This window comes from Crocodylus siamensis, chromosome 1 (assembly GCF_052110815.1).
Source record: "Crocodylus siamensis isolate JL-2025a chromosome 1, ASM5211081v1, whole genome shotgun sequence".
Taxonomy (NCBI): Eukaryota; Metazoa; Chordata; order Crocodylia; family Crocodylidae; genus Crocodylus; species Crocodylus siamensis.
Window position 1 is genome coordinate 222456831 of NC_143395.1, and position 220914 is coordinate 222677744.

Sequence of the window (220914 nt, forward strand, 5' to 3'; positions counted from 1 at the left end):
CATCATTCATGTTTGAAAGCCTGCAACATGCAACATTTTAACATCAGTTCTATCAGCTTGTAAAAGTATAAACAAATTGTTTTAAATTCACGGAATTTGATCAAAGTTGGCAGGGGGTGCAAAATGTCACAATTGTTAAACAAGCAGTTAGAAGGGAGTTACGCAGAAGCAAAGATAACATGATCCAATCATGCAGCAGGGAATAAATTTGCTACTACGGAACACCTGCAATGGTATTTAGCTTTGAATAGGATAATGCCTCATGGCATCTATCTGTCCTGGCTTCCCATATTCTATTCATCTCCTCTTTTTCTTAGCTGAGTTGTCCAATACCATACAAAGAGATCCAATAGCAAGTCAGTCCATAGTTCAGATGGCACCCAATTGCAATTCAACCCATGTTGCAAGTCACAGAGTAGCTTCTAGGTGAGCGCAGGAGGAGGCTGTTCATTCAAATGGATCTTCTTGTCACATTTCCTGACATGACTGGAAGAAATAGTGTCCCTGAATGTAGGTTACCCAGGCTCTCACCATAGCACTGAGCAAAAAGTAACTAAGGAGGGGGACTGGATCAATGGCCAACTTAGGGGGGAGTGAGGAGATGCAAAATTAACAGCCACCACTGCTGCTACCCAGCTCAATTATGGGCAGTCAAGAGCCACTGCCTCTGCCCAAGGTGCAAAGCTACTCTTATACCTCAGAGCTCACTTATTTACATTTGTTCTCAGTGACAGTAAACATGCAGATCTGATGACTCAACTAGCAAGCAGAGGTTTCATGACCTCTCATATGCTGACCTTGCCAAATATAAATGCTGACTGCATTAAGGGGAAGACCCATTGCTTTCTTACATTCCACCTTGTAGACAACTAAGTAGGCAAGGAATAGGAAGGTATGACACAGAGACTTTCTAGGGAGTTGGTATAGGGATCACCAGGATCAAGAAACCCCAGCACATGAATGAAGAGAACTAAAAAGCAAGTTTTATTTGCAAAGCAGCAGGCAAGCTTCTACAGTTCTTTAGCCCCTCTCACCAAGTAACTGGAAGGCTTGCAGTCTTCTTGAGGGACCAATTCCCAACTCGTTCTGTCTCCTGTTAGGGAACATCTCTAAATTATAATTTATTTTCCAGAAAATTGTGCTGGGTGGATATTTTATCTTGATAATGAATGAGGATGCTAACTAATGTTCATCCTGTTAATGCCCTGAACCATTAGAGAACTGTCCGATGTATTAGAAGTCATCCTTGTTACGTCAGTATTGCCTTTGCTGCTCTTTGCTCATTAAATCCTGCAAATCTGTTGGGACTGGATTTCTGTCTGTCTTGAGTATATAAACTCAGAAGCTAAAAACAGATACTGAAAATGTGAACTACCTAGTATCACTTCTTCCCCTTCCACCTTCAACTCTCTCCTTTCCTCAATAGAGTGTCATCCCAGACTAATTGGTTGCCCAGTGTTCCCACTAACTTAGACTTCTCACAGTCTTTCTTCTCTCTATTTTACACATTAAGCTGGAAATGTTTATCCTTTTCTAGAGACATCTTTTGAAGAATAACTTGTTATTTTAGAGTCTCTCAAATGCTATGAAAGTCATGTAAATAATTTTATTTGGAATGCAAGACTAACCCCCAAATAGTCTAGACATAATCTCACAATGTTCTGGGGAGCAGTGTGCATGCACATACCACAATACTAATGTCACACACATTGAACATCCTCCTCAAGTTGGTAAGAAAGGGCATAATACATTGGCAGCCCCTGTTGTCCAAGTAGAAAGGGCACCACAAATATACAGACTTAAAAGCTACTGCACAGAGACTCTCCAATTTTAGTCACTTGACCCAAAACAATCCCAGATAATGAGCCTTAAAAAGGAACATTTCCAAACACATGTACACAGAAACATGCTTTCTCTTCCTCCAAAACTCCCCAGAAAATGACAGCCAAGATGTCACCAACAAAATGACACCCACAAACACAAAACATCAAAGACCACTGCCAAAAAAAGCCAGAGATTCTACCGTAGCCTTCAAAAGCAAACACAAAATACCTTTATCAGCAAAAAGAATCCATTCCAAAACTTCTCTGACCCTCCCTCTCCTAAAATAGACCTTCACCCCATATTTAAAGGTTACACGTGAAAAACTTCAAGCAAGTTCCTCAGTATTCATAGCATAAAATGTAAGTATACAAAAAATGAACCTTAATATGAATACAGTACATAAAGAGCTCTTAAAATATTTAAAAAATGCAAAGAACATTTTTAAAAATGCCCCAAAGTGTTTACTTCTTGGTTATAAAAAGATCTGAAAATGGTCCAAGAATATTTTTTCCTTGGGTGTATAAAATAAGCACCCAAGAGCATTCAGAGGGCTTGCCCCTCTTGTTTTTCAGTAAAGCCACATCTAAAATCTATCATGAAAGTGATTAACAAGGACTCATAATGAGAGCCAAAAGCCTCCTTAAAAACTCCTAGTTCAGTCCCCCTGCCCTGCCCACCAACCAAAACAAAAGCAATCAGGCTTTAAATTGAGTTGTTGATGGGCTGGTCAATTAGCAACTCCTCTTTTTAATAGTATGAGAAGATCACCCATTTTTCTGCTTCCTAATTAGATAATAGTAACGTTAATAAGAAAGAGTGACTATTACATATCTAGTAAAAATGCAGGAACAAGTCATGAAACACAAACCCAGAATGTTCATTTTCAAATGCATTTTCTCTAACAGCCTACTGCTGTACTCGTTGCCTATGTAGCGCCCTTACATTGTTAGACCACTAGATGTCTTTATTTTCCATAAAAAATTGTCAGCTAAGGCAGCTAGGTCCAATCACTGGTAGATCAGAGATAAAACTAGTATTTAAATGCATTAGTCTGTTGTATGCATCTATACTCCATGGTAATCGTCCTTATTAATTATTTCCTGTTAAATACTTTCTGTACTATACTTCCATCTATCAGGATATTCCTAAAAATTTCAGGAATGCCACACCATTCTATAGATTGTAGGGAGCTGATCTAAGCACTTTTTGTAATGACAGTTTTACAAGTTGTTCTTTCAAATAACAAACCTAATAGCATAATAGGGGTGGGCAAATGTAGCACCAGCCCCCAATACTAATTTACAGGGAGCGTAAGAATAGTAAGACTCTTTGGCAAAGTCCACATGAGTGAGCATGTCTGTTATGAAGTCTCAAAGCAGTCCAAGATGCTGCAGGAGGCACGCCATGAATGAAAAAGTGTTCCCCGCCCTTTAAATATACAGCATGGACTCTAAGTTTGATACTGGGGAATCCCAGTATCAAGAAAAAACAAGGCAGAAGAAAGGGTGTGCTCCTGGAGCATGCCCCGAACCAACTGTAATCTGGATCCTCCAAAGAGCTGCTCGAGCACTCAGACAGAGCATCTCTATGCCTGCTGCATGCCCCTGCCACCCCAGCTACAGGAAACAGAATTGGGGCATGGCTGGCAGCAGTGGCTCGGAGTGGGCTGGGACCCAGGCTCTGCCCCAGTAAGCATCCAGCAGCGGGCCCTCAGGGCGTTCATGGCCCACTGCAGGCAGAGCCCCGCAGTGCATGCAGCTCTGCCTGTCTTGGGAGCTACACTTCGCACATGGAGCTGACCCCGCCCACTGGCGCACGCCTTCTGGCATGACTGGGCTGGCTTCTGCTGCCACCCAGGGCTCCTGGCACTGCAGGCAGGAGCCGTGCACCATTGGGCCAGGCTAGCTCCTGCCTCCACGTGGCAGGCACATGGAGGCAAGAGCTGGCCCTGCCCAATGGCACATGGGTCCTGGTGGCAATGCCAGGAGCCCCCACATGCCAGCAACTGGGCGGGGTCTGTGCACCATATGTAGCCCCTGGGACTCGGGTCATACCACACAAAAACTGGGGGCTCTGAATGCAGAGAGCCATGAGTGCCTCAAGGGCCCTCTCCCCACAAACCTCCCACTCACAAACCTCACACTCATAAACCCCCCCCACAATCCACCCACAGGCCCCATGCCCACCCCCCACAAACCCCACACCACCACTACACCTAGCCACAACACCTCCAAACCCCATACCCGCCCCACAAATCTCACATCCTTCGTGCCCAATTGCCGGATGGGATAGCACCTGCTGGCAGGAGCTGTGGCTTCAAAGGAAACTGCTGCACTGCAGCCCTGCTCTGTGCCCATGCCAGTGCTGGGACATGTAGTCCCAGTCTGGTGGGGGCCCCTGGTCCTAGGACACACTAGGTGGGGGAGGGATTGGCGATGACAGCAGGGGAGCAGGGATTGAGGTGGCAGTGGGGTCTATGAGTGATGAGCCAGAGGTGGTAGCAGAGGTGTGTATGACAGAGAGAGAGAGAGAGAGAGATGGGGTGGGCAATGGGGGAGCACTCTGGGTAGGAGACAACACTAGAGCCAGGCTTGGAGCCCCTCTGCCCTCCTAGAGCAGCATGTGCAGTAGGAGGCTGGCCTAGAAGGGAAGAGGCTTGCCCAGCCCAATCCCTGAGCCCCAGTTGAGGGCTTCCCAAGAACAACATGGGGATAGTTGGGGCCTGGACACAGGTGCAGGGAGCAGATCAGCAAGGGCTGGCACTGCTCAGAGCCACAAAGCATCAGGTGGGACAGCTGCAGCTAGAACCACGTCCTGGTGCTGAGATGGAACTGCTGCCCAGAGGGAGGGAGTGGCCGGCAGGCAGAAGCTGCAGGTCAGGAGTGAAGGGCACTGGTGGAGCTATGGATTCAGATTGAGGAGTAAGGGCATGGGCAAGGGAAGTGCACCAGCCTATCAGTGCTGCTCAGCACCACAAAGCGGCTGCAGCCGTCCCCACATCCTGGTGAGGAGGCAGGGACAGCTCCAATTCTTCTATGATAAAAAAAACCAAAAGCAAATGCCAGAGTGTATAAATATTTAGAATTTATTTTATTAGGATGATAGAGGCACTGGTAGGCTTCCAAATTGCTTTAAAATTGTAAATATATCAATACAACAGTGTCCACCGGGGGTGGGGGGTGTCCCTAGTGGCATTTCATTTTAATCGCAGAAGAATGCATATTTTGGGTATTTTAATGAGGGAATTCGGGGTTTTGATTAGACGATTTGTAATTTTTAAACACGGAACACCAAGATTCCTGCTGGTGAGGCAAGTGGCAGGACCTGCGCAGAAGAGCCTGCCTAGGGCCAGCACTGGGAACCTAGCTGGAGGGTAGACAAGGTGGCTGACCTGGCCATTTGGGGGCTAGGAGAACATGTTTCAACTGTTCAAAGCAGGCCACCACAATGAACACATGTTCTAGCCGATAGCTGCCCAGATGGCAGAATGGGGGCACAAGGAGACATGACAACAATGCTGCACAAAAGCCACCTGTGCAGCTACACCCCACTGGCAGCTGATACAGAGGTGCAGGTGGCTCTGCTACAGTGCTCATGCCACAGTCCAGGCAGCTAAGCAGTCCCTGTCCAGACCTGGCAAGCATCCAGCCATGGGACCGCAGGTCCAAGGGGATGGATGCTGTTGCAGGTGGTAGCAGATCACAGCTAGGCAGCAGCCCCCACAGCCAGGCTGCTGTAGTGGGAAGAGGGTGCAGCAGTCCAGCTGACACAAGGGGCTAGTATCCCCAGACACCAACTGGCTGGGCCTCAGAAGCTCTGAGCTGTTCACCAGGGTAGTTTTTTATACTGATGGGTCCTACACAGGTGATGGCCCCAGTCTTTAGCTCCTCCTGGATGAAGATCCAGGAAGAGCTGGGGAGGACCAGTTTGCCCCAAGCAGCACAATTTGCCCTAGAACAAAGTGTATGTTCAGGCACATATGCTGAGGCACAAATTTGTGCCACTGCCACTTGAGCTGCTGCAAGTACACATGCCTGTGTGTGTGGATACACCCTGCGGTGCTCACTTTCACCCTGTTCCAACTCTGGGGCTTCCACCTCCCCCACTATCTACACTCAAGCATTTCTGCCTAGGGAGGCAAAACAGGTATTCATGCCTCTGACAACTAAGTTAGCCTTTCACTTACGAGACTGCTTTGATGGCATCCTGTGGATTTAGAAAGTTATTAGTATATAATCTACTTTGGGTACTTTTCTCCTATTTAAGCAGTTTAGTATCTATATTTAACAACTAATCAAGTAATTGCATTATATTTGGCTTTGCCTTATTCTTCCATGCTGCTAACCATATAATAGGCTAAGTGGCGAGCAGCAGCTAAAGCTAAAGTTACCTAACACTTTCCCTGTTATGATCCTGTTTTTAGTGACTTCTATGATTGCAGCACCATTTAACTGCAACCTTTCCCAAAAAGTCAACCAGTGACAAATACCCAAAATGAAGACTATCATCCCAAACAGTTAGTTTGGTATATTTATGCCACTGCTATTTGTCCCCAGGTATGCAAGCTCTGGCATGTAGCAAGTTGACCCAAGTGGGGTAAGGATGGCTAAGGCCAGCACCTGGGCTGGCCCCAATAGCCTTACCTGGAGTCCTGGAGGCCTCCCAGAGCAGCAGCAGCAGCAATCCAGGTGCTCAGAGCTTGGCTGGCAGCCAGAACATGGATCTGCATAGCCAGGCTTCCTTTCTGGCGATACACACTGCTGCCACATGAATCACGCCACTCTCTCTTTTTTTTTTTTTAAGCAGTGGAGTTTCTTTTACATGAGGATCTCCCAGTGTAAAAAAAACCCACCACACTGCAAATTAGCAGTGTGTTGAACACTTGCATGTGCAATATGTCATTTGCAGTTGGGACACATACATGTGCGGTACGCAGCACCGCAGACCCATCTGCAGCACCACACATTAGGGCTGTGAGAAATTTCACCGGCAGTTTCGTTTCAGTGTTTAGACTCGTTTTGAGCTTGAAACAGCAAAATCAAAATGAAACAAAGGGCTTTGAAACAACTTTGAAACAAAACAAGGGCAGTCGAAACATTTTGAAAGTTTTGAAACATTTTGAGTTTTGAAGCTCAAGGTTGGCTTGCCTGCAGGGAAACAGAGGGGGGAAGGACTGCTCTTATATTGACTGTGTAGCTGGCCAGTGACTGTGATCCTTCCCTGAGGTCCCTTCCAATCCCAGTGCTCTGTTTTTTAAACAGCATTAAAAAACCCAGCATTGTTTGAACTGAGCTGCTTTCTGCCTTAGAGTCAGTTACTGACCAATCTTCCAGAAGCTCAGTAGTGTTAGACAACAAAGGCTACTACTATTGATGTTCTACTTGCTAGCCTAGCAAGTGGGATTCAGCAATACTTTTTGCTTTCTTTCTATACCTTTTTATTTTATTATTATAGTCATTGATTGATTCCTTCCAATTTATTCCTCTCCCAAAATCCTCTTTTTGTTTAGTCTATTTTAATGCTTTTCAAATCTGTGCTCTCTTTCACAGGGTGCATTCCATTCACTCTGCAGGAAAGCACAGCATAATTATATTGCATATTATAATATAGAATTTATATAGGAAAAAACATACATACAGTACACACCACGTTGTTACTTGGTGTCTCCACATATTTTCCATCAGGGTGCCTTGATAGATATATGTATTGTGTTGTGAAGATATCTCCACAATGGAGATATTGTTAACAGGTTTTACATGTCTTGTCATGGCATGGTCTGGATCCATTTGGTGTGTTTTGGACTGTAGGAAGTTAGCTTTTGGTGATGAGGTTAGTGAGGTTTAGTGCTCATTTGAATTTACAAACCACTTTTCACAGATGAGTCTATGAACTGCATTTCATCAACTTCCTAGGTACAGAAACTCATGGACTCAACTCAATATAGACATTGGAATACTGACACACTACCTACCACCTGCTGGACATCTGACTCCCCAGGTACCTCTCCACTTTTATCTGTCAAAGGCCCATTCCCCTCTACCCCACCCTGTATCTCACCCCCTGATGCCTCCATTTCTATTTTCACTGACTGGCTTTTTTGCCTGCATTGCATACCAGCCTCTGGCTTCTTCACTATTCCTTCCATCCAGGAACAGCACATACACCAACTGCAGGTGCTTCCTCAGCCTGATGAAGGGTTCTTCAACCCAAAGCCTTGCTAAGATATATTTCTCTAACTATTCAGTTGGTCTGATAAAACATACCAGATTAGATTGACCCAAAGGAAAGGACCTTGTCTGCCAGTGCCATGTCCTTAGACCAACACCCCTAGCATCTGTCCCTAGTCAGCTGACCCAAAGGACACGGGGCTCTGGGCACATCTAGGCCCCAGGCCTGGGGCTGGCAGGGAGAGTTCTCTGGCAGCTGCTAGAGAAGCAGCTCCTGCAGGAAAGGAAAGAAAGGCTCTAGTCTGTGACAGTGTGGCTGCCTGAGATGCTGCTGGTGCTACTGTGCTGCTTACTAAGTTAGTACCTGTTGTCATTTAAAGTAGTGAACCAGGATGAGGCTGGAGGGGATAAGAAGACCTCACTGGGGCACACTACCATGTCATGTAGAGGCCCCAACACCAGTGAGGCCTTAACACACACACACATCATGAGTTTTGCCTGTCAGCAGGCTTAGGCGCAGTTTCCCAGAAATCCCTGTGCCTATCTCCTTGAAAACTGGCAGGCTTCATGGCCTCAGTAGCGGCTACCATATCAACAGTTTTCACCCAACTGCACTTTAACACACACACACGACATGAGTTCCGCTGTCAAGATTGAGGTGCAGTTTCCCAGAAACCCCTGTAAGTATTTCCTTGAAACTTGATAAACTTCATGCTCTTAGAAGGGGCTACCATCCCTGCTATTTTCATCCAAATCTGCCAAAAAGTGACAGTTATTGACAGTTTCATGCTTCCCCATTATAGCCTACGGGCGAAGCATCAAAACAGCATTGAAACAGTGAAACTATTTTGATGAAACGAAATGGAACAGCACTTTGAAACAAATTGACACACTGTCCATCGAAATGGAAGTCAAAACAAAACAGTGCTTCTTCGCACAGCCCTACCACACATGCTGCACATGCAGGCATTCCCCATGCTACTAACTGGCAGCACAGGGTGTGCTTTTTGACACCAGGAGATCCTGGTATCAAAAAGCCCACACTAGAAAAAAAGTGGGGCAGCACACATGATGGCAGCATGCACCACCCAAAACAGGAGCCTGCCCAGCCAGTCATGCTCCAGCTGCCAGCCAGGGTCCGTACTGCCAGACTGCCGCTGCTGGAGCCCCAGGAGACGCTAAGGCCCCCAGGTAAGGGTGCTGGGGCTAGTGCAGGTGCTGGTCTTAGCTTCCCCTACCCCACTGAAGGCAGCTTACCATGCATCAGAGCATGCATGCACAGGCATTCCCTGGGGACAAGCAGCAGTGGCACAACTATGCACCACTGCTATTTGTCCTTGGGGAAATGCATGTGTGCACTCATCTGGACACACCCAAGGGCTCTAAAACATTTGGTGGGAAGAAAGGAGGAGCTGGCTTTGTTTCAGGGATGTAGCCTGGGAACAGAATAGAGTATCTTACATTTGTGCAGAGTGCACTTGCACTATACAATCATTGCGGTTCCTTCCAACCTTAGAAGTCTAAATTTTCACAAGGATAGCACAATATGACATTTGGCATGTTATACAATTTGCACAGATTGTGGGAAATGTGGCATCAGTGAATGCAAAATAATACATATAGGAATAAACGTTTAGGATCATTTGCACCTTTTATAGGGTCCTGAATTCTCTCTGTCACACCAAGAAAGTACCCACAAGTCATTACCAACCCCTTCCTCCCCCAAAATAAAATACACGCACAAAACAGGCAATAGGATGGTGGAAATAAAAAAAGCGATGGATGGAGAATAATATAGATCAGCACTACAGTCTTGTCTAGAATACTGTTAACCATTAACCCCATCTCAAAGAGGATACTGTAGGACTGAGGTTGTCTAGAGAACAGTGAGATGAGTGGTTGAGGGCATAGGAACTGAGACTAAAAAACTGTGCTTACTCTAAAGAGAACATTAGAAAATTTTAAAACAGTGGGAGCCAACCTTTTTGGTAGGCATACCACAAATGAGCTCTGCGCTCTGCCCCCTCTCTCATCCCGACAAATACCACTCCAGGCCCATTCCCTTACCCAATCTGATGCTCTGCTTTCTGCTCCCTGACATGCACTCCTAATCTGCTGCTGTGCTACCCTTCCCCTCTCTGATCTGCCACGTGCTACACAAAGGCTGCACGTGCCACTTCTGGCATGCATGCTGCAGGTTGGCCACTTTTCATTTAAAAGCTTGAAGTGTACAAAATAGGAAACAGCAAGAAGCAATTGGATTGGCAACTTTAGCTCTTCCTGTCTCATTACAAATGTATTTAAATACATGAGTAAATTCAAAAGAACTGAAGAAAAAATGCAATACTTCTCAGGAAAAGTCTGATTAAATAGAACTCTGCCACAGTTTTAAGGTTGCATTAAATTATACAGCCATTAGTTTTTTCAAAATGCTGTAGTTCCATTTGTTGAACTGAAAAAAGCACTTGGGGGCAGGTTACTTCTGCTTACCACTCTGAGGAAAAGACGTTTTGTTCATAACCTTTTTGCAGTTCAGAGATTTTAGAAGCAAGTAGGTGGGTGATGTTACAACCACACAAAAAAAGTCATCATGTAAAACCTGTTAGATCTTTGCATAGCAGATTACTAAACCTTCCCCGCCCTCTTCCTCACTGCTCAACTCCCTCCCTTTTCTAAGTTTTCAGTCAAGATAAGCTCAGACTCACACCATGGGCAATTACAGAGGCATTGTAGGAGGCTACCTGGATTGCACTTCTCTACCACAGAGAACCTTCTAACCATCTGTACCATGACCATAAAATGAAGGCTTCTCCAGGCATGCGGACAAGTAGGATTTTACTGCACATCTTTCTAATGGTGCTTCTTCCGAGTAATCATCAGGCTCACGGTAAGAAACATGCTTATCAATGTAATGCATTTTGATTTACTACCTTAAAAAACACAGTCATAAACCAAAGAAATTCCTATTGTAGCTTGGCTAGGAAAGCATTCAGATTATGAAACTAGTCAGATGTAGAATGGCCAAATGAAATGGGGCATGTATCTAATGTGATAACAGTAACCAGAGCGTGGATGTGAGGCAATTGAAACCAGGCCTCTGAGTTAGTGTGGAGATTAAATCTTGAGTAGATGGTGATGGGCCTCAAACTTCCCAACCAAGTGCTCTGCAGCGTGGAGGCAGTTCATCTGGAGACCCTAGTTATGGCCCAGGGATCCATCAGGTGTGGATTAAGCCCAGGTTACAGTCTGGGGTCTGTGTTTTCTGGTCTAACAATGGCAAAGCTTGTTTAAAATCATGTGCTGTAGACACACATTGATATTCCTCTTCTTTTTATCACTGAAATTATGTTGATTCTAAGGGGGTTACTCCTGACTTATGACTGGAGCACATGAAAACTGGGCCTTGTACTTTCATAACATATTGTACCCAATTCATCCCTGATGTTTTTACTGTAGTCAGTGGCTTTTTTAGCTTATTTTGATCCAGAGTGATTATGGAGCACAAGGTCATGAGTTCTCATGCAGGAGACCAGCTTTATCCTTTGTGTTTGGTGGGGGGGGGGGGATTAATGGGAAAAAATGGGGCAGATGTGTTATAACTGACGCGTTTATGGTGCTGTTACTTAAGTCAAGATTTGTGCAGCCAATATCTTTGTTTAAAAGCATTTTAAGTACACTGTAAAAGTCAAGCTACATTATTTTGATTCCATGTACCAAATCAATTTTAGCTACTGTTGAAGTTCCAGCACCTGGAATCTGTAGCATATTCCAAACTCTTCATAAAGGTCATGCTAATATAAAGAGACAGAAATTAAAATTAAGTGAACATGGGAGATCCTTTAGCCACAGGACACAAAAATGTCAGATGGGGTCTGAGATGTACCCTATCTGGTTTGCCTGACAGTAGGGGCTATTTGACTGGCTCTAGGCCACTATATGACCTGCACTTGGGCAAATTATTTACTACTCCTGTACCTTCATGTCAAAGGAGGGAAACAGCAGAACTGTTGTGAGCTGCCCCTATTACAGACCCTTGACTACACATGGTCACAGGCATGGCACAAACATTTTATCTGTAACTTTTCTGTGCTTGTTCCAAATTGGTTTCAAAAGCAAGAGACAAATAATCCAGTCCTACTTAACAGAAGAGCATCTGAAAATTCCCCTCTAACTGGGAACAGATAAATGACTACTTCCCCTTCGCCCTACCAAAAGCGCTTCTGCTGGAAGTTTCATGCAAGAACAGACAAAGAAAAAAAACCCTATGTTTCAGACATGCATAAGAGAGAAAATGCCCCAACATTTTCATTTCTAGCCTACTGAATTTGCATCTCTTATCTGACATGAAAGCCCTCCCAGCCTGGCATCAGCAGAGCTGCTGCTCTCAAGCAGCTTCCAGGATGACCCCCAGGAAGCATGTTATTACTGAATCACTTGAACACAAGTTGTGCAGCAAGCACTATTTTACCATCAGGAAAAATAGAAGTGGGGAGTCTTGTGGTTTTGAGGTCTTGTTTCAGGTTTGCCGTGCTGTGCATTAATCTTCAACTTTGGAACTTTCATGCCAGGAAAAAATAAATATCCCCATTATTAAGCTACAGCCAAAATCTAAGGTAGTCCAATTTGCTGTATTGACTCAACTTTACAGGCAACTTTCATCAGTCAAATATCAGCCATAAGTGCTATAGTTCACTGTCAGACATTTAAGAGCAGGTGTACATTAGACAATAATTGATATTTTTTCCCATAGAAAAATTACTCTTTGCATATAAAGGAGAGTAAATATGAACATGACACTGGTAAGACATCACGTTTGCCCTCTTAAAATTATATAAGGAAAGACAAAAGCAAAAGCTCCATCCACATCGTTAACTTAGTCATGTTTCATATCCAGAATAAATATGGATATTTATCTACACACTTAAAACACTCCATTATGCAACATGGCTGAGATAACGCTATTGTATTAATCTTACCTTATACTAGGGCAGACCAAGGAGGGTATGGCAGTGTAGTTGCACTCCCTTTCCACTGCTTTCCCAGGCTGATCCAGGCACAGGAGCCTCAGAGTCTCTATGGCTCCACTCAGATGCAGGCTGTGGTCATGTGGGGTGACAGGTTTCACAGGTGACAGTGGTGGTGGCATGCAGGTTTCTCTTTCCAGCACCAGCTCCCTGCCTGCCTCTCCCCTGTAGGTATCCCCTGGTAGCTGGGAGCAGGCGTTGGAAGGAAGAAGCTAAGCACAGCTGCCGCTCTCCCACTTGATGCAGCAACAGGTTTAGCCCCAGGAAACAGCTGTGCAGGGAGCCGAACTCAGCCAGGGACAGCAACAGTGGTACAGAGATCTCCCCCTTCCAGTGCCTCATTCCAGCCAACAAGGGACACCAGGAAGGGGTGAGCAAAGACTGGGAACTAGGAGGAGGAAACTGAGTGCCATCACTGCTGTCCCCAGCCAAGTTCATCATCCCATGGACTCACTCCCCACAGTCTCCAGCTGGAGCAGGGCAGGAATAGCTCTGGCCCCCAAGCCCCCAGGTCAGTCAAGGGGAAGCAGCAGTGGCCCTCTGCCCCTTTTGTGCTCTTGCTTTTTGTCCAGGTACCCTATGCTGACATAGGGGCTCCAGTTACGCCTTTCCCCCAATGTCCCATGGTTGGAGGGCTGGTGCACTCCCCCCCCATTGGTGTACTTCTTGTGTTTTATCCACGAAGTTAGCCTGACAGTAGTACTAGGTATTGATGCAAATCATGGATTTTTCCCCCCAAGGTTGAGGGGGGAAGACTGAAACCACCCTAAAAACAAAACAAGACCACCCTAAAAACCACCCCCATTAACCACCCTAAAAACAAAACAAGACAACTCCATAAGCATCACTCTGCTCCAACATCACGAACAGCTGTCAGTAGACTACAGGATGCAAGGCAAGCATTCGAATAGTGCCTTCACTACTATTCCACTCTGGATTTACTTTTCCTGTGTTGCAGGTTGCAGTAAAAGCAGAGTTGTCCATGAAACTCTGGTTGTGTATTTATTTTTAAGGGAAGTTGTAAGAGACTCAGTGTTAAATGCATGGCCCTAATAAATGTATCTCACTGCCATATCCCAGCCCATGAACTGTAATGAGGGCAGATTTTGTCCAGAAGTTTTATGGCTTTATTAGATCTATATAAATTAGTGACTGATTTTAAAAAAAGGTTACATCTTATGTCTTGCTTAATTTTTTGCCTGAGGAATGGCATGGTTGATACCTGTTTCTTGTTGGAGAGGGGGATGGAAAAAATCTCCAGTATAAAGAAACAGTAACAAAACTAATACTATTTTTGAGATATTTTAGCATGCCTACTGTCATAGTACCCAGGTATGTATGGGGCTGTACATATCAATAATTTACACTTGGAGACAGAGACCTGGCAAATTGCTTTTGATAAAATCATAAAGATTGATGTATTTTCAAGTCTTTAGCCTTATATTTTATTTGCAAAGGTGCTTTGCACAGAGGAAGATGAGGAGAGGAGAGAGGAGCAGGAAGTGATTTGTAGCCCCTTTGCTTCTTCTTTATGAGTGAGATAAAGGTTTCTTTTAAAACAAAAACAATCAGCTTGTCTCTTATCTTCACAGTTTGGTAAGTGAACACTTACGTCCCCTCCCCCTTCCCTTAAAAATAAAAAAGAAGAAGAAAATGGTTATTGGATGACATGGAAGTCTCAATTTTTAAACTTTGGGTTTTTTAAGTAACTCTTGGCAGGAGAAAAAAAAAATCTCAGTTCCACTTTCTTAAAGACATTCCTAAGTTCCTCATGTCATAAACACACTATTCTCTTCTGTATTTTCCAAGGCAAAGGAAGGGCAAGGTCAGATTTTCTCTCTCAATATTAAAAAGATAAAAATTGAAAAGAGAATTTCCCTTTCTGGAGGTTATGGCATGTGCTTTAGCTAAGATATTTATTTCAGTGATGCATCAGGCAGAATATTACTGTTCTTTATAAAGAATTCAGTATAGCCAGAAACTGAAGGTTGTTTTACTGCAACCGTACTCAGGTGTTGTAAAGTAGTGGTTTTCAATCTTCTCTCATTTGCAGACCTCTAAAATTTTTTAATAGATGTGCTGACCCCTTTGAATTGTAAGTGTGGGTATTCACATACTTTTGATTGATCAAAGTCATCTTTTGCAGGTCCCTTAGAGATAATCTAAGATCACAGGTTGCAAAATCACTGATCTAAAGGATATGCAGCTTTTGTCAGTATGATTTTACTGATGATTGTAAGTGCAAGCGGGATGTACAAGCAGCTACATGTTTTGTAGATACCTTAATCCTGAGTTTTGCATCCAAGCACTGATCATGATCATCCTTCCTTAACACCCTGAAGGTATATGTTTTAGTATATCCAGCTGTGACAGGCATTAATTTTCAACTGTCATCCCAAAACTTACATACATCTAAATTATCATTTGTGGATTATGTCACTTTTATCAGAGCACCAGCAAAAAAGCAAATAGATTTAAGATATTCATACAAGACATAGCTAATAAATGGTGTTCAGCATTGCATGCCGATTCAATTTTGTTGGAATACTTCTACATTTTATATATAACCATAACATAGTTCAGTATTTGCCATAACAGGTACATGAAATCATCAATCCAATAAGAAGACCTCTTAGCATACCGTGCAAAACCAAAAACTCATTATAAACCATTTTTTTTAACAGAGGTTTCAGGTCCACTATGCTCCCTTTAAACAGTCATTACAGGGAAGCTGGGAAGAGGATTGCTTTAATTGGTCTTGTGCAATTTTGTTATAACAAAGTCAGGCACAAAAACTTTCAGACTTTGTTTACTTATAACATGTAAGACTTAAAGTGATGCAAACCCAAAGTTCTCTCTCCTTGTTCCGTATGAAAAAAGGAACAAAGTTATAAGCAGGTATATACATGCACAAAAGAAGGAACCAAAACGTAAATGATCTACCTTTTGGGGCTACAGCCCTACAGCAGATGCCTCATTAGTCACAGGGTTTCTTGTCCACATCCAAATAAAATGAACTCAAGTTACACAGTTCCCAATTAGCACATTACAAAGGTTCACTTACCAAAGGTGATTATCCTAGAGAACCCCAGGTAGGAGGGCTCCTACAGCAAAACTTGCTCAGAGCCATGCACTGAATACCTTCACCTGTTAGGCTCATTAATAGTGAAAAATCAATAAGCATAAATAGATCAACAGCACCTAACCCTTAATCTGGGATAGGTGTACAGGAAGAGCTTTACATACATTGCTCCTTCATGCATTAGATAGTCTTTTTTAAGCAGAACACAAATGAACTGTAAGTCAGTGGTGGTGCTGTATTAGAAAAGAAAATGCTATCTACCTTGACTTTCAGTGACTCCCAGAAGTCTACAGGGGATGCTGAGGGGGTCAAGATAATCATTGGGCAGAAACAACATGAGGGAGAATCTATTGTATTGGAGGGAATCAGTTTCGTCTCCCTTCCACCCTCAATATTTCACTGAGCCTGATTTAAGGACGGTGCAGTTAAACAGAAGAAGTGTAAATTAAAGGAGCAAATTAGCAACACCTGCTGCACATCCAGTTAGCATGTCACCTATCATGCATGCTGAAATCAGAAAGGAAATTTATATACTTCCTGCATTTCCTTTGTTGTTTCTTCAAAGAAGGCAGTGTTTCTGCCCTAATGATGACATCTTGCTATGCTAGCCCATGCCAACATTCACATTTTCAGAGAAAGCTGTTTTGGAATTCAGTGCACACTCATGCACTTTCTTTAGAAAAAAACAACAACAACAGGGATCACAGATGCCTGGATCAATCAGCAAATCACTGCTTTTAAGAGCAGTGTTTCAGAAAAGGATTTTCTCACTGTGATCACCTATGCAGGCATGCTCCAATGATCTGAGAAGCTGAAGTCTTCCTCTATAATGCTAGCATGGCACTAGTAGCAGAGGGGTCAGCATTTCTACATTTCAGTGCTAGTTTGTCTCTGTAAGAAAGACAACTTCTGTCTCAAGGTCTCCCTTTCCTGGCTTCAGCTTAGTAAGTCCTCTTTGTGAGAACTTCAGGACTTCAAAGAGGTCTGAGTTGAGATGGACATCCCAGCAACACATTCCCCTAGCTCAGGGAGATCCTACTGTTGGATGAAGGTTGCTGTCTCCAGTCCACAGTGGTCATATCCTTAGGGTGATGTCTTCCTATTAGTAAAGTCATATTCCTTTCAACTGCATATTTAGCTGAAATTCAGATGAAAAAAAATCAGTCTAATTCTTTCTAAGTATGTGGGTCCACAGAAATCCCCTCAAATGTGTAAAAACCCTTAGAGAAGTTTTCTGGGGTAATTTTCTGAGGTTTTAATGGGGTAATTGCTCCTTCCCAACTGACATCTGACCCCGATGTTTCAATTTATGCATTACCATAGCAATATACAGGGATTTGCCTATGAAGAAAATGTGATACCAGTGCTCTGAAAATGGCAGATCTAAGGCTTTTGATCCTGTAATAAGGTCTTGGTGGATAAAACCCCTGCAATTCTGAAGAGCTGTTATGGGAACTAGGTCTAACTTGGACAAGACAGGGAATGTAGTATTAGTGTTGAGGAGGGAAGAAGGACAAAAGTTACAGCACAAGCATGCTGTTGATGTTGATTCCCAATTTGTGAGAGTTACAATGGGGCTTTTAAAATCTGTTTCCAAGACAGAAAATTTTGCTTTCTAATTCTAGGTCTTTGTTTCCATTTTCAGACCCCATTCAGCCATGTGGCGCTGTTGTGGTATCTATATGACCTACATTCTAAAAGACCAGTTGTACTTTCCTTTCATCAGAAATGGAAAAGTCTGAGTTACAAACAAAGATCTCACTTTTTGATTAATTTAAAGAACATGTACAGTCTCAATGAGGGATGTGTGTATGTGTAGTACAGTATTACATATTCAGGCTTATAATATTTTTATTAATATTTCTAAATACTCTCAAAGTGTGCGTTTGTGTAGGGAGTATAGTGACAGAGTGGCATCTTGTTATGGCTCCAGAGGCAAGAGCTCAAGCCATGCCCTGGCTTTGTTCTGATGTTGGAGCTGTAATTCAACTCAACCTGTTTTAAAAGGGTACTAGATCATTCATGCTGGAGAATCAAAGCACCCAGATGTGATGAGTAGGGTTAACAGTCCATTGATAACATAAACTGACATGTCTTAACCATTCTAGCTTGGGGAGGGGAGGGACCTTTTAACTTTTTGATTCCCAAAGTCTTTTGTGTATATTAAGAAAAATCAGCTGGAAACACAATCACAAAAGAGTGCCTGCTGTGCTGTTGTTCAGATTGATGTTTAAAGGTTGTAGTGCTCTCAAATCCTCATCTTGCAGGTGAGGATTTGGTGGACATTTGAAGGACATGGTGAACGTCATGGAGGGTTATGTGCAAGAACTGCAGGGTTATTGTTCCAAATTTGGAGTAAATTGAACAGAGACTTCCAGAGATACAGCCCCACTGAACAGCCCTGCCCAGACTTTTCTTAAAGGTGACAGACATTACCAAATGTTTGTGTGTGATCATGGGGAGCAAACTATGGATCTAATCATACCCAATAGCCTCAACCACTGGGCATTTACCACAACTAAAGCATGGTAACTGCTTTGTGGAAGCAACATTGAAAGGTATTAGAAAGAAGCTGGTTGTCAAGACTGCAGCATGTCTGATGCTTACACACTCAATAGATTACACGGTGCACTCACAAAACTGAGCAAGGTTTTCACATGAGCTGGGTCACTTGAGGCAGACTGAAACTGCCCTTCACCAACCCTCAGACAAACATGTGCAAGAGTATAAAAAAAGAAGGCAAATCATTCTCTTAACATGCCTCTGTCACAGGATTTTTTTGGTTTTCAATTTTGCAAAAATGTACTCTGAACATCAGTAAATGCTGAAGGCTGTTCAAAATATTTTGGAAAAGAAAATAAATTGCATACACAAATACTTGCTGGGAGGAAAGGAAGTTTGAGGTTTAAGAGGTGGATGAGATGGGGGAAAAAGATTTGTGGAATGGCAGAGGGACTGGTAAGACATCAGAGGCAAGTGGTACCTGCAAGGAAGATATTCTCCTGCTCCATCTGTATGATAGGATTTGAGGTCCTGTCTCTCTAGGGATGACCAAGCCCATGTCTTGGCTCTCAATATGGGTGCCTAACCAGTCAGGTTTGACTCTGTCTTACTGCTGCCCAAATAGAAGCTGGGATTTGTTGGGAAAGGGCTTGCCTTCTGAGAAGGATCCAAGTCCCTGCGTTTGTCCTCTGCATAGCAGCTACCAATCTCTCCAGGCATATTTGAGCCACACTCCTTGCCCTACCATGTGGGCTGGGATCTGGGTAAGCAAGCCCTTCCTCCTTGTTAAGAAGCAAACAGGTGTGCCAGACCTAGAAATACACAGTGGGGTGGAATATTTAATACATATCACATGTTTTAAGTACTGCTACTTAAAACATGGCAGGGGGGAGGGGATGAGAGCACCCAGTGAGATGAATGGAGCAGTTCACAGCTCCCAGAGCCAGTGTTTCAGCAAGGTTTATTTTCATTTAAGTGAGAATATTACATAGAGATGAAGAGGCCACTTTGAAAATCTCTTTAAACCCTTTTCTGTTTAAAGGTTGACTCTTTTAATTGACCTCAAATCGCCATGATTATTTAGGTCTGAAAATTAATTGGGCCTCACAGTGCTCCAGAATACAGTTAATGATCCAAATGTAGGGTCATTTAAGTCCAATTTTTCCTCAACATACAGCCTGCATCCTCTCAGGAAAACAGAATATTTAACCACTGATGCTAGGGACAGACATTGCACATAAACCAGTTTAAGTGATCAGAAACTGATTTAAACCTGTAGCAGAACACAGTCAGTGCACATAAACCAGTTTGAAAATGGCTGAAACCGGTTTCAGATAAACCTGGTTGAATGTAGTATCAGACTTAAAGGATTTGGCTTAAACTGGTTTATGCAACATCTGTCCCAGACCCTGTGCTGGTTAAAGTCAAATCAAACACCTCCAGCATCCAGGCATGCTCTCTGGGCTGAGTGAGGCTCTTTGCTTCGCAGCAGGGCTGGCCCCTCCTTTCTGCTCTGTAGCCAGAGCAGTGCGGGGCATGGCCAGACGCTGGCCTCCCATGGCCCCTGAGGCATATTTCTCCCTCCATCCCCTCTCCCCACTGCTGGCAAACCCGGCAGACCTCCACGGCTTTCAGGCAGCCAGGTAGAGACAGAGTTAATTCCTCCCTCTCTCCAGCTTGCCTGCAGCCAGGGAGGGGATTCATTCCACAGCAGGAGTAGGAGACAGAGGCAAGACCTGCACTTGTGAGCCCAGAGCTAAGACCTACAGGACCAGATTGAAAGGTAGGAAGTGTTGGCAAAGACCAAAAATCATCACACATATGTGTATATTGCAGACAGCTGGAAGTTGCAGACCAAATAATGCAGAGAGCTACATTTACATCATCAAGCAGAACCTGTGAAAACCTAAACAAAGTCTTTCTGAATGCCTGGCTGTAAGGAGACACTCTGCCCTCAGGATTAGTAAGACTTATGCAAGGCTTTCTCTCGTCTTCCTTCTTTACATTTTAAGTTAGACTAAGTTGTGTATCAGTATACACAACTGGGTTTTACTGGGCTGCATCTTATCTTAGGTGATAATTTTTCGTAGTTCCCTGTTGTATGCTTTGCAAATTGCTGTGTTCAATACATGCTTGCTTCAGAGAAAGGACTTTTTCCCTATCCCCACTCATCAATCTGGCAGCAGCTCACCCTCCATCCCTAGGCTGGTGGCTGGCATCCTATGTGTCCAGCTAGCCCTGGCTGGTACCTGGCCACATCCACTCCACTCCAACGGGGGGGCGGGGAGAGCCTTGGAGGGTGTCTTTCTTCTTCCCCACTTTGGCAGTGGCTGGCAGGCATGCTCTAGCACTTACCAGCTTCTGGTTTAACCCATTTCTACAGGTACACCCAAAAGCAACCCAAATATACATCTCTACAACTAGGAAACATATAATTAAGGTACACACCGAATCTGAGTGTACTGGAGAGACTAGCTAGGGACTGACATGGACCGTGTGCCAAGCAGGAACATGGCTGAAACAGGGTCAGGCAGTCCAGCAGGTGAGGGGCAGACTGGGAACATAGGAGTTGGTTGGTTCAGTATACAACAGTGTTACATAGCTAAAGTAAGGTCCTAACTATGATACAGGTGCACTGCAGTCAAAGATGTTGGACATCAAGGAGCAACCATAATCCCAATTTCATTATAATAAGGCGTGTGATGTAGGAATTGTACAACATTCTTTTCCTTTAGTAGCCAGTGTCTACTATCAAATATCAGATAGTAAAAGATTATGATATTTCAGTCTCCCGGTTTTCAGAATTTGGGGGTTTACTGAACTTGATCCTCTAGAAAGTACAAGGCAACCACAACTTGGTTACTTTTTCACTGATTTTATAACTGAATGGCAGTAGTATGCTGAAAACTATTTAAGGCAGGAAACAGAAAACTAAAGTAAATCCCAGAATAGCAAAAATGTTGAACAAGAAATAACCAGAAAAACCCCAGCACACATAACCCCAGCACCTGCCTTCTGAACGGCTGGAGTTCATGGTTTCAAATTCAGAGGTATGGTATATAAGAATAAGAGGAAGTAAATGTCAGTGGGAGGAAGCTGGGTAAAGGAAACTAAAAATTGATGCAATTTATATTTTCTTTCAGCTGGTCTGCTCATCAGATTATCCTCTCAGACTCACTAGTGCATCACTTCATAAATATGGCTTCATGAGGGGGTGAGAAATGTGAAGATGGACCTGATATTTTCCCAGTCTATTTATGCAATATTAGACAAATACTACATTGTACAGGAGTTATATTTGCTCTGTAAATAACAGACCTAGCATGAAAAAATGAAAAACTTAAAAATTAAGTAATCCGCATGACGACATATTTGCTCTTCCACCCAAAGAGTTCTATTTCATGTTACTTATTTTTTTTGGTAACGAAAGCCAATCTCTAGTTCAGATAAAGGAAGCCATAATGTATACCATCTCTTCTGTAAATGAACCACAGGCATAGGTTAATATGGTCACATGACTGGAATCTAAGGAATTTTACACTGAATCAAAAATGTGCATTCTGCCATGTCAAACCAGGCAGAGTAGTCCCAGGTCCCAGATCTAGATCTGGAGCTACCTCTAGCATTAGGCAGGGGTGACCAGGCCGAGCACTCAGGGATGCCCCTGTCTAATTCCCAGGGATAGAGCTTGCAATGGCCATTCATTGGGATGGGGCATAAGGCAGTTCTAGTCCCACTTCAGCACCCAGGCTGTCTTCTGCCTGACTCTGAGGATTTGGAATGGGATAGCTGTGTCCCAGAATCTGAAGCTGCTTCATACCCTATTCTAATGATCACCTGATCAGCAGGATGGGGCATAGGGCAGGTCCAGGTCAGGGGCACGTGCCACATATTCAATATAAAGCATGATACAAGCCATCTACATAGAGGTTCCACAATAAATGTGTGATATCTTTGTTGATGGTTTGTCATTTTATTACACCATAAATTGGCTGAACAAGTGGCATGTTATAATTTATGCTGCAATTTACATATTAATCACACCATTAATGTAAAAGTTGTCAGGGTCTAGATAGATATAATACATAGAGAATTCAGGTAAGAAGTAATGAGAGTCAGAAGAGAATAAAAGAGTTATTGGGCAATATACAATATGAAACAAATAATATTTTTACATGGTTTTTGTCTTTTCCAGGAGAAACCTGTTCTGTTGAAGTTTTGATTAAAAGGCAGTCCCAATATACAGGCAAATCTGGGCAAGTTGCAACTATAGAATGTCCAGTAAAATACTGCCATGAAAAGCCATCCATGTCTTGGTGCAAAGTAGAAGGGAACACGTGCTTACTTCTGCAAACCAGGGAAACCCACACAAAATGGACTGAAAATGGTGTATTTGTTCTGACATTTTCCTCAGTTCATCAGAATGACAGTGGACTTTACCGTTGTCAAGCAATATCAGGCAATATAAGCAGTATAAGCCATTCAGTAAATGTTACCATTTTAGGTAAGTTTTTGAGGCTCCGTTATTGGGAAGGGCTTCTCTTTATTCAAATTGATCCGAAGTATAAAACGTTCATCCTGGTTTATCATTTTTTTCTCCAAGCATGTTATTCAGTCATATAGAAACAAAGTTAGCGCAAGGACTATTTAGGAATAATTTCCCATGCCATTAGCTACCACAGTAATCAAGTATCACTCACTTCATGATGTTCCCATCACTGTCTTCCCTCTTTGGTCAGGGGTAAAAGATCAAGCAGGACACAAAAGGAAAATATGGTCACAGGAAGATTTTAGAATCTCTTGAGATTTAAGGTGACATGTGAATGGCCTATCTAGTAGTAGGAAACATCAGTCATAGGCAAGGAAGATTAGGAAAGGATGGTCTAGTTGTAAGTCATATGAATTATCTGGGGCATGTATGGTGCTTGTTGGTAGACAAGGACACCAGAACAGAGGGGAAGAAACTATCAGGAGAGATCAGTCTAAGAGCAATAGCTGTCAGACCCAATTTGCATTTTCTGTTCCCTGAAGCAGATGCACGATAGCCCCCTCAGAGTGGCACTGCATACACACCAGTGAACTTGCGTTCCTGGGAGAGTTTATTGATGTATGTCCAATGCTACAGTAATGGAGCTACATTATATTCATTTGGGGTACATGCACAAGGTGGATGTGGCATCTTTCACTGCAATGCTCTCCAATGTTGTTGAGGTGAAGTAGACATGCCCTGAGAGAAAGCATGGAATAAATAAGAAAATAAGAAACAAATCAGAAATAAGAAAAAGAGCATTCACAAGTACGGTCGTTTGGAAAAATGGTGAAACTAATACTATTAGAACGTTATTCCACTTAGCTTTTATTTTTTTTAAGTCATATCAAGGAAGTCAGAATAAAATATTCAAGTATTTCTCAGGCAGCACTAAAAGACAAGTACTGTCTTTTATCCCATCAACTACATTTCTCTTTCTTGTCATGTTATTTCCTTCAATTAAGGGGAAACATTACTGTCTGAGGGTAGAAAACCTAACCTGAGAAGAGAATGTCATGCATTCTCAGACATGTTTCATTTCCCTCTCCTTTTCTGTTTCAGAAGGAGATACAAGTACTTCTGCAAATCCATCAACAAGTACGTTATGAGTTTTATTTTCCTAAAATAAGGGAAGTACCCAGTTTTTAGATGAGCATTTTGTGTGGATCTTTTGCATATGCAAAAAAGTTCTATTTAACCAAAATGCTGAATCACCAGTTGTTACCTGATAAAGTGCTTCGCTTGGAATAAAACTCACTGTGATCAGTTTCCAAGCCTATTATCCCCAGAGCTTCCAGCACCTCCTGCTGTTGCCCCAGACAGCTTATAGATATGTCAGTAGAAGAGAGGCAAAGCCGGTAAAATATTCTCTAGCAGAAGCTCCGCAGCACTTACTTTTCATTTCTCTCACACATGTAACAGAGTCCTCCTACATAACCCGCAAGCTGTCCCTACTGGGAAGAGGCCTACCGTGTTATGATGTAAACACACCTTTACTTGTGGTTGTGGAAAATAATTACCCAAAGCCATAATCTGATCATCTGCTGGGCCTATTCAATGATGTTACCCACACACTGTATGCCAGCAGACACCTTACACCAATGGTCCACAGCAGAGACCTCATTTACAGAAAAAGAAACCATGCATCCTGCATGTTACCAGCATTTAAAACAGAGATAAAGGGATATGGTTTTTATGATCTTTCTGCCCTTTTCCTTTTTCACCCTATTTCGCTTACTGTCCTCCTCAGTTTTGGCACTACGTACATGGAGTGCCCAGCACATAAATATAGCCTTCACCCCACTAGTCTGGCTCCTTCTTTTCATTCTGCCATCTTTCATATGGGAGGTTAAGGATAGACTTCAGAATAAAGACCGAAACATCTACATGTGTGGTTGCTTTTTTCAAGAGCGTCAAGAGTTTAGCTTCAATGGGAACTCAGCACTGTGAAAAATTAGGCTACTGCCAGTCAGGAATCCGAGAAACAGATGCTTGCCTTTAGAACTGTGAATGTTAGATTTTCTTCTCTGTTTAAGTGAGGTTTGGGGTTTTTTTCGGTTTTCTATTTTGTACGGTTCTACAGTTCAGGCTTGTTTACACTGCAGTGTTTAGGAAAGGGATAACTGAAGAAGGAGGAAACAGTTTAGAGTCTACAGCAGTCTTGAATAACTTCCTAGTACTAACTACCCCCCCTTTTTCAACCAGCCTTTCACAATCCACTAAGTACATTCCTTCATTCACTGCTCTGTAGAATGCTTGTTTAGCTACCCCAATTAAGGATGTTCTCAAAATGTCCTCTTAGGAGATTAAGCAATTAATGAATTAAACTATTTAAAACTGATTAGATGGATCAAAATAACTCAGCTAACATTCTCTACTACATACTAACACATTTCAGTGGAACTTGCAGATACCACCAGCATCCAAGAAAATCCCCAAGGATATAAAAATGGCAATATGAAGTGGATTATTTATGGCACGTCATCTCTGGGGGCATTCTTTCTACTCATCCTGATATGCCTATGTTATCTCAAATGGCACAAAGGTGAGCTCTCCCTCCATTTCACCTATTGCTCCTGTAGCTTTTTTCTGCTGTCCTTATTGTGAGGTATCTATTTCTCCAAGGGCACATCTACGTGTCACCCTACATCACCATACAACATGCTATGGTGATGGAGCAATTACATGAGTCTACATGTGACCAGCAGCTACTTCGCTGTAGCATTGCTGTCCCCCATTTTAGTGTGCCGCTGTCGCGAAGTAGTGGCTAAAACTAACCATGCACCTTACACACAGTGCAGTATGGGCGGTTACTGCACCATACTTTAGTGCTTCCCTTTGGAAGTACTAAAGCACAATGCAGTAACAACGTTACTATAGGACAACATGTAGACGTGCCCTAAGAGTCATAACTGGTTGATGACATTTTCTGGCAGAAACCTAGCTGTTTACAGGGATGATTCTTCGGCAGTTTCACTTTTCTCACATGCATAATCCAGGCAGAGAGGAAGAAGTATGAATAAACACAAAACAGACTTAAACCTTAAACCCCATCTCTTTGTTTTAAATAGCACCGTTATTTTTTTTCTATTTTGAGGAAAAGTCATTGAACATGCAACAATGTCTGAGAAGGAGAGTTAACTCTATTATTAGTCAAAACCCATTTAAGTGCATTCTGCCTCTGTTATTTCTCTCTGAGTTTTCAGTCAGTTCCATTCTTCTTCTTCTCCTCTTAAACTGTTGTACTGGATGGTATTCACCAGCACCTCAGAAATAGATCCCATAGTTCAAATACACCCTTATTTCAATGAGAGGTAGTATTAATTTCTCTTTCCTACTTTTGAATGGTAATATATGTACAATTTTTGACTTCCCAGTACAAGGTGTTATACTTGCATGGTGGATGGCATGACTTTGAATGTATTCCATGATTAATGCCTGAGATTGGAAATCCTTCCCCATCAGTTATCATGGGGTAGGTTTTCCCCAGCATGCTGGAATGCTCTCTTCTCATATTCAAAAGAGCTATGTAGCGAGACAAACATATTCTACAAACTCCCCATCACATTTCCCAATTCTTGTTTATTAACTGTCGTCAACATAGAATCTAATTTGATTGCACTAACACAGATTTTCCATTTTGGAGCTGGATCACCCAGGGTAGGGACATACATTCAAAAAGCCTGAGCCTGATTTGATTCAATCTTTGCAGGTTAGTCTAACCTGGCTGGGCTAAATCAGTTTTGTAACTGGACAGACATCCCAGAAATGCAAGCACATGCCTGCAGTGGCTTAGGCTAGAAGCTGGGGGGGGGGGGTGGGGGTGGCACTAGAGCAGCCCTTCCTTTCTTCTACAGTATGGAGCTGGTGGGGAGGGGGGTGGGCAGGCTCAGGCAGGACGCTGTGATTAGTCCAGCAGGGAATTGATAACAGTGTTTATCACCAATTAAGAAAAAAACAGAGCGCTATTACCAGCTACTTGTTGATTCTGCCTGGTGATTCTACCTGTTGACTCAGAACAGACCATAGCCAGCATGTGGTCTGCTAGCTAATACACAGACACCTCTCAGCAAAGCAAATGGAAGTGGAGAATTCCTGCTTAGTGGGGAGAGAAGGAGAGAGGGAAAGCAGCCTGCAGTCTCTGGAGCTGCAGCCAGGGATCAGAGGGGAGCGGCCAGCCCTGCTGTGGAGCAGAAAGCCCCACCCAGCCCATAGAGCATGCCAGGATGCTGGGTACCTCTGGTTTATCTTAAACCAGCAAGGGGTCTGGGACACACATTGCATAAACCAGTTTGAGCCAAATCAGTTCAGCCTGATACTACATTCAATTAGGTTTATCTCAAGCTGGTTTCAGCCATTCTCAGACTGGTTTTTGTGCACTAAGCATCTGTTGTTAAAGGTTTAAATGAGGTTCTGATCACTTAAACTGGTTTATGTTTAATGTCTGTCCCTAGCCCCAAGGAAGAAGGTGTTTTAGTAGTGTCTACAACCCCCTTCCTACTAGAAGGAAGATGAATCACACAATAGTTCACTGACAATTTTTCTTTTCTTTTCTTTCTTTCAGTGAAATCTAAGACAACTCCAGCAACTTCACAGGCAGAAATAAACATGGTATGCTTGAGCTCTGCTGTAGTACCAAACCTTTCCATAATGATTCGCAACCAGAGTGCTGCAAAGTGTTGGATTTTTTTGAGGGCTGTGGAGTGTTTCACAATATTAGCACTATTAGCACTAAAAATACAGCACTAAACCACTGCCATAGTATAATCTGTGTAATTATGGAGTGCTGAAAGCATTCTTTATGTTATAGGAACAAAGGAATGCAGTTGCTTACCTCACAAAGTGAACTGTCTTATTCAGACACAGCATATACCATGACTATGTGACATACAGGGAGAAAGTGAAAACTTTAAGTGAAAAACATTTATATAAAAAAATGTTCTATAGTTGTTGGGTTGTAGCAGTGCAAGAACGGGTGGAAGAAATCTAATTGAGCTAGGATCCTGAAGGGACATAAGAATGGAGGGCTGGGCATATGGGGAAATGTGGAAGATGCAAGGAGGTTCAGTATGGGGATTTTCAGGAGAGGAGCCTGGATAGGACACTGTCACTGGAAAGGGGGGATTAAAAAGACAAAAAGGAGAGACACAGTAAGACCAAAGTTAGGCAGAACAATGAAAAGGAGGGCAAGAAGTTTGAATTTGATGTGGAAATGAGAGAAAGCAGAAAGCAAAGGATGTTTTTAAGATGCAAACAAAGAAAGGTGGTATTAGTAGAAACTACAGACCATTAAGGGCTGAGAAGTCATAGGACAAGATGAATGAGGCCTTGCTATAGTCCAGGTAAGAGAAGAGACCTTGAAGAATTGTCCAAGGGGAACCAGTGGTATTTGGGGAGTAGAAGGGAAAAGACACAAATCCCTCAGACAGAAGGAAAGGAAAAGAATTACCAGTGGGGGACTGATGCATGGCAGGAACAGGTCAGGGGGCAGGGGGGGAGGGAAGAGAGAGGAGAGGAAGAGCGCAGCAGTGAGCAGAGGAGAAAAGACCGGAAAACTGAATCAATCCTAGAGTGGAGGAGAAATGCCATATTGCACACAAGGAGAGGAGGCTGAGCAAAAAGAAGAGGCTCCTGTAAGTGGCTAGCATGAGATGATTTGATATTTGGAGAACTTGCTGAGGAGCTGAAACAACTTACGGCAAAATGCAGGGTGTTCAAAGAGTCATTTAGAAAAAAGCACGTTAAAGCACCAGGAACAGAACATGACAGAACAGAGATGGAATGTAGGTGGGTGAGCAAGTGGGGCCAAGTAGAGGTCTCTAGGATCAGCAATACACCAGTTAATAAGCAGATTTAAAGAATCTGAATAAGGAAAAAAGAAATTGAGGCAATTACAGAAGAGAAGGGAGTTTAGGAGATGGGAAGAGTGAGGGCAAGATGAGAGAAAGGGAGAATCTTGGATTCTGAGACTGAAGTGAGAAGAGTGATGAGCCATAAAAGTCAAATAGACGAGCTTGGGGTTTTGCCCTGAGATTAATGAGATCATATAAAGAAGGAGAAAGAAGAGGAGGAGAAGAAAGAAGACAAGACTGACTTTGGTGAACAAGGTAGAGAAAGGCTAGAGGTGTGTTAATCAAGGCTTTCTAATATTTTCCTAACATTTAGTGCATGAACTCAACACCCTGTCTCATACTTACGCTCCACCTGCCAGGTCCATACCCAACACATAGTTTCATACAGAGATAAACCCCATTTTGTTCTCTTGCAGGTCAACAGCTCTACAGATGTCCAATCCCACATCAGCAAGACTCCTGTAGCTCAAAATGAAGGGGCTACATTTGACTATTGTATCATGAAAAGCCAGCTGCAGGTGCCAGATGGAAGTGCAGTTTATGACAATGATGTTCCTCACTGGAATGGTCATGGGGCAGGACCAAGGCCTGCCTGTGACAGACCTGCTATTCCTTCTAAACCATGCTTAACAGAGAGCCTAGAGTCCATTGTTTATGCTTCACTAAATCATTCTGCTGTTGCAGAAAATTTTCTGCCAAGAGAGCTAGATGTAAATATTGAACTTACGGAATATGCTGCTATTAATGTGAAGAAATAAGTTGGGCAATGACAACTCCGTCCTTTAGCCAATACCTTAATGTTGTGTGTGCCACTAGGACTCCAATTTCACCACAGGGACATCTTTACTTTTTATCTAGGGGAGTTTCTCTTTGTTTAGAAGAACATAATCATTCTGATGATATGTTCTGGAATTCACACTTTAAAGGAGCTCACATGGATAGCTCTGTATTAACAAGTGCATAGGTTTTTTCCATCATCCTTGTGAATGTATTTGAAACGGTTATGTTCTTGGAAAGTCTCTTTGTCTCTATTCAAATATAGCCCAGAGCTAGGTGAACCCTTGGACCGATCACATTTTTTTAAAAAGTAAGACTACTGAATGCATAGGAATATTGATTTTTTTCCCCAAATTATAAAAGGCCAAGTGAGCTATACTAGTTCTATCTGAGGGAAATAATGGATTATTTTTGTTCATGGAGTTTTTGCAGATTCACATTTTGCTAGAACAAATATATTTAAAGCTTAAAAGACTACATGTCTTTTAGAAGTTTTCTATGAACCCCAGGAATGTATAAACCTGCTACTAACCAACAACAAGCTGTTTTTTGTTTTGTTTTTTTTACTACTAGGCTATGTTTCTTAACCACCAGCCAGTTTAGGAAAAGTTATCTAGATAACATGAAGAATGATTATGGAGTAATCAGTGGTAATGGAGAAGTATGAACATAAAGGAGGATGGGGAAGAGGTGGAATATACTTAAGCTCTTGAATGAATGAATGAATATAATAAGTGCATACATTAAATGGATGCATTTACAGGTAATGGAGATGATATTGCAAGCTCTATTATTGACACATAGATCCCTCCCTCCAGCAGAAAGAAGCAGAGACTCACTTTTCTATGGCTTTCCTAGAAGCATGCTATCCATGTGCCAACAGAGGCAGAATGCTGCTGTCCACATTCTCATACATGAAAAGAGCCACAAATTCATCCTCCCGTCAGTTGAGGACCTAGTTAAGAAGTGCTTTCATTTTTATAAACCCTGCCTGAGGTAAGCAACTCATGCCTACTTCTGACACCGAATCACTTTCAACTTTACTCAGAGCCTCCTGTCAGATTCCCTCAAAACTATTTCTGCAAAAACATTCATCCTTCTTCAGTCTTGCCATCTCGTTCATCTCAGCACATTCCTGAGTCTTTCAGAATTTCATCTGAAATGCAATCTTCCTTACCTGTGCCACTTATTTTTTCTTCCCCCATTACTTTTATATTGAGCTGAACAATTTATGTTGAGTGATTGAGATACATTTTGCATGGAAGACAGACTTGGTCAAGACAACTTATTGTGCTGGGGATGGGGGGTGAAATAGGCAAAGAGGAAAAAGAGCTATTTATCAATTTGTCTACTACAGTTAGTTCATTTATAAAAATTATTTTATGTTGATTCACTTTTCATAATGGTCATGGCATTTTTTGTAGACAAATGGCTGTTCACAAACTGTTCTCATAAAGCAGTCATTACTCATTATTCTGGGGCTGTTTTTGGTTACCCAAGACATGTGTTGTTGCCTCTGTCCTAAACAGACAATGAAAACTTTGCATCAGTGTACAATAAATGATTAAGGATAGCAGCTTTCAATCATGTAAGCTAACTTTGGATCATGTAAAAATGTGTGCAACTGTATAAAGAAAATAATAAAAGTTTTATCTCCAGAGCTGGATACAAACAGAACTCCCTCCACATTTATCTTTGGGCAAGGGATGGGGAGAAGAGAGAGATCTGATGCTTGACATTTAAAAGCATATTTGTGCGAGTGGTTTGCAGCATTTGTTTAGCTCCAGCTCCAATATCATGCTTCTGCAAGTGATGTACTGAAACAGGTACCAACCAGTATTTGTAAAAGCAGGTTCAGTGCTGCAACAATGAGAGAGTCTTCAACTTGGTTAAAATGCAGACCGCAACTGAAAAGGAAGGATGTATGTACTAGTTCTGCTGTTTTCAGGGTATGTGCAACAAGCTGGATGATTTGTACTTAGGTTAATGGAAAAAAGAGAAATACTCATTTGTGAACATATTGTATCTTTGTGTAATTCCATTTAACACCACAGATAGTAATAGGTTTCTAATTTTTGCTCTACTGCTAATAAAGAATATTTATTATCCCTATGCCTTGTTTCAAGTCTGTTATTTTTTTTTTTTTTTGGTCTGAGCCAAATCATACTGCCTAGGTAGGCAAAACCTTCATTGAAGTTAGTGGAAATTTTCCCCACAAAGGTTGTTAGACCAAGTTCTCAGTTGAAAAACATGAGAATTGAAGAATTCATGGATTGAATACCTCATTGATATCATTTGTTAAAGGAAAAAGAGAAAGACTTATCTCCTGGAAAAAAATAACATCAAATGTTTTGGTTTATTATATGCCATACTTCTCTATTGTATGCCTTTGTAACTGAGATCACTGAATTTCATAACACTAACCACAGCATGTTTGGGGACAGGGGAGCAGAAGTGAATGCCTAATGACATCTGGTGGTCAGTAAATAGAAGTAAAAGGATGTCATGAGTTACACATCAGAGGGGAGAACAGTCTGAAATGACTTATATCAGAATAATTGCAGGAAGCATGCTAAAATGGGAAGCAGGCAGCCGTTAACTCGGAAGGCAGATGCAAGAGTGGGAACTTTAGGTAAGTGAACTCCTCACAGACCCAAGTTTGATTTGGAAGGTAAGATTTGTGTAGCTAAACAGGAAGTGCTTCACCACCTTACCACCAAATGTGCTAACTGCAAGAGAGAGCTCTCATGCACATTACCATGCATTCTTTTAACACAGAAGGCCATACATTTTGTGGTAGGGAAACATAAGAAGCTAAGACATCTATCACTTGAGGAGTAAATAATCTGTGCAGGTGAAATTCAGTTTGTTCAGCTCCTATCTTCTCTTTCCTTGGAAAACATAGACATTGATTTCCTTTCACTTATCCAGGGGAATGTCTACAGTGTGCAAATGGCTCATCTACCAGGAACTGGAAGGTCCAACCCACCTTTTGATGAAGGAGTTGGGTTATTCAGTTCAAATATCTAAGTAAATCTTGACAGAGGCACAGCAAGGCATCTCCATGCCTGGGTCAGCCACAATGCATTGGGCAGCACTGGCTGCCATGGTGCCTATAATAGCAGCATGGTCAGCCACAGCTGCAGCAGTGGCTATTTTTGTGCTCCTCCCTCTCACACCTCAAAGATGGTGCCTGGGGTTTCTCCCCCAGTTGCAATGGAGGTCAATAATGTAATGTTCCATTTGAGAATTCCATCCATCCATTTTTAGGGCTTAATAGACAGCCTGGAGATTAATGCACTTGTATTCCCAGAATGGGAACAGCATCAGCGGTGCCCGTTTGAGTTTCTCTACCCATGTAACTCGGCATTAGACTTAGAGAAGCCATCTCTAGGAATTCAAGAATAATTCGCATGCTTGTCAAAATATTGGAAAGCAAGAAAACAACAAAAATAATGCCTACTTTCATTTCAATCCTCCCAGCTACTGTGTTGCAACCATCCAGGAAAAGTAGCCTGCGATTCATTCCATGGGGACTATTTGGTACCTAACTAGACTTCTTGAAACGCATCATAAAGCTTTCCTAAGTACATTATCAGTTTTTCTTCTTGATTTTCCTTAGCCGCTAGCAATTTCTGCAAAAAACATGTTGTGCATACAGTGTATTCATCCAGGAATCCAGAAACACACGTCCAGGTAAGAACTATGTACTCAGTTATGCCCATGAAAACTCGTGAGAGTTCTAGTGAAGTCTTTGGAGCTTAATTCATGCCAGTGGCAGCAGAAGTGGTCATCACTTTTCATTGCAGGCCACTGATTTGCTTTGTACAGGAAAAGCCTGCAGGTGCGGTCTGAGTGATAACGGATTGCACAATGCACATGCTTCTGTGCAACATATGCAGCATATAGCATAGGACTTTTAGATGGCTATGCACCATGTAAACAGACTTCAACTGGAGTGAAACACCTTCAGCTAGAGGACACTGAGTGAAACACACTTGCTCTTACTACTTTATTTTCCCAGTTCTCTCCTTCCAAGTGTTAGTTCATTACTCAGAAATAAGAATGAATAGCATGGCACATTCTATTTTGCAGATTCTCAGGTACAAAGGATTGTCATATAGCTTTGTTTCTGGTGAACCACAAGTTTGCTACATGACCAGATCAAGAACAGTTTCTGGAAGCAACCAGCTCTGCTTTGCCATCAGCTTGAGCTGCAATAGTTGCTCTCTACCCACGCCCCTCCTCCCACACCCACCCCACTGTATCCTGCTCCCTGTTGTGTCAAGACCACCAGATTCAATACTAGACTTCCTGGCCCAACTAAACAGCCTTTCCCCACATCACTATCTAGACCGTTTCTGTGGCAGCAAGGACTGGTCCATCCACCCTGATATCTTTCCACTGATAAAGGAAGGGAAGTAATGTGAAAGTAGGCTACATGGTGGGGTTGGCTCTACAAAGAGAGCCAGCAGATGCAAGGAACCCCACTGCTCAGCTCAGACTTTCAGGGATGTCCTGCATGGATGAAAAGGGAAGGGGTCTGAAAAGAGGCTAGAAAAATCTGGATACCAGCAAGGTTGACCACAGGACTTAAGACGTGCATGTAGGGAGGGCCGCAGAATTAGGACAGGAGCTCTCAAGGTGAAGATTTCCTTGTAGTTTTCAAATGAAAATATTCCTCTGCAAAAAATTAACATTAGCATGTGGCCTGCTCAAGCACAGTTGGCTTTCCTACCATTGAAATGAAAATTTAAAAAAGTCAAGAAAAGAACAAATTAAGGGAACATTAACATCTACATCAGTTTACCCCATGCACCCTCAGTCTGTCTCAGCTGACTCACAAATGCCTTTCTAGCCTCATCCAGCCCACTACAACATGGATACCAAGTTTCTCAGAACTTCATTTAAATTCAAAACTTAAACTCAGACCTCATTTTCCCCCGTGTTTAACTTCTTCCTACTGTTGCTTCATGAAGGAAATATATCTTGCATTTGAATGCAGTTATGAAGAATGGGAACTGCGCATCTTGGACAGTTCAATTAACTTTATAAAGACTCTGTTGAGAGAATGAATGTTCACCTTTGGCCTGAAAGGCATGACAATTGAAGCTGGTGTGAATTATGTTGTTATGCCTAAACTGGATTAGGCATTGTGTCAATATGGAAACACATTTGCTCACGCTTTACTCTCAATGACTGATGTTTTCAGAATGTGATATATTTAAAGTAGACTTAACCAAGAGACCTAAGCTGCCCTATGGTATATTTCTCATCATTTTAAAGGTACACTTTGATTCATAGATTGATAGACATTAGGGCTGGAAGGGACTTCACATGATCAGAGTCCAGCCCTCTGCTCTGCTCAGGCAGACAGTGCTTCAGCTATGTTCCATTTAACACAACAGTACTCATGAGTATAATCAGGGGGAATCTTTTTTTAAGCCAGATTTACTGAAGTATCAGTCTAACTCATACATCAGTTAATTGCATGAATAGTCACTGGGGTGTTTACACATGTGCTCCAGGAGTGGGGCGGGATGGGGGGTGGGAGGAGCTTTAATTAGTGTCGCTCTGAGAACCACTCTAATTAAAGTTCCTGGAGCTTCTCTTTAATCAGTGTCTCCATGCTGAAAAATGGTGGCAGAGGCACTTTAACTAAAGTTTGACAAGCTTTAGTTAAAGCACCTCTGTTGCTATTTTCCAGGGAAGGGATAGTGATACACATGATGCTGAAGCATGGTAATTATCATGCTCCAGTAGCAGAGCGCAGTAATTACCACACACCAGCAGACTTAATTAATTAATTGACTCTGCTCTGATGCGCTGTAATTACTAGGGCTGTGTGAAAAAGCAGTTTTGTTTCAATTTCCATTTTGCCGTTTCGATGGAACAGTGTTTCATTTTGAAAGCACTGTTCTGTTTTGTTTAATCAAAACTGTTTCACTTTTTCAACGTTTAGCCCATAGGCTACAATAGGGAAGTACAAAACTGCCTATAAATTTGTTATTTTTTGGCATATTTGGATGAAAACATCAAGGATGGTAGCCCCTTCTGAGAGCATGATGCCTGCCAACTTTCAAGGAGATAGGTGCAGGAGTTTGTGGGGAAACTATACTAAAGTCTTGAAAGCAAAACTCATGTCACTTGTACATGTGAAGGCAGAGGGGTCAAACAGCAGGCATGCTAGCCCTGCTGAGGCCACAAAGCTTGCCAGGTTTCAAAGAGATAGGTGCAGGGGTTTCTGGGAAACTGCACCTCAGGCTGCTGACAAGCAAAACTTGTGACATGGGTGACACTGTGTGTGTATTAAGGTGTGCTTCACTGGCACTGAGCCTTCTACACAACATGGTAGCATCCCCAATGAGGCCTTCTCCTCCCCTACAGCCTCAGTCTGGTCCACCACTTCAAATAACACAGGTAAAAATAATAACTTAGTAAGCAGCACAGTAGCACCAGCAGCACCTCAGGCAGCCACACTGTCACAAACTAGAGCCTTTCTTTCCTTTCCTGCAGGAGCTGCTTCTCCAGCAGCTGCCAGAGAACTCCGCCTGCCAGCCCCAGGCCTGGGGCTTAGATGTGCCCAGAGCCCCGTGTCCTTTGGGTCAGCTGACTAGGGACAGATGCTAGGGGTGTTGGTCTAAGGACATGGCACTGGCAGACAAGGTCCTTTCCTTTGGGTCAGTCTAATCTGGTACATTTTATCAGATCAACTGAATAGTTAGAGAAATATACCTTAGCAAGGCTTTGGGTTGAAACACCCTCCATCAGGCTGAGGAAGCACCTGCAGTTGGTGCGTGTGTGCGCTGTTCCTGGATGGAAGGAATAGTGAAGAAGCCAGAGGCTGGTATGCAACGCAGGCAAGAAGCCAGTCAGTGAAAAAGGAAGTGGAGGCATCAGGGGATGAGGGACAGATTGGGGTAGGAGTGGAGGGGGAAGTGGGATGTAGCAGCACAGGTAAAAATGCAGTTCAGGTACCTGGGGAGTCAGACATCCGGCAGGCGGCAGTGTGTCAGAATTCCAACGTCTATATTGAGTCTGTGAGTCTCTGCACCTAGGAGCTTGATGAAGTGCAGTTCATAGGCTCATCTGCGAAAAGTTGTTTGTAAATTCCCTTTGAGGATCAGGCTTGAGAGACTGGAAATGAGTGGTTGGTGTTCTTGTATTTGATAGAGTTTCAGTGTGCGCTCATTCTGGTGCACAGTCATTGCTTGGTGTCTCCACGTGTGTAGGTGCCCTGTATGGTTGCACACAGCCTTGTTCTGACTCTTCTCAAACCTTGCACTGTTTTTATTTAGCTGCCAACTTCTTCGGCTAACCTTTCATCTGATAATGAATTGCCGGATAAATTTTCAAATCACAACTGTAAAAAAAAGAGGAAAGACATATTGAATTAGACATTGATACTGAGCACATACATCACTGGTATGTGAAAAAGGAATATTTTGACATTGTGGTTAACAAAGCATCAGTGGCCATACATCCTGCTTCATCTCAACATAGATAAGCTGTGATCCAGTGGCCCCAGGATAAGGCTGGGAGCAAGGAGTTTCTCCTTAGACACCTCTGTGGCCTTAAGCAAGTTGCTTGGCCATCTGTCTTGGTTTTAATGTCTAAGTGTCTGGATGCTACAACTTACTGTGGGGAGCCTGGTAACCATAGGGAAGATAGTCAGTCACATAGGTTTTGCTGTATTTAAGGCAATTTACAGTGTTTCTATTTATTTGTTTTGCTTTTTAATCTACCAATCAATAAGTAAATGTCCAGTATTTATCTGCAGGATAAATAAACGTTCACATAACTTCTGAACACAGACTCTAGAACCATGTTAGTTACGTTAATCAATAAGTAGTAGGTGCCTTGGTCAAAGCCTGGCCATTGCCATTAGATATTGTTTAGAAGTGGCTGAATTCAGTAGAGCCTTCATTTTACTTAAGTAAGATTTAAAAGGCTACATATAGTGAAAGCTTGATTCAGACAAGTGATGTCAAGGGCAGAACATTACTTTAATGTAACTGTGGTTATGGTGATACAATCAACCACTAGCTGACAACCTCAGAAGCATACACATTGGCTTGTTATCAAATGTCTGTGGCCATATAATCCTTGGTGTGATCTATTAGCTTCCCCTGCTCCATAGTTTCATAGTTTCTAGGGTCGGAAGGGACCTGAGCAGATCTTCTAGTCCGACCGCCTGCCATGGCAGGAAAGAGTACTGGGGTCAAACAACCCCAGCGAGGTGTTCATCTAGCCTCCTCTTAAACACCCCCAGGGTAAGAGCCTGCACCACTTCGCTTGGAAGTTTGTTCCAGACCCTAGCCGCCCTTACAGTGAAGTAGCGCCTCCTGATATCTACCCTAAACCTACCCTCTGCCAGCTTGTGACCATTATACCTGGTCACTCCTGGCGGTGCTCGGGGGAACAGTGACTACCCCAATGCCTGCTGATCCCCCCTGACTAGTTTATAACAGGCCACTAGATCCCCCCTCAGCCTTCTCTTTTGGAGGCTGAACAGGTTCAGGTCCCATAGCCTCTCCTCACAGGACTTGCCCTGCTGCCCCCTGATCATGCGAGTGGCCCTCCTCTGGACCCTCTCCATGCTGTCGACATCCCTCTTGAAGTGCGGCGCCCAGAACTGGACACAGTACTCCAGCTGTGGCCTGACCAGTGCCGCATAGAGGGGGAGGATCATCTCTTTGGACCTGCCTGAGATGCATCTGTGGATGCATGACAAGGTATGGTTGGCCTTCCTAACTGCCTCCCCACACTGCCAGCCCATGTTCACCTTGGAGTCAACGATGACCCCAAGATCCTTTTCCGCCTCTGTGCTGACAAGAGGGGAGCTCCCCAACCTGCAGGTATGGTGCCGGTTATTCCTCCCCAGGTGCATCACCTTGCACTTGTCTGTGTTGAATCCCATCCTATTCTCATCCGCCCACCCTTGTAACTCATCCAGGTCTGATTGTAGCCTGTTGCACCCTTCCAGTGTGCCCATGTCCCCCCACATCTTAGTGTCATCAGCAAATTTGAACAGGGTGCTTTTTACCCCCTCGTCCAAATCGCTGATGGAGATGTTGAACAGTGCGGGCCCGAGGACCAAGCCCTGCAGAACCCAACTGCCCACGTCCTTCCAGGTTGAGAAGGATCCATCCACTATGTTACCAGATTTGCCCGCTACTTTGGGCACTGCTGCTTCTTTTACAGATTTTTATATCCCCAGTTCAGTTTCTTTCAAGCATTCTCAATATTGTAAATCAAATTGTCTTTTCTGTTGACAAGGAGTTATCTGGGTGTAACATCTCAGGAACTTGATTGATACTCAGGAAACACCTACTTGGAGCCAGCTTGACATTCCTATGGATAGCAGATATACTTGATGGGATATCTCCTGGTGTCTTCAGAAACAACAGATTGCAGCATCAGGGTTTTTGAATTTTTACTTGCTGTGAACAAGCCTCAGCTTAGCATGACTTTTCCAGATCTTACTATAGTCTTTTAACAGACTTAAGGCAATTATTGGAGTGTTCATAACCTTTTGTGTAGAGGACTTCCACCAGTCATCTCGGGAAAAGTATGACAACACTTGTGGACAGGGCTCCAACTGGCTGGACGCTGTGATGAACCCTGTACCATTGTTCAGATGTTGCCCATACCCCCTCTGACTCGGTTATTGCCTCAGCATTCCCTAACCCGGCAACCCTGTTTTAGCCAATTAAGTTTACATAGGCCTCCCATAGTGGGACCGGGGAATGTACGGCCTGAGATGCCTAATAAACTTACTTTTGCTTAGAGGTGGCGGGGGGGAGGAAAAGTCCTTTGTAAATCCAGATTAGAATTGGTCTGATAAATGCTGAGCTGGGTGTGTGTACATGTGGGTTGATTAGCATTTGGAGCACAGATTCCCCTTCATGCAGTGCTCCCCTGCTTCTCTGATCCCAGAATTCACTCCAGTCTCTGCTTCAGCCTTCCTGTTCTCCATCTCTCATGTAAATGAATGGTCATCTGTTCCCATCTCAGATGCAAATGAGACCTAGGGCAGTTGTTTCACTTTTGTTACCCTTATCTGGAGGGTTTTAGGTGCGTCTCGCACTGCATCTTAATCAGCTTCTGTTTAGGTGGGGGGGGCACGATTCTTTGCGAGTCAGACAGTCTGTGTCCTGTGTCAGGGTTCCCCAAGAACATGGAGCTGACAGGTAACAACTACCACCCTCTGGGTGCGGCCCTCCAGCCAGTTGGCGACCCAATTGACTGTGTGGGTGTCTACACCACAGCCCTCCAGCTTCTTAATGAGAACAGGGTGAGAGACAGTGTCAAAAGCCTTCCGGAAGTCCAGGAAGATTATATCCACTGCTACCCCTGCATCTAATGATCTGGTGATCTGATCGTAAAAGGCCACCAGGTTGGTCTGACAGGACCTGCCACTGATGAACCCATGTTGGCTGCCCCTAAGCATGCACTCCACCTGCTGGCCCCTCCTGGATGTGTGCCAGCATAATTTTCTCGAACAGCTTGCCTAGGATCGAGTTAAGACTAACCGGCCTATAGTTTCCCGGGTCCGCCTTCCTGCCTTTTTTGAAGATGAGGACCACGTTGGCCCTCTTCCAGTCCTCTGGTACCTCACCAGAGCACCAGGAGTGCTCGTAAAGCCGTGCCACTTTCAATGACCTCGGCCAGTTCCTTTAGAACTCTAGGGTAGAGATCATTGGGGACGGCTGACTTGAATACGTCCAACCCCTCCAGAAGCTCCCTAACTAAATCCTCGCTAACCTGTGGCCCAGGTATGCCTCCCCCGGGGGCCCAGCAGGGAGGTGGCTGTTCTGGTCCCTACTTAGGAAGACGGAGGCAAAGAAATCGTTAAACATGTTAGCTTTGTCGTCTTGGGTGATGACCAAATTTCCCAACGCGTCCTGCAAGGGCCCCACATTACCCGGGACCTTCTTTTTACCCCCTATGTATTTAAAAAAGGACTTCTTATTGTCCTTAATCTGGGAAGCTAGTCCCAGTTCCATCTCTGCCTTGGCCTTCCTAACTGCCCCCCTACATCCCCAAGCAACTACAGAATAGTCCTCCCTGGTGATGAACCCTTCTTTCCTTTGGGTGTAAGCCTCCTTTTTAGCAAGGAGACATTCCCGGATGCTTTTGGTGAGCCATGGAGGCTTGTGTGCTCTCCTGCTCCCTTTGATCCTCGTTGGGATTACCTTCCTTTGGGCTTGGAGAATTGTCTCCTTAAGGAGCGACCACTCTCCTTGGACACCTGGCTCCCCTCCCCTCCAGGACCTCAGCGCTTCTCCAACTATCCTCCTTAGCTTGTTGAAGTTTGCCCTCCTAAAATTTAAGGCCACTGCCTTACTGCATGCCTTTGCCACCTTGCGCTGGATGGTGAATTTCAGCAGGTGATGATCGCTGTCGCCCAGGTGGTCGAGCACCCGCAGCCCCCTCACCAGGTCATCACCCGTGGCCAGCACTAGGTCCAAGAACGCATCTCCCCTGGTGGGGCTATGCACCTCCTGGGTTAGATGGAGGTCCTGCACGATGGCCAAGAACCTACGTGAGCGGTCAGACCTGGCTGGCTGTTCTTCCCAGCAGATGTCTGGGAAGTTCAGGTCCCCCATGACTACCACATCCTTAGCCTTCACTACCTCCATGACAAAGGCTTCTTCTTTTACTAACATAGCAACATTTTCTGAGTGATCTCTGATTCCTGCCACCTCTCACCACCCCAAAAAACTGCATTCTTCTCTGCATAGTTGCATTCATCCACAGCTTCCCATTTTATTGACACTGCAGACCATGACAGACAAAAGTTGCTGAAGCTGAGAAAAGGGAAAGGGAGTACGTGGCAGATGTGAGAAGCACTTAAACTTCAGAAAGTTATTTTTGTATGGTAGAAGACATGCTGAGCAGAAAAAAAACTTTCCACTACCTTCACAAGATTCACACCTTTCAGTATGGTTTCTCTTCTCTCCTAGGGGCCTCTATAGCTTTGAATCTGAGAGTTAAAATATAAAAAAACCCATGACCCTGACACCCAGCTGCTAAAGTACTTCAGTGATTTCCCCCAATCATGGGAGAGGAGGTTAAGTACCATTCAATACCAAACTCACAAAGGTTATGCCAAAAGCTTCTTCAACCTTGTTTCTCTTTTTAAATGCCATTTTTGAGGCAAGGTGTGACTACTTAATGAAGCCCCAGGCAAAATGCAGATTGCCACAGAGATATGCAAACCAATAAAAACAGAAATGGTCAAAATACAAGCTGTGAGCATATGGGCCTTGATTTTCTCTTTCCTCTACACCGCAGCTATTAAACCAGCACAGCAGTTGATGGATTTTTTTCCTCTTGCTAACAATACAATAGTAACTGCTGAAGTAGGTCTTCTAATACAGACATCTCGCTGTGCTTTGTCAATAGGCATATATTACTGCACCCATTTTGCAGATGAAAAATATGAAACATAGGTTATTAGTGACTTCTTCAAAAACAAATACATGGCAGGGATAGAAGACTCATTCTCCTGGGTTCCAGTGCTACCGTCTTCTCTAAAGCTGTATGTATATATTTGGCTCTAAAGCTGAGAAGGTAGTGTCCTAAAAGGTCCATATTAATCAAATGCAGTGGTTACTGTTATATTTAGTTTTTAAATTTGTTGTAGTGGGGGCCAAAACATTTTTCAGTGACCGTTCTGAAAGAGAAGGGTGCAAACATTCTCCTTCAGGCATGCTAACCCAGGAAAAGCCAAGTACCTTGTAGGTGATTTATCGAGGCTCATCTTCAAAAATCAACAAACCTACTCACTGTAGCACTACAGAAGTAATATTAAGAGCACAATAACAAGAGAGCTAGGATTTTATAAATCACATTCACATATTTTGAAAGTCTTTTCCTGTGCTGAATGCATTTATTCCATGCATCTACTATGGACCTGAGATGGCTGCTAATGCCTGCTATAAAAAGACTGAGGTGAGGAAAGAAAAACCATAACCATGACCCAAATTTCCCTATTGCTAATAGACCTTGCAAGAAAGCCATAAATGTATTAGTCCATCAACTCACTGAGCAACTTCAGAGGACATGTGTTTACATATACTACTGCTCTAACTTTGGTTTTTGGCAGGACATAAAAAAAACAAAAAAAAAATCTTCTGTGCGTTTCAGTTTACAGAAATTCCTATAAACCTCAGCTGTTTTTCAGATCACACAAAATAAGGCAAGATTAAAACTCAGAAGCATGTGTTTGAGCATATCCAGAGAAGAAATAGATCAGCCCAGAACTGCAGAAATATGGACTGTGTTTACTGAATCATCTTTAAACCCTGGCAGACCTCAATTTATTTAAACACACAGCCAGACCTATAGCTGAGCCATCTAAATTGGCTTAAAGTCTAGCTCTATTTCTTTTTTTTTTCCAGCAGCAAATGTATCTCGATTTAAAGATAGGTTCAGGGCAAGCACACTAGCTGAATAATATACAGCAAGAAAATTTGTTGTCAGAGTGATCTTTCTCCCCATAATTATCATAGTTATCCACTGAGCTGATAGATTGCATGCCCAGGGCTAAATAGGTCTTGCTTTGTGATGAGATGCCTTGAGAAAGGGGCATAAGTAAGTCTCATAAGAGTTTCATGAGATGGCTTGAGACAGTGTCATAAGAGGACTCACATAAGCAGTGGTACTTTCAAGCATTCCTGCGGGCAGAGAACAGAGCCAATTCTTAGAATTCAGTTCTATTACAATTTGGTGCTGGGACTCCAGCCCCCAGACCCCATAGCCTGTCCATGCCCCACGCAGCAGGCACATGCATTAATGCTACATTTAATTTACTACAAAGTAAATTACTGCACTGTAAGCAGGTTTAGGCCAGCATTTACACATATAGACATCAAAACACAGTCCCAAGTCAGTCCACACAGACAGTGTTACTGCATAGTAAGGCAACTACATGTGCATTACTGTGCAGTAACTAATTGGGTATAAATTTGATAGTTGCATGACGCAGGTATCAAATTTACGCCCAAGGTGGCCTAAGTCACCATATTTACTGTCCAGTACGGATGAACAAGTGTAGATGCTGCCCATACTGTGCAGTAATTTTCAGTAACTGCCCAGTAATTTTGGTTACTACACAGTAAATGTGCACATGTAGACTCACCCAGCACGTTGCTTTCCTGTTTTCATTTGAAGACATTTTGTGATAGCTAATGGACATTACAGCAGATAAATAGTCCATTCTAAAAAGACGCTTGTATTTGAGGCCATTCACTCACCGTGTGCAGCAGCAATTCAGCCTTTTGGGTGCAGCTTTCCCTTTTGTTGCATGTGCAGCAACTTTTTAATACACAGCCAGAGGTAGGCTTATGCACCCAGAGACAAAGGAGACTGCTTGTTAACTAACATGACTAGCATGCATTTCTTTCCTTTTCTTTGTTTGTATTAAGCTTAGATACATCCCTCCCAACTGCTCCTCTTGTTCTCTGCCTTCTACTTTATACCAGAAGTATCTACCACAGTAAAGATGGAAAACACTGAACTTTAAAGAAATCTGCTTTCTTTGCCTACAACCCCCAAGCCTGAGGAAAACAGGAACTCAAGCTATTATTTCATTTAGGAAAGAACTGTATTTTGTAACAACAACAGCATGAACCCTGATTATTACAGAAATTAGATTTGTGATCAGCTGATTACTAGAAAATATAGTAAACTTAAGACTGGACTGGTATTTTATGATCTTCAGCAGTTTTCCTGCTTTATCAATGAAACAAGGTCGCTACCCGGAATAAAAGACTGAACCTGGTTAAAAAAAATATTTTAAAGTGTTGAGTTGGAGAAAATGATCAGTTTTGTAGTTACTGAAATCCTTTAAAACAAATCAGAGCTAACCAACAGTGTAAGCAGAGACAGAGAAAGCATTTTACACATGAAACATAGTGTAAGCACAGACAGAGAAAGCACGATGGCAGCCAAAGTCTGATAAGCTATGCCAGCTGGAATGGACTTGAAGTCTTTGGTTCACAGGTCTAGCATATGAAATAACAAAGACTTTCTTCCCTGATCAAAAAAAAAAAATCTATTGGAAAAACAGAAGTCAGCCACCCAGGAGGCCTAGTGAAACCACTATCTAGAAGAAAAAAATTCCCAGTGTTCACACCAAGCTAGTTAAACAGTTGGTAGCAAAGCAGACAGACTGTCTGTCAGCTGACGCAATGTTTCAGATCTGATAAAAAAAAAAAGAAGTGACCAGTGATGAGCTCTCCTACACTCCCAAATATCACTAGTAACCTAACAGTGTATGCATGTGTGTGTGGTGGGGGGGGGGGGGGGTAGGGATTTCCAAATATTTCTTGTTTTAACAAGGCGAGAGTTAGTTGTCAAGAGGCTCACAGCTGAAGATGCCCCCCAAAGGAGAGATGAAACTAGTAATCCGCATGTTAGGAGTAAAATCTTGCTCCATTAAGAAACAGACATCCCCCCCCCCGCCCACACACACACGCACATGCACAGAGTTTTCTTTTCATTCCATTTCTCTCTTAGTGCTGCTGCATTTATTTTGGTACTATTGTTTTTTCCTGCTCTTTTGAATTTATTAGAGTGGTAAAGCAGCCAGTCACCCCATCCAGGAAGAGCACAGACCACCTGCAAACACTTCCTCAGCCCGACAAAGCACATTTGTGCCTGAAAGCCAGCTAAGAAGAATTTTTCCAACTATTTCAGTTAGTCTAATAAAAGATACCAGATTTACCCAAAGAGCCTTGCCTGCCTATGTCCTTAGACCAACATGGCAACAACCTACACCCCTGAACACAGTAGTAAGCAAAACATTGTCTTTTCTGCAGTCCCCCACCAGATGGCAGGCAAGAGCATATTAAACTCTGGACAAGCCATTTCCTTTCCCTGGTCCCCTCCCATCCAACATGCCCCAGCAAAGCAGTCCTTACAGAGGGAGGGGAGACCTTTGTCCCAACCCAGATATTTATTACATTCTACTGAGTGAGGGAGTAGCAGTGAGCCTGTACAGGCCTGTTTGTAGGAAGAAGGGCTAAGATTAAATCAGTCATGACAGTGCCTCAAGGCTTATTCATCACACACACACAGAGGAAATTTTAAAGGCTCCCTCATTTTTGTGTTGTTCTGAGTAGTTTTAATTTTTTTAAAGGCACTTTTCTTCTTCTGATGTATTACTGTGCTGTGGGATGATGCCTCCAAGTACCAAAATGGAAAACACAGCTGACAGCAAGTTTCCCCTCTCCCCCAAAAGATAGTCACTTTTCAGCAATTCTTTAGGGAAAAAAAAAATGAAGAAGTAAGGAACCAGTCCTGTGTCAAGCCATGCAGTCAGCTGGAAGACCCCTGTTCGATGTTTCAGTTACAGGGGGGGACTGTTTGTTTTTTACCTTAAGGTTTCTTTAGGACAGATACAAGCTCATTTATTAAGACCCAGGATTAGATTTTATTGGGGTGTTTAAAGAATTGCTTTCCTTGGGCTACATGAACATTGTTGCATCTGCCCAGGCTTATGCTATGTGCTGCCTTTTCAGAAAGAAGGTCCTAAAAAGTGTTTAACAAGTTAATGATTAAATGGATGCTTTCAAAAGGCAGGTTTCCACACTGCCACAATAGCAGAATTGGGGCATTTTTAATCTGTGTTCTTTTGTTGTTGTTTTTGTAATTACTCTGTGTGTGCATGTAAACATAAATCCCCAAATGTAGTCCATGAAGTCAGCCCCAGTCTCCCAAGTTTAACTAAGATTTTATATAGATTGAGCACTAGAGGAAGACAGCTTGACAGTCTTGAAATCTACTGGAACACATTTATTATCTGCCCCTGGTTCTCTTTAGGCCATTCGACAATTCTTAACTAGCTCCCCTTTATAAGCAATTAAGAAAAGGACTTTCAAACTTATCTAGGCTCCAAAGTTAATTCAGGCAAAGATAGTTGCCTGAATTAACTAAAAATATGACCTGAAATGGGTTTTGCTTTGCAAATGAAAAATTCAGTTAACTGATTGCCAGGTACTTTAACTATCTTTAACTAGCCTAAGGTAGATAGATGACAAAACCACAGGTTTAAAAAGAGCTTTCATGATATGTCTTTCTTTTCAAAGAGAGAGAGAGAGAGAGAGAGAGAGAGAGAGAGAGAAGGTGCAGATAGCCTTACCTAGTTCAGTAAAAAGTAACAGCAGTCTCCAACAGATGCTTGGGTTTACCTTATGATGCAATAGCAACTACAATGAACTGATTTCACTATAGTTTTACATCAAGATAGCCAACATACTTTTGCTTTATGTTTTTTTCACAACATCTTTACTGGCAGTTCAAAAAAGGCTCTCAAAGCTTATCTATGCTACAAAGTTAATTCAGATGGGGGTAGGATGTTGTATCAACCTGCATAGAATATGGAAAAGCAAGCACTGTGTGCACTTATTTTTCTTGGTAAAAAGCTACCATAATTTCAAAACATGGGAGCCCCTCTTATTATTGCACCTCATGCATAATGCATGAAAAGGTTCAAATTTTAATTCTTTGATAATGGCATGCATGTATTCTCATAATAAGAGTGCCTTATTTCTGGGTATTTCAATCTACTTATACCATTTATTCTTAAATAGCATCAAGGGTTTGTCTACAAATGTAAAGCATCCAAACTAGCCTGTCAGAATATATTTGCTTTCTCCAATTACTTGGTAATTATTAAGGCTGTTTTTTAATGCCAATTTTCATCTGCACACTTTCAAGATGTGAAAGTAAAAACCACACTGAACTCTTATGCCATGGGTGAGCAAAATGCAGCTTGCAGGGCAGATCTAGGCCACCAAGGGGTTGTATCCAGCCTGCAGCAGGTCTCTTGGCCCTGCCTAGCCCAGGCACAGGGGCAGCCCAGGCTTTGGTATGTGAGGTCAGTCACACCACCCCTGGGTGCATGGTAGATTGGAGGTGGCAGAGTGGCTGGACTTGGCTTCTCAGCAACCCTCACATTGATGGCTCACTCTGCCTAGCTACCACTGCCAGCATCTTGGCCGCCACTACTGAACCTGGCCCTGCTGCTTGGGCACCTTGCCAGTCTGTCCTGCACCTACCACCAGGGGTGCTGGACACAGCAGGCAGGCAGGATTTCCATGAAGACAAGCTCGGGACTCCCATGCACAGGGTACACATGTCTGGAAAGATGGGATGGGGTTGCAGCTGGGCAGGGACTATCGTCCTGGAGTGAGATGGGTAGGTGGGGACCAGGGCTGGGGCTGAGGCCAGGATTGCAGGGCAGTGATAGCATAGGTCCAGGGCCTGTGACAAAGCTAAGATCTGCTCCCAGCATGTCCCTATGGAACTGGCACCCACCCGTGACCCCGGCCCCACCTGCCTAACACATTCCAGATGCTGCTTTGTCTGCATGTGACCCTATCCAATCTGCCTGACTGAGCATGCCCTGCCCACAATGCTCCCAGGCTGGTCTCCATGGTGATCCCACCTGCCCACTTCATCCAGCATCCCTAGAGGTGGGACCAGGGACCAGACAGGATCAATTGCCAACCCTCCCCCACACTGTGCCAAGCCAGGTCAGCACTCCCTCCCCCCCACCAATCAGGTCAGCATCCCTACCCCCCTGCCTGCAACAGTTCACTGAAACTCCTTAAGTGGCCCTCCAGCCCAAATAATTGCCTACCCCTGTCATACACAATGAGCCTCTAGGTCAGTCTCCCTATAGGAAAATATACTGACTATTTCCCCCTATACTATTTGGGTTTCTCCTTTTTTCTATTTCAGTTCCAACATGAATTTGGACAGTTTTAACTACGGATTCTTTTTGCCAGGCAGCTAATTACTGTCCTTCTTTCAGAATGTATACCTTTTCATTTCTTGTCTGCTTTTTTATGACTAATTAAATACCTGGGCATCATATTTCCCTTCCTTTCTTTTGCTTTTCATTTCCTTATTTGAAAGAAAAGGAGGACAAAGGAGAAAGGTCAAATAATTCTAAGATTATCATCTATCCAGACCTCAACTTCCTACACACAAAAGGAAGGAAGAAGAAAGAATATGAACAAAAAAGAAGAACATTTAAAAAATGCCAGGGAAAAGAATGCCCAAATGTTTAACGCTTCTATTACCACCATTTTCCAACTGTGACCAAGCACAATTACCAAACAGAGAGAGTTTAAAGTGGCCCTGGTTATAGTTGAGATCAACTCTGAATGCAGTCCCCTAATAATGTAAAGCTGGGCTTCTGAGTCCTTTTATGTCCAAAGGGGCCTCAGCTTCTACAGCGATGGCACTTAAGGTATGGAACTCAAAACTTCTTGGCATCTACCCTCTTTTATTAGTACTCCTCATGAATGTGAAACACGTTTTCTAGAAACTTTATGCAGCTGAATTTGCTATTTATCTCCAGAATTTTAGGCATGTGTACATATCACCCTACATTGCCATAGTGAGTTGCTGTCGCCATAGCAATCATATGGGTCTACACACGACTGGCAGCTACTTTGCCATAGGTGTGCACTCCCCCACTTTAGCGTGCCAGTATGGCAAGATAGCAGTGAAAAGTAGCCGTAAGCTGCGCACGCTGTGCAGTATGATCAGTTACTGTGCTGTGCTTTAGAACTCTGAGAAGGAAGTACTAAAGCACGACACAGTAACAATGTCGCTGTAGGGTGCCGTGTAGACGCACCCTTTATGTAAGCTTCTTGAGATGCTACACAACGACCTACAAGGGATGAGACAGTGGATGGTCCTGTCTTGACAGACACCTAGACTTCCATTTTAGGTCTTAAGTGTAGCTGCTATATCACTGAGTGGCCAAATAGTGGTAACTCCAAGTTTTGTATCTTCTCATTCCTGAGAGATCTATATTTCTGTCTCTGCTAGACGAAGCTTTCCAGGAGGCTTACGGAACAAATACCCTGAGCAGACAACATTGTGGTCCCCACCTGATACACCAGTGTCTTATATACCAAAATCATGTTTCACAAGCACTCTTCTTAGGGCAGCAAAATTGGATACCCCCAACGACCCACTTAAAAAAAAAAGAAAAGGGATTACAAGAAACAAAATATGCCATGGACTAGCTGCAGGTCTCAGGGTGTGGACAGAAGTAACTTTTGAAACATTTCCAAATGTAGTATGCTCAGAAACATTTCCAAAGGGTATTAGTTTAAACCTGGACACCTATGTTTGGCTTTGGGAGTTGGTCTGGCAGGGTTGCAGGGGCCTGTTACAGCAGCTGGGGCTCTTCATTGCTGGGTTTCCAGCTCTCCAGTCCCCAAACCTCTCCTCTCCCTCTCTTGCTGGAATGAAGAGATAGAGGTAGGGCATGGGGCTTCAAGTGTCCCTCTCATAGAAACAAGGGAGGCTGCAGAGGTGGGGGTGCTAGGCTGCTAGGAGATGGGCACTGGGAAGTGCCCTAGATAAGGCCCCTGAGTCCTGGTGACTGGACAGCTGGCAGACTTTCAGTCCATATTTCCTTTCTTTCCCAACTCCAAGAATGGGGGAGACAGAAATAATAGCGCCCGGGGGGGGGGTTGGGATTCTGGAGGACCTTTGGGTCCCCTGTCTCTGTTTAAAAAAAAGGGTGAAACTTCAAAATGGTACCTCATTTCAAGAGGTATTATTTTCGAGCACTGTAGATGCTTTTGAAATGTTTCAAAGGGCATGTACATTTGTACAGCTGGCCCTTCAAAAATGTTTCAGTAATGTTTGAAACTTTTCAATTGTTGCTTCTGTCTGCACCTTTATAGTAAGTGCCAGAAGATCAAGTCCCTTTGAACGACTGCATCTCCAGTTAATTCTGATCATTAGGAAAAAGGTACCTCATGACCAAGTAGTGAGAAGGGTATTTATGTCCTAGGACTAAATGCTGTCATTATTCACAGCCAGAACAACTATCTAATAAAACATGAGTTAGGTTTGGCAAAATTTCATTTAAACGAATACAAGAAATAAAAATTTAAAAAAAGGGGGGGGAGCATAACTCTTTGTAATAAGCTCTAAAAGATTCACTTCCACGACTACCTAAACCTCTAGCCTAAACACAGAACCAATGGAAGACTTACCAAAGAGGAATAATACCCACCTAGCTCTTACATAGCCTTTATTCTAACAGAATTTAAAGCAATCTGCAGCATCAGTCTCTCTACCAGGTGGCAAAACTGGTGTACAGAGGTAAAGTGACTCAGCAAATGCATGGCTTTAAAAAAATAAAAAAAAAATAAAAACACAAAAGAAGAATCACATTAACAGGGACAATGTTTTGATGAAGCTCATATTGCTAGAGTCTCTTGGCATTTTAACCATATTCCAACAACAATAGCATGGCAAAAAAGTCACAGTACTGAGCATGGGTAGAGCTAGGATTTTGAAAAAGGGTGTGGTGCCTCATTGAATACAACATAACACATCCTTTCCCTCCAGGTAAAAAGCAGCTAGAAGCTTTACTAGTGTGTATTATCTAGCTAAATTCTTTAGTGAGTTCAGCACAAGAATTTGTAGATGCTGAACACAAATCAACAAGCCAATTGTTGTCTCTGATCAAATTCTTTCCTTTACTGTAAACTGAAAAACCTTGGTGGGATCAAGTGAGAAACACGGACTCCTGATGAAAAGTTCCCAGTGCCAACTTCCTGGGGGAGCTTTGTATCCAACCTAAAAGTGGGAGAATTTTAATTCCACAGACTAAGGCCATTAACCAAGTTAATTACTTTGTTCTGACACCAACAGTACAAGACTTGGGCCCTAAAGCCAGAGCTTGCTCCGTTCTAAACATAGGTAACACAGAAGAAAGTAGCAGTCTTTTAGATCAGTCCATGGAAACCTTTACAACTTGAACAAGCTTCAGTTCAAATGCCCTCGCTGCCATTTTGAAGCATGGGGACACTGATGCACAAGATGTTCTGGCACTTTAATTAGAGCATCACTCTGAGCCACTTTCATTAAAGCACCCCCTTCCCCACAATCACTGGAGCATGCGTAAAAGTGCCCATAAAGCTGAGTATTCTGTATTGTGTAGAGGGAACTTAAGATAGATCACATGCTGTCACCCCAATGCATTCACTGTATTTCTGCTAAACCACATTATTTCGCCGAAAGCAGCACAAACCAAAACAAAGAAAGGTTTTTTGGTTTGGCACTCTGCCATTAACACAATGACATCTGTAAATGGCAAGAATGCTTTGAGGACAAAAACACATCTTCAAGCACATTTAAGAACAATTAATTTTTGCCAGAGAAAAGTACACTCTCATCTGACTTCCCATCTGAGGGTGGTAAAGTACCCTAGGAATCCTGATATAAAACGTCTTGCGATTTCCTAGTTGATCTAATAAAAGGTATCACTTTGGAATGAAGCATTCTAGTTTTTTTGTATGCTTTCTAAACTCCCAGAACCTTTTTCTCCTTAGCAGCAGGATCCATTTCTAAACAAGAAAACATGATCTGCAAATAACATTATTTTTTAGAGCTCCACTAACATCAAAGGAGCTATACTAAATCTACAACTAACAATTTGGCTCAGACCAACTAAATACTTGGAAAAAATTGTCTTGTGTGTACAAAAAAGCTTTCAGGCATAGGTAGAGTTCATGGACTAAATCTAGACATTGGATTTATGGCACACTATACCCTGCCTGCCACCTGATAACCCCATGTAACTTGTCTGCATTTTACCAGCCACGTTCTAATCAGCTTTTCCTCCTTTCCCCTGCCACCAACTACCTTCTCACACCTATTGTCACCCATTCTCTTTGAACCTCACTGCCCCACACATGCATTTCCACAGACTTGCATTTTGGTTTCTGTTCTATCCAGGGGAGCATACAAACAGCAACAACCCTCTCTATGCCTGAAAAAGGGTGTTTATGCCCCAAAGCTTACAAAGAACAATTTTCCCAACTATTTAGTTGGTCTAATAAAAGACATCGCATCTACCTAAAGAGTCTTGTCTACCCAATTTGATAAATATATTTCTTTAAATAGGCAAAGGGATAGACTAGTCCAGGTCAATTATTTCCTCATTCAGATTGTGGGGGAAAGAAATACATCATTTCAGGTAGTTACTGGTCATAACATTTTCAAATATAATGTTTTCCAGTGGAAAATTATGATTTCTCAGAGTAGACGCTTTGAAAAACAGAAACAAAGTATTTCAATAAGGTAAAAAAAAGTCATGTTAAGCCTACTGGAACAGAATATTTGATTTCTCATGTATCTTTAGGTTCATATGCATGCCAATTACGTATACCAATGTATACATTCATATGTACTGTGTGAAGCTTCAGTTTGCAATTTGATATGGAGAAGATTCAGTCCAATTCGGAGGCCAAATCTCCAAATCTGAACTGAATCACTCGAAACTTAAAACTTTCTGAATCGATTCAGAAAAGATTTGGAGATTCAAAGGTGGTGGTTTAAGGGGAAACAGAAGCTTAGAAGAGGGAGGAGGAGCAGGGGGAAAAGGACTAATTTCTCTAGCTGGCGACTGAGTGCAATTCTTCCCTGAGTCCCCTTCCAATCAGTGTCTGGGGGAGGGACATAGAAACAGCATAATAGCCTCTGTTTGCAGGCTCTCTGCGCCTTTTGTGAGCTGGTTCTAAGCAACAGTGTCTGAAAGGTACTGGACTGGCTTAGATTCCTAGTCAGTCACCTGTTCCTCCACCCAGGAGTCTGCAGGAGGCAAATGGAGGACAGTCACCTCCAAGGCCAGGTGGCATGGCAGGCGGCATGCAGCTGCATCAACTGTCACCCCAGTACAACTGGGGAACAGGTATGTGGCCCTGGCAGCGCTGGAGGAGACTGAGCGTGAGAAAGGAGGAAGGGAGGAAGCCACGCTCTCAACCAGCAAGCCGGCATCCGTACCTCCTGAGCATCATCCAGTGACCCAAAGGAAGAGATGTCGGGTCATCGTCATAGGGGACTCCCTCCTCAGAGGAATGGAGGGACCCATCCGCCGCACAGACCCCAATGTGAGGGAAGTGTACTGTCTCTCAGGAGCCAAGATTGGGGATGTCACAAAGAAGATCACTGACCTCATCCGGCCTTCCGACTACTATCCTATGGTCCTCCTCCACGTGGGAACCAATGATGCGGCCCGGAGTAGTCCGGACCAGATCACGGATGACTACGTGGTTCTGGGGGCCAAGCTTAGATTTGGGGGCCCAGGTGGTCTTTTTGTCCCTCCTCCCAGTTAGTGGAGGCTGTCAGTGGCAGAGCACCTGCATCCGTGGGGTGAACTGGCACCTCTGGAGTTGGTGCTGTCACGCTAGATTTAGCTTCCTGGACCATGACCCACACTTCAGCGCAGAGGGCATCCTGGGGCATGATGGTCTCCATCTCTCCCCCAAAGGTAAGAGTTTGTTTTCTTACAGGCTAGTTGACCTCCTCCGGCGGGCTTTAAACTAAGCTCGTCGGGGGATGGGGATCCCCAGGAGCAAGAGATAACTCAACCAGGTATAGGACCTGCCCAGGTAAGAGCTCAGGTATATACCAAGGCTCTCTCAGGAAAGGGGGGTACCCAGGGCTCCCACAGGGGGATTAAGGCATCTCTTCACTAATCCAAGAAGCATGGGGAACAAGCAGGAGGAGCTTGCTCTCCTGCTTGCAAGTAGTAAAATTGACCTGGTTGGCCTAGTGGAGACATGGTGGGATGAAACTTTTGACTGGGCAGTAGACATAGAGGGCTATAGGTTGTTAGAAGAGATAGGAAGGAGAAAAAATGCAGGGGGTTCCACTTTATGTTAGGGAACAGTATACCAGTTCTACCTTCCAAATGGGACCAGAGGAAGGCTTAACTGAGACCCTGTGGGTCAAGCTCCAAGGAGGGCAGGGGGAGAGGGATTTACTACAGGCCACCACATCAGGAGGAAGAGCTGGATCTGGAATTCTCCAGGCAGCTGGGGGAGGCCGTGCATGCAAAGGATGTTGTGGTCATGGCTGATATGAATTACCCTGACATCAACTGGGAGGAGCAGTCGGCCAGGTCTAGCCACTCATGAAGGTTCCTAACATGCAGACAGGACACCTCATGCAGGAGGTACTCGTCCCCACTAGGGAAACCGCCATACTGGATCTGGTGTTGGCCTCTGGGGACGACCTGGTGGGGGAAGTGCTAATACAAGGGAAGCTAGGGGACAGTGTTTATGAAATGATCCAGTTTGCTATTCAGAGAAAGGTGGGGAGGGTAACCTGCACAGCACAAATGTTTGACTTTAGGAAAGCCAACTTCAATGTGCTCAGGGCAGTAGTCAGGGAGGCACTCGGAGCCCAGCGGGTAGCTAGTATGGGGGTCCAGGGAAGGTGGTCCTTCCTCAAGGAGGCTATCGTTGAGGCGCAGCAGGATGCAATTCCTCTGCGCAGGAAGGCAGGAAAAGGGTCCAAGAAACCTTCATGGCTGAGCGTGAATATCCAGGCTGGCCTGAGGGCAAAGAAAAAAAGCATACTGGCTGTGGAAGCAGGGGGCAGGGACAAAGGAGGAGTACACCTCCCTGACCCGAGCTTGTAAGGATATGGTGAGGAAGGCTAAAGCAGCACTGGAGCTTAGATTAGCTTCTGGGATTAAGAATAACAAAAAGTCCTTTTTCAAGTATATAGGTAGCAAGAAGTCTCAGGGTAACATTGGACCCCTACAGGGCAGGTCAGGGCAGGGCAGGGCAGGGCAGTTGGTGATGGATGCGCGAGAGAAGGCAGAACTCTTTAACAAGTTCTTTGCCTCTGTGTTCCTGTCCGCTGACAATGGGGTGCTCTCGGGTGATAGCATAGAAAGGCCTGGGAAGGATGCGAGTCCCCTGACTGTTAGTTCAGACCTAGTTAAGGATTACCTGGAGGGCTTAGATGTGTCCAAGTCAGCGGGCCCAGATGACCTTCATCCGCTGGTACTGAGGGAATTGGCTGGTGTCATTGTGGAGCCATTGGCACGCCTGTTCGAGGACTCCCTGAGGACTGGAAAAGGGCCACTGTGGTCCCTATTTTCAGGAAGGGGAGGAAGGAAGAGCCTGGCAACTACAGGCCAGTCAGCCTCACTTCTATCCTGGGGAAAGTCTCTGAAAAAATTATCAAGGGCCACATTTGTGAGAGCCCTGCAGGGGAAGTGATGCTGAGGGGTAACCAGCATGGGTTTGTGCAAGGCCAATCCTGCCTAACTAACCTGGTCTCTTTCTATGACCAGGTAACAAAAAGCTTAGATGTGAAGGAGGAAGTCGATGTCATCTTCTTGGACTTCCAGAAGGCCTTTGACACAGTCTCCCACCCAATTCTGGTGGGCAAGCTGAGGGACTGCAGCATTGACTAATGCACAGTCACATGGGTGACAAATTGGCTCCAGGGATGAACCCAGAGGGTGGTGGTGGACGGGTCGATGTCGACCTCGAGCATGTGGGCAGCGGAGTCCCCCAGGGCTCAGTCCTTGGGCTGGTGCTGTTCAACATCTTCATTAGCGACCTGGACGAGGGTGTGGAGAGCACCCTGTTCAAGTTTGTTGATGACACCAAGCTGTGGGGTAAACTGAATACACCGGCAGGCAGGGACCGCATCCAGGCAGACCAGGATAGGTTAGAGAAGTGGGCGGATCTGAACAAGATGTGGTTCAACAAGGACAAGTGCAGGGTGTTGCACCTGGGGAGAGGGAACCAGCATTATGGTTATAGGTTAGGGGCTGCCCCTCTCGGCAGCACAGAGGCAGAGAGGGATCTTGGAGTCAGGATTGACTCCAGGATGAATATGAGTTGCCAATGCAACAAAGCAATAGGCAGAGCCAACTGCACCCTGTCATACATCAACAGGGGCATTACTAACAGGTCCAGAGAGGTCTTGCTCCCCCTCTATGTGGCGCTGGTCAGGCCGCAGCTGGAGTACTGTGTCCAGTTCTGGGCGCCGCACTTCAAAAAGGACATGGAGAACCTGGAGAGGGTCCAGAGGAGGCCACTTATATGGTTGAGGGCCTCCATGGCCAGCCCTATGAGGAGAGGCTGAGGGACCTGAATCTCTTCAGTCTCCGCAAGAGGAGACTGAGGCAGGGGGATCTTGTGGCTGCCTACAACCTTATCAGGGGCCACCAGCAGGGACTTGGGGAAAGTCTGTTCACCAGGGCCCCCCTTGGGGTCACCATGAACAATGGTCACAAGCTGAGGGAAGATAGGTTTAGGTTAGATATTAGAAAGAACTACTTCACGGTAAGGGTGGCCAGAGCCTGGAACACGCTTCCCAGAGAGGTGGTGCTCTCACCTTCCCTGGAAATCTTCAAGAGGAGACTGGATAGGCACATGGCTGGGGTCTTATGACCCCTGCCACCCCCAGTGCTCCTTCCTGCCCATGGCAGGGGGTCAGACTAGATGATCTGTTTAGGTCCCTTCCAACTCATTGATTCTATGATTCCTTTTTGCTCTTAGAAAGAATTGGATAGGATATAGCTTAGCATTCCTCTACTTTACTTATCCAATTCATTTCTTTCAATTTATATTTGTTCTCTTTTTTTCCTCCCAATACTTTTAAAAAAGAAAGCTCAGTGTTTTCCCTGGCAGTATGAACCATCACTATGCAGGGAAGCACATGATCTGAGCCTTCAAGAGGCCAAGAAGCGATTACACACACACACACACCCACCATTGGAAAAAACAAACAAACCAGATATTCCTAAAAGATGAAGAGATTGTACATAGGTATTAATAATATTAGTTATAGCTAGTTTATATACACTAAAAACGATACAGAAGAAGTGAGATAGTGATAAACACACACAACACAGAACTCAGAGTCCTAGAAGAAGAGATGGTATTATTTTAGGTACACAACACAGAAGAAGTGGTAGTCACACATCCACATTAGTAGCACAAATCACAAAAGAAGATATCATACACAGCAAAGCTTTGTCATCTGGCACCCATGGGGAATGAAGGGTGCCGGATAACCAAATATGCCGGTTACACGATAGATCTGAAGAGGCATCTTTGCCTGTTTGGACCACTGCCCCTTCCACCACATCAGTGTGCCAGGGAACAGGGAAGTGGTCCCTGGGCACACTGGGCAAAGGATGCTACGCCCTGGGCTGTGGGGGCTTGGCAGCACAGGCTGGTTTTCCGTGGGGACTCAGCAGAACTGGAAGTGCCACAGTGGGCACTTCTCATTTTGCTTTTGCTGCATCGACTGCCATGCCAGTTTGTAAGGTGCCAGATTACACAGCTTTTACTGTATAGTTATTAATAAAATCAATCATAATTATAGCAGAGTCCACTATACACAAACACAGAATAAAGAAAACACAACACAGAAGTAGTAATCGCAGATTCACATTTGTAATTCATACATCACAGCACAGAAGACAGCATATATAGTTATTAATAAATCAATCATAACCATAGCAGAGTCCATACAACACAGAGTAAAGAAAACATACAACACAGAAGTCAGACACACACACCCCTTTTGCAGAACAGGAAAGATTAATATGAAGCATGCTGGAAAGGCAGGTGCCAGGTCTTCTGGCAGGGGAGGGAGAGGGGCTAGTGGGGAGAGCTACAGCTGCAAGTCCTCCCCCCATAAACATAGACACATCCTCTTCCCTAGCAGCCATGAGGCTTCTGCTGTCAGTGGAAGCAAGGAGATGGGAGCAGTACCTGATGTCCCTGCACCTGCACCACCTCCCCTAACTCCAGAAATAGGCACCGGCAGCAGAATGACTGCCTTCTCCACCCCAATTTTATCTCCCAGCATGAGCCTCCCACTGCCAGAGGAGCTGGAACCAGGGGACCCGAGCACCCTGGCTAAAGCAATTCTGGGTACTGAGGAGGAATCTGAGTTTGTGCTTCACACCCCTCAGAGTTCCCCTAGACTCAAGTTTCCTCATCAGGAAAGCACCTTGGAGGAGGTTGAGGTTAAGGTTGTGGAGGCTCCAGCAAGTGGCTCAGCTGAGTCAGCTCCTTCTGCTGTTGTGCCTCAGCCTACTGAGGAGAGGAATACGGCAGGATCCCCACCCTCAACCCAGAAGCAGGGAAGTAGTGTAGCGTTGGATCATTTTGAGGTAGCAGATGATTCCAGGTTTGCTATCTGCCAGCACTACCAAAGGCAGATCAGCTGAGGCAAGGAGGTAAAACACTTCATCACCACAGCAATGCTGCTGCATCTCAGGAAGGAGCACCTCCTTGCCCTTCTTCCTTCTCAGCCTGGCACCAGTGCAAGTGTGCCCAAAAGGAAGTCCCCCACTCACTCCAAATCCCCTTTCCCCCACTAAAGCAGAGGCAGGCCACCCTGGAGTAGTGGGGGAAAGCTGCAAACAAAGTGGGGTGCATTCCCAAGGCGAGCAAAATCACCCAGACCATTGGAGAGATGCTTGCTCTGGATAGCTAGCTCTTCTCCCTAGCTGAGCGGCCAGGGTTCAGGCAGCTCATGGCCCCATCTTAGCAAGTGCTCACACACATCACCTTTAGCAGGATAGTGGTACCCTCCCTGTATGAGGCATTCAGGGAGTCCTTGAGGGAAGAGCTGTGCAACTCAGGGCTGCAGGTGACCTTGCACTTCACCTCCGACATCTGGAACAGCTATGGTGGTTATTACACCTACCTCTCTCTCTCAGGGCACTGGTGCAATCAGTCAGGCCATAAAAGGGCTTTTCTCCAAGCCAAGGTGCTGGATGAACCCTGTTGGGCAGGCCAAGTTCACCCGTGGGTTCATGGTCACCAACAATGGGGCCAATATGGTCGAGGCCATCTGTGATACCAACTTTGTTGGCATCCACTGGGTGGCACACAGGCTGCACCTCATAGTCAGAGGCAGCTTGAAGGGGGACAGGGCTGCTGGTGATGGCAACATGACTATCACTACCAGCTAGCTGATTTTAAAATACAGGAAGGCGGTGGGCTACTTCCACCATAGCACTGGGGGGGCGGGGGAAGAGATGGTGTGGGACAAACAAATAGAGGTGAGCATACCACAGCACAAAATCATGCAGGATGTGAAGACTCAGTGGAACTCCACATATCTGATGCTGGAAAGGCTAGTGAAGAAACAGAAGGCCATCTATGAGATTGCCTTGCTTGGGGAAGATCGGGATCAGCGGTCCCCTAAATAGAGCTGAGTGGGGTACCAGCTACTAGATCTTGATGGTCCTCAAGCCCTTCCTCAAAGCCACCAAGACCATCAGCACTGGTGATTCCCTCCTTAGCCAGGTGATTCCTGTAGTGAAGGAACTGGAAAACTAAATGGAGAGGTTCTGAGTTTGGGATAGTTTTGCTTTTAATTTTACCTAGCTATAACTATTTAAACTGACATTGTCCATACTAAGCATCTCTTATGGACAATTTTTAGGAAGAGATGCAGCTAGAACAATTGTTCTATTTTTGAAAATCAAGTAATGAAATGCTAATACTAAAACAACAACCATCCTTGAACAACTTACAGATCCCCTGTATCTCATAGCTGAGGCCGAATATTTGGTCAGGGGGTAGGGGAGACTTTGCATCCAGCATGTCACTTGTAGCATCCCTGTCAAAATTCATCCCAGTTTAGCTAAGTTATAAGCCTTAGGAAACATCTGTTCCCATCAAGATGTCTTCAACTGCATAAGCTAAAGTGTGCAGATTTTAGTCAGTTTTAAACGATTCAGGGACAGGTACTGAGAGCCTGTAAGTGAAATGCAGAAGGGCTGGGTGTCAATTTGCTGGAGGTGGTGGGGAATAGGGGGAGATGTGGGAAACATCAAATACAAATCTATAGCAAGGGGAAAATGGATCATCTGGAAAAGGAAAAACTGGACTGGGAATATGTTTGGGGGAAGAACAGGGATGGGGAAAAACAGGAGCTGAAAGATAGGGTGAAAACCGACTCAGCGAAGAGGCCAAGACAAGGTAGGTAGATAGTAGTAGTACGAGGAAGACTGATCCTGGATGATGAGCCTAGGGAAGTGAAGGTTTGGGTGTCAATATAAAGAGAGGATTGAACAGTAAACCATGAAGAGATAGAGACTAGCTGGGATAAGTGATGGAGACTAGAACAAATCAGAGCGACCAGGACGAAACTGGCTTAGTTTGGGGAATCTGTGTTCATGCTCCTCTTCATAGCCTGTAAGAGAACCATGGACTCTCAAGTCACATCAGCAAATAACCATCAAATTTATCAGCCAAGTACACACCTCATCCCCTCCAGTGCTTATCCACATAGAGAAGGGCAACCCGAATAATACCACTACCCAACCATTCATGAACTTATGCAGCAGTTTGTGTAATGCACTTAAAGGTTCCAGACCTGCTGATAACCAGAGTGAGGGGCAATCTGATACCACACAGTAACATTTCCATTTCAGTTTGCTTTTAAAAAGAACCCAAACAAAACAACAGAAAACCAAAAACTTGGAAACTTAGCTACACCCCCTGAATGTAAACAACATTACTAAGGTTGCCAATTCAATCATCCAAAGATTAGGAACTAGCAAAATTAAATTTGACTTTGCAATCTTGGTTTATATCCCTTGGGCCATTATGAGACATAACATGACCACTATTTTCCACCCCGCTCCCAAGCTGTGGGCTTGTCATTATTGGAGAGAGTCCAGCAGAGGGCAAAGAAAGTGGTTAGAGGGCTGGGAAGCATGACTTACAAGTGGAGGCTGAGAGAACTGGACTTATTTAGCCTGCAAAGAGAGAAGACTGAGGAGGGATTTAAATAGCAGCCTTCAACTACCTGAAGGCTGCTTCCAAAGAGGATGGAGCTAAACTGTTCTCAGTAGTGACAGATGATACAACAAGAAGCAATGGTTTCAAGTTGCAGTAAGGAAAGTTTAGGTTAGATATTAAAAAAAGCTCTCTCACTAGGAGGGTAGTAAAGCACTGGAACAGGTTACCCAGAGGGATTGTGGAATCTCTACCCTTGGAGGTTTTTAAGACCTGAGCCAACAAAGTCTTGGCTGGGATGATCTAGTTGGAGTTAGTTCAGGGGCAGGCACTTATTTTGGGTAGAGGGCCACTTACTAAGTTTTTGCAGATCATCAAGGGTTGCATGACAGACAGCCAGGGGAAGATAAAAATTAAATTTTCTAAATTTTTTAGAGGCCCTGTGGGCCAGATAGAATGGCGTGGCAGGCTGCCTCCAGCCCAAGGGCTGCCTTTCGTCCACCCCTGGGTTAGTCCTTCTTTCAGCAGGAGGTGGGACTAGGTGACCTCCTGAGGTCCCTGCCAATCATCATTTTCTATGATTATTGCTAAAGACAGGTGCATTATTTTCAATGGAGTAAAGAAAGCGAGAGGAGTTTGCATGGTCTTCCTTGTGTTTTTACCTGGAAAAAAAGTACATTTCACTTACCCAGAGGAACAAAACATACCTCTTGAAGACAAGACCTGAACTGCTTGTCAAGTCATTTAAATCAAACTTCAAAGATGGTCACTAATCATATGTCCCTCTTTGTCCAAGGCATCTTGAAATACTATGCTTTGCCAACTGAATATTCACTGGTGTAAGTCAAGCCAATGCAAACTGTAGGTGCAGACAGAAGTGATGTTTGTCACACAGTTGGCTCCTTGAAACAGGTCTAAAGCCATTCCCAAACAGAAGAGCATAGCTGCAGAGCCCTCCAATCACATGAGGAACTAACCCTCACTGTATGAGGTTTCAAATGAAGCCACTCCTAAGTGGAGCAATTTTATTAATTGCCTTCTGCTCCACTGCAACAGCAGCTCAGCTTAAGCTACTGTTTCTGGATGGGGGTGGAAAAGGCATGGGAAGAGGGTTCCCTTGGGGGGGGTCCCAGCTCTGCTGGAGTGGGTGGGGATTGGTGTATTGGAGCCCCTTACCACAGTGAGCTCTAATCTATCTGTCCCACCAGTCCAGTGGGGCTGAGAAAACCCCAGAACGATGTCCCTCCCTGCCTTCTCCCCACCCCCGTTCAGAGACAGCAGAGCAGGCGGGGAGGGCAGAGGATAGGGAAGAGGCAGGGGAAGATGCAGCCTCTCTCCCTGAACTGGCAGCTGATCCTTTCACCCTCCCAATCCAACAGTTAATGTCTGTTAAATTGGAAGGATTGGTCTAATTCACAGCAATTTATATGACTCACCACGAGTTATACCTGGGAGCTGCACTTCTGTCTGCACCCTGTGGGTAGCAAGTGTATGAAGTAGTATATAGTACTCTGTGCTATCGTAAAACAGGGGTGTTGTGAAAACTAATATTTGTGAATCTTTCAGATACATAGCCCTTAATCACTTTTTCACTGCGGTCAGAGCCCATAGGGAAAGCATTGTTTGGCTGTATACTTAGAGGCAGCATCATGCTGCATATAGCCAAAAGGGCCAAACTGAAGTTTTGTAACCCTCTAGGGCTGCCTCAGTATAGTCTATTGCTCCCTTTCCCTTTGTTTCAAGGTATCTACTCACCTCTTGCCTGCCTTACTTGATATTATTGAACTTGGGAGGCAGGCCCTCAGTCCTGCAGAGGAAGAGCAACTATAAGCATCCTGTTCCTCAGGCAGTTCTGTGAAGAGTCATTGCCTTGCCTTCTGTGATCTTGAGAGATCACAGAAGGCCTTCTATCCCTAAACAACTATCTAGTTTGATAGTTTCACCCAGTTTAGTTTCTTGAGTAAGCCAGAACAGCAACAACAAAAAAAGGACCATAAGCTTGGCCCAGGCCAATGTGAATGTCTGTCCTGTTTATCCTGGCACTGCCTCTTCCTTATTGGCCTACTCTTAGCATTCCCATCACCCCCACCTCCTCTGAACAATCTTGGTGGGCTTGGCCACTCTGCAGCTCAGTCCAACCAGAGTGCCCTCCTATAGTTCCTCTCTGGATTCCACCCCCAGGCTGCTGTGGGTCTCCCTGCCACAGCCCTTCTGGGTTTGCTTACACTTTTCATCAGGAAGTTCCTAGGTAGGCCAGAATGACCTCCTCTTCCTATAGTGCAGGGCTTTTATAACTCCTGACTCATCCTCCTTCTCAGTACCTGATCTGGGATCCTCTCCATGGGCTACAGGTGTTTTTTATTGATTTCCTCAGCAGGCTATTGCTGAGCAAATGAGCTTCCAGCTGCTTATTATCTGCATCTCTGCAGCTTTCTAAGTCTACTGCTTAGCCCTATGCTCAGTAACAAGGCTTAGCCCCTGTTACAGCATGCAGAGGCATCCACAGTTCTGTTATTTTCTAATTGTTGAGTAATAAAATGGCATATTATATCCACCCCATTTTCTGCATGTCCAAATGTTATCCAATTTTTTTAACTGACCAGGGTCCTTAATGAGCCATCTCCAGTGATGTGCAGGTCACTTTCTTGACTTACAGAATCACAGAAAAGCAGGGTTGTAAGGCACCTCAGTGTCATCTAGTTCAGCCCTTTGGTCAAGGCAGCATCAGCCCTATCCACACCACCCCATTCCTAAAACTATACAAACAATCCTGTTACACACTTACAAGATACCTTGCCCCAGGACATCAAGAACACCACAACATGCCACAATAGAGGAGGACAAGGGGACATTGATGAGAATACTGCCAATGTCCCACCATTGCTAGGCTTGTTAAATACACCCAAGAGATGTATAGAGGAAGGCAAAAGCCTAAGTCTATAACAATCTGACCATCATGTAAATTCCTTCCTGACCCCAAATGTAACAATCATTTGGACAACACCCTTATCGAGGAACCTCCAGGTTTTAGTTCCAGCAGTAGAATCAAATTCCCAGCCTTGGCTGAAGCCGGTGTGCAGTGCATCTAAGAAAGTCCAAACCCTCCCCACCCCTTAAAACCTGTAGCAACAGGATGGGGGAAAAAAAATCGCTTTCCAGCCCCATATGGCAACCAGCAAAGCCTGGAAGCATGGAAAAAACAACAACTAAACACTCTCCACTACATCATACAACCTAGGAACTGTGAGCAACTCACATCCCCTTTCTATTATCCTTTCCCCTCTACAAACTTATCCCAGTCCTTTTAACCATTTTTTGTAACTAAGTTGGTTGTGCAGCTCTGCTTCATTCTCCTGTTGCTGAGCATCATCCTTCCCAATATCTACCAGATCTAGACTGCTGAGTTCCTCTCATGATCTCCCAGTGATCCATGAGTAGGGGACTCCTGGGCTTTTAACTGTTGCTCTTCACAGCACACTCCAGGCATAGCTACTCCTCGATCATCCCTAGCTAGTTCTTATCCAAACTCTTCTCGAGAAATCTCCAGTAAAGGAGGTTTCACAACATCTAGGAAATCTATTTTACTGTCTCCTTGTTCCAAGAGTGAACAAGTTTTTCCTGGTATTCACTCTATTCTTACTTTACTGCAATTTCAAGCTATTGCTACATGTCCTACTCTCTGCTGAGATGGAGAAAAGGCATTCTTTGTCTTCTCTGAGGCAGTTGTCAGATGCTTGAAAACTGCTGTCATGTCCACTCTTAATCACCTTTTCTGAAATCTGCACATTTATTTCTTTCACCCTTTCTTCATATGACTTGCCTTTCAAGCTGTTTATAATTTTTGTTGCCTATCTCTGCACCATCTCTAGATATTTGATACAGTCTACACCACCCTAAAGGTTTTGAATTTAAATTTTTCCTTCTACTGTATATTACTTAGCATTTATAAACATTGGATTTCATCTGTTGTATTATCCATTTGAAGAATATTTTGGGTCATAATTCTCAAATCTTAGAATCACAAATTCTGTTCAAGTCAATAGGAATCACAACTATTCAGCAACTCCAAGTGCAGGTGCTCAAATAGAGTGGCTTTTTAGATTTCAAGAGAAAACTAGAGGACATAAAGGTGTCCAGTTTCGTATCAGTAGAGGACAGAGGACAACTGGACTTTCCTCTATGATGGTCACCCTATCAAAAGCACACTACTGCCATTTTCTTCATGCTGACATGCATTTCACCACTTATACAACTGCAAGGGTTGCAGTGCCAGGCACCTTTCAAAGCGCCCGGTGCTGAGGTGCTTCCACACGTAAAAATGTCCAATGTGCTCAATAATGCAAATTAAGCTGTTTTCTCCATGGTACTTAATTAGAAAGTTGAAACCTGGCTGTCAACATAAACATATAAGCACTAGACTGTTACTCTTTTTGTATAGCTCTTATCCTGAATCAAATAGAAGATAATTTAATGCTGTAATCACATGGAAATGTTTATAGCTAATTGGTCGGAAAATTCTTATCCTTTCATCTCACTTCAATACAAACACAAAGCAAAATAGACAAGTCCTATTTCCTTGTTATATTTACCAGCATACAAAAAAAAAATTGGTTTTGCATTGTTTTTACTCTAACATAATTATCTCCACGTTCCCAGGGCTACTAGCCAAAGACTGTATAACCCAGTAATAGGAAGTCTATTTTAAAAGGTAAAAATAAAGTATTTTAAATCCTTGTTTTAGAGAGGCATAAGATTTCTCAGGCTTTCATTAGCAACAATCTATGTCTTCAGATGAATCAGTCTCCTGGGCTGTAAGTTGATGCTGTATTTGTCACTAGAGAAAACCTTTTCTCCCAGGATCCTGACATGTCCACTGTCCCACTTCAAGTCCCTCTGAAGTGTGCAGGCAAAATATACTAACTCTTTATCTGGGGATAATAACTATGTGCATCTATAAGAGGGGTGGGAAATTATTTGGGTTGGGGGGCCACTTAAGGAGTTTTGGTAAACTTTTGCGGGCCAGGGCAGTTGGGGTGCTGACAGGCATGTTCACTTGGCATGGCATGTTGAGCGGGGTAGGGCAATTGATCCTGTCCAGCCCCAGGCCCCATTGCTTGGGGTGGTAGATGGAGCAGACAGGAAACATGGAGACCAGCGTGGGAATCCCATGGGCAGGCCATGCTTGGCAGAGCAGATAGGATGGGGCTGCAGGCAGGTGGAGATCAATATCCAGGAGCAGGTCTGGTAAGTGGGGCCAGGCTGTACAGCTGTAGGCTGTATTTTGCCCACCCCTGATCTATAAGGTTAGTGCAGGTCATTCCCAGGACAAGCCAACCAGGCTGTTTGCTTTTATTGACCGCTTACTGGCAAAGGAGCATCAATGCACTTTGGAAGGATGATGCATGTAATTGACAATTGGGCCCACATCAGATGACATACCTATTTACAGCCCAGACATGCTAGCCGACCCTGCCTTCTTCCTGACTTCAGACTAACAAGATCTTTTCTGTGAATCTGACATTAAAGTTGGAGGTGAAGGCAGCAGACTGTTGGGGTCATCTAAGAGGAGTTACATTCTGCAAACTCACTTTTTTTTTTTTAAAACAATTCTAGCTCTCAGCTCTGAAGGTAGCCAGAGCAACTTGCAAAGCTAAACAGAGAATAGGGCCACCTGAGCAAACCATATTTATTTGACTGCAAACAAAGCAGTAACAGGAAGTCACAGGGCAACAACAGAAGAAAGTGAAAATTAAATGCGACTGTTCTTTTCTACCAGTGAGGCAAGCTGGTTGGTGTTGACAGCTGAATGGGCAGTATCTAATAAAAACTTCCTCTGCGATGGGGCTTTTCAGAATCAAACATCATTTGAAAAGATCAACTTTGCTTCCTCTCTCCTGCCCTAGCATTCTGCTGCCTGGATTACCCCTGGCCCTGGAGATCCCTCTGGCTGCCACTATCAGCTCCATAGCAGGGTTGGAATACAAGAGATGCTCAAAAGGCTGTTTGAAATCTCTCTTCCCACAGGCTGAGTGTACCTGTCTTACCTTCAGGGCTCTGGCAAAAATGGTAACAGTTTTTAAAATAAATTGAAAGATTAGGCTTTTTTGTTTGTCTTTCCATAGAACAGGAAGGCTTTTTCAGGCCAAGGGCTGTTGCTAGCATCAATATTATAGATGCCACAGACACAGAACTAGTCATGCTGGAAGTTACAAGAAAGTGACAAGGAAAAAAAAAGATGTGCTCTCTGACTACAGTGGAGGCAGCTAAAGGCTTGTCAAGCCTCACTCTTATTGGAGCAGGGGATTAATTTTAAACTTAAGAGAAATGTATACACATATATGTATCATTTCCCAGATGGGAAGAAGAGCTCACTGAGTAAGGACTCCATCTTTTCAGTTTCCCCTTTGAGACCATTAAAAGTAAATGTTCAACCAGGCAGTCATGACAACACCAGCTCTCTATTTCCCCTGCTCTAAAGGCTTCTAGGAAACAACAGAGCAGCATCCACAGTGAAAATTAGAGTTAGGAACTAGGAATTTCAATTTGATGCTCTTATTTAAGAGATGTTTGGACCCCTTTACTAAAATGAATATTTCATAATTGGGATTCCCCATTCCTCCATCTCATTATTTGCACGCCCAGTACAAACATTTAATCGGTTAACTTGTTTTAACATGGCTTCTGCTTATGCAGTCTCTTATAGTTTGACATAGGCAGGTACTGAAGTGCTGCAAATCATCAATGGACATATTTTTCTTCCCCAGTGGTACAAGTAATCTCACAGAGAACATCTAGTTCTTCATTTTTCCAAGATATGATGGAAGTCTAAACAAAAAGCAGCTATTTTACAAGCCACTAAAGCAAGTCTTTTATGGCCAACATCCCTCCCTGCCCAAAACACCCCCCAAAAATAGGGCAGGCAACAGAAACCAGAGCATTGTATCAGGAGGGGAACACAGGACAGGCAGCTGAGAAGCAACTTGGTCAGGGAGCACAGGGCAGGGAACAGAAAGCTGACTGGCAGGTCAGATGAGGGGAAGAGATCATAATGGGGACGAGGGAGTGTAAGGGGTTAATTTGTGGCAAGCCTGCGAAAATGTTTGTTCCTCACTGCTTTTAAGTCCAAGCGTAGTACACTTTCAAAAGAAATTTTTTATTCTTATCATTTCCAAGAACTAGTCATTACTTTCCTCTTCCTTCTTTTATGTTTGTCCAAAGGATCTCGTGGATTAATAGATCTCAGATCCATCTGCCATAACCCAGTTGACCTCATCTCATTCCAGATGCCTCCAAATCTGACAGCATAAAATGTAACTTCCCCCAACAAGGCATTCACAATTTAAGGGCCCCCACATGGATGTAGAAGGGACAACCCAATGATTTCAGTGTCACTGATTTGATGCAACTGAGAAAAGAATATGGCACAGGGTATTTCCTTTTCAATAAACACTTTGCCATAACCACATCTTTATGAGAATTATTTGTTTGGTTTTTTTTCTTCTTCTTAACAGATACCTAAAGTGTTTGTGATCACTGAATGAATATCTTACATAAGTTTCCCCTTCTAATCTTTACATCTTTTGGATGTCTCTCTCGCAAAGACAGCTTAGAATCATCTATCCTGTAAAAAATGCACCAAAAAAGCCCCAAGCTGTCTGGGCAGGAACCAAGAAGTTGTATGATTATTTTATAACTGAAAATAGAATTTTCACTGCCTTTTTAAATACTAGATAATCAGCAGTGGAAAGAGTAAGAGTTACCCTGTTTTCCTATATGACAATATATGAGTCACTCAGATAAAACTCACTGGGGAAGAAAACGTCACTAAGAAAATATTTTTCAACAGTTTCCTTTATAGCTGTCTTTGGTCATGCATAGGGTGATTGTGTATCTGAAAAATGGGATATCTTGGCTTTCTGGGCTGGTCCCTTTTGGTTTCACAAAAAACAATGTTTTGATTCATTTTATGTAAACATTATTCAAAGGATACTGTGCTTATCTACAATGATGAAAATGCCATATGTTTCCCAGGGATCACCCCTTAGCCCCTGGTTTGGCCGTTGCTGACAAAGCATCCTATACCAGTGGGGGCCACCCTTTCTGGCAAGCATGTCACAAATTAGCCCCGCATCCTCCCCAAGTGCCACCCTTTCCCTCACCTGATCTGCTGTTTGGCTTTCTGTGCCCTAGTCTGTGTTCCCCACCTGATCTGATGCTCTGCATTTTGTTCCCTGCTCTATGTCACTATGCTGCCTGTCTTCTCCCCAGTCCGCTGCATGCCACACACAGAGGCTGCCTGTGCTTCTTGTGGTACCCCCACCACAAATTGTACATCCCTGCTGTATATGATGCCTCCCTGTGATCTCACTGCCTGTCCACCCCATGTAGAATGTGATCCACTTAATTCAGGATTACATGAATTAAATGAATCTATGGTCAGTTCATAGATACTTCTGTGAATGGCAACTTCTTTACAGACATCTTTATGGACTGTCATGCCAGCACAGCTGCTGGACCCAACTGGGGCTAGTTTCTGATCAGTTCACCCCATCACACCATCTAAAGTAGCCTGGTGATAAGTGAGGAGGACAAAGGATGGAAAGACTGTGAGACTGGGTGGAGAAAAAGAACAGCCAGGGAAATGGGATTGAGAAAAAGGCCTGGAAAGAAAGAACAATTGGGAAAGGAAGAACAACGTGTAAAGAAAGAAAGGAAATGTAATAACAGTTGGGACTGTTTTTTCCTCGTACCGAGAATTGCCAAATTCTTTTTGTGTATAGCTTTCTGCACCGGCCAACACCTTCCCATACTGTTGCCTCCTACCATCACCAGCTAGATTTGGGACTTGGTTTTCCATTAATTTCATGCTCTGATCTAAAAATAACAACCTGGTAACAATAACAATATTGTTCTTTCCCAGTGATCATCAAGCACGCCTTTACCTTGTGTGAATACCTTTAAGAGTGTCACATATAAGTTGTTACATTGGCCTGGGGATTGCAGGAGGGAACTAGAAGGAACAGCAAATCAGTAGGCTAAGAAGTAGGGCTGTGCCAGGCTTTGGACCACACGTCAGATCCGGAGAAGATTCGGACGCTTTGGACGCTGAAGCAGCATGTCCAGATCAAAGTGCTGGCTTCTTTAGGCTTACCAACCTGCCTCAGAAAACCTTTGGACCTGCTTCAGAGATCTAGCCATAGAGTATAATGGGGAAGCAATGAAATATCTATAACGTTGTTGCTTTTTGTCTGATTGGGATGAAACTTGCAGGGATGGTAGCCTCTGCTGAGAGCATGAAGTCTAACAAGTTCCACAAAAATCGGTGCAGGGGTTTGGGTGGAACTGCACCCCAAATTCTTGAAAGCAAAGTTCATGTCACATGTATGTGTTATACTACAGGTGGGTGAAAACTGCCAGGGTGGTAGCCCCTAGTGAGGCCACAAAGCCTGACAAGTTTCAAGAAGATAGGTGCAGCGGTTTGGCAGGGGGAACTGCACCTCAAGCTGCAGACAAGTAAAAATCGTGACATGGGTGATACTGGGTGACATGTGTTAAGGTGCAGCAGGGTGAAAGTTGCAGGGATGGTAGCCCCTGCTGCAGCCACAAAGCCTGCCAGCTGTCAAAGACATAGGTGCAGGGGGAGTCTGAGTTCGGGGGCCTTGCACCTCTAGCTGCTGACAGGTAAAACTTGTGACATGGGTGCTTGTGCAACTGTGTCTGTCTTGGAGTATGGGGTGGTGGTGAGGAAACTACTGCAGGCCTAGCTGCTAAACTGTTACCAATCAATCATGATTCATTCAGGGACCAGCTCAATACATAGTACCTAGCTACTAGTAGCTACTAGATAATGAGGTAATGAGCAAGGATTAACACCTACAAAAACACAGACTAAGGAGAGGAAACAATCAACACAGACAAACAATCAACTGCCCCAAGACAGACACAGTCAGTTGCACAAGTACCCATGTCACAAGTTTTGCCCGTCAGCAGCTAGAGGTGCAGGGCCCCAAAATCCAGAACCCCTCCACCTATCTCCTTGATAGCCAGCAGGCTTTGTGACTGCAGCAGGGGCTATCATTCCTGCAGCTTTCACCCTGCTGCACCTTAACACACACAGTGTCACCCATGTCATGAATTTTGCTCATCTGCAGCTTGAGGTGCAGTTTCCCCCAAGCCCCTCCACTTATCTCCTTCAAACTTGGCAGGCTTCGTGGCCTCAGCAGGGGCCACTACCCCTGCAGTTTTCAGGCCACTGTGCCCCAACATACACAGCGTCATCTATGTCACGGGTTTTCTCTGTCAGCAGCTTGAGGTGCAGTTCCCCCCAAACCCCTGCACCTATCTTCTTGAAACTTGACAAGCTCCATGCACTCAGCAGAGGTTACCATCCCTGAAAGTTTCATCCCAACCAGATAAAAAAAACAACAAAGCTATAGCTATTTCATTAATTTCCCATTATGGCCAGATCTCCAAAGTGGCTCTAAAGCTTCAGAGCTGTTTTGGCTGAATTGAACCGGGAAGCCAATCCGGAGCCCTGGATCGGATCCCCGGCATCTGAAGTGGCTGGATCCAAAGCCGAATCAAAACCTGCCTATTCAGACAGGTCTACTAACAAGGATCTCTGAATAGACAAGCTTTATTGTTCTATAATTTTAACTCCTTGATCTTTTGAGAATAACACAGACCTTAGTAAAATAGGGCCACACAAAGAGAAAACCTCAGTGTCCAGTCCAGCTTCATCTCTGACTTGCCCCTGCTTCGTGTTTTCAGGAAGTTAAGTCAAACCATAAAAAGATAACAGCCCACACTGTTCCTTTACTACAGAGACAAAAAATAAATAGATATGTATACTAATTGTGGGACTCCTTTATTTGGAGAAATCATATAAATGAAGGAACTGCTCTCAAGAACTAAATGAGACAATGGTTAAGGGGCTCTTATCTCTTTCTGGCAGTAGTTTTATTAAGGATGAGATAAAGTGGGAAAAGGAAAGCCTAGACTTTCTCAGGCTATCTGACTAAGCAGCTGATGGAAGTTACTTCCGTCTTAGATTTCATAGACATTAGGGCTAGAAGGGACCTTATGAGGTCATCGGGTTCAGCCCCTGTCCAAAAGGCAGGAAGTCAACTGGGGTCAGATGGCCATAGCAAAATAATCAAACAAACACTTCTTGAACATGTCCAGAGTAGGTGCTTGCACTGCTTTTGGAGGGGAGTCTATTCCAGACTCTGGAGCCTGGAACGGTAAAGATGTTTTTTCTTATGTCCAGTCTAAAATGGTCTTCCAGCAGTTTGTGAAGTTTGATTGTGTCTTCCCTTGGGGTGCCCTGCTGAACAGACATTTTCCCAGCTCCTGATGCACACCCCTTATGTACTTATAGGCTGTCACCAAGTTCCCCCTGAGCCTATGCTTCTCCAGGCTGAAGAGTCCCATGCCTCTCAGCCACTCCTTATAAGGCCTGTTCTCCTGCCCTCTGATCATGCTCTCCTCTGGACTCCCAAGCTTCTCCACATCCTTTCATAGATTTCATAGACATTAGGGCTGGAAGGGACCTTGCAGGATCATCAGGTCCAGCCCCTTGCCCAAGGGGCAAGAAGTCGGCTGGGTCAGGTCACCCCATCAAGATAAGCATTCAAGCATTTCTTAAAGGTATCCAGAGTAGGTGCTTGCTGTCAGGGTTAAGGAACAGAAAGAAAACCCACAAATGGAGTTAGCTGTCTTCAGCAGCTTTAATTGCTCTCAGAACAGCCCCAAATTAAATATTTCTCTAAGTTGTGTGGTTTTTCAGTAGTAATTTTAGATATTAAATCATCTACACTAAATTAAACATAAACCCAACCTGACAAAGAAAGAGAAGCAAGGTCTATGCTTTTTCTTCTACCCAGGAAATGTGGCCGGGCACAGGGATGTTGTTCCATCCATCTCATCATTCTGTACAAAAATGTCTCCATCTGTCAGCCACATCCTCTCTGGAATTATTTCCTTACCCATTTATAATGATTTCAGCATTTGGTTTTTCACTCCATCTCAACCAAGCAGCCTTTTGCCTGAATTTATGTCAAAAGCTTTTTCCAAGGACCACATGTATTGTCAAGCTGTTCTCCTTCCTCCTACTTCTGTTGATATTCTTGAAGAGTGTTAGTAAAATTAGAGAAGTCTGATATTTCCTTATGCCATTGTGTTATATTTAGTTGTTTACAATCATGTTTAGTTGTTGTACACATACTATGGTTTAGTTATGGTACAAAATTAATATTCATGGGTTGCTCATTCCCATAGAATGACAACTAGCTCATTTAATAAAAAGGAATGCAACTTTTGTTACTCTCATGTACATTCATTTATTTAAGAAAGAAAACAACCATGTTCTGGTCAATAACCTCAGCATTTTCTCTTTTATGTTTCTGAACTCTTCAGTGTGGATCATTTGGTTCTCAAAGTTCAGTATCATCAGGTCAGGAAGTTAGCTCTGGTCCATCCTTCTGACTATAAGGGTGGTCAAGCATTGGAACAGGCTACCTAGAGAAGCTGTGGAAACTCCATCCTTGGACATTTTCAAGAACAGGTTAGACAGACATTTGGCTGGGGTGGTTTAGATCAGGGGTGGCCTACCTGTAGCCTGGGCAGCATCTGTGTATGGCATGCGACAGAGAGGGGAGAGGACAGGCATCACAGCAGTAGATATGGCAAGGAGCAGAAAGCAGAGCAACAGATTGTACAGGGAGCACAGGGCAGAGAACAGGAAGCAAAGCAGCTGATTGGGCAAGGGAAGGGGATGGTAATGGTAATGGTAAGTCTGTCAAAAAGTTGGCCCCCATTGTTTCATAGACATTAGGGCTGGAAGAGACCTTGGAAGATCAAGTGCAGCCCGCAGCCCCAAGGGCAGGAAGTCAGATAGGGTCAAAGGATCCCAGCAAGATAAGCGTCCAAATGTTTCTTAAACCTTTAGTCAGTGATGAGCCTGCCTTCAGCAGAGGCTGGACTAGATGACTTCATTAAGTCCTGTCCAGTCATACTTTCCAATGACCCTGTGATCTCTAACAAAATTATGCTATTATATCCACAAGCCAGAGATTTCATTTTGTTCTCATACAAAAACCATTGAGAATATCAGTTTAAAAAAAGGGGGGGGGGGTCTATACTATTTACAGAAAATATTAGCCGTTTCCTCAGGAACCAGTAGTCAGACTGAACAATACTTGGGACAAGAATAAGTATCTTGAGCACACATATAATGATGACAGCTCAATAACAGAGCTGTCTCAACACTAGGCTCTTTATAACACATTCAGATGTGTTAGATCCAAGTATGTCACTTTGTCATACATGTTAGGGCAGTTGTCCCAACCTGGCACAGAACAGGAATGCAGACCTGAAATTAAATTTAATCAGGTGTTTTACCCCTTCCTGTGTTCTGAGAAGATGAAAAGAAGGAAAAAGGGATTAAAAAAACAACAACCCCCCCTCCCCCCACGGACAGCTATCACTTCCACATTTTGGTCCCTGGGGCATTCAGTCTACCTCTACATGCGATGGTCTGTTACCAAGCGGCTTCTTTAGTAATAGTCTGTAATCCAAGCCACTTTCTTCTCAGTTCAACGGCAAGAGAGCACTCTTCCTTTCATTAAAGCACAATAAGGGAAATAGATAAGGGACAGAGGCTTTTCTTCTTCACGGGGTCAGTCCACTTCAATCTGGGCTCCTCTTTCCTCTCTCAAGCTTAAAAATGCCTTGTAGTTGTGATGGGACCAAGTTAGGGCCACTCTTACTTCTTTTTTTTGGTGCATCATGAGCTACACATATTTAAAAAAAATTATTCCTTCAGCAGTTCTCACAGGGCTTGATCCAACACTAACAGTACTATTTTCAATCAACATTTTTCTTTTTCCAAATATCAGAAGCTCTAGAATTCTACTTCTAATTCTTCTAATGGAAAGAATTAGGAAAGAGAAAGAATGTTTACCTGCCTTCAATCCTTTCTCCCAGAGGCTCACTAACAGAGATATCTAGACATGTGTAATAAAAATAAAGATTGATTGCTGAATCATAGAACTGAAATAACTTTGGGTTCAATCCAAAAATTTATATTTTCATGTTTTCTTGATGACTCCAAAGAGCTTTGATTTGACTGGGGATGCTTTTGACAAAAGCAACAAATGGAAATGAAGGCACAGCTCACATTATCATCTTTGCTAATGGTGCTCTCTCTTTTACCCTGGATGGCTAGGGGCTAGGACATTCACTCATGTAAGAGACCCAGGTCCAATTCCTTCTCCTCAAACATCATGCTATCCATTATTTAGAGGTAGGTTGCTCTCAGTCTTTTTGTTGACACTGTTCTACTTTGTATAAATATGTATAATTAATAATTATATTAATAATAATTAACTGGAGCAAGCACTGGGATCCAGGTACTTTTGATTTCCAAGCTCTAGAATCACTCTTAGTTTTCTTGTCTGGATCCAAGAATTTTTATTCCAAGTAAAAACACCTTAACAAGACAAACTATAGGAGACCCACTACAAGTACACGATGTAAGCCTAGTCATTTGGAGATGCTCCTAAAACATTTGAGATATTGATTCAAATCCTGCCTCTGCCTCTTTCAGAGGCAGACAATCCATTTGGGTCTTCCAGATTCCAGGTAAATGCCCGAATCAGAATAGTGTCTACCTCAATGTCCCAAAATTTTTATTTTCAGTTAAAAATGTGCAGTGAACCAAATTTCAAATTACTCAGAACTGTGATTTTTAGTAAATGAAACCCAATTCTAATTTCTAGCCCCCTCCTGGCTATTTTCTACCCATAAAAGTACATTTATTCTGTATCTGCTCTGGATTCTGCTTGTGTGATAAGATCCTGCTCCTCTGGAGTTGCTGAAAGTCCACTTCCCCGACTTCTATATTTTCTTCCTGTTCTTGAGAAAAATGCAATAAGAATGCATTCTCAGTGCTCGGGAAGATCCTGGAGCAAATCATCAAGGAACACATTTGTGGGGGGCCAGCAGGGGAGATCATGCTCAGGGGCAATCAGCATGGGTTCAAAGGCAGGTCCTGCCTGACCAACCTGGTTGCCTTTTATGACCAGGTGACTAAATCCTTGGATGATGGGTGTTGCCATGGACAGTCTTTCTAGACTTTAAGAAGGCCTTTGACACTGTCTCTCACCCCATCCTCATCAATAAATTAAGCGACTGTGGCATTGATGCCTGCACAGTTGGATGGGTAAAAAAAATTGGCCGATGGGTCGCACCCAGGGAATAGTGGTGGATGGGTTGTACTCAACCTGGTGAGATGTGAGCAGTGGGGTACCCCAGGGCTCAGTCCTCAGGCCCACACTCTTTAACATGTTCATCAGTGACTTGGACGAGGGGGTGGAAAGCACACTGTCCAAGTTTGCTGATAACACCAAGATGTGGGGCAAGGTGGATACACTTGAAGGGAGAGAGAGGTTGCAAATAGACTACAAAAGTGGGCAGATGAGAATAGGATGGGGTTCAGCACAGACAAATGCAGGGTGCTGCACCTTGGGAGAAGGAATCCACAGCATACATGCAGGCTGGGGAGTTCCCTTCTTGAAAGCACAGGGGCAGAAAGGGATCTTGGAATCATTATTGACTCCAAAATGAACATGAGCCGCCAATGCCAGACTGCAGCCAGCAAGGCCAGCCATACCTTGTCATGCATCTAAAGATGCATCTCGAGCTGGTCCAGAGAGGGGGAGTATCACCTCTATGCGAATTTGGTCAGGCCGCAGTTGGAGTACTACGTCCAGTACTGGGCACTGCACTTCAAGAGGGATGTGGCCAGCCTGGAGAGGGTTCAGAGGAGGACCACCCATTTGGTGAGAGGGCAGCAGGACAAGCCCTATGAGAAGAGACTGAGGGACCTGAACCTGTTCAGCCTCAGCAAGAGGAGGCTGAGGGGGGACCTGGTGGCTGCCTACAAACTCAACAGGGGAGATCATCAGCAAATAGGAAGAGCCCTTTTCCCCCCAGCACCACCTGGGGTGATGAGGAACAATGGTAATAAGCTGATGGAGAATGGGTTTAGGTTAGAGATCAGAAGGCAATATTTTACAGTTAGGGTGGCCAAAATCTGGAACCAACTTCCCAGCGAAGTGGTCCCTGCCCCTATCTTGGGCAAATTCAAGAGAAGGTTGGATGATCCCCTCTCTGGGGTCTTGTGAACCCAGCATTCATTCCTGCCTGTGACAGGGGGTCAGGCCAGATGATCTGTTCAGGTCCCTCTTGACCCTACCTACTATGAAATTGTTGAGAGGAAATGGGAACTAAAAAGGGAAATAGATATTCAGATGAAAAAATTGTTCTGCACACATCCTGTATCCAAGGCTTTTTATTCTATCATTAGAATGTAGGACTGACTGCCTTTAGTTAGACAGTGTTTATAAAAGGAAAAAAAATGGTTTGTTAGTTTGTTTTTTTTAAAAAAAAGACAACTTCTCCAATGATTTAACTGGCAAATTACAAAACTGAACTCAAATGAATTCTGTGAAACTTCTAAACCCTCCCTTCTGTAAAATACTATTGGCTGGGTTTCGATGGAGCAGCCAGCTTGGACTGAAACAAAGCCAGGATGAGTTTGCTCATCACAGGCACAGAAGAAAGTATTTCTACTAATCTAGTTTTACTTTTTTCCAGGTCAATAAGATTTCATAGACATTAATTTCATAGACATTAGGGCTGGAAGGGACTTCGGGAGATCATTGAGTCCAGCCCCCTGCCCAAAGGGCAGGAAGTCAGCTGGGGTCATAGGATCCCAGCAACATAAGCATCCAATTTACTCTTGAAGGTGTTCAATGTAGGTGCTTGAACCACCTCCGCTGGCAGACTGTTCCAGACCTTGGGGGCTTGGACAGTAAAGAAATTCTTCCTTATGTCCAGCCTGAAACAGTCTTGCAGGAGTTTGCGACCGTTCGACCTCGTCATCCCTTGGGGCGCTCTGGTGAACAGACGTTCCCCCAGATCCTGGTGGTCACCCCTGATAAACTTATAGGTGGCCATCAGATCACCCCTGAGCCTACGCTTTTCCAGGCTAAAGAGTCCCATGGCTCTCAGCTTGCCATCGTAAGATCTGTTTTCCTGACCTCTGATCATGCGCGTGGCTCTCCTCTGGACTCTCTCAAGCTTCTCCACATCCTTTTTGAATTGTGGAGCCCAAAACTGGACGCAGTACTCCAGCTGCGGCCTCACCAAGGCCGAGCACAAGGGGAGAATGACGTCCCGGGATTTGCTCGAGAAGCATCTATGGATGCACGCCAGCATTTTGGTCGTTTACTAGCCGCAGCATCGCATTGCAGGCTCATGTTCATCTTGTGGTCAATGATGACCCCCAAGTCTCTTTCTTCTGTAGTGCTAACCAACGTAGCACTGCCGAGCCTATAAGGGTGCTGCAGGTTTTTCTTCCCAAGGTGGAGAACCTTGCATTTTTCGGTGTTAAACACCATCAGGTTCTCGTCTGCCCATTTGCTGAGCTTGTCCAGGTCAGCCTGGATCACCCGCCTATCTTCTGGCGTGGATGCTTTGCCCCAAAGTTTGGTGTCATCGGCGAACTTGGCCAGTCCACTCCTGACTCCAATGTCCACATCATTAATGAAGATGTTGAACAGGATGGGTCCCAGGACAGAGCCTTGAGGGACCCCACTGGTCACAGGGCACCATGATGACTGACTGCCATCAATCACAACCCTCTGGGTCCGACCACGAAGCCAATTTCCCAGCCAGCGGATCGTGGTGGAGCCAAGGCCACAACTGGGCAGTTTGGCCAAGAGGTGATCATGGGATACCAGATCAAAAGCTTTTTTGAAGTCAAGATATATATGACATCAATCTCTTCCCCCTTGTCCAGGTGATAGGTCATCTGGTCATAGAAGGAAATGAGATTGGTCAAACAAGACCTACCCGCAACAAACCCGTGCTGGCTATCCCTTAGAATGTTAGCCTGGGCCAGTCCCTCAAGGATGGCCTCCTTAATAAACTTTTCTAAGATCTTCCCCAGGATAGAAGTCAGGCTAATGGGCCTGTAGTTAGCCAGATCCACTCTCCTCCCTTTCTTGAAGATTGGCACCACATTGGCCTTCTTCCAGTCTTCGGGCACTACACCAGAGCGCCAGGAGTTTTCAAAGATCCATGCCAGGGGCTGGGCTATGACGCTCGCCAGCTCCTTGAGTACCCTGGGGTGCAGATTGTCAGGGCCAGCTAACTTGAAGGTATCCAGCTTCTCAAGGTGTTCCTTCACGAGGTCAGCATTGATGGAGGGTAGGGGATCCCCCTCACCCAGATTTCCCTGTCCCATAGCAGGCATGGGCATCCCGTGTGACTGATGAAAGACTGATGCAAAGTACCTATTTAATAGGTTGGCTTTTTCCTGGGCATCAGTTGTCAGTTGCCCCATCTGGTTTAGCAGGGGTCCAACATTGCCCTTGCTTTTCCTCCGGCTTCCCACAATAAGGGTTGAGAACCCATGTGATTTAGCTAGTTCCTCAGTTCCAGTTATACAAAAGCTTCAGGAAGGCAATATGGTGCTTCACCACCAAAATGTTAAATAATTCTTGAAGCCAAAAATTATTAGCTTTGCAGTAAAATGGCTAGCCTGGTTTTTCTCATTCTTTTTTAGTTTGTTTGTTAGTTTTTTGTTTAAATGGACCACTGATAAACTATATGAACTGTTAGCAACCCTGCCTAACAACAGCAAGTCCAAAATAACCAGCAATGTTTCCATTACACTTTACCTGACCAGACCATTTTCAGCATTGTGGAAACTGGATGTCAACAATATAAACTTCTCTCATGGTGGCCTTTGGGTATATTCAGTGGAATGTTTTTCAAAAACAGACTGAAGCTAAGTATTTCCCTCATAAACCTTTTGAAAGTAGTATTAGAACACTCTTAACTGCTGAAAAGTAAGGTAGGAATTATGACTGGAAAAGGGTAAATACAGTGCCCATCTTGATAAAAGGGAAGGAGGAGGATCCAGGGAATTACAAACTGGTCAGCCAGAGCAAAGTACCTGGAAAGATCATGGGGCAGGTCCTGAATTAATCAACTGTGAAGCACCTAGAGGAGAACAAGAGGTGTTTATACACATGCTCCAATAGGTGTGGGGACAGGAGGAGGGTGCTTTAATTAGCACAGCTCTGAGCGCCTCACTGATTAAAGTGCCCAGACCATCATGTGTATCAGTGTCCCTGCACTGAAAAATGGTAGTGAGGTGCTTTGAACTAAAGTTCATTAAATGAAGGTTAGTTTAAAGAGCCCTGTCACCATTTTTTAGTGTGGGACACTGATGCACATGATGCTGGAAGCTGCTGGAGCGTGGTAATTTCCATGCTCCAGCAGATTTGATTATTCAAGTCTGCACTGATGTGCTGAAATTACAGCATATCTGAGCAGGCTCCCTGCACACATTTCAGCTTGAGGTGATCAGGTACACCAGCATGGATTCACCAACAGCAATTCATGCTTAACCAACCTGATTTTCTTCTGCAATAAGGTGACAGGTTCTGTGGATGTGGGGGAGTGCTGTGGGTGTGATGCACCTTAGCTTGAGGATGACTTTTGACATTTGCCTTAACTTTATCATGAGCTGCTTGTTTAAAAAACTTCCATACAAATTTCAACCAAATGACAAAAAAGAGGTTAAGCAATTCAGATTAATTTGTATAAACAACAGCTATAGGGAAGTTAGTTTGGCACAAGTGCTATTTCATAAGCAAGACTATTTGTCCAAGACTTGTATAGCTAGCAATTAGATTACAAATATGTAAACAAGAGTCTTCCAAGCACAGAGCATTAACTCAGGTGAATACATTTCCCATTCTGCGTTGGATGTTTTGTCACTTCGTATTTGGAACAGCTTAGATCTCTACAAATCCATATCACTTGTGAATTGCCCACTGTGGCAGGACTGGGTCCCCGGGTTGATTGTGGGCACTGGAGGTGTCGCACAGCTTCTGCACCACTCTGGCTCCTCAGGTTCACTCCCTTTCCCCTTGTCTGCCATGGCTTGACAACTATTTGGTTGTAAAAAGGGAGGCTGCCCCATGGCTCCAGAGTGAGCCTTTGTCAATTCTCAAACCAAAGGGTAATAGATTCATAGACTGGAAGACAGAAAGGACCTCAGAAGACCATCAGGCCCACCCTCCTGCACAAAGCAGGAAAGACAACTGGGGTCAGGTGACCCCAGCAAGGTGACAGTCTAGTCTCCTCTTGAAGATTTCCAGCGTAGGTGATTGCACCACCTCTGGAGGGAGCTTATTCTACAGTCTGGACACCTTAGCTGTGAAAAAGCTTTTCCTAATGTTGAGCCTGAATCAGTCTTTCAGGAGTTTGTAGCCATTACTCCTGGTTTTCCCCTTGAGTGCCCTGGTGAACATTTGCTCATCGAGCCCTTGATGTATTCCCCTAGTGTAGCGGTAAGCTGCTACCAAGTCCCTTCTCAGCCTTCTTTCCTTCAGGCTGAAGAGTCCCAGATCAGTGGGGTCTCTTCTGGACCCTGCTGATCCCAGTCCTGCCCCTCAAGTATGAAATGGGGCTCTCCTGGCCCTGTCTGTACCCCAGGGCACCAGCTGCCTTAAGGGATATTTGTGGTCTCCTTCTACCCTTACAGCCATACCCCATACATGTCATTCAGTTGCCAGTTACTCCCTTGTACAGACTTTGGCTTTCTTAGCCTTAGCCTACAGGTTACTTGGCTGTAGATTTGTGGACAAGGCTCAGTGGCTCTGGCCTTTCAGCCTCAGCCTCTCAATGGCTCTGGCTCCCTCAACCTCAGTCTGCCTGTGCCTTGCACCCCTGCCCCTGGCAGGGATCAAAACCTAGTTTTCCCCTTTGGAACCCCTGCGGCCTCCTTTTCTTCCTTATCAGCCATACCCGGTCTGCTAGTATAAACCAGAACAAAAATTCAAAGCACTCACTTTAAACTCAAAGTCCCTGTCTGGATCAGTAGCTTCCCCACGGGCTGCAAGTCCCCCTTAGCCCACAACTTGAATCTCCTGGGGACTGCCCAGGTTAGTCCCCTTCTGCAGCCATCCTGCTCAGGAGCTCCTTTGTTTACTGCCTGCAGCACCAGACTAACCACCTAATCTCAGGCATGGACTTAGAAAGGGAAAGGACTTTGGAGGCCCATATATCAGGTGGCTTTCAGCCACCCACGGAGGTCTCCATTTTGGCCTGGCAGCTGGCCTGCCTCTCTCTGTGGTGGCTTTCCTGAGCTGCTTGTAGCTCTTTGCTCCCAGGCAGCCTAAATGTCTGTCTGCTGTGCTGCTTCTGCTTGTAGCTAGCTCCTGGGATAAATCCCCACCCCCAGGGGTAGCCCCTATCCTGTTGTTAGGAGTCTGTCTGCTGTCTGGCAAGTAGCCATCCAGCATCCAGCCGGCTTCCTAGCTTCCAGCCCCCCACCCAGCCTCTGGCTCTTTGCTACCCCCCTTAACAATCTAACATGTTCACAACTTGAAGAGCTGTTTACAAAAATTCAGACCAAGAATTTGTGCGCTTACCAGTTAGAAACAAACACCCCTTCCTCTGAGTTCCTCAGCTGAAAGTGAACCTTCAGCTAACATACAGAAGATTGAAAAAGAAGAGTTCCGTAGAAATTCAGACCTACAGGAAAATAATAGGTATTCCACACGAAACCAAGGAAATCCCGCCTCAGATCATCCATGTAGGAGTACTGCACTGTTGTTCTAATAAAGATATCACATCTACTCAAAGAAACTTGCCTGCCAAAGTATCACACTGAAATAAGTTATGCCAGCTGAGGCCACTTTTTTTTGGTTCTGTCCCTGGAGAATAACAATCCTAGAGTATTACTTGAATATACAAGGCAACATTAATAATACTAGCCAGACCATTGAGATGGGATCCTAAAGTGGTACAAATAAGCAGGGCTCCACAGTCCTTAATAAGCAAAGGCAGACAGACAGTCTCACTGAACAGTCCCCATTCCAATTCATTGCATTCTGATCTGGCATCAACATTTCTTAGAAGCAAACATTTCACTTGTGTTTATTGCAGTGGAGCTGCTAACATAGGTATTACTTATTTGTTGGGGTAATAATCCCCACCTCTTGCCTTCTGCTGCCAGTTTTACTTTTAGACACCTTTAGCTTTTGCATTCAAGGAAAAGGGCATTCAAAACATGCTGGTGCTTAATTACAAAGCATCCCTGCCAAATCTTTTGTTGTTCTGATTGCAGTGACTATGCCAGTCAGTTGTCAGCCTAGGCACCTCCTAGGCTAGGGATAGAAAGTACACATAAACCAGTATAGAAGTGACTGGAAATTGGTTCAGATCTGTAACAGAATAGAAGTTCAGTGCACATAAGCTGCATTCAAACTGAATTAAACTAGTTTAAGATAAACCAGGATGGATATACTAGCAGACTTAAGTTATTTAGGTTAAATCAGTTTATTGAACTTTTTTCCCAGACCCCCTCCAGATTCTAGTTAACTCACAGGGCACAGACAGAAGTGCAGCTTCATGCTGTAATAGAGAACACTTTGCAGGAAGGATTCTGAGTTACCACAGCTGCCCAGATCAAACAAGTTCACTGTTGATTCCAGCAGGGAAGGAAATCTGGCTGCCGGCCACCCTCCCATTCTGAAAACAGCTCCAAGGCTGGGAGGCAGCTTGGACACAAGTTACTGAAGATACCCTGTTTTGAAATGTCTTCATGCAATGAGTGTTCCGATTTTTAATGGGATCAGGACCTTTAAAAATGCTTTGCATCTATGCACTTCAGCTTGATCACAGCTATAAACTGCTTTCTGTGGCTAAATCAGGCAAAAACGGTCACTTCCATCTCTGCCCACAGTCCTCCAGCATTCCATATTGCTTTTCACTCCTCTTCAAACAACCCCTTACAGGGTGGGCAGGCTAGCCTTGGCTCAAGCTGCCTGCTCCAGCCAAGCAGGGAAGCATGCTCTAGCCCCCTGCAGCTTCTGACCTGGGCCACTGCCAGCATGTCTGTTCACTTGCTTATTGGTCCAACCTATACAGTTTAAACTAACCTGAGAAGAGTGAATCAATTCAGCCTCAGGCTTTTTGATTGTTTGTACTTAGCCCTAGAGGTTTATAAATTTAAAGAAACAGTTAAACTGCAATCAACACACAATATATTTTTGCCTCACCCCACCCCTGCAACACTGAAATGTGCTGCCAGCGAGAAGAAAATCTGCATGCGCTCTTGGGACTGAGAAAGTCTTCCCATGACCCATAAAACTGTTAGCTATTTTTATTCTAAAAAACAACAGTTATCACAACAAAAAGTGAAACTAAATGCATGTGCACTCATTTGGGGAATCATTTTTTTATTCCATTGCACAATATTTAATCCTTTTTAGGTTTGATATCAGTTTCCTACCTTTATTTCTTCTGCCAGCATTAGCAGAACACACTTGAAGGAACCTCTGAAAAGAGCCATAATGTGAGAAGGAACATTTTGGAGGAATGTTCACAGCTGAGCTCAGCAGAACATTCAGGCAAGCCCCTCTCCAGCTTCCTGACCAAGCCCCTATGATAAAAAATGTTGGGAGGATTCACGGGAAGAAACCATCTCACATATAGATCAAGGTTAAGTGAGCACTGGTGACTTGTGTCTGTGTATCTAGTGTAATACTTAACACCTCTGCATAAAACACATACAAAAGAAGCATAAACCCCCCCCTTGAGTTTGAATGGTAGCACTCTGTCCACTTTCAACAGGTGTTAATGACAACACACAGTGCAAGACAATGGGAAACTGTTTTTAACTCCATTTAAATGCAGAAAGGCTGCAAACGCTTTTACCCTACCTCACCCATTGTCATGCCAGCCCTTGTATCCCTCTAACAAGGAATTGTAGGGTGGGTTTGTAGCTTTCTTTATCCTAATACTGAAACATTGGTCCTGCCTATATCATAGTGACAGACAAGTATATTACATGTAGGAAAGATGCATAAAACATTTCTCTTTGCTGTGGGGATGGCCCTCTCATTCTCAGGCAAGCCAGAGAATTGTGATAAGCATAGTAGAAATAACTGGACTGAAATGTGGGTCCTCAAGATAAATGTAACATGATTTTTCTTTCTGTCCCAAGCAAGGATAGGGGAAAGCGTAAGAGTGTAATTCATCCCCAATATTAAACAAAATTATTGGTGTCAGGCCACCTAAAATTTACCTCCCTCCCCCACCAAATGCCCCAGTCACTTTAGAAAATGTGTCTCCCAGGCCCAAGACAGGAAGGATTCAACTAATATGTTTATGGTTTTATAAGCATTCTTTGGCCTTATTTAGGTGCCAGATCATGCTTGGTGAAGAGGTTTCCCAAATCAGACAAATCTAATTAAGTTTTCTGCCTTCAAACCTAAAGAGGCTACAACCAAGAAATGGTTACAAGGGTTGAAATATTTCTTAAAGGAATTTTATGATGCAATAGCTGGTCTTGATGACCAAAAGTGGTCCCTTCCATCCTATATCCTAGCTTTTTAGCAACTTAATACCTTATACCTTGTTTTTCCTCATATCAGTCTTGCTATCAATGGCAGATTAACAAAAGAACCCTAGAAGGCTAAGGAAGCACTAGGAAAGAGAAACACTTTCATCATGTATATTTAGATGAGTTTAGGGACAGTAAACTCTACAGAACTCTGATTAATGTGAAAACATCCCTGAATGATCTTCTGGGACTCACTCTTTACCTCCAGAATAGATAAATGAATTTGAATTGGTTTTATCTATGAACTCTCCTCCTTCCACACAGGCAGAAACCCCCCCCCCCCCATGTTATATCTGGCTCATGCATATAAATGCACTAAAATAGATGGTTTTGCATGTTAGTGCAAATTCAAAGAACTGAGGCACAGTCCTGTGTCTATTAGAAAAGGAAGGGAGATTTCAGTACAGATGTGTAACCCAACTGTAAGATAATGGGCTTTTTAGATAGTAAGCTATGAGCAATTAAAGAGTCATTTCCTTTCTTTAGAAGGTTTGTGTGGGTAGGTTACAATTGTCACATAATGATAGTAATTTTTTTCCATGTGTGAATGTAAAACAAATCACTTCCTTTAACTCCTCATGTATTTATGGTCACAGGGAGCATTGTACTACCAGAATGTGTTGTGGCTTGTTGGTCACAGTAGAAGTTGAAATTTGGAATGGGAGTCAGGAGTTGAAGCAAGGTCATGAATCAAGGTCAGAGGCCAGGGTTAAGAAATAAGCTATGATTAGGGACCAGAGTTTCAAAATCAAGGTGAGAAATCCTGGAGTCAGGAGCAAGATGTTCTGGAGTGGGGCAGCTAGCACTCTGAAGCAAATCCACTGAGCAGCATTGCCTCAGCTGAGTTTAAATCCAGTGTAGCCACATTCTGGATAAGCTTTAGACTGTTGGATGCAGATGTTGTTTTAGCTTCTGGTGATTTCTGGAATGGGAGGTAGTCATGCAGTGCTAGATCTCTTTTCCAGCTATCCAGGCTACTCATTTCACAGAACCATCCCATAATCCATAAAGCATCTGGAAGTGAGGGAGGATTCAATCCAGCCCCCTCTTCAAAGACTCCTGATACTCTCAGAGATATCACTTTGGTAGCCTGACTGGAATATGGCTCATGCTAGTAACATCTCATCTGGGAAGATAAGGTGTCCATGAAATGATCCATCAAAACCAATGTGGGCTAAGCTATGAGAAAGAAGCCCTACTTTAGGATTAGTTAGTGGGCTTGGCAAAAGTAACAGAATTACTTTATCCTTCCTCTTACTTAAGAGCTAAACATACTGCCTTTCATAGCACCCACGTTTCCTGCCACTCTATTGTGCTTTCAACACTGTTGCTAAAGGAAGTCTCCACAAAATCCAATTCTTGGCTTGAGAAGGAAAATCCAGTTATCAAGGGTGTAACTATAAAATCGTAGTTTCATTGTCAGGCATCCAGTGATTATATGAGGGCAGAGAGGAAAGGATGAGTATGGATGCAGTTCTGAAAGTAGTGAAAGTTTTTCTTTCCTTTCTCACTGAATTTTTAATAAGATCTTAATGAATCCTGTGCCTTTTTTCTTTACTTCCTCCTGAGACAGTTCTGTGACAGTAAAGTATATTGAATAGGAGACAGAGAAAGTACTAAGGAGCATCTAAAAATACTGTAGATGTAGGAGAGATGCCAGGGTGTCTCTTTCAGTCCTCAGGTGTAATTCAGCATCGGATGATAAACATCTTCCTTTAGATAAACAAACAGTTCAAGGACCATGCAAACTCAATCTTAGCTTCTCCATTAGGATTTGAATGAACAGTCTTGAATGAAAGGTCTGAAACAGCTGCCCTCCACAGCCTCTGAATCCAGATTAGCCTTTTGCAAAGAAAACATAATGGCAAAGAGCACAAACAACATCTAATCATTAACAATGGTGACTTCCTGAACAGTCCGTAAAAAATACATATATAAAATTGCTATCGCGGTTGGCATGGAAAATAACTGCAAATAGCAAACTGGCTGTGGAAAGGCAGTCAATGTGGGGAGAATCTTTGGGAGATTAGAGAGAGTTTCCAGCTGTTGGTTTGTGAGTCAGGCCTTTAGAAACTCTCTCTTTTTCAATCCCGCTATGACCATGGCTCAAATGGCACGCAGCCGTCTGTGTGGAGGCAAAAAAAAAAAAAAAAAAAAAAAAAAAAAAATGGTCACTTGACTACACAAAGTGCAAGTTTCTGACTTGTTGTAGACACTATGTATATCCATATCCCTTGTAATTAGAAGAGCCACACTTTGAGGACAGACATGCTTATAATCTAATCAAGTATTCTCTTGTAGTGAATACTTAAGTAAGTGACTATTTGCAACCAGTAGTTTTAACAAAAATAGCAGCACTTAAAGCAGCTAGAATTTTTCCAAGGTAGCAGGATAATTAAATTCTGCCTGATTTTCTCTTTTTTTAAACCCCCCTTTTTATTTAAAATCTGCCCTTGCAGTTTCCCTAATTATTCTCCATTTCCTTGCATACATCCTGTTATGTAACAAGGGGTGGCTGCTGCATCCCATGTGGAGCTAAGTGGATTCCAGTCATAAAAAAAAAAAAAAAAAAAAAAAAATTAAGAGGTCATGTAGCGGACAGAGGAGGAAAGCACCAGCGTAGTTGTGTGGGATGTCAGACAAGGGCACACAAATACATGACTGAGAAGATGAGTGGAGTTGGAGGGGGGGGGGGGCCCCCCCCGCAGGTGTCAAGGAAACTAGAAATAGGGGGCAGAGAGGAAAAGATTCAGTGACAAGTGCATGCTTTTTCATTCCTGGAAGCTCACAGAATGGCTGATTGGATGGGCTTACATGACCAGATGACACAAAGACAGCACAGGCATAAAAAAGTTGTTGTTTTGGTCTGGCAATGTTTCATTTTTTCCAATTCAAATACCCTTTCCCCTGCCTACTAGAGTTTCTCAGAAAACTTCCACTTGAATCACCAGAAACTTGTATGGAAATTGTTATCTTGAGCAGAGACCACACCTTCCTGCTTTTATGCCACTGAGACCTTAGAAAAACAGCATCCCTGACTGTGCCAGTCACAAAGACTCAGGAACAGAGAGAGGAAATGTCTGTGGGCAGTATGTCAGTATATTTATCATAATTTGGAAAGAAAAAAAAAAAAAAAAAAAAAAAAAAAGAAACTATTAAAAATGATTGCTTTCCCCCCTGCCATCTATAAATAGGCTATCAGTCAGTATAACAGGGGGCCTGCTTGGGGCCACTCTCAGCGTGGCCCACCTACCTGTTCTTGGGCTAACCATCTGCCTTTTCACCCACCACGCCTTGATCTTAATTAATTAATAAAGGTGTTAATTGAGCAGGATGCTGCTTATTTTCTGCCCCGATGCCAGGGGGCACTATCTGTGGCTCCATTCCTCCCCTACACCACAGCTCAAGCCTCACAGATGTCATCTAGGTGTTCCCATCATCACCAGCCCCGCAGTGAGCCCTAAAATACTTCTGACTGAACTCCAACCCAGAGTCTTCTCATCATGCAGCTTCATCTGCCTTCATATAGGCTATGGAGCTCCCCGAAGCCATTTTCCCTTCTCAGGTGTGGTCCCCCCAGGACCTTTGGCTACCAGCCCTGGCCCACCTCCAGGCCAGCCAGAATCCCTGGCCCTCAGCATTCAGGCATCCCTCATGGTGGGCCCTTAGTCCTTTTGACCAGTCTGGTGCTGGCCCCAGCATGGGCCAGTCAAGGGTACTCTCACAATCAGTCTGGAGTCTCAGCCCCTCACCTTCTCTAGGGATCCACCCTCTGGGCCCTACACACAAAGCAGGTAACCCACCCAGTGATGGGGCCAAGGGGTGAAGGCGACCCAGCCCACTTTTCACCAGGGTGGTAACTGACCAGGCATTTCTAAGGGACTCCCATGCCACTGGGAGCCCCACCAGGCCACCCACTCCCAGCAGAGTGCAGTTTTAGGTGATGCCCAGGATCAGGAGCCTCCTTACCTCTGGATGAAGCACAACAGCCCTCTGGCTAGACAACATTGTTGCCTAGGCAGGCTAACTGCCTTGTTTATATGGGCAGCCCTGAACCTAAAATGGCTGCCTTCATTAGGCACCTGGCAGCTGGCAGCTCCAGGGCCTTAAAGTGGCAGGCACACACTGCCCTGCCACAGTCAGAAAGGAGGAGGAATACTTTTTTAAGGGAGCATCAGGGATTATGTCAAAGAGGGGGTTCTTGCTAGTTACATTTTTGTAAAGAGAGGTATATGGGAAGGATGCAAAAATCTAGAAATCTTGGTTCAGAAATTATAGCTCTTATTAGATCAACTAGGAAATCACAAAAATATTATATGTGGAAGGAGCACTCAAGCAGGTTACACTTTTTTGCTACTGTACCTCACTGAGGTGACCCTAATCCCAGTCTGCAGCACCTCTTACTGCCTCTTTTGCCTCATACCCTCTTTTGTCAGTGCAACTCTGTCACAGCCAATATATTATATCAGTCAGATAGAGCTGGCTTTGCTAATGCCCTGGGCTAGGGACAGAATTTACACAGAAACCGGTTAAGTGATCAGAAACTGGTCTAAACCTGTAACAGAACAGAAGTGCAGTGCATATAAACTGCTTTCAAAATAGCCGAAACTAGTTTAAGATAAACCTGGTTGAATGTAATAATCAGACTTAACTGATTTAAGTCAAACTGGTTTATGGAACTTCTTTCACAAACCTTAAGCCCTGAATTAAGTCACCTTCTTATCTTATGAGAGGAGCAATACCGGGAACACAGAATTAACAGAAGCCAAAGGAAAGAAAAGCCCACATTAACTAGTAGCCTTGTTCAACGTAGCTCTTATAGAAGGATTTTAATTTTTTCCCACTGTCTAATGGTACATTCTGTAGAAGAATACACCGAGTGGGAACTGACTGTAAAGTTCACAGTGAGACTCCCTGCCTGCTTCTTACTCCAGCATCCCTTACATGAGGTGCAATCAGGGGGATTTTTCCTGCTGCTCCAGTCCCTCTGGGCACAGGAAGACTGAAGGAGCCAAGACTTTTACCAGACCATGTTCACCCTGATCTCAAGAAAGCATGAAAAGCAGCATGGGGGGGAGCGGGGGAGGAGCTACAGACTGAATGTTTGTATTGCTCCCTGTCTTGGAATAATTTTTTAGAAGTGGAAATTTTCCAAACTTTTAATCAGGAACTGAACAGTTTATAGCAGCTTGTTGTACCACTACATTTTTTCTTTTTGCTGCAATACCCCAAGGCTCTGCGGTCCCCCAAGGCTCTGTCCCTGGACCCATATTGTTCAACATCTTCATTAATTATGTGGACATTGGAGTCAGGAGTGGACTGGCCAAGTTCGCCTATAACACCAAACTTTGGGGCAAAGCATCCACACCAGAAGATAGGCGGGTGATCCAAGCTGACCTGGACAGGCTCAGCAAATGGGTGGATGAGAACCTGACGGTGTTTACCACTGAAAAATGCAAGGTTCTCCACCTTGGGAGGAAAAACCTGCAGCATCCTTATAGGCTCGGCAGTGCTATGCTGGCTAGCACTACGGAAGAAAGAGATTTGGGGGCCATCATTGACCACAAGATGAACATGAGCCTGCAATGCGATGCTGCGGCTAGTAAAGTGACCAAAATGCTGGCTCGCATCCATAGATGCTTCTCAAGCAAATCCCAGGACATCATTCTCCCCTTGTACTCGGCCTTGGTGAGGCCGCAGCTGGAGTACTGCATCCAGTTTTGGGCTCCACAATTCAAAAAGGATGTGGAGAAGCTTGGGAGAGTCAAGAGAAGAGCCACACCCATGATCAGAAGTCAGGAAAACAGACCTTACGATGACAGGGTGAGAGCCACGGGACTCTTTAGCCTGGAAAAGCGTAGGTTCAGGGGTGACCTGATGGCCACCTATAAGTTTATCAGGGGTGACCACCAGGATCTGGGGGAAGGTTTATTCACCAGAGCACCCCAAGAGATGACGAGGTCAAACGGTCATAAACTCCTGCAAGACCGTTTCAGGCTGGACGTAAGGAAAAATTTCTTTACTGTCCGAGCCCCCAAGGTCTGGAACAGTCTGCCAGCGGAGGTGGTTCAAGCACCTACACTGAACACCTTCAAGAGTAAATTGGATGCTTATCTTGCTGGGATCCTATGACCCCAGCTGACTTCCTGCCCTTTGGGTGCGGGGCTGGACTCAATGATCTTTTGAGGTCCCTTCCTGCCCTAATGTCTATGAAATCTGTGAAATCTATGAATCCAAAATGTAATGTGACACTAAACTTATTGTGGCAGGGCACCTTTTAGGTGCCTGCCACTGTAAGGGCTGGGGCAGGCAGCTGCCAGAGGCATGATGAGGGTGGTCATTTTCAGACATAGGCCAGCCAGGCAGAGCCAGCAGTTAGCTACTTGCAGCCAAGGGAGAAGCATCATCTGGCTCCCCTGTGACATGGAACATCCTGGAGGTAAAGGCAGGAGCTAGGGGGATGGCAGCAGGCTCATGATCCTGGGTAAGACCTAAAACTGTACCCTGCTGGGGATGGATGGGCTGGTGGTTCTCCTGGTGGCATGAGAGCCCCCAGGAAATGCTAGGCCAGTTACCTCCCCAGTAAAAGGTAAGTATGGGGCACCTCCTAACCGCAGCCCCACATTCCTGGTGGAACTAAGATCAGACAGGGGGATCCCAGACTCTGGGTGAGCTCTGAGGCAGGGCTTGGGTCTGGAGGAGGGACCCTGGGCAGCAGCCAGGCTCACTGCAGAGTCCTGTGGCTGCAGAGTGGAAGCCAGAGAGAAGCTCCCAAGAGTAGTGGCCCTGACAGTAGGTGTCATGGTCCAGAGAGGGGATGAGCGAGAAGTGGCCCTGGTGAGGGGGGTGAGAGCGAGAAGTGAGAGAACCCAGTGTGAGGGAGTTGAGATCGCGAGCTCTGGTTGGGGGTGAGAGTCCCATTTGAGACTGTGGAGCTCAGGTCCCCAACGCCAACCACTGAAGAGACATCTGCAAGGTATGGGACATGTAAAGGGAAGGTCAGAGCATGTACTAAGGCTCTGGTGATCAGAAGGGAGAGAAAATGGGTAGCCTCCCACCTTAGTAACAACTTCCATATATTTTTATCAAGGCATGGCAGGAAGCAAGGTGAGAGGTTAACCCAAAGACAGCTGGATGGCTGGTGGAGACCTGGCGAAGAGGCCACCATACTATAATTATGCAACAAGTAACTACGTATTGAATCACCAACACAGTCCCCTGCAGCAGCCTAACGTGTCTCTCATCTAGGTTTCATTTTGCTTGGCCTGATTTGGTTTTGCTTGGATGAACACCAGGGACCACTATACAACATGCTGAGGATGCTAATATACAGCACACACAACTTTGCTTTCAAAATAGTAATATTGAAATGAGGCAAATAAAGCTAAAACATAAAGGTGAATAATACATAGTCAAGACACCAGTTAGAGAAGCAGCTTCAAAAGAGAGATAGTTAAGCAGCCATTTGACCTGGCTGAAATTTAAGCAAGTTCTGAATTTGTGTTGAATGTGTGGGATTATTTTGGCAAAAAGAGAAAAAAAAAAAAGAAAAATATTTGAAAGAGAATCATATTTTTTCTTTGAAATGAAATTTATTTTAGAAACATATCTAAACTTAATATAAACATATGGAAAATCCTAAAAATAAAAGTTTGTCATATGCACTCTAAACATTTTCTGGAGAAAGATCAGGAAGTTTTCTTTTGAGTTAACCCCAAATAAACTCTTTTTTTCATTTGAGCCAATCAGCTACATATCATTCATATACACAGCTTTAACAGCTACAGTCAGAAGCTATCCTGAATGCCAGTTAATAACATACATACAAACATATGTGTTACACAGTAGGCCTGTGCAGAGCAGCTAGTATTCGCTTCAGATTCAGCCAGTTCAGGGGACAGTGATTTGATTTGGTGATTCAAATCACTGTCCTGAATTGATTTGGCCAAATCTGATTCAGATATTCAGCCGCTGCCGAATCAGCTGAATCTCCAAATCGGCCCCAGCCCCTGCTTGCTCTTAATGACTGCCCCACCTACTCTGCCAGCTCTTAAAAAAAAAAAAAACCAACAAAAAACAAAATGTCCACACTCACCAGGTGTTGCTGTGGCAGGGGAGGGTGATCCCCGCTGCTCCCTGTTGCCCTGTGTTGCATGGGGGGCTCTGTCACGAGACCCCCAGCCTCCATCTGCTCTCCCAGACCACCCCACCCCACCCCAGCTCCTGTCCCTCAAAAAAAAAAAAAAGAAAAAAGCCCCCATTTGCCAGCTGCTGCCAGGCTGGGGGGCGATCCCCGCTGCCCCCCTCGACCCCATGCTGCATGGAGGACTCTGTCATGAAGACCCAGAAGCCTCAAGGCTGCTGCAGCAGTCAGAATCTGGGGTTTTTTATTTTTTGTTTTTTTAAAGGGCCAGGAGCTTGGGTGGGCAAGGCAGCCATGGGGGAGCTGGGAGACTGGATGGAGGCTGAGGGGCTTGTGGCAGAGCCCCCCATGAAGCATGGGGCAGTGAGGACACTGAGGATCACCCCCCTACCACCTGGCAGCAACCAGTGAGTGGGTTTTTTTTTTTAAAGAGCTGGGGCAGGCTGAGCAGCCATGGGGGGGCTGGGACTGTGGGTGGGGGTCAAAAAGTGTTCAGGGGGTCTGGGTGAGCAGGCAGGGGATGGGGCCTGGTAGGGGTCTCCTCCCCACTCCTCCAGGCCTCCCTCCCCCTACCTACCAGCATGGAATCCAGGTCCAGCTCCCTGTGGCAGTGAATGGGGACTGCCTGAATTGCTGAAGCTCTCTGAATCTTTTCCAAATTGATTCAGAGAGCTTCTAATTGGTTTGAATAATTTAACTGGTCTCCTGGATCCTGATTCTCCACTGAATCAGGCCGAATCTCCTTCGAATCAAATCAGCAGCCCTATTACACAGGTATTGAAGGAATTGAAACTTTGGAAAATTAACCCTCTGCTTTTGCTGGCACTGCTAGATTTCTTCGTAATAAAAGGTCTGAATTTTGCCTCTAAAATTAGTTTGGTCATACGAATATCAGTTGCTAAGTCTTCCCTGCTGATTTACTAACAAATATACTGTTCCTATATGCATGTGTGCATTTGTAAACAAAAAAAATTTAGCGTTAATAGCAGAGGGCATGGCAGGCGTAAGAACGAAGTCCAGTGTAAGAGAAAAGGTACAGTCAATACATCAATAGAAGCCAATGGTAGTGAACAGCAGCAAATGGGGAGAAGCAAACAGGACAGTTTGCAAGCAGTTCGCAGGTCAGTTTGCTGCTTCTCTCTTCAAAGGGAGCCCTGAAAGGTAAAATCATATTTTTAAATATGTAGTTAGGACTGACTAACTTGCATAGTTTTATTTTAGCAGCTAGACTAAGATGTAAGCCCTTGTTTAACTAGAGTCCAGAGTGAGGGGGAGCTTGCTAGGGAGTTTGCTTGGAAACGCTCTCATATTCCTTCACTGTAAGCTTGTTGAGAGGAAGGAGTTTGCAGGGAAAAGGGACCCCTTCAGGTGAAGGAACAGCAAACAGGCCAGCTACAGAGGAGTTTACTAAGGAAGGTCTTTTGGACAGAGGCATGAAGTGAGAGGCAGCAGACTAGAAGACACAAGAGGCATGGCTGAAGGAGGACATTGCAATTCCAAAGCCACTGCCTCTTCCAGCTCTTCCCCTACTTTTACCTGGGAGGTGTCTGCCCATGCAGGATCACACACCACTGAGGCTTCCATGCAGGTCCTGGTTTGGTGCCATGCAGACTGCAGCTTGCAGATCCCTTCCAGTGTCAGCCAGGTGGGGGAGTGCTTGCAATGGGAGCAGTGCCTTTGGAGGTGTCCCTCAGTGAACAGGCAAGAGAGCTAGAGGAGGAGGTAGCAAGGCGTTGAAGCATTCTCTGCTATAAGGACTTAATAAATTCTATGCTGAAGGAGAACTCTAGGAATGTGGAGGAAGGACTGCCTGTTACCAGATTTGCCCATCACTTTTGGGTGTGCTCATTTATTAGGGGTATGTTTCTGGGGTCTCTGACATTCTCTCAATGTGCTGCTTGTATTACTTATGTTTCTATGTGGAGCTGTATCTCTCCCTTCTGCAAGTCCTCACCCCCCCTATGGAGCATGGAGCCATTTTGCAGGAGTCAGGGTCAGTGGGGCTGGGTTTCTCCAACCACTAAATCAGTCAAATGCATATACACACATAGATTAACAAGGCACACCTGAGCTGGGCCAGGTTATTCAGCATTGACAGGCTAACACCCTCATATGCCTTGAACTCAGTTAATCAGGGCAACAATAAAATGCAGTCAGACACAAATACATGGGTTAACAGAGCACATCTGAGTCAGGCCAGGTTATTCAGTATTGACAGGCTGACACATGTGCCTTGATCTCAGTTCATCCCTCATTTCAGCAGAACAATAATAAATGGAGTTAGAACACACACAGAGAAGCTAACAGGTTACATCTGAGTAGGCTGGGTCTGATTGGTACTTTCAGCTGATACCCTCATGCACCTCAAAATTCAGTACGTCCCAACTTCTTGTCACAATGGTCCTACTAGTAACTCCCCTGATGAGCAGACCCCACCGTAGTTTTGGGCATTACAGGGGTCTTTGGCTTAGGTAAAAGAAGCATTTCTGCAGAGCAAATGGGGAGGTCAAGGGGAAGGAAGTGTAAGTGAGGTTCAGAGAGAGAATATAGCAACCATCTTGACCATAAAAGTTATTTATTGCTAGGTATGTGAACTTATGATGATACCAGTAGTAATAGCCATGCAAGAGAGATAAATAAAACAGTTACAATATTACATAGTTTCAGTTAAGGATTTGGGGAAGTCTAGCTCAAGTTTGATCAGCAAAAGTTAGGTTTAAAAAGCTGTGTCTGGAGTAAGAAAGCAAAAGTCAGGTTCCTGGAGTCAGAGAGAGAGTTGGGGTCTCACACTCAGTGAAGCTTGAATCAGTTGAGGTTCCCAGGTGTTTTTTTGGAGCTTGCAGACAGGCAGAGGCCTCAGCATGACCAGTGGAGGGATTCCAGGCAGAAAAGGAATGGAACTGGTGCAGCTTTTGGATCCAAGCACCTGGACAGAAACTTAAGCTCAGGTAGGGGGTTTTGTAGAGAACTAACAATGGGAGAACACTAGCTTTGTTTATGGGTAAACAATGGCTCCTATGCTGGATAATAGGAACTGATCACCCCTGGCCATAGGTGGCATCACTCGGAGGGAGCTCACACTACAGACTGGCAGATTCAGTGTTTTGGGTACCAATAAAGGAGTCATTACTAGAATTGGTTTGATAAATGCCAAGCTGAGATGTGGGCTGATTAGCATCTGGAGCAGGGATCCCCCATCATGCAGTGCTCCCCTGCTTCTCTGGTCCCAGAGTTCAGTGCCGTCTTTGCCTTGAATCTCTGTTCTCCATCCTGAACGCTGATGAAGGTGCTTTCCTGCCCCATCTCACATGTAGATGAATTGCCATCCAGTTCTATCTCCAATGTAAATGAGACCAGGGGAGTTGATTCATTCCCATCACCCTTGTCTGGAGGTCTTCAGATACTTCTCCCACTGCATCTTCATTGTCTTTTGTAAGTCCTTCCTCTAACCAGTTCTTGTTCAGGCAAAGGTATGTGTGTGTCTGGGGCGGGGGGAGTCCTTTGCGAGTCAGACAGGCTGCTAGGGTTCCCCAAGAACAGAGCCGATGGGGAACATACCAGAGGTGGTGCTAGAAAATGAAGAGGGTATGGAATCCCAGGAAGGTGGAAGCCGGAATCTTGTGGCAGCAAGAACTCGTCATCTCCATGTGCAGTGGTATGCCTGGAGAACAGACCTGGAGTGTTAGCAACACAGGAGGAGGAGAGCATTCCATTGGTGCAAGAGGTCAGGCCAGGAATCCCCTGCCATGAAGAGGAAGTGATGGGTGGTGGTAGTCGGAGACTCCCTTCTGCAGGGGATGGAAGGATCCATTTGCCGGTCCGACCTGTTGTCCTGGGAGGTCTTCTGATGGCCTGGAGCCCGGATCTGAGATGTCATAGAAGGAGTAGCAAGAATTGTCTGACCCTGTGACTACTACCCCATGCTGCTCATCCACGTGGGCACTAACGATACTGCCAATGTCCAAGGGTGAAGGAGATGGAGGCACAGGTTGTGTTCGCCTCAGTCCTTAGGGTCAAGGAGAAGGACCTTGGCAGGAGTGGGTGCATTCTGCAGATTAATGTATGGCTGTGCAGGTTTCATAGACATTAGGGCTGGAAGGGACCTCGGAAGATCATCGAGTCCAGCCCCCCGTCCAAAGGGCAGGAAGTCAGCTGGGGTCATAGGATCCCAGCAACATAAGCATCCAATTTGCTCCTGAAGATGTTCAATGTAGGTGCTTGAACCACCTCCGATGGCAGGCTGTTCCAGACCTTGGGGGCTCGGACAGTAAAGAAATTCTTCCTTACGTCCAGCCTGAAACGGTCTTGCAGGAGTTTGTGACCGTTCGACCTAGTCAACCCTTGGGGCGCTCTGGTGATCAAACGTCCCCCCAGAAACAGGTGATCCCCCCGATAAACTTATAGGTGGCCATCAGGTCACCCCTGAGCCTGTGCTTTTGCAGGCTAAAGAGCCCTATGGCTCTCACCCTGTCATCGTAAGGTCTGTTTTCCTGACCTCTGATCATCCACGTGGCTCTTCTCTGGACTCTCAAGCTTCTTCACATCCTTTTTGAGGTGGTGGAGCTTGACTGTTTTCAGCAGTAACAGATGACAGAACAAGCAGCAATGGTGTCAAGTTGCAGCAAGGGAGGTTTAAGTTGGATATTAAGAAAAACTCCCTCACTAGGAGGGTGGTGAAGCACTGGAACAAGTTACCTAGAAAGGTGGTGGAAGCTCTATACTTGGAAGTTTTTAAGGCCTGGCTTGACAAGTCCTGGCTGAAATAATCTATTTGGAGATGGTTCTGCTTTGAGCAGAGGGTTGAACTAGATGACTTCCTGGTGTTCCTTGCAATCCTGACTTTTTATGATTCATAGTTTCATAGTAGGTAGGGTCAAGAGGGACCTGAACAGATCATCTAGCCTGACCACCTGCCACAGGCAGGATTGAATGCTGGGTTCACAAGACCCCGGACAGGTGACCATCCAACCTCCCCTTGAATTTGCCCAAGATAGGGGCAAGGACCACTTCACTGGGAAGTTGGTTCCAGATTTTGGCCACCCTAACTGTAAAATATTGCCTTCTGATCTCTAACCTACACCTATTCTCCATCAGCTTATTACCATTGTTCCTCATCACCCCAGGTGGTGCTGGGGAGAATAGGGCTCTTTCTATTTGCTGATGATCTCCCCTGTTGAGTTTGTAGGCAGCCACCAGGTCCCCCCTCAGCCTCCTCTTGCTGAGGCTGAACAGGTTCAGGTCCCTCAGTCTCTCCTCATAGGGCCTGTCCTGCTGCCCTCTCACCAAATGGGTGGCCCTCCTCTGAACCCTCTCCAGGCTGGCCACACCCCTCTTGAAGTGCGGCGCCCAGTACTGGATGCAGTACTCCAACTGCGGCCTGACCAAAGTCGCATAGAGGGGGAGTATCACCTCTCTGGACTGGCTTGAGATGCATCTTTGGATGCATGACAAGGTATGGCTGCCATGTTGGCTGCGGTCTTGCATTGGCAGCTCATGTTCATTTTGGAGTCAATAACGACTCCAAGATCCCTTTCCGTCTCTGTGCTTTCATGAAGGGAACTCCCTAGCCTGTATGTATGCTGTGGATTTCTTCTCCCAAGGCACCCTGCATTTGTCTACATTGAACCCCATCCTGTTCTCACCTGCCCACTTTTGTAGTCTGTCTAAATCTATTTGCAGGCTCACTCTCCCTTCAAGTGTGTCTACCTCGCCCCACATCTTAGTGGCATCAGGAAACTTGGACAGCACACTTTCCACCCCCTCATCCAAGTCGCTGATGACGATTCAGTTATCTAGAATGGATCAAAGGGTCAAATCACAGAAGATTTAGACAGTGAATAGAAGCAGTTGTGGCATTATTTGATAATGAAACAGCAGAGATGACAAAGTACTCGAAGGATCACTTCAGCCATGTCATGTCTCCAGTTGCATACAGGAGTGGCTCATGGAGCAGAGAAAGTCAAGCACAGATTACAAAAGTGGTACAATAGTGACCACTATAATGACAGGTACGACCAATGCACCTGCTCAGTCTACTAGAAGGAGTATATATTCACAGGAACAGGAGAACTCAGGTTTCATAGATTCATAGATGCCAGGGTCGGTAGGGACCTCAACAGATCATTGAGTCTGACCCCCTGCCTAGGCAGGAAAGAGTGCTGTGGTCAGATGATCCCAGCCAGATGCCTATCCAGCCTTCTCTTAAAGACCCTGAAGGTAGGGGAGAGCACCACCTGTCTTGGAAGCTCATTCCAAATTTTGGCCACCACTACCACAAAGAAGTTTTTCCTGATATCTAGCCTAGATCTGCTCTCCGTCAGTTTGTGACCAGTGTTCCTTGTTATCCCCAAGAGGTGCCCTAGTGAACAGAGCATCTCTGATCCCTTGCTGTGTCCCCCTAATGTATTTGTAGGCGGCCACAAGACCACCTCTCAGCCAGCCTCTGCAAGAGAAGAAGAGGTCCAGGTCCCTCAGTCTCTCCTCATAGGGCTTGTCCTGTAAGCCCCTGACTATATGAGTGGCTGTCCTCTAGACCCGCATAAATGACAGCTTATATGCACCTATGTCCACTGCTTTAGATCTAAGAAAGCCATTAGATCAGTTAGAAAGAGGGAAAATAGAGAAAAGGCTGGAACATGGAAAATAAGAGAATAACAATCCTCAAAAAAAGCATGTGAATAGCCTAACTGAACTCAGGAGGACTAGAGGTAAGCTCATGCATTAAAGTCAAGATTAGAGTCATAATGATAAAAAAGAAAAAGCAGCAGAGACCACAGAGACATCTTCAAGAAAAAATTCTGAGCTGTCCAATCCCACCAAAGCTTGGTATTTCCTTTAGTAATACCAGCTCCTAATCTTTTGCAGGGATCCTGGTTTTCTCCGATTAAATTTTATCACAGATTTTGGGTTTTTAATTGGAGAACTTGCAATTTTTTAAAGGCCCCCCACATCCCACTCCCAGCACTCACACACACACTCCCCCTCACAGTCTCAACAGCCCCCCAGACACGTAGGCACAGACACTGACACCCACCCCAGCAGGTAAGTATGTGTGGGGGAAAGAGGTGGGGAAGGGGGGTAGATCAAGAAGGGGAGTGTGCCCCTGTGCCCACTCCTAGGAGCAGGGCCAGGGGCTGAGGGCAGGGGTGCCACTCTGTGGACCACGCACATGCCAGCTGGCCTGACAGGGGGTTCACACACAGAGGCTACCACCACAACTCTGCCACTGAACCCTGTCCTACCATCCCACAGCCACCTGCACAGCTGTGTGTGCAAGTAGCACAGGGCATGGCAGTGGCAATGTGGTGGCAACCACCATATGTGGGCCACATATGTGCTGCCTGGCCCAGAGGGATGGAACACAGGGCTTGCATGCAGTGGCATGCCCTGCAACCAGCTGCATGACTCCGCTGTGGTGCGGGGTGGTGGTGGCTACATGCAGGCTGGGGGGGCTTTGTGGGCAAGTGCTGACACCAGAGCCATGCCCTTTGCCCCTGGATCCTAGAGGTAAGTGGGGCTTGGGGCTGTGGGGCAGGGCTGGGGGAGATGGTTGGGGCTATGGGAGCTGGGGTGCTGCCAGCTCCCCACAGCTGGGAACAGGGCCAGGGGGTGAAGGCAGGGGTACCCGTGTGTGTGTTGGGGGGGGGCTTTGTGGGCAAGCAATGTAAGATGCAGTGTGGTGGTGCCCACCATGTGCGGGCCACACACATGCCATCTGGCCACTTGCCCAAGGAAGAGGGAAGAGGGAGGCTTGCATGCAGCTGGGGAAAAGCTCCACGGCTGGCTCTGCAGCAGCAGTGAGGAATGGGAGAGGGGAGATAGCTCACACACAGTAGCTGCTGCCACTTACCTAGAGGTCCATGCCAGCAGCGATGGCCGCTGCCTACAAAACCTCCCGCTACTGCCATAGAGCCATTCTTGGAGCTGTGTGGCTGGCTGCCAGGTGGCAGCAGCAATGTGGTGGTGGCCAGGTGGCACGTAGCCATCCCCACCACCACACCTACCACTGGCTGTACAGCTGAGCATGGCTTCACAGTGGCAACAGGAGGTTTTGAGGGCAGCAGCCATCATCGTTGGCCCAGGTGGCCCCACAGGTAGGCAGCAGTGGCCGCCCATGGCAGTGGTGATGGCCTCTGCCTATAAAACCTCCTGCTGCCACCATGAAGCTATGCTCAGAGCTGCGTGGCTGGCGGCAGTGGCACAGCGTGGGATGGTGGTGGGGATGGCTGCATGCTGCCTGGCCACCACCACACTGCTGCTGCTACCCCGTGGCCGGCCACACAGCTCCAGGCTTGACAGCAGGAGGTTTTATAGGCAGCAGCCGTTACCACTGACATGGCCCTCCAGGTAAGAGGCAGCAGCCACCATGTAGAAGCCTGCCCCACCCCCATTCCTCACTGCAGCTGCAGAGCCAGCCATGGAGTTGTGCTCTGGCCACATGAAAGTCTTCCTCTCCCCCTCCCCTTCCTCTGAGCAGGCAGCTGGGTGGCATGTGTGCAGCCTGCACATGGCAGGCACCACCACACTAAGCCCCACATCACTTGTCCACAAAGCCCCCATGTAGAGGGGCACCCCTGCCCTCGCTCCCAGCTGTGGTGTGCCATCTGGGGCTGGCAGCATCCCCCACTCCCATCCCCCATCAGTTGATGGGACAGCTGGCAGCAATTCCTTGGCTGGGCAGGGAATCCTTACCTACCAGGGGGCTGGTGTGGAGCTGTCCTGCCAGTGCAACAACTGGCAGCTAGCCCCTGGCTCAGTGTGGATTCCTCCAAGCAGTCTGGGGCTGGTTCAGAGCCATTCCATTTCTGGGGAAGCTCCTAGACAGCATCTGGCTCCTCAGAGAAATCCCCCTGAAGCTAGAGGCTGGCTGGCAGCTGCCCCAGAGATGAGAGCTCCTGGACAACCTGGGCTGCTCAGGGATTTCCCTAGCCAGTCAAGGGCTGGTTGGGAGCTGCCCCAGAAGCCAGACAGCTCCTTTCCATTCCCTGGCTATGTGGGGAAGCAGAGAACTCTCCAGTCCTGGTACTGCACGTCTCCTGTGGGGAGCCAGGAGCTGGTGTTGGGGTCAACCAGAAGCAAATTTACTCCTGGTCAGTATCTACACATGCACTACAGAGCAGTATCTATTGCAGTTAGTTTACTACCTCGTATTTACAGGTAGCAGCTAACTGTGCAGCAGACTAATTTACTATGCAATAAATGGTGCGCACATGTAGATGGTGATGTTTTACTGTGCAGTAGATAAGTCTTTGAGGTGCTTCTGGTTCACTTCCATGTCTGCTGTCAAGCATGCTGGGGAGCCCCCCATGCTTCTGTGGGACACTCCATGTGCCCCAGAATTGTAGCATTCACAGCCACTTGCTACCTAGAGGTATGTAGAAAAAACATTTAAAGCTGTGTCTACGTCTGAATTACTGAATCTTTCCAGATCTCTGAAAGAATTCAGAGGGTTCCGATTTGACTTGGAGAGATAAAAGGGCCCTCTGATTGGATTTGGAGATTCAGCCACTGAATTGGGCCAAATCTCTGCCAAATTGAATCAGGGATTGAAGCTCTGCACAGCCCTAGTGTTCACATTCTTGTCTTCAGGTTTCACTGCAATGCCTCCTTTCCCATCCCCATTTTCATACTTAAAATAAAATTTAGAAAATGATCCCTAGGACATTGTTTTTCAGCTGCGCCTCCACTGTGGCACCTGTAAGCAGACCTGCTTACCAGTCCTGAAATTGTACAGCTCTTTTCTCAGTAGTGCTGGGCATTTCAGCATGGAAAGAAACACTTTAGATCCTGACAACATGAGAAAGAATACAAGGGAAGGAGAAACAGCAACAAGTCTCTTGCATGATATTTCATGGAACAAATCAGAAATCCTCATTCACTGAGGAAGAAGATTTTGATCTTCTGGATGACAGGAGAGAAGTGGGCTTGCAACTGCTGTCCATTGGGACAGAATAAAATGTCCCCTCCATTTCTGAAAAAGGTAGAATGCCCGCCATTAGTCTTTTAGTATTGAGCTGGCACTTTCCCCTTCTTTATGATATTCTCAGGCCACACAGGTCACTGCTCCTAATGCCGACATGGGTTTCCCAAGGAGTGATCTGGTAGCTGAATTAAAATCCTCTACAACCCTAGAAAACAAGGAAAATAGAAGAAGAATAAGTCTTGTCCACTTTTTCAACTTGTGTTGAATATAGGAGACAGGGAACCGACTGTTTAAAATACTGTGGCAGTACTGTAAACAACTTGGAACTTTCTCCTCTCATCAGGACATGGGGGTCACAGATCTTGTCTGATACAAGGAAACAGGCTTTCATTTATCCTAGGTTTCAACTTGTTTCCCTCATTTACTAGGGAACACACCTTGTCAGAGACTTCCTGTGGAACAAACACGCAACTACCAGAATATGTATCCTGTCACTTTTGAAAATGTGACCCAGTCTAAAAATCAGGAGCCACACATTTAGTTAACTTAGAGGCTCTACATTGGGAATAGGCAATTATTTTAGCTGGAGGGCCACTTCACGAGTTTTGGTGAGCTGTCAATGACTGCAAGGATAGCCCTGCCTCCTGACAGGTACCCTGTCTGCTGGTCCCATGCCTAACCCCTGTCCTTTGCCACCAGAAGTTCTTTCCCTTGCCCTGGAAGTAGTCATTTGAGGGACAGGGTTTGCCATCTTGAAACTGGAAAAAAAAAAAAATGTTATACACAAAACAAGAAAAAAAAATAAAAAAAATCTACCATAGTTTATTTTAAAAAACATTTTTTTGTCCCGATCGGTGTGTGCTTGCATTATGTATCTAGAGGTGATCACATAATAGCTCAAAATACGGTCTTACCCTTGTATATTGTGTGTGTTTGTAAAAGGGTGTATGTGGGAATGTGTCTGGTTGGGGGGTGGGTGTGGGTGTGGGATGTGAATATGGTGGGTGGGAGAGAATGGGGGTGAACATGGAAGGGTATAGGTATGGGGTATGTGGTCGAGGTGGGGGGGTATGTGTCCGTCTGTTAGGGGGGTCCTTGGAGTCCCTGGAATGTGCGAGTCACTGGAGCTGCACATGGTGGCAGCAAGCAGGGCCAGCCCCACCCAGCCCCATAACATGCAGCTCCCACCCAAGTCCCTGGATGCACATGCTAGCAGCATGTGGAGCCAACCCCATCTGGCCAATAGCACTCCTGCCCGAGTCCCTGACTAGATGTGCTGGCAGGATGTGGGGCCAGCTCCAGATGGCCCCATGTTGCAGTTCCCACCCAAAACACTGGCTCCACATGGTGGTAGCATGTGGAGCCAGCCTGACCCAGCCCCATAGCATGCAGCTGATGAACTGCTGCAGCGCATGCACTATGGGGCGGGGCTGGGCTGGCCCCATGGCTCCCCACACTCTCACCCCCCTCCCCCACTGGGAGTCCCTGGCCATGGCTCATTGTTCTGGGCTCACAGGCTGGGAACAGTCATGGCTTGCTTTGACTACATGTGTAGGAGGCTGGGAACAGCTGTGGGGGGCCAGACACAAGCTCTGCCAAGCAGAGGCTTGTCTCTAGTGCCCCCTGGCTTGGGGCTGGGGCAGAGGTCTGTTACTTCACAACCAGAGCTGCACCTCTGGAGGCACTGGCTTGTAGAGGTGCAGCCCATGGCCAAGGTTTACAGAGGCCTTACAAAGGGGCCCTGCCAGCCAGATGGAAGTACCTGGTGGGCCAGATCCAGCCTGCAGACTGTATTTTGTCTGCCCCTACTCTACATACTCAGACTTAATGAGATCTAGTTATTATAGGAAAACAGCAACTCATAGTGGGTTACAGCTCCATCTTGTACCCACCTCAGCTGCCTGGGCCCAAGAAACAATGGTTTCTCTTTTCTCAATATTTCCCATTCATTTGTCACCAAGGAAAAAATTTCTAGTCATGTTCAGTCTCCCTAATGCCTTTTCATTTATTGTCTTAAGCAGGATAATTCTTGCAAAGTCTAGAGAACTTATTCTTGCAAAATCTAGAAAAACTTATTTCTGACAGAAATTCAAAAAAAAGATTATGCAGAAGTTATTGGATACACAATATTGTATGCCCATTTTATCATTTGAGATCAGCTACCCATTTAAAAACACTTATTTAATTGTGAGTGCCCACAAATTCCAAGTTGAGCAGCACATTTAAAACCAATAAGGAAATACACAATACAGTCAACTTGAGCAACTCAGTTCCACAGAACGCTGTGGAGGTCAGAAGGAATTAAACAAGTGTATAGGATAGGTCCAACAGGGGCCATTAAATACAGAAGTCAAGGCTGTACCTTCAGCTCAGGACATATTTCACCCTATAATTCCTGGTAACTGGAAGGATCTGGCAGGACAGATGATTCAACATATGCTAAATGTTTTGTATTGGGGGTGTCCACATGAGATGCTTAGCTTTGCATTAGCATAGTTTACTGCAAAGTGAGCATGTACATCAAAGTGTGCACATGCTTACTTAGCAAATTTACTCAAGATTAAGGAGGTTTACTGCAACTTGCAAGTGCAAGTAGCAAATTTACTTGGGATTAGTAACAACACTGTAGTGTTTGTGTAGATGCCTGACAGGGAGCAAAACCTGCTCCCAGTCAGCTGTCTACCAGGGAGTGGGAGATAGTTCCCTACCCTGGGGAGCTGCCTGCTGCTAGGGCAGGCTCTGCCACAGAACCCTGGGTGGGGACTGAGTCCCTCTGCCCAGGCAGCAGGGAGCTCCAAGCCCCCTGCCCCCATATTGCAAGTGGGGAGTGGAGTCTGGGAGACCTTTATCTCTCAGCACCAGCTTGACAACTCAGGGTCGGTGCTGAGAGACCCTTGTTTCCCAGCCTGAGCTCTGCAGCCATGGGGCTGGTGCTGGGAGATGAGCATCTCCCAGCCTGAGCTCTGTGGTCACAGAGCATGGGCTGAGAGATAAAAGGTCTCCCAGCCCTAGCCCTATGACTGTGGAGCTCAGACTAGAAGATAAGGATCTCTGAGTACCAGCCTGTAACAGGGGGCCTTCTCAGGGCCAATTTGCCTTCGGCTCATCCACCTGTTTCTAGGCCAACTGCCCACCTTCCTCTCCTGCCATGCCTTATTATCTCATTAATGATCTTAATTAGGTGGGAAGCTGCCCATTTTCTTACCCCAGTACTAGGGGCATAACCTACAGTTTCACACCTCTCCTACACCACAGCCCACACCTCACAGATGCTAGTCTCATCAGCCCCATACTGGGCCCCAGAATCCTCCAATCAGGACCCCTCTAAGATCCCTCCATTCAGATGCCCTACCCCACCCTCATTCAGGGCTGCCTAGATTCCTAAAGTTATATCCCCTCTTGGGCCTGGTCCCCCCAGGACTTTTGGCCACACAGGCCCTTGCCTCATCTCCGAGACCAGATGGAACCCAAGGCCCTCAGCTCTAGGCATTCTTCACAGTGGGCCCCTAGACCTTTTGACTGTTCTAGTCCTGGCCCCAGCATTTACCAGTCAAGGGTACACTCAGTCAGGCCTTTGAGCCTCTAGTCCCACTCTCACTCCTGTATCCACCTTCTAGCCTTACTAGCAGGTTACCCACCCAGCTGTGGAAGCTGGGGTTATGGCACCCTGACCCACCTTTCACCAGGGTGGTAACTGGCCTGACATTTCCTGGGGGCTTCTGTGCCACTGAGAACTCCACCAGGCCACCCACTCCTAGGAGGGTGCACTTTCAGGGCATACCCAGGACCAGGAGCCCCACCTAGCCATCCCCTACAGCTCCTTCCTTACCTCCCAGAGGATCCTCAAAGCTAGATAATATTACTACCAACCCAGTCAGCAAGAAACTGATCTGTTTATATAGGCAGCCAGAGCTCTAAAATGGCTGCCGCAGTCAAGCACCTGCTGGCTGCTTGGCTCAGGCCTTAAAGTGGCAGGCACAAACACTGCCCTGTCATACAGCCCCACAACTGTAGAGCTCATGGTGAGAGAAAGGGCTCTCCCAGCCCAAGTTCCACAACTGCAGGGCTCAGGCTAGGTAACAAAGAGCATCCCCTTCCATCAATAATTCCTCTCTTTGGATATGTCTCTTCTCTTCTAGCTTGTCTTTCTTTCTTCTTTTCCCTCTCTCACTACAAGATATAGAATTATTTGGGTATTTTTCTTTCTGATATAAGGAATTGTGTTTTATTAAATTACATGAGTGTTCTACATTTTGTAGATGTGCATTTATATCTACAATATATAGATATAATTATAATTAATAATATTGTAGTTTGATATCTGTATCTATTTGTGTGCTATGGCATTTATATTTTAATATTTTATGCTCTTTACTCTGTGACAATGCTAGCAAGGGCAGGATCAAACTGCTGCATTCCTGTATCAGGCTGGCCTCTGAATGAAAGGATCAGTAATTGAATGCCTAACACAGTAGCTAGCTACAGTAACAAGTTAACGAGTGGCAACTGATGCCTACAAAACCAGAGATTAATGAAGGAAGAAATGAATAGGGGCCAATGTAGCAGCTGGGGAACTCCCTGAACCTTCGTTGTTAAAGGGATAGAAGCCCCAGTTTGAATTAATCAGAGCTGAAAACCAACTTTTGGGGAACATCCTACAAGGGCCAATAACCCCTGGATTGGGCAAGCCCAAAAACTGAGGAGTCACCAATATCTGCCAGGGACAGATAAAAGGCAGTGAAGAGTGACCCTCAATGGCACCCTTTTGATCTTCAACTTGACCAGCACCTGATTTCTTCAGCTAGAAGGACCCCCTTCTGGAAGACAACACCATGCTGGAAGAAGCCTTGACCAGCCATTGATAGCAGACTCCAATGCTTGTGGGATAGATATACTTGACTCTGGTGCTTCACAGATCAGATATTCATAGCTAGCTACGTGTGTGTGTGTGTGTGTGTGTGTGTGTGCGCGCGCGCGCACATGCACACATGTGCATGAGTGTGTGCCTGAGGGGATTGGCTCCAAGGTTTATGATCTGATTTTACTGCAATATTTCAATCTAATAAACTAGAATTTTAAGGATCCTGAGTTAGACATTTGTAGCCAATACCAGCACCAGCCCACGGTCACAGAGCCGGCACTGGGAGCTCCCTGTTGGTGGGGGCAGAGAAACGTGTTCCCTGCCCAACTCCACGAGCACAGAGCTGGGTGGGGGGGACAGGCTAGGGAGCCTGTTCCCTGCTCAGCTCCACACTTGTGAAGCTAAGCAAAAAACAAGCCCCTCAGCCTGTTCCCCGCCCCAGCTCTGCACTCACAGAGCTGGGCAAGGAACAAGCCTCCCAACCTGTCTCCTCTCAACTCTGGGCTCATGTAGCTGAGCAGGGGACAAGCTGCCCAGCCTCTGCCCAGTGTGCAGGGTTGGGGGCTTGGAAATGTCCTGGTCAATTCTGGCAAACTTATCAGTAGCTGGCAAATTTTATATTCCTTTCTATACACCAGGAAGACTAAATGAGGGGCATGACTGGGAAACTGCATACTTGAGATTAAACTAAAGGGTTGATTTAAGAGTTATTTTACCAAACACAATTTTATCTGTGTTTGTTCTAAGGACCTACCCTCAGTATACAGTGAGAATTAAATGTTAAATGTATTTTTTTTCTTCCAGAAATTAGTATCTGCCCACCCTTGCACAATAAGTTATTAGTGATTACCTTTAATAAATAATAGCTGGAATAATATGAACATTATAGTACAGATTGGCAAAATAATGTGTTTTTGTGGTTGCAAGAGCTAACAACAATAACATCCTTCCAAAAATAATGAAAAAGCACAAATGGAAAACATGATTCAAATCACTGTAATGTAAATCAATATACCCGTCTCTCCAATAGCCTTTGAAAAATGGCTTATGGTGCTTACGGTCTATTTACGAGTATTTGAGTTTCCACCCATCAAACTAATGGCACACAACTGTGTGTGTGAGCAAGAGAGAGTGTTTACAGAGCTCATGGGAGAGACTCTGTTATGCTGCTCAGAGCCCCAGGAAGTTAGGAAAAAACTAAAACTGAGGTTGAAAGGTAGAGAAAAGGTATGATCTGGCTCACATTGTGTTGTTGACTCAACTTGAGAGTTGTTTCTCTCAGGTATATTTTGAAAAAAAACTACTGGGGGAACCTGAGCTGCTAATGTCTGAGGATTATTATTAATAAAGAACTTCAGTCATTCATAACATGGATCTGATCTCTTAAAACAGCAATCAATTCTCTTAAGTTTTTTGTGTATGTGCATGTACACTTCATGATATTGCATTATCTTAATTGTAACAAGATAAATTAAAAATTTTCCTGAAATCAGAAAAAGAAAATTGGCAAATGTATGTACTGTTACATCAAATGCAGGTGTGCATATAATTACATACTCAACAGATGGCTATTAGTGGATCACAGAAAGGTAAAGGGCAAAGTCAGTAAAATCTGAGCACCAGGTACTGGGTAATCTATTTGCACATAATCATTAAACACTTCTCTTGTCTTCATCTCTTAGCAATCCTATTTCTAAGGACATCACAAGCTTATTATATTACTCTCAATATGCTTTCCTTACTGCATACATTTGCATTAAAGGGAGATTTTGATAGGAACTTAGATACTCAAAAAGCTGTTGTTGAAAAAGAGACCAAAAATGTTTGAGTGATTTGTTTGAAATTCAAATGAAAAATACCTGTTTTTAAACAGACTCCTCTACAATATTTCCAACACACACACACACACACACACACACACACACACACACACACACACACACACACACACACACAGCAGCACTAAAAATGTGCAGGAAAGACAGATACTAATGGGCTTGTCAACAATTAGAATAAGCAGTGAGAACCAAAGTGAGGTTTTATTTTTTCCCTTTTTATAAAAAATGTACAGATAAGGACTTTTGTTGAACAGAGGACTAATTTTTCAGAACTGAGTCACAATTTTTTTGCAGGGAGCACAAATTGGAGACATTTCAATCATTAATTCATTCATCAATAATTGTTAAAAATGAGATGCTTTACAAATCCCCACCATGATGAGATACTTTTACCAAAGAAAGACTCCCAACAACACAACCTGATATGAAACAAAACGCAACAATCTGCAACACGGAATATGACATTTGCCAAAAAGCAGTAGCTACTAGATTATCTGATGTTGCTTCTACTGGGCTGATATCTGATCTATATTTATTCTGATTACAAACAACTTATTTGGAGGCAGACTCAAATTCAGATAACAAAAGAAGCAGACAGTTATCAAATTAAACATATATCCCAAATTTGCATAAGTTTTCACATTGTGTGATAAACAGGAGACAGGAACACCTCTCTCACTTTGGTACCATATAGCATAGTTTTTTTGATTTTGTTCTTTCTTTTCTTTCTATCTAAGAAAAAAATATCTCAGAGTATGACATATGTAAGTATTTTTATGAGGAATTAAAAGGGGATTTGAAACAGTGAAACAACTGTTTATATGTTAAAAGGATGCTCATTTTTGTTCCATGTTAGCTACCAGACATTTTCTACCTGGTTACAAAGTAAAGTCTTACATTATCTGAATAATAAGGAAAATGGAACCATGAGAAACCAAAAACAAGAACCCCAACTTGGTGTGAGTGAGGGGAAATTAAACTAATCACTTGTAAAATCTTGTTCTATGTACAAGACGAAAACAATTTTCACTGCAATGTCTTAAGGGATATATGGACCTGGTGCTGGCTCTTTGCACAGGTTTTTTGATCTCATTCTTAATTACAAGCAGCAAAATACAAAATTATCCTTTATATAACCAAGACCTGTTCTGATGGGTTTCATATGCAAGCAGCTAGATATGCTCAATGGTACAGCTGGCAAATAAGAATATGTATTTTTAAGTAATTCTTGGTGCTTCTGGAAACAAGTGCATCATTTGCATAAACAATTTAATAGGCTTGGGTTAAATTTTAGTCAAATCAAAGTAAATCCAGATACCTCTATGCATTTAAAATGAGCTATTTTGATATTAGAGCAATGCAACTAGGAGAAGCATTTGAGCCTGATATTCCTCATTGCCCACTGCTTGTTATGTGCTCTGAAAGCCCAACTTGCAACGAGCTGTAGTATTTATTGACTAGCTACCAGGATGACAGCGTGTATTCCTGGGTTTCTCTGCAGCTACTTTTGCCTGCAGTCTCTCCATAATGCAAAGGTTCTGAAACTGAATGTTTCCTTTAGCTGCACAGCTGCAGCTTCTAGACACAGATACTGTCCCCTCAAGGTTATCTTACTTAGTTGGATTTCCCACGATGCTTTTGTTCCTCTGCTCCCTACTCATCCTCCCACACTGTTCTACTTACTTTCCTCGGCATTTCTCGCTCTCCAGAAACTCCTTAAGCAGCCCTAACACTGCTCACTTTCTTCTTCCTTTTTGATGGGCAGGGAAAACTGTGGATAGCAGGGAGGACTTAGCTAGAATGAACTGAACAAATAAATGCCCATAAACCATCCTGGTAGCAATGCTAGCAGACATAACGAATATCAGTAGACATATTAGTAGCTGTCCACTCATAATTATTTTTTTAAAGGGGCACTAAAGAAAGTAGGAAAGCAGTATAGGAATAGTGTATCATTAAACCAAGAATAGATGCAAAAATTCTCTATGTTCTGTGGCACTGTAAAATATTTCTCTTTGGAGGGGGCGTGATTAGCTGTCTTACCTCAAAATCACCCCTTCAAGTATATAAGGTGTCAAGGAGCATGTCTATTTAATTTTTTTGGTTGATGTAAGATTATTTTTAATAGGAAGCCAAAACAACTCCCAACTGGGGGAGAGCACATTTTTGAAAATCGCAGAAAATCAATGGGTTGAGTCCAAAAATCCACCCAAGGACAAAAAATGTAATTAATCTACCTCAGAGGACACAGTGGCAGTTCCAAATTAAGATTTCATGGTCACAACTTTATGGGTAATGAGACATTTCCTTGTAAGGAAAATAAACATAATACATCTGTGACAGTTATAGGAAGGGAGGTTGGAAGTGCCATAATGGGTGTCATTTTTAGCTCAAGAACCGTGATAATACTAGCTCTGTATTACTATGGTAAAAGCAACCTTTAGCTCTTCTACTGTTGAGAAATATGAAGGAATAGTTCTACTGTTGAGAAATATGAAGGCATATTTAGCTCATATTTAGCTTCTACTGTTGAGAAATATGAAAAAATATTCCAAAGGCAAGCAATATACAAAGGACAAGCAAAACATTGTATATAAAAAAAGAACTGATGTAATCCTTCTTCCAAAATCAAAAACAAACCTTCCATCTCAGCTACACCAGATATAAGACATTAAAAAGCACTATTAAAGAAGCTTCTCCAGATAGTTACGATATAAAAAAGGAAGCTCAAAGTTTGTGTAACAAATTTGCTTTAAAATTTTTCAGACTAATTAGAATTTGGATCAACTTAACCCCTGCCCCCCCACCACACACACCTATTGGCATTCTCTCCTCGGTAGGGTGAGAGTTACTTTCTCTTGCTGATCTGAAATAAGGATTTGCTGATTAGGCAGTCCTTTCAGGTAATATCATCAAGGGCAGATTGGACACTAAGTCATTGGCAATCTAGTAGGAACCCAAGGAAAATGTTTTACTCAGGGCCAGTAACTGCAGATGAGAGGCAGTGTCCTACAAGACACCTCTGCAGAGATTTCACAAATTATTGCCACCTACCACTCTAAACTGTTACTCATTATTTTTAATCAGGCCATTTCAAAAGCTAACACCAATACTGGGTTATACATCTCTTGCAAATGAAGGAAAAAGCTTCTTCCACTCACTGGTGAGGCCTCACCTAGAGCACTGTGTCCAGTTTTGGGCCCTGAACTTCAAAGAAAGATATAAACAGATTGGACAGAGTCTAGGGCAAAATCACAGAAATGGTTGGAGGCAATAAAAAATTAATGGATGTGCTCCTGAGGATGGGAGCTTTAATCAGATGACTGCTGCTCCTAACCTCAGGGTGTACTGGAGTCAAGAGCTCCCCCTGTATTAGCTATATAGCATGGCTGGATTTGATCCACAATCCCACCTCCTACCATGCACAAGTAGCGTAACAAGAGGTGCGATTGTTATGATTGCCAATCAGATCTCACCATGTCTTTAATTAAATGTTTGCCAGGGGCCTGAGTGTGGTCAAGCACTGAAACAAGCTACCTAGAGAAGCTGTGAAATTGCAATTCTTGGAAATTGGCTGTAGACTTGGCTGTAGTTAGGAATGTCCTGCCTTGAACAGGGAGCAGACAAGATGACTTAATGAGATCCCTTCCAGCCTTACTTTCTTATGATTCTATGAACAAAATAAAATCAAAGGATTAGTACATTTGCCTGCAAGTACTATATATTTTTCCTGAAAGACTAGGCAGTGTTTCAGTGAGGTTTAACAAACATACAAAATACAATTAATCATATAATTACCTCATTCTTTACAGCTTAATCTGGGTACATAATGCTTTGGGTGGTGGGTAGTGAAAAATTGTCCAACAGAAATGTTAAATCCAGAAAACTGGATTTAAATTAAATGCATATTTTGCTGAAAATCATTTGCAGACTGCCACAATATGCTGTGTCCTGGTACCTGAAGGTCAGTTGTTCTTCTTGTCCTCTGTCATCCAGATTTTCCATCTAGCCTTTAACTCCTATGATGCACTCTGATATCCTCTCCTCAATAAGAATTTAATGGGAGATGCAGTCAGGCTAAGCATTCTAGTCTGAAAAAGGAAATGGGAACCTATGGGAGTGGATCATCTCTGAGGCACTAAGTTATTTCAAAATTTAACTTTTTTTTTTTGGTAGAAACATGCCAGTGTTATTTTTTGGCTAAATTTTTCCTTTGGAAAATTATTTATCTTGTGGCCAGTTTTATAGCTCAGTAACACGTTCCTTGTTCTTGTTTCTGTGCTTGAGATGTGTATAAGCACTGCAAAAAGTTCCACAACAATAGTTGGCAAATTTTTGGACCTTTGAGTAACAGTTTAAGGAATTCAACTCTTGAATAACCCTATAATGTGGCACTGGGAATGGAATAGTCAGCAGCATGAGCCCTGGAGAATCACTGTCTATGGGATTTGTAGCTACCTCAAACTGTTTTTCAACCGAGTCTCTGTAGCATAAATAGAATAAACTTACAAAGATTATGAAGTTTCATATTTATAGTTCAGCATATTAAGTGATCTCTAGCTGCAGCCAAAATATTAGTTACAAAGATACTACAGGTGTGCTGACGTTCAACAACTGGAGAGTTAACATTCAGCATGAAGACCAATGTCATGGACTGCCTACTAGAACCGGCATTATTTTTTACAGCTGTTTGAAACTTTTTTAATGAAACAGTTTTCTATCAGAAAATACAATTTTGTCAAAACTTAAACATTTAATTGAAGTGTGTTCATTGATTAATTTTGAGGAAAACCTACATAAATATTTTTCAACTTGCTCATGTTGATAATATTCAATATTATTATCAATTTATTACTTTGATTTACTAACTTTCAACTTTATTATTAAAATATCAATTTCAAAGTGTTTGTTGTGGGAGACTCCATTCTGAGGGGGTAATCTGCCACCCCAAGCCCTTATCCCAGGAAGTCTGCTGCTTCCCAGGGGCTCGTATCCGAGACATTGCGGAAAAGATCCCTAAGCTCCTCCAGCCCACAGACCATTATTCCATGCTCCTTATTCATGTGGGCACTAATGACACGGCTCGGAGCACTCCCAGATGGGTCATGAGGTGCTACAGGGATTTGGGAGTGGGGCTTAAGGGTCTGGGGGCCTAAAGGGTTGATCCTCCCAGTCTCAGGGTATGGGCTGAGGAGGGAGAGGAGGATCCAGGTAGTCAACCAAAGACTGTGGCACTGGTGTCATTGGGAAGGCTTTGGCTTTCATGACCACAGCCTGCTCTGACGAGAGAGGCAGTGAGGTGCTGGGAAGAGATGGCCTCCACTCTCTCCCCTGGGGAGGAGACTCTTCTCAGCCAGACTGGCTGACCTGCTCCACCGGGCTTTAAATTAAGCCTGCTAGGGGACAGGGGGACTACTGCCACTGCTGGCCAGCTGAGCAACCCTTGCAAAGCCAGCGGGGCAAAGGCACTTAAGGGAGCCTACCCCTGCCCAGCCCTGGTACAATCTGTGGGCAAGGCAAGAGCCCCCAAACGGACATTTCCCTGCCTGTACACAAATGCCAGTAGCTTGGGGAATAAGCAGGAGGAACTTGTCCTCCTGCTTAATGCAAAAAATTACAATGTCATAGGGATAATGGAGACCTGGTGGGACTCCACCCATGACTGGACCACGGGTATAGATGGCTATACCCTGGACAGGAGGGATCGAGTAGATAAAAGGGGCGGGGGTGTAGCTCTCTATGTCAAGAAAAGCTACGCATCCCTGCAAGCTGATGTTGGTGACCAGGGTGGATGACCTCTGGGTTAAAATTCTCTGGGTTAAAATCCATGGGGAACACAGCACAGGGGACACAACGGTGGGAGTCTACTACAGACCTCCCACCGAAAGTCAAGAGCTTGACCAGGAGTTCACTCGGGAACTGGCTGAGGCTGCATGCTCCAGGGCCATGGTTGTCATGGGTGACTTCACTTACCCGGACATCTCGTGGAAGGGTCACTCAGCAAAATCCGAGTGGTCACAAAGTTTCCTATCATGCGTGGATGATCTCTACCCGACTCAGGAAGTCTACGGGCCAACGAGAGGTAAAGCACTGCTCGACCTGGTACTGGCTACTAGGAATGACCTAATCGGTGACCTAGTGATCAATGGGAAGCTGGGTGACAGTGTCCATGAGCTGATCACCTTCACCATCTGCCGTAAAGCTGGCAAGTCAGTCAGCAACTCGGAAGTCCTTGACTTCAGGGAAGCCGACTTTGACAAGCTCAGAAGGCTTGTCAATGAGACCCTAAGGGACCATGACCTCAGCGGGAGGAGAGTTCAGGATGAGTGGTTGCTCCTCAAGGGAGCGATCCTCAATGCACAAGCTAAGTCTGTTCCATCTCGGAGGAAAGGCAGCAAGAAGGCACAGCAGCCCTCCTGGCTCTCCAGGGATCTAGCAGACCTCCTGAGGCTAAAAAGAAAGGCCTACAAAGGATAGAGGATGGGATTCACCTCCAAGGAGGAATATTCTATACTGGTTCGGTCCTGCAGGGAGCAAACCAGGAAAGCCAAGGCTGCAACTGAACTCCAACTAGCTTCGAGCACCAAGGACAATAAAAAGTCCTTTTTCAGACATGTGGGGAGCTGGAGGAAAAGCAAGGGTACATTTGAACCCCAGCTGAACCAGACGGGACAACTGACAACTGACACCTAGGAAAAAGCCAACCTATTAAATGGGTATTTTGCGTCGGTCTTTCATCAGTCCCATGGGACGCCCACATCCACTATGGGACAGGGAGGTCCAGGTGAGGGTGATCCCTTGCCCTCCATAAATGCTGACCTCGTGAAGGGACACCTTGAGAGGCTGGATACCTTCAAGTTAGTCAGTCCTGACAATCTACACCCAAGGTACTCAAGGAGCTGGCTAGTGTCATAGCCCAGCCTCTGGCACGGATCTTTGAAAACTCCTGCTGTTCTGGTGTAGTGCCCGAAGACTGGAAGAAGGCCAATGTGGTGCCTATCTTCAAGAAAGGGAGGAAAGTGGATCCTGCTAACTATAGGCCCATCAGCCTGACTTCTATCCCGGGGAAGATCTTAGAAAAGTTTATTAAAGAGGCCATCCTTAATGGACTGGCTGACTCCAACATCCTAAGGGATAGCCAGCATGGGTTTGTAGTGGGTAGGTCTTGCTTGACCAATCTCATTTCCTTCTATGACCAGGTGACCTATCACCTGGACAAGGGAAAAGAGATTGATGTCATATATCTTGACTTCAAAAAAGCCTTCGATCTGGTATCTCATGATCACCTCTTGGTGAAACTGGCCAATTGTCACCTTGGGTCCACCACGATCCACTGGCTGGAGAACTGGCTCTGTGGTTGGACCCAGAGGGTGGTAATTGATGGAAGTAAATCGTCATGGTGCCCTGTGACCAGTGGGGTCCCCCAAGGCTCTGTCCTTGGACCCATATTGTTCAACATCTTCATTAATGATGTGGACATTGGAGTCAGAAGTGGACTGGCCAAGTTCGCCGAAGACACAAAACTTTGGGGCAAAGCATCCACACCAGAAGATAGGCGGGTGATCCAGGCTGACATGGACAGGCTCAGCAAATGGGCGGAGGAGAACCTGATGGTGTTCAACACCAAAAAATGCAAGGCTCTCCACCTTGGGAAGAAAAACCTGCAGCATGCTTATAGGATTAGCAGTGCTATGCTGGCTAGCACTACAGAAGAAAGAGACTGGGGGATCATCATCGACCACAAGATGAACATGAGCCTGCAATGTGATGCTGCAGCTACTAAAGTGACCAAAATGCTGGCTTGCATCCATAGATGCTTCTCAAGCAAATCCCGGGATGTCATTCTCCCCTTGTACTCGGCCTTGGTGAGGCCTCAGCTGGAGTACTGCGTCCAGTTTTGGGCCCCACAATTCAAAAAGGATGTAGAGAAACTTGAGTCCAGGAGAAGAGCCACGCGCGTGATCAGAGTTCAGGAAAACAGACCTTGCAATGACAGGGTGAGAGCCATGGGACTCTTTAGCCTGGAAAAGCGCAGGCTCAGGGGTGACCCGATGGCCACCTATAAGTTTATCAGGGTGACCACCAGGATCTGGGGGAACGTCTGTTCACCAGAGCGCCCCAAGGGATGACAAGGTCAAACGGTTATAAACTCCTGCAAGACCATTTCAGGCTGGACATAAGGAAGAATTTCTTTACTGTTCGAGACCCCAAGGTCTGGAACAGCCTGCCATTGGAGGTAGTTCAAGCACCTACATGGAACATCTTCAAGAGCAAATTGGATTATCTTGATGGGATCCTATGACCTCAGCTGACTTCCTGCCCTTTGGGCGAGGGGCTGGGTTTGATGATCTTCTGAGGTCCCTTCCAGTCCTAATATCTATGAAATCTATGATATTATTTTATAATGTTTCCTTTATGTCAAAAATTTTTTTTCAATTTGTACTTCATGGAAATGTTTATCAATTCATTCCAGTTTGAAACAGAAACAAATTTTGAAATGCTGAAATTTTCTGCAGAATGAAACTAGCTCTAGGCTACTTTCCTGTAATTATTAATATTTTCACATGGAAAATACTCCTGCACTCCTATGACTTCCTGTGTTGCTTTACAGCCATTTAAGAACAATCTCCAGTAACTTTTCCCTATTTTTAAATTAGTTTACTTACAGGCACTCACTGGCTCAGCTACCAGAGTTCAAATCAGCTGGGCTTCCTTTCAGCTTCTGGACTACATCTTTCTCATTGTCATATCTGACTATTTCTCAACCAAGGGCTTTGACATGGGATTTCCTCCCTTTGGAAATTCACTAGGCCTCAGGGCACAATGTAAAACTTTTAACAAATTAGGCTGGAGTCCAAGTTTGGATGTAGGACATTAATATAAAACATCCATGTTACTAGAATGATAATTTAACAAAAACTAATTTTTCATTATTGTAAATTGGACAGATGCTATAGTGATGGATGTCACGGAAATATTTAAGTAAGTGCTTTCACAGTAAAGTATATAATTTAAAGATCTAGGCATATGCTGGGTACATCCCCATTCAATTGCCTTTTGAATGCCATGTCTGTCTGTAATTTATGAATGACAGACTTGCCAACTCTATCCATCTGGAAAGGCAAGCAGAAGTGCCACATTTTTTCGATCTCATATGACCTTTATCATGCAAAAGGTAGGGCAGTATGTCACCTTAGAGACTAATTGGTTTAAAAAAGATTGAGCATTTATAAGCAACAACCCACTTGGTTAAGTGCTATGACACATTATTTTTAGTTCTCTCTAAAACCATAAAACATACATCTCTACTTTTGACAACACCAAGGGGAGGGAGGGAAAAGGGGAAGGTTTTTTCTCCTCAGGTTTTGAAGAGAGGAAAAATAAACAATATACTTTTCATTTAGTTCTCATATATTTTTGGAAAATACAAAGCAGATCATGGAGACAGATAAAAGGCCAGTTTTGCAGAGATGAAAATAGAGACTTTTGGAGGCTGGGAGGAGGGGATGGGACTGAAGAAGGAATTTTGGAAGTTTCATTGTTTTTTTTTGTTTAGTGCAATTGGGCTATTTCCTAGCAAAAATGTCAGGCCAGCAGTAAAGTGGGAGAATTCTTTTCCTGGACCAAATTAATACAGGAGCAGGGAAATAGCAGTTTTTCATCACAGCTATGATGCTCATCTACCAAGAGGTAAGCCTAACTAAACAAAAGCAAATTTAAGGTTTTGGTATCCCAGCAAAGCTATGATTCTAATCAAGGCTATCAATGTGCAGCTTGCCCAGTTTAGGTGAAAATAGCTTAGAGTAAATGGTTCAAGGTGGACACTGATATCAAACACAAATAAGTTCTACTATTTCTGCAGTTTAGTGTTACCCCTGATAATAAGTATGTAGATAGATATAACCTAGGCTTCACATTGTTCAAGAACAGAAACCAAACCTTTTAACTCAGGGGTGCTCAACCTCCATCTTGGGGGTCAGATCATCTGGCTAGGCTGCCCATAGGTCCAGAAATGTGGTGGCAGGGGAGAGGTGCCATGTTCTCCTACCACATCTCTGGACCCATGGGGAACCACAGGCCTTGTGTGCTGGTTCTGACACTTGATCCCAGTGTGCAGGGCCAGGTGGGGGCAGCACCAGGCCTGTAGGATCAAATCTGGCAGGAGGGAGGTGGGAGGGGGCAATGTCAGGCCCCAGGGACCCATATCCAGTGGAGGTAGAGAAGGGGGTGGTGGCACTTGGCCTCCAGGCCCAATCCCAGCACACAGGGCAGGGGTGAGGCAGTGGCGGGCTCCTGTACCTGATGTAGCTTGCAGACAGGCCCTGTGCCATTTATCTGGTCCATGGGGCCAAAGTTGAGCACCACAGTTGCTTCTTGACACTCCTGCTTCCAGACCACTGCATCAGGGCTGCCGTTCTTGGTCAGTTCATGTAGGGGAGTGGCCGTCGCTCCAAATCCAGGGACAAACCTCCTGTAGTATCCAGCCAGACCAAGGAAGGCTTTGACTTGCTTCTTGATTTGTGGGGCAGCCAGTCTCTAATGGCTTCAATCTTGTCCAACAAGGAAGCAATCTGACCTCCACCCACGTGATGTCCCAAGTATACCACTTCAGATAGTGCCAATTGGCACTTTTTTGGCTTTCATGGTAAGACCAGCTTGCTTGATTTTACCTAACACAGTGGTTAGATAAATAAGATGTGATTCAAAGTCCTGACTGACAATATCATCGATGTAAGCCATGGCAAACTGCTCAGATCCTTGTAACAGATTACTAATCGGTCTTTGAAAAGATGCAGGAGAGTTGTACATACCAAAATGTAAAACTGTAAACCCATATAGTCCCACAGGTGTGGTAAAGACAGACTTGGCTATGGCATCCAGATCCAGTGCCATTTTCCAGAATTCTTTGGACAGCAAGAGTAGAGATGATCTTGGCTGGGCCCAGGTAATCCAGCAAAGAGTCCATCCTGGGCACAGGGTAAGCGTCAGGGGTGGTAATAGCATTCAGCTTCCTGTAGTCCACACAGAACTGGATGGACCCATCCTGCTTCCAGACAGGTACCACTGGGCTGGCCCAGGGACTCACTGAAGGCCAGATTACCCCTAAATCTTTCATTTCTGTGACCTCCTATTTTATTTCTTGTATCACCTTCACATTAACTGTGTATGGTCTGGATTGGATAAGGCGATGGCTACCCGTGTCTATAGAGTGTACTGCCAAGTTCATTTTATATGGTTTGTTTGAGAACACTCTCTCAAAGCCCCTGAGTGCTGAAAGTAACTTGTCCTTGTCCTGGGAGGACAGATCATCTGGCAGGCAGAGTTCCTCTATTCCTGCCCCTCCACCCCTGTTGCCATACATGACTGACTCCTCTGGGTGATCCTTCAGCTGAGGAAATCCAAAGTATTACATTACTTCTATTAAAATATGGTTTAAGCATGTCCATATGTACTAGCTTAGGCTTTTTGTATGACCCACTCCAGTTCACTACATAAGTCACATCATCCAGGCTACCCAGGATGATATGGGGACCTTCCCAAGCTGCTTGCAGCTTTTCTGTTTTTAGTGGCAGGAAAACCATGACCTTATCATTTTGTTCAAAGGTATGTAAGCAAGCCGTTTCATCATACCGGACACTTTGCTTCTCCTGGGCCTGGGCCTGGGCCAGGGAGTCGAGTGCCACCTCCATCATGGCAGTTACCTTCTGATGAAAGCTGAGCATGTACTCTGCCACAGAGGTCTTAGTGGAAGTGATTTTCCCTTTCCACTTTTCCCTCACCGAGTCGAGAGGACCCTTAACTTGCCTTCTGAACACCAACTTGAATGGCGAGACATCTCCAACATCAACCTGCCAGACATCTGACTCCCCAGATACCTCTGCATTTTTACCTGCACTGCTACATCTCCCTTCCCCCTACCCCAGCCTGTCCCTCACCCACTGATGCCTCCATTTCCATTTTCACTGGCTGGCTTTCTTGCCTGTATTGCATGCCTGGCCGGCCTCTGGCTTTTTTACTATTCCTTCCATCCAGTACCAGGAGACACACCAACTGCAGGTACTTCCTCAGCCTGACAAAAGGTTTTTCAGTGCAGAAGCTGGCATCTCAGGCAGCTAAGCTGAGCTCACCAGGAGCCTCACAACTCCACTGCAACCAGCAAGCCTCAGGCCTGTCAAAGACATGACAGGTCTGGGCTTTCCCCAGCCTGGACTGTGTGTGTGTATGCATTAGCTGGACGTTACGGTGCTTCCGACCCGCCTTTCACCAGGGGATCATTGGTTCTGGCATTTACGGGGCTGCCACACCGCCAGCAGTCCCAACAGGCCTCCCTAACCTGGCAGAATGCAGTTTTAGTGGTCATGCCCAGCACATGGGGCCTCTTCCTTCCCCATAGCCCCAGCCCATACCTCCAAGTTCATCCTGGCAGGGGAGCAAGCTCAGAAGGGACATGTTCTTCCCTTACTGGCTGGTGATGCAGTGAGTGCCCCCTTCAGCTGAGAGCAGGGCATTAACTGTTTTTTAAGAAATGAAAAAAGGAAATAGGTGTGGACGGAGTGAGGAGGGTGGCATTCAGTCCATCTGCACCTAGAACTTGGGGGACCTCAGCAGCGGGAGGTTCACCTTCAAGAACACCAGCTACTCTACCTAACCAGGATCCAAGCAGGTGTGGTGGGGTGTCACTACATCCCCAGTAATGCTGAACACCCTCTCGCTTGGAACACTGGTCAGTGGACAGGACAGGTGCTCACAGGCAACTGTGGCCAGATCCAGCCATACTGGGCTGTGGCTTGCCCCATAGGCCAAGGGGTTGTACAGCAGCGGCTCCACATATTTGGCAAGATAGGCAGTCACCAAGGCAAGAGCACTACCTGCTTGATGGTGGGGTCTGGTGCCTCTGGACCCCACTGTAGAAGCCATGCCCTTAGCCCATATTGGCAGCACCTGTGGTGAAGGACAAGACTGACTGGTAGATGGTGTGCTAGTATGGGACAGTGGATCCCCCTGTTCCACATCCTCCCACCTCCACCGTTCTGCCTCCCTGACTTTCTTTACCAGCACCTCCATCCACAGATTCAGCATTTGGCTGCTGCATATGGTGCCCTTCACCCCTGGGTAACACATGGCGGCCAGCATGTGGACTGGACTGGACCACAAGGGATCAAGCCATTTCCTGATGCCCTCCTTCAGCTGCCTCACCAGTGCCTGAATGTCTGATGACAGTGGCTTGCCCCAGCCAGGAACCTTGATCCCCTGGAAGCTCTACATTTGGCTTTGAAGTTCCCTCACTATGGGGATCACCTGGCTAAGGAGGGCATCTCCAGCACTAAGGCCCTCTGTGGCCTTGAGGACCACCAAGATCAGGGAGATGGTACCCCATATGGCAGAAAGCCACCTCTGTTTCTCCCCATAAACTCTGCTCTGTGACAATTTGGTTAGCATGGGCCCAGCAGAGGATACACACCTTACCCAATCTCTTTAGGTAACCTGAGCTGGGTATGTTCCAGGGAGCTGGGGGGAACCTGCTCCCTCTGCCTACGTGACTGGTATCACATACCAAAGTGATGACCCTGGACTCCCTGGGGAGCTAGTAACTGCCAGTCTGCCCAGCAGCTACTGATGCATTTCAAATTGGTTGGCTGACAGACAACAGGTGCTGGACTCCATTGGACCAGGTAAATGAGGTCACAAGGGCTATGTAAGTTAAGGACTGCCCAGGAGGAGGGGGCAGCAGCCATGAGGAAGGCTCAGAGAAAGAGAAGAGCTGAACCATCTGAAACTTCCTCTCTCTCTCAAAACTCATGATCAAGGAACTTCCTGCCTCCAGAGGGAATCTCCCCCTGCCTCTGGATGATACTTGTGAGTAAGCTACCTGAGATCTAACTAGATATAGAGCTTGCAGTAACTCAGATGTGTGATCAAGGGTTACCCAGACATGAGAGTTTGTTCTATGGGATTTCTCTAATATTGCTCTACCCTGTACCCTATTCTAACCCTACCCCTTTTAACCAATAAAGTTCTCTGTTGTACCTAGTGTGGGAGATTTATTGGTGTGGGTCTAGATTATGCCTTGGGGTCCCTTTGGTTCAGCTGACTAAGGGAGACCATTACTTGTGCTTCTGACTGAGGGAAGCACCCCAAGTTCTTGAAGTGAATCAAGTTCCCTCAAGGGCTATTAGGCCTGTGTTTCCCAGGGTGCACAGAGCCAGAATCAAGCCCAGCTCTGGGTGGTGGTAGTGGAACCCCAGACTAGTGGATGTGCTCCAGAAAGGGGGTCAGGCAGACGTGAGGCACCAAACTGTCAGATAAAAGAGTTTTCGGAAAGACAGGTTATTCTGCCACAGGCTGCATGTATGGGTCAGAGTAATCCTGGTATGTCCTCCAACGTTGTGAGGCTGAGTTGTGGTTGACAGCATCAGCTGGATGCCATCTGCGAGGCATGGCCTCCAGTGTGGGGAAGGTACAGAGCTGCAGATAGCACCCCTTGGCATTGGGGCTGGTAATGGGCAGTTTCCCACATTTTCCACCAGTACAATGTATCAACAAAGTCATGGCAGGAAAGACTGGGTGGGCTGACTCAAAATTGGCCTTGAGCTCACCCCCATCACAAAGAGCTTGGAGAGAGGCTTTGATTTCTCAATGGGTTGATAAACACTGAGTTAGGGGTGATAAACATTCCCTCCTGGGCTGCTGGAGGGGTGAGACATCAGAGTGTCCTGCTGGGGCCTGGCCATGCCCTCCTCAGCTCAATATTGTGGAAAGAGAGGAGGGCTCCTCTAGCTTCCCGCAGCTTCTAGCCTGATCCAGTCCAGTCTTGTGCCTGCATTTCTGTAATTAAAAGGGAATGTCTACCCACCTCCAAATCTTTGGAGGTTAGACTAACCTGCAAAGTTTGAATCAATTCAGGCTCAGGCTTTTTGAATGTCTATCCCTAGCCATAGTGTCATTCCCTTTTCTGTACAGAAAGAGCAGAAAAAACTAGACATATACCAATAGGTATATAGGTAGCAAGAAGAAGTCTTGGGGTAACATTGGACCCCTACGGGGCAGGGCGGGGCAGGGCAGGGCAGGGCTGCGCAGGGCAGGGCAGGGCAGGGCAGTTGGTGATGGATGCACGAGAGAAGGCAGAATTCTTTAACAAGTTCTTTGCCTCTGTGTTCCTGTCTGCTGACAATGGGGTGCTCTCGGGTGATAGCGTAGAGAGGCCCAGGAAGGATGCGAGTCCCCTGACTGTTAGTTCAGACCTAGTTAAGGATTACCTGGAGGGCTTAGATGTATCCAAGTCGGCAGGCCCGGATGACCTTAATCTGCAGGTGCTGAGGAAATTGGCTGGTGTCATTGTTGAACCATTGGCATGGCTGTTTCAGGACTCCTGGCGCTTGGGCCAAGTCCCTGAGGACTGGAAAAGGGCCATTGTGGACCCTATTTTCAAGAAGGGGAGGAAGGAAGAGCCTGGCAACTACAGGCCAGTCAGCCTCACTTCTATCCTGGGGAAGGTCTTTGAAATAATTATCAAGGGCCACATTTGTGAGAGCTGTGCAGGGGAAGTGATGTTGAGGGGTAACCAACACGGGTTTGTGCAAGGCCGATCCTGCCTGACTAACCTGGTCTTTTTCTATGACAAGGTAATAAAAAGCTTAGATGTGAAGGAGGAAGTCAATGTCATCTTCCTGGACTTCCAGAAGGCCTTCGACACAGTCTCCCACCCAATTCTGGTGGGCATGCTGAGGGACTGCAGCATTGACTAATGCACAGTCACATGGGTGGCAAACTGGCTCCAGGGGAGCACCCAGAGGGTGGTGGTGGACGGGTCAATGTCGACCTGGAAGGGTGTGGGCAGCAGAGTCCCCCAGGGCTCGGTCCTTGGGCCGGTGATGTTCAACATCTTCATTAGTGACCTGGACGAGGGTGTGGAGAGCACCCTGTTCAAGTTCACTGATGAAATCAAGCTGTGGGGTAAACTGAATACACCAGCAGGCAGGGACTGCATCCAGGCATAGGATAGGTTAGAGAAGTGGGCGGATCTGAACAGGATGCGGTTCAACAAGGACAAGTGCAGAGTGCTGCACCTGGGGAGAGGGAACCAGCATTATGGTTATAGGTTAGGGGCTGCCCCTCTCAGCAGCACAGAGGCAGAGAGGGATCTTGGAGTCAGGATTGACTCCAGGATGAATATGAGTCGCCAACGCAATGAAGCAATAGGCAGAGCCAACCGCACCCTGTCATACATCAACAGGGGCATCACTAACAGGTCCAGAGAGGTCTTGCTCCCCCTCTATGTGGCGCTGGTCAGGCCGCAGCTGGAGTACTGTGTCCAGTTCTGGGTGCTGCACATCAAGAGGGACGTGGAGAACCTGGAGAGGGTCCAGAGGAGGCCACTTATATGGTTGAGGGCCTCCATGGCCAGCCCTATGAGGAGAGGCTGAGGGACCTGAATCTCTTCAGTCTCCGCAAGAGGAGAATGAGGCAGGGGGATCTTGTGGCTGCCTACAACCTTATCAGGGTCCACCAGCAGGGACTTGGGGAAAGTCTGTTCACCAGGGCTCCCCTTGGGGTCACCAGGAACAATGGCCACAAGCTGAGGGAGGTTAGGTTTAGGTTAGATATTAGGAAGAACTACTTCACGGTAAGGGCGGCCAGAGCCTGGAATAGGTTCCCCAGAGAGGTGGTGCTCTCACCTTCCATGGAAATCTTCAAGAGGAGACTGGATAGGCACCTGGCTGGGGTCTTCTGACCCCTCCCACCCACAGTGCTCATTCCTGCCCATGGCAGGGGGTTGGACTCGATGATCTGTCTAGGTCCCTTCCGACTCATTGATTCTATGATTCTATGCTTCTAATATTATCAAGCTAATGCTGTTTATCAAAACTGACTTATTCAAACCATCATTAAGGAATGTAGATTGAGCAGCAGAGAAGGTACAGGTTTCAGGGATGCAAACAGTACATTGGCATCAACTCAACACATCACTAGGATGAAGTAACTAGCTTGTAAGTAGTTTGGTCAAGCATGAAGCTTAGTCAAGCATGAAGCTTCAAGCTTTTAAGTATTGTAGCATTAAATCTGGAAATGAGTATTGGTCAGGACATTTCAGCAGACTATGCTATTTCATCCAATCTGAAAAATTTAACAGAGACAACCTTTTTTAATGTTTTCTTCAGGAAGGTTTTCTGAGGCCTGTGTCATGTTACACTTAAGGCATCATTAACAAGCAGCTGATGGGGCTCCTATGCATGGGACCTTCCTACTTGCAGGTACAGGGGGAGCTTGGAATTATGATGCTGGGCTCTTCCTGCACCAGCAATAAGGTGTGATGGGATCTGATACTTGATCCCACAATTATGCCTCCTGCCATGCATGTGTGACATGGTAGAAAGTGTAATTGTGTGAATCAGGCATCAGGCCCCATCGTGCCTTTATCTGCACATCTGCCAGGAGCTTTTGACATATTCTTTCTCTGATGTACACACAGATGAATGCACACATATACATTCTCTATGCACAGGTGGATGCATACATACTATCTATAGCCTGGTGATAAAACTAGTGCCCTAGAATGGGGAGGTGTGGATATTTAGTCTTTGTTCCTTTGCTTGATTGAGAGTCATCTGAGGTAAGCAGCCTGATGTCAATTAGTTCCTTGTTTTACTGCCAAACAAGTAGGTTCGGAGATACAGAATTAAACACTGTTGTATATTCTAGCACAATCTAAGAACAGTAAGGCAGTAGCCTGAATAGCCTCCACAGAAAGACATGTTTTTCCTTAGTAACCCTCTCTGTCTCAGCCTTGAAAACACATTAGCAGATTGCAAAAGCAATGAGATGGACACATTTTTGGAACATCAGCTTTAAATGGAATGACAATAGGTTTGGTAGGACGAAAACAGAACAAGAGAGAACAAGGGATGGTGTAAGTCCCAACAAGATCTCCTCATAAAAATTTTGCTTAAAATGTAATTATAGTCTGAACACAATGATAAAAATTACTGTGGTTTTATAGCTATTCTTGGCATGAGACAAGATTAAGTTTGCTAGATAGAAAAAAAAATCATATACAAGACAATGAGGCTTTAGCAATTTTCAGTAAGCGGGTTAAAATCAAGAAAGAAACCAGATGGCAGAAAGTGAAAAAGAATGATTAGGATGAAACAGTTCTGCAAAATTAAGTAATCAGAGAAGCCTTCTAAGAAACTGATGGCTATTAGTACACATATTCCCCTAATTTGGCCCTCACACAGGGGAATACCACAGGGTTGTTAAAACCAACTTGGGTGAAGTATTAGTGCACAGAAACCTTTGCTGAAAGCTGTTATGTGTAGTAAAAGTCCAAATCATTGCACTATAAAATCTGTTTGAAAAAATAAAAAGGCAAAAACTAACAATGGTACAAATGGATCAAGCAAATTAATAGAATTAAAATAAGGAGGCCTGCAAGGCACCTGGCAAAAATCATATATTAATTAGCACAACTGAACTGAACTGAAAGATACTACATAAATGGGAGGAAATATTTCCATTTGGAATAATTGAAATGTAGTCTTTCCTATCAAAACATAGTTGCCATTCCTTCTTAAACACTGTCTATCTGTGGCTCACTAAAATGGGAGAAATCAGGAAAAAATAGTCTGAGTGCAGCAAGCTTTACAATTACATCTGTCAGCCCAGTGTCAGCTGGGATCCACCTTATCACTATTAGGCCTGCACTCTCCTGATCCCGAAAAACATTCTGATTAGACAGGGCTAATGAGGAAACATATACCATTGCTGCTTCCATTGAGTCTCGCTAAACCAGGGGTAGGCAATTATTTTGGGCAAAGGGCCGTTTACTCAGTTTTGGCAAGCTGTCGAGGGCTGCATGGGTAGCCCTGCCCCTTGAAAGGAGCCCCGCTCCCTGGTCACCATCTTGGGACCAATATCCCAATGTCTTGGGATCAATGTCTCAGGGCCAGCACCGATGGAGCCCAGGGTGAGGTGCAGGTTTGGCAGGGGTCTTTGGAGCCGGACTGGGTTGCACCAGCAGGGAGACGGGGGAGCTGGCCAGAGCCCCTGCCAGCCAGAACCCTTTAGTCCTGCTGCCCCGCTCTTGGCCCCACCAGCGCTGGCCTTGGGTGTGGGCCCCGTGCTCCTGCTGGCTCCCGCTCACTCCTAGTGCCCCCTAGCCCTGTGGTACAGGTGGGAGGCAGCGCGCAGCCCCGACCCCCTGCCTGCCAGCAGGGAAGGAGCTGGTGCTGAGCATGGGGGAAAAGCGGCCCCTCCCTTGCCTTGTGGCCAGCTTTTCCTGCTGAAGATGCTCACAGTTCACACGGGTCTGTCCTGAGCAGGCACAGGCAGCCCCAGGTGGGCTGCAAGCAGCTGCAGCACAGGGTGCCAGCCACGGGGTGGTCGAGGGGGCGCATTTCCTGCACTCAGCACTAGCTTCTAACCCACCCCCTGCTGCCAGCCTGGGCCCTGCGCTGGCTCCAGCCTTGCCCATTGGGACTGCGCTGGAAAGCGGCCCCCCCACTTGCCATGCCAGGCAGTGTTTGCTGCTGCTGTCCCTGTGTTGCTCAGCACACGAGCTGCAGGCGGGCAGCGGCAGCAAATACTGCCCAGCATGGCAAGTGTGGGCACCGCTTTCCTTCATGCTGAGCACCTGCTGCCACTGTGGCGCAGCCTCAACAGGCAAACCCGGAGCCAGTGCAGGGCCCCGCTGGCAGCAGGGGCGGATTATAACCTGGTGCTGAGTGCAGGGAAAAGTGGCCCCTCGCCCATCCTGTGGCCAGTGCCTTGCGCTGCAGCTTCTAGCAGCCCGCCTGGGGCTGCCTGTGCCTGCTTAGGACAACCCCATGTGGACTGCGAGTGGCTGCAGCAGGGAGCACTAGCCACGGGATGGGTGAGGGGATGCTTTTCTCCGTGCTCAGCACCAGCTCCTCCCCTGCCTTTCCCCCCTCCCCTTTACCTAAGTTTCCGGCCACATGGTCCCAGGCCAGAAGCCCCTGCTAAGGCTTCCAGCTGGGGGGTCGGAACCAGGTGGGCCCTGCTGTTGCAGGAGTACACCAGGACTTCCCCTGGGTCCTACTGCCCCTGGCTCCTGTCATTTTTTACAGGAACCAAGGACAGATAAATATTAATTTTCTAAATTTTTTAGGGACCCTGCAGGCTGGATAGAATGGTTGTATTTTGCCCACCCTTGGTCTACACCCTGAACTTAGGTAGTTAGTGTCACCCCTAATCTCATGGATTGGTTTTCTTTTCCCACTTATTTACCCTTATTCCTTTCTTCCTTACCTTCTGTCAAATGGGGTGCATATGGAGATTTCCTCACACAGCCTGGGACTGTCCCCAAACCATCCCAGTCTGGGGCAGGTCCCAGTCCTGTACCATGATTGAGCTATCAAGGCATAAGCTTGGAAAGAGCTGTGTGGGAGGGGCAGGTCCCATCCCCCTGCTCCAGTCTGCCAATAGGGCACCTAGCAGCAACCCTCTGGCTGGGCAGGGAATCCCTGCAGGGGCTCACTGCAAGCTGCCTCACTAGAGGATCATGGCAGGGGGCTGGGACCTGCACCTCCCCTGGAGCTCTTTTTCAAGCCCCCTGCCTCCAACTGGGGAGTCAAGGCTGGGAGCTCCCTGCTGCCAGGGCAGGGAGACATTGTCCCTGTCGGGTTGTTACTGGGAAAAGGGGCATGTCTTTACACCCAACAGCTGTTTGCAGGTCATTTCCCCGTGCATAGCTGCTTTGGGGTGGCTCCCCACCTCTCTCTCTCTCCCTTGTTCCTGCCTGCCATGAATTTTATGGTTTTGCTGGTTCTTGAAGATGTAAGGAAAGGGGGAGAGAGGGAGAGGCTAGTACCACCATTCGGTCACTACCGGCTGCTGATGTGTCTTATGATCTCTGTCCCGATGAAAAGAAAAGGCATCAAGTTAACCGAAGAAATGAAAAGAGATTTTATTTGGCCAACAGAGTCTCCTTCTGAGTTTGTCTGGGTCTAGCCAGCGCCTTTACTCAGCCTATCTTCCCTCGAACAACTGAACCTTCTCCGCTGGGGCTTATTGGGTCTCTTCTTTACTTATATTGCTGCCTTGCCCAGCTTGATTGTTTGAGAGGCAGGCAATTAGGGCAAGAGATACCTTGAGTGGGAGCATCTGCTTCTTACTCCCTCTTCCTGGTGGGTCCTTGTCCCTCTCAGAGCCAGTTAGATGCTGGAGGAGCACCTCTTGCCATTTCTCCAAGGGAGAGAAAGTAAAACAAAACCCAGTGGGGACCGGGTTGGATCCGAAGCAAACCTTGTGGCACCCATTCTCTCTGATCTGCATTGCCGGCTTCTCTGCCTTCATTAGCAAGTTCTGGTGTTCAATTAACCCAACAAAGTTAAACTGAGGGAGAGAGTACCTGTATTCTTCTTTCTACACTCTCCCCCTCCACGGATGAGGGTTCCTCCTCCTGTGCGCTTGAACTTACCAGCTTCTTATTTTCCCGGAGTTTTTTTAGTCTCAGGCGGGACGCAGCCATGTGTTACTCCACCCGCTAACTTCCGATTTTCTTCTTCTCCTCCCAGCCCTCTGCCCGGTCTCATATATTGCTCTGGCAGGTGTGATTCCCCAATCCATGTCACCTGGCAGCACATTAAAGTGGGCTGGGTGTGCGCCAGCAGCTCCTGCTGTAGCACGGAGACCTTATTCTTGGAGACCTTGAGCTGGGGGAGGCACCCTGTTCTTTCATAGTCCCCACCTGGGATCTGCCACCAGAGCCCACCCTGAGCAAGCAAGTCCCAGAGGCAGGGAGCAATCTCCCAGCCCCCACCAGGAGACAGGGTCCCATGCTCCCTGCCAGCCCCTGTTTTTTAAAGTAATCAATAAAATGAGAGTCACAAAGACATTCTATTGATTTTCACTTAGCCTAATCACTCACCACTTTGCTTTTTCTTGTGTCTCCTCCAGCACACCACTATCAGAATCACGACCAGAAGTATGACAACACACACTACTGAAACTGCTACAGGAACTGAATGTGACCATTTCCCTGTAGAAAACAAAACCCAAACAAAGCTATTGGGATAGACAAAAAGAACTTAAAAAAATGAGATGAATGCCGACAGACGTGACAGTGGTGTTGACAGACGTGACAGCTTGTTGTGTGATTGGCCAATGAATGCGCTCTACAGCTAGGCACTGACAGAACTGCATGGCTGCAGAGCACTTAAAAATGACTGATTGGGTGATATCCTAAGACCTCATTATATAAGGCTTCAGATGAAGGTGATCCAAAATGGAGAGCCTTCATTAATGTCTGTCAGCACAGCCAGAGAGCAGGTCTGAGCTGATGCAGCTGTACTTTACACTGTCTTTGGAATGGGAGGTGGCGAAGGGAGTGGAGGGAACTTGTTTTGGGGATTGTCTAGCCAGCACTGGAGGGTGAGGTGGGTGGATTGGAGTCCCCCCCTGAGGTTAAGTGATTTGCACAAAAAATGCAATTTGCAAAAAAATGCTACAATTATGTGACTTGCTGAGGAGTTCCCCAGCAAGTAACCATATCATGGTATTTCATTGTAATAAGATGGCTGCTACAGGCTGGGGAAACCATTCCCCTGTCAGGAGTAAAAGCATAGAAGCCCAGGGGAGGTGGGAAGGGGTTGCAAAAGGGACAGAGGAAGGAGAGAGCTTGGGGAGGGGTAGAGGAGGGCTGTTTGATCCTCCAGATGGGAAAACTGGGGCAAAGAGGACTGGGGGTACTTGGGGGCTGCCCTGGCACCAGATAGTGGAGGGGCTGTTTGGTCCTCTGGTAGGAAAACTGGGGTGCTGGGGGCTGGTTGGAAGGCGGGGGAGGGAGAGAACACATGCACACAGGAGCAAAAAGCCCGTCCCCTACCCAGTGCCTGGGCTGTCTGCCAAGGCAGCCCCCAGGTGCCCCCTACCCCCTGTGCTCCATTTTTCCCACCCAGAGGAGCAAACAGATCCTCCCCTATCCAGCACCAGTGTCAGCAACTTCCAAGGCCGTGAGCTCATGATCACTATTGATTGGCTGACACTGAGTTCAGTGTCAGACTCTCTGCTGATTGGCTGGAAGCCTGGCAGAGAAGAGAGGCATTTTGAAAAGGGAATTTCCTCCCTGCCCCTCAGAAACATGAGGCAGACAGCTACTACTGCCATTTCTGCCTCTTCCAGTGAGGTGGAGGGCTGAGGAGGGGCATGGGCTTTTCAGCAGTGATCAGAGGCCTTGGGAGTAAGGCCTCTGCTGCTGCAATTAAACCTGGCCCCAAACCTGCCCCTCAGCAAATCAGGGCAGTGGGAGAGGGGAAAGGGTGCCACGATTTGAGCACAAAAATGACAATCAGGCTGTGATATTAGCAAGCTGGACCCAGAATTTAAACCAGGTGCTACTAGTTACCTCTCCCTGGTACATTGGTTCAGCTTGCTGTAAAATACATGTGGCCTCATAGGTCTCTCTTCCTGAGAGGAGTGTGGGATACTGCCATGCCTTAAGATGTACTGGGTGCACCTACACATGTTAAATTTACTGCACAGTAAGAGCCTACATGTGTAGATGGTAACACTTTGCTGTGCAGTAGATTAGTCTACTGGACAGTAAAGCATCTTGTGTAGACATGGCTACTAAATCCAAAGCAGGATCCCCACTCACTCTTGTTCTCCAGGCATAGCATGCATGTGCACAGACACTATTCTCCCTTTTTCAGATACATGTTAACCTACCCAAAGCTTAGGACTGAAAATATGTTAATGGAAAAGGCTGCAGCAAAGAAGCAGCTAACATCTGATTGCACGTATCACACACTGACCTTCCACTTTCACAGATGAGATTTTGTCTTCATCCATGGAACTTGCGCTGCAGGTGAGATTTTGCCCAACTAGGTTTTCAGAGTTGTTGATATAGAGGTGACTAGTAACAAGCACTGTTCCATTCAGGTCACTGACTTCCTCTTCTGTCTTCTTACTCTGATTTTCTAGCCCAAGCCAAGTGATAGTAGGACGAGGCCAGCCACTAGCAGAACAGTTGGCCATCAGGTGACCTTCAGAGAGGCTGTAGCTGACAGATATCCTGAGTGGTTCTGAAACACAAACAAACAACATGTCAGCAGAGGAAGCTGTTGATCAGATGCAATGACAATTAAACCAATATCAAGAAGTGCAGACCCACAATGAAGAGACAGAAACATATCCTTCTACCCCAAATTCTCACCACAATTGAGTCCCTATTCCCATCTACTGAAGTGACCAGCCTTGGAAGACTTGAATTTATCAGATTATAAGGTTTGAGAGTTTCTACTGAGCGGGTAAACCTGTCTGTGGTCCCTGCTCTGATCTGCTGCCAGGAGTGCTGTGGCAATGAGGCCATACATACTGCAGCAGTTATACCTGGCACTGAAATGAAATTGCAGGAAGAGCACTCTTACTGTTCAAGACCTAGTTGTGCCTGGCCAAGTCTGTCCCCCGAAGGAACTGCTATGCACATGGCATCAAAATCACGATGCTCATTTCCTGTGTGCAATAATTTGGCTCTGCAAGAAGCCAAAGCAGAAATTTTGACCAATGTGTAATATGGAAAAAATACGCCTGAACTCTGTTACATACAACACCTATGCCGTCTGCTCCTGGAGTGAGAAAGGGCAAGCACAGTGAAGCAAGCAGCAGCCCTGGCAAGGCCATGCTTCCTTCCCTCCTGCACTGTTCTGGCATACCTTCTCTTAAGTGGTGCCCTGGACCTGTACCCACTTACACACCCCACATATGCTACTCAGCAATGACAGGGTATTGCATTCAGCTGATGCTGAGAGGGCACTGCTGTCAGAAGGCTTCTCTGCCTAGAGTTCTTAATGCTCTGAGGAAAAGCTGCAGATAGAAAATAGATTCTCTCCCCTTTACTCATACAGTTATGTCCCCAGAAAGAACCTCACCATAAACAGTCAAGCAAGTGTCCTTTCCAAGGGATCCAGCTGGAAAGGCGTTAAAGAGACACTTATAGCATCCAGTGTCCTGGATTCTAACTCCCCAAAAGGTGATGGCTGTATCATCCAGTGATGTGCCTGTAATATCTAATCGCCCCCGGTATGGGTTTTGAACCTTTGAAGAATTTTTCTGGTAAGTAGCCACATTTTCAGGGGATGAGCTTGTTTTCTTCTGCCACGTAACTTGTATGATGTCATGTGGCTTCCTCAGGACACATCTCAAGGTTGCATTGCTGCCCACCTCTGCCTTTTGGTTCATTTTTGTCTCTATATCCACTGTAATGATATAAAGCAATTCATGAAATACACAAAAATCATCTTTGATCACTTTCTGACTTTTTAGATTTACCAGAAGCCATACAATGGTCGCATTCTACTGACTTCAACTGAGCTACAGTATCTTGGTTTACACCAGCTGAGGACTTTCCCTTCCACCTTTATTAACACAATGAAACAGGCAAAGTTTCCTTGCCATTATCTGTGTACACCTCCTTCAACTTTATTAAATTCTGTATATCTTGCATGGAAAGTGATTTGGCTTTTGCTGCCTAATAAGAGAATGGAAAAAGATCCAAGAGACAGCTGTATTAGGTCATTTCATGATCAGCAAGGGAGAGGGAAGAGAAAGAGTTCAACTCCATGAAGAACTGACATGCAGAAAGAGAAAAAGACTAATTCACAGGAGACTCAGTGGTATACTTCTCACTTTATTTTGCTAGGTAGAGCCTCAGGAATTGGAGACTAGCTCAAAACCTGTATATATACAAGAAGAAATTACAGTTGACTTACCATGTGCCCTGCAGAGTAACGTAACAGCAGCATACCACACCAAAGCTTGTAAAGTCTTATGAGAATCAAATTGCCCATTTATCTGAAGATACAAGAAGGTACATAGAATTAGGTCTTAATAACACTATTGTTTCCAGTAATTAATGCTCAGCCTATGGATCCACAGTGCTTTTGAGTGGAAATGGAACATGCATTTACAGACAGCAGTCAACATAAAATAAAGGCTCTGTTACCCCACACAGACCTGACTGAAGCTGAAAAAAGGATAAATCAGTGGGTGCTTTTGATACACAAAGTTCCACCTTTAGAGAAAAAAAATTCAAACAGGATGTCCATTTTATGTACAAAAACTTTGCACATGCAGTATATAAATACATTATCATTTCCTTATGAAAAACATAAGCATAGGTGCCTGTGAAGCTAGGCCTAATTTTTAAGCGGATTCAGAGCACTGGCATGTGCTGCCTTAGAAACAGCGGTTACAAGCAATCAGAAGGATTTTTCAGTTTTGGGACATTTTAGGCATATTTTACAATTGAGATGCAATAACTGCATATATATTATTTACCAAATGCTTCAGAACATTAAAATAACCCCCAGTTTTTGGGTCCTGGGTTTAGGAAGAAGTGCCACCTTTATGTACAGCCTGGCTTTCTCATTCTTACAAATATATCCGAGGTAGCAGTGCTTTGAGTGATACAGGGGTATCAGTAACTACCAACTAACATATCCTAGAGCCAGCTGTGGAAACAGATAGAAAAGAGAGACAAAGGGAAAGATCTGGGACCTGACATTACCAGGACCAGCTTCATCCTCCCATAGGTATTTGCCACATCTGCAGTCAGACGTGCAGATCTCAGATTGATCTCCTTAACAATCCCCAAAAGACCAGTGGTATTTCTGTTCAGGGCATATGCCTACTCCTGCATTTACTGTCATTGAAAGATATGTCTTTCCAGTTGAAAACCAACATCTTGGGAATACTAAATTAGTGAAGGGTGGGGAACATTTGGTAAAGTTAAACAAAAAAGCCTTGCTCCTTAAAGTTTGACCTCAAGGTAATTGCCTGTGTTTCAGGAGCAAACAAGGAAGCACAGCTGCAGTGAGAAACAATAAGAGCAGAACATTTATAAAAACAAAAGGAAACCAGAGGTTGGGCAGTATTCTTGAAGAGATAGTGAAGAATACAAAGTGTTCTCTGGAGAGATGTAGGAAAAATCTCAAAGGCCAACCAGGAAATGTGAGAAGTAGCTTCAGAAGCAGCTGTTTTTCAATACACCTGATTAATACAATATCTCTCCTTGAGATCCAAAGCCAAACCACATATTCAGTCTGCATGGCTAAACAGGGCAGGAAAGGAAATAAAAGGGAGCCACTATTTAATACATGTTTAGGTTTTTTGTTCTTGTTTGTCTGGGTTTTTTCAATGCCTACCACTGAGGATGCTCTCCAAATTCATGTGTAATCCATGCTCTGGTTTCCCAGTCAGAGACAAGGTATCAGCCATACTCTGGCTCTGTTCTGCTATATCTCTGCCTGGTTTTATTCTCAAACAAAAAGGATTAAGCCAAGGGATGACAGTGTGCACAAACCCACCAACAAGTGGTCCCATCTCCCTAAACTCAGAAGGAATCTCAGAAGGTCCTGGGTTAATGCACCCATCTTCACTATTTCTCTCAGATGCTTCAGAAGTACCCCCTCTGGACGGTGTACCCTGATTCCCCCAAAAGTTACCCCACCATCTGGGTGCAGGGCACCATCCTGAGAACTTTACCCTGGGTCTGGGGGAAAGGGTGGAGATAGTCTGCATTTCCAGAGTGCTTCAGGGCTTCAGGAGGTTGACATGAAAAGGGCTGAAATGTCTGTCATTCCCCTGCCACCTCATAACTTACCTCCTACCTTCACCACATGACCTCCAAGGGACCCAGTAATTTGGCCAAAAGTTAATTTTCAATAGAGAGGAACAGCAATAAGACCCTATCACTGGGTAGACAATCCTGAAATGAGCATTTTTATATAGTTTTGCTCCTGGGATTGCTGTGTGGCTTAGAGATCTTCCTAGGTGAAAACCCCAATTAAATCTAGTCTTGAGAACATACTTGATCACATTCTAGACTTTTGCACGATGCATTAGTCAACATGCTTACAGGCGGTTTAATATTCCTTGGGGCAGAGTTACAAACAACAGCTTAAATAGAGAAAAAATTGTCGATAATTGTGCAACTTCTGAGATTGCAAACAACAGGCAAAATATGAATCTGTCCCAATTCTGGGGCTCCCCAATTGTGAAGTTCCATAACAGCCCCTTTAGTGCCCAGTTGAACTTCTCTTCTAACCCATCCAACAGGGTTAGATTGACCAAAGCTTGACTGAGTAGACCCTTTGAAGGGTGCATACTTACTCTATCAACTGGCACGTGGTCATGCCTTGGTATGATAACATTACCCATGGGATCCCAACCCAAAAAATAACTTTATCAGGCTTGTGACAGCTGGTTGGCTCACAGAAGAGCAGATAACTATAGCTTCATAGTTCTGGGTGGTGGAATCTAGTACTTTCAGAATGAACCAACATCCAAAAGGTCTTGGTTCAAAAGTCTTTTTTTCCACCCCAACTCAGTCAGAATACTACTCCCCAAAAGAAGTTCTGGGGAACTAAGCAAGTACACTGATGTAGTACTAGATGACTTTCTAGACAGGATTCACAACATTCCTTGATGTCACAAGAGACTCCTAGATAAAAAAATCCAAAACATTGTGAGCACTCTCTTCTTTATCTTTGCGAATCTCAAAATGAGACTAAGGTAATGATGGTAGGTAGGGTCAGGGAAATAACTGGAGCAGGTGGCAGAGATCAGAATATGATGAATCAAAGATATGATATTTATTAGCAATAACTATTAGTTACTTGTAGAGATAGTTTGAAAATGACTAATTTCCCCCTTTTCCTTTCTGCCCCCCCCAGTTTCCCCCCCCACACTTTATTTTGGCAAAATATTGAGAACTAATGCATTTAAAATGAAAATCTTATTATTTCCATTGAAAATGCCACTGCAATGCCCCATTAAATTTGTGACTTTGGGGTCTTACTCTTATGTTTTCTACTGTGGTCTAGGTTGTCTGACTCCTTTCTTCATGAAGGGAAAGGATGCATCCTCACATATTGGTACACCATGGAAAAGGTAGTCTAGAAAAAAAATCTACCTGTTAAAGAAAATGGCTTTAGAAAATGGCCCACAGACCCAGAAATATGACACCTGAAGTCCAACTACCCTAAGCCATGGTAATGCCATTTTTCTTCAAAACATTTTCATTGGTCCACTTCCACTGCTTGCTTTCGATGATATATTTATTTTGCCAAGATTAGACTATCACAGTGCACTGTGTTTGGGGCTACACTTTATAACTCTGTATGAAGTTACATAGAGACTGAAACTGGGCTGCTCACTTTCTAACTGATGCATTGAAGAATACACATCACAAATCAATTAATGGGTGATGTCGCAGGGCACTAAGGTGCCCTAATCCTAGAAGAGTGGAAACTGCCTGGGGAGAGGCAAAGAAACAGGGAGAAGCCCAGGTACAGGAAACCAGGGCAACAGGCTAGTGAGCAAATTAGCCTGCACCTGCACCTGGTCAGATGACCAGAAGGGGCCAGGCCCTGGGCCCATATAAACCCCAGGCTGGAACTAAGGAAGGTAGTTCTTTGCCAGCAGCCAAGGGGGAAGGAGCTCTCTTAAGAGGAAGCAAAGGGAAGAGGCCTGACTTTAAGTTCTGCTCCTGGTAATGTTAAGAGACAGAGCACACCTTTTGCAGTATGATTTATGGTATAGCCTAGGGGCTTGCATTTTTTACTTTTGTTTAGAACACCAGTGGTTTGGGTGAGGCTATCAGGGAAGGAGGAAGCTTCAATGGGGCTCACTAGTGTGGGGGCCCCGGTGCTGGTGATGGCCTTGGTGTCGGTGAGGGTGTGGTGTTGGGGGGGGCCACAGAGAGACCTGAGTGAAACCAAGACTTTGGAGGGACATTGTGTCAATACCATCTGCGAGGCTTGGAGTGTGGTAAAGGTGGGGTTTGGTGCCTTGCATATAGCTCATAAGACTGGGGTGTCCCAAGATGGCCATTGTGAAATGGGACCCACAAGAGGTCCAGGAACCCACGGGGTTCAGAGGGTCTATCAAAACCATGTCCAAGTGGACTTCAAGGCAGCCTCCCTATTTTTATACTTACATCAAGCCGTGGTGGGCGAGACTAGAGGGTACCCATCGGGCTGAACTGGCTCGGTCGAGGGGCCTTGGGGGTAACACGGCCATCCTTAGGGACCCCATCCCATGATGGGTGATACAAAGAATATAGAGTTGCTCAATAACAATTTGCTTCAGTCTTCATAATATAAACTTACTGCAACCAAGCAGTTAACAATATTAATACGTACAAAGAAATGGAAGGGCTGAACAGGATAATATGTAAACAGCACATCAGAGAATTCTTGACACACTTGAATTAAGTTGTTTTGGAGTAGTGAAATTCTTCCCAGAATACTAAAGAAACTGGCTGAAGAAACCTCAGAGCCCTGACAATGATGTGTGCAAAGTCATACGTAATAGAGAGATCCCAGGGAACTGAAGGTGGGATTTCCAGGGACAGAAAAGGAGAATTCAGGGAATTATAGACGAATCAACCCAACTTTAATATCTGGGAAGTTACTAGAGCAAATTATAAAACAATTACCTTGTAAAAACCTGGTAATGAAAAGCGTGATCACAATTTGTGAGAACAAATACAAACCAACTTAATTTCCTTCTGTGACAGGATAACTGATTTAGTGAACGTGGTTGACATGATATACTTGGACTCTGGTAAGACTTTTGATAGTCTCACATGACATTCTCATAAATAATCTAGAGAAATGTAGACTAAATAGAACTACTGTTAGGTGGATGCCTTTTAGTCTACAGTTCTCTAGCTTACTTAGAGAGCTTCCTGATCAAGTCTAAGAATCGCACAAAACTGGAAGGGATTGCAAACACGTGAGCTGATGAAATTAGAGCTGGAAGAAACCATGACAGACTGGAGAACCTGGCAAGAGACAACAGAATGAAATTCAGCAAAGACAAATGGAAAGTGCTACATCTAGACAAGTAAACCAAGTGCATGAATACAGTGGAAGATAAGCTAGGTAGTATCATTTCTGAGGAGGATTTTGGATTTGGTGGACCATAGACTCACAATGATCCAGAAATACAATGACAGCTAAACACACCAAGAAAGCTGTAATATACGGCCAAGCCCTCCAATACCACCAAATTTGCACTGAGCAGAACACTCATGATCATCACCTTGCAAACCTTAAAAGGGCTTTCATTCAACAAGGACACTCCTCCAGAGAGATGGATCACACTTTTGAAAGAGCCACCTGGATGCCCCGTGAAGAATTGCTGCAGTACAAAAAGAAAACCCCCACGAGTCACACACCATTAGTTATGACATACCATCCTTCCTTGGAACCTATATGGAAAATTCTCATACAACTGCAACCCATAGTAGAAGAAGACCCAGTTCTTAAAGAGCTCTTCCCAGAACCACCCATCCTATCCTTAAACAAGCACCAAACCTAGCCAAACTTATAACCAGAAGCAAACTTCGTACTGGCCTCTGATCCTCACTACTATGTATCTGCATTTTCACAGACCTGCACTTCGCATATTGGCTTCTAATGCATCCAGAAGAACACAAAACAACAGCAGACTTTCCCTACGCCCGAGGAAGGGTGTTTGTACCCGAACGCTTGCAATAAATGTTTCCAACTATTTGGTTAGTCTAATAAAAGATATCACATTTACCCAAAGACCCTTGTCTTCCAGAAATACAAGCATTCATCAAAAAGGCAATTCCAATTTTGTGCTGAGTTAACAGGAGAATAGTAGGTAAGACATGGGAGGTGATATTGCTATTCAGTGCTAGTTAGGCCCAAGTTAAAATATAGTGGGCTTTGTAACTAAGAAGGATATGGAGAAACCAAGAGGCAAACAACAAGAATGATAAGGGGATCGGAATGCAAGCTGTATGAAGAAAGGATGAGAGAACTAGGTGTGTTTAGTCTGGTGAAAAAGAGATTTAAGGGGGAGACATGACAGAAGATTTCAAATATTTGAAAAGAAGAGGAGGGACAGCTGTTCTTTATGGATACAGAAAGCAGGACCTCAGCTGACAGTCATAAATGGCACCCAAACCAAATTTAAAATTTGGGGGGGGGCTGGAGAAGGACTTCCTCATTTTCAAGAACAGTAGAACAGTGGGACAAGCTGCCTAGGGAAGTTGTAGAGGTTTGTGGACACACATACATTTGTGGCTGTTTCAAAAAGGGAGCTGTCGATCAGGAGTGCACAGCAGCTATTACATTCCAAGTAGCAGAACAGCAGCTGGCCTACATATAACTGTTAGAAATGCAACAGTTGCTTCCCAGTTTAAAGCAGGAATTCCCCCGAATGTACAGATGGTCACAGGATTTGATTTGAGAGAAGAAACTCGCAGACATTCAGATCTTGTTCTGCACTACTGATCCTACCAAGGGAGACAAATAGGGAAGGGGTGCCTTTTACATCCCCCTGCCAGTAAGTTGTCACTGTTCTAGGTGATTAGGAGATGGTGCTGAAATCCTGGCACTGGTACTCGCCACTCCACTGGCTCTGTGTATCCGGTATAGCACCACTGGATTTCTACTGATAGCCTAAATATCCTCATACAATGCATTTGGGATGCCTCTACATAGGTGGAATCTTTCATTTTAAAGATGACTTTTCATAGTTGGTAGGGTCGGAAAGGACCCGAGCAGATCATCAAGTCCGACCCCCCCCACCAAGCAGTTTATTTTAAACTGGAATAATGGGAAGTAAAAAGCTTTAGCACTTTCTAATGCAAAAAATCAGTCCAGATGGTTGGTTAGTTTATTTTTTTAGAAAAAGAACTGAGTATTTGTTCCCAATGCCTTTTTTAGCTTTACAGATTAGGAGACACTAGGCTATCTGAGAAACAGCCACAATTATGAATTTCTGCTTTTGTATTTTGTTTTTTAAATTTGCATTTTATTGAAGAACTGAAAATACATTACAGCTCATTATTCTAGACTGAATCCTTCCGACTTGGACAATGGAGACCTTTACCAAGCTCTGCAGTAAAAGCCAGACTTAACCTTCTCAGGTTACAAATAAAACAAGTAAACTCCACTTCCCAAACAGAACTCTTTATCACTTCTTTTTATAAATAACTAAATAAGCAAAGCCAAGAAGAGTCATTTCTATTTCCTGCTTCATCCATGCAGCTAAACTTTTATAGGCAAAGATCCATGCATAAAGTATACAATTGTGAGATGTGTTTATGCAGTATCTCCCCTTCCTCCAACATTAAACAGTGATTAGATAGAATACTTAAGTCTTCTTTGAGGCAGGGACTGGAACCCACATCTCCTCAATTGCAAGAAGAGTGACCTAACCAATAGACTAAGATGCAGTTGCTTGTCCCACCCTGCTCTCAACATGATGAGTCTTAATTTTTTTTTTCTGAAAAATGAAACACCTTAAGCAGGAGGAATGGAGAGTGTGCATCCCATCCTGGAACAGACTTCAGTCTGGTGATTAGGATATTCTCCATGCAGCTAAATGGGGGTTTGAACTCCCTCCAGACAGAATAGGAAATTGAACTTGGGTGTCCTGCATCCCAGGTAAATGTTTCAGCCACCGCATGAAACTATTGGATAAAAGGATGGCCCTTACTATGATTTGGTAAGTAAGATTGCCTCTACTTTGTTTTTGATGAGGCAAAGGGCCCAAACTTCAAGGGAAGTCTTCAGGGCAGAAATGTAAAATGGAAGGAAGTAAATCAGTGTTGAAGGGCGGGGGGCAGGATTTATGACACACTCTTGACTCTCGCATTTCCTAGGCTGAGCTTCCTGCTGTGCAAGCTGGCTCTTAAGTGCCCAACACTCTCCCTGTACATAGAGATCCCGGGGACCCATATATAATAGGTCTAGATTCCATTCTGGGAACCAGAAAACACCATCTTAAGTTTCTTCTTAGACCTAGCACTTAATGTACTATTCTTGGGATGCTTTCTGGGTTTTGAGAATGGCCTTATGCATTATCTGTGGTTTCTTGGAGTCAAAAATTATAGTTTTGTGGTGCTGCAGGGTAGAAGATATTGTGATCATTAAGCTCCAACCCCACTTATATAACAGACCATTACATTGCACCTAGGTATCCCTGTATTGATCCCAGAAACCCACGTTTAGCTAACATAAGTCTTCCAGAATGGCATCACGATGCAAGGAATCAAAGCACTGGGACAGGGAGAATCTGCCCTTTCCCTAGTAGCTGGTTCCAATAATGCACAGCCAGCACTATAATAAAATGTGGCATTTTGAAGGGCAGCAAAAATGATTGAGGTCCCAGGAGACAGGGTGTATGAGGAGCTGTAGTTGTTTAGTCTGGAGAAGAGTAGTCAGAGGGATAATTTGATAATGGTCAAGCTGCTGAAATCCCAGAGAGTTTGTAAATGCCTGAGATCCCAGAAAGGATGGGGATGGGCTTTCCTCTGCGGCTGCAGGGGCAGAATATGTCTTTACCTCAAGACCCATCAACAAGTTCTGGTGGAAACCCCGGGAAGGGAGGGGGTGCCAACGCTGAGGCAACAGGGCTGAGAGCAGTTGGTGGACATGGGTGTTGGTTGTAGCTGTGTTGGTCTAAGGGCACAGGCAGACAAGGGTCTTTGGGTAAACGTGGTATCTTTTAGACCAACTAAATAATGGGAAAAAATCATTTTTGCAAGCTTGCGGGCACAAACGTGCTTCTTCAGGCAGAGGCAGAGTTTGCAGGGGGCACCAAAATGATATGCAGAACAAAACAAATGGAGCATCATGCTAAATAACAGCCCTGGGCGATTTACAGCTCCACCTTGGTCTAAGACGTTTGGATGGATAGGGGGAGAAAGACCTCTGAAAAGATCTTGGAGGAAAGATCACTAGAATCACAACTCCCCACGACTCCTAACTTCTGGGCACTGAGGTACAGTGATGGGTGGGGGGAACCGAGGTACACAGTTCACCCAGGACAGCAATTATCCTGGGACTGGCATTGGTTTGCAGTCATCTGAGGATGCGTGTTTGTGCCTGAACGCTTGCAAAGGACAATTTTTGCAGTGATGTAGTTGGTCTAATAAAACAGTCTCATCTACTCAAAGACTCTCATCTGCCTATGGCTGCAGATGAAGAAAAAAAAAAATTTTTCTCTCTCAATGTCTTAGTCGATCTAATAAAAGTTTGTGTTTGTTTTGTTTTTTTAAGTAAATGATTTTTGTGATCCAAGCCAAATCAGGTCCAAATCCATGAGTCACTCCAGGACCATAGGTGGCCCCACAACTCACAGGCATCCTTCACCCCCACCTGGGGCTTCAGATATTTCCAGCATCTTTAGCCCGGTGTCCTACGTGCTGGCCCAGGCCTGGAGGCTCAGGGTCTGGATGCCCCCAAAGTTTCGCCTGCCCTCAGCCATGGGGCTGCAAGCTGGGGAGGAGCCTCCCATTTACATAACATAGGCTTTAAGCCCTAACACCCCAGCAGGTACCAAACTGCACCAGAAGAGCTTCCTAGCCCCAGATGCATGGAGTTCCCCTGCCAGGCAGGTATGTGGAACCGGGAGTTCTGGATTCGTACGTGTCTTGCTGGCTCTACAGGGGCATTTCGGCCGGGGATGAGGAGGACCTTGCTAGGTCGGGCCGCCTTTGTAGGTTGAGAGAGAGCAGGGCGCAGCGCCGGGGCCTCTTCCCGCGCCCCCCGCCCCCTCACGGCCCCGCCGGCAGCACAGCCCGCCCCAGCCCCCCGGCCTGTGCTACCCTGCCCTGCCCTCGGTCCCCTCACTCACCTCAGAGCCCATCGCTGCCGCCGCCGCTGCCGCTGCTTTTGCAGTATCCGAGGGGAGGAGAGCTTAACTGGCTACCCATTTCCCATCCCCCAAATCGGGCGGTTGTTTTGCAAATGATTAGGACCACCTCTCTGCTACTCCTGCTGCCCGGGAAGAGGGCTGGAGGTGGCTTCCCAGTGCCCGAGCTCAAGCCCCGTCTCGAGGGAGCGGGGGCGAGGAGGGAGGAGGGAGAAGAGACAAGAGCGCTTAACCTCAGACGCGACGCGACTTTCGGAACCGCCCGCGCTTAGTTTTTTCCGTAGTCAGGAAAGGAGTGAAGTCGTACAAGAGGTCTTCTGTTCCAAACAACTGGGAGCAGAAAGCTTGCAAGGCTATGACTTCCTATTTTGAAATGTCTCCATCTGTGCCGTGGATCGTGGCCGCACGCAGTTTGAATATTTCCGTGGCACCACGCTCCGTTCTTCAAAGGTTATCATGACGCCCGAGGCTGCTGCAGCGCCATGGCCGAGAGTCGTTGGCCCCTGTGGTGTAGTGAAGCACTAGAGAAACCTTGGACACAGACAGGAGTGACGATTTTTGCCCAATCTGGCCACAGAAATTGGTCTGTAGCTGTGACCAAACACAAGTGCATGGCTGCAGACCGCTTAAAAAATAAGCAACTGGGTGGAAATCTGCCCCTTTGTTGCACGAGGGGGGTTAGATGAAGACATTTTAAAACAGTGTCTTTTGTAACTGGTGTCTGCGCTGCCTGCTAGCCTCAAGCTGTTTTCAGAAAGGGATGGGGCAAAGGGATGGAGGGAGTTTGGTCTGGGTTTTTTTTCAGCTCCCGCTGGAGGGTGGGGCAGGTGTATTGAAGCACATCCTGGGGACTCCAGTTCATGCCCCCCACCCTCCAGTGCCAGCTGGGGAACCTGCGATGAGCTCCCTCTGCTGCCTTTTCCTCCTCCCGTGAAAACAAGGGACTGACAGGTAGGAGAAGCACTGCTAGGGGCAGCCAGCAGCTTGATTCTCCTGCCTGGGCCCCGCTGAGAACTTCTGTTTGGTCTGGGGGATTGTTATAGCTCAGATCATTGCCTGCAAAGTGTTCTCAGTTGCAGCAGGCAGTTTCACTTCTGTCTGTGCCTCTGGTGATAGTTCTGGATGCAGGACTGACCGGAACCAGGACTGCAGCAAGAAGATGGTTTGTTCTGAGCCCCTGTGCTATCATCCCACTGCTAGATCTGTTAGGGTTATCCACTGTGGACCATGTGCTTGAGTGTTTTGGCATGTCTGCCAGCAAGTGTGTGCAGGGTGAGCACAACTACCCAGAGATCTGACTGTCATGTCTCTTATTTACACAGGGTGATTTTTCATCCTTGAATTGTAGAGGGGTATTGTGAAACTCATCATGAAGCATAAGGGTCATTTTGAAGGCTTCATTGACACATAGGATTGTCTGAGCCCCTGCACATCTATGAGACTCAGCTACAGTGCTGGATTCAGATTGGTTGGGGCCCTGGGAAAACAGAAAATTGAAGACCCCTACACTCCATTATAAACATAAAAGTATCAAAAAGCATTAATAAATAGACCCATTAAATGTTTATATGGTGCATTAATAAATAAAGCACAACATGCAATGTCAAAATTAACTATTCAATTTTGCCGTACACAAAACTAAATAAACAAGTGCCTTAGGAAAATGACTCATGGGATTGTCATAAATGGATAATAACATAAAAGGAATGATGTTTCAGTTTTGGGGTCATGTAGACTCTTGTTTGACTCTTTTTATAAATATACAGCTTACATTGTACCTACACAATGGTAAACTACTACAAGAAAAATACAGGTCATACCGATAGCCTTGAGTATGAGTCTAAGAATACTGTTAGTGCTTCTTGCAATTACAATAAATAGGCTTACACAATACATCTCATTTTATCATTCCTGAAACATTAAACATGTGCTAAACTTCATATACTGTAAATCTCTTTTTATATACTCATTACACCTGTGTTTTAATGCTCTCATCACATAATTAAGTAACCAAAATATATTGATATATACATACATACACATAAATCTCTCTCCCTATATGTAGATATATATATTTCTCTCTCTTTATATCTATATCTATATAGAGAGAGATATATACACACATACATAAGCTTTCTCTCTCTATACAATGTCTCTCTAGATAGACAGATAAACATATAGACAGACAGATCTATATTTAATCATCCCCTGGAAGAGTTCACTCTTCATCACAAGAGCTGCCAGCACTTGGGAGACCTCTATCAGCAGCCTGATTTGGGGTCAAGAACTGCAAGAAGCATGCAGGGGACAGTGGGATTCTCCTTGTCTACGTCCCAAAGCAGTCCTTGGCAGCAGGACTAGAGCGCCACATGCTGACCCATGGGGGTATCTGATGTGGTTTGGGGTCATACCCCCCCAACACACATGCACATACACATACTGTTTGCATCCACTGCGAGCAGCATGTGCCCACCAGACAGGTCCCAGTGCATGTCCCAGTTCCCTGTCTGAGCCAGCTATGGGGGAGCTCTGTACGATTTTGCTGAGCAGATGGATTTGGCTCCAGTGTTACTACGGCAACTCCATGCACACCAGCAGCCCATCCCGAGCCACCTTCCTGCCCTGTGACCTGACACTTGGGAGGGAGGGTAGGATCAGGCTCCTTCCAGGCACAGGAACAGGAGAGAGAAAGATGAGTTGGGCAGAAAAACAGCAGGAGCAGCAGTGATTCTTGCTGCCACCTCACCACAGCCATCCCCATGGAGTGGTCATAAAAGTTCCTCCTGCCAGCTCTCACACAGTTAGCACACAATCGAGCTTCAGTGCTTAGCAGGACTTTCCTTTGTAGGCTGGGCCCATGCTTTAAACCACCCCTGCTTACCTAGAAAAATAAAGAACCTGCATGCTTATTTAAGTAAAAAAGTTATGCACCCAGTACCCGTGTAAAATGGTATACTTGCCAGTTCAGGGACTTAACAATATGGCAGCTAATACCAGTACTAAGTATATATGTTCGGCTTTACATTTACAAGGCATTCTGCGGACACTGGACGTGTCTACATGAGATGCTATGTCACCACAGTGATGAGCTGCAATGATGTAGCTCCTTGCTATGGCGACGTAGCTTTGGCAGGCAAGAACCATGATGTCGACACTACTACGCAGTAGCAGTGAACTACTGCACACTAGCTTGTTGCTACTGCACAGTAGGGTCAGAAACAACCTGTGCGCCACTGGGACTGAGCAGTAATGCTGATTTCTGCACAGTCATTTAGTACTTGCTTTAGTACTAACAAACCATCTTCTTGCTTTAGGCTTGGTGGGGAGAAGGGTGCCTGCTTATTAAGAGGTGACATGGTGAGGGAAGCTCTGCTCTACAGTAGTCCTGAGTTGGGTATTCAGCCTTAAGTAGCAGGTCTAACATTAAATAATTTCAAACAGCCATGAAGTTACTTTAACAGTCCTTTAACAGTCCCTGCTGGGAAAGTACATATGGCAAACAGGAGCTTAATGGTACTTTCTTCACAGGGCTCCCAGGCAGCTTTCCCCTGAGCAGGATGTGATGGAGTCAGTGTTTTCCCTCCCTCACTCCTTCTCCTTTGCTTTAACCCACTGACTATTTTTATAAGTAGGACCACTAGGTAAATTCTCTTGTCATTCTGTTACATGAAATTACAGGTAAACTAAAATATTCTTAAGTGCAACTACTGGTGTGATACTGCTATGTGTAGCTTTACACATAGCAGTATCACACCTACTTATTTGTGCATTCAGTCTGTATGCATACGTATACCTGCCTGCAGACCCTTCTGGAAAATAAAGGAAGCTTCTTAGAAAAATGTATTTAGTAGTCATTAAGTATTAGTAAATCTTTTATGAAAGCAATATAAACTAGATAACGTAGCCTAATTTTGACAGAAAATAGACAAGGGTAAAGGAAACCCTAAGATGAATATTAACAATACACGCATGTACACGCATACACTTGCAAAAGCTGATTTCAGAAAATATACCTCTCACTATCAGGTAAAAAGACACAAAGGTATATTGTTCTGTTTTTCTATTTTACAAGAAGGGGATCTGTTTGAGAACCCTAAGATGTCAGCTGCTGCTGGTCGTGTAGGTTAAATTTTTTGCTGGTTTATTTTATCTTTACAATACATTCCCAGGTACTAGGCCTGGGGAATTCACCACACCCTCTCCCTCCACAGCATGTTACAAGCTGGTGTAGTCCTATGCTTTAAAAAAACCTTACCAAATTTAAAACCCCAAACTGAATGTTAGCAGCACACAAACACACACAAGTTTCAAAACCAGATATATTTTTTTTTCTCTCAGAAAAAGGGGTTTTGTTTTAAAACCCCTAAGATATCAGCAACAGCATGTTACAAGCTGCTGTGGCCCAATGCTTTAAAATGATCATAGCAAAATTAAAACCCCAGATTGAAGGTTAACAGCACATGCATGTTGAATTAAAAATCGTGGTTCGTTTCTCGGGAGGTGGAAAAAAACTTTCAGCTACAGACACACTTTATTAGCAACACAAAAGGTATATATTTGCAAATAGGGTCAGAGAGAGAGACAAAAGATCAATCACTCTGCCCCCGGGCACAATCATTAGCAGGCTTTTATCCCCTCTCTCCTGACCATGTGTGCAGAAGGAGGAATTTTTACAACTCATTTCCGGTGCATACAAACATATATGTAAACATGTCGCTTTATACGTCCCATGTGCATTATAATTAACTACTTAAGTATGCGGGGCGGGTAGGCTTGATATGCATTAGGTTATCACGCATGCGTAGATGGGACCCAAGGTTACTCAAGGTTCAACCTGAAGGCAAAAATGGCATTTGCTCTTATCTTAGCCTAGGAATGTGGGGGTCATGAAAGAACGTGTGATTTAGTGTAACAAAGAGATAGTAAATTTGCAGGACAGAGAGGGAGTGATACCTTAGTACAAAGGGCCTTTGGTGGTTTTTCCCTTCAATTTCCAACCCCCCCCTTCCCTCTCCCATTAAGGAGACAAGGAGGGGTAGCAGCTGTGTTTTTTTTTTTTCTAAATCTGCTATTGATAATGCATTTTTAATAATATTTCTAACAATATCCCCCCTCGAGATGCTTTCTGATCTTTACTTCATTCGGGCATATCAAGATAATTACGAGGAATTTTTCTGAGGACCATGACCTTTGCAGCAGTCTGTGCTTTTAGAGGGACTGCTGCGACCTGCATTCCTTCTACTGTGGTGGTTATCAATCTAGTGAGACAAGGAATAAGGCAAGGGATAAAAATCAAACTAGTTAGAGCACACAAAAGCACAAACCCTACCTTTTTCCACCAGGGTCCTCCAAATAATTGAAACCACCAGTCCTTATTCCATGTGGTTTCCCACGTTTGTATTGGTACATGGGCTATTTTTCTAATCTCTTTGGCAATCTCTAAGACTGCTTTTCCGTTGTCATCTATTTGGAGGCAACAATTAGAAAGGTTGAGCTTTCCGCAGACTCCGCCTTCCTCTGCAAGTAAATAGTCTAAGGCCATCCGATTTTGGTATATGGCTGCTCTCATCTGAGAACTTTGTCGGGCCAATAACTCGAGAGCAGTGGCGGTCTGGTTAGTAATTACTTCCAAGACTGCCTGCAACCGGATGATTCTATTCAGCATATATATTGGTGTCCGGTATCCCCAACTCCCATCATTAGCCCATGTAGCTGGTCCATAATACTCAATAATCCTCTGAGGAGGCCACTCATCCTTCTTTCACTTTTGGGAGCTACCCTGTGTCAAACTTACATCAATACTTCTCTTGGCCCTTTTCCAATCATCATACAAAGAGACTCCTAGCTTATTTCCAACCTCAGACGGTAACAAAAAGAAAGCTGGTACAATTACTCCCATATAGCAAGTTCCTGTCCACCCCTGTGGTAGTATTGTATAGGCCCGTTGTCTGCAAATCCAATAGTATCCTCTTAAGGCCCTATTTTCTCTATTGGTGGCATTTGGAGGGGCCCAACCATAGGGCATCTCGGGAAACCCCAAGCCTCCTTCTGGACCCAAAGGACCAGCAACTGCGTGGCCTCCTTTCATGGAACATTCCTATAGCCCATCCTGGTTCTTGTCTGTACAATTTGTCCGATCATCACTTTGATTTGTGGCACTCCAATACTTATTAAACCACACAATTGTTCCATTGGGATGCTGCCACACTAGCCGATTATACCTTGGGCTATTAGGATAATAAAGCCGTTCTAATCTTGTAAGGTTCATCCACCTTACTTTTAAAGTCCATATGCAATGGCTGTGTCCCAACCTTTTTCTTGTACCATTATTACTGATGCAATACTCTCCTAACGCCACTTGGGAAAGTTCTCAGCTGTGGTTCTCATCCCATTTTTGACTAGTACTTTTAACATCTGCCTTACTACTTACTAGCCATTTCGGGGCCAAAGGAAAAGCCCTCCAAGGCCACTGGCCTCTGGCCTCCCGAAGCCCCCCACAGGCCCAGCAGTTGGTAAGATTAAAAGTACCTGCAATTCTTTCCATCATATCAACATACAAATTTGTCCCTGGGGGAGCAATTTGGGAAAGCGAGGGTGTGAGCCAGCGGTTAAGGCTGCTCAATTCTGCTTCTTTCATTATGCAGATAACAACAAGGCACATTAAGATTCCCACCATATTTTCCCTTTTACTTTCTTGTCTAATTTTCTGAGCTTTGATTAAGCCGTCTCAGGCGCACTTGGAGATCACCAGTAGGTTCACAGCTCCACTTGCTGGCTTCTTGTTCCGAAGACGACTCAGCTTCCGGAGTGAGTTCGTCTTGGGAGATGTTGTCCTCTGACGCTTGTGGATGTCGTTTCACACGGGTATGGTGTATCCAACGATCATGGCCAGTAATCTTTACAGCGGTGTGGGTTGTTAGAAGTACCTGGAAAGGGCCACCCCACCTCTCAGTCAAAGGCTCCTTTTTCCACCGCTGCACCAAGACCCAGTCTCCCGGGGAGAAGTCATGTACCGGTACATCTAAAGGCAGACGCTGAAAGGAGGCTGCATACCTGTGAAGAGAAAACAAGACAGACTGCAAGGCAATAACATATGTATAAAGTTCACTATTACCTAATTCAAAAGTTACATTCTCTCGCATCCCAGGAGGTAAGACTCGAGGCGGCTTGCCAAACATAATTTCATATGGGGTCAATTTGAGGCCCCGTCGGGGAGTGTTTCGAATGCAAGTAAGAGCTAGCGGCAATGCTTGAGGCCACTTAAGGCGTGTTTCAATACAGATTTTGGTGAGCAAAGTCTTTAAAGTTCTATTCATGCGTTCCACTTGTCCTGAACTCTGTGGTCTCTATGGTGTGTGTAGTTTCCAAGTAACCTTGAGAGCTTGTGCGACTTCTTGAACCACTCTTCCCACAAAGTGTTGTCCTTGATCCGACTCGATGGACTCAGGCAGGGAATACCGGGGAATGATCTCCTGTAACAAATACTTCACTACTGCAGCTGCAGTGGCAGTCCTGGTGGGCCAAGCCTCGACCCAACCAGAGAGCTGGTCTACCATGACAAGTAAAAACCCGTGATGTCCGGATCGTGGGAGCTCGGCAAAATCAATCTGCCATGCCTGTCCAGGGTACGCTGCCCAGGGTCTACCTCCCATTGGCACAGGGGGTTTCCTTCGAGGGTTTACTTTCTGGCATGTAATGCACCTGGTAGCAATGCGCTGAGCTTCTACATATAGCCCTGGGGCTACTGCTTGGCGGATCATTAGATCACCCATGGCCAAACCTCCCATATGGGTTCTTGCATGGAGCTGTTGCAGTACCTCCCGAAGCAATGGCCTGGGTATCATGACTTTCCCTCCTGGTACTATCCACCACCCCTGGGAGTTCTTTTTTGCACAAGCTTTCTGTGCAAATTTATCTTCTTCAGGGGAATACTGTGGGACTAAATCCTGAACGTATGGCCATATGGCATGGGACATAGCCTGCTTGGATACCTCTTCCGCTTCTCCCCCAATAAATGCAGCTTCCTTTGCTGCTGCATCAGCCTTTGCATTTCCAAGCTTATGCTTTTTCTCAGCAGCCTTCCCATGGGCCCGCACATGAATGACTGCTACCTCTTTAGGCTGGTGGAGTGCCTCTAGTAGTTTGATAATCTGGGGGCCATTAGCAATCTTATTCCCAGAGGCAGTAATGAAACCCCTTTCTTTCCACAATAGTCCGTGCGCATGGACTGTAGAAAAAGCATAGCGAGAGTCAGTGTATATATTAACTCGCTGGTCTGTCCCCAGCTGTAATGCTCGGGTGAGCGCAGTGAGTTCTGCGGCCTGTGCCGACCATGAGCTCGGCAATGACTCCCTCCATACTACCTTATCCAAGGTTACCACTGCACATCCTGTTCGTCTTTTTCCATCGATGACAGAGCTGGAGCCGTCCACAAAGTATTCAACATCTGGGTCTTCAATTGGGTCCTCAGCAAGATCAGGTCGCACCTGCGTGGTCTGATTCAGGACCTCAAGGCAGTCATGCGTCGGTTGCCCTGGCTCTGGCAGCAAGGTTGCAGGGTTTAAGGCTGTAGTATGTTTGAAAGTAAGTCCTGGATTAGAGAGCAAAAATATCTCATACCGTGATTGTCTGGAGGGGTTAAGAAATTTCCCTCCCTCAGTCCCTAGGATCTGGGGAACTCCATGAGGAGTGAGTATTTCCATATCCGCACCCATGACTATCTTCTGGGCTTCTTCAACAACCACTGCTGTGGCTGCCACAGCCCGAAGACAGGCTGGCCACCCGAGTGCAACTGGATCTAGAACCTTTGAATAATATCCCACGGGTCTCCAGGTCGGGCCCGATGGCTGTGTCAGCACCCCTGATGCGACCCCTCGATTCTCATGAACATACAGTCGATATGGCTTTTTACTGTTTGGGATGGCTAAGGCTGGGGGCTGGGTTAATGCTGCCTTCAGCAGATCAAAAGCATGCTGCATTTCTTTATTCCATTTCCATTTAGTGAGACTCTCCTTAGTCAGGGATTCATACAGTGGTCTAGCCTTCCCACCGTAATCTGGTATCCATAGTCGACAGAACCTAGTTAGCCCTAGGAATGCTCGCAGCTCCTTGGGTGACTTAGGTGGGGTTAGACCTTGAATCGCCTGTATGCGATCTGCACTCAGGGCTCTGACTCCTTTTGAGAGCTTATATTCCAAAAATGTGACTTCAGGCTGACATATTTGGGCTTTTTCTCTAGAGACTTTATATCCTTTTTTTCCCAGAGTGTTTAGGAGTGACCTGGTGGCTTCCTCGCAGAGCTGCAAGTTTGGGCTTGCAACTAGCAGGTCATCCACATACTGGAGGAGAGTCACTGCGGGGTGTGATCCCTTCCATTCCCCCAAGTCCTTCTGAAGGGCAAGTCCGAAAATATGGGGGGCTGCTATAAATCCTTGTGGAAGAACTGTCCACATGAGTTGGGCTTTATGGAAAGTATCTGGATCCTCCCATTCAAAAGCAAACAATTTTTGATTCTCTCGGTGAAGAGGAATAGAGAAGAAAGCATCTTTCAAATCTAGCACTGAAAATATTTCAGCTTCCCCCGGTACTTGTGTCAAAATCGTGTGAGGGTTCGGGACTACAGGATGGTCTGAAAGGACCTTCTTATTTACTGCCCGTAAGTCTTGGACCAGTCTGTATGAGACCCCATCTGCCTTTGGCACTCCAAGAATGGGGGTGTTATAGGGTGAAGACCCTTCCACTAGCCATCCGTACCTCTTGTATTTCTCTATTAACGGCTTGAGTCCAGCTCTGGCCGCTCGGCTGAGTGGGTACTGCTTTACCCGAACGGGCCCCTCCCCATCCTTGAGTACGATCCTTACCGGGGAGACGAACTTAGCTCGCGCAGGGGTTCCATCAGCCCATACTGAGGGGTCTACTCCAGTCATGTGATCTTCTGGACTTACTGCAGGGCGTCGGTCCTCCAGGAGAGCCATCTGATAGTTCGAGCTTTGCTTGACAGGTAGCTGGACCACCATCTGATCGTCTCTGAAAAAGATCTCAGCTTGCAATTTTGTGAGTAAGTCCCGTCCAAGGAGTGCAACCGGGCAACTTGGAGAATACACAAAGGAGTGCTCGAGCAAATGGTCTCCCACCTTGGTGAGGAGTGGTTTACAAACAGGGAGTCGAGTTTGCATTCCCTCAATCCCTTCTACAAGTACATGCTGTTCACTAGTTCCTGCACAGGGGGGTTTTTCTGGAATCATTGAAAATGTAGCCCCAGTATCCACCAAGGCTTCAAAGTTTTTGCCACCAACCCTAATGGTTACCATGGGATCTTCTCGGGCTCCAACCCGAAGGGTAGTGGTCTTAGATCCCTGTCCCCTTCATTCTGAATCCTCACCCTTGTCTTCTGCCCGCATGAGGTGACCTCTCGGTTCCCCCTCTCTCTTCTCCTTCAACTTTGGGCATTCCCTCTTCCAGTGTCCTTTCTCCTTGCAATAAGCACAAACATCTGCTCCCACTCTTTCTCCCTTCCTCTTCTGTATCCTAGCCTTTCCAGGGTTCCCTCCAGTTATAGCAGCTGCTAGTGCTGCCATCTGTCGCTGAGCCTTTTTATCCTCCTTGCGCTCCTGCACTTGCTCACGATTCCCATACACCTTATATGCAATTTCCACCAGCTCTGAAATCGGTTTCCCAGCACCTCCCTCAGTTTTCTGTAACTTCTTACGGATATCAGCAGCAGATTGACCAATAAACATAAGATTTACCATGCGCTGGTTATCTGGGGCTTCTGGATCCAGATCCGAAAACCTGCGAAACGCCTCATACAGCCTCCCAAGGAAAGCTGAGGGATCCTCCTCTCTTCCCTGTCTCACCTCATACAATTTAGACAGATTGGTAATCCGAGGCACTGCCTTTCCCATTGCTTCCACTATAATTCCCAAATACCGTGCACTCAGCTCTTTGCCCTCTGCAGTATGATTGTCCCATCTTGGCTCTTCTACAGGGTAGGTATCACGCAGAGTACGACCAGCAGCACCCTCTGACTCAACTCTGGCTGCCGCAATACGCTCTGCTGTACCTAACACTAATCTCCTCTCCTCCGGGGTTAGGAGGGTCTGGAGCATCATCTGGACATCAGCCCAAGTGGGTCGATGAGTCTGCCCAATAGATCGAAACAAATCCCTCATCTTTTCAGGGTCTTCACGAAAAGAGGGGCTCTGATTTTTCCAGTTAAATAAATCTGAAGTGCTAAATGGGGTGTAGACAAAAGTTGCAGTGCCTCCTTCCCCAATAACCTCTCGCATCGGACAGTTCAACACCGGCTGTGACTCTACAGGCTTGCGCAAATAATAACCCTTATTTCCTGATTCAGATGAGGCACTTGGCTGAGGCTCACGCTCTAACTCATTAGGTATGCATTGGTACGTCGGTGGTGGTCTCTCTAAGGGAGGGGGCGGTGGTGCAGAAGGACTGGATGCCGAGGAGGCGTCTGACTCATCTTCGCTACCCGACAGGGCAACCGGAGCATGGGTCCGGTACTTAGCCAATTCAGAATCCCCCCCCTCATTAGACTCAGGAAGTACAGGCGGCCCCCCCCGAGCCTTTTTCTTAACAAGCATCACATGAGACTTTGCTAAGTAATTCTTAATCCAAGGTGGCTGATTTTGAACCACCCACAACCAACAATCAATATAAGGAAACTGATTCCAATACCCATTTTGCATAACAATTTCATGGATAGCTATCACTTCTTTTAGCACAAAGGATCCTTTCGGGGTCCAGTAGACCCCAAATGTTGGCCACTCGAGTTGACAAAACTTAGTTAAATCACCTTTTTTCATTTTTATTCCATAATCGGCCGGCCTTGCAAATTTATTAAAATGACGTAATAAGACTTTTAGAGGGGTATCAATATTGTTTTCTACACGAGAGCTATTCGTACCCATTTGCCCACAAAAATGCGCTCAAGGCACACCAAATACCAAAAAGATCTCAACAACAGATGATTTACAATGAGAGCTAAGCCTAGAATTTCTCAGCAAACTTACACATCCTTTGTTTTAGATCCGTACACCAGATTGGGCAAAGGGAATTCGTATACTCACTCAGATACCCCAAAGATCTCGATCCAAATTCCAAAGTGTGTCTGCCTCTCCAGAAACTCAGAATTTACATAGGATACTTCCTTTAACTTCCCGGATATTTGGACTTAAACCTCAAATATCAGGGTGAGTCCAAAGTCGGCTCGGTGTGCACAAATCCCTGGTACCGGAGGTGCTCCGTCACTGAATTCCGGGGTAGTCCTCGAGAAGCCCCACGTTGGGCGCCAATTGTTGAATTAAAAATCGTGGTTCGTTTCTCGGGAGGTGGAAAAAAACTTTCAGCTACAGACACACTTTATTAGCAACACAAAAGGTATATATTTGCAAATAGGGTCAGAGAGAGAGACAAAAGATCAATCACTCTGCCCCTGGGCACAATCATTAGCAGGCTTTTATCCCCTCTCTCCTGACCACGTGTGCAGAAGGAGGAATTTTTACAACTCATTTCCGGTTCATACAAACATATATGTAAACATGTCGCTTCATACGTCCCATGTGCATTATAATTAACTACTTAAGTATGCGGGGCGGGTAGGCTTGATATGCATTAGGTTATCACGCGTGCGTAGATGGGACCCAAGGTTACTCAAGGTTCAACCTGAAGGCAAAAATGGCATTTGCTCTTATCTTAGCCTAGGAATGTGGGGGTCATGAAAGAAAGTGTGATTTAGTGTAACAAAGAGATAGTAAATTTGCAGGACAGAGAGGGAGTGATACCTTAGTACAAAGGGCCTTTGGTGGTTTTTCCCTTCAATTTCCAACCCCCCCCTTCCCTCTCCCATTAAGGAGACAAGGAGGGGTAGCAGCTGTGTTTTTTTTTTTTCTAAATCTGCTATTGATAATGCATTTTTAATACTATTTCTAACATGCATGTGCACACATGCACATACATAGAGTTTCAAAAGCTGATTTCAGAAACTGCACCTTTTACTATAGGGGTAAAAGACACAAAGGTATATTGTTCTGTTCTTCTGGACCTGAGGGATTCACCACACACCCTTTCCCTCTCAAATGACAATCTAGACCCACAGAATAGCATGTAAACCATGGTGAGAATGTTTTTAAAATGAGTCTTTATTTCCATCAAATCTGTGCAATCAGGGCTGTCCCCGGGGAGGGCAAGGTGGAGAATTGGGGCAGCCATCCCAAACCCCACACTTTGGGGAGCCCTGCAGACAGTGCTAATGCCACATACCACCAGCTACGCCGTGGCCACCAAGCACCGTGAGCTCCACTGCAGTTGCCGCACACCACCAGTTCCACCATGGCTGCCGCACTATGCTGGCTCCACGCTCCAGCCGCTTGACACCACTGTGTGCAATATTTACTGATTTTTATGTTTCCACAGTTTCATAGTGCTTAGGGTCGGAAGAGGCCTAAACAGATCATCAGCTCTGACCCCCTGCTATGGGCAGGAATGTGTGCTAGGGTCATAACACTCCAGCCAGATACCTATCCAGCCTCCTCTTGAAGACCCCCAAGGTAGGGGAGAGCACCACCTCCCTTGGGAGTCCATTCCAGAGCCTGGCAGCCCTACCTGTAAAGTAATGTCTCCTGATGTCCAGCCTGAACATTCTCTCTAACAATTTGTGGCCGTTATTACTAGAACCCCTGGCAGTGCCTGGGGGAACAGAGCCCCACCCGATTTCTGCTGGTTCTCCCGGTGAGGAGGCCTAAATCCTTTTAAGAAGGGTCTTTATAATTTCTTGTGACAACTAAGTCTCGCTGGGTTTACCTTTACAACACACTAACAGGGCCTAACACACACATCCAAAGTCCTTGTCTTCCCAAAAAATGAAAGTAACACCTGTAAAAATACGTTTAAAACTGCTTTTGCTAAACCCTTCTCTTAAGCAGGAATTTATGGGCATTTTTACATATGCTTGCGATGCGGTGCCAGGCGTTTTTAATTAGCGAGTCATGCTAATTTAAAGCACCCACACATTATATGTATCGGTGGCTCAGCACGTCCTTGAACAGAGTAGATGGTGGCAGGGCACTTGGAACTAAAGCACATTGAATGCATGTTATTTCAAAGTGCACCACCACCTTTTTCTCAGTGCAGACACACTACGCCACTGACACATGTGATGCACGATGCTGCCAGAGTGCATCAATTTACATGCTCCAGTGGACTTGATTTATCAATGAATCTATTAATTAAGAGAAAAAGAGACAATATCCTCTTCAACTTGACAGGTGGCTCACCCCCTTCCACCATCTTGGATCCATTGTCTTGGAATTGGATTCTTGCCCCAACCACCAGAAGCCCCTCCGTTTGCCTCAGAAGTACTCCTTTTGGGAGGGGGAGGTGCCATCTTGAAACCAGAGAAAAAAAGTATCATATACTAAAAAAAAAATAGTATAACTTATTTTAAATGTATTTTAAAAAAAATTTTGCCCTGATTTACATGTGTTTGCATAGTCTATCTAAAGGAAATTGCATAATGGCTCAAAAATACAGTCTGACTCTTGTATATTGTGTGTGGGGTGTGTAACTATGGTGGATGGAGCATGGGTGTGGAGGGGTGTGGGTACAGGGTATGTGGTTGGTGACTCACTCCCTCAGGTGTGTGCGGGCAGTTGTGCATGTGTGTGGGTGATGTGGTAAGGTGTGTTGGTATGATTACAGGTATGGTGGGAGAGGGAGGGTGTGGGCTTGTGTAGGATTATGGTGTGGGATGGGAGAATGTTTGGGGGCTGTGGGAAGCTGTATTCAGTACCCTATTCCTATGCTTCACAAGGCCAGAACTTTTAGGGTGCCCTGGTATATGGAGCCTCTATGCTATATTAAAGGTCTTGCAAGCCTCTTTTGTGATACTATCAATGAAGCAGAGACTGTAGTCAGAATGCATATATTTGGGGGTACCCTGTTGTGTAAATATTGGTGTAACAGTATTCAAGTGGTAGTCGTTGCTGTGCAGTTTCCAAGTTGGATACACTTCTTTCATAGTTGGTAGGGTTGGAAGGGACCTAGGCAGATCATCAGTCCGACCCCCTGCCATGGCAGGAAAGAGTACCGGGGTCAAACAACCCTGGAAAGGTCCTCGCCTCCTCTTAAAGACCCGCAGAGTAGGAGCCAGCACCACTTCTCTTGGAAGTTGGTTTCAGATCCGAGCCGCCCTGACAGTGAAGTAGCGCCTACTGATGTCTAGCCTGAATCTACCCTCTGCCAGCTTGTGACCATTATTTCTTGTCATTCCTGGTAATGCTCGGGGGAACACGGACTCCCCCAGTGCCTGCTGGTCCCCCCTGACTAGTTTGTAAATGGCCACTGGATCCCCCCTCAGCCTTCTCTTGTGGAGGCTGAACAGGTTCAGGTCCCTTAGCCTCTCCTCGTAGGGACTGTCCTGCTGCCCCCTGATCATGCGGGTAGCCCTCCTCTGGACCCTCTCCACATTGTCCACATCCCTCCTGAAGTGCGGCGCCCAGAACTGGACACAGTACTCCAGCTGCGGCCTGACCAGTGCCACATAGAGGGGGAGGATCACCTCCTTGGACCTGCTTGAAATGCATCTGTGGATGCATGACAAGGTACGGTTGGCCTTCCTGACTGCCTCCCCACACTGCCGGCCCATGTTCATTTTGGCATCAATAATGACTCCCAGATCCTTTTCTGCCTCTGCACTGATGAGAAGGGAGTTCCCCAGCCTGTAGGTATGGTGCTGGTTCTTCCTCCCCAGATGCAGCACCTTGCACTTGTCAGTGTAAAACCCATCCTGTTCTCATCTACCCACCCCTGTAACCTGTCTAGGTCTGATTGCAGCCAATTCCTCCCTTCTAGCATGGCCACTTCTCCCCACATCTTAGTGTCATCTGTGAATTTGAACAGGGTGCTTTTTACCCCCTCATCCAGGTCACTGATGAAGATGTTGAACAGTATTGGCCTGAGGACTGAGCCCTGGGGGACCCCACTGCCCACATCCCTCCAGGTCTAATAAGACCCGTCCACCACCACTCTCTGGGTGCAGCCCTCCAGCCAACTAGTCACCCATTTGACTGTGTAGGTGTCAACACCACAGTCTCCTAGTTTTTTAATGAGAATGGGGTGAGAGACAGTGTCAAAGGCCTTCCTAAAGTCCAGAAAGACTATATCCACTGCTACACCTGTGTCTAAGGATTTTGTGACCTGGTCATAGAAGGCCACCAGGTTGGTCTGACAGGACCTGCCTCTAATGAATTGCCCCTAAGCATAATCTCGCCTGCTGGCCCCTCACGGACATGTGCCAGGATAATTCTCGCAAAAAGCTTACCCATTTGGTGAAACAGTTGATGATTATGAGATAAAATCTATTACCTTTTGGTGTCCACAGCAAGGGACCAATAAATCAATCTGCAACTGTGCCCAAGGTCCTTCTACTCATTGATGACACCAGTCATAATATGTTCTCCTTTGGACCAAATTTTTTAGACTTAAATGCTGGTGCTATAATTCAATTAAACCCAGAGCATCAGGTTTTCTTGGTGTGACATGAGACACAGGGCAAAGCTCAGCTGTGCCTAGCAGTTACCATAAAGGTCCCACCCTGGCTCCCTCCTTTGCCGTGAGGTCAGCAGCCATCATTCTGGGTGCCATCCAGTGTGTTTGTCTGTTGATGGGCTTTTACTTTCCCAGTACTTGCAGGTGTGTCTTATCTCTGTGCCAATTCCCATGTACATCTTGGAAACTAGGTATGTTTGATGGGTCTACTACGAGTAGATTAGTTCCTTTGTTTCCATAGTGGCAGCCAGTTGAGCATGGCTTGTTTCACCCACTCTGAAGCAGTATAGATGATTCAGGTGCTGTTACTCAGTGTCTGTTCAAGGGCTGTTGCCACCATGGCTACCACAGCTGCTTGGACTGAATGTGGCCAAGAACTCCATTTAATTTTCTGAGCTATTTTTTTCCTCCTCTTCTACCTGGATTGCAGCGAATCCAGTGTATGAGGTTCCATTCTCATTGAAGCTGCTTCTATCAATGTATCAAATATATTCTGCTTCCATTAAAAAATGCAGAGAAAACTTTCCTGCACTTAGAATTATAACCTCTCGATCAGAGATGGAAATAAAGCACTCATGCTCATGGACTTCAATTATTAATGCATAAGGCAATACCACTATACTATTGATGGTTTCTGACATGATGTTTCTACTGCGCAGGGGGACTGTTCCGTTGGCCAGTTTTGGTGGTGATATCCCAGAATCTTTAATCTTTCCTGACAACACAAACTTTGATGAGGTGTGCACAGTTCTCAGTACCACAGGTGACATCCCAATTAAATAGTCGTTATGTTTTATGGATCAGATGAGAGCCAAGATCTCTCTCTTCCGGGGACTAAAGTTTTTCTCTACTTCCAAAAACTTATAACTTCCATATGCTGCTAGCTTTCTCCCAGTACCATGGTCCTGTACAAGATGGCTTCTAGGGTTTGTGAAGCTATGGTTAATTCTAGAATGGAAGGCTTACCAGTTTGTGGGTATGTAAGTGCAAAAGCTGCCATCAGAGGGGCTTTAAGCCAGGCATCCCAATGAATCATACGTCAGTAGTGTCAATTTGTGAGAACTCACCTGCATGAAGAAACCCTGAAGATGCTCCACTGGCTTAACAGTCAGATAAATCATGGCTCAGCAGAGGTGGCTGTGTCTCCATGTCAACCTCAGATTTCTTTCCTAGTCGTCTGATCTCCTGTTCCTGCTGCTTGTGATCTAGCAGTAAACTTAATAATTAAAGAGTGGGAAGCCCATTGATCACATCCTTAGTAGTATACGTGAGCAATTCCCTCCACACAGTGTTGCTGAACTCATTTAGGTGACTCTCGGTTTTTCTGTTCTCATGATCCATCCTGCGAAAAAGAAACATGGGGACTCGTGGAAGAGTTTTTACTTTGTTGTACTTACTCACTCGAGGTTGCTTTGGGACTGTGGTGCCTGCTTTTGGTCTTATCCACTGCTGTAGTTTCAATCCTTTGTGGCAATGGCACAGACATGTGGGCAGGAAAGACTACTGTGGTTAGATGGCATCTAGTCATTTTTTAAAGATCTCCAGGGTAGGTGATTGTATCAGCTCTGGGGGGAATCTGTTCCAAACCCTGGACACTTGAACCATAAAGAATTTTTGCCTTATGTCCAATATGCAGCAATCTTCTATCAGTTCGTGTCCATTGTTCCTTCTTTTCCCTTTGGGTGCCTTGGTGAACAGATGCTCCCCCAGGCCCTGGTGTATGCGCCTAATATACTTATAGCGTGCTACCAAGTCCCATCTAAGTAGTCTTTTCTCCAGCCTGAACAGTCCTATGTCTTTCAGCCCTCTCTTTGTATGGCCTGCTCTCCAGACCGCTAATCATACTTCCTTTGGACTCTCTCATGATGTTAGCTGCCACAGCCAGCATTCTTTTCTGCTCCAAATAGGTCTCTAGCCTTTCTTCCACTGCCTGTTTCTGCCTGTACTGTGGAAACTGCAGTATTTCATCCCTGATCACTTTTGTCTATGGGACTAACGTGTTTTTAATTTCAGTAGGAAGAGCTGAAAAATCTCGATGATCCATGCTTTCCTGAACTTTGTCTTGAACATCTAATACAGTATATCTAAAACCATCACTTTTCAGAACCATCTTTGTTAGGGCTGTGAAAAATTTCAATGGGTGTTTCGTTCCAACACTGTTTCGACTCGTTTCAAGCTTGAGATGACAACTATGAAACAAAATGAAAGACTTCAAAACATCTTTGAAACAAAATGAGGGCACTCAAAATGTTTCGAATGTTTTCAAATGTTTCGAGTTTTGAAGCTGAGTTTGCTTGAAGCTAAAAAGAAACTAAGGAGAGGAAGGGGGAAGAGGTGGGGAGAACTGCTCTGATATTGACTGTGTAGCTGGCCAGTGACTGTAATCCTTCCCTGAGGTCCCTTCCAATCCCAGTGCTGTGGAGGAGGGATGGAAAAACAGCATAAAAAGCATTGTTCTGTAGGTCTAGACCAACTCTCAGGATCTCAAAATTATGGTGTTAGATGGGAGGATGTGACACAATTGCACATATACACACACAAAAATCACTAGGTGCATACACACACACTCCACCAACTCAGGCACATACATATTCAAGAGTACAATCTAAGCACATGGACACCTATCACCAATTCCCCTCGGGCTCTGCGGCCCCCCCACCAGGCACCTCAGAGACGGCCACCCAGATGGAGCCCATGGTTCCGGGCTCCACGCAGATGGAGCCCCTGGCTCTTGGCTGTGGGGGCTGCCTGTCCCTTTTTCAGGCTCTGGGGCCCAGGAGCATGGCCACCTCCCCTTGCGGGGTCTGCTCCCTACTGGGGTCTCTGGTGCGCCAACTGGAGGAGCTCCAGGCCACAGTCCAGAGACTGCGTGACATCAGGGACTGCGAGCAGGAGATGGACTCCTACTAACAGGCCCTTGTCCCCCGGGAGCCGCAGGGTAGAGCACCGTCTCCCTCCAGGACTAAGGAGGACCCTGAGACCTCCCGCTCTGCCCAGTCAGGGGCATGGACCAAGGTGGTCAAGGGCCCTAAGGCCCGCCGCACCAAGGCCCCTCCCTCGCCAGAGCTTAGCAACAGGTTTGCACCTCTTGCAGCCCCAGCAGAGCCTGCTTAGTTGCCAGCTCCCGCAGGCAACCCAGGCTCAACCACAGCTACTGCCCCTGCTCTCCCCAAGAAAAAACGAAAGGTATTTGTTGTGGGAGACTCCATCCTGCGGGGGACTGAGGGGACAATGTGCCGCCCCGACCCCTTAGCCTGGGAAGTCTGCTTCTTCCCGGAGGCCCGCATCGGAGACATTGCGGAGAGGATCCCAGAGCTTCTCTGGCCCACAGATCACTATCCCATGCTCCTTATTCACGTGGGCACCAATGACACGGCTTGGAGCACCCCCAGCCAGGTCATGAGGCTCTACAGGGATTTGGGAGCGGGGCATAGGGGTCTAGGAGCTCAGGTGGTGTTTTTGTTGATCCTCCCAGTCTCTGGCTATGGGCTGAGGAGGGAGAGGAGGATCCACGTACTGAACCAAAGACTGTGGAGCTGGTGTCATCGGGAAGGCTTTGGCTTCCATGACCACAGCCCGCTCTTTGGCGAGAGATGCAGTGAGCTGCTGGGACGAGATGGCCTCCACCTCTCCCCCCTGGGGAGGAGCTTCTTCTCAGCCAGGCTGGCTGACCTGCTCCACTGGGCTTTAAACTAAGCCCGCTGGGGGATGGGGGGACTACTGCCACTGCTGGCCCGCTGAGCGACCCTTGCAAAGCCAGCAGACCAAGGCACTTAAGGGAGCCCACCCCTGCCCCAGCCCTGGCACAATCTGTGGGCAAGGCAAGAGCCCCTAAGGGCACACTTGCCTGCCTGTACACTAATGCTAGGAGCCTGGGTAACAAGCAGGAGAAGCTTGTCCTCCTGCTCAGTGCAAAGAATTATGGTGTCATTGGGATAACAGAGACCTGGTGGGACTCCACCCATGACTGGACCACGGGTATAGAGGGCTATACCCTGTACAGGAGGGATCGTGTTGACAAAAGCGGTGGAGGTGTAGCTCTCTATGTGAAGGAAAGCTACATGTCCCTGCAAGCTGATGTTGGCGACCAGCATGGACAGCTAGAGACCCTCTGGGTAAAAATTCGTGGGGAATACGGCACAGGGGACACAACGGTGGGAGTCTACTACAGACCTCCCACTCAAAGTCCTGAGCTTGACCAGGAGTTCGCCCGGGAACTGACTGAGGCCGCTTGCTCCAGGACCTTGGTTGTCATGGGTGCCTTCAATTACCCGGACATCTCCTGGGAAGATCACTCAGCAAAATCTGAGCGGTTGCAAAGCTTTCTCTCGTGCGTGGATGACCTCTACCTGACTCAAGAAGTCTATGGGCCAACGAGAGGCAAAGTGCTGCTTGACCTGGTACTGGGGACGGGGGACGACCTAATCGGCGACCTAGTGATGGATGGGAAGCTGGGTGACAGCGACCACGAGCTGATCACCTTCACCATCTGCCATAAAGCTGGCAAGTCAGTCAGCAACACAGAAGTCCTTGTCAGTCAGGCCCTAAGGGACCATGACCCCAGGGAGATGGGAGTTCAAGAAGAGTGGTTGCTTCTCAAGGAAGCGATCCTCAATGCACAAGCTAAATCTATTCCAACACGGAGGAAAGGCAGCAAGAAGGCACAGCAGCCCTCCTGGCTCTCCAGGGACCTAGCGGACCTCCTACGGCTAAAAAGGAAAGCCTACAAAGGGTGGAGGATGGGATTCACCTCCAAGGAGGATTATTCTGCACTGGTCCGGTCCTGCAGGGAGCAAACCAGGAAAGCCAAGGCTGCAACTGAACTCCAACTAGCTTCAAGCATCAAGGACAACAAAAAGTCCTTTTTCAGATATGTGGGGAGCCGGAGGAAAAGCAAGGGCAACGTTGGACCCCTGCTAAACCAGATGGGGCAACTGGCAACTGACGCCCAGGAAAAAGACAACCTATTAAATAGGTAGTTTGCGTCAGTCTTTCATCAGTCCCATGGGACGCCCATGCCTGCTATGGGACAGGGAGATCCGGGTGATGGGGATCCCCTACCCTCCATAAATGCTGACCTCGTGAAGGAACATCTTGAGAAGCTGGATACCTTCAAGTCAGCCGGCCCTGACAATCTGCACCCCAGGGTACTCAAGGAGCTGGCGAGAGTCATAGTCCAGCCCCTGGCATGGATCTTTGAAAACTCCTGGCGCTCTGGTGTAGTGCCCAAAGACTGGAAGAAGGCCAATGTGGTGCTGATCTTCAAGAAAGGGAGGAGAGTGGATCCGGCTAACTACAGGCCCATTAGCCTGACTTCTATCCTGGGGAAGATCTTAGAAAAGTTTATTAAGGAGGCCATCCTTGATAGACTGGCCCAGGCTAACATCCTAAGGGATAGCCAGCATGGATTTGTTGCGGGTAGGTCTTGTTTGACTAATCTCATTTCCTTCTATGACCAGGTGACCTATCACCTGGACGAGGGAGAAGAGATTGATGTCATATATCTTGACTTCAAAAAAGCTTTTGATCTGGTATCCCATGATCACCTCTTGGCCAAACTGCCCAGTTGTGGCCTTGGCTCCACCACAATCCGCTGGCTGGGAAATTGGCTCCGTGGTTGGACCCAGAGGGTTGTAATTGATGGCAGTCAGTCATCATGGTGCCCTGTGACCAGTGGGGTCCCTCAAGGCTCTGTCCTGGGACCCATTCTGTTCAACATCTTCATTAATGATGTGGACATTGGAGTCAGGAGTGGACTGGCCAAGTTCGCCGATGACACCAAACTTTGGGGCAAAGCATCCATGCCAGAAGATAGGCGGGTGATCCAGGCTGACCTGAACAAGCTCAGCAAATGGGCAGAAGAGAACCTGATGGTGTTTAACACCGAAAAATGCAAGGTTCTCCACCTTGGGAGGAAAAACCTGCAGCATCCTTATAGGCTCGGCAGTGCTATGTTGGACAGCACTACAGAAGAAAGAGACTTGGGGGTCATCATTGACCACAAGATGAACATGAGCCTGCAATGCAATGCTGCGGCTAATAAAGCGACCAAAATGCTGGCTTGCATCCATAGATGCTTCTCGAGCAAATCCCGGGACGTCATTCTCCCCTTGTACTCAGCCTTGGTGAGGCCGCAGCTGGAGTACTGCGTCCAGTTTTGGGCTCCACAATTCAAAAAGGATGTGGAGAAGCTTGAGAGAGTCCAGAGGAGAGCCATGCGCATGATCAGAGGTCAGGAAAACAGATCTTATGATGATAGGCTGAGAGCCATGGGACTCTTTAGCCTGGAAAAGCGTAGGCTCAGGGGTGATCTGATGGCCACCTACAAGTTTATCAGGGGTGAACACCAGGATCTGGGGGAACGTTTATTCACCAGAGTGCCCCAAGGGATGACTAGGTCGAACGGTCACAAACTCCTGCAAGACCGTTTCAGGCTGGACATAAGGAAGAATTTCTTTACTGTCCGAGCCCCCAAGGTATGGAACAGCCTGCCATCGGAGGTGGTTCAAGCACCTACATTGAACACCTTCAAGAGTAAATTGGATGCTTATGTTGCTGGGATCCTATGACCCCAGCTGACTTCCTGCCCTTTGGGCAGGGGGCTGGACTCGATGATCTCCTGAGGTCCCTTCCAGCCCTGATGTCTAGGAAATCTATGAATTCAAGCACCTTCACACTATACATACCAAAAGTTAGACAAAATCAATTTTCAATACCTGGACACCAAATACACATACATGGATTACTAATTCATAGACCACGCACACAATTATATATATATACATATATATTTGCCAGTTCACACACACACCACACACTTACACATACACACAGATGAGTTCCTGACTTAGGTGGTATGGTGTGTATGTGTGTGCTTGGGGTACTTGGTGACTATGGGAAGGGGAATCAAGGGTCAAAGATTTCAAGAAAGAGGGGAAGGCAGGAGATGGATGGGGGTTAAGATGAGAGAGGAAAAAATAAGAAAGTAAAAGTGCCAGGAGGGAAAGTTGCTATGAGGCAGGGGCTGTGGGGAAGAAGAATTCCCCAGGTCCTTGGCATGACCACTAAAACTGCACCCTGCAAGGGCTGGGAGGCCTGGTGGGACTGGTGGTGGTACAGCAGCCCCCCAAGAAATGCAAGGACCTAGGACCTCCTTGGTGAAAACATGGAGGAGGCGCCTTATAACTTCCAGCCATCATATGCACACACAGTCCTGGCTTGGGAAAGCTCAAACCCATCACATATTTGACAAACCTGAAGCTTGCTGGTTGCAGTGGACTTGTGAGGTTCCAGGTGAGCTCAGCTTAGCTGCCTGGGATGCCTACGTTTGGGCTGAAAAATCCTTCATCAGGCTGAGGAAGCACCTGCAGTTGGTGTGTGTATGTGCTATTCCTGGATGGAAGTAATAGTAAAGAAGCTGGCATGCAATGTAGACAAGAATGCCAGTCAGTGAAAATGGAAATAGAGACATCAGGGGGTGGGGGAAGGGGGATGTAGCAGGTAAAAGTGGAGAAGTACCTGGGGAGTCAGATGTCTGGCAGGTTGCAGTGTATCATAATTCCAATGTCTATACTGAGTCCATAAGTTTCTGTATCCAGGTGAAAAGTGGTTTGTAAATTCCCTTTGAGGATCAGGCTTGAGAGTTTGGAGACAGGTAGTTGGGAGTTCTTGTCATTCTGGTGCACAGTTGTTGCTTGGTGTCTCTTACGTATTTTCCATCAGATAACTTAGTGCCCTGATGGAGATATGTATTGAGAAGATATCTCCATACTTGGAAATACGGTTGGCAGGTTTTGCATGTCTTATCATGGCATTGTCTGGATCCATTTGGTGTGTTTTGGGCTGTAGGAAGTTGGCTTCTGGTGATGAGTTTAGTGAGGTTCACTGCTTGTTTGAATTTACAAACCACTTTTCACAGACAAGCCTGTGACCTGCACTTGATCAACCTCCTAGGTACAGAAACTCAGGGACTCAACATAGACATTGGAATCCTGACACACTAAAACTGCCAGCATCTGATTCCCCAGGTACCTCTCCACTTTTACCTGCTACATCCCTCTTCTCCCCCACCCCAGCCTGTCTCTCACCCCATGACACCTCCATTTCCACTGACTGGCTTTTTTGCCTGAATTGCATGCCAGCCTCTGGCTTCTTTACTATTCCTTCCATCCTGGAAGAGCACACACACACACACCAACTGAAGCTGCTTCCTCAGCCTGACTGTCACAGTCCAGCTGGGCACTGTGGGTATGTTAATTTAGCCACTTGGCTGTTTGGTTTGGGATTGAGGAGGTAGGGTTGGGAGTAAAATAATGGTAAATTTATTATAGCATATACACATACAACAGTTAATAGAAAGATAAATGCAATAAACAGATAATGCAGTATTAAAGAGCTAATAGTAAATAATAATAGATAATAATAACAGATAAATAGATAAATCTGTTGCAGGCCAGCTAGGCACTGCAAGGGTATTAGCCTTTGGGCTGTTTAAAACAACAAATAGATAGACATGGGTTGGCAATTTATTGATAGTCCCTCAATGCCAGGTGTACGCTAGGTGATTCTAGCAAAGTTAGGCGTTCCCGATTGATGCTGTCTGAAGGATTACCAGGGAAGGTCTCTTGATTAGGATTTGATTTTTACTCACATCTGGAGTCCGGAGTTTGGGCTTGGAACAGTAATTTTTGTTGTGTTCCCTCATTCCTTGCTGGCTACATGATGCACGTGCTTTTTATACTTAGTTTTATGCTAATATGCTAGCTTTAGGGCTATTTACAATTTTGTTTTATAGCTATTACTTTATGAGATTAAAAGGTGTTAAAATTATTATAAAAGGTTACTAATCAGAGTTGGGTTTATTCAATAAGCAAATTGCAACACAGTATCTTTAGGTTTGTGTCCCGGGACCCGAAGGGGCCGGGAAGACTTACCAGGAGAGCAGGACGCCGCGGTGGAGGGAGAGCCCGCGTGGCTTGTTAGCTGCGTCTATGTACAGCTGCGGCTGGCAGCTGACAGTGACATCAGCCGCCAGCCGGGAGATTTAAAAATGGTGGCCACCGCTCCAGGGGCGGCGGATGGAGAGGGGGACAAACGGCTGGCAAAGCCGTCCCCGATGACAGCCCAGTGGGACAAGAGCTGCTGAGCTGAAATGCGGGAGAGTCTGGTAGCCGGGAGAAGAGGCGGAACAGTGGGATCACCGGCAGAGAAAGCCTGCAGCACCAGATCGGGTGAGCAGCGGAGGATCAAGACCGCCCAGGAAGATCCCGAGCCGCAGGAAGTAAGTGCCATGGCGGTGGGTGCGGGAAGCGCCGAAGAGGGGCGTGAGGCTGAAGGCTCGCCCGGTGGGAGAGAAAGATCGGGCCGGGATTGCCGCCTAGAATAGAAGGCAGCGATCGAAGGATACAGGGACAGTGCTATATATATATATATTCATCCAGGAGATGTTTACTCCCGGGGCCAGACCATAGGGGTGCTTGTGGTAGGTCTGGGAGGTAGGCCTTATAGAAGGATCACTTTGAGGAAGTATGCTGCTGATGGTGTAGGGTGACAGATCGGTGGTGGGAATTATACAGTGTTATAGGGCTGGGACATCTATACCAGCGGGGAAGGAGTCTGACGGCCCATCACGGAGCAGGTGGAGACCACAAGTGGCGTGAGGCCGGGGGGTAGGGGTGGCAGGAGCCCCGTATGTAACCGACAAGGTCAACCCCGGACACCGAGGGACCTGTGAACTAGCCCCACCCCACTGGGATAACAGCAAAGTTGTGGCAGGCGAGAAGCGGGGTTGGCGAAGCAGGTATACAACCAAACCTAGTAACACCAGTGCTTGGTGAAGAGGGTGGTCAGCAAGACATGGTGCCAGATTACTAGGAGGGATCTACGAAGGCCCATTGGGGACAGTGAAATTAACATTACCCTGCTTAAATCCAGCCCCTTAGAACTCTTTGACTATGCTTTTTTGAGATGTCTTTTCCTGGAATGTGCTGAATATGATAGGCAGTTGAATCCAGTTTTTATCATTATCAAGGCTAACTTTTGAGTAAAAAGGAATTATTACGTCAGCTAATTTCACAGCTATAGCTTTGTCTTTGAGGCCTTGTCAGTTCTACAAACAGTTACAAGTTACATTTGTGGGTTACAAAAATACAAAAGTTCTAAATGCCTCTACGAAGCACATATTAATTGCTTATTAATTTCTTTGGTTCTGGCCATCACAATCCACCCCTTGCTTTTTTTGGAGCATTTGGTAAGGTTTATAAATATGATTTCTGCCAGGTGGTGTATATATGTTTGGCAGAAACAACATTTATATTGGCACAGGTATCTTGCAAAAATGATGCATGGGTGCCCCCGATGCGTTCGGCTAGTTTTTCTGGGTTAACTAGGGCTGTGCCCTGCAGACTTTTTTAGATTGTTTGGCGATATGCGGCTATGGTATATTTAAATTCGTGATCATGCCCCCCTTTATTCATATAGCATAATTACAAAATACTCAAAATATGGGACATGTTGGCTTTTTATTTTGTGAATTATTTTTTGATAGTTTCATAGTTTCTAGGGTCAGAAGGGACCTGAGTAGATCATCTAGTCTGACCCCCTGCCAAGGCAGGAAAGAGTACTGGGGTCAAGTGACCCCAGCAAGGTGTACATCTAACCTCCTCTTAAAGACTCCCAGGGTAGGAGTCAGCACCACTTCTCTTGCAGGTTGGTTACAGATCCTAGCTGCTCTGACCGTGAAGTAGCGCCTCCTGATATCTAACCTAAATCTACCCTCTGCCAGCTTGTGACCATTATTCCTGGTCACTTCTGGCAGTGCTCGGGGGAACAGGGACTTCCCCAGTGCCTGCTGATCCCCCCTGACTAGTTTGTAACAGGCCACTAGATCCCCCCTCAGCCTTCTCTTTTGGAGGCTGAACAGGTTCAGGTCTCGTAGCCTCTCCTCATAAGGCCTGCCCTGCTGCCCCCCTGATCATGTGAGTGGCCCTCCACTGGACCCTCTCCATGTCGTCCACATCCCTCTTGAAGTGCGGCGCCCAGAACTGGACGCAGTATTCCAGCTGTGGCCTGACCAGTGCCGCATAGAGGGGGAGGATCACCTCCTTGGACCTGCTCGAGATGCATCTGTGGATGCATGACAAGGTACGGTTGGCCTTCCTGACTGCATCCCCACACTGCCAGCCCATGTTCATCTTGGCATCAATGATGGCTCCAGGATCCTTTTCTGCCTCTGCACTGATGAGAAGGGAGTTCCCCAGCCTGTAGGTATGGTGTCGGTTGTTCCTCCCCAGGTGCATCACTTTGCACTTATCGGTGTTGAATCCCATCCTAGTCTCATCCGCCCACCCCTGTAACCTGTCTAGGTCCAAATGCAGCCTATTCCTCCCTTCTAGTGTGCCCACATCCCCGCACATCTTAGTGTCATCAGCAAATTTGAACAGGGTGCTTTTTACCCCCTCGTCCAAGTCACTGATGAAGTTGTTGAACAGTGCGGGCCCGAGGACCGAGCCCTGCGGAACCCCACTGCCCACATCCCTCCAGGCCGAAAATGACCAATCCACCACCACTGTCTGGGTACAGCCCTCCAGCCAGTTGGGGACCCAATTGACTGTGTGGGTGTTGACACCACAGTCCCCCAGTTTCTTAATGAGAACGGGGTGAGAGACAGTGTCTTCCGAAAGTCCAGGAAGACTATGTCCACTGCTACCCCTGCATCTAATAATTTGGTGATCTGATCATAGAAGGCTACCAGGTTGGTCTGACAGGACCTGCCTCTAGTGAACCCGTGTTGGTTGCCCCTAAGCATGACCTCCCCTGCTGGTCCCTTGTGGATATGTGCCAGTATAAGAGTTGTTTTTAAATTACTATAGTACTTAGCTGTACTTGTAGAATTGGTGTATTTGGTGAGTTGTACACCATTGTGTTAAAGTATTATCAGGCAGGGGAACCGCTGGAGCGATTGTTTCTCAGGGAAGTGGTGTCAGAGGTTTTGGTCGCCTCCTTGGGCTCTGGGTGGTTGTAGAACTTTGAGTTGCAGGCGGGGTTGCAGCAGTGGTTACATTGGGACCTGGGGTGGGCAGGATACCTGCAAGCAGAATATAACAGCACTAGGGTTATTGGAAGAAACTACAATAATTTCCCCTTGTTTTACACTTGTTTTTCTTGATTTTGGTATATGGGAGGAAACTAAGTAACTTCCCTGTCTTACTGTGACATTGACAGGTTCCTTCTTGCCAGTTTATAATTTATCACCGACGACTGAGAGGTCAGCTTTGTACTTTTTTGATTGCAGCTGGGCGCTCTTAGTATTTCAGTGAGTTTGAGGCTTTGGCAGTGGGTGCAATTTGGGGTGTGGGAGCGTGTGAATGTTTGACGTTAGTTAAATAACAGCAAATGACTAACACTTTCATTATGATGGCATTTTTACCCCTTTATTGCTGGATGAGGGGGGCAGCGCTGCTCTGGAGCAGGATGATAACTCCAGAGCGGCTCGAGGCTGCTACGGCTGTGCCCACAGATGGACTTAATCTGCAGGAATGAGGAAAAAATGGAGTCTGGCTCCCATTAGATGGATTTGACTTTGACACCCACCATGAGTTATGTAAGTTTCGTGCTATTAGCACCCTTTTTTATTTGTCCTCTTGCAGATGCTTAACTATTATTTGGTCTCCCACCTGGAGTTTTTCTCAACTACCTTTTGGCTGTTCCACTACTGGCTTGCAGGGCTCGCTTTGACTAAAGGTTTGCTACATTGGGCTTCCTCCGGTGCGGGGCCAATTGTTGGCCTACTTGATTGAGCAATCCAGGTGCAGGTTTCAGTTCTTGAGGGCCAAACTAGTGGCCATTCACAGGTTGCACTTTAAGATATTGTTGGCTCATTCTACCAGTCCATTAGATTGCGAGTGATTGGGAATGTGATAGGTCCACAGCACATGCTGTTTTGCGGCCCACTCATAGACAAGATGGTTGCGAAAATGTGAACTGTTGTTACTTTGCAGCTCTATGGGAGGTAGGTAAATGGTTAATACGTTTTTTAGTACTGTACAGGTGTCCTGTGCAGTGGCTTTAGTAGAGGCTCGGGCAAATGTTATTTTGGTGATTGCTTTTACTGCTATAAATACATACTGTTGCTTTTTGGGGTGTGGGGAAGTGGGCTTATAAAGTCACATTGCTAAACTTGCCATATTACTTTTTTATCAAGCGGTGACAAAAGGGTAGTCAAGGCAGGGGTTAGCACAGTTATTTAGCACAGTTTAAAACCCATAGCTAGGTACCAGTGTTTAGTAGCATTTTTAATTGATTTTTCACTTTTACTTAATTGAATTTGTACAGGTATTTGAATTAAGGGACTAATATTAATTTTAGATATTGGTTTCTGGCTTGCTACTGCCCCCATTGTGGCCCCTGTCTTTGGGGGTTGGGCTGGCCAGTCTTCCTAGGCCACGTGATTACACGGCTGGGAGCCCCGCATGTGCCTGGAAAAATGCTGACAGTTTTGCTCTCAGGGCAGAGAATCTCTCTGGTGACACTGTTGGTGGTGCAGAAGGCTCTGCTTTTGGGCTTGCCTTCTTGGTACAGTGTATAGCTCACAGCCCTTGCAAGACATTGGTGGGCAGTCTATTGATTTGCACTTTATTGAAACAGGCACTTAACAAGTCTTTTTACATTTTTGCTTGCAGTCTTGGGCTGGCTTTCTCCGGCTTTTTTTTAACAATTCGGGGGGGTCAGGGGGGTTATCTTTCACTGAGGTCACTGCCATGGCCGTGACAGTTTTTGTCGTCTTAGTAAGCCTTGGCTTCTGCAAAATGGGTAAAAGCTGCACTAACTGCTGGATCTCATTTCTTACCAGGTGATTCACTGCCTTTGTTTTTAAGGCCAACAGGGTTGAGGTGTACTTTGTGGGTGCTTGTTGGCAAAACCTCCTCCACAACGGTACTGTCATGATTTTTGCATCTGGCGTGTGAGTCTAAACTGCTGCGCAGTGGACAGCTTCCTCTGACTTAGCCTATGCCTGTGGGGAAGGGTTAAGTTTTTTTCTTCCATGTTACCTGAACTAGCTGCAGTGGCTTGGAGCAGGGGCAGAAAACACAGTAACATTTTTATCACTTTCTGCAAACTGTTTTAACTGGAGTTTAGGGTGCAGAACCATTTTTGCGGCTTCAGCTCTATTCACCGAAATTGCAAATGCTTCTTCACCATACATTTGAATTAGCCAGTTTATTACTGGTTCTTCTGGCTTTTGAATATTTTTAATCTCCGCATGGGTAAAGGAATTCAGGTCTGTTTGGGGATCCTCTCCTTGCAGCCTTGAATGAGTTATTACTATGGGAAAAACTTGGCTGAGTTTCTCCCTTGGGGCGGGGAAGGTCTGGCTAGGTTCTTCCCTCTGGGTAGGAACATACAGGGGGGTGCTTTAGTACTGGGCTCTTTATTAATCTTATCCTTTTGATCTTCCCAGAGCTTAACTTTTGGTTTATCTCTATACAGACACTTGTAGAAGGATGGCTCTACAGCCTGTGCTAACTGCACTCCCTTCTGGAGGGAAGCGGCCATGCATGTGATCATAATTTTTTCTTTCCTCTGTTCTACAGTCTTTAAACGGCTCTGTGTAGCTTGCACAGTCTTGCACGCCACACTGTTAAAATCCTTTTCTTCCCTTAATTCTTTCTTAAACTGGGTTACTTGGTCTTTTAGGGATTGGTTCTCTTGATGGAGCTGAGTGGCTTCCTCTGCTCCCAGTCTTAGGCAGGTTGCCAGCAGCCAGGACAGGCATTCCTTCTTAGGTCTGTTCTTCTGCACAGCAGTGATCGCAGCCCACTGACAGGGTACTGTGGTGGGATTGCTCCAGGCAGGTCTCAACCTCCCTTTATCCCATCCCAAATTCTTAATACCTGTAATCTCTTCCATCAAAATAATCAGCGGAGTCCACCCCTCTGCACCATTTTTCCCCCCTGAACTCACCATCCTTGATTCTGTTCATAATGCCAATTTTGTCACAGGCCAGCTGGGCACTGTGAGTATATCAATTTAGCCACTCAGCTGTTTGGTTTGGGATCGAGGAGGCGGAGTTAGGAGTAAAATAATGGCAAATTTACTATAGCTTACACACAGACAACAGTTAACAGAAAGATAAATGCATTAAGCAGATAATGCAATATTAAAAAGCTAATAGTAAATATGAGGGCGTGGGGCCTAGGAGCGGCTGTGTACTCCCTAGCGCCCCCTACTGTCACTCAAGGTGATTCAGCACCCTCTGGTTCTCGCCTGCCACTTCTTTGATGACAACTAGTTCAGAAGGGAGGCTGCCTTTATCCCCTGGTGAACGGTGTGAGTGTTACTACCCCTACTCCGTATGGGGTGCCTCAGCGCACCTCTGCCTTAAGGGCAATGCGTGCCTCCTACCTCCCCTTCAGCATGCCCCAAGCCTCGCAGCTGTTCTCTGGACGTTGTTTGGGTCCCTTGCCCTTCAGCGCCCTCTCCGATGCCCCTCGGGCTTGTCCTGCCCTGGTGCCCCTCTCTGGCACCCCCGGGCTTGTCACCCACCTGGCGCCCCCTGGGGCTTGTTGCTCCCCGGCGCCCCTCTCCAATCTTCCTGGGCCTATCTTGCCACTGGCACCCCTCTACCGGCACCCCTGGGCCGGTTAGACAACCTGCACCCCTCTACTGGCGCCCCTGGGCCGGTTAAGCAACCTGCACCCCGATACCGGTGCCCCTGGGCCGGTTAAGAAACCTGCACCCCGACACTGGCACCCCTGGGCCAGTTAAGCAACCTGCACCCCGACACCGGTGCCTCCGGGCTTGCCATGCCCAGGCCTCGCCCCACAAGGCCTGTCTCTCAGGTTGTCCCGCTCCTCGCCCTCTGTGGAGCCGTTGCCGCACTTCACATGCTTCTCGCCCCTCTGGGGCCTTTTGCCGTACTCCCCGCACTTCTTGCCCCCTCTGGGGCCTATGTCGCACCTCTCGCACCCACTGCCCCACTCTGGGGCCTATGCCGCACCTCTCACGGCTGGGACTACAACCCCACACCCCGAGTGCCTTTCTGGCACTCCTTGTGCTGTGCCCACAGTGGCACTACGCACTGTGCCCCCACTGGGCACCGGGAACCCCCAAGCTGCTGGGGAGCCCCCGTGAGGCCTCCTCTCACCCCTACAGCCTCACCCAGTCCTCTGGTTTAACCATAACACAAGCCGAGCCCAAACGGCTGTAACGAAACCAACAAAGAGCCTTCCCGCTCGTAATGCAAACTCCCAGCCCCCCAACAGGGCTTCCACCATACCTCCCTTCAGGGCTCTCTCCTCCCTAGCATCATTGCGGCCAGTCAGCAAGGTAAGGCTGCAACCACCAACTCAGGCCGCTCAGCTCTGCTGCAGAGCTCCTGCTCCTGCGGCTGCCAGAAGGGAACTGCTGGTCAGGCTCCAGCCTGGGCTGTTTATAAAGGCCCAGCCCTGCCCCCTTCTGGCCACCTGACCTGCCTGGTCGCCCTGGCAACCAGCACCTGAGCTGCCCTGGTGATTGGCAGCTCTGTCAATTTCAATCCCAGTCACGGGGCACCTACGTGACCCCGTGACAGTAAATAATAACAGATAATAATAACAGATACATAGATGAATCTGTCACAGGCCAGCTAGGCACTGCGAGGGTATCAGCCCCTGGGCTGTTTAAAACAACAAATAGACAGACATGGGTTGGCAACTTATCGGTAGTCCCTCAATGCTAGGTGCGCGCCAAGTGATTCCAGTGAAGTTAGGCGTCTCCAATCGATGATGTCCGAAGGATTAAAGGGTAAGGTCCCTTGATCAGGATTTGATCCTCACTCACACCGGGAGTCCCGAATTTGGGCTAGAAACAGCAATTTCCATCCTGTTCCCTCCTTCCCTGTTGGTCACCTGAAGCACGCACTGTTTATACCTAGTCTTATGTTAATCTGCTGGCTTCAGGGCCATTCACAATTTTGTTTTATAGCTATTACCGTATGGGTTAAAAGGTGTTAAAATTATTATAAAAGGTTACTAACCAGACTTGGGTTTATCCAGTAAGCAAACTGCAACACAACATCTTCAGGTTTGAAATTAACGTTACCCCACTTAAATCCAGCCCCTTAGAACTCTTTGATTATGCTTTTTTGAAATGTCCTTTCCTGGAATGTGCTGGATATGCTAGGCAGTTAAATCTAGTTTTTATCATTATCAAGGCTAAATTTTGAGCAAGAAAGAATTATTAAGTCAGCTAATTTCACAACTATGGCTTTGTCTTTAAAGCCTAGTCAGTTCTATAAACAGTTACAAGTCACATTTGTGGGTTACAAAAATACAAGCTTTATATTAAACCAAAGTTCTAAGTGCACATATTTATTGCTTATTAATTTCTTTAGTTCTAGCTGTCACATCTGATGAAAGGTTTTCAACCCAAAAGCTTGCTAAGATATTTTTCTCGAACTATTCACTTTGTCTACTAAAATATATCAGATTGAAACAAAGAACCTTGTCTGACATGTCCTTAGACCAACACAGCTACAACCCCTGGCACCTATCCCCAGTCAGCTGACCAGGAGGCGGTGGGACCCTAGGCACATCTAGGCCCCAGGGCTTGGGCTGGCAGGGAGAGTTCTCTGGCAGTTGCTGGCAAAGAAGCTCCTGCAGGAAAGGAAAGAAGGGCTTTGTGACAGTTTGGCTGCCTGAAGCCATGTGTAGATGAAATGAGGGGCATGACACTTTAAAGTGTGCATAAAAGAAGGGTGTCCTACGGGTTGCTGTGATCTCCCCTAATGCCCCTGTACCATGCCAAATTAGCCACAAGGGCACCCTCAATTCTCGCCTGCCACGACTTTGATTTTATATGTATCATAGGGAGGCTGCTTTTCTGTCCTTCCTGGACACAGTTATCCTCTGGTATCCGAGCCCCATTCCATAATGTGTTCTTTGGGGCACCCTAGCCTTATGGGCTATGCGTGGCTCCAACCACCCCTTTACCACACCCCAAGCCTCGCTGATATACCGGATGTTGTTTGGTCTCACTCCTGTCACTTGGGCTCTCTGCAACCCTTGTCTCTCTCTCTGCACCTTCGCTGGCACTCAAGATTTGCTGCCCCCTTTGCCTGGGGCTTTTCTTGCTGCCCCCTTTGCCTGGGGCTTCTCACTGCCCTGCTCTGTGGCTGGGGTTCCCACGCTGCCATTGGTCCCCTATGAGACCTTCTCCATCCCCTACTAGCCTCACCCAAACCTCCGGTTGTGAACAGCAAACACAAAACTCAAGCCCCTAAGCTATAACATAAATTCTAGCTGTCCAATTATAACATTACTCCAGCCACCCATTGGGTGTTCCATCCTTTACCAGTCTCGGGGTTGTATCTGCAATCAGGCCTCTCCTCCTGGCTGGTCCTGAGAGGGCTCCTTCTCCCTTAGCTGTTGGCAGGCAACTGCCTGCATGGCCTCAGCCCTGGAGTTTAAATGGGAGCCAGGCTCTGCCCCTTCTGGTCAGCTGACCGCTAACAGGTGTGAGTCACTGGCTCCCTCTGGTTGCCCTAGCAACCAGCACCTGGGCTCCTTCCTCATTGCTCCCAAGAGTAGCAGGCATCTTAGTGCCCTGCTACACACCTCCCCCCTTAAGATTCTGACTCACCAGGATGGTCTTCGTCCTTATCCACCTTGCCTCCTCTGTCTCAGTCCCCTTAGGTTCTGCTCACCGACGATTCCAACACGTAGAGGCGGAGGTTTTAAGGAGCCTCCTACTTGCCTTTTACCCAAGGCATACCATGTGGGATTTTATGGGAGTTGCCCCACCGTGGGCAGTCCCTCCACACTAGCCAATCTTGGTAGTTTGCACTTCCCATCGGTTGAGTTCCTTGCCTCTTACCTCCCTGGCGCTCTTCACCACCTCCCAACTGGTTCACCTGTATTTAACCCCTGTACCCCCTAAACTTCTCCTTAGAGCAGATTGTGGGGTTTCTTGCCTTTCTAAGGTTGTCTGGAGAGCTTGAAGACTTCCCCAGATCTCCCACTGTCTAATGTTTTCTGGGCATCTTCTCCCCTCCAGAACTCTACCTTCCCCTGTTCACTAGATCTTCCTCTAGGTCCCTTATAGATCTTAACATAGGCTACCCATCCAACTTTCTCTTTGAGGAGTTTCCTCAACATCCACCACTTACCCTGCCTAGGGATATTCCTCACGTAAATTTGTGGTCTCTTTTCAGGTTTTGGTCCCCCCTTTGGGTTTTGTTCCCTCCTCCTCATCTCTTGCCTCTTTCCCCAGTTTTCTTTCCTGGGCTGCACTGATCCTTTTTTCGGGGGGGGCCTATCTTTGATCCATCTTGCCCCAGGCCCCAGGTCACCTATGTACAGTCCTGGCACATTGAGCGGGAGGTCTCACTCCTTAGGGTCATCTGTTCGTCCTTCCCTGCCATCCCCACGTCTACCTGGTTCACTCCACCTGGCTGCCCCTGACTGAGTCCTGTAATTCTTCCCTTAGCCTGGGGTCTGAATAGTTCTCCCAGCTGGCATCTTAGCTGGCTCAACTCCATCGCCTGGTGTTTCTGCCATTGGTCCCACCTCCGGTTCCAATACTCTAAGATTGCTGGCAGGGCCTGCTTTTGTAGAGTCACAGAATTCTCCCCTATGGATTTTTTCTCCCTGGTGCTTGTCCTAGACTGTCCTGTTCCAGCCTCCTTCCTGCCTCTTAAACAGCTCATGCTGCATCTCCTGTACCTGGTCTTCTGCATGTATACTTCTGTCACCAGCTCTCTAACTCTTCCTGCAATTCCTCTATCCGGTCCTCTAATCTACGGACCTCCTTTTGAAACACTTCCATCTGGCCTCTTGCTGCCTCTAGTTCCCATCTGGCCTCTTCCTGCATCTTTTGCAGGTTCTCTTCCCTCGCACTCCTCCTCAGTTGCCAGGGAAAGTTTTCCTGGCTCCGGCCTCCCTTTTTTCCCCGCCCCATCCTATCTACCCCAGACCTACCTTTCTGGGTTGGTGCTTCAGTTTTACTCCTCCAGATTACTGGAAATGGGTACTTCTCCTCCAGCCCAACCCTACAAGCTGTGGCCCTTCTGCCTTTCTATGACTCTGTCCTAAGTTATTCTTGCCCATGGGTCCGTTCTCCCTCCTTGCTTGCACATGGCCAAGCTTTCCCAGCCAATGAGCCACTGTAACAGGAGGGCATCCTAGGGGTTGCCGTGATCTCCCCTAACGCCCCTGTACCATGTCAAGTTAGCCACATGGGCACTCTCAATTCTTGCCCGCCACAACTTTGATTTTAAATGTATCATAGGGAGGCTGCTTTTCTGTCCTTCTTGGACACGGTTATTCTCTGGTATCCGGGCCCCATTCCATAATGGGTGCTTCGGGGTACCCTAGCCTTATGAGCTATGCGTGGCTGCAACCATCCCTTTACCATGCCCCAAACCTCGCTGATGTACCGGATGTTGTTTGGTCTCACTCCTATCACTTGGGCTCTCCACAGCCCTTTCTCTCTCTGTGCCTTCTCTAGTGCTCGAGCTCTCTACAGCCCTTGTCTCTCTCTCTGTGCTCTCTCTGGTGCTCGAGCTCTCCACAGCCCTTGTCTCTCTCTCCCTGTGCCTTCTCTGGCACTCGGGCTCTCCGCAGCCCTTGTCTCTCTCTCCCTGTGCCCTCTCTGGCACTCAAGAATCGCTGCCCCCTTTTCCTGGGGCTTCTCTCACTGCCCCTTTGTCTGGGGCTTCTCACTGCCCCCTTTGCCTGGGGCTTCTCTCGCTGCCCCCTTGCCTGGGGCTTCTCGCTGTCCCCTTTGCCTGGGGCCTCTCACTGCCCCTCTCTGGGGCTTCTTGCTGCCCCCTTTGCCTGGGGCTTCTTGCTGCCCCTCTCTGGGGCTGGGGTTCCCATGCTGCCTTGGGTCCCCTATGAGGCCTCCTCCATCCCCTACTAGCCTCACCCAAACCTCCGGTTGCCCTAGCTACCAGCACCTGGGCTCCTTCCTCATTGCTCCCAAGAGTAGCAGGCACCTTAGTGCCCTGCTACAGTGTGTTAAAATGCTTTTGCACAGCTTTAATGGTGTTGGCATTTGCATGCATTGGCAGTGTATTGTGCAGTAATTGCAGGAGCTGTAGCAAATTTGGTGGCATAATGCACCTTAAATGACTCAGGGCACAGCAAACTACAGCCATAGAGTGAAGCACTGGGCTCTGTGCAACTCAGGGGCTCTGCAGGAAGCCCGTGCAAGCAGCCTGGCAAGAAGCCAGAGCCTGCCTGCTTGGCAATGGAGCCTGCCTGCCTGAGCTGTGTGGGGGTCTGGTGCTTCCCTCTGTGTGTGCAGTGCTCCCCGGCACTGCCTGAGCCTGGTGCCTGTGGGTGGGTGCTGCCTGAAGAGGGGGGACACTGCTGCTGCAGAGGGAAGCACCAGCCACGGTGCAGCCCAGGGACCTCTCCACCCACCGGCAGCTCACCCTTCCCTCCCTGCCACTGGAGAGGCAGGTAAGTGCATGGGTGTGTGCACAACATGGGAGTTTACTTCTCCCTAAACTGAAGTGGTGTTTTTAAAAACTCAGTGCTTCAATTTAGGGGCCCCATTTCATCTACACATGCCCTGAGATGTTAGTGCTGCTGTGCTACCGTGCTTACCTGTTGTTATTTAAAGTGGTAAACTGGAATGAGGCTGTAGGGGAGGAAGAGCCCTCATTGGGTCACACTACCATGTTGTGTAGAGGCCCCAGTGCCAGTGAGGGCCTTAACACACACACACAAGCACACATCATGAGTTTTGCTTGTCAGAAGCTTGAGCTGCAGTTTCTCAGAAACCCCTGCACCTATCTCCTTGAAACTTGGCAGGCTTCATGGCTTCAGCAGGGGCTACCATGCCTGCTGTTTTCACCCCACTGCCCCTTAACACTTACAAGTGATAAGAATTTTGCTCTGAACAGTTTGAAGTGCAGTTTTGCAGAAACCCCTGCCTTGCATCTATTTCCTTGAAACTTGACAGGCTTTGTGGCCTCCATCCTTGTAGTCAGGGAGTATCATCCTTACTAGTTTCATTTGAATCAGGAAAGAAATGACAAAGTTATAGTCATTTTTGTGATTCCCCATTCTAGCCTATGGGTAAAATGTTGAAAGGCATCGAAACAGTTTTGACGAAATGAAATGGAACAGTACTTCTGTGATGGCTGTAGGTGTTGTAGGGCTTGCTACCACTGCCCTGAGTTTATTCTCCTACAGGCAATGACAAGGTGGACCTTGGCTTCAGATCCCCTGTCTGCCAGGATGTTGGTCTTGTGTTTCTCGCCTGCCATGACGTTGATGAAATTATATTCCCAGGAAGCACTGCCCGCAGTGATCCTGCCCCGTCTCGATCCCTGTTTTCTTCTGTGGGGCTCTGTTGCTGGCACAAGGTGCCCAAGGGAGGCAACAATTGGGTTCGTTGCCTGGTGTGCGTCACGCCAAATAAACTCACTGGGGGGAGAAGTAGACAGAGTTTATTTGAGCTCAAGTAAAAGGCGCAGGGAGACTGTATTGTCTCAAATCCTGCGCCCCTAGCCCTGCAACAGTGTATATTTATACCCTGGTCACTTTCTGCAGTAGTTTTCCACTAGTTGCTTCCGCCCCGCCACCCCCTTCCCTCCTCCCTTCTCTCTCTGAGCGGTACCCTTGCATTCCACAGATAACAGTTTTAGGGAGTTTCAGCTTGCCTGCTACTCATCCTGTTTTTCCAGTGTTACAGGAGGTTACAAAAAGTTCAAAGAAAGGGCTACAAAGGTTCAGGAAGGGCGGGGGGGGGGGCCTGGCTCGCCTGGGCCTAGAGCAGAGGGGCTTCATTGACACTCGTGGTCTTCCATCCCTCTGAGTTACCTAGGGTTATGCCCAGTGACACCAACAGCTCCAAACCTCCACCTTACCCCAGCCTAGCCTCTCCAGATGGTACTCAAAGTCCTTCTGCATCCAGGTCACAGCACTGCCTGTTGTTCTATTGTTCAGCCCTCTACTGCCAGGGTGACCTTTGGCTTTGTTTAGGTGCACCCTTTCCAGGGCTGGTCTTGGCCTGTGCTCAAAATATCAAAAAAAAAAAGAAGGAAAAAAACCCAAGAAAAATCCCAACTGCTCTCAGTCTCCTTCCTAGGCTGAGTCCATGTCCCCTTTCAGCCAGGGTCAGGCTCTCAAAGTCCCAATTGCAACAATAAACAAATCAAGTAGTCCAGTCACTATTCTGCACACGCCTGCCCGGCTTGCTTGTAAACATTCACAGTCCCAATGGGATCTCTCCCATGTGCAGCAAGTTCCTGCAGCAACTGCACCTGGAACAGCAGTTTCCTCAGGCCTCTCCTCCAGATCCTCAGCTGACACTCCACTCTGGAGGTCATCAAAAGCCATATGCATGCAGGTCTCCGCCTGCCTCCTGCTCAGGGTCACTCCTGCAGCATTCCTCTGGCAAGTTTCACAACCCTTGCCTGCTGGGACACTTCTCTCTCCCTGTGGCCTGCAGGGAACTGACCCCTCTCTGCCCCTCTCCAGGGCTGGAAATACCACTCAGCAGCCTCCCTCCTCCAATCCGGAGTGAGGTACTGCTCTGGAAGTGTGGTGAGTGTTTCTCTTCCCTTCCAGTCTCCAGCTGCAGCCTTGCCGGCTCTCCATGCTGTGAGTGTTGTTTGTTTTCACTCACTGTCTGTTGCTGTTGGCTGCTTTCCTTCTCCTGGCCTTACCTGCCCAGCATGTAAGGCACCTCCAGGCTTTTGTTTGTTCTCTCTCTCTCCTTCACAGCTTCAAAACAGCAAAATAAAACACTGTCCCATCAAAATGGAAGTCGAAATGGAACGGTGCTGTTTTGCACAGCCCTAATCTTTGTTAGCCATGCTATTGCACTCTCATTGCAGAGTTGATCCAGCCACTTCCAACTTGCTCTTACTTAATCAGCTGTGAGTGTTATAACCATGGTCTATTTGGTTGCCAACTCACATTTCTGGCTGAATAATTTATTTTGTTTGAATTAGTGCCATTGGCACAGGTATTTCAATTTGTATGCTCAGCTCAGGTGCCATTGGCAAAGGCAGAGTCTGGACCTGGTTCTCATTTCTCCGGGGTCTAGCTTAAAGTGCTCCCACATGAGGAGTCAGTTTCTTCACTATCTGTACCCTCCTGATTTCTAAAATGAGTCCTTTTAACCACACATGACTTCTTAACCTTGTTAGAAATAGAATATTGTTAGAAATGCACAGCTTGCATCTTGCACCTGATAAGCAAGAGATACTGCCAAGGACTTTTTTCCCCTCCCAGCCTTGCTACAGCCTTTCTCATGCTAATTGCAGTTTCTCCCCCATCCTCTCCCTAGTCTTTCTCATACAGATTGCAGGAGCCAAAATTCAATTATCTGTGTCCTTGAAAAGGGGGCGGGGAAAGTAAACTCTTGGTGACCTATTGTAGTTTCTGAGCATGCTTAATTAGCTGATGCATATTTACCTCTCCGCCCTGCATACTTAAGTAGTTAATTATACCATACATGCGATGTATGTAGTGATGTAACCACATGTATGCTTGTATGAAACAGAAGTGAGCTGTAAGAGTTCCTGTTTCTGCACACATGCCCAGGAGGGAAAAGATAAATATTCCCTGCAAAATTCCTTTGTTGGTTCAGAGTAATCTGAGTTCTTAACTCTGCTCTGACCCTATTTGCAAATACACCTTTTGTGCCGTCTAATGAGTGTGTATCTGTGATTTTTGTGGCCTCCAGAGAAACGAACCGCCTTTGTGCAACAACCTTTTCTAGCTGGCCTTTCATTTTGTCTTAATCTCTTTTTGGCAAACCCTGTGATTAACTTTCAAACTTCCATCAGCTAGTTGCCTCTGCAACACTTACACTGTTGCCTGGGAGTCTTCTGATTGGGACTTCCAGTACTGACAGTCACCACTCAATGATTCACATTCTCTCTCTAAAGCATGGACCTTCTCTTTTAAAATCTACAGTTGCACTTGCAGGGAATGAGTGGTGCTGGTTGCCTGCAGTCTTAGGGGATTGCTTGATCTGATTCCCTAGTTAAAACCAGCTTGGCCCAGGGCACAGATCCCAGCTTGCTGCAAGTAGGAGTTGTTTTCCTGTAGCCTCAGAGGTTGGATTTCCCTGAAAATTCAATTGGGCCCTGTTCTGAGCTCATTGCAATCATCATGATCATAGCAAAATTTTGGATGTTCAGTGATGGAAACCACTGCCTACTTGGTAGGGTGGCCATGATAGAGGATGTTCTAGTTTTCTGCTACTCTGTCCTCTGTCCTCTATTGATACAAAACCTGACACCTTTATGGCCTCCATTTTTCTCTTCAAGAGAAAAATAAAGGACAGAAAAGCATTCTGTTTCATAGCAATACAGGAAAGAGGGCATCCAGACTGTCCTCTACGATGGCAACCCTACTGCTTGGAGAAACTGGGCACATCTACATGTGATGCTACATTGCCATAGCAATGAGCTACGGTGACATGGCATCAGCGAGCACAAACTGTAATGCTGCAGATACATCTCCCTAGCATGTATCTCTGTAGCAATGAGCTCCCTCTGTACAGTGTGTTGCTATGACAAAAGGAAGTACTAAATGATGGTGCAGTAACAAGAGCACCATAGGGAAATGTGTAGATGCACCCACTGTCTGACAATGGAGAAGCAGTGGAGAAGGAGTGAGCAACCAAATAAGCACAGAACAGTATTTTATTGCTTCAAGAAAACATTGTTCTTGAATGTTCTTGAAGCAATAAAATACTGTTCTGTTTTATGGTGTTTCTTCAGATGATTGTACAGACACTTATGGGTTTCATGGCTTGCTTAAACATTCATGCCTTCTAATTAGTTAATGAAATAATTAGAACAGATGTATTGTCGAGTACCAAAACAATTATTTTGATGGCCTAGAATGGTAGTTGCTAAGAAAAATCAAAACACTTTCAATAATTATTTTCTAGATCACAAATTCATTGGGAATGAAATGTGCACTTACATTCCTGGTTTCTTCCACTAGGTGGTGGTGTGCCATTATAGAAAATGTTTAACACCATTACGTATTTCATATTCCAGTGTCACAACACAGAGAACAAGGGGTGACTTTTCCAATCGTACAGTCCTAAAGTGCACTTTCTTCCTAAATTATGCTACAGATTTTGGTGAATTACTTGCTACAGGTATCTATGTTCTGAAATTAAAATCCTTCCCACTTCATCCAGGCCACTTTTTTCCATGTCCCGGAAGGCATACACTTACATTACTAGGTCAGATCTTCAGGTAGGACCACTACAGAAACACTCTCAAAACTTACTGTTTAACTGGGACATGGGAACAAATCAAGGATCAGAGAGCTATCAGTATCCAGAGAGAGAGGAGCAACCACAGAAACATGGAGGTCTGTAATTTGCCTGTTGCTAAGAGTAGCAATTAACTTTGGAATTATGAAAAATCTACATACAATCTTCCTTCAGTTCACCAGGGTTTTACGTTAAGTCAGTTATTCAGGTTAAGGACATATATTTTATCTCAGAGAAACATCAAAGCTAAGTACACTTGTAATAAATGTTATCAAAATCACTTGGATGCAAACAATGCATTCACCTTTTTGATGCTTATTCAGTCTAGAAGAACTGTGGTTAGGGAGGGAGCTTCATACTAACTCTTTATCATATATGTACTTGAAAAGTACATGCCAGGCTGTGCCTGGCTTCCTGTGATCAGAGATCATATAAAGAATGTTTTACGTTTGAAAGCTTGTCTAACTTTCTCCAACTACATGGTTGGTCCAGTAAAAGATACCATCTGAAAAAATCCTTGCCTCTTGCATGATTTTTGGACCATCCAGGCGAAAACATCACTGCACTCCTTTAAATGACATGCTTGTCTGCTCTAGAACTCTCTCCTCCTATCTTACTTCCCGGACACAACAGGATATTTGTTCTACATGTGCTAGACAGTTTGAAATAAACTCATTTTTATTTTAAATGCAGCCCCAAAGCTTGGATGTTTCCTTGAATTAAGTAAAAAAGAAAATTTCCCAAGTGCAAACTGTCTTTTTCTGCACCTCTTTTCTTCTGTCTGTACCTTCCACATTGCAGTGTTACTAACAATTAATGTTGTTACTAAATTGCCTGGCAGGGCAGTACTTCTGTCTATTCTCTCCTTTTATTCCCCTGGTTGGTGGTGTTGCTTATTTTCACTCACTAAGGCAGAATCACCCAAGGTACACACCAGTGATGGATATATGAGGATAAGGGGAAATGCTACTCATCTGCTGTTGGAACTCTTAAGTATGTTTAACTTGCAGATGAGAAAGAGAAGGGATATGGGGCACTCAGCTGTCTGCTACCACATCTAGAAGGGTGTTTAATTCACCTGGAATTCTTTTTTAACCTTTCCTCTCATGGGGAATGTTTACCTTTCAATGAGAAGGACTCTGCAATTTGACTCATTTTCTCAGTTTTCTTAGCGCTGACTACTCAGAGAGATTTCATATTTAACATGAATTTCCCTTCTACAGGATTTCCTGTACCTGTGCTCCTCCAGTCACACATACTTTCATCCACTCTCCTCAACAGGTTGCAGCTCTTAAAACAGTAACTGACACCAAAGTACAAAGTCCATTATTAATGGGGACCAAAATGGAGCTACTAAGGTACCTGTACCAATCATCAGCTGAAACAAACTGACTGCCCACAAGGATGCATTGCTCCTTCTTGCCTCTGTTAATTATATTTGCCAAATGTACATAAAGCCAACCCTTTTCCTAGTGTGCTTGGCAACCTAAAATACAGAAACAGTCCTATCCTCTCTATTCTTAGTGGAATTTCAGCCTCATATTGTATGTCAGATTTTAATTATTCTTTACTGAGATCCCAAACTTGTTCACCTGCGATACCTTTTTTCTCCATCTAATCCCATGTTTCTGTTCATAACAGGAATCATACATTTGACAACTATGGACACTTCTATATGTGCACATTTCCTGCACAGAAACCTAAATTACTGTGCGGTACTGGTGCATGTCTACACATGTAGGCCTGAACTCTCCAGTAAATATGGTGATTTATGATGACTTGAGAGTATGTTTGATACCTGCATTATGCAGCACAGTTATGCATGTGATTAGTTACTGCGCAGTAATGCATGTGTAGACATGTTACTGCACGGTAACCTAGGGGCCTCCATGCTAAGTCTGCCCAGCCATTGGGGGTCAGCCAGAGCCCAGCCCCAGGACTTCTGTCTGGCCCCTCTCCTGCTGCTGGGCTGGATTGCTCTCTGGTAAGGTAAGGTAAAAAGCCTGCTGCCATTTGGTGCCTTGGGGCACATACTCCAAGGAACTGGCAGGAGCTGCTTGTGGTTGTAGCACCCCAGCAGGCCCCGTGTGCCCCCCTGGACAGCCCACAGGCTGGGTCTGCCTGAGCTGTCCACCTCCCGAGCTGCTCCCCAACCACAGTTGAGTGCTGCCAAGGGCTGTGGCTGGTTGCATTCTTTGCACAGCCCTGTGATTCCTCTAGGGCTGCTGGTGCTGCTGGCTGTGCCACCAGGACCAGCACCTTCTCCCCACTGCTGCTTACCCCTGACCTCTGTCTCTTTGTAGGACCATGGTGAAGTGTCTCGCCATGCGGCTGCGACTTTGTGCCTTGGCCACCTGGCTGCGACTTTGTGCCGACTTCGTGCTATTCCCAGCCCTCCAGGGTCAGCATCACAGGCCCAGCTGCACAATTATCCAGTCAGCCAGTGCAGGGCATGATGTCCTTGTCCTCCCCGTAGCCAGCCCCATCCCTGTCCACATGTGTTTGTCCATCAAGAGCCTCAGGGGCCCAAACTAGATCTGGGACGAGGTGCGCAACCTCGTGGCACGGTGGGGCAAGAAGGTCGTACTGAGGCAGTTTACCCAGGGCAGGTGCTCAAATGCCCACATTTAAGAAGCCCTACTGTCTGGGATGCATGCAAGGTGCCACTCTTGGTTGGGTGCAGCAATGCCGCAGGAAGGCCAAGGACCTGTGGGCCCAGTGGGTGGCCATGACCGGCCACACTCGTCAGTCTAATGTGGGCACTAAGGACCATGACCTTCATGAAGTGCTGACCAGCATTTTGGCAACCTGGGAAGCTTGCGCCCACACCCCACCCTGACACCTCTGGTGACACATCACTGCAGGAGGGTACTTTGGGCCTTCAGTGCCCCACCTTGTACTCCTTCTTGGCTGCTGTGCTCACTGGCAGCTCAGGAAGCCCTGGCCAGTGGTTGGCTGGGCCTCCGCCCCACCCTGCAGCCACCCGTAAGGAGCGGCCAGCCATGCCACTGCCAGGCAGCAACCCACCGCACCATGGGCCACGAGACCGAGTGGAGCTGGACTCTGGTCGTGATGGGGAGCCCCACACCAAGCACCCAGCCTCTCCAGCCCTATGCGTGTATTAAGTCCTGCTCTGGGGGCCGGGCCTCTCAGCCCCAGTTTCCACCTGCATCCCTGCCGCCAGGCATCCACATTCCTGCCCCCAGCCACAGCCCCGGCTCTAGCCACCCCTCATTGCCCGGCCCACCTGCACTTGCCTGGCCCCAGGTTCCCCCCACAGCATGCAGAGAGGTGGGACACAGGTCAGACCCTTATATGAGCAGCCCATGTCCCCATGGCTGAGTGGCCATGGGCCTCTCATGCATCAAAAAAGGTGTCAATCCTGGTGGCAATCTAATCCTCAGCAGCTGAGGGCAGGGACATGTAGCACTTTGGCAGGTAGCCCTCCAGGTGGTGGTAGAGGTTGTAGGGCAGGCTGGATTTGCCCCCAGTGCCTTTGCAGATCAGGATCCCAAACCAGGAGTACAGGTGTGCCCAGAGCACCAGCAGGATCAGCAGCAGCAGGGCATAGTGGCTGGGGCACCCCTCTGTCTACACAGACAGCTCTTCACATACAGCCCAGAGCAAATGCAGCAACAACACACTCAGGATGCAGGAGCGGCCAGCCCTGGGGTGCCTCTCTGGAGCCACCACCAGCAGGGAGGCATGGCTGTGGCCAGCCCCTCACCCCAGTTGCCCAGGAGCCCCACCTGCCCCAAGCCCGGGCACCAGGGGCTGGGTGCCAGCGCAGCAGAGCAGTGGGCCTGCACAGGGGAGGTCAGCTGGTCTTGCAGCCATGGCAGTAGGTGCTGCCAGCGTCCTGGCATGGCTCACACTACAAAAAGGGCGGGGGAGGTAAGCAGCCTGCAGCTAACCCCTGAGAAGCAAGCAGGGACAGGGAGCTTGGGTGGCACCCACTCTGGGCCCAGGCCTGCCTGGCCAGCTTACCATGGTCCCTGGGCACCTGCACATGGCTCACCTCCAATCTGAAACTAGGCAGCGCAGAACCTCTGGAACAAATGTTGCAAACTCTCACGAAGGCCTGTGTCTTGGCTCTGCAGGGCCAACATCTGGACATAAGGGAGATGCTGTAAGGGCCCACAGGACCGCTGCTGCAGGCTCACTGCCACCTGCCACAGGAGCCTCTCAGAGGCACCGACTGCATCAATGGTACAGGCAAGATTGGACCTGCCTGCTGCAGCGAAAGGTGGTCATGGTGGAGGGCTTGGGGGCAGACCAGTGGACATGGCAGGTGGAGGACCTCACCCGGGAGGAGGAACATCTGCAGGCATATCACAACCTCTGGGCCAAGGTGGTGGCCCTGGAACAGTGGTGCGTTCATCTGGTGGAGCAGCAGCTGGCTGCCTGGGCCTGCCAGGGGAGGCTGTGCCCATGTCCCCTGTGACTTGGCCCTCTGCCCTGGCCCCATGGGGCCTCTGAGTCCCACCTACCACCCTGAAGCAGGCCCCTGGCACTGCCCTGGAGAAGGTCCTGCAGCACCTGCTAGCCAAAGGTGATTCACTGTGGTCCCAGACCCACAGGGGAACTCTTTGTGGCCAGGGTGCTGGCTGCCTGCCACCAGGATCTCCGCCATGTGCTACCCTACATTGGACATTTCAGCATTTGTAGTGATCTGAAAGTGTCTCAAGATTTCAGGAATACTCTCAGCCACCTTTTTCTCATTTTCAGAAAGGAAACTTCACCCCTGCATTAATTTCTTAAAATTTAATTCTCCAACTCATCAATACCATCCAGCGAAGTCTCGTGGGCATTGGCCTCCTTGTTCTTTTCTGTGTCTTGGAATATCGCTCTATGCACCTTTTCACAATTTCGGACCCCATTTTGCTTTTGTGGTGTAGCCCTTTTCCGAAGAGATTTTGCGGTTGACCCCTGTAAAAGCAAGCAAAACAGTAAGGCTGCATTGATGATGATGATTTTTTTTTTGACAGGAAAAGATACGGAGGAATAACACTAAGAGGAATCACGTGGATAGAACTTCCCAAATCAGTTAGCAGGAATAAGTAGCTCACATAATAAGAGGTCAGGGAATAGAAACACAACTGACTAAGGAACAAACTGCTTTAGGAAAAAGGCTGATGCTGCTTTCAAGATGTGAAAGTTGTATAGCTACATGAAGGATACTGTAGGCCTCACTGGAACACGGATTCATACGTATACTGCTCACACAAAAGCTCTGCTAAACTGTTGGCCGGAGTAGATCTGATCAGTGAACCTGACTGATGCATGAACTCCTTGAATAAGCAATACTTCGAGGGTGGACCACATGTGCACTCCTGTCAGGAGATGGGAGTGGGGGATGGCTGGAATAGACCAGTACCACAGTGACAAGGTTGGAATGGGAATACTAGGTTCAGAAGACAGAACAAGAACAAAATATCACTTACATATAATAAAGTGGTATTTTTTTCACTTTAAACTATACAGTATACCCACAGATAATGAAGTCAATTTATCATTTGAAAGGAAATTAATTTAAAATTTTAAGTGACTATTTTAATGAGGACCCTGGCATATTGCAGCTATGTCAGGCAGCCACTGGCAAATTCTTGCTGAGGTGCTTGCCTCGTTAAAATCATTACCTCATTATGATAGGAAACAGCTGGGTTCAGTGGTGTCCGCAGGTTCTGGGGAGTCTTGCCCTTGTCTTCATTTAAAAATGCTTCTCTTGCAGGAGTGCAGGGCACACTGGGAACTTGTGATCTAGCATATTGAGATTAGACATTTATAAGTGACAGGAAGCATGCTAGACATTTTACAAAACATACCGAAGAGACGTGCCTGTTTTATCGAAGGAGGTTAACGTCTAGATAGAGACGATGAAGACAATGCGCTGATAATAATAGGGATAATACAAGGGGATTAATCTCAGGACCACTCTTTTGTTATCCAGTAACACAACACTGCTTATGTTTAAACCCTGGTGGATCTGCTAACTCTGAGCTAACTTCTTTTCAGCTCAGAGTCCACATTTCAATAAGAGATGGGATTGCAGCGCATATAGGCATACCTGAGTTAGTTATAATCCACCTGATATCTGTACGGACTGGACTTCAGCTACCATATAAATACCTTGGGTCGCAGGTGGGCTTGAGAAAGATAACTCAGGACCAAGAATGATTTCTGGTATTTGGGCCAGTCCTGTCAACACTGAGTACTGCTGAGTGTTATCTTTGTTTTACTTAAGCTTTATTTTTAGAGAAACAGTTAACTGGGAAGGTTTAGTCAAGGCTGACCCTGCTTGGACCAGGGCTTTGACAAGATGGCCTCCTGAGATCGCTTATAGCCGTATTTTTCTCTGATTAAGGGGAAAGCATTAGTCAGAGTACTACACACTCCTTCAAAGAATGTTATGTTGGCCTTGAAGGAGGGATGGGATGGGAGTATGTGTCACACATAGAGGCTGCCAAACTTGCAGAAATTATTTTAGCTATTTGGTAAGCAGTTCAAATCAGGATTCTCTCTCAGTCAGAAGGAGAACCAAAGCAGCAGTGAGGGTTAGTACATCCTTTTGAAGTGTGAATGAAATGCGTGTAATAGCAGGAAGAACCAGGACAAAGTCTGCAGAGCTGTTCATTTGGACTGCCATGCCCAGAAACCCTCAGGAGCTGGGGGCCAGGGATAAAGGAAAGAGGAAGCTTAAGGCTGGAGCAGGGGAAGAGAGAGCAGTGTGCACGTGGCACTTGGTCAGCCCTAGGTGGAGATGTGCACAGTGGAGCTGGAAATCTCACCGTCTTGGTCAGCTGGGATTGTGGACTTAACGAGCTGGACTCAGACATTGTGACTCTAACCCCTATGATTTTCTATATAGAAGTGGTAGCTCCCCTTTGCTTCTTCTGCCAATTTCTGGGGCTGCAGGCACAAAATGACAGGGGCCCTCAGGAATGTTTTGGGACCAGGTGCAAGTCCTGTCTGGGACCATGCAGGTTGCTCTAATGGTAAGAAGACTTCAGCAGAACATGCATTATACTCAGGTTATACTGTTTTGATTCAGCTGGATTAAAACAGATAAGAAAAGGAGACTTCTGTGAGAGAATTCCAAAAATCCAGGGACAGACATTTTATACATGATTTTTTAAACTTATCGGAACTGTCTGAAATCGACATATTTCCTGTCTGACCACAGTAATCCAGGAGACTGGCTCAATTACTCACTGAAGGACTGAAATGCTGAATCTAAAGGCCTAGAAAGAGCCTCTGACTGTTCCTGAAAGGGGCTGAAATACTGATAAGCACTGAGACTCTGCAGTTTCTTTTCAAGATCTGAAGAAATCCTAGTGACTCTATTGCAGTTCACTGTTGCCCAAGAAAATCAGCTCTGAGCAAAAAGAAGAAATACAAATAGTTGTGTGCACGCATGCACTAAAGTTTATTAGGATGAATGTCATACACAAACTTTTTACCACATTGCAGATGCTTTAAACCATGTACCATGTATACCATGTATCTATAGGAAAAAACAGGGTAGAAGCTTCTAGGGGAGGGAGGACAAATTTAACAGTGAATACTTTTAGTTTTAAAAGGCACTTAAGAAGTATTTTAAGTGACATTACTATCTGGGGAGACAAATCCAGTAAGTGAAAAGAAGGAATAGATTGACAAAAATGGTGACAACTCTGTACTATCTCATGCACGATGTGACACGGAAGCAGGTAAGCCCTGCCATGAAGAACTGAGAAATGGACACGTCTCTGGAGGGGGAAAGTGTCCGCGTGATCAATCTATGTGTTATACAGGGCATGGAGCCTGGGATTGTATTTATTAGTGTGTGCTGTGGCGAGGAGTTGCAGCGCACTGGAAGTTTCACTGATAGGCATAGACAGACAGTGGGGTGAATTTAAACCCTCCTGAAAAGGGAGATCAGAGGGCTGCACAGAGGTGCAGTGTATGCCCGAGCTACCTGAGGTAGTGACAAGTGCTAAAGAAGAGCTGACTTACTGAAGGCGACGCTTCCTGCACCACAGCGCCCTGGAAAGCTGAGCAAGGGTCCCATTGGTGAACCAACTTCCCTGGGCTGGTAACCTGGAGGAAGGAAGTAGAAGGTTCACAATGGAGCTGGAAATCTCACTGTCTCGGTCAGCCGGGATTGTGGACTTAACGCTAGAGACTGTGGACTCTCTATCTCCCTGCTGAAGGCAGGATCACCCCTGGCTAAACCATAACTGCTGGCCTAACCTTCTCCTAAGAAATGCTGAGGCTATTCCACAACTGAACCATCATCGCTATTAGAAAGTTCTTCTAATCCAACCTCAATTTCTCTTTTGCCATTTAAGAAAGTTACTTCTTGTCACGTCCCTGCAACTGCAGAGAAGGTTCTGTCGCCATGCTGGCCGTGACCACCTTTCAGCTATTCAACGACTGTTACGGTATCTGTGATCAGCCTTCTCTTCTTCAGACTAAAAAGGACCAATTCTTTCAACCTCTTGTAAGTCATGTTTTCTAGACCTCTAGTTCTTTTTATTATTCTGTACTGGACCCTTACAATTTAGTCTACGTCCTTCCTGAAGTGCAGTACTCAAAACTGCAAACAGTACGCTAGGAGAGGTCTCACCAGTGCTGAGTAAAATGGAAGAAGACATCACTTGACTTGCAAGCAACACTCTTATTCAAACAGCCCAATATGCTATTTCACCTTTCTATTTTGCAGTGCCTTACTGATTGGTTTATTGCAATGGCCTGTTTATTGAGCCATTGCAGAATAATGTATGGACGCCACTAGAAACTACTAACACAGCAGTCAGGATTTTGAAAACCCCAGGGTGGGAGTTTAATTCTGGGTAAACTCTGGGAAGACCTTGTCTACATGTTGCAAGATGGTGCAATGCAGAAACGTACCAGTTGGTTTTGTGCACGCCAGCTCCTGAGTCAGAACCAGGACAGCCATATTTGTACAGTGCTGTGCCTGGGTTATTTAGCTCTGCTGAGAGGCAGGCCTCAATAACTGGGGTAGAAAGCTATGTGAATACAGCTGTACACGTACTCGGAGAGCTAGCTCAACTAACACACTTCACCACCTTATGTTGGATAGACCCACCAACGTCCTGAAGAGCCACAATCTTGGCCTGTGCTTCATCACACAAGCAAGCTGAAGTGTAGGAAAGGGGATTGTAATCGAGCTTTGTAACACAATTGTATTAAATGGTCATTTGACTTACCTTTCCTCTTTTCTTTTCCTTAGTAGTATGATTATAATTCCTAAGACAAAAAGTATAGGAACTAGAAGAAAAGGAATAATCTTCTCCACAGGAACACCTGAAAAACACATTTCAACAAACGGACTAAGGTCACTGAGGAACCCCAATGGAGGTGATCAATTGTTTGTTTCTTTGCTAGAGACCAGGTCCAGGAAGCACCAGGTTTCTACCTCAGTTCTGAAGTGCATGTGTCAGCCAGACAAGCCAGTAAGTTTATGAATTGCTTCTAAACCAGAAGTGTATCTAGGGGGGGGATGAGTGAGGCAGATGCCTTGGCACTATGTAAAGGAGGGCACTGAAATGGCAGCAGGGGGCTGGAGGCTCTGATCCCACAGAAGGGGGTGCAGAGCTTTCTTGTCAGCCCCCCACCCACTTCCCCCTGTGGGATGCCACAGCTTCATGGGGGTGTCTCCACAGCCCAGAAATGACAGAGTCAGTCCTGTGGCAGTCACTGCTAATTAAGGGTTTTATAGCCTTGTTCTGCCTCCCCTTCTACATCAGCTGCCATGTTCACCTGCAGATGCTGGCCAGAGGTGTGGCTCATGGGACTCCTGCCCCAATTCTGCACAGCCTCCAGCCTCCCACCAGGTTTGCCTCTGGCGGTGTCTGTGCTGTGCATGCAAGACTCTGCCCGCCCCTCTGCCTCCTGCCCTCAGTGCCTCCCCCTCTGCACCCACCCCTTCACTCTGCTCAGGCGGCCAAAATGCCAAGCTATGTTCCTGTTACAAACCAAACCTGATTTCAATGAATAATAAATAACAACCTCGTGGTCAACCCTGAAATAACACAAGACACAACATCCTTATCTGCCACAGGTAAAACAGGGGGACCGTGGCAGCTTGCAGTTGCAAAGGTTGTTAAAAATATGGTCCAGACATCCCAGGAAGAGGGGCACACTCCCTGCTGCAGGGGAAGGTCCCCCACAGTCCATTCTAATCAGACCAACTATTTCTTCCTGACTGCAAATATGGCAACTGTTCTGACCCAGAGTAGAGGGGCAAGACTCTCTACCTAGAAACCTCTGCATTTAAGTCCCATCAAGGGCACTGACACCCTAGACAAAATCCCTAACTTTGGCTGCAGCCACCACTCACTGCCTCCGAGGTAGGATTAAAAAAACCTTTGACACGTGAAGCAGCAGGAGAGAAAAGGTTCCCTCCTGGCCTCATGTAGCAACCAGCAAAGCTCAGAAGCATGAGAAATAACCATAGCGAACCACAGGCATAGGTCTGCCTATACCATCTTTGACCTGTGCAACCTCCTCTTGAACATCTCCAATGATGGAGGGTCTACAACTCTCCCAGGTTGTCTGTTTCGCTCCTTCCCTTTTCCAACCATGAAGAAGTTCTTCCTGACATCCCATCTAAACCTACTTTGCTGCAACTTCAAGTCATTTGTCCATGTCCTACTCTCCACAGCCAGAGACATAAGATGTTTCCCCTCTAATTTATGGCAGCCCTTCAGGTATTTGAAGGGCACAGTGCGTCTCCTCTTCAGCACCTTTACCACAAGCTCAACATACCTATGTAGAGCCCTAAATTGCACACAGTATGTTAGATGAAGCCTAACCAGTGCCAATAAGACAGGCACTATGACCTTCTATGTCTTCCATGTAATGCTTCTATGGATGCATCCCTTTTGTGTGGCTGCATCATGCTGCAGACACATATTGAGTCGGTGTTCTAGCTAGACTCCCAGATCCTTGTCTGTAGCGCTGCCATCCAGCCAGGGCTCACTCATTTGGTATTTGGATTTTTTATTGTTCCTCCTAAGGTGCTGCATCTTGCATTGATCAGCACTGAATTTCACCCTGTTAACTCCAGCCCAGCTTTCCAATCTGTCAAGTTCCTGCTGAATTGCGCTCCCACCCTCCAAAGTGTTCACAAGCCTTCCCAGCTGCATGTCAACTGCAGGCTTCCTCAAGAAACTTTCTAGAGTAGCAGCCACATCATTAATAAACAAATTGAACAGCACTGAGCCCAGAGCAGCCCCCTGTGGGACTCCACTTTGCACCTCCTGTCATTCTGACGCGGATCCACTGATAACTGGATCTTTTCCCTTTCAGACTTTGCTTGAGACTGTTGAGCCAGTTCTCTATCCACTTTACAGGAGTTCTCTTCAGGCCATATTTCCCATATTTGTTTATAGGATCATGCAGCACATCTCTAAAACCTTGCACAAGTCCAGATACACTATGTCCACAGTATTCCCGTTATCCAAAGTAGTTACTTTGTGAAAGGAGCTCAAGTTTGTTTGACATGGTTTGTTCTAAAAAACATATCTTGGTCCCTGGGATGAAGTTCAGCAAGCCCTACTGACTTAAATTCATCCTGATCCATCAAAAGCTCTCTGGCTATCTCTTTTGTCATCTCATCCCTCAACATCTCCACTTCTTTATCCAAATAATCTTTATGAGGTGTCTGGTTGCAGCCAACATTTTTTTTGTGAAAACCAAGGCAAAGTAGCTATTGAGTAGCTCCACCTTCTTTCACCTTCTGTTACGAGTTCCCCGTGGTTATTTAACGGCGGACCCACAGCATCCTTGGCCTTTTGTTCCAAGCCAGCATAGTTACAGAACGTCCTCTTGTCATCTGTAGCCTCCCTCACCAGGTGCAGCTTCTTCTTTGTCTTTGCCTTCCTGATTTTGTCCCAGAGGGCTCTTTCTTTCTTGTTGTATGCTTCCTTGGTGACCTTCCCATCTTTCCATTACCCATATGCTTTCCTTTTTCATTTGAGGCATCCTACAAGCATGTTGTGCTGCCACCTTGGTCTCTTACCATTCTTTGTGCACTTCCATTGCATTAACAGTTTCATGCTGCGCTTCCAATACCGTGTCCTGCAGAAGCTCACAGCCCTCCTGGCCACCATTATCCTTCAGTTTGTCTTCCCAGGGCACCATGGGAAGCTGAGATCCACCTTTCTGAAATCTGGCCTCCTTGTTCTGCTGGCCTCATGCTCTCCCTGTGTCTGGAGTCCTATCATATCATGGTCACTTCCTCACCACACTGTCCATTACTTTCACATCCTCCAGGAATTCTTTCCTACTGGTCAAGAGAAGGTCCCAGATTGATGATCCCCTGCTTCTGGGACAGAAAGGTGTCCTCCACATGGCTTAAGAACTGACTTGACATTTTATACTTTCCTGAATTGTTCTTCCAGAAGGTGGTTGGAAAACTGAAGTCTCTGATCAGTATCACCTTATAGCACAAATATGCTCTTTCCAGTTCTGCTCAGATGGATCCCAAATCTTGACAAAATTCCTTCCCCCAGATCCCATCGTCAAAGAATATCTGCCATTTCTGTCAAATCTTTCATTATTCCCAGAGCAGAGGGTTAAGCTTCAACTAACAGGTGATTTCTGAGCTGCTCGCTTCCCTCATCCCTCTTCTAAAATGTGACTTGCCACCTAGGATGCTAATCTTTCTGTTCACCAAATCAAATGCCAATGCCAAGACTTGGTAAACTGCAGAATAACAATTGATGAGCTGCAAATTATGAATAGTGAATAGCCTTACTTATCTGCTATTCATCCCCAAGCTCAGCATGGTAGAGTAAATGTCAATGCTTACTTTGCAGTACTGAGCTATCAGTTTTCACAGATGTGTTTTGAGAATTAATGAGTGGTCTTATGTTGTGAAAGAGCCATATAGGTACTAATTTTGAAGGTTCTTGTTAGACATGAAGTTCCCATGACACTCACCATTACTCATGTTTGTCTATTATAATGAATAAAAATGGAAAACCTTCTGAGGCATTCAACACTGTATCTATGTCACAGTATTCAAAATTTTTTACCTTTTTATCAACTCATAACTATTTAATTTTCAATCCTTTTCTTTGCATCTTCCTCTAAGAAACATTTTTAGCAAAAGAATAATGATAATCTTGTTTTGATACAAATCGTGTGTTGGAGTAGTCACAAAAAAAAGAAAAGAAATCCATGCTGACAATATTACAAAATCATTTCTAAAATTAAGCTTTTTGTGGAAGAAAAACAAATTATCCTGTGAAAACCTTCCAGAAATCTAACCACATCTTTCTAAAATCCTTTTGCACAGACAGAAGAGTTAATTTAAGAAAATCCCAATCCCAACATATGCCAGACTTGCACCCAAAGAGCCTTCAAGCCATCTGAGCTCTGCCCACTGTGTCTGTACATTAGGGTGTTTCTGGGTCTGCTTACTAGAGGAAAACCAATCAGGTGGCAGATTCTATTCTGGTCAGCGTCAAGCAGGTACTTGCAAATACAAGCCTGCAAATACACTGTACCCTACCCCACTTTATCAGTCCAGCCTACCTTCATATTCTTCTTCTTGTCTCTTATCCTCTACTTGATAAACGATCTTCTCTTTAAATCCATCAGGATGGTCCATGACACACGTCAGGCTTTTGAGGCGTTCCAAGGTGAAGTTACATGCATTTGTCACCGTAACTGTTCCATCTGCATTGTGAACACTGCCAACCTCAGGGTGATGAGCAGTCAGGACTCCCTCAGGTCTCCAGGTGATTTTGGGGGCAGGCCTTCCAGTAGCCAAGCAAATCGCAGTGAGGATCCCCTGGTTAATGAAATTTATGTGGAGCTCGGTTCTGATTTCTGAAACAGCTAAAAGCAGAAATGAAATGCAATCAAAATGAGGATGTTCCTTTAGATTTTGTTAAATAGTGTTATAGGTTTGCTTAAATGTTACTGACACTGATGGGCATCACACCTGCTTAGTTCGTAAAGGTTTCTTATTGGCTTCTGTACATTTATCTGGAATAAAAAGCTCAGAATAGGTGACATCAGTCTAAGTGAAATAGTTGCATTAAACAACATTTTCAATTAAATATTTTTATTAAACTAAAGCAATTTCCTCAAAAACTTTGTTGAGGGAAAGCTGCTTATTCTTAATTCTGTGTTACATTTCCAAATGAAGCCTTGCAAAAGAGATTTTGAGTACCTGATTCTCAAAATCAAGGAAATATTTTATCTGGCAGCAGTAAAGGTTGTTTCCTAACTCACATCTGGCAATGCAAACCAAATTTTTGTGTAGGTACTTTTTATATGTCTGTACCCAAATCAGTTGGTAGAGGTTTATAAATTCAGAAAATATACTATATTTCATGTCTGAAAAGTTATCATAGAGTTTCTATAGCAGACATTTATTTCTTAATTAATGAATTCACAATGAAGGCAACTCCATGGATATTTCCAGTCTCCCACCAAAAGGGGCCATAATGCTAAAGAAAATGGGGTCAACTTTACCTTGCACAGTTAGGTGGGTGTTTCTACTGAAAGACCCATGTGGAAATGCATTGAAGAGGCATTTATAATCTCCTTCATCCTGTAGTGTCACATTACAGAGCGTGATGGATGATGCATTCAATCTTGTTTTAGTAAATAGGACTCTGTTCTGAAATAACCCCACAGATTTAGGTCTGTGTCTCTTGCTGCTGGTGGCTATGTTCTCGAATGAATATCCTTTCCTCTTCTGCCAGGTTATTTGTAGAATATCTAGAGGAAGGGTGAAGTTACAGCTCAGGGTCACATTTTCACCAATGGCAACTGCAGGAACCATTTCACACTGCACTGCTTCTTTAAAACCTGGAAACAAACCCAAATCAAGGATCAGACAAAGAGAGAATGGATATATTAAGAGATCATAGAAATGTTTGAATTAGTCTACAATACCACAAAAAATGACATTTTTGCAGCTGGTGTCAATGCACTCTATAAACTCCTGCACAATTAACTTCTCGGTCCTCAGTAATGCAGAACATGTACAAAGCAGAGAGATGAGAAATTGGTTGGTGGTCTTGGGGGGATTTTGATACTGCCTCTCTTTCTTTCAGATAGGCACCCGAGTAGACACCCTTGTCTGCTGGACTGCTCTATTTCATTAGGTGAGCACAGAAAGAAGTTTGTGCTTTAAGGGCTAGAAAGGTTGAATTTCACATTTTTTATTAAAAAAGTGAGAAAGTGCAGATGATAATTGCATTGTGCCAAGCTCTGACTTTTGGCCCTTCCTTTCACGGTATCTGTGTCCCTTCCCCCCCTCCCAATAATCAGTCATTCCTCTTGTTATTGGTCAAAAATGTTCTAACAGAAGAGGACAACTCCTCTCGGTTGATGTGCCTTACTCTCTGCCCTTTCTGGGACCGAATCTACCAGTGATCCCACTCACATACCTGCAATATAAATAGGAGGATACAAGGGAGACCACTTACCTGCAGCTGCAACCTGAAGCAGGCAGACATTACAAAGAAGAGACAGAGAGAGCTTAAAGCACCCATCTGTAAGCAAACCCATCGTATGGAACAGTTTAACCTTCCTTTCCTGCAAGGAATCTGCAACGAACGTCACGGTCAACGAGATGGAATAGAGAAAATTGGCGCCTTTTTGCCTGTTGGCGCCTTTTTCCCTCGTGTCTAGTACCGACCAATCAGGAGAGACATGACAGTGAAAACACTTGCAACATTATATCCTGTATTATGTCATGTGAATGGCTGTGGCAGGGAGCCGTCTTGTACTTTGCTTCCTTCCTGCACTTTGTAACTGAAGCCGACTGTCACCAGAGGAGCTGGAATAGTTCATCATTAACCATTAATCAAACTACGTAAAGCAACACAGCAAACTGGCTGCCATCCACATGTGATCCCTAACCCCTTTCGCTTCTGAACAACAAACGTTGTACATGTTTTCCCAGACAAAATAACCCCAAACCACATCCATAATCAGCCTTTCCTCTCCTGCTGTGTCGATAGTGTTCCCAAAGGTGACAAGGTAAAGGGCCAGGCGTCCGTGGACAACTAACTTAATGGAAACAACTTGCAGGTACAGCCCCGGATGCATTCCCAGCTGCCCAATCTCCTGACTTCCTTCTAAAGCTGGAAAAGCTTCTCCGTCAAATATTCTTTATTTGGTTAGAAAATACTCGTTCATTGAAAGCTAAACACATTTCAGACAGAAAAATGGCAAGCCAAAGCACTTCAGTGTTGGGGGGAGGGTGGGTTCAAAATGTCTTTCTTATTTGAAACTTTATTTATTGTTGTTTTATATTGTACTATACTGCTTAGGGCTTCTATAGAAGAAAGTACTAGTCCCATGAGGCATTCAACCAGCATTTCTTAATAGACGTAGCTTGATTTACTGCACTAGCACCTAGTATTAAAATGTCGAGGCTGCCCCGCGTTGGGGGGGATGAGCCCTGTTAGCCCCAGCTTTCCACCACCTATGGCTGTGTGCCTGTTTGCCACACGTGTGCGGGTAAAATATCTGTTTTAAAGGAATATTCACAGAAGTACCGGGACCCATTTGAAAGATCAGTGGTAGTTCCATGAATATTACATGAAAAATGGTATTTTACCTGCACACGTGCCATGAACTTCGACAAGAAATCCACCAGTTTCTCAGGGCCCTACTCTGGAGAACTGAGGAAACTGAGGCAGGTAACAGCGTCCCAGGGTGTATTGCTGTGCCCTCATAACACTTCCAACACTCCTTAAAAGCAAGAATATCTGTCTGTGCTTTACCAAAGGCAAGGACAGAGGGGAGGGAACAGGGATTGTACTGGAACTTTGTAAGCAAGTTGATATGAAACATTGATTCTACTTATTTTTCTTCGTTGTAGTTCCTTTAGAGCCAAGGGAGCACTAAAAGATGGCGCAGTAACAGCATATTGCTGTTAGTTAATATCCGGTTCTTTCAAAAGGTGATAATACCAGTCATGGGGCTCGGGCTGGAAGATCCTTCTCTCCCAGCACCAGCTCTGTGACTGCAGGGCAGCACTGAGAGAAGAGTCTCCCAGCTCGAGCTCTGCAGAGCTGGTGCGGGAGAGTAGGATCTTCCAGCCTGAGCCCCATGATCTCCCAGCCCTCTCTCCTCTACTGTGATCTTGCATCAGGGGCTGGGAGTTTGAGATGGGAAGAGAAATGGGTGGACCCAAAGGAGGGAGGGACATAGGCTGGGTAAATGTTAATATGTATGAACCTAGTTGTATAAAATGTAAAAAGAACTAATGTTCAGTGCAGGTCCCCAGTTTGTTGTTTTTTTGGGACCTGGCCCAAAGCCGTCTCCATTTTGAATAAAGCTGTTGCGAGCAATGTGTGCTGGTGTTTGCTCCCTGCTTGCTCTGACTAATGAGTACCAGGATCCACAAGCAATTGGACCGTCGTCTCGCTCGTTGTTGGGCGCTGCATGGAGTCGGGGTCTAACAATATTGATTTGGAAAGACTTCTTTGAGGTGACTTTGCTGGACTTTTTGAAGGACTCTTGGCTGGAGGCTTCTCAGGAGTCTTGGCTGCAGGTTTTTCTGGAGTCTGGTCTGCTTTTTTAAAGAAAGTGTCCAAGGAAGCTTGGACAGATGTTCTCCACGGAGATAAGCAACATAGCAAACTTGTTCGCTGGCATGGCGTGGCCTGGCATGGTGTCGGATCCAGCAGTGAAGTTGTAAAGGTGAAACTAAGGTCAGAAAGTTGAAACAGGGTGTCAATTTATAAACATTGCAAGTGCAAAACACTGTAACTCGCAACTCGAGGCCTGCCTATATCCTATTCCCTCATTATGTCAGACTCCCCTCTCTCTGCAGTTTCCAGTACCTCTGTGCAACTGATCCAGCACCAGGAGCTAGGAAGCAGATGACTGCACCAAAATCACAAGTGGAGGAAATGGATCTGTTCAACTCCTGCAGTCCCCTTCTAGCCAGACTTCTTGAAACTTGCATGGCAGCACTGGATGGATTCCGTTCCTTGTGTTCCCTAGAGGTAGTCAACCAATGCCCCACACAATACAGGTCTGATTTTACTCTCTAACTGTAATTTTTCCCCAGCAGGGTCTATCTTACTCTGAGACTTATTTTTTAAGATGATAGCTTAGAATTTTCATGTAGGAGGTTAAATAGTCTGTCTTTTCCACTGAAGAGATGTTAGAAAAAAAGGATGAGAGATTTGTTGCACAGAAATTGACCTCACTGCATAATGGGAGTGCAAGGAGGGAATTCACCGAAGTGAGGTTTTTTTAATAAAATGACTTCTCTCTCAGGGTCATCTCACAGAAAGTGATAATGTGTTTGAACACCCCGATGTGACTAGCTATTGGTTTCTATGTTCTGGAACAAAGATCCTTCCTACCTTTGATCTATTTCTTGTATAACATCAAAAGGGAATGTATCATAACATATTTATGTTGGCCTACTACAGGAACTCTCACACCTCTCCACCAGTTAACAGAAACAAATACAATCAAGCATCATGCTGAGCATGTGGAAGGTCCACCAAGGTAACCACTAGAGCATTTCTGGGATGCTAGTGGCCACCGTAATCAACATATGCCTTCTACACAGTATCAGGAGCAAAACCTCTGTGACTTGGATAGTTCAGAGCTCTATCAGCTATCTAGATTTTGCCTGAGTTTTACACAGTTCATAGCAGTGTAGTGGTAAAGTGTCATGAATTTCATGGTTCTCTTTTTTAACTGTCAGCAGCCTTGTGGGAGTGTTTTTTTCCAGTGGATATTCTGTCTAACAGGCTTCTCAGCTGGAGACACTCTGGGATCAGCTGTGCAGGCAGGTGTAGGTGTCGTAAGAGGGTCACCTCTCCGATTCCATGCAAGTCCTTAAGGACAAGGATGGGATTATTTAGCTTTGAAAACTCAGGTCCAGCCTCCTGACAATCTTTTTGATGAGGAGGGAAAAAAGCATATGAAACAGGAGAAAGTATCCCAAGCAGTGTTTGCCTCAAGCATGTGGCAGTGTCCCTGAGAGGGCAAGGACATATGCAAGAGGACCTGAGCTTGCTGAAAAATATTCTGTTCTGGTAACTGAAGGAGACAACATGTCTAGCTTTGGCCTGGGCAGCACTGCATACTTTTGCTGGCAAAGCTCAGTTCTCCCATCACAACTCTGAGTGTGGACATACTCCCTGATCCCCTGTGGCAGCAGAAACTTGTGTCACCAGTCCAGTGAAACCAAGTCCATAGGTAACAGAAGGCCCCTGCTGCTATTTGGCAGCTCACATGAAGCAAGTGTAGACACTCCCACACATTCTACTATTTCTTAAAAGAAATCACAAGAGCTGGTGCCTCCCAGGGTGCACTGCTCACCTACTACTAGGTACTATGCAGGTGCCTATGTATCCTAAGGGCTTCCATACAGCAGCTGCTGTCTGCAGGCAGAAGCCCTATAAAATAAGCAAGCCCATTAGCTTGTAGCAAAGGGTGAGATCTGAGAAAACTAAACACATATACAGGCTTGCGTTTTGGAGAATCCTTTGTTCCTAATGCTATTTTATAACTTTTTTACCGCATAATACAGGGGCTGGCAAAATATGGCCCTTGGGTGGGCGACTGCAAACTCACGGGATCTGGCCTGCAAGCAGCTGGTAACTCTGACTCCACTTTGTGTGCGGTGCCTGGCAGGTGGGGCTGTTTCCACTCAGCGCTGATGTGGCAGCATCAGCTGGGGACCCCGGTGGGCACCTGAATCCCCACTGGGAACCTGCCGGCCATGTCCACAGCTGATGCTGGCACCCACCTGGACTTCTTCCTGTAAGCTGGGTGGGTACTATCATAAGCTGTGGATGAGGCCAGCATGTTCTGGGTTGGGGTGGGGATCAGGGCTTGCTTCCCTTTTGGGCAGGGGCAGGGATCTGGGTGCACTGTCTGCTGCTGCTCCGGGTAGTGGGGGCAATTAGGGCAATTGGAGAGAGATTAAAATGTGGTCCTTCACTTGGAGAGTGTTGGTGAGCTGTTGCAGGGGGTAGAAGGGGATGGGGTGTTGATCTGGCCCATAACAGCTCACCAAAACTTCCTATGTTGCCTCAGGCCCAAATAATTGCCCATCCCTGATAGCTGTTTGGAGGAGGCTGCTGCTCACTCACAGACAGAGGATCCAAAAATATGTTGGGGAGGGAAACCAGGTTCCTGAACTCCAAGGTGATAAATGCTTGGTTTACACACAGGGTCGCTCCACCCACATACAACAGATAACATATTTACAGTATAAAACAGATTTTTTCAAGATTCGTCCCTAAGAAATGTGAGAGAATGATGGCCTGTGCTGGGGGAGGTGCAGGGGGAGAGTCTATACTGACTATTGCTGTGTCTGATGTAGATGCACCCAGAGAGTTCTAAAAAGTGAGAGAGGGGCAACATGCAGGGCCAGAATAACCCTTTAGCGGGCCTGGGGCAAAGAAACTTGCAGGCCCCTACTTAATACTGTATAGATATAGCCACTCAATAATTCTAATTCTAATATTGTAAAAGCCTTAGTCTGTCTGTCCATAATGATTTATTTGCACTCTGAATGTTTGGCTGAAACCTTGGAGGTGGTGGCAGGTGGAGTGGGCCCGGACCCCAAGTGGCGGCAGGGGGGAGGGGTGGAGAGTCCCTGAGCCTCAGGCCACCAGGCCCTGGGTGGGTGAGGGAGGAGCAGGCCAGAGCCTGACATAGTGGGAGGGGGGAAGCAGGGGCCAACCCCAAATGGCAGGGGTGGAGGGGGGAAGGGGCAGAATGGGCCTGAACACAGGGTGTGGGGGTGGAGCTGGACACAGGGCTCCACCCCCACCCATCATTCTTGATGGACCATATGTTAGTATGTAAAATAAGCACAACTGGGCTCCTTCTTCATTTAGGGCCCTAAGCATGTGCCTAGTTTGCCTATGCAGTAATCCAGCCCTGGCAACATGTAACCACGGTAGAGAGGAAGACTTAACGCATTATGAGTTTCTGACCACAGCAAATTACATAGCCCTAGGCAGTGCTATATGTATCATTCCCAAAAAGAGAGAGCTGTCTGGGCATAGTCTATTGAGAGTGAGTCTGTTGGAGGACTCACCTGTCTGTTCTGGACTTTTTTTAAGAGAGACAGGAGTCTGAAGAACCAATGGCAATATGAGCCAGCCTGGGCCTTCCAGTGCCAGAGGAAGAGCTGGAGGAAGTGCTGGAGCTGGAACTGGATCGGAGTGCCATAGCAAAGGAAATTCTGGGCAAGGAGGGGGAACCATCTGAGTTTGTGCTCCACACTCCTCAAGTTTCCCTTCCAGCAAAGGTCTCCTTCCCCAGAAGGCACTTCAGAAGAGGTTGAGATAGAGGTTGTGGAGGTAAGAGCCTCATTTGAGTCCACTCTTCCTGTTGCTGTGCCTCTGCCTGCTGAAGAAGGGGAAGTACAGCATCTGCACATGCACCTGCACCCAGAAGCAAGTGGGCTGTGTGGTCTGGGTTCATTTTGAGCTGGCAGATGATCCCACATATGCTATATCCCTGTACTGCTGAGCCAAAATCAGCCAGGGCAAAGGAACAAAACAAATGAGCACCATGGGGATGCTCATGCATCTGGGCAGGCACCACTCCCTTTCCCTTGCTCCTCCTCATCTTGGCACCAGTGGGAGTGTGCCTAAAAAGAAGTCCCCCTCTCATTCAAAAGCCCCTGTCCCCCCTGAAGCAGAGACAGGCCACCCTAGAACAGTGCGGGGAAGGTGGGCACACAGGTGGCACGTTCCCAAGGCGAGTGAGCTCACCCAGAGCATTGGGGAGATGCTTGCTCCCTTCTCCTTGTTGAGTGGTCAGGATTCCGGTGGCTCATGGTGCTTGTGATCCCATCCTACCAAGTGCCCACATGCACCACCTTCAGAAGGACAGTGTTGCTCTCCCTATATAAGGCATGCAGGGATTACTTGAGAGAGGATCTGTGCAAGGCAGGTCCACAGGTGGTCTTACACTTCACCTCGGACATCTGGAGTAGCTGGGGTGGAGATCATGCCTACCTCTCCCTCACAGGGCACTGGTGTGACCAGTCAGGCCATTGGTGGGCTCTCCTTCAAACCAAGGTGCTGAATGCGTCCCACACTGCAACAGAGATCATGTGGGTCATGAACTGCTTGGTGCAGGGGTGGCTCATGGGGCAGGGCATGCTCACCCGCAGGTTCGTGGTCACCAACAATGGGGCCAATATGGTCTAGGCTTTGTTGGTATCCACTGTGTGACACACAAGTTTCACCTCATTGTCAGGGATGAAATCTCTCACTTCATTGTCTTGGAGAGAGACCGGGGTGCTGGTCACAGCACCAGCATGCTCATTTCCAAATGCAGGAAGGTGACAGGCTACATCCATTGGAACATCAGGTCGGGCAAGATGCTGCAGGACAAACAGGCAGAGCTGAATATCCCACAGCACAAAATCATGCAGGATGTGGAGACTCAGTGGAACTCCACATACCTGATGCTCAAGAAGCTGGTGGAGCAACAGAAGGCCATCCATGAGCTGGCCTTGCTCAGGGAGATTGGGATCAGTAGCCCCTGAGCAGAGCACAGTGGGATACCATTTCCCAGGTTTTAGTGGTCTTCAAGCCCTTCCTTGAGGCCACTGAGACCCTCAGCACTGCCAATGCCCTTCTTAGCCAGGCGATCCCTATAGTGAAGGACTTTCAGAACCAAAGAAGTTCCAGGGGAGTCAATGTTCCTGGCTGAGACAAGCTGCTGTCACCAGATGTGCAGGCACTGGTGAGGCTGCTGAAGGAGGGCATCAAGAAATGGCTTAATCTCTTGTGGTCCAATATGGTCCAAGGGTGAAGGGGTGCGTATGCGGCTGCAAAACCCTGGATCAGTGGACAGAGGTACTGGTGAACAGAGTGAGAGAGGCAGAAGGGTGCAGGGGGACATGGAACAGGGAAATCCATTGTCCCGTGCCAGCATGCCATCCACCAGCTAGTCTTGTCCTCCACCACAGGCCCTGCCAATGTGAGCCAAGGGCATGGCTTCAATGGTAGGATCCAGAGGCACCAGACCCCACCATCAGGCAGGTAGTGCTCAGGCCTTAGTGGCTGCCTATCTCACCTAGGATGTGGAGTTGCTGTTGTGCAACCCCTTGGCGTACAGGGCAAGCCACAACCAGATGTGGCAGGATCTGGCCATGGTTGCCCAGGAATACCTGTCCTGTCCACCAATCAGTGTTCTAAGCAAGAGGGTGCTCAGCATTGCTGGGGATGTAGTGACACCCCACCACACTTCCTTGGATCCTCTTTTGGTGGATCAGCTGGAGTTTCTGAAAGTGAACCTCTCACTCCTTCACATGCAGACAGAGTGTGTGCCACCCTCCTCACTCGGTCCACGCTGCCTTCTTTTTTCTTTTCCCTTGGGTTTCACAACCATTTAGTGCCCACTTTCAGAGCTGGAGGGGGCACTCACTGTATGACCAGCCAGCAGGGGAAGAACATGTCCCTGCTGAGTTCTCATGCCAGGAGAAACTTGAAGATATGAGCAGGGGCTATGGGGAAGGAGGCGGGTAAACATCATGGGCATGACTAGTAAAATTGCACCTTACCAGGGCTGGGAAAGCTGGTGGGACTGCCAGTGATGCAGCAGCCCCTAAGAAATGCCAGGACCAAGGACCTCCCTGATGAAAGGTGTTAGGAGGTGCTTAAAAACCTCCAGCCACCACATACACGCAGAATCCTGGCTGGGAAAAGCCCAGACCCATAACATCTTTGACAGACCTGAGGCTTGCTGGAGTTGTGAGGCTCCAGATGAACTCAGCTTAGCTATCTGAGATGCCAGCTTTTGGGTTGATAAAACCTTTGTCAGGCTTACGAAGCACCTGCAGTTGGTGTGTGTATGCACTGTTCCTGGATGGAAGGAATACTAAATAAGCAAGAGGCTGGCATGCAATGCAGGCAAGAAAGCCAGTCAGTGAAAATGGAAATAGAGGCCTCAGGTGGGGATGGACAGGCTGGGTTGGCGGGAGAGAGGGGGAGGTAGCAGGTAAAATTGGAGAGGTACCTGGGGAGACAGGTAGTTGGGTGTTCTGGTCTTTGATAGATTTTCAGTGTGTGCTCATTCTGGTGCTCAGTTCTTGCTTGTTGTCTCCACATTTTTTCCAGTCAGTGCATTTGGTGCCCTGATGGAGACATGTATTGTGAAGATATTTCCATACTGGAGATATTGTTGGTAGGTTTTTCATGTCTTGTCATGGCATGGTCTGGATCCATTTGGTGTATTTTGGGCTGTAGGAAGTTGGCTTCTGGTGATGAGGTTAGTGAGGTTCAGTGCTTGTTTGAATTTAGAAAACCACTTTTCACAGACGAGCCTATGAACTACACTTCATCAGCCTCCTAGGTACATAAAATCATGGATTCAATATAGAGATTGGAATTCTAACACACTACAACCTGCCAGACATCTGACTCCCCAGGTACCTTTCCACTTTTACCTGCTACATCCCCCTCTCCCCACCTCAGCCTGTCTCTCACCCCCTAATGCCTTCATTTCCATTTTCACTGACTGGCTTTTTTGCCTGCCAGCCTCTGGTTTCTTTACTATTCCTTCCATCCAAGAAGAGCACACACACATCAACTGCAGGTGCTTTCTCAGCCTGCCGAAGGGTTTCCAACCCAAAAGCTTGCTAAGATATATTTCTTCATTTATTCAGTTGGTCTACTATAAGATATCAAATTGACCCAAAGAACCTTGTTTGCCATGTCCTTAGACCAACACAACTACAACCTATGCACCTAGCACCTGCCTCTGGGTACATCTAAGCCCCAGGGCTTGGACTGGAGCTGGCAGGGAGAGTTCTCTGGAAGTTACTGAAAAAGAAGTTCCTGCAGGAAAGAAAGAAAGGTTGTTTCATTCAGAAGACAGTTTGGCTGCCTGAGATGCTAGTGCTACTGTGCTGCTTACCTGTTGTTATTACAAGTGGTGGCTATAGGGGAGGAGGAGACCTCACTGGGGCACACTACCATGTTATGTAGAGGCCCCAGTGCCAGTGAGGGTGCAGTAACAGGGGCATAGAGAGCCCAGTGACAATAGAAGGTAGGGTGAGACTGAGACCTCATTTCAGAGACGATATCGATATACTATCTGCAAGGTCTGGGGCATGGTAAGGGGTGGTTGGAGGCATGCATCTAGCCCATAAGGCTTAGGATATCTTTAGGCATCTACTTAGAGTGGATCCCAGCAAGGGGTCTGTGACAGGAGTATTTCTATGGGACCGTTTCTCTTGGTGGCTCCACCCTCCTGTTATAGGCCAACCACCTGCTTACTCTCCTGCCATGCCTTGATCTTGATTGATTTATTGATTGTAATTAGCGGGAGGCTGCCCACTTTACACGTCCTGGTGCCAGGGGGCGCTGTCTGCGGCTCCTTTTCCTCCCCTACACTGCAGGCCAAGCCTCGCAGATGGTACTAATGGGGTATTCGATCTGGGCTCTGCTGTGATTTGGCCCTGTCCTTGCCTTCTCTCTGGGGCTTCTTGCTCCTCATGGCCCTCTCTCTGGGCTCCTCACTGCCCCCCCCTTGCTCTGGGGCTTCTCACAGCCCCCTTGCTCTGGGACTGGGGTTAATGCACCCCAAATGCTGCACCCTCTTTGGCGCCAGGGTCCCCATGCTACTGTGGAGCCCCTATGAGGCTTCCTCCAACCCCTAATAGTTTCACCCAGGCCTCTGGTCTAACAGCGAGCACAAAAAGACAAAGCACCCAGGCTATAACATAATAAGCTAAACCATCCAGCCAAAACAACATTCAATCCCTACCGGGAAATACTCCAAACCATAGCAGCAATCAGGGGATGGTCATGCAGTCAGGCCTTCTCCCCTCTGTCTACACTGGCTGAGCTCCCCCTCCTTTAGCCACCAGAGGAAAACTACCCTCCTGGCCTCACGCCTGGACTTAAGAAGGGCCAGGCCCTGCCCCTTCCTGTCAGCTGGCTCCCCACTGGTTGCCCTAGCAACCAGCACCTGTGACTCTGGCTGCCCTGGTAACTGGCAGCTGAGCCTCCCTCTTCTTGCCACTAGGGGCCTCTCCCAAGCCATTTCTGCTCTCAGGCACAGGGCACCTGAGTGCTCTGCGAACGGGTCCAAGAACCTACACCTAGGGTTTAGTGGGGTCCATGAGGGGCATGGCTGAGCTGAAGCTTGAGGGCAGCCTCCCTATCTATTATCTTTTCCAACAAGATGTGACAGCAGGCAGGAAGAGAAGGCGCCCGCAAGGCCAAGCTGCCACAGTCACAGGGCTCTAGGGGTATCATGCCCATCTTTAGGGACCCTACTCCATGACAAAGTGCAGTTTCCCAGAAACCCCTGCAACTTGAAACTTGGCAGGCTTCGTGGCCTCAACAGGAGCTACCATGCCTGCTGCTTTCACCCCCCTGGATGTGGGTTTGGGACAAAACCAGAAGGAAGCGCAGGTAAATCAGCACAACTTTCTTCAGTAGGGCTCTTCAATAGGGCTCTACTCTGGGAGGGAAAAGCCAGGAGCTACCATTTAGAGGTGGAGTTGTTTAAGGGGAAAAATAGTGAAAATCTGTGACGGTTCCAGAAACTCCACAGATTTGCGGTCCGCTACAGGTCTCTGAAACTGGAAGAAGCCTTCACTTCACTGTTACTGGTTCTGGTCAGCAGTCACCTTGCAGTATTATAGGCTAGATAATGAGCTCTGCTGAGAGGCACAAAGCTATCTCCTGGACTGGAAGCAGCAGAGCCTTGTATGTGGTACTGAACCTGCACCGAATAGCTCTCTCAATAACATAATGAAGCAGGAGCAGCTGCAGCACTAGCACAAGGCACTGACCCTTAGGTCGGGGGAGGGCGCAAAAATAGTGTCACTGTGCTGCTGGCAACACAGCCACTGATGCTGCCCTGTGCTACAGCATCCAGTTATACCTCTGTGCTCTGCCTCTTAGGAAATGCAACATAAAGGGGCCATGGGAATGTTAGGGAAGCTGATTATGAGTGAGTTTTCTTAGTTTTATTTCAGGGTTTCTTTGAGACAGACTGGGACATCATTTCCAAGTTCAGGACAGTCCTGGAACTTTTGGACTGATTGGTCCTTTTATGGAGGTGAGAAAAAGAGGACTGGAGTGAGAGCCAAAGAACAGGCATGCAAATGTGCACAAATAGATCAGGAAAGAGTAGGTGATGAATAGAAGAGCAGTAAATACTGGCAGTAATTATTTTTTCAGCAAGGATTCATTGCCTGAGAGAGCTAGAAATGCTTAAAATACTCTATTCCAATATAAGAAATATAACAGTAGCTGCCATCTGGAATCTGTGTGACAGGAAATGTGATTCTTACAATTGAATGTGACAAATGAAGTGCCTCTTTGCTCCATCTCTGTGAACACTTCCTTTATGATAAGCAGTTGGGAGAAAGAAGGAAGCAGCATGTGTTAGACTCACTCCACCAAGACAGTAATACTTCTGCAGACCAACTGCTTTCAGAAAACTGTGTTGTGTGGTTCCTCTTAGTGCAAAAGAACTGATAGCTTTGCTTCTTGGGGCTTTCTTTGTCTCCTCCTATTTTTAGGCTCACTTCCCTTTATCGGAAGGAAAGACCATAGTTACTGTAATAAGTTTAGAAACAGAAAGAGAACAATGGGAGGGGTGCATACAAGTACTATGTTGCACCTCTGCAAATCACACACCTCCCAACTGGTCATTCATCAGCTATTGGAGCTGTAGGCGATATTAAACCAGGTGACCATTTTCAAGGTAGTGAGGGAACACTAGCTAAAAATTGCACTTTCGTTATTGGTGCTATCACTCCCCATGTTATTTTACTGGCACTTCGTAGGTTATGACAGTGGTGAGGTTTTTATGCCTTCCATCATTTATGCATTTTTTTTCTGGAATATCAATTCATTTTAGACCACAAGATAGACCATCATATTCCACACACTGGACAATTCTACACAAGACGCTAACTGCAGAGTAGCCAAATAATACAGTGCTAATACACTACTGCACAATATTTTTAGGCTACTGCACAGTAATGTCACTAAAAAGGCATTCACTGGTGCTACTGCACAGTAACTCTGGTTACTGCATATTGTAGTACTTGGATTACACAAGTACTAAATAAATGCACAACCACTGCACAATAGCATCTCATGTAGACAGGAAATACTTGACCCCAGCAGAAATGTAGCACTGAACCAGGCCAGTTCTCCGTCAAGATGACAGCCGTGGCCTGCATTAGAACCCAGACAGGAAGATGAAAGAAACCCCAAGTAGGCAATTACGGTATCACATACCCATATTATACATTTATTCCTCACATCCCTTAGAGCAAAACTTACCCTTGGAGGAGAAATTCACACTAGATTATTTAAAAGTCAGCTATTCTAACATTGGCTATTTTACTTAAATATAAACATCCTGTCCTTTAAATTCAGCTAAACTCTTGGCCTTATTTGCATAGCAGTGTATTCCAGCAGCCAGCTGGGTTTGATGCTTATTTTACCAGTTTTACCTTTCAATTTCTTGCCTTTCGATTTTATTTGGTATCCTCTTTTTCTGGCACTTGGAATAGTATTTGGCAGCACATGCTTTGCCTTCCCTTGCACACCATACTCCTTTGTAACCTATCATATCAATTTCCCTTTGTAGAGCTAGCTAGTCCCCTCAAAAATGGCTAGGTCATCAAAACCAAAAGTTCCCACAAGGCAATATCCATTATCAAAACTTTTCTAGTTTTGGAAACAAGTTTAAGAAAACAATTTTGAAATCTCATAAAAGAAAATCCAAATGGGACTTCAGGTCAGCAATAAAAATCTGAGTTCCAGAGTGACATTTTCTTACAATTACTATCATGTACTGTTTTACCAAATTTTGAAAGTAACCAGCTGTAAAAACTAAAAGATCAAAATGCAATATTTCAAATAATTTTGTTTTTGACTGTTAGGAAGTTAGTTGTCAAAAGATTTTAATACCCCAAAATTCTTCAGGAGGGAAGTACACTTTCCCACTGAACTCTGCTTACTTGATTCCTCTTTAGATAGTTGTATTCATTATTCAGGGACAAGCCCCAACTATCTCTGTAATAGGTTCTAAGAAAAAAAAGGAATTCTATTTGCCTGAACTATAAGAGAACACTGTTTTAATCAAATGAATGAAGTGCAAGTCAAGCTCAAACTAGTGTCTGACTCAAATCACATACACAGCTATTTTTTCAGTCTTTCTTCAAGTCAATCTCCAACAAGGCAATCCAGCAAATTTTCCTATTTTGGACTCTTACACAGCTAGGTGTGTCATCATGTAGCAACTCTTCCCCACATAAGAACTGGTTTTGTTCTCGTTAGCTCAACTCACCGGGAAATCTGAGCTGTTAATACTGGAAATACTGGATAAATTAGTTCGTTCCCCCGTCTCTCCCCCTCAACAATAGAATTACAGTTGGTAAAAAAGGACTAATTTTCTATTGCGAGGAACAGTTCTGTTGCATTTGGTTCCTCTTTCCCTGCACTTGCCAAGCTACCCTTTCATTAAACTTTACAAGTCTGATACAAATGTAAGAAAACCACCCAACTTTAACCCTAGAAGAAACCATGTTTAAGTTGGAGTTGTGTTGCTATACTGGTATGGTTCCCACCTTTCCACAAGTAATTGTTGGATCTTAATAGCTGCTGTGCATTTTGGAGCAAGAGACCCCCCCCCCACACACACACACACTTCTTTTGAAATGGCTGCAAAAGTATGTGTGTCCATACACTGACTTGGCTTCTACTAGAGCAAACTGACGGCCAACAGAAAGTATCACTCATCTCCTCCCATCCCTGACCAGCATGCTATCCCAGGTCAGCTCCAGGTATGCCCTGACCCAAATCAAGACTTGCCTACAGATCCTATCACAAACATCACATATTAGATGTGCAGTATTTTATTTCCTAAATGTGCTGCTTGGAAGAGGAAGGAAGGAGGGAACATTTTAGCTTTCTTATGCTGTTGGTTCTCTCTTTGAAGGGAGCAGTAGCCTCTGGAATACCTTCTACCTCAGCCTCCTTCCAAATGGCATGAATTCCCATGTCAACTACAATAACACTTCCTCCAGAAACCCAGCTGTCTTATGTATACTCCATTGCTCTGAAAATATGTTCAGTATTCATTAAGTTCTCACTGCCCAGACCCCATCCTCCCAGCTCTCCCCACAAGCATCCTTTCAGTCTCAGATGTTTCATCTTCCCAACCCACCTGGAATCGGACCCTCACTGACCTTCCTCTCCTTTCCCATTATTCAGAATCCTCCATCTCCCAAATAACCTCTCAGTTCTTGCTACCTTCCTCAATCTTTAGGAACCTCCCAGCCGCTTTCCAATCTTTTCCTCCTGTCCAACTGCTCAGAAGCCTTCATGAAGACCCCCCCTGCATACCCTCTTTTCTACTGGTTCCTTTGTTCTGCCTAACTCCACTCCTCTTCCCTGGGTTCAAGCACCAACCCCTTCTTTTCTCCTGTCCCAAAAAAATCATTGCTCTTATTCTACTCTCCAAAGGCTCTTCCTCTGTTTTGGCCCCATACTGAAGAAAATGTCAAACTCCTCCCTGGTCAGGGGAGCCCAAGCCCATGGAAAGACCCTGAGCCAGGGTAGGACCATGGAAAAGGAAAAAGTCATGGAGAACTCTGGTTTTCCCCTTTGCTCTTTCATCACTTTTTTCTAGGAAAATGCTTTCGGAAATTCAAGTTGGTAGCATCCCCATAACTGACAGCTCATTACTTCAAGCCTCCTACTCCTGGCCTGTTTCCCCCTGCCTCCCACCCAAGGTCCCATAGGCTAGGGACAGACATTTAAAAAGCAAGAGCCTGAACTGATTCAACATTTGCAAATGTGTCTAACCTGCCTAGGTTGAACTGGTTTGTAACACCACAGACATTTTCTCTGGACTGAGAAAATAGGGGCACAGGCCAGGAGCTGGGGGTTGCTAGAGTGTATCCTCAGCTTCAGGGAAGCTGTGCTGGGGAGGAGGGGTTGTGGCCAATCTGAGGTGAACTTTAATTTGCCCCTCCCTGTCCCACTGGCAGTGACCTGACCTCAGTCTGCTAGGCACTCCCCACCTCACTGCTGCAGCAGGGGTCACCTTAGGCCCCTGGAGCAGAGGGATCATGGAAGGGGCTTATTCTCCCCTCTACTTCCACTTCCCTGCAGGACTGCAGCTGGGTCTGCCTGCCCTGACTGCCACTGCCACTGTGGCCCCCTTTGATCCCTGGTGCTGCTGCACGCAGTCTGCTGCAGCTCTGTCTGCCCTGCAGCACAGCGTCCCCACCAGGAAGGGGCTTGCACTCTCCAACACTATGACGGGGGCTGCTGCCTCTATCAAGAGTCTTACCTTCCACTGCAGCAGTGGGGTGAGGGCATGGCCAGGCACCAGCCGGGATGGCCCCTTGCAGGTGGGGCAGGGACAGGGGTTATTCCCCCTGTCTTCAGCATCCAGTTGAGGGGACAGGAGGGGGCTTATTTCACTGCCCAGAAGCGGCAGTGGTCAGGGCAGGCAGACCTGGCTGCAGTCCCCTGGGGGCAGTGGGGATAGAGAGGAAAATAACCCTGACTCCCTGCCCCCTCTACCTCAGGGGTGGCCTGCTGCTGCAGCAGCAAGCAGGGAACACCCAGCAGATCCAGCTCAGGTCCCCAACAGTGGGACAGGGAGGGGGGAATTAAGTCCCACTCTGGCCAGACCCCCGTCCCTGCCTCTCTCTGCTCTGGCTGGGGAACAGGGGCAGGGCCACCCCTGCTGGGCTGGAGCAGACAGTAAAGCCCAGAGAGCGTGCCAGAATGCTGGAGGACTCTGGTTTAAGTTAAACCAGGAAGGAATCAGACATTACATAAACCAGTTTGAGGCAAATCAGTTAAGTCTGATACTGCATTCAACCAGGTTAA

General features: G+C 46.0%; 3 protein-coding genes across 13 annotated transcripts; 1 reads left to right on the forward strand and 2 right to left on the reverse strand.

Annotated features, from left to right (window-relative positions):
- The first annotated feature begins 8687 nt into the window (after positions 1–8687).
- Positions 8688–31868, forward strand: BTLA (B and T lymphocyte associated). Of its 2 annotated transcripts, none has more exons than XM_090057653.1 (6): positions 8688–10878; positions 22795–23103; positions 24193–24225; positions 25538–25672; positions 27692–27738; positions 29396–31868. In XM_090057653.1, the coding sequence occupies exons 1-6, from the start codon at positions 10791–10793 to the stop codon at positions 29735–29737; spliced, it is 954 nt and encodes a 317-aa protein (XP_089913779.1). In that variant the 5' UTR covers positions 8688–10790; the 3' UTR covers positions 29738–31868. The 2 variants fall into 2 exon arrangements, with proteins under 2 accessions (XP_089913779.1, XP_089913771.1); XM_090057645.1 differs by having other exon boundaries at positions 8689–10878; positions 24190–24225.
- Positions 31869–36595: 4727 nt separating this feature from the next.
- On the reverse strand, positions 36596–146738 carry LOC149874188 (OX-2 membrane glycoprotein-like). Of its 10 annotated transcripts, XR_016443526.1 has the most exons (7): positions 146228–146738; positions 136315–136396; positions 135475–135801; positions 134359–134628; positions 132474–132584; positions 95503–95676; positions 93405–95120 (listed from the first exon to the last, which is right to left on the reverse strand). XR_016443526.1 is itself a non-coding variant. In XM_090057727.1 (6 exons), the coding sequence occupies exons 1-6, from the start codon at positions 146237–146239 to the stop codon at positions 37109–37111; spliced, it is 813 nt and encodes a 270-aa protein (XP_089913853.1). In that variant the 5' UTR covers positions 146240–146738; the 3' UTR covers positions 36596–37108. The 10 variants fall into 10 exon arrangements, 9 of the variants coding, with proteins under 9 accessions (XP_089913853.1, XP_089913827.1, XP_089913837.1 ...); XM_090057727.1 differs by lacking the exons at positions 93405–95120; positions 95503–95676 and adding an exon at positions 36596–37119; XM_090057701.1 differs by lacking the exon at positions 95503–95676.
- Positions 146739–193798: 47060 nt separating this feature from the next.
- Positions 193799–205226, reverse strand: LOC149874189 (nectin-4-like). Its single transcript, XM_090031593.1, has 7 exons — positions 204508–205226; positions 203546–203884; positions 202598–202903; positions 198262–198358; positions 197045–197128; positions 194689–194809; positions 193799–193978 (listed from the first exon to the last, which is right to left on the reverse strand). Exons 1-7 carry the CDS (start codon positions 204587–204589, stop codon positions 193814–193816), a joined length of 1194 nt encoding a protein of 397 aa, XP_089887719.1. The 5' UTR covers positions 204590–205226; the 3' UTR covers positions 193799–193813.
- Between the last annotated feature and the right edge of the window lie 15688 nt (positions 205227–220914).

Bases quoted from the DNA above. Each gene is read 5' to 3' on its own strand.
- LOC149874189 (XM_090031593.1), bottom strand. From the start codon at position 204,589: ATGGGTTTGCTTACAGATGGGTGCTTTAAGCTCTCTCTGTCTCTTCTT. The intron at 203,885-204,507 runs GTAAGTGGTCTC...GTTTGTTTCCAG, and splicing joins GCTTCAGGTTGCAGCTGCAG to GTTTTAAAGAAGCAGTGCAG. The intron at 202,904-203,545 runs GTAAAGTTGACC...TTCTGCTTTTAG, and splicing joins CACCCACCTAACTGTGCAAG to CTGTTTCAGAAATCAGAACC.
- BTLA (XM_090057645.1), top strand. From the start codon at position 10,791: ATGAAGGCTTCTCCAGGCATGCGGACAAGTAGGATTTTACTGCACATC. The intron at 23,104-24,189 runs GTAAGTTTTTGA...TTTCTGTTTCAG, and splicing joins AGTAAATGTTACCATTTTAG to AAGGAGATACAAGTACTTCT. The intron at 25,673-27,691 runs GTGAGCTCTCCC...TCTTTCTTTCAG, and splicing joins TTATCTCAAATGGCACAAAG to TGAAATCTAAGACAACTCCA.
- LOC149874188 (XM_090057668.1), bottom strand. The intron at 134,629-135,474 runs GTGAGGTTCTTT...TTTGTGTTTCAG, and splicing joins CACTTGCTTGACTGTTTATG to AACCACTCAGGATATCTGTC. The intron at 132,178-132,473 runs GTGAGTGATTAG...ATGTGCTGCCAG, and splicing joins ACACAAGAAAAAGCAAAGTG to GTGACATGGATTGGGGAATC.